Here is a 288358-nt window from a genome sequence, read left to right as displayed (position 1 = left end):
TGATAGGTTTGTTCCAAGGGTAGACTATGTGATGCTTACTGATTGCGGGGAGCCTTCTTGCTACAGAGAGGCTATGATGCGTGAGGATCAACACAAGTGGGAGTATGCTATGCAATCAGAGATGAGTTCACTTATGAAGAATAAGACTTGGGACTTGGTTTCTTTGCCACATGGAAAGAAAGCATTGCCATGTAAATGGGTCTACAAAATGAAGGTCACAGGTGATGATGTGCCTAAGTACAAGGCCCGTTTGGTTGCTAAAGGGTTCAAGCAAGAGAAGGGTGTGGACTTTGATGAGATATTCTCTCCGGTTGTGAAGATGACCACACTTAGATGCATGCTTGGAATAGTGGCAGTAGAGGATATGGAGCTTATGCAAATGGATGTCAAGACAGCTTTCTTGCATGGGGATTTGCATGAGGACATTTACATGGTGCAGCCGGAAGTCTTTGAAGAAAAGGGCAAAGAGCATTTAGTTTGCAAGCTGAAAAAGAGTCTCTATGGTCTTAAGCAAGCACCTAGAGAATGGTATCAGAAGTTTGATGCTTTCATTCGGTCCCAGGGTTTTAGAAGGAGTGAAATTGATCACTGCCTCTACACTAAAAGGGCTAAGGATAGTAGCCTGATAATCCTGGCACTATATGTGGATGATATGCTATTGGCTAGCAAGAATACTTATGAGCTAGATGCATTAAAGGCCAAGTTGCATGAGGCCTTTGATATGAAGGATTTGGGACTTGCAGGTCATATTCTTGGTATGCGCATCACGCGTGATCGGAGTAGGAAACTCCTTTGGCTTTCACAAAAAGAGTATGTTACAAAAGTATTGCAGCGTTTCAATATGGAGGGGGGGAAGGCAGTGAGTACTCCATTGCCTCCATATGTGAAACTGAGTCATACAGATAGTCCCAAATCAGATGAGGAGAGGGCCATGATGGCCAAGGTTCCTTATGCATCAGCAGTTGGGAGTCTTATGTATGCTATGATAGCTACTAGACCAGACATTGCATTTGCAGTGGGAGTTGTTAGCCGGTATATGGCTAATCCAGGAAAGAGGCATTGGGAGGCAGTTAAGTGCATCATGAGGTACATGAAGGGTACCAAGGAGATGTGCATTTGCTTTGGTAAAGGAGACATGCGTGTACTTGGGTACACAGATTCAGACTATGCAGGGCATGTGGATAGTAGGAGATCCACTTCTAGTTATGTGTTCACCTTTGCAGGTGGTGCAGTGTCGTGGATGTCTCGCGCACAAAAGTGCGTTGCTTTGTCTACCACAGAGGCTGAGTATGTTGCACCCACAGAGGGTTGCAAGGAGGCTATATGGCTTGATCGACTAGTGGGAGATTTGGGGATTCATATAGGTGTACCGACATTGCATAGTGATTCCATGAGTGCTATATTCAGCTAGCACGGAATCCGATCTATCATGCAAAGACCAAACACATTGAGGTCAGGTACCATTTCATCAGGGAGGTACTTGAGGACAAGCGCATAGAGCTTGTCAAGGTTCATACAGATTATAACCCTGTAGATATGCTGACGAAGAGTCTACCTAGTCAGCGGTTTGAGTATTGTCGTGTATTGATGGGCATTGGATAGTATGCTCACTGGTTGTTCTCCCTTAAAGGCACATTGTCCTTTAAGTGGGAGGTTGTGGGGGTTAAAGGTCACTGTGCCTTAACCCCAGTTATGTACAATACTCAAACACATATATAAATGAATGAAAAAGAAGATTAGGGTGGTTCTGCACCCACCAAAACTTGTGTGGCTCTCTGTCTCCTCTCTCTCTCTCTCTCTCTCTCTCTCCTTCTTTCGTTCTTGCTTCCGTTGAGAGCACTCTCAATACACAGCCATGATGTGGTCTTCAATGAGAAGAAGATGCATAAGGCACCCATGAGGGATGTGGAAATGAGGAGAATCACTTTCCAGGATGTGAATCCACCTGCCTATGTTGATAGATAGCAAGCTGTCCATGCACCAAATGTGCAAGAAATGGTACCACCAAGTACTCCCACAGGTATACAATCAAGGGTAGATGATGGATCATCTATTGGTGGAAATGATGAGCCAAATGTGGCTGATATGCAAGTGGGACAGCAAGCTGAAATGCCATTGAGAAGATCATCTAGAGTGTCTAGAACGCCTGATAGGTTTGTTCCAGGGGTAGACTATGTGATGCTTACTGATTGCGGGGAGCCTTCTTGCTACAAAGAGGCTATGATGCATGAGGATCAATGCAAGTGGGAGTATGCTATGCAATCAGAGATGAGTTCACTTATGAAGAATAAGACTTGGGACTTGGTTTCTTTGCCACATGGAAAGAAAGCATTGCCATGTAAATGGGTCTACAAAATGAAGGTCACAGGTGATGATGTGCCTAGGTACAAGGCCCGCTTGGTTGCTAAAGGGTTCAAGCAAGAGAAGGGTGTGGACTTTGATGAGATATTCTCTCCGGTTGTGAAGATGACCACACTTAGATGCATGCTTGGACTAGTGGCATCAGAGGATATGGAGCTTATGCAAATGGATGTCAAGACAGCTTTCTTGCATGGGGATTTGCATGAGGAAATTTACATGGTGCAGCTGGAAGGCTTTGAAGAAAAGGGCAAAGAGCATTTAGTTTGCAAACTGAAGAAGAGTCTCTATGGTCTTAAGCAAGCACCTAGAGAATGGTATCAGAAGTTTGATGCTTTCATTCGGTCCCAGGGTTTTAGAAGGAGTGAAATTGATCACTGCCTCTACACTAAAAGGGCTAAGGATAATAGCCTGATAATCCTGGCACTATATGTGGATGATATGCTATTGGCTAGCAAGAATACTTATGAGCTAGATGCATTAAAGGCCAAGTTTCATGAGGCCTTTGATATGAAGGATTTGGGATTTGCAGGTCATATTCTTGGTATTTGCATCACGCGTGATCGGAGTAGGAAACTCCTTTGGCTTTCACAAAAAGAGTATGTTACAAAAGTATTGCAACATTTCAATATGGAGGGGGGGAAGGCAGTGAGTACTCCATTGCCTCCATATGTGAAACTGAGTCATACAGATAGTCCCAAATCAGATGAGGAAAAGGCCATGATGTCCAAGGTTCCTTATGCATCAGCAGTTGGGAGTCTTATGTATGCTATGATAGCTACTAGACCAGACATTGCATTTGCAGTGGGAGTTGTTAGCTGCTATATGGCTAATCCAGGAAAGAGGCATTGGGAGGCAGTTAAGTGCATCATGAGGTACATGAAGGGTACCAAGGAGATGTGCATTTTCTTTGTTAAAGGAGACATGCGTGTACTTGGGTACACAGATTCAGACTATGCAGGGCATGTGGATAGTAGGAGATCCACTTCTGGTTATGTGTTCACCTTTGCAGGTGGTGCAGTGTCATGGATGTCTCGCACATAGAAGTGCGTTGCTTTGTCTACCACAGAGGCTGAGTATGTTGCAGCCACAGAGGGTTGCAAGGAGGCTATATGGCTTGATCAGCTAGTGGGAGATTTGGGGATTCATACAGGTGTACCGACATTGCATAGTGATCCCATGAGTGCTATTCAGCTAGCACGGAATCCGGTCTTTCATGCAAAGACCAAACACATTGAGGTCAGGTACTATTTCATCAGGGAGGTACTTGAGGACAAGCGCATAGAGCTTCTCAAGGTTCATATAGATGATAACCCTGCAGATATGCTGACGAAGAGTCTACCTAGTCAGCGGTTTGAGTATTGTCGTGTATTGATGGGCATTGGATAGTATGCTCACTAGTTGTTCTCCCTTAAAGGCACATTGTCCTTTAAGTGGGAGGTTGTGGGGTTAAAGGTCACTGTGCCTTAGCCCCAGTTATGTACAATACTCAAACACATATATAAATGAATGAAAAAGAAGATTAGGGTGGTTCTGCACCCACCAAACTTGTGTGGCTCTCTGTCTCTCTCTCTCCTTCTTCCGTTCTTGCTTCCGTTGAGAGCACTCTCACTCGGCCTGTGTGGCATTATATCTCGTCCTTTGTAGTCTCGGCCTGTTTGGCAATATATCTTGACCTTTGTGGTCTCGGCTTGTGTGGCATTATATCTCAACCTTTGTGGTCTCGGCCTGTGTGGTCTGTAATAGTATAGTTGATAATCTTATTTTGTATTCTCTACAACAAGCCTGGTGGGGCTGAGCAGATCATATTAGAATTTCTAATATAATTTATTTTTTAATGGAAAATTCTCATCATGTGTGGCTCTTGTGGCTCTATAAAGTTACATCCATTGTTTATTAATTTGACTTTATACTTAAGGGTGTATTTCTACACTAGTGTATATGTATATCAGCTTTGCAAGAGAATTGGTCAATCTATTAATGTTCTTAAGAAATTATAGAAAGTATAATGTTCATGGAAAGTTTTTGACCATGTAGCATAATTTTAGTAATCTTAAAAAAACATAGAAATATATAGTTAATCAAGCTTTAAAATTGCACTAGCAAACTATTCATCATTAGCACAATATTCATAATAGTAAGTATTTTGGTAATCTCATCAAGTAGTTTGTATTTTCATTAAACTTTGATTTTTAAAGTTAGCTTTAAAAATAGCATTAGAAAACTATTCATCATTAGCACAATATTCATAATAGTATGTATTTTGGTATTCTCATCAAGTAGTTGGTATCTTCATTAAACTTTGGTTTTTAAAGTTAGCTTTAAAAATAGCATTAGGAGTGTGTTTGGGATTTTTGGACTTTTCTTTAGTCCAGTTTTGAAATTGGACTTTACACAAGTCCAAAATTTTTGAATAGTGTGTTTAACATTAGTTTGGCAGCCTAAGAGGACATAAAAGTGTCCTTTTGAGGTTTTGGCAAAAAAATCACTTCTTGTTGTAGATGTGTTTTTTTGTGATTTCCTCTCTTGTTCTTAAGGTAGACTCATAGGAATATTATCTATAAGAATAAGGAGCACAAAAAACTATTACATGTGATTACAAAATGCTCACTGTATGGTAACACAGTCTTTCACCCAAACATTACTCAGATTTGAAACTTTATCTAGCATGCCTAAAAATAAAATTGATTTCAAGGAGCTAACATTTTTTACAAAGTGTTTATAAGCATATCAAACACTTAAGAGTGACAAAAATTTGTTTAAAAATCATTTTGGCAAGATTGATTTATCAATTAACAAGAGTGGTTAGCTTAGCAGGTTCCATTATAAGTCACATTTCATAAATAAGCATCTCTATACTACACATAATAGCCACAAAGTGTCATATTTTAATTATAACAATATTGTATGATCAAGGAAAGTCACCACATTAGAATAAAGGCTAAAAGTAAAAGAGATTAAGTGCTCCTAAGATCAGGTACCCAAAAAGGATCCGTATTAAATCTCACTTTTATAGTTTTGAATTATCCCATATATAAGTGTTCTGCATATAACTTTTTAAAATTGGTATCACTCATTCATTATTAGAGGCAGTCTATAAGTACAATTTAAATGTATGAAGGTTCTTATGATATCCTTTAACCCTTGTGTCTTGCATTTACCATGAATTATAGCATAAGGAACAATCAATATACGATTTGAATTTGGTGTTCTACATGACATTAGGTCTCCTAAAAACTCACGCTACTCCATAATATCCTACTAAAGACATAAACAAAGTATGGTTGAGTTTGGAACTTGTTAGACATGTCTAAGAATTTGCAAAAGATCAATTTTTGCCTTGCCATCAGCATTCACTACAATTATATTTAAGGCCATAGATCATAATGAGTATAATTATGTAGCTCTAAGAAAATATTAACATATGTGTTATAGTTATCCTTAGGCTCTAGGACTTAAAAACTCTAAGAAAAACCTTTCTAAGTAAGAAGTATGGCCTTTTTATCTAAAACCTAAGAAAACAACTTGAAATGTCGGTATTAGGTTGACCTTAAAATTTAGGTAGAACTCAAAGTAATAGGTGTAAGTTACTATCCATAATAATTTCAAGTTTTTTTCAGCATATAAGCTATTATGGCAAATAATCAAAACCCCAAAATCCCTTATAGATGCTTTTGAATAATTCTAGGAAGTGGCTAAGTTAACATGACATAAAAGTGTCCTAGGACATTTATATGTCCTTCTACCAAACTAGTGTTAAACTTAAATGTGAGATCAAAGCATTACACAATTGGCATCTTAAATGATATTATAGAAACATTTCAAATGCTATAATGCCTATGAAGCATGCATCTTGGATCGTATAGGATATCCAAATATTTCAAATAACATCAATAATTTTTCTATTTAAAAGTGCACTATTTGAGCTTTCGACAAACCAAAGGAGGTAACCGATAAAAAACTTTACTATGGTTGAGAAAATCTCCATTTATGCATACATATGAGGGAACTCTCAATAATTCTTCTTAATTTTGTTGGAAATGAGAACTTTTTGAAAAACTTCACTTCACTTATGGAGCTATTGCATGGTGATATTAAAACTTTAATATTTGGTAAAATTGGTAGCTTAATTCACCCATATTTTAAAAAACTCAATTAATACATGTGCAATGCTCTTTAAATAAATCCAACTTTATTTATCCTTTTGTATTGGTTTCTTTTTTAGTCACCACCTCACAATGAAGCCCATAAGCATGCCAAAGGTGGTTACATTTCTTAATCCACATTATTAAACGCATTAGAAGCCATTTTCTCTTTTTCTTTTTTCAACCATTTGGGCCTCTTTGCATGTGTTTGGGGGGCATGAATTGGTGATGTGTAAAACTAGGGGTGGAAAAGCACGACACCTGATTTTTCCCAATATTTCACATGTCATGCTTTTGCATTCAAAATTTCACTTCTCCTATACTGGTAAATCCCAAATAAAGTACATAGCACACTCCTGTGTCATGATGCTTGATCTATATAGAACATTCTCATGGTCCAATATCTCTAGAGCCTTAAAGTATTTGTTGACATCCAATAGCTCTTTACATCTTTTCTTAGTCAACTTTCAACTATGGCATACATGGTTACAACTAACGAAGGTCACAATTACACCTGATAGGTGTGTGGTGCACTTAAGATTTAAATCCTATAAACCCTACTATAGTATTGGTATCTTTCTTTAAAGAAAGTATATTTTATAAATGTTTCTATCAATTAAGCAATTATTATTCAAGTATAGAAGCTTCCACCTAAATATATATGCTATCAAAACCTTAAATATTTCTTGGCATTTAATTCTCCAAAAAAATCCATGGGCATGGTCTAGGCCCATTAGACTTCTTGTAACTCTTTTGAAGTTAGGGATGAATACCCTTTAATATATAATTCTTCCAAGGAACGATGTCAATTTTATATGGGAACAAGGTGTTGATATTAAATACATCAAGGTGTCTAGAGGGGTGTAAATTTACATCAACTTGATTGGTTAATGTAGATCACAGATATGATTTGGATTGGTTGATAAAGGCTTGGGAGCCTATAGGATCACAAGGAGCCTTGTATGTGAGGCCGGCTGATAGCTAATGCAAAACTTTGTGCTTTGTCTCTTATCTTGTGTCCTCTCCATCTCTCTCGTTTCCATGTTATGTGAGCTACCCTCTTCCACTTGAATGCCTCCAACCCTTTTCAACATTATAGTCAACACTCATCCCTGACTGTCTTTGGTTATCTATTCCATAGCCAATTTGTCCTAGCCAATAGGCCAAATCACATTGGAATGAATGAACAATCCAATGGATGGAATACCAAAAGCACATAGGAAATCAAAATGAAATAACCATGTACCAATAATCCTTCTATGGTATTCTAATCTCTATGTCCCAAGTCTTATGGTAGCACCACTACGCTTCACATACATGCACACACCAACTAGAACTTTCCCAACAAGTGCAAAATTGCTTATAGTTCGTTGATGGCATGGCATAAGACAAAGCTCACAAACTAGTGACCAACCTACAACAATGACACTACAATCAAACTGATTAGTCGAACACAACCATTAAGCCAAATTCTATTAACACCACAAATAATAGTATTGTAATCAACAACCGAAATGAAAATCCAATTCACTTAATATAAAGAAAAAAATCTCTATGTTAAGATAATCCCAATGTAGATGCATCAAGTGTACAATTACCAATAGAAATAACCATTGATTCAAATTGAGAGAAATGGCATTACAACTTAAAGTATGAACTAAATGTCTAGCATTGTGTACTCATAGGCAATAGCAACAAATGAAATCAGATTTTTGATCCTCTCCCAACTCGATCCACTTCTTTCCACCATAGCATGATACAGTTACCTTCTATGGAGCATATCCTCCGATAAAATTTTGCTAATCTTTAGGTCAGGCTCACCACACAGTATTTGCTCATAGTCACTCAAACAAACTCCACAAATACAATAACAATAACTATGCACTATGCCCAATCAATCAACAACCACTCAAAATTGTGTTTCTTATATGGTCCTCAATACTCTACTCTTTTGACAACCCTCCACTTGAATAAAATACAAAGGTAGACACACACCTTGTGAAATGATTGGAATGAAACACAATAGCAGACTCAATCGGTAGTAGGCAAACTTAGACCACCCCTAGCTAGGCTCTATTATGACTACCTTCCAACCATGGCTTGTTCCTTTGGTTATGATGAGACACCAAAGGTACTTAAATAGGAGGAAATATATCCTTCCTAATGTGTCATTAAAAACCCATTGAAGGTAGCCCATTAGATTAATCAAACCCCTCTTAAGAAAGTGGAATAGGTGGGTTTTCATGACTCCATATCATGAGTCTAAATAGAAGAATGTGCACACATCCATCTTATGAGATGGCACACAAAACCACAACATATCGTAGTGGCACCCATCCATACACATGGAACCATCCAATTGTTGGCACACAAATCCATAATAAGGTATAAGATCACATGGCCTTGATAACCCATGTCTAGGTGTGAGTTGATGGCATGCCCCCACATGGTTGTAGAGTAGTCAATCTTGGGCTAAAAGGCCTATGATGTAGCAAAAGTAGTCTTGCAAGGCTCATACACACTAGTGACATGTAGAGTTGAGTCACAAACCCTACATAGTAGAGCAAGTAGTTAGAGCAAGCTAACCATGCAAGAAATTTATGGCAGTGGCAATGGCTATGCATCATATCTTATAGGAAGTATAGGATAAAAGACAAATAGATTGTTGTAGATCCTTATTGGCATGTAGATGATGCATATTGGATGCTCAAAAATACAAACAAAGACCAAATGCATGCATGGAATAGTGAAAATCCATTCTCTCCCTACATAGATATCAACAAGTGGAAAATCACACTTCCCTCATGCAAGAATTGAAGGGGAGTGTTGGAAGGTGAATGGTCAATCTAGGCCCATAGACTCAAATGATGAAATGATTGGGACTACCATTTGCCAAGGTCACTTGTGGGATAATTCTACATACCATAGAGCACCATGGATGCTCTAGGATATATGCACTAGATCCCCCTCTCTCATACCATCCTGTAGGTGAACCTTTTGAGATAGGGAAGAGGGTGACTAGGATACCTAACATTGTCACTTGACCCTAGCCCTACACATGGAAAAGAGGACTTGTATCATTGTATTACAACAAAGTGGCTCGAGAGTGGCTCTAACAATTTAGATTGGTAATGTGGCACTTCCATGTGTCATTATGTTGGTAGTCTACTAATTAGCTACTATTGACCTGTTAATGTTGTGACTATGTGCTAGTTTACTCAATTGGGATGACATGCATGGGTGCAACATGTATTAAGGATAGGTTGATGACATGGTAGCTTTTGTATGTTGTAGATGAAGCTATTCATCACTTGTAAATTTTTTTGGTTGAATCTAGGTTGTCATCGGAATCATTATAGTCTTGTTATGCATGATGAAGCTACTCAATATTTGAGTCTTGCTTATTTTACATCATGCTATCATGTCGATTTTCTTGGTCATTCATGCTTTGAGGGCCATAGCCTCATCTTTGTGACAAGATGAAATTCATTTGTCTCCATCGTGACAAGTTGACAACTAGACCTTGAGGGATTCACTCTACATATAAATTCTCTATATCACATGCATTCAAGGCCTAATTTAAAACTCCCCTATTTGTGAATTTTTCATGAATAAAATGCACCCTTTTTCAATTAAATCTATGAATACCCCCTTTAAATGGTACCCTCCTTTATGTTTAAAATATCCAAAAAGAATATCTTAAAAATCCCTTTTGTTGAATAAACATGCTATGCTTACATATTTGTGAGTGACCCCCCAAGAACTAGACAAGCATGGAGAGCATCTAATACATAGTGGAAACAAGCTATCTAGATGATAGCTCAAACACTCACAAAATACCAATAGAGAACCACACTCACAAAATACCAATAGAGAACCACAATAGCATGACACATATAGAAACAACATGCAAGCCAAAGCCTATAATGGACTATAATTAATAGCATCCATTGATTACAATAGTGTCTTCATCCTCTTTACAATTGCATTGTCACCTCCAAGGTCTCCTTTGTCTTCACTAGCTTCAATGCCGCTACCCTCATGCCATATTCCAACCTCATTTATTTCAAAGATCTTCAAATGATCCATGTGGCATATTTCCACATGGTAGATAGGGCTGGGTAGGTTTGAGTTTAGGTTTAGTCAATAATATGCCATATGGAAAAACAACCATGTAGTAGAAGGGCTTCTCTAGAAGTCTTGTGGTAGCACAAGGCCACATCAATAGTTGAGTCAATACATCTCACACAGCAAGTCAACTTAGCAAGCCAATTTTTAGTGCCACATCATTAATTACCACGTTTCAAAAGTGCCAATTCATCATTCCTTGCAAGCATGACATGTCATTATTTGCCACCTAAGACACAATGCACATAGGCACACTTTTGTAATTAGCAAGGACACATAGTGCCACATCATCACACTATGTCACTATCATTTTCTTTAATGTTCCTTGGACAAAGTACAATATAAATCTCAAATGACCATAACTTTTGATTCTAGGGAATTTTATTATTTACAGTGTTATGAAAACAATAATTCATGATCAATAGATCATGGTCTACGTGTTAAGCACATCAGGTCTATACTTTTACTTTTCTACATTTTAGAATTATTTAATCCTCATCATCAATAACATCTTCTATTCAATTATGGCATATTTAACCTAGCACATATCAAACAAAGTAAAACTCATTTGCTACATTTTTTATGACAGAGAGTAGTTGTAAACTAGCATAGTCACGATGGAGATTGAACTCCACCAATCCAAGTGAGTCATTTATCACGTTAAGCTTTGTCATTAACATCATCATTCCATTCAATTCTATAATTAGTATAAACACTCATTCATGTGACACTAGCTCAGTTTTTTGGCAGTAGTTTCATCACATCTTGCATAGATTTGGGCACTTGGTAGAGTTTTGTCTTTTCAAGAACAATGTATTTTTTCAAGATCTCTCTTGGAAAAGTGTTTAATATAAATGGCTACAATTCATATATATTCTGAAAGAAGTATCATGATGTGTTACACTATTTTCTTTATACTCATGCCTACTATAAAGGAATGAGTTCCATTTCTTTGCGACAACTTGTTAAAGAGAGGTTATGAAAAAAATTTTAAACCAAATATTGGCAATTTTTTTATTTTAGAGCCGAATTCTTGCCCAAAAATCCTTAAGAGTGCCAAAATTTTGCCAAGTTTGAGAAATCCTATTCGAAAAGAATCCACTTTTTAGGATAGTTACATATTTTCTTACACATGACGTCCCATCTAAAGTCACACATTATTGACAATTTTCGACATTAGTTACAACACACATAAAGCCTCATAAATCCCCTTGGCTACAGCAGCCTCACAAATCCCCTTGGCTACTCCCAAGACATGGTTGTCATCATGGATTATTTTTTCAAGTTAGTTCCATTAAATAGCTAAACTTTTATATTAATCTCAAAAGTTTGTATGCCCTATTAAAAAGAAATGTTTGAAACATTAGCCAAGATTTGAAATGTTTATGCAAAAAAATTTAAAATTTCGCCAGGATTTACATTTTTTATTTCAAAATTCAAAAGATAAAAGATAAAATTTTCAGACATTCTATCAATACTGTGTTAAAAACAAGCTCAATAAACTTTTGCCAAGATTTTATATTAATGTATAAGCATAGCTACGATAAAGATATCCATGGTTGTCATCCTTTTACTAAATGCCTCATATTTGTCACATAGTTCTTCCACCATGATTTGGTTCACAAAGTTCTTGAAATCTCCTCTCACATCTACACAATTCTTACACAACACTTTGGTTTGAGAGGGAGTATCAGAGTATTGCACATTGTCAGGTTCAGCATGAGCCCCATAGTGGCACCTTAAGAATAATCCCTACAATGGAATCTCTCACATAGTGTTGTCATGAGTAGACACTCTCCGTGGTACATGGGTAAGGCTCCAGCACAGAGCACTATATGAGTTAACATAGAGCTATTCAAAATAGTCATATCATACTGATGATACACTAGTCATGAATGTGGATGAGGTCAATGAGTGAAAAGAGAAATAGCTTGCCTTTTCCTTCCCAAAGGGCATGTACCATTTCATAACATCGATGGATACCTCATTGGCATTGAGAGATTGGATACAGATGCATCACAGTATGCATGTCTAGATTAGCCTATGCATACTATTCATGCATATTTCTAAGTAAACCATTGGCATGAGGCACTTCAATCTATGTCAACATAGCCTAACATTTTAGACTTATCTCCATCATATATACATGGATATGACTCCATCTATGTCCAAATCATATCATACAAATATTTTGTAGGAGTTATAGCAATTAAATCCTTATTATAAGTCTCCCACCCATGTGGATGCTCACTTCACTTCACTAGCCAATGTATTAATAAAATTTATGAGAATGCAACACCACTAGTCAAAAACAAATCAAACGAGCCAAGAAAAAACTTAACATGTTTGTGTCGGGTTGCAACAATGTTGGATGCAAAATAGAAAGAACCAAAATAAAACAGGAAACCATGAGGAATACCTCACTTGCACCACCATAGATTCCAACTCTGTTCGGGTGGTGCAATAGTTTTTCTCGGTGATTGTTCTAGATTTTTTCAACATTGAACAATCATTGACTAGCATAGTAGAGGCATTGTTACCACCCTTTCATCTTTTGCTACATCAAGGCTATACTAATGGCCATGTTGGAGGCTCAATGCACACATCAGAGGGAAATTTCCAATCCATAAACTGACTAACTGGAGCTTTTGCCAGCATGAGTTTGAGGTACTAGAATGCATGGTCTCACTTCTCAATCCATGTGAAGGGCTTTGTATTAACTTGCTTATGATGAGGAGTAGCCACATTTGCAAGATACTAAAGCATTCGGCTATGTCACCAGACTTGGCCCAAGGAGCTAACTACTTACCCATGGTAGGACATTTGGATTTGTTGATCTACTTAACCTTGGCTAGAGTCAAGAGAAATTTTCTCCTTTAGAAATGATATGCCCAAGGAGCATGCCACTTCTTACTGCAAAGGCACATTTCATCGAATTGAGTAATAGGCCAGATGCACAACATTTAGTGAGGCACAGTTTAGATAATGAAGGTGCTCTACTTGGGTGCCAAAAACATTGAATTTTTTTAAGAAAATGCACATGAAGATTAAATATTCATCTAAAGTTTCTTGTACAAGGAGTTGGAATGTCATCGGCACATTCTTGAGACCGAAATTCATCACACTAGATGCAAACACCCCCCCATTTGGTACTAAATGCCATCTTCCTTTGATCTTCCTTAGCCACATGTACTTGGTTATAATGACTTAGTCCATTGAGGAAATAATACATCTTATGTCTAGCTATACATCATCTAGCACAGAATTGAGGAAGGGTATGAGAAATCGAATGCCAAATTAAGCCAATGATAATCCATGCAGATGTGTAGCTTCTTACTTCTTGGGACCAATAATGATTAGAGGGATCCAATGGCCTTGTCACTCACTAGGATATATGAAGCCCACTTGCAGCAGGTTGTCAATTTCTTCTTGAATACTGATTTGAAGCAATGGATACAAACAATGGAGGGCATGAACCCACTCACACCCACTATTTTTTAACTAAAAGTAACTTTCAATTATGATTGAATATTTGAGCTCATTTTCATCCTCTGTGCATCTACATTTAATGGATCAAGAAGAGGCCATTCTATATTATCAAAGTTGGCAAGCAGGAATGGATAGAGGCTTCCATATTCACCTTCTCTTTGACATACTTGGTATTAGGAATTATAAGCATAAATCCTAGACTTTGTTAAGGGGGCAACACTCTACTCTGAGAACATTAACTCCCCAGTTTCTAAATGGACAATTTGGAATGTTCCAATGAAACACTCCAAGGGTTGTATTTAAACTTTAATGGAAGGAAATATATCTATAAATACCTAAGTAATGATAAGCAAGGTATAAAATGTGCCAATCTGTTTCTCTCTCTCTCTCTCTCGCTCTCTCTCTCTCTCTCTCTCTCTCTCTTCTTAACACACACACACGCACGCACGCATGCACACACACATGCACACATGCACACACATGCACACGTGCACACACACACACACACACACACACACACCCCATCCCTATGCTCTCTCCCTCACGCACCCCTCCTAATCTCTCATTATCTCTCCCCCACATAGGTCAGGACTCGGTCAACATTGATGCCTCTCTCACATGCTTATATACACTCAGCTTTACTATAATGGATAATGGAGTTGCCATGATGCAAAAATGAAAGTGTGAAAGTAAAGAACAATATAGCATTATGATACATTAAAATACACAAAATGTGAAGGAAGCAAGTCAATTTGTCGGATCAATCCATGTACACATGTTGAACCCTCACCTGAGAGCTTTTTTTTTCCCCTTAAAAAACCCAAGAATGTGACCTTTCCAATGTTTCTATTTCTTTGTTTTTTTTCCTATCTTGGATCTTGTATGTGGACCCATTGTAGAAGGTTGCAATGTTTTCATGTATTCATCGTGTCTATTCTTTTATTTACACTAAGAGTAAGAGGAAGTCTTAAGTCTAAATATTCCTTTTTGGCACATTTCTCTATCTAATCTTTAGAGTGCATGGTGTAAGAGCGGTGTAAGGAAGGCATCAAGATGGAGAGGCTATGGCAATGTGGCTCTTACTAGCCTTTTGAACTAGAAGGGCTTGGATATTCATTTTGGCATGTAGGTTTCCTCATGCAGGATGAAAAATTATATCTTACATACACAAAATGAATTTAGAATGGTAGGACATGAATTTAATAAGTGTTTCATCAAACATGCAATTCATCATAATTTAAAATTATGTCATCAGACATGAATTCAATAAGTGTCTCATTAAACATACAATTCATTAAAATTTATTACGCAAATGTTATAATTCATTAGGTAAAAAGTATAAATTATTAAGTTTAAATCATAATTTATTAGTAGTAAAACCGATAGGGTAAGGATGTCTTTCTTTAGTGGATCATGGCATTTCATTTTAAATGTAATTTTAATATGAGGACACATTGTAAATAATATTATACTTAAAAAAATTTACATTGTTTTTTTCTCTCTCAGACTATTAGGCGAGCTATTAGGGCAACAATGAACAATTTGGCAAGTTATGAGCAATAGTTCCAACAAAGCAAGTGCCACCATTCCAACACAATCAAATTTCAACCATACCAGTTTTCACAAGTGGTTTGATGGGAACATGTATGTGTCAATGGTTTTCTTGTGTGTTTTCATACTTGCTTCATTGGTTTATCCAGAACCATATTGATCATTTAGTACACATAATCATGAGAACCAACCTTTTGACTTACAACTAATATTTCTAAGAGTCAAGTACACAATTGTAGCTGATATTTTCAAAGTACAAGGATTGTCTAGTGATTATGTCAACTAGCACAATGACCAAGTCTACATGGCTACCCATTGGCATCTACAACGTAAACTAATTAATCTCATTTACTTTTTGACATCTATTAGTAATTCATTCTTCATCTAATTGTAATTGCAAAATATAGGAAAATGAGACATTGATCCCACAATATGCACAATCTTTCATTGTAGAATGTCCATCCCAACTTTTAATTGTACCCTAGGAACTTTCATTTAGTTTATAAGATGTCTTTTGATATGTGATACATGAAATGACATTTGAAAAATCAAATGAACTTTTGCTAATGTAAAATGGCAAGCTATAATGGTGCTCATTAGGGAAGAGAGGATGCAACAATACCTTTATTTCTCAAGGCTTCTCAATTTGAGGCTTCCATTTTTTGTCTCTTTGTGGCATTGTTGCTTTGAGAAATTGGTTGGGATAAGAGAAGCTTATAAATAGACGTGTTTGATTATGGTTCCATGATTTTGTTTTAATGCATATGAGACTTATTCTATTATTTTTGTGATGAACATAAAGATTACATTTTACAAGGGTAGATATCTTACCAAGATGAGGTCTAGGTTTGGCAAGATGATTAAGTGGAAGTGGCTGAGAAGATTGAGCTGAGAGAAACCTACGTAGTATAGGCATGTGAGAGTCCCTTGTGTCCCTTGAGACGTTCAGACATGTTTGCTTCTTCCCTAGTCCGTGGGTATCATCAAGTTCACTTGGGATCACCAACGCTTAACCATAGCCCTACTATTGAGTTCTTATTTGATGAAGGAGACTTGGAACATCTATTATAATCTTCTTTTACATGGAAAATCAGTGCATTGGAATGTTGAGATAAATAACTATCTCAATTTATGATGATTATGTGCCATCTTGGCATTTTGAAGTGGATAGATGTAGAATATAGCTTTTTTAGAGTAGGTTGCCCATCTTTACTAGATGCTTTAACTTCCATTTGTTTTTTCTTATCGAAACAAAGCCTCATGCTTTATAATGGTGATGAATGTGCACCCATCGGTAGTATTTTAGCATTAGCCTTTAGAGGAGAAAATGTGTATTTGTATAGTTTTCCAATTTTGAGTTTTAGCATTAGAAGGTTGGAGGAGAAGAAAAAGGTTTATGTATACCATTTCCCCTAGTTGGGTTGAGTAATAAAGTTACATTACTTTATTTGGCATCCCCTTGTACTTTAGCAAGCACGAATCACACCATTGGATTTGTTTCTTAAAACTTCTATAAAATTGAATGGATGCATCTCGTCAAGTATCAATGACACTAGAACAATCGAATGAAATTGATGATTGAATATAATAATGATTGTATTCTTATCTCTAAATTTTGAGCTTCATCCAAAATGCTCTTGTTCTGGTTTTATAAATTAATATATTGATGAGGAGCACAAATAGATGAGCTTGGATACATGTCATTGATGCATCAACCATGTTTGAGTCTTGGTTAAGTGACATAATGCACTTGTTCGTGATCTTCAAGTTTCAATTTCTCACCTAATCATACTCTATTTGGGATTATTTCAAGCCATGCCATTAGAAAGATATTCTTGTACTACTACCTGTTCTTCTCTTCCTCCAACGAGCGTTTTCTTGTTTGCTCTTTTCAACATTCAAGGGATTTTCAACAACTTGCTTTAAAGTATCTTGTTGCTTGAACTATATTTGCTATCTTTCAACATGTTCTCTTATTCAAGTGATAAATATTGTGCATAAGCTCATGGCCTTATTTCCATGTCATATCCTTCTCTATGTCTTTTTTCAAAGACAATGGCTTCTTTCTTTCTCCCTTTGCAAGATGTACTTTACTTGTAATTTGGCATCTCCTTTTAATTACTCCTATCCTTCTAGGTTTACTTAGATCATGGGAAAGTGAGCATGGTGCCTTGAGTACAATGCTACTATCGAAGAGAAAGAAACTCTTGAAAATGCAATTGCCATCAATAGTAAGCTACAAATACTACACCAACACAATCATGCTAAAGAGCAAGGGGGAACAAGCCATGGCAAGAATGCACAAGGGGGAATGAGCCATGGCAAGAATGAGCAAGGGGGAACATAATTGACATCACATTCTAACCTTTGAAAATGCTTATACATTGCTATGTGACATTATGGACCCCTTTAGCTCAAAAAAATTTTGATACAATATGTAGGAAATGGAAAAATGCATCCAAGAGAGTTGATGCATAAATTCATTTTGATACACTATGTAGGAAATGGAGAAATGCATATAATGCATCAACTCCAAGGAAATGGAGAAATGCATCCAAGAGAGTTGATGCATATAATGCAACTCCATAGTGAAAATGGTCTTCTATACGAACATCCCACTATGAATGCCTGGATGGTGCACAATGCTTCCCTATAAAGGGAAGGCCTCTCGTTTCCAAAAGGAATCTATACTTTCATGCTTCTACTAACATACTCATAATAATCAAGCAACACACAATTGGCTGGAACAATAATACCCTAGGGACTTTCACATAATCTTGTAGTAGCTATTGGGCTTTTTGCTAAAATTTATCTAGTAGGCCTTCTCTTCTCAACCAACTATAGCATAGGATAGCTAAGAAAAAAATTGTAGTAGCTATTTGGCTTTTTGCTAAATTTTATCTAGCAGGCCTTCTCTTCTCAACCAACTATAGCATAGGATAGCTAAGAGTACATAAGAAGCAAGAAAAAATTGTATCCCCATATTGACCAACCAATTCTTGTGTGGATACTACGATGTCTAATGTAGACATAAGAGGCATCCTACAAATTATCATTCTTCTTATATCTAACGTAGATATAAGAGGCATTCTACACATTATCAAACTTCCTTCTAATCAAACATTATAGTTCTTGAATACAATCAACTATGATACCAAATCCATTTCTAGCCAATTGTTAGGAAGCTTTCCCACCATCACTTGCTTGACAATGTATTCAAATAACTCACCTTTAAATTTACTCAGCTAAATATTTATCTTCCAAATTGCAAGAGATGGTCAAAGTAGAACTCTTTCGAGTATGACTAGATGAGTTTTAAATCTCAAGACTTATGGGCAAAGAGGTTAGCATCAGTATTTTAGTAATGGTGGTCTATCATGCTATAATTTTGTGCCACACAAAAAAGTTTCTATCAATTTCTTCATATATCCCATGGTTGGGATATCTAGGATTGCGTATGAGATTTAAAATAAATAAATAGATGAGTTAATGAATGAATAAATAAATAAATAAGTAAATATATACACACATATACTGTCTAAATCCCTTGCAATTAAAACAAACTTTTGATTTATGCATATTTTGGCCTTTTTAACACCAGAAATGAGCTTAGAAGGCCCAAAAACCTTAGAAATGCCTATAAACAATGGGTACCCTTTGGTGATTTCTCAAAACCCCCTCTGGAGAAGAAGTGCATTTGTTTTTAGCCAAAGCAGCCCACGCGGGCTGCTTCCTCCTAGAGAAGAAGTGCATCTATTTCTAGTCAAAGCAGCCCACATTGGCCCGCATCAGTGCGAGCTGCTTCCTCTGGAGAAGAGAAGAAGTGCATCTGCGGGCTGCTAGAAACAGATGCACTTCTTCTCTAGAGGAAGCAGCTTCTAGTCAAAGCAGCCCACGTTGGCCCGCGCTAGCGCGGGCTGCTTTGACTAGAAACAGATGCACTTCTTCTTTATAAGGGGTTTAGAAACATCATTGAAAGATACCCATGTTTACAGTCATTTCTAGGATTTTTAAGCCTTCCTGAGCTCATTTCAAGTGCCAACTAGAGTGCTTGGCCAGCTGGGCTCTTGATGAATACTTCTCTCTTTTGCTATCTTGTTGAGGTTCACATGAGTCACGTTGTCAGAAATGATGTAGAAGATTGATGTTCAATTGCATGCAACCTTTTCTAGAGATTTTGTTATCATCCAAGCCTGCTTGCACTTGATGTTGTTCATGTCGACAATAAAACGTAGTTTTTCTTTTTTTTGGAGGAAGACTAATTCCTATTCTTTGCACTGTAAGCAAATCTATTGTCATTCCACTTCGAGCGAACGATGGGGAGATGTATTTCAGAAATGTATAAATAATAAATCAAAACCAAATTGAGCCAGAAGCATGCAACTGTGATAGGAATAATCCAAACCCAAAGCTGCATTGCATGTATGACAAAAGTTCCAACACCATTTGCAACTTCATTGGATCCCTTTTTTTGAAGGCACAAATGTTTATTTTTTGGGTCAAATTATGTTCCTACGCTTTAGGAAATAGTACTTCCGTGCTCTAGCCGGATGGCCCTTGAGCGTGTTGTAACCTGATGGACCTACTGTGTTGTGGCTCCTTATGTAGTACTGCTCTAAAGTCTGTGCTTTGTCTACAGTGTCTGTTGTTTCCAAAACTTTGATTTCGAAATTTTCTTTGAAGGGCTTGTAATGTTGCAAGTCCTCTTTCATTTTCGCCGGTGGTTTTTTATTGTGCTGTTTGATCCTCCGCGGCAGGTCCGTCGTGCTCCCTATGTATTTTCTGTTGTTGGGCTTGCACGTGATGCAGTAGACGACGAGGCTCGCGCGATTCCCTTGCGTGGGCGCTTCAGTGGAGGCTCCTCCTTCATCTCGAGGCTCACCTCTTTCAATGTCGTACCTGCATAAACATTGACAATTACGTTAGTCATCGAGGTTTTCGGTCTTTTTTTTTCCATTTGAGGTCCATAATAGAATGCATTTATTTACTTGCCCTAGTTTTTCTCTGTTGGCGTGAAAGGATTGTTTCCAATACCGAAGCGCTCCTCGTATAAGTCCCTGACGAAAATATATGTAAGCTTCTCCATTGTCGTCACCGGGTGCGTCGCATCGTGCATCCCTCCAAATTGTTCCATGAATTGTTCGAGTATAGTTGTTCCTTGATCGCGCGTCGTGTCCCTCAGCAACTCCAAGGATACGTTGTACCCGTAATGCAGCAGCTCGCATGCATACGTTGTGATCCCTTTCGTCTTTGTGTCTAGTAGCTTCTTCCCCTCCAAACTTTCCATCATCCTATCGGTCTCATCGAACTCAATGTCAACCTCGACAAGGATCTCTTTGAGGAGTCTTGCAGGAGAAGTGCAATCCATGATGAGTTTGTTGTTCTTGCAACTCGTTAATTCTTTTTCTCAATTGTTGCGGTTTTTTTTAATTTTCGGAAGCATTACGCACCATTTGCGAATCTCAAGCCTCCCGGCTCTCTTTTAGCTGCAAACGCCTATTGCAGTTGTCAATGAAGTCGCGTAGTTCCGCATACGTGTTGAAGCCATTGATGTAATCTCCCGGACGTTCTCCTGCATTGTTTGCTAGCCGGAATTGCTTTGTGGTTAGGAAGAACCTCCTCTTTGCTGGTGGAGGTTTTGTTGCCTTCGCGTTGCTTTTGTATAGCTCAAATAGCTGCTTGCAGGCACGACTTATTACACTGTCTTTTCAAATGAGCCGTCTTTTTAAATCTTCAAGAAAAAAAGATTCTTTCATGCTGGTGGAATTTACCTTGTCTGCGTCCATGTCTTATGCTGCAATGTCCCGAGTTTTCTGATTCTCTTCACCTATTCTCGACAACAGACAAGATATTAAAACCATTTTCCTTGCACGCATGTTTGACGTAACATATTCATGACCTGTCTCTGCCTTGTTCAATCTCTGTTAGTGAATACCTTTATGCACGTGGCTGTGTTGTCGGCTGTGAGAACTCTCGTGGAATTGGTCTGAATATGTCTGGATGTGGGCAATGTAGTATGCGCAGTCTCGTTCTCTCAGTCACTCTGGACAACATCACGTATGCTAGGCCAGGGGCAAACACTCCTCGGAATATGAGCAGCGCTTTGTTGGATATGGTTGTGCCTTGGGATTTGTGTCCCGTGATATCGTATGCTAGGGTTAGTGGAAATGTGGACTTGTGGAACCATTTTCCATTTATTGCCTTTTGTTGATGCTTCGAGCATCGTAATGTGAGCACGGCCGCTATTGTGTCCACGACGATAGTGATACCGTTGATTTCTCCCCTGCTAGTTGCATTGATGCTCTTGATTTTGCACATTGCTCCATTTGCGGCACCTATTGCGAGGTCGATGTTTTCCGTTATCATTGCCTTCGCCCCCACGCAAATTTTTCCTATCTCGTTGAAGCTTTTGTCCTCCAACCATTCTTTGAGAGCTGGTTCGCTCGCGGCGTTACTGTGTATTTGAACATGCACAATCATCTCGGGAGTGTTGAATTTCTCCACAAGCTCATCGTTGAAGGTAGCGACATCGACTCTGTGCATGCAAATGATGGTTGTTTCGGCATCGATGAAGTGGCATGCACCTTCCTTGTCGACAATGCACTGCCCCAAACAGTCGGAAATCTCGTCAGTTGTGGGCGTCCTGAGTCTTATGGTATGCAAGAATGCCAGGAACGGCATGTCTCGTGCATGTCGCACCGAGAATTGCATGTGGTACATTTTCACTTGAGCCCAGTGCGCGGAGGACGTGATGTGGCACAGCTCACAGAGATCCTCGCGGTGTTTGCAGACTGGCGGTAATTGCGCCAAGTCACCAAAAATTATGAGCATTTTGTGTCTGAATGGCTCATGCAATGTGCCATTAGTCACATTGACGATTTGTCTTACCACGAGATCGAAAGTCATCCTTGTTAGCATGGACATCTCGTCAATGATGATCGCGTTGGCTTCCTTGATTGCGAGGTGTCGCTCATCCATCTCATGGATGTTCAGTGGGTACTGACTGCTGCGCACAGGGATCTTGAATTGGTAGTGTACAGTGGTTGCAATCCCGCTCAGTTGCATCACAGCCGCCCCTGTTGATACACAGAGTATTGCCGTTTTGTTTTGCGCTACCAGATGCGAAACATAGTACCATATCAAGAAGCTTTTGCCGCTACCTGTTGTTCCACAGACAACGTGCAGCCCCGAGCTTGTTGAAGCTAGGCTTTCGAAGACTCTTTGTTGTTCTACTGTCAATGCGGCATTGGCGACGGTGCAAAACTCGGCCATTTTTTCCAACATCCTCGCGCGTGTTGGCCCTTCGACGGTTTGTTGGTCGATGTTAGGCGCTTCCATCGGGCAGTCTCGGATGATTGCAACCTTTTGCAATATCATACTGATCAACTGGTCTGTATGGTCAGTCGCTAGCAAGTTCCTTTGCGTGTATTCGGTCACATACATCTCGAGGTCCTCGTTGCTCAATATGAGGCCGCGCATTTGACATTCGACAAAGTAGGATCCAGATGTGTTGGCAGGTGATATGAGCTCCGTTTCATTCCTGAAGCAATTACTAATCCATTGCTTGTATCTATCTGTGATGGTCAACCACGATGACGTAGCTGGCCTCAAGGACATCTTTCTTGATGTTATATCAAGTTGAATAGCTCGACCTCTGGCTGCTCTGAGCGTTGACGAATGGTCATGTTCGAAGGAGTTTCCGATAGTCATTTCTACATCGTGACATGAATCGATGTCTTATGTTCGGGTTTAAACACCTACAGGGATTAATAATAAAAACCATCCGAAACTTTGCTACAATTTCACTCACGTGGTTTTGTCTAAACGCAACAGAAAAAACAAAATGGACTGAACCTCTATCTTTAGAAGGTGAAAGAATTGATAAAATAACTTGAATCAAGCAAATACATTTTGTTGTGCGTACCTTTAGGAGAAGACACTCGTTTGGAGGCTGCAAACATCTCGAAAACAGAAGTGTTGCAGACATGATTAGTATGTTGGTCGAACCAAGCAAATGTAATGTTCCCTTGCAAAAACAAAATGTGTGAAGAAGTGTGCATGCTGAAGATGAGGTGTTTAAAAAAAAAAACCATACGTAATGTATGGTGGAGAGCCGGCACATGTCTCTCCAAAAATTATATATCATAGGGGAACGTGCCATCCCCCCGTTTTGAATAGTCACCTTCAGTGTTGGAGGTGTAGCGCATTAATGCGGACCAAAGCAACAGACGGTGCAGAAACATTTCAGAATTGAAATGACCGTACATTCTACTTACGCGGAGTATCCTTTGTGACATCCACAGCTCGACGAGAAGTCGCCTATTTCTTTGCTGGAATGTTGGAATCTGAAAAACAATCATGATTAGTCAATATGCATTCCTCATGTTCTGCATGTTTGGATATGTTTGTTAGCATATGTGCAATTTCCTAAAGATGAAAAATTCAAGCAGAAAAGCTATACACAATCCAACGATCAAAGATGTTCAAACCATCCAGGTAATCATCTTCACACATCTTCGAGTAATTGTAGTTACAATTTTTGCCTTTGCAAGATTCCAAAAAATTACGACTATGGAAATATAAAAGTGCGTTCTCAAATCCAAGAGAAGGTTTGCGATAGCTGGAGGCTCCTCTCGTGCCCATCCAACAATGAGCTCCTGTCGAACTTGTCGACCCTACCAAAGATAAAATGTTCAGATAGCTTGCTATGTGCTCTTGCCCAGCTCTCTGACCTTCCCTCCCCCTCTCACCATTCCCTTCTCCTCCCTCGTATCCTCCCCTTCCACCTCAAATTCTTCTCCCAATTCGCAGGTAATTTACTCCTCTCAACCACGCTTTTCGTGGTCTTTCCATCGCTTGTGGATACGACTAGCTCTAACGTCTCACTCCTTTGGCTATGCCAGCTGACACTTTCATGTTCTGGTTGGGTACTCAACCCACTCTCGTCATTGGCAACCCTGAGTACATCAAAACTCTCCTATCTGCCGATGTGAAGCACTTTCAGAAACCTGATTCCATCTCCAAGTCCTTTCAAAGGTTGCTCGGCCATGGCCTTCTTCAAGCCAATGGTGAAGATTGGCACAACCAACGCAACATCCTTCGTCCTGCGTTCTTTGCCGAAAAACTCAAGGTTAGCCTCTACATTTCCTACAGACGTCAATATTGAACAACCAAATCCCTGTCACGAAACCGAGACCAGTTTCTCTAGTTTCTAAGCAGGACATGTTACCCACAGGAAATGGTTGCAGACATGTCCTCCAGTTCACTAGAAATGGTTCGATCCTGGGAGAAGCAAATCGACAAACATGGAGGGAACTCGGCTGAGATTGAAGTTGCACGTGACATCAAGAATGCCATGGCGGACATTCTTGCTCGCACATCCTTCAGCTCCAGCTATCAGAAAGGGAAAGCTGTGTTTGAAAAACAAGTGTTGCTTCTTCATCTCTTGTCAAAACTTAATGTTTGGAACACGTTGATTCCAGGGTATCGGTATGTCTTTCCGCCACGACCTAGCTTAGCTTCAATCTCGTGAATCCATTACTTGCAGCTCTTTTTAGTCATGAAGAGCTAATTTATACGGATGCCCGGTTATGCGACAGGCTTCTCCCGATTGCAGGGAATCGCGAGTGCATGAAGCTGGAGAGAAGCATCAACGAAGATCTTCGTGATATAGTGGAGTCGCGCCGCAAGTCTGCCTTTGATGGCGGTGCGTTATCATATGGGAGCGATCTTTTGGGTTTGATATTAGCTGCACAGGATCAAGAGCTGAAGGACAACAGCAAGCACAAACAACGATTGATGATCTAATAAATGAGTTGAAGGCAAGTAAGGAAGTAGAAGCAAACCTGATGGTGATGATGAACAAACAGCAACACACTTGAAATTACAATGTTTTTTTATGTATTTACCCTATATTTAAAGGTTTTGCCTTGGCTTTTTACGCAGTTGGCTTTTTACGCAGCTTTTCAAAAGCTTTCAAAGCTTTTGGGCTTTCAGAATTTAAAAAATCTAAGGGTGTATATTGTGCCATGTGGAAGCACAGGATTTCAGAATTTGAAAAAACGTCCTAGTGCTGGCCAAGTAAAAAGGCCAAATTATGCATAAATAAAAAGTTTTGTTTTTTTTGCAAGGGATCTAGAGTAAGAGCTTTGTTTTGCAGATCATTGCTAGTGATTATATACCTACAATGCACTATTAACCCAAAATGTAGTACAGGTTTCTTTTAGTGGAAGAGATTTTGCATATTGTTGTGCGAGTGATTTCATACCTAGGATGCACTATCAATCCCAAATGTATCTTTCCTTAAACACAATGTAAAGTAAGCACCTTTCAATGCTTTTGGGTGAATATTTTTAACTTGGAGCTTTCTTCCATTATTAAACATGTGCTTGTCCATGCTCTAGCAATGCATGAAAATATTTTTTGTCTTTTATTAGTTATCATGAAACAAATTTACATAGACATTTTTCATTGCCCAGTTGCTCAATTTAGACTTTGGCTCGTTTCCGGTGGCTCATGAAATGGACATCCTTTGGAAAAGAGGAAATAGCAAGTGGAATTGGACAAATCATAAAAAGGAAATGCATTTTTAAAATTGAACATTCGAATTTCGCTTTTCATCTCCAATTAGACCTCCAAGGCAGGCCAAAAATCTTGAGGTACGCAAGTTTAACAATACTATTTCTTTACAAGATACGCCTTGACAAGACAGAAATTCAACATTACTTTGTTTACAAGATGCTTGACAAGGGCTGATAGTTCTGGATGTAGCAACACGAAGTCAAGCAATATTCCTCCATACTTGACTGTCAGCATCTCGCATGGAGCTTGTCCTAAGGTCAGCTGGCGTTGTGCAGGCTTTCGCAGGGCATTCAGTCTCATGTGGGTAAGCAATCCTTCTCGGATTTTGCGTTTTACCAGTGTATTTTTGCGTCTAACTGACATAATCCACTCTCTATGCCATGCAAAGAGAGACGAGCATCCCAGGATATCGAATGTACAAAACTGGAGGTAGGTGAGTTTTGGTTGGTGTCATTCTTCAAGAGGAGGCGGGGCCCTTGCAGCTGATGTAGTGCGTGAGAAAGTGGAAGCAAACCAGGAGCCGACATCGCAGTAAAGCGAAAAGACGGAGTTGCAAGAGGAGGACTGGAAGTGGAATCCAGCATCAGCAACTGTTCGGCAGTAAGCTTGTTGCCTATGATATATCGGCGGTTACAAAAGCTTGGAATTTTGTATTTCTACTTCGATTCCAACTTTTCGCTAGGCTTTCACACTGTGAGAAGGGTCTATCTCACCTATCCCAGCAAGGCCTCCGTGAGTTCGTATCTCAATCAACTTTAATCACGCAACTCATATGGTCAGCGGAGCGGGCCAGTTTCTACAAAAGCGACAGTTTGCACTCCGTGAATATCTCAGGTGCTGGAAGGTCTCCAATTAGTTGTAGCAAGATCTCGGATATGGCCGGCGGCAGCTCCGCAAATTGTAACGGTTGCCAAATTTGATGATAGAAGGCCAATATACAGAGAATGCATTTATGAAGTTAGAGAGTCACTCGTAGAACTAACTTCATGATTTCAATGTGCGGGTTCTACAGTTGTGAAATTGTGAGGCAAGTGGACCCTCTTCAAAACAACGAAAACACTGTCTGAGAAAAGCGTGGAAAGAGATAAGTGACACATCTATTTCAGCTTGGTTTGTCAACGACGGCAAAAAGAACACTGCTCATCAGTCGCTTGTAAGTAGTAATCATTGATGGAATTCATTGCCACATCACACGAGATTACAGTCCGACATTAGAAGCCAAATCCGCCTTGAAAAATCTTCGAGGCATCAAAATGCATGACCTTTCCCTGCTCAGCGAGATGTCATGTAGAGGATGCCGACGCTTGGATCAAACCTCACTAAAGTATCCACATGCAGCACGTTCGTGTTGAACGTCACGAGACACTTTTCTACTTGCATTTCACTCAGAAAACATAGCAAAATCTGCAACAGCAAGCGAAGTCCCTTGTCTTACTCATTTCTCTCAAGTCAATAAGGCTTTGTAGAGAATGCAAAAAATCTAGAACCCAAATCAAAGGTCCCCGATGGTTTGTGACCTTTTCATGCATGGAGTTTAGTCGCAAAGAATCAATCTTTCTTCGATTTCTATAATTTGCGAATCACAACCAATCTCCATGCACGAAACGTACATCTTTATGGGCTCTCGAAGGTGAGCACACATTTTCAACCTGTTTTTTGGCGTATACGCTTCCTTTAAAGCTTTTGTGTACGTACTTTTAAGTGCTTTGTATATTTGCCGTCAGTACTCGGACGTATCCTCTTGGCATGTATCGCCCACAGGGCATGTGAGCTCATGCACCTCCTGTAACTATGAAATATTTCTGCCGCTTTAATAGCGCTAAGCGAAGTATCTCTCTCTTCTTTTAGACCTTTCACATTATTGTTTTTCTTCCTTGCTTTCATGAGCCTTTACGCATTCATGGGCATCATGATGCACACGATTATCCTAGTATAAGTTATTCATTTTCACAAATGTTTGTATAACATGACTGATTTGTTGGACATCCTTAAGCGTATAGATTAATGGATCCTAATAAATATGCACAAAAAACTTTAAGAAGCACTCATAAAAATCTTCCATGATATGCTCTTGTAAGATCCTTTGCATATCATGCTATTGTATGATATGTAGCAAAAGATGCATGCCTTAAAGAAGCACTCATGAAGATCTTGCAATTGTATATATATGTAAGATCCTTGTAATATATGTAGATCTAAATTGGGTTCTTTAGAGATTCTTATAGCAATGGTAGATAAAAAGAAAGCAAGTCCATAGTGCTTTGAAAATCATAGAAATCATATCACAGTGGCATTTAGTAGAATGAATGAGACCACCATGGTTCCTTTATATCATGACTTTTTGAACTTGATTCCAAGCAAGACTTTGCGGCCTTTGTAGAATGGTCATTAAGATTCTTGTTCGATTGCATCTCATGGCATCAATGCTAAGCTAAAAGTTAGTGACGTGGTGTACCGATGTGAGGAAAGCTTTCTTGACATATAGAACATCTATATTGTTTTTCGTAATAGTATCAAAAGTTCTTTCTTGACATATAAAACATCTATATTGTTTCTCTTAATAGTATCAAAAGATTCTTGTTTGATTGCATCTCATGGCATCAATGCTAAGCTAAAAGTTAATAACGTGGTGTATCGATGTGAGGAAAGCTTCTTTCTTGACATATAGAACATCTATATTGTTTTTCTTAATAGTATCAAAAGTTCTTTACATTAAAAAAGAACTTAAAGTGTTTCTTTGCTACAAAGTTATGATCATGAATTTATAATAATCTAGAACTAAAAGAGGCTTGCTTAAGGGCTATCTTATAGCTGCAACTTGTTTGTTCTTTCGAGAGTCTTTTTGCTTTAAAATGACCAAGGGAAGAATGAAATCAAGAAGGTATTGGTATACAAGGAGGTTGAAGTCTCCACTGTGCAAAAATTGTGGATAAAGCATCTTGGGCAATTTAAAATTTGTGGTGAGATGGTAGGTTGAGAAATTTAAGGAGTGCCTGAGAAATTTTCTCAAGGACATTGTCATTTCAATGGTTGAATTTGCATAAGACTTATATAGATTTAAGGAGCAAAATGAGATACAATCAGTGCATTAGCGTAGTAACCAAGTAACCAAGATAACCTATGGACAAATTGAGATTGAGGGGGAGAACAAGATTCATAAAGAGACTATTATGTCTCTTATGACATGGTATACTTTTTGTACAGTATTGCTTTATGTTGCACCATCACTGGTTAAGGGATCACGGTGTAAATCTCAAAAGGCACTAAGTCTGGTCAGATATTGCTACATCTTAGTCCAAGGGCGCAAGGCCCTTCTATTTTTTTGCTTGATACTATAGCCTTACAAACCTATAAATAACTTGGAATTTCTTTGGATTAAGTCATCGAAAAGGGAAGCATGATGGTGCAAGTGTAGTGGTAAAGAGGTGACTAAGCTCATTTGTCATAAGAATGGTAAAGAGGTGACTATTAAAGCTCGTTTGTCATAATGTGTTTCTTGATATCTACTAGAAGCTTCAGACTAAGGATCTTAACCTTAAATACTAAAAATCCCAACCTATTGAGACCCTCTCACACTTTAAAATGTACCTTTGCAAATGTCAAAGAAGATTGTTGGAAATATTTTTTACTCAACCCATCTTTTAAAGGAATAATCAAGCTCATAAGATAGGCAAATAAATCCTCTTTGACAAAGATATGGAGCTCAACTAGGATAGGTTTGCAGAACCCAACACTTTGCAAAATTGACATTCACTTGTGTATAATTACAAATCCATAGAGTTGAATGTTGTGCATTGAGTGGACTGATCAGTAGCGATAGGGTTCGAAATTCTCTAAGATCTTTGCGTTCTAAGACTTAACACCAACAAGGATCATGCATACTACATTTATTTCCCTCACCTCCCTTACAATCGCATTGTGTTCTTACACACACTCAGGAAAGGAAGATCAATAATGTGAATAGAGACATGATTAAACATTATTAATATCACAAATGAAAATTCTAAGAAGATAAGAGCAATATCCATTGTTTCATGCAAATTCCATTTGTTATAATAGTTTGTGGAGAATTGAGTCAATATATGTCAATAGGGAGTGAGAGATTTTTTTATTCTCTCTCCTTTAGTTGCTCTATGCTCTCATTCTCAGCTATTGGCTAATGCAAAAAAATCATTTGTAAACTATTGCACTCCTTAATCTATCTTTGTGCATAATTTCATCACTCTATATCTTACTCCCTTGAATGTAGTGGGTCAAATTTGGAATGCCAAGACCTACACTTTAGGACTTGTTTACATGATACACTATAGAATGCTCAATGCACAATTGAGCTAGATCTCTATTCATCACATGCAAAAATAGTTATGTTGTTCTACACAAAGAGGGTTTCCAACCGTTAAACATGTCATTCTCCACATCAAGGATCCCTAGAGGTCACCCAAATTCAAATTCAACTTTTGAATAAAAAATATCCCTACGATCCTCCACCTACTCTTATTCTCTGTAAACTAGGGTGCAACTAGGTCAACCTCAGCCAACTCTTCCAAGATCTCTTCATACTCATGTCTATACAAGTCAAAGCTAAAATTCCACACTTTGATTTTTTGAGAGTTGCATAGGAATGGTCCTAAATCGATCTATTTCTAACCATCATGCCTTTAGATGAGGATCAAGCATGTGGTCCAATGCTTCAAGATAGAATAGGATGCATCTTCTTTTGTAGTCCCTCAAAACATCGAGCATTAAATTTACTCCAGATATTAGAAAATAGGGCATGTCATGAGGGATGCAAGATGTGTGCTAGCCTCAATTACTAATCAATAAATTAGTAGATATTTTATCCTTTAAGAATGACTTTTTGTTCACAAGAACTGGCATCATTGTTTCTTGTCCCTCTTAAGAATGGGCATCATTTCATTTTTCCTAAGAAATATGTATTTCAATGTGAATTTATTAAGAGGATGAGTTCTAGCTTAGATACTTTGCCTAACCAATATCAAGAAGTTGGTGTATGGGAAGGCACATTTGAGCCCACTATAGTGCTAGCTACAGCATTGGAGCCTAACTTCTAGAAGTGATGAGGGGTAGAAAGCATGGGCTAAATGAGTTTTTGGAGACTATTCAGGAATTTGTAATCAAGAAAATCCTTTGGTAGTAAAAACTAAGAATGCAATAGGGTATACTATAGTGGTGGAGGCTCATCGATAGATAGATCCAATTTTTGGCCCTTTGGGTTTGGAAGTGCTTGGTGTGCAGTCTTTTTTTTTAGTTTTTTGCTTGTCACTAGCTCAATTTATTTTATGGCTTATTCGTACATCTTATCTTGTTTCAAGCTTAGGTATGAAAGGCCATATCCTCGGATGCTTTGTAGCCTACTAGGTCAATTTCTAGGCCTATAATAGTAAAATTATAGCAACTTGAGCGGGAACCTATAGGCATGCATTCTAATGGATATGGCAATTGACCTGCTTAGTGCACTATTTTTAGAGGATGAAAAGCGTTGAATGACCTCTAAATAGACTTTTGTTTCTCCTCTTCGTTTAAAGTAACCTTATAATAGGAAACATCCCTTTTGTGTGGTGTGGCAAAACCAACCCTTGTCCTATCAACATAGCCATCTTTTCTTGAGAGAGTCTTGGATTTGAACCTCATCTCTTAGAAACATTTTGCATAGGCTAGTCTCTCTGGGATATTTAGATTGTTATTACCAAAGGTAGACATTGAGAGGGATGGAACGTAATCTCTAAGTATGATCTCCTCATATCTATTAATGGCCTCTTCATCTCTCTCCATCTTTGTAGGGTTCAAGCTCTGTCATGCTAGCATCGATATTCCCATTAGTAACGAAAGATTTTGGAATATCCACTAGATGATCACCAGATATACAAAATGATTGCCAACTTGAATACACACAACTCTTGTATCTTGGATAACTTTTTGGGCTTGTATTTTAAAACTTTCAAGACATTGATATTTATGCCTCTTGGATCCTAAACTATCCAAAAATCTTGGAACTTGATTATTGCTTACCCTTGGATCATCAACTATGCTAGATCTATCTTTTCTACTTACTAAATGATTGAGCAGACATCCAAATGTCAAAATTCTTAGTGGATAGCTAGACCACCAAAAAGGAAATGTGTTGGCTCTCAAAAACCCTATTAGATCTTGATGTCAAAATCGTTGACACTATCTAAACATGTTAGTAATTGATCTCGAACTATAACAATAAGTTAGGTATTGATAATTTGATATCAATCCTCAAAAAATTAATTAAAACCTTACATTGGATCTCATAAACAAAAGCCTATAACGTAGATCCTTGCCCCAAAAAATCAAGCAAACCAAAAATTAGATTCAAATAAGAATGAGTGTTTTGTTTTGGGCAAATTTTAGAAAACTTTGCGCTCTCTTGGGTTTGGGTCAAAAACTTGGGAGACCATGGAATTCAATAAAAAAGAGAGAAATTTGTGTATTGATCACCAAAAGATAGCCAAATTTTGGCATCTCGTATCTTTTGATTGCCAAATTGAAACAAAGTCATGGTATAGGCAAGGAATGATTTACATGAATATTGTGTTTGCTGAACCATGAACCATCTGACAACTCTGAACTTATGATAATTCTTATTTTATGAATTATAGCTAATTTTCTCCATCAAATTTGAGATGAGGTCGACCATTTAAGGCTATCATTTCTCAAGGGTTGAGATGGTGGAGAGTAGATTGTTGCTCTACTTCTCCTAGTCTTTGATATAATAGCACTCCCTCACCAATCATCTCGGCTTCATCTTTGGATCTACTCCTCAACATAGCTCTTTTACTTGCTTCTACCTTCATCCTAGATGCACTATAACTATGCATGCACTAAATGGTGTAGAATGCTCTCAACATGTCTCATGTCAGCAAATGGTCAAGACAAGGCCTCTTCACACCATTTTTCTTTGTAGAACCAAATCAGTGGCAACATATCAGCATTATGCTCAATTGAGCTATCAATTTACATAAAATAGGATCCCTCTCCAAAAATGGCCTTCACCATCATTGTGAGTGCATATTAGAGTGAGTGAGATGAGTGAATACAAGTGCATATGAATGCATGGAGTGCAATAAGAATGGTCACGTGCATATTTAATTGCATCAAAGCAAGGGAAAAATCATCCAAAGATCACCCATAATGGTAGAATTTTACTATGTCTAATTCCTAGGGCAACATGATTGCAAAAACAATCAAAATCATACTTACATGTAACCATCAAGGTTGAGCTTGAGAATAGCTCCAACTTTACCCTCTTTCTTTCCCTCACCTCAATGCATCAAAAACATCCACTCTTCAACTCCTTGCCATCACTTTATGTTCATCCCCTCTCACACTCTCATCAACATACTTATCCAAGGTAACCCATAGTAATCACCTACATCTCTTGTGCCATATTGCACAACCTGCCAATAACAAGTCCCTTCCCCCATGCTAGATCCATTTAAAAAAAAAGAGAACTATGCAAGTTCTCGCCCCTTGGGTGAAATAGGTAAGGAGTAGAATAGATTACTACATCAATAACTACTTAAATGACTGCATGCTAAATATGTCAAAGCTGCACATGTCATATGTCATTATGGACTCTAAAGGTACTTCAGAGAAGAAGCGTTCAAATGTAAAGTTGATCGTGTCGTCATGAAGATGTAATCCAAAAGTTTGTGACAAACATGGGTGCCACCACCCCAAAAGTGCTAACAGCATTGCTTGAGGTTTTCTGCAGCAGATAGCAAATAAATCTGTCATAGGATGCAAGTTCATAAAAGACCACATAGTGGGCATGCAGAAAGTGATCCAAGAGCAGCATAAGGTAGGAGATGAAGGTGCACTTCCATACACACCTACATCATAGCTTAAGTAAAATGAGCCTAACATCATTGTTGATTTTACACAAAATAAGAATCAAATCTAATCCTCCCACAAGTCAATTGACCATCTAACTTACACAAGGACAAAGTCAAACTCTCTTTCACACTCACATGTAAACTAGAGCCTATTCTCACACTGGCTTGGAAATACCCAACAAACCTTCATTTTAAGACAAAGGTGGTGGTATTGAGAAAACCATGAAATGTTATATGATGGCCTTCGAACGGTGCCTTGTTAGAAATAGACATGCCTTCCATGCCAACTCAAAGGCTTAAGTCTGAGCGTGGTTCAAAGGTTAAACTAAACACTTTCATGGCTTTACATTACCATCGTCTCTAGGTCTAAGCAGAAAATGCATCAAAACACAGAGGTCTAGAGACAAATGCGCCGACAATCTGGAAATTTCCTTCTAGGCCTAACTTGTAGGAGCTCCACCCATAGCAACAACATGCATTGGCTTCTCAAAAACTATCCCCCTAGCTCCTAGCTAGGTACAATGTATATTTCAAAAAACCTAGAACTAATGGTCTCACACAAAGACTCAAATACAATCATGTGTGGGAGCGTATCTAAGGTACAATCACTCAGACTGAGAGATGTTCCATGTACAACTATTGCACACTCTTGCCTTCAATCATGTTGTCGGTGAAGTTCTTCACAAGACTATCCAATAAATAGTGTTGATATGGCCCATTGGGAACAGATGACTAGGGCATTTACCTAAAGACTCTCAAAATTGCAAATGTGGAGTCCTAGAATTTGACTAAAACATTGTCAAATTTGAGAAAAAACTCCAACTTCAATATGATGCTCCATCTTGATGGGGAATATCTCAAATAGGCCTAGAAAACAAAAGATAGTTGATATAGATGTTGAATTTAGACTCAAATTCTACAGCAAATTGATTCAATGCCAAATTTAGCTTAGAACTTCAGTATTTATGGTTGTCAATTCTGAAGGGTACAACTCTAGCTAAAAGCGGTAGTGGTTTGATGCTCATATCATTGAATATTGCTACAAATTAGAGGGCGACCTAAGAACTAGCTCAACATCGATGAGCTAGTTGACCTTTTTGGAGCTAGTCTGCATCAAGAAAGTCACCAAATCTGCAACAATTCTCTCTACAAAAGCTACTCTAAGGATGAGGCAAATGCCTACAACAAAGCTTACCCTAATCCTTGCAACAACAAAGCGACCCGGAAACAAAAAATTCCCACATAAAATTGCAACATGTGTTGCTAAATGTGTCGATTTATCTTCTAAATGAGTGTGATACTAACACCTCCTAGGGCCTATTGCCTGTGAGGGTGAAATGCATGCACCCATATGCGCATTTCACCACCTCGCGGATGCGTGCAAGTTGATGGAGGTGCGAGTTCTCATTAAGCCACCGATGGCAAATTTGAATCCATAATTTTTGGGTTGATTCAAGCTCCCACCACAGTTCACTAGACTTGCAGAACCTGCCAACCAGCTTCAACCAAGCTATCGGTCCAGCCCTACCTATCCACCATCAATCAAAGTCAAGACCTCCTCCAACGTTTGAGCAGGCCTTTAATGTTGGATCGCCCTCCCTCCACCGGTGCTCAAATGAGCAACGCATCTCCATATCATGGAAACGGGCCCCTTAAAAACACTTACTTTCTAAAAATCATGGTTGCATCCTAATGGTATTAGTGCTACTATAGACTACCCACAGTTCAGCAAAGGTGTATAATGGATTGATGGAGACTATGGCATTGTGCAAGTCAACCCAGGCAGTTCATGTAGAGCCAAAGTTCAGACTGTGAAGACACAGGGCCCATTGGAATGGGAATAGAGAAGACAGGTTGATGTTGTTCAAGTGCACAGACTAGAAGATAGCCAATCAAGTGAGTCTTTTTGAGGTAGAGGATGATATCACATAAAATTGTTGCAAATTTCCGTCTTCTCTAGCTACTGTACCCCAAGCTATACATGGCTACTCTCCTCAGAATTTTTTAAGGACATGGGTCCGCTCCTACAATAACTCACCACATAATTTTACCTAAGCAATGGGTGGCCCAAGATCATAGGATCACTACTCGTAACGGTGATAATCTTTGATTTTAAAATTAATATTACTTGTGATAATGTTCACTACAATGGGAGATTCCTCAATCACTCTAATGGTAGATAATCTCTATCCATTAGCCAGTTTAATGTATGTACTTTTCGTTCAAATGCAAGAAAGGTTTATTCTTTTTGCATTATCCATTTCATTGATTTCTAGTGTGATGACGAAAACTTTTCAAAATCCAAGGCACCAATTTCACTTAGGATTGGGTATCCATGCCTAGAAAGTGCAAATCAAGAGGCTTGGGAAAATAACATTTTGTAAGGAGACGAAAGTCCACTTCAGAACATGTCACCCATAAATACCAAAGGAAATCACTCTCAACCTCACGATCTTCAAATAGAGGAAGGGAGTGCACGGGTTGTAAGATATGCAATGCTAGAAATCAAAGCATTGAAAATGTGATCACTTAGGATGAAAATGTGATCATTAGGAAGCCTCTCAACATCATCAAGGTTTGATGTTAAATTGTCTTCACAACCTCATGGAAACCCCCCAGCTGGACTGAGGTTAGCAGTTAATAAGCGCTGTAACTGAAGCAACTTCTCTAGAACTGTTTTTGGCCACTGTACACTTGATCTGACCCTGATTGGCTAGATTTTCCTCCTCACTCCCTCGCCCACACCCAACACACACACACTATGTTTCTTTAACACACTAACACTAACACTGCATGTTGCATCACTGAAAAGCAAGGCCTGAACCCAAGGAAGCTTGCTTTCAAGGAGCCTAACCTTAACCCTTACATATGAAATAGGAGGATTTCACGTTTAAAATATTATTTGTGCACTTATCCACATTAAAATACATAGCATGATCATTATGGAATCCATATAGAAATTCAGAAACTTCGGGCTCATAGATACTGCGGCTTTAGTCAACGCCATTACATGAGGAGAGTTGATCCAGATCCCTCCCACATCACAAGACATGACAAAATTCTAAGAGACTCGAAGCCTTATTCATGAAGAGATCATTTACTTTCACACTTTATCATCATGGAACCACCATCTGGTTTGTTTGGGTGACTTGCCATACCGGCAGTTACGCACATAGCGGTCATTGTCCACTGGTCGGGCCTGAAACCAAGGGCAGACAATTATAAGCTTGAGATTGTCTCTAGCAATCAATCTTGTTGTAAGTAGGAAATGTATACCTTCATAAAGGTAAAACATATCCAGTCATGAAAATCTGGCTTTTTGAATATATAATAGAGGAAAAGAACAAACTAAAAAAATATTTTCAATCATGATAGAGGAAAGATCATGATGACTTTTCCACTTCCTAAAAACACTCTCTCCAAATGTTGAGAAGGCAACTACATTCAATTGAAAAAGAAAAAATTCTATTAGACGGAAAATCAATTATCTTGCAAACTTTGAATTGGCAAACTCAAAACATAATATTTATTAATTCAGATAAAGTAGGATCATTCTTTCCAAGATTTCTCTATAGCTTCCCTTGGTACCAGCGTTGGATTTGAGGACCCAGTTTTGAGAACCCATCAGGAATAATTCCTAATGGGTTCTGAAAGCTACTTGGTATTCCTCAGTCGTGCAGTTGAGCCCTCGAAAACTTACAGCTATCAAGCTGTTTTGCTCACACACCCCTCAGGCACACCGATGAGATAGTATATGATGTGTGCACATCCAGTAAAGGTATTACTTGCAGTCAACCTCAGTGTCATGTGCCTCGCTCACTGTAACAGTAAATGCTATCTCATTGCGCACAACAAACAGTAGAGAATCAGATTTGGAGGAAGTAAACAGATCTGATATAAAGCTGTGGTAAAGGCTATATTTATTTTCATGGACTTCTTACCTGTAACTTCAATCCATAAACATAGCTTTGTATATGGACTGCTGGAACCATTTTAACCCTTTCTGATTATTGAACAGTTATCACTGCTGAATAACACATCTTTAAATAGCTCTTTGAACACTTGGAAACACAACTTCTTCAACCTAATCCCAACATAGGATGGGTGGGTTTCTGCCACCAAACTGAAGCACATATAAAATTTTACCAAGACCTGCTCTAGGGAACAACTTGTCCAACTTGTGCAATCATTCTTCAATGTCCACCACCACTTGGCCTTTAAAAAGAGCATTTGAATCTTGTCCTTAAAGTCTCTTGAATACTCCTTGACCTTGTGTCATTCACCATGCCTTACGACACTTGCAAATCCTTCACAAATGGAATATCTTGCTGGTATCAAGAAGGCATGGAATGAGAAGATTTGTCATGCCTGACTAGTATATATCGTCCTTTGTCATGCATCCTTCTTTATCTTTCATCCTCTAATGCCCTTTGCCCCATACCTCATCTGATATAGTGAAGAAGACATTTGGAATAATGATCCACTGTCGTAGGCTGCTCTCAGGAATGCTGCATAAAATTATTCCACATAGGCTGCTTATGAAAGTACCATATTTGTGGCCCTCCCATTGGCTGCCCCTATTGCACTTGCATATTTTAGAAATGCATAGACTGTATATCATTCCTTCGATGATGATCTCCCAACCCACCTTCATTGGGTTGAACCCCATAAATACTATAAGCTCGCTCTCACGTGAGCTTGCGTAATCTAGGCACCTCATTATGCTGTAAATCTTAGTCAATCCTTGCTGGAACCTCACTACAAATCTCCTTGTCCTTTTACCTTGGCAAGTGGGGAGGATTGGTACCTACAAGGTGTAGCAAGGCTAGCAAACTCCGAGGTGGAAGAATGCTGCTGAAATCCAGCTAAAAAGGTGAACCGTGAAGCTAAGGGCTGGTAACTCTCATATGAGGAAGGCACATGAACCAAGCAAGCTACAACTAGTGCCAATGTTAGCTAGAGGTAGCTAGAGGAGGACTCAAAATCAAGAGATGATAATATAAGAGTGAATATCTCCAATATCTAATGAAGCATCTTGAACTTTCAGTGTGTAGGGCATCTTTACATTAACTCTTAATTGAAGTTAAGAGGGGTCACTCATCTCAAGAGTAAATGGGGACCCTTCAGCTTTAATTAAAGCTTTACATTTAAAGCCTATTAAGACATTCATGTGCTGTAAGTAGCATAAACCTGAAGCACATGACACTCTGGATTAAATCAGTCTAACCTCCTGTGTTCGGTTCCAAAAATATCATAAAACGTAATGCATGTCATAGTGGGTCTACAATTTGGAAATTACCTTCTCACTAGAGCTTGATAGCATTGACAGGATGCTGATACAGACAGAACTGACAGTCATGGCTGGCGACCATGAATCGTATAATATATCTGGAGGCAAGAAAAAAGTACTATTAATCTTGTAAATGTACATGCAACATAACTTGACAACTTTACTAAGCTGCTTGTAGAAAACATATCATCACTCGTGGTGGCTGAGGGTAGAAAAAGCATGCAAAACGTCTGTCACAATGTATCTAGGTATAATTGAAGCCAACACCAATTACAAGTACAAGACTGGTTAAGTTACAAACATGATATCACATACATGAGTCACAGACAGGGCATGCACTAAAGATGAGTCATAGACAACACACATAAGATTTGGGAGTTTTGCTCTCCTTTGCTTGGGGATAGTTGTTTGCCAGTGCATTCCACGTACAGTTGTTTAGCCAAGCATTGGCCTGTGGTGACGTGATAGTGAGCACTCGTTTTGTTCAGAAACCATTCATTATAATTGGTGAATTTTGTAAGCAGGTTTGTGCATTTTTTTGAAAATGGCTTAGAATGACAATATATTTGGCAGAGCTTTGTCTCAGGAGGACTAACTTGATGGCACAAATTTCTCTTTATGGAGTTTCATGTTTAAGAAAGTGTTGGTTGCCAAAGGTATAGGGGGACTAGTGAACGAGGATGAACCCCACGCACCTACTGTACCAACCACACCTGGTAGAACATAGGTCTACTCAACCCACTGAAGCTCTAGGAGACACACAGGCTGACAGTGTTTTGAAGGTGCCAAGAGGAGGTATGAGAACAGTTTTGTAGTGCCACAGGTCCACCTCTAAGCAGCACCTTAGGGCAGCTCCCCACGCCAGCCAGTGGTGTGAGGGAGCCTCACTAGCAGCAGATTCTTACAGCCCCATGCTTGGTGAATGCTGAAAGATGGTGATTGAACGCTACCCTAGCTGCTTCGATTTCTCAAATTCCAGCCAAGCATTTCACTGCTGGACTCGTTCAACCAGTACAAATGAGCATTGATTGCTGAAACTTCCTACTCAACATGCCTTCAAAGAAATTCGAAGTAGTGGAGACCTGCAAAGCAGGTTCCACACGGTGCAGCCTGGCAAATTTGTGCAGCAAAGTCCTGCAGCCTACACATGGGGACGCAATTTACATTCCAGCCTCCCCTGCTGTGACAGTGGCCTCCCCAGCCTCAGCTTCGACGCGGGGAGGCCCTCTTAGCTGCTAGATGGTGGCACACTGTGCACACCTTTGTACAAGGTTTTGTCCCTATCTAATGTTTCTACTGTCATAAGTATAGCTTAAGAACTGCCTGCATCTATCTATACTCACGTGTGTACACATCAAGGAAAGGAGTGAGATTTGAGTTAGCAGTCTGTGATTTTTGACCATACGTTACGCAATCTTCTGCTACGAGAGTGTTGACTATGTAGCAAGCAGCCTCCACCTCTGTTTTCTAACATGGTATCAAAGCCTGAGGAAGACTCACTAGTGCAGGAAACTCAAAGATGAGGACCTTTGGAAGGATATCTCAGTTCAGGCTTGTGCCATCTATGTCTGAGGGATAGGTACGTTGCGAGAAGGACGGTGATCAAGATTCAGACAGGTGTACTCCTCCCAATCCCTTCACATCCTGTCATGGCCAGTAGACTACCCATCCCAAGCTTTGGGGAATTGGGTAAGCTCAACAGTACAAACTACCCTCTCTAGAAGATGAAGATACGGAGCCACTTGTGGTGCGGACGATCTGGGACATTACAAAAGGGTTGGAACTAAGGCCTCACGATATCAAGAATGATGCAGTCAGAGAATGGGTACTGCATGATCCAGAGGCCCTGGCCATAATCATCGCCACGATTGCAGACTCGGTTGTTCCTCATATTCAGCTAGTGGACACAGTGTCCAAGCATGGGCCATTCTAAAGGATATGTACGAGATCAACAACGCAGCTACAAGGCTCGCGACCTAGGGACGGAACTCTACAACATGCATATGGAGGAGGGGGACTCAAGATCACATCACTAAAATGAAGTTAGTGAGGGACCAATTGTGAGTAGTTGGTTAGCAGTAGAATTCGGATTATATAGCAAGGCTTCTGCTTGGCATGCTCCATAGAAGCTATAAAGATTTTGTGATAACCATGATTATAGGGAAACAGTCCGCACTAGTCACATTTCGAGGGGCTAGTGCCTCTACTCCTACAGGAAGAAGCTGGGGAGAGGAAGTTCAACAGATCCAGCAATAAAGCCTTTGTTGCACAAGGCAAGAGCAAGGGCACATAGAAGGGCAAGCCTTGGTAGCAGCAAGCCCAACAACAAGAAAAGAAATGCAAAGACTGATAAGGAGGACAATTCTTCATCTAGTGGAAGCAAGAAAAAGGAGGACAATTCTTCATATAGTGGAAGCAAGAAAAAGAAGGAACGCTTCTACTATGACCAGCTCGAACATTTTGGGAGGGACTGTAGAAAGAAGAAGGCTAATCGGAAGAGAAGGAAGGAAGATTCAGACGAGTCAAAGCCAACAGCAAATGAGGTAACGAAAACAGAAGATCTTACAAGACTGTTGCCGAGATTAGGTATGCACATTTAGGTGAACCTGTTTTTATGTCTGACATTAAGAGATGGTCTATTGAGTCAAAGGGGCTAGAGACCTTTGGGAACGTGAAGGACAGCAACGTTTGCTTGGAAATTTCTGAGAACAAAGCTGACATTACTTGCATAAGGGAAGTGTCCTTGAGGAGACCTCGAGGATCACAGTCGGAGGGGTACAGGGACACTGAAGATGGCAGTACAGGGTTACAAATGGATGTTGTGGGTGCCTCTAGGAGCTACCTGGCTTGTTTTCAAAGCAAGCATTTGAACGGGTGGATCCATCATTATGTATATTCTTTGCGCATACATTTAGATTTCAGTAGCATGCTTTGGGCAAAGTGTTTGCTGTTGTTTCTCAAGTGGGTGAAAGCCTTCCTGGTAGGCAGCAGGGGAAGTCTTGTTGCAGAGAACATCAATGCCTGCTGCATGACTTCTGTCAAAGAAAGTGATGATTGCTTTAAGGAGCCTGACTTGATGACAGGGACAGAAGGTTCAGAGGCTTCTTCAAAGCTTAGTTGCAAAATACTGGAAGTAGGAGTTGGTGAACCTGTTTTGAAGCCTTCATGGTAGAGATGGGGACATCTATTGCTGCTGGAGGCTTACTCATTTGTGAACTCATCTGGGGCTTATGGTCCAAGATTTCTGGAGAGACACTTGGCCTTGGAAGTTGGGGATCTATGTGGATCAGCCGACCAGTCCTGGCCCCTATATGAGGCCCTGGACCAGGCACCTTTGGCTGCTGCAGCCCCCTATGCATGTACCCAAACTGTACTTGCAGTCTCTGACAGTCTGCTTCTCCCCCACCCTGTACCTGTTGCTACTGTTCAGTTCTGCCAGCTCTGCCGACCTGCTACAAGCTGCTGCTGTCCAGTTCCAAGACCTATGACTAGCCCCAGCCAACTGCTGCACATGCTGCAACCATGTACCTGCTCCAGCCTGCTGTCATGCACCCATACAGCCTCCATATGGGCCTGCTGTACTCTGCAAGACCTGCTGCGGCAGCCCTGCTCACTGCAGAGTCCATATCTTCTCAGATCTGTTCCCCGCGACAGTCCACATGGACTCTCTCTTCTGCTCATGGTCTACCTCCCCCGCATCCTCCTCATTTGGGGGCTCACAGGTGGGAGGTGCCCCCTAAAATACCAACCCCCTCTCACCGACCCACCATGGGCCAAGACCCATGCATAGATGCAAATGCTCCATCAGCTCCCAGTGAGAAGCTCTCAGGAACAAGTTGGGAGGCGTTCTGTTCATCGGTCTTTGAACCAGCAGCACTTCCCTAGGCTTATAAAAGGGGCTTCAGCTGTACTTGCACAGACATTCCATTTCAGTAAAATTTGGTATTCCATAAATGTTAAGTACATTCAAGCATTATCCTTGTGTGGCTGCAAATGCAAGGAGGACTGAACCTAGCCTCAGCTAGCCAGCATCATGGAAGCTGCCACGATCCCATGCCCTCTTCATAGTAAGAGAGACTTTTTCATTTTCTTTCTTCCCTATTTTCTATTATGCCTGCTCTCTGGTTTCCCTACTTAATTACTACTAGCAACTAGAACTGCAAGTCCAGCTACAATCTTGGCGGTCTCCAGAACAGGTGCACCCACTTCAAATTTTCAGCCACACCCCACCACATGATATTGAATTGCCAAGTAATTTGGTGTTTGGACAACTCAAGAACTGCCCCGCCATGAGGGTGATTTTTTATTGAAAATAATCACACAGTTTCACTGTGATAAGGCTGCACTCCCTCCTTAACTTGGTTTGTCTATCCCGAATGCTGTCTTTGACAGGAAAATAGGTCTCCAAAATTCAAGACTTTGTCCTGCAGTTCCCACATGAGCAGCCCCAGCATTCAAAAAGGATTTCTACTTTGGCACACGAATTCTCATCTAACCACGTAAAGATGCTCCATAGATGCGCCACTTGAAGCATAGAAACTCTAGAAAACCTAGTTCATTTTTCTTGCAGACTAGCCTCCCATGTTGGAAAGGCAGCCACCTACATCTCTTAAACAGCCCTTAGGCCGCAAATAAAACAAGAGCAGCCTAGATGTGAAAAGGCTAAAGGAGAAACATGACAGTACAATAATCTATAGATGTGAAAACGTACTGATGACATCGAGTCTGTTTTATTTTTTAGATCAATCAAACAGTCTCAATAAAGCCTAAGATTTATGACCTCCCTCCTCTTAGTTTGAGCTCCCATGCATGTAGTGATTGCATTCTATGGTCTCCTCTTGTACTCCTACTTGTTAGTTTCTCTTGCAACCATCTTGCCATTTTGCTCGTATAGTTGGCTATCACTAGCATGCAAGGGCATACTTGTTTGCTTAAATTGTTCCATCCTCTCGGGCAATGATACAGGCTTCGTTGGAAGTTTACGAGCTGTTTTGGTGAGGCTGGTTGGTCACATTCGCTCCCTTTGTGAAGCTGTGTTGGAGAGCCCTTGTTGTGCAAGGTGGCTCATAGTTAATGGTTCAATACTTGGTGCAAGCCCCCGAAGATGCGGGCTGCTCCTTTTTGTTTTCTATCACCGTCTAATGCATACTAAAGGTCAAGTGGGCACATGAGGTGATTGTGCAGGGAGTAAGGCTTTGGCAAGCACTTATGTGAATTAAGATCAAGGGAAAAGGCCTTGATAAGCACTCGGAGTGTCAGCGGCAAGTGGGAGTGGAGAGTTCAATTTATTCAATTTCTTCAGCTGGTAGGGAATAAGAAATAGGGTTTGGGATCTAGGAATCAAAACGCAACAAAATTCCAAACCTAATTTTATCCTCTATGAGAAAATCCTAAACCTAAGTTTGTCCTCTACTGGAGTGTCAGGGGCAAGTGGGAGGGGGTGTGGGATTGGAGAGTTCAATTTATTCAATTTCTTCAACTGGTAGGGAATAAAAAATAGGGTCTAGGATCTAGGAAGCAAAACCCAACAAAATTTTTTTATTTTAAACCAAGGTTATCCTACAGGTATATCAGGTAGGTGTATGAATTATCAGCCCAGGGCCTACTTTATGCAAAAAGTAGGCCCTGGTCGCATGATGTATAAAGTAGGCCCTCGTCGCATGATGTCGGATATCATGCTTCCAGGGAATATTTTGGGCCAATAATTCATACACCTAGGTACCTGGTATACCTGCAGCATATCTTGGGTTTATAAGGGAAAAAAAAGCTGAATTTTTCTTCCTAGATCCTAAACCCTATTTTTTATTCCCTACCAGTTGAAGAAGATGGATTTTCCATGTTAGAATGGAACCTAGAATTATATAGATGATATTGAATCACGTGATGAAGCTGGCAAAGCTACATACCTTTTCTACCTCATCGCGAGACGAACGGTGTCAGCTACTACAGTGTCGAATTGGGCTCCCTTTTGTGGTTGGTCTTGAACTTCATGCTGGCTTGAGGTGCCAACTTCTTCATCTCTCTCCCTGAACAACGTCCTCTGCAAATTCATAAACTGCTCATCGAACCGTACTTTGGTGCGGCATCCTCGATTGTCTTCTATGTTCATTGGATTGCCTCCAGATCGATGACGCTCGAGTCATCAAAGCATGCAATCTTATCGATTATTGAATCGATCGGAGCATCAAAGTCAATCATATCATCAAAGGTTTCATTCAAGAGCCGACATAGCACCTCATCCTCTCAAAGACCGGCTTCTTCCATCACTTCCAATAGAGTAAGGTGTTCCTCACTCTCAATCCTAATTGGATCAATCGAAGTGAGGTGTGGCTTGGTTGCTGCCTCATCTGAATAATAGGTGGAGGATAGATATGCGCAAGTCGGATATGATGATGACCTCGCTCTCAACTTGCTCCTCAGCTAGGTTAATAGTATGCTCCTCAGGCTCTATGTTTAGGTTTATGTCATCTGCTCCACCACTTGTGGATGCAAAAGGACCCTCAGAATGTTTGCCAACATCCTCATCAAACTTGCTAGTTGCAAGGAGAATGGTAAGGACTATCGATCAAATGAATTGGGGAAGATGAATCATCCCCAATGGGAATAGCGTACTCACGGAGAGAGATAGGGACATTATCCATGGTCCAACCTAGTGTCTTCTTAAAGTTAGCACTCTGGACAAAAGAGCTCAAAATATTCAATGAAACCCATTGGTAAGGGGAGTAAGAAACCGCGACAGATTGCCCATAAATAAAACCATCAAAAAACTAAAGAGAGGGATTATCAGCATTAAGGAGAGATCTCAAATGCGACTCAAGAAGGAATGCCTTGCAAAAGATGGGGTAAACATGATCTGCAGAGGCATGGGACTCAGTGCATGAAATCCACTCTTCAAAATCCTCTCTAGGGGAAGCCATGAGTGTAGGAGGATGCTTGGGAAGACGAAACAGGAGGCTGTGGAAAGCACGGTTACTCAAGAGTGGGAAAATGACAATGTGGCATTGCCCTTAAAAATATTTTTATATTTATTGTTGTATGCAGATGATGTTGTTTTCTTCTCACACACAGCAGAAAAGGTGGGATGGATGATGCATGTACTTCATAAATTTTGTGTGGAAAGTGGCTTTGCTGTTAATGTCAACAAAACAAAGATGATGATAGTCAAAACAGTACAGCCAGCAAACACACCAAATATTATGTACAATGGCCAGCAAATTGAAAGAGTGCAAACTTTCAAATACCTAGGGGTGGATATACCAGCAAATCACAGGTGGAGTGATTGTGTTCAAAGAAGGATTGATGCAGGGTGGGGTAAGTACTATCAGTTTGAGAATGATTGCAGGAATAGTGACACTATAAGATGGGGTATTAGACAAATCCTTTTTGATGCATATGTTGTACAAACAGTGTTATATGGGGTGGAAGTTTGGGGAGGAAGTATCTCAGCATCAAAATGGGATGATATTGAGAAGATGCAAAAATCATTCATCAGAAGGCACTTGGGAATCAAAATTACCACACCCTACTCAATCATGCTTCTAGAGACTAGCACCAAACCAATTGAAATAAGGGCATTGGAAAGAGTTTTCAAATACATCAAGAAGGTCAAGGCCATGGACATACATAGACTACCAAGAAAGGCATGGGAAGCAAGTAGAAGACTTCAAAAAACAAATAAGAGTAAGATACTATCCTCAGGATGGTGGCTAGATATTCATGGCTGGTTCCAAAGGTGGGAAGTTGCCTCATATTTAGATAGCCCCTCAGACAAAATGGATGAGGAGGCACTGCAAAAAGCGCTCCTTGAAGCATTGCATCATAAATGGCAATCAGCTAAGAAAAGAGCTAAGTTTGAATACTATTGCCAACATATTAGTCCCAGCTATTGGAGCACATATGCTCAAGCAAAGGACAATGTTCAAAGATACATAAGCATGCCCATACCTGTTAATGTCAGCGTAATATTGCAAGTATGTGTATCCGTTCTCATATGCTAGAGGTGGAGAGAGGAGCCTGGGGAGATACTTCAAGAGATCGACGAATTTGCCAAATGTGTGATTTGCAGGACGTGGAGACAGAAGCACATGTTTTATTGACATGCCCACAGTATGCCCACATAAGGAAAGATTTTCAGAATGTCGTAGAGAGGCACTCAAATCTTGTGAGCCTACTCACGCATGTACATCCTCCTATCTTGGGCACATATATTGGTAGGATTCTTAAGCACAGAGAACAATGCACGATATCGTAGGCTATAAAGCAGTGATACTGTGTTACTTTATCACCCCTTCCTCTTTGGAGGACAGAGACTTCCTTTTTTGTATCTTCTCTTATCAGATGAGGTCCCATGGGTCGTTTTTCGGCCCCCAGAGGACGATAATACAACATTATATTCTATTCTATTCTATTCTCTCTCTTGGAGAGGAATGCAGGGGATAAGGCTTAGGCCAAAAGGGGCTTTGATGCAAGTAAACGCACGGAGGCAACTTCACAAGGCTTTCAACGTTTTGGGCAGGTTTCTTGTTTCGTGTAGAAACAAATTTTTGGTTTCTCCAAGAAATAGGTCACATGCAAGCAGTGGATTTTTGGCAGATGGCACATGCTTGGTACAACCTCACTGCTGATTACGTAAGGGTCGGGAATCCATGCTTGAGATGGAAAATGCCCTTGGAATCTTCGACAATGGAGAAGCTCCGTATGATTTCTTTTGTTGCTTTGAGCAAATGGGTGGCTAATTGCGCACTAGTGGCAGCTGTGGGGTACTATGTGGCTGAGTGCGCTGCTAGTAATAGTTTCGAGCTGTCTGCAAGCTATCTACGATACGAATGGATTCCTATTGCCAGGATTGGTGAGAGCGGTGAACAGCAGACGTTATGCAGGTTATGTGGATGCCTAATGGGATGTGGAATGCCCCAAATGGAAAAAAGCTATCTGGGATAGGAATGGATTCCTGTTGCCAGGATTGGTGAGAATGGTGAACAGCAGGGGTTATGCAAGGCATGTGGATGCCTAATGGGATGTGGAATGCCCCAGATGCAAGAAAGAATGTATCCTTTGTATAGCCTGGATTCGGGATCTCTCCAATTAATAAAGAAAAACCGAAAGGGGCGCCAAGGTTTGGGGCAAATCTGTGTCTTTGTCTTGGTGCAGGGGCACTCTATCTCCCAATCTGTGTTTTTAAGTTATTTTGGTTACTGCTTTTTAATCTATTGAAGGCCGGTTTAGATTCTTGAGAGAGCAGAATAAGCTTCTTGAATCCATGAGTAGAGTTCTTCATTTTGGAATCAATTGTGCATATAGGCATACTTTATAATTTGCAAAGATAAACAAAACACACCTAGAGGTCTAGAGACAAAGGTAAGCGAGAATGATGGAGGAGAACAGTAAGAGCTATGCCATAGGAGAATGAGAGTGAATTCCAACAAGGGTGGTGCTATACAAAGAAGGGATATTTCTGTTTTGTATTGTGAATTGTAACTATTTGTGTTATGCACTTGAAATTGAAATGGTTAACCAAAGGTTGTCATTGGGACTCCATGTGCGAATAAAGCCGTGAAAGGAGTGTAGGTTCACGGCCTCTCTCTTCAAAATGAGGACCCTTTCGACCAGGATTGGGCTTTCTAGGCCCCCTATGCTATGTGTGTTTGTGTTGAGTCAATAAAGGTTCTCAACCTTGAGTTGTCCCTTTAAACTGAATGTATTTGGAGTCAATAAGAGATACTCTTCCTTGGGTGTTCTCCAAAAATGAATGTAAAGTCTTTTACTTTGGTTTGATGGTATTGACCACCCAATTCAGAGTAAGGGGGGTTAACGAGTGATCGTTTGCCCTTGCCAGTCGCAAGCTAACTGAGAAGTCACTATCACACGGGAGGTGTTGGATAGTTGGTCTTGCTCTTTGCAGTATTGCGATGGAGGGGGGACCGGTCTACTCTTTGGGTATTGGGTATCACACTCTCTGCTCTAAAGGGGGGTGTTGGAGATATCATAGCCAAAGAGTGGTCATAGTGTATGGTCATGTGATGTGTTGGTGTGTAGTACTAGGAGTTCTAGTACTAGTTCATGTGTGTGAGTCATGTGTGAGTGCCACGTGTCACTCTAGGAGTTATCCCATATGTCACTACAATGTAAATATCCTAAGTCAAAGTATGCAAAGGTCCTCAAGGCAAGGAGTTTTACAGGTATCTTGTAAAATTCAAGAATTATACGGCATTAGATGCCAAGTGGATGGATGAAGACATGTTATCCTATCATCCACAACTCTTGGATGTTTACAAGGAAGCTTTTCAGTTGAGGTCAACTGAATAGAAGCCAAGGGGATGTCACCACAATGTAAATATCCTAAGTCAAAGTATAGTGGACCATTTATTTAATCATAATTAAAGAGTTTTCATATGTGTTAATTATGGTCAAAGAGTTCTTTTAATGGTCAGAGAATTGACTACGGTCAAAGATACTAGACTCTGGTCAAGTAAACCTGACTTCGATCGGAGAGACTTTGTATATTACCAAGAGGGTTAACTACGGTTAACAAGAGAACCATAGAGCTGACTACGGTCAGAGAGTGTTGACTTCGATCAACGAGACTTGGCATACGCCAAGAGGGTTAACTACGGTTAACCAAGATGTGCCAACTTCGGTTGGAGAGTTGTGCCAACTTCGGTTGGAGAGACTTGACTATAATTAAGGCGCCTCGACCCTTGGTCAAAGCCCTTAATTATGATCAAGAGCGTTGACTTTGGTCAACCAGAGAATAAATATATTTTTTTTTATTTGTTATGTGTGCACATGTGTTCAGTGGGGACGCCCACCGTGACTAGAATTAGTCCACAGTGTGTTATTTGCATGCAAAGCGCTAACAATTAATGGGTGCCATGCTGGTGCGCTTTAATTAATTGTTGCAGGTACTAAGAAGAGTTATTTGCCTAAGCGCTATGGGAGCCTACCAAGAGTCTAGGAGGCGGTTCACGTGACCAAGTGCTTCGAAGGCTCCAGAGTTGCCCTTAGTGGCATGTAATTAGGAAAGTAATGTAGAAATTGACAAGTGGCTTGTTGCCAAGAAGGGGAGCCTTAGAGCTCATGTAATGATTTTTCATTCACGTTTTGGATATGTATGAACAGCTCTACGCTGAACTATGTACTCCATCTTCTCTCAAGTAATAAAATCCTTCGGGGGGGTCCAGCCCGACTGTTGTCCTGGGCCCTAGTGTCTCTGTTGAGAGAGGGAGAGAGGGAGAGTAAATGAGAGTATCTTTGCTGTATTTTACGACGAGGTTACATTGGTATCAAAGCAAGGCATGAATTGCCTTCTATAGCAATCACGATCAGAGAAAACAATTCCTGTGTGACGATCAAGTACGGGCTGCGTGCAAAAAGAAAATTCCACAGGAAATTGTGACGCAGGTAGAGATTTGGGGGTGCGAATATGTGGTCAGGCGTCGTGAAGGTGTATACACGCCTTCACTAGAGACTTGTGCGTATGATGAAGAGCTGGACGATGGAGATGCCTTGAGCCAACAATTGTTCCACAAGGTTTTGACTTTTAGGGCACCAGAGATCTTTCAACGTTGTTTTGAGTTTCTGGTAGCGTGGAGGTCTTGCGAAGGTAAATTCTGCGCTGACGACCCCAAAGGAATATTCTCACGTGTGCATTGACGGTTGGCAAGCGCGGGGTGTCGACTGGTGAACCACAAGAGAAGAGCTTCTGAGGTGTTCGTCGTGAAATAGATGCGAGCAAAGTTGTTCCATCGCCGTTTTGCGGCGCTGACAGAAGTCCGTGACGACCTTGGAACTTTGCCAGAATTTTTCTCAACTTTAGGCTACGTTGACGTGGCGCCCAGCCACGCAGCAGAGATGACATGGCAGGTCAGCAGACACGTGGCACACAGATGACATTGCACACACACGTGTGGTGCTGGCATGGCAGTACACGTGGCAGCCAGCTTAGATGCTGACGTGGCCCTGACACGTGGCATACAGGTGGTTGACGTGGCAACCAGACCACACATGCTGACATGGGAGACAGTTGAGGTGGACAAATTTGCTAATGTGGCAGACCATGGATTAATCTAACTTAACCTTGGTTAGTGAACTGGTTAAAGGCCTAGTTAACTTGACCCAACCAGACTAGTCTGGTCACTGTAACCAGACTGTACCTAGTTTAGTTCAGTCAGTGGTCTAGTTACAGACCAACTAGACTGCTCTTCTAACCAGACCAGACCAGAACAGTACTAGTCTGGTTAGTGTAACCAGCCGGTTACTTCATCCAGTTACTGTCCCCAAAAAAAAAAAAGGGACAGTTGCAGAGACTGTTTCTGCTAGTAGTTTTCACTTATCTGAGAGAGTATTTACTGTCAGAAAAAGCAGAAATCAGAGAAAAATCAGAGATTTGCACAAGCAAAGGGATGCATGTCTTTGTGCCCAGGAAAAGGGAATCAGATGCATACTCGGTGCTTTTTGCAGCAGCCAAAAAAGGGGCAATATAGTTGTTGATGCCTTGGCAACCTTGTGGGTATATGCCTTGAATTGACAGCCCGGTACTGGCATAGATTGTGAATGCAAGACACCTCTTGTTGAGGTAATTTTTCTCTTTGAAAAGAAAAGGTTGAGTGCATCAGTTGCATACACAATGTGTATGAAAAACTTGCAGATCTCAGACAAGTTGTAAGAAAATGGCTCAATCACCTATCCAATGGAATTCACAAGATAGGGATGCACATCCAAGACAGAGAAGTGTGCAACAAACTCAGCAAGAATTTGAGCAGATGGTACGTACTCGTATACAAGAGATGGAAAATCTCAGAAGGGATCCAAGAGCTCAGCATTTGTTTCAAGCAGAAACTATGCCTAACGCAGCTTAACCAGCAGAAGGAGCAGCATCAGGGCTACCTTTGGGCCTATAGTCAGGAGGAGAAAGAAGTACCTTGTGCTGCATACCTAGCTTGCAGGAGGCTGCCCACCTAGGCTGTACCCAGGCAGTAAGGTGGAGAAGATCATTCTGGACAAAACGTCTACAGACACTTGAGGTGGAGCACGCAGGCTCGAGTCTCGAGATAGCCGGCAGATAGGAGAAGGACCTTGTGGTAAGCTCAGAGGACCACACCATTGGTGGGACTCTGGACCTCTCTCTTTTGTATTGTGTCCATAGCTTTGGGCGGAAATATATTATTTTGGTGGTTTCTATATCTGGCTGGTTCATTGTCTGTTGATGAGTCTACACATCTATCTAATGCACGTTAAGTTAAGAAGTTTGTGATTCCACACCCCACACCACACTGTGTGAGCTCCTGGGCTATTCTATCAGTCTTTTGCTGTGCGTACCCTCTGTTGGTCGATTTCTAACAGGGAGGTAACCTGTCTATGTGAAGTCCCAAGCTCTCAACCCATCTGCATATGTGTGCATAACACCTCGCGTGGCCCTCTGCCACGAGTGCCATGGATGAGTAACCTTGCCTACCAAGGAAGGCTACGTCGCCCTATGGTGCAAGAGTCATACTATCTAATGCGGTAGAGATACATGATAACCTAAAATGGCACATCAAGCTGTAGTGGGGATGCTCCGAACTCAGCCAAGACAATCTGATGTGGGACTGAGGGCTTACTGTGCATCATCCGTGAAAGCAAGAGAATCAGAAGCCTCTCAAATTGAGCCCGATCTGTCTGTGATAGGAGGGTATGAGAGATTATCAACAAGGAGAAGGATGATGAAAGGCTGATTACTTTGCAAGAACTACGAGAGCAAAATGAGACAAGGACATGCAAGTGCAAGCTCAAGTGCTGAAGGGTCACATGACGCTTTAGATGTTGTTGCAATGATTGATGCTGATGATGATGATGATGATAGTGAGGGAGAGGAAGAGGAAGAAGTTGGCCATTGAGACTCTCGAGCTAGCACACTGAAGCCAGAGTCTTGACTTTTGTAGCCTCATTCCTTTTTGCAGCCTCATTTCCTTTTTGCCTAGGCTTTAAAGAATTCAACTTTGATGCTTGAAAGTTGGCACTTGGAACTTGGAAGTTTCTCCTAGAGTTGTCTTTTAAAATTTTTAAGCCTCATGACTCTTCAAATCCTTGATTATTAATATATTTGATGAATCATGAAGCGACAAGTCTTTAAAATTCAATCAGAAAGTTTGTGGATCTACATTGAAGATTCTATAATCTGTTTATGGTTTAAGATATGTTTTAGGTTTGAGATATGTTTTAGGAATGCTTAAGTAGTTGAATCCTGAAACTTAAACTTGTTAATGAAATTTCCTATACTGAAAGTATGAAAACTTTTGGGGCCACAGATGGGTCAGCCAGCGGCATTTTTCCATACTATATATGTATGCCCCATGGAAACGTATGGAACCAAGGTATAGCATTCAATGGGCCTACCCAAAGTGTGTGTGTGTGTTTGTGTGTGTGTGTGAGGGATGCCCTCTCGGTGCTTTACTATATGCCATTGCTACTCATCCTATGCTGCAATATATTGATCATATTGTAACTACAGGATCACTTCATGGCTTGGAATTGGATGCTAATCGCAGCATGGTTACTCAAGCTTATGCTGATGATTCTTTCTTTACCCCAAAGAATACGCCCCATGATCTTGGTGCCTTGATGCAGGCCCTCTCTGTTTATGGTTTGGCAGCTGGTCTTCATGTTAATTTTCAGAATTCTAAGCTGCTCCCTTTGCATTCCAAAGACTGGCATAGTCTCTTATGGCCCGGGGATATCATTCCACCCACTCAGTTTGTTCATCATATTGGTTATCCTTTGGGGTGGGAACTCACTCGCCGACAACAAACTGATTGGGTTTTAGCTAAGCTTCGGAAAAAGCTTGAGTATTGGAAACTGGCAACCTTGCCTTTGCACGTTCGTCTTCAAATAGTGCAGTCCATCCTTGTGGCATATATTCAATTTTACTTGCCATTGAATATTTTCACTAAGGCATGTCTTACATCTTTCATGTCTGTCTTTATGGAAATCTTCTGGCAATCCAAACATGGCAAAAAAAGTCTCAGGCTGCTTTCGATGCATCACGTTCTCCAAAGATGCATGGTGGATTGAACATCACAGATATTCACGTGCATATCCTTGCCCACAGGGGAAAAATGTTACTGCAATTTTTGCAAGGTGATCTGCCTTGGGCTCTTATGATTAGATCTCTAGTCACTCATATCAGTATTTCTGCGTTTGATCATTGGCATCTCGATCAATGGGCTTTCCTTTTTGGCTACATTCATGGCACTTTGCCTGGCTGCCCTTTTGTCTCCCGCTTGCTTCTTGACTGGAAGCATGTTCTTTTTCTCATATGGAATGGAATGGTCGGCAGTCTTTGCTTGGGAATTCTTTGAGAGCTGAAAGCATTCACTAGTCAAAAGTCTTTCAGCCTCCCTTGGCTTTACAGGAACCTCGATGTTCCTACTTTGTCTCATTTAAAAGCATCACCTCGGTTGCTAATGTTATTGATGATGCTGGTATTGTGCTCCCTTTTTCTCTGGCAGCCACCAGATATGGATTGGGCTCTCATTATCGTCCTTTGTGGCAACAAATTACTTCTATGCTTTCGCCTTTTGTTCCGATTCCTCCTTTGGAACTCCAGGACCGGCTGGAAGACTGGACTTTGACTTCTCCAAGGTCCTCTTCTCGTCCTTTGAGGCTATCTCAGATTACTGTACCTGCATTGTATAAAATCCTTTTGGCTCAACCTTGGGTTTCAGAGAGAGGTGATTCTGTTTGGCGAATGCATCGCCCAGCCAAGTGGTGGAGGAAAAGATTACAACAACTTTGGGCCTATAAAGTACTGCTTCGGCAACAGGTTTTCTCTTGGCGAGTTCTTTTAGGAGTATTTCCATCTGGACAGCTATTGGCTCATCAACACATTGCTCATGCACTTTGCCACAGATGTTCTGCTTCTTCAAAGACTGTGCCTCACTTGTTTTGGCATTGTCCATGCTCTCATGAGTTTTTTTATCTGCTTCGACAGCGCCTACGAACGAGATTCCCATCTGTTCCACTTGGAAATTCTTCTGGCTATTTGGGTTTCATCAATCCAGACCGGAGTTTCATCTTTTCTTCGTTTGGGTTTGCTACTGAGGACTATGGACTTTATGGACATATAGGAATTGTAAAGTCTTTGGTGATCCTACTTTCTCTCTGTTTGACTTTTTCAGGCGTTCTCTACAACAATCTTTCTTTAATTGCTTGCAGACCCACTACATAGATCATGAGGTCTTTTTGGCATATACTGAAATTTTCAGTTGATGTAATTGTAGTACCTTGTTTTGAGGTTGCTACTCATGTAATATAATCAATCCAAGATTTCATCCCCAAAAAAAAATGCGTGTGTGTGTGTGTGTGTGTGTGTGTGTGTGTGTGTGTGTGAGAGAGAGAGAGACGATGCGCGTGTGTGTGTGAGAGAGATCCCGTGCTAGCCCTAGTGCTCCCACGCTGCAGCTGCTTGTTTCCCCCTCAGTTTGACGCCCTCGAGGTTCAGTTTGACGCCCGTTTTGTGTCCGTACGCTGTCAGAAAATTCGGGAAAAAAAAATGTACTGTCGAAAATCCGTACAATTTTGTCCCTACAGCCAAGAAAAATCTGTACAGTTTTGTCAGTACAGTCGGGGAACAATCCGTACAGTTTTGCTATCAGAAAATTCAACAAAAAAAATTCGTACTGTCAAAAATCCGCACGATTTTGTCCGTACAGACAAAAAAAATCCGTACAGTTTTGTACCTGCTGTGCTTTCCTCGTTGTAATGCGTTGCTGCTTCCAAGCCTTTTCCTTAACTCGAATGGCAGATTATTCCTATGAGAAAACCTTTCACAAAGACAAGTCGGTTTCCAACAAGAAACAAAAACAGGTGATGGATTTAGATGATTCCCTTCATGACTCTACTGAGGCTCAGCTTGTTTATGAGGTTATGCATGAAGGGTTTGAAGCCACCCGCAAAGGTTGGAAAGATCCAATTCCCACCACTGGCATTATGGTGGAAGTGGATGATATATTTGACCCAATTAAGGAGTATGCAAAGCATGCCATTATAATTTTCTTCCTAGGACGGATGCCTGCTGTAGCAGATGTTGGGAATTAGTTGACTCGAACCCTGGGTGGTTCTTATGTCAAAAAAGTTCATTATGCAACGAGGGGCTTTTTTGAGATCATCATGGCTAATGAGGAGCACCGTCAGGTTTTGCTCGAGCACTCTCCTCTCTTCTATGGCCAGCAGATGGTCCATGTCCTACCCTAGTCTCCCACCCAGGATTATCAGGCATTGATTCGACATAGTTGCCCTGTTTGGGTAGAAGTTGTGGATTTTCCTCAATGCTTGTCTTCTCTTCTACCTAAAATTGCAGCTTCCCTCGGTAAGGTGGTATGTCCACTGCGACCCAATGGAAATTCGAATTGCTTCTGCATTTTGTGGTATACGGATCATCCCACTCCAGCTTCATATTCGGTTACTATGAATAATGTTTCCATGGGGAGTGCCTTTTACAAGCTCAAGTGGGAGCTATTTGCAGGTGCTTGCTTTAAATGCAAGCAATTTGGACACATGGCTTCACAATGCCCATCCCGAGCTCCACGGATGCCAGTGCAAGCTGAAATGGTTCAGCCTTTGAAAAAGAATGCAAATGCCTCTTCTGTGGTCAAAAACAAAGGAGTCAAACAATTCTTCTCTATTCAAGACAAAGGCAAAGCCCCGGCTGTCTCAAATGGTAATGCTTCTTTTCATGTGCCTTTGTCCTCTCCACCTCAGGGGAGGGGGGGAAATTTTTTGACTGATGGATGGCAAACTCCTCGCAAAGTGATCTCCCCCAGGCGACCTTGGCCTTCTCGGACTTGGAGTGGTGCATCCTCTCATGGAAAAACACCTGCTGAAAACTCTGGTCTTGGCTTGACCTGGGCTACTATGACTGCAAATCGGACCTTGTTTCCTGAAGAAGTTGCTGCACTTTTGTCCTCTCCTCAGGCTGATGCTTCATCCCAGGGCAGAGGCCCGGACATTGAGGTGGAAATGCAAACGTAGACAGCCCGTTAGTTGCTGTACATACCTGTCCCATAACTGTAAATATGCTTGATCATCTGAAGTGTGTTACTCTCAATGTAATGGGAATGTGTGATGGTCGCAAATGGAAACTGGTCTGGATGTATATCAAGCAATTGCAGCCTGATATAGTTGCTTTGCAAGAGCATAATCAGCATATGTATGCTGGTCAGATAGGCCATTTTGCTGGTTATGATATCTTCTATGCTGGAGAGCACTCCTTTTCTGGTGTGGCTTTTTTGGTAAAGCACGACCTTCAACCTGTTGTGGCTCTCAATGATCGCCATGATAGATGGATTATTGTTCAATGCCTTGTTCAAGGGGAAATTTTTGAATTTGCATCCGTTTATGCCCCCCAATCTTCTCGTGATAGAGCTTTCATCTGGCCTGCCATGCATACTTATCCATCGCGACAACATGCCTTCATTTGTGGTGACTTTAATAATGCCCCTCAATCGGGTGACAATTCTGAAACACAGGCATGGTCTGATTTTTTGCTTCAATTGCGCCTGGTTGATCTCTGGAAGGAATTACAGCCCATGCTTCCGAGCTATACCTTTCAGCATAATGCTCAATCTTCTTATCGGGCACACTTGGACAGATGGTATCAGGTTGATCCACAGCATTGTGATGCCTTTACTTGTCAAATTTGGGTTGATCATGCTTTCACACATTCGGATCATGCTCCTCTTTGGTTGAGGCTTTCCTTACATGAATTTCCCACTGACAGATTGCCTTGCCGCAGGCTTTTTCTGATTATTAATAGTTATCTGGAGCATGCTGACTTTAAAGCCTTGGTCTCTGATGCTATTCAGCCTCTCTCTCGTCAGATACACATTGGTTTGGATTATGCCTGGCAAGCTTTTGTTGCTCAGATGCAAGCAGTTATTCGAGATTATGGCAAATCCTATATGCAAGCCACAAGGGAGATTGTAGCACATGCCAAATTACTTGTCAGAGTTTGACTAAGCTTGCTCATCTTCGCCCTTTGTTTTCATAGGAAAGCATGCTCTTATGTCAGGCTCAATTCTCTCTTCAATCCAATGATCGCAGAAAGCTTGCTACATGGAAAACCCGATCCAAACGACAGGCTTTTTTGGATATAGGCTGCACTTCCAAGCAATTTTTTAAGAGTTTACACTATAAAAGACAGGCTGCCAATATCTATCGGATCCGGATGCCTGATGGTTCTTGATCAACATCTCGTTCAAAGCTTGCTGATTTATGTGTGCAGCACTTCTCCGCTCATTTTGGGCATGTGGATACTCTTTCTCATCGGGTCGTGTCTGCACATCAGCTTCTTTTGCAGCATATTCATCCAATTCTGTCTGATGCTCAGGCTTTGGAACTTGAACATCCCTTCACTGATAGGGAATTGTCTGATGCACTGAGTTTACACTACAAAAGACAGGCTGCCAATATCTATCGGATCCGGATGCCTAATGGTTCTTGGTCAACATCTCGTTCAAAGCCTGCTGATTTATGTGTGCAGCACTTCTCCACTCATTTTGGGCATGTGGATACTCTTTCTCATCGGGTCGTATCTGCACATCAGCTTCTTTTGCAGCATATTCATCCAATTCTGTCTGATGCTCAGGCTTTGGAACTTGAACATCCCTTCACTGAAAGGGAATTGTCTGATGCACTGAGATCTTGTGGCAGATGGAAATCTCCAGGATGGGATGGTCTCACTGTTGAATTCTTTCTTGCATTCTGGGATCTTCTTAAATTCACCTTGCTGCAAATGGTAAATACAGCATGGCAAAATCAGCAGATGCCTGTGTCATGGAAAAAGGGTCTTCTCAAGCTGATTCCAAAGAAGCAACTATGTGATTCACTTGGTGATTGGAGGCCAATCACGCTCATGCCGGTCATTTACAAGATCATTGCCAAAATGGTGGTTGATCGGATTAAAGGTTATTTGCATGATGGGTTGCATCAATATGGCTTTGATCCACGTCGCCATATCACACATAACATTGCCAATGCTTGTATTGGGATTGAATATGGCACATACACGCAGCAGGATGTTCTACTCTTGCAGGTAGATATTGCAAAAGCCTTTGACATAGTTCAATGGGATTTCATCTCGCAAACTATGCGAGCTTTGGAATCTGGACCAAAAATGCAGCAGGTCATTTACTGGCTTTACAGAGGTAGCAATGCGGCTTGCATTCTTTCTGGGGATATCTCTGATGAGTGGACTCTTCGTTGTTCGGTCCGCCAGGGATGCCCTCTCAATGCTTTACTGTATGCCATTGCTACTTATCCTATGCTGCAAAATATTGATCATCTTGTGGCTACAAGATCACTTCATGGCTTGGAATTGGATGCTAATCGCAGCATGGTTGCTCAAACTTATGCTGATGATTCTTTCTTTACCCCAAAGAATACGCCCCATGATCTTGGTGCCTTGATGCAAGCCCTCTCCGTTTATGGTTTGGCAGCTGGTCTTCATGTTAATTTTCAGAAGTCTAAGCTGCTCCCATTGCATTCCAAAGACTGGCATAGCCTATTATGGCCCGAGAATATCATTCCACCCACTCAGTTTGTTTGTCATCTTGGTTACCCTTTGGGATGGGAACTCACTCGCCGAACACAAACTGATTGGGTTTTGGCTAAGCTTCGGAAAAAGCTTGAGTATTGAAAACTGGCAACCTGGCCTTTGCACATTCGTCTTCGAATAGTGCAGTCCATCCTTGTGGCATATATTCAATTTTACTTGCCATTGATCATGTTCACTAAGGCAGATCTTACATCTTTCATGTCTGTCTTTATGGAAATCTTCTGGCGATCCAAACATGGCATAAAAAGTCTCAAGCTGCTTTCGATGCATCACATTTGTTCTCCCAAGATGCATGGTGGATTGAACATCACAGATATTCATGTGCATATTCTTGCCCACAGGGGGAAAATGTTGCTGCAATTTCTGCAAGGTGATTAGCCTTGGGCTCTTATGATTACGACTCTCGTCACTCATCAGTATTTCTACGTTTGGTCATTGGCAACTCGATCAATGGGATTTCTTTTTTGGCTGCACTGATGGCACTTTGCCTAGCTGCCCTTTTGTCTCCCACTTGCTTCTTGACTGGAAGCATGTTCTTTCTCATCTGGAATGGAATGGACGGCAATCTTTGCTTGCGAATTCTTTGAGAGCTGAAAGCATTCACTGGTCAAAAGTCTTTCAGCCTCCCTTGGCTTTACAGGAACCTCGATGTTCCTACTTTGTCTCATTTAAAGGCATCACCTCGGTTGCTAATGTTATTGATGATGCTGGTATTGTGCTCCCTTTTTCTCTGGCAGCCACCAGATATGGATTGGGCTCTCATTATCGTCCTTTGTGGCAACAAATTACTTCTATGCTTTCGCCTTTTGTTCCGATTCCTCCTTTGGAACTCCAGGACCGGCTGGAAGACTGGACTTTGACTTCTCCAAGGTCCTCTTCTCGTCCTTTGAGGCTATCTCATATTACTGTACCTGCATTGTATAAAATCATTTTGCCTCAACCTTGGGTTTCAAAGAGAGGTGATTCTGTTTGGCGAATGCATCGCCCAGCCAAGTGGTGGAGGAAAAGATTACAGCAACTTTGGGCCTATAAAGTACCGCTTCGGCAACAGGTTTTCTTTTGGCGAGTTCTTTTGGGAGTGTTTCCATCTGGACAGCTATTAGCTCATCGACACATTGCTCCTGCACTTTGCCACAAATGTTCTACTTCTTCGAAGACTGTGCCTCACTTGTTTTGGCATTGTCCGTGCTCTCGTGAGTTTTTTTATCTTCTTCAATAGCGCCTGCGAGCGAGATTCCCATCTATTCCGTTTGGGAAGTTCTTCTAGCTATTTGGGTTTCATCCATCCAGACCGGAGTTTCATCTTTTCTTCGTTTGGGTTCGCTACTAGGCACTATGGACTTTATGGACATATTATAGGAATTGTAAAGTCTTTGGTGATCCTACTTTCTTTCTGTTTGGCTTTTTTAGGCGTTCTCTGCATCAATCTTTCTTTGATTCCTTGCAAACCCGCTGCATAGATCATGAGGTCTTTTTGGCATATACTGAAATTTTCAGTTGATGTAATTGTAGCACCTTATTTTGAGGTTGCTACTCATATAATATAATCAATCAAATATTTCACCCAGAAAATGTGTGTGTGTGTGTGTGTGTGAGAGAGAGAGAGAGAGAGAGGGAAATGGAAGAGGAGAGAGAGGAATATTTAAAAACAATTGGAATGAATGCACGTCTAGAAAACAGATCCAAATAAGTCAACACACCAACCAATCACAAAAGTGCAAATGAAAAATTTTATAAAAATGTATTTTTTCCTTTCAAAGTGGAACCATCACTAAGTCCTTTCCTCAAGGGCAGGCCAAAAACTATGGATGTATTCTTGAAGTTCTTGTTAGTGCCAAGACCACAATCAATATAGTAGCAGTTACCATACCCTAAGTCTTTTCTATTTGTATCACTTATGTGTATGTGATCATGCACCCAATGGTTACATCTCGCTTTCCAAATTGTGCATTCATACTTCCACACTCAATACATAACACAAGCAAAACTACTGAAACAGTTTGGTCTCATGCCCATTATATTCTACCACATGTGGGAGTCAAGAGACAAAATTTCACCTGAAACTCACTCCACAAACTTTCATAAAGGTAACATTTCTAACTTTAAACAGTTCTAGAACATTCATTGTAATGGAGAAACACACCCTTCTAAGGCTGAAACAGCCCCTCCTTCCATACGTAAAAGGAAGAATATTGCCAAAAGAAGAGAGCTGCTTTCATCATGCTAGGGCACAGCCTGCTCATGCAAGGCTTCCATGCTAAATTGCACCCTTTCAACTAAAGAAGGGCAAAGCAACAATTCACAAATAATGATGGCCCAAGGGGACAAGAACACTAAAGAAAGTGTAGAATATCTTGTAAGTTTATAGAACTTTATCTATATACCAAATTGTGCAAACTAGTATCCCTTATCATTGTATTAGTGTAAGCAAACCTGAAATTCATCTACATCATATAATCGATGCAATGAAGGTGAAACAAAGCTTGCTATGATTGCTTTAGGTGGTTTGCTGGTTGACTCCATCATTTCTCACAATAAGCCAAGAAAAATCCACCATAGAAGAACAATTTCCACCCTGGGAAGCAATAGCCTACAAATACTCAAATATAGAACAAATTCATCAATTTTCCTATAGAAGCTTTATAAAAATCTTGCTCCTGGTCTGAACCCTTTTACCAAGCTAGAATAGTTAGATCAACCAGCGATCATAACTCAGACTATGTGCCCAAACTAGATGGTGTGATAACTTTTCCCATTCGAACTATTTTGGGAAAAACGAATTCTAAAGGCAAATTCTTCAAAGTCAATTGCCAAAATAGTGCAGTGAACTTAGAATCATGGCCACACATGATGTCCTTGATGTTCCTCCAACACCTTCTAAAACACTAAATAATGGTAATCCGTCACAAACAGGTAGAAGAGTTTGTACAAGCAGCATATGCCCTTCAACACCCTATCCCTTGGAATCCTATACCACCAAGACAAACCAGCCAAGTAAAAGCATCTTGGTGAATTGTAGTTTCATGATTACACCAAGAACTTAGGTATTCAACTTTCTACCAAGCACACTACAAAAAAACAAAAATATCGTATGTAAATACCACCATATATATACAAGTATTCCGCAAGCTCAACTTGCAGGCTCCAAATTCCACCACTGTCTACACAACACCCGAGTAGAGTTACTCAATTGGGCAATATAGTCACATGACACATCTACATGTATGAAACAATCATACAAGACCTTTGAGATCAACAAAATCGGTATAGGATAAAGTCAATGATTCTATAAATTTCTTCAAAACTCCTTGAGGCAACACAATTATCCTTTTCAAGAGATATAATCACTCCTATACTCAGGCGGAGTGGGTGTGTTCATCTCAATCAATACAGCCTAGCACCCAACGTTTTTAATCAGGGCGAGCTGATTGAGGGCAGAGTTGTCGGGGTTGGCCTCACACCAAAATTGGGATCCTGAACGTGTACGTTCCAACTTCTCAATAGCAACGAGAACCCTTTTGGTGCCAACTTACCATAGCTTACCCGACATGGACTAGTGGGTGGTTCGAGGATATTTCAAACCCCTGGAGTTCAGTGGAAATGCTAAAGGTGCTTCTTTCTCAGAGATTCCCCTGACAGAGCATTGTTAGAAATGAACCTACACAGAGGGTATCCCGCCAACAAAAGACTTAAGAGTGTCCCAGGTGTTACACACGGAAGTGTTTTAGCTAGGGTATCCAAAACTCCTTTACTTATGTGTACTTCACAAACATGTGTGTGAGTGTGGAAATAGACTGTGAACCAAGAGAGATATAGCACCAACACAATTATATATTTCCATCCTCAAATGCACGCAATACAAAAGAGAGGCTCGGAGTTCCACCAAATCGTGGTCCTCTGACCTTACCAAAAGTTGTACTACTATCACCTTGGCACCTCTAGATCCCTAAGCCCGCGTGGTCCTCTCTGACCTTCTGTACACTTAGTCACTGTGTGTCGCGATCCCCGCACCTTACTGCCCTGGATGTCAGCCTGCAGCCCTACCAAGCTCTTTTTCTGCAGCTCTTCAGCATGCTCTAGACCTCCTGGATGAGGCCCTATTGCCGCTGATCTGCTGCTCTAATCTGCTGGGCTAGCTGCTGCTCAAGTGGATGTAAAATGCGGCCCAAAGGCCTCCCTTTTATAGGGTAGATGCCCCCCCATCTAGACAGACCCAGGCAGGCCATAATGGCTACCCCAGGCAGGCCCTCCCAACCGAGCCTACTGGTCTATTAACTGACCTGGTAGGCAGCCTCCTACCAGACCTGCCTGGCCATGTGGCACACAGCCAGTGGCCCCAGGCCCTTACCTGCCCAAGACCTGTCCAATCAAGGTGCCTTGCAGCCCTGCCAGTTTCGCCTCCTGTCATGCTTCTTCTAGCCCACAAATCTTCTTCCAGCCCACGAATCCTCTACACATCCCTCCATGTACACTGCTGTCCATGCTGCTCTATCAAGCATCTGTACTAATGCTAACGTCATCCGCCACGTGGACACCTGTTTCTTGCTGGATTCCCTGCATGCATTACTATCCATCACCGTCACAAAGGTTTCCAACTCCTTTTCTAACCATCTCTCAATGTAAGACATCCTGACCGTAACACCAGGGTGGGTCTGCATACTTTACCCCTGCGTTGAATTCAGAGGCAAGTACCGGTGGGGTGCGAGGAGCAGATCTGGGCCTGGCTGGTCAGAATTGGAAGGCAGCAAAAGGGCGCTTTCCACAGGCTAAAGTGGCGAGATAAGCCAGCAGGATTCAGGCTGGTCTGAATCGCGATAGAGGGGCAGAAAAACTGCAGTGTTCAGGTAGGTATGGTGGCGAAAAAGGGGCAGCCTGCTTGCTTGTGGCGATGCTTGCTGCGTGCTTCCAAGGCTGATTCGCCGCAGCATGGGCAGGGATCTGGCGCTGAGAGACTGGCAGGAACCCAGGGCAGCAAACCGGCTGATGGAGGGCTGCGTATGGCATGGAAAGGGAGGCGAGCCTGCGTGACGAATTTCCATATGGGCTTCAAACGGGAATCGTCATTTTTTTGTGTGGCTGCCTAGGTTGGGTGGTTGCCAAAAATTAAGACGTGGGTTTAATTAACCCTTGGGTAGTCTAGGGTTAGGCCTAAGGTATGGGGCTGGGTTTTCCTTTTTAGCCCCTCTAGGTACCCTTTTATAAAGGTGCTTGGTGCCAATAGGTGTGCCTATTCTAAGGGGTGTGACCCTTGGAATAGATGTACCTTTTCATGAAGGGGTGTGACCCTGTTTTCAAAAGGGGTGTCCCCACACGAAGAGGTGTGTCCTTTTTTCCACGATGGGGTGTGTCCCTTGGGTGAGGAGTCAAAACTCTTCATCAAAAGGTGTGTCTGATGGTGGAAAAGGTGTGTCCCTTGGTTTTGGGACAGCCCAAGCACATGAAAAGACACGATTTTTGTCGTGTCCATTCACATCAACTCGTGATGTGTGGGAGATGGACAGGCCATTGATGACTTTAGGCAGGGTTGGCGCTAAAAATTTTTACGCTCATTCTCTCCATCTCTTCCATGCACAATGTGCACGGATATCCTTGTAGCGGAAAGAGATGTATCAGATAGGCGCTAGAAGGTGGGGGGCATTTCCTACAGGCAGGAGCGAAATTTGCTCTGATACCACTGTAAGAAATCCTAGATTTACTATATTTAGAAATGTGCTAAGGAACAGAAAGGAGACTAAAATAGCAGAGAACAAGGAATAATTGTATTGCTTGAGTGTCTGTAGTGTATCTGTAGTGTGTCATCCATACAGTTGGGCCTCTCTTATATAGAGAGTGAAGAGTCGCACATGAAAAGGTGTGTACTCCAAAGTGTATGTGTACCCCTTGTGAAGGGTGTGACCCTTGATGAGAGGGTACATTACAATAGGAGTGTCTCTTCAATAGAATGTGTCTTGTGAAGGGTTGTGCCTCATAGGAAGTGTCCCGTCGAAAGAGCATACCCTTCCACAAGTGTCCATTCATCAAACCATCCATAAGTCTAAGCAATAGAGAAAGGAATACGTCACAGATCGTGACACAAACGGGGTTGACACAGCAACTCCAAGGGATTCAGACTTCGCTCTCACTTTTACCTAACACTATTCAAGCGCTCACACAGGTGGATGCTTTGGCTTCGGTGTTAGGTCTGAATATCACTCCAAATCCTTATCCCGAAGATCAGAAACCCCGAACCAAGGAGGTGGTTGACACTTGGTTGCACAAGTGGCAAGTATACTTCCAGTTTCACCCTTACCCAGATGAAAAGAAAATGCAGCTTGCAGCAGGGTATATGTCAAGGAAGGCTTTATTGTGGTGGAAAGAACTCCGACTAAAGCTTGCAACATGGATCGAATTTGAAGAGGTCTTCAGGAAAGAGTTTCTGAAGAGGGAGGAAGATTATGATATCGTAGGCAAGCTCAAGGCCCTCGATATGTCCAAGCTGAATTTGACTTTTGAGGTCTATCTTCAGAGGTTTCGTGATTTGCAGATCAGAGCTACAAAGATGGATCCAGTTACCTTGTTAGGTTTATTTGCCTGACTCGTACAAGCTACAGATCAAGAATAACAAGTGTACCACTTTGCAAGAGGCCATGAACTATGCGCGCATCTATGATGATACCATGACCAGCGCAAAGGGAACCACCATTGTCGACACGAGTGGGAAGAACAAGAGGAAGCTCTTCCAGTCTACAACTGGTACCGGGGAGTCGAAGTCTATAGACAACGCCTCCAAGAAGAACTCAACTCAAACGAAGAATGGTCGTGCCCGTTTCCTATGCACCTTGACGTTAAAGAAAGAAGGGCGTTTCTTCATAAGCAAGGAGCGTACAAGCTACAGATCAAGAGTAACAAGTGTACCACTTTGCAAGAGGCCATGAACTATGCGCGCATCTATGATGATACCATGGCCGGTGCAAAGGGAATCACCATTGTCGACACGAGTGGGAAGAACAAGAGGAAGTTCTTCCCGTCTACAACTGGTACCGGGGAGTCGAAGTCTATAGACAACGCCTCCAAGAAGAACTCGACTCAGACGAAGAATGGTCATGCCCGTTTCATACGCACCTTGAAGTTAAAGAAAGAACATTGCTTCATATGCGAGGAGCGGGGCCATACTCGAAATGATTGTCCTAAGCGCAAGAACCAGATGCAAGCGCCTGGACCAAAGCTCCATGCAGGACAAGATACCAAAGCTAAGGGAGCTAACCAAGTTTCGATGACAGGTATTTCTGTAAATATCATTACCTGCCCACTTTCTTGTAATTGCACTTTTAATAATTCGTTATTTGGCCCCCATGACCTTTTCCGAGTTTATGGAGAAGTAAGGAACCAAAGAATTCACATTCTCTTTGACATGGGCAGCTCTCACAATTTTGTTAATTACAAAATTGTGCAGAGGATGGGGCTGTCCACGATACCTAGCAATCACACCTAGGAGGTGCAGCTTCCAATTTTGGAATCGCAAGATCGATGCACTTTCTATCCGGATTCAAGACTACACAGCTGCTCTTACGTGCTATGTCATGCACTTGGAGCATGTGGACTTGTTAATCGGAATAGAGTGGTTTGAAACCCACGTTATTTGGATTGGATGGAAAGAGCATACGCTCTCTTTTTTGGATAAGGACACCCAATTTTGTATTCAATGTGATAATATCCCCTGTTCTCAGGGACCTATTGTATCTGCGATGCAGCTTCAGAATATAATAAACACTTCTTATTATGATGTGTATCAGAGTGTTTTGATTCCGCTTGTTGTCTCTGTTAATAACATAAATGATTTAAGCATGTTTGAACACCATGAATTGAGAACGTTGTTCGATGATTTTCATGGATGTATTCCCTACTCAATTGCCAGAAGGTTTACCTCCAGAACGGGCAGTAGATCATCGCATAGATTTAGTACCTAGGGCTCAATCTATTAGTATTCCACCTTATAGGATGAGCCAACTTGAGGAGGATGAGCTAGCTTCACAGCTACAAGATTATCTGAATATGGGCTATATTCGCCCAAGTAAACCACCTTGGGGAGCGTCTGTCCTCTTAAGAAAGAAGAACGATGGTTCATGGAGAATGTGTGTAGATTATAAACAATTGAATAAAGTAACAATTAAGAATTGATACCCTCTTCCTCGTTCCAATGATTTGATAGACCGTTTGGCCGGAGCGAAGTACTTCACTAAGAATGATTTGCGTACGGGTTATCACCAAATCTGTATCTATGCTAAACATATAGATAGACCCGCATTCCGAACTAATTATGGCCACTACGAGTTTCGCGTATTACCTTTTGGTTTGACCAATGCTCTTGCTACCTTCCAGCAAAGGATAAACGATTTGTTTCAAGATTTTCTAGGCAAATTCGTTGTCGTGTTCTTAGATGACATCTTGGTATATAGCCGAACGCTAGAGGATCACATTGGACACCTTCGGATTGTCTTAGTTCTACTAAGATAGCATAAGCTCTATGCCAAGATCAGTAAATGTGACTTCTTTATGAAGGAGATCATTTACTTAGGACACAAGATTTCTTCTAAAAATATTAGCATTGATCGAGATCGTATCCAGAAGGTTTTGGAATAGCCCATTCCTCAGACAGTGAAACAACTTCGTTCTTCCCTAGGATTCACGGTTTTTCTACAAAGTCTGTGCGTGATTATTCCAACATCACGGCACCCTTGACCAACATATTGAAAGGTCGTGGACACAGGTCTATCAAGCCAATCTCTTGGAATGATGCATTGAACAAGGCTTTTGAAACCTTAAGGCTAACTATTAAGGAAGCTCCTGTTCTTGCATTACCCAGCCTTATGTTTTAGAGGCCGCTGCAAATGATTTTGCGATTGGGGCAACTTTATTCCAAGAGGGCAGACCTGTAGCTTTTGAGAGTAAAAGGCTAGATGACACCCAATATCGTTGGTCCACACTAAGGCTAGATGACACCAATATCGTTGGTCCACCCAGCCAATCTCTTGGAATGATGCATTGAACAAGGCTTTTGAAACCTTAAGGCTAACTATTAAGGAAGCTCCTGTTCTTGCATTATCCGAACCTACCCAGCCTTATGTTTTAGAGGCCGATGCGAATGATTTTGCGATTGGGGCAGCTTTATTCCAAGAGGACAAACTTGTAGCTTTTGAGAGTAAAAAGCTAGATGACACCCAATATCGTTGGTCCACACTAGAAAAAGAACTCTATGCAATTGTGTATGCTCTAAAGGTTTGGAGACACTACTTGTATGGTTCGAAGTTTCTTGTATTGACAGATCATCAGTCAATCAAGTATGTGTGGCGGATGCCTTAAGTCGAGTCAAGTTTATAAATGCAATGTCATTTTATCCTCGGATCTATTTCAATCCTTGAGGCGGTTTCCATTTTCCGACCAAAAACCCCCAAGCGACGAGCGGACAAAAGGTGGGACGGTCCAAATATATAGACTCAAGTCATTTTTGGGGAACAAAAAAATCCAAATTATTTCAAGGAATATGTAAGTAAATATGAAATATTGATAAATAGATATAGATATAAATATACCTTTATATAATGTACACATATAATGTCTAAGTGGTGACTTATTTACGACTTTCAAAAATCCTTTCTTTTTCTTTCACCACTGGTTGGATCATGAAATTTTGAGCAAATATCCTCTTTATAGTTCCTCAGGATGACCTAAGAAAAATATATAATACATTTTTAATAGACCCTCTAAGTGTATTTTGCCAGAGGAATATGGTTTGAAGAGCTTGCCCCAACCCTATTCCGCCGGTGGAATACCCTTGGAGAGCCTACGCAGAAGGGGTCATAACTTTTGCTCCTTAGCTCAGATTGAGGAGCTGTAAAAGAAAAAAATGTTCAGAATCTCATGATCTATGCAATGGTAGGCTTAAAATTACACTTTTTATAGTTATAAAAGAGAAAATTTAAAAATTTCAAGATGTATATGAGAGCATTACAACAGGTGTAAAACTTCTGCACTGAGAGAGAGAGAGAGAGAGAGAGAGAGAGAGAGAAGTAGACGTCTATAAGTATCAAAAAATGACTTTAACTTATGTAGTCAAAGGCGCAGTTGCATAATCACCTAAGCAGATATGTCCGTTACTGTATATGTGGGGATGAAGCGGCGGATTCTGTGTGAAAATGACCTGCCACACGTTCCAAGTCACAGATTATGCCCGTACCGAACTTCAGATGTGATGAAACTTGTAGTGAGATTCATCCACAAACCTGGGGTGCTTCCATCGGATAATTCTCTGGGAAATCCACTTGTAGAAAATAAGTTTCATTCTCGTATACGGTACCGGGAGCTCCATTCAATTCAATCAACCACCTATTCCTCAAACAAATCGATCCAACGCAATGAGCAAGGTTGTAGAGACCTACCCCACGATAACATATCGCAAACGCTATCTAAAGAGACTCACCCGATAAGTACCTTTGCAGGCTGTCCGAAACTTTATGGTTAAATCCGGAAGGAGGATTTAACTGCCACTCTTTTAATTCCTTCTGCAATCGATTAACGGCGATCCTGCTAAGCCCCTGCAGACTCTTTGGGTTTAACTTTTTAGTGAGAATCGGAACAGGAAGTTTTACGACTCGCTACAGACGAGTAGAAACCTCATAAAAGGATGACCTGGGGGAACGAGGAGCTCATATTGAAAGCTCAGCGTCGTCCGGTAGAAAAACCGTACGCAGATGCTCCCAAGCGCTACAATTCTTCTACTTTCCAACCTTGATTCAACGAACAAAGGCGAATTTGTACGATACAACAGAAAAAAAGCTGCTGGATTACGATCTTTCCGATGCCGCTACTATTGTGAGAAAGACGATGATGGAGATCCGTTGGGCTATATTGTGCTCAGTGACTCAGCAGGGCTCATATGCATGATCCACCGTACCACATTTTCTTACGTGTACCGGTGTACGTACTATTTTCTGAAGTATTTGGAAATTCACCCTTTCTGAAAGGAAACCCTATGGAAAATGGCTCGCCAGGCGGCTAGCGCCCGACCACGGCCTTGTCCCTGAACAGAGAGGGCCGTGGACAGGCATCAGCCTGTACCAGCACTCCACATGTACATCCAAGAAAGGTCTCATCGAATGGCACATATGAACCATCGCATTTGTGATCCCTATGCCACTTGTGGGGACCATTGGATCTTATGGAGACAACAATGTGTCGAAAATTAGGTTGACAGTTAAAAAGACAATAGTCGCATGGTTTACATTAGTTTGAGCCGACTACGTATAGGGAAATGGTCCGAAGGAGCACTTTCTAGGGATGAAAGTCCTCAGTATCAGGCCAGTAGCTGGAGGTTGTAAGCCGACCAGGAAAGCGAGACTCCAACCCATTCCCCCACGTGGAGGAGGCCATTGGGTGGTTAGCCATGGTTAAGTTTTCCAATCGTGTCATTTGTGCATATTTGGTAAAATATTTAGTTGTGGGCGGTGAGAATCTAGTCAATGGGAATGGTCTATGAAAGTGGCTCGATTAGACAACGGAGCTTTAATCTCCACACTTTTACGTGTAGGTACTATTCTGATTTTCCAAATTTTAGAAAGGCCTCCTTAAGACCATAAGGTGAATTGGATCAGGAGAATATATGTAATATCAATCAAAAAGGAAGGCAGATACAAGTCTTTCTTAAAGATAAAGCAAGGATAAAGACTTTTTGTCAAACCCATAAGTTGAAAGGCACAAATATATGTATATTTGAAGAGATCACTTCGACCCATCTCAAGCAAATAGCCAATGAACTTTGCAAAGTGAAGGAAGCTAGGAAAGTAGGCAAATGGGTGGTCTATCTGGAAGAACCAATAGTTTTTTGGTATTTGAGCGATGGTGGTTACTCACGTATCTTTAGCCCTTCAGTCTATAACAAGCTATACTGGTGTTTTTGTCGTCTTAGATGTTTGCTTGCTTGTTTTATTATTGCACCACTATAGATTGTTGTTGTAAACAAGTTTCATTTTGTGAAGTGTTGCTAGAATAGATGCACTAGGGACATCGTACATCAACATCTATATGATTACTCGGATTAGTCACTTGAAGCAATGCCTCATGACACTTATTTTTCCATTAATTAGTGATACTTTTTTATTAAAAAACTTGCATCGTAAAACAACACAACCAATTGTGTATCCACCAAAATAGAGCCAAACTTTGTCTCCTATTAAAAGGTTTAGTTTTAGCTTGAGCGATCGAGAGACGGCTAGCTATAGCCACAACTAAAAGCTGGGAATGAGAAGAAGGACGTTGCATGGTCACAAAACCAAAAAACAAAGAGGAGGAAGAGGAGAGCTATAGCTCACATGGTCACAACTATGTAGGCTACAACCAACCCTTGTGAAGGGAGAGTTTCCCCCTTCTAGGCGCTTTGGTCTCAGGTTACCCAAACAACCCAAGTTAGTTCCAAGTAATCAGCCATAGGTAGTCTAGAAGCTATGACCAAGAAGCTAAGCGAGGCGACCCTGAGCATCAAGGAAGAGTCAATACATGCCATGCTGAGGAGCCAATCCTTGGCAACGATTTTCCCAGGTCCGAAATCAAAAGGCAATTCACTTGAACTGACTAGTTTAGAGCTCTAGGATACTTGAGTTAGGAGTCCGAGTTAGAGTAGGCTCTTTACTCGCATTTTATTGGCTTTCTTTAGCATTAGCCTTTGGCCTTGTTTGCTACTGTCCAAGTCTAAGTAGAGCCTTGCTGCTCTTAGTGAGTGTGGCACCTCAATCTGACACGAGAGTCTGTCACCCACTAGTTCTTACACGAGCATGTTGCAACTACAACTATTTGTAAATAGGTCGAGGCCTATTGATGATATAAGTATTGGTTTGTGGCATCTTGGTGTGTTATTCTAGTACTTGCAACACCTACATTTTACGCACTCGCTTGTTCACTAGTCTCTATATGGTTTTGCCCATGCAACACAAACCATGTCTTGCTTCTAAGCATCGAGTAGGTCATGCATATCCTAGTACTTGCCGCACCTACATTTTACGCACTCACTTGCTCACCAGTCTCCATACAATTTTACCCATGCAACACAAACCCTGTGATAGAATACTCGATGGTTAACTCCTGCTTCTAAGCACTGAGTAGGTCCAACATACCAAGCATACCCCAGAGTGCAAGAAAGGGCATCTTCCACCCGAGTGCTATTACTTATCAAAAGCACTTGAGCACCAATCACTAGATACATCAGTCAATCGAGGCATGAGGAGAAAAGACCATCAACATTTGGTGATCTTGCTGAGAATTGAGTGCTAAAAGAATGAGTGGGGAATTGAGTGGATTGAACATAGCACTTAAGGTACACAGCTATGCAAGAAGAGCACTTATGACAAGGTGGGAGGCGTTGGCAAAATCTAGCCATGGAAGCTGGAATAGTATCAAAATCACAGATAGACGATCAACGGCGACCAGTGGAAGTAGTAGAGCTACTTAGTAGCAAAGAGCTCGAGGATGTAGAAGGCCTAGCCATGTGCATGGCAAGGTTGTTGAGATATCGAGCTCCACTCGCGATATTCCCGGGTTAACGTTGTGCATTTATGTCACCGACTTGTTAGCTACAGATGCGGTTGGTACACCGCCCACGAATAATAGCGGGATGACAGCTATCCTTATCTACACTAGTTCGTGGCTCAGTTAGTATGCCACCTTAGTTAGTTGAGTTTGGTTTGAGACCCACATATAGGGTTCTTCTATTTCTTTGTACTAGAGTTCTTTTGGCTTTCACAACTAAGAAGAGGAAAACTGTTTTCAGCCTCCACCTTTGTGTGTATTCCCCCATTGTGTATGTGAGAAAGCTGCAAGTGAGACTCCCTCCCTCTCTCCCACTATCTTCACATGGTATCAGAGCCTTGTTCGTGGTAAGGAGCTCAAGAAAGCAAACCAAGTTCGCAATGTCCTGGTAAGAGGACTAGTGTTGCCTTTTTCGAGTTTGGGAGCAAATCTCTGCAGGTAGCATAGCCGGAAGTGCAAGAGTGCACTGTCTCAGATTGAGACGCCCTTCGCGGTGTGGCGAGAGGGCATTATATGCTGCGGGAGAAGGGCTAAGCCTTTGGTGACTTTATTTTTTTGATTCGAGGTCATTTCGGGGCCCATTTTGGAGGCGGAAGTTCTCCGCAGGCACTCAGAAAAAGGCCCTGTTTTTGCTGTGCGACCACTGTTCTGCAGGTCGCTGAAAAGTTGCCGCAGAAATTGCATCGTATGCCTATGCGCAGAGATATTAGGAGTTGCAGAATCATCCTTATTGCCTGTTGATGCAAAATCGTCACTAGGAAGTGACTGTGTGGTCAAAAACCACTTTCGTCAGATTTGCAGATTTGCCCTTGTGAGGCAGAAGCTGTGTTTTTTGCAGTGACAGAATATTTTGCAGTGTTCTGTAATGGCGTCTGATTCTCTTCCACAGATTGTCACTGAAAAGCTTGACAATAACAACTTCCAAGCATGGAAGTTTAGAATGACGAATTTCCTTATGGGAAAAGGCTACTGGGAGTTCATTACAGGAAATGAAGAAGAACCAGTTCTCCCTAATGTTCCCAATCAACAGGAAATGCTGGCATTTAAAGGATGGCATGAGAGAGCCAGAAAAGTTATGTACTGGCTGTCTATCAGTATTTCAGATTCAATGATTGTGCATATTCAGGATGCAAGTACGCCAAAGGTGGCATGGGATACTTTGGCTAAAATGTATAGCACAAATATGCAGGCCAGGAAAATGCAGCTCAAGCAGGAGGCTCAAGCAGGAGCTGCACAATGTGCAGAGAGAAAATATGAGCATCAATGACTACCACATGAAGGTGAAGAAAATTGCGGATGCACTTGCTTCCATTGGGTCGCCAGTGGATGATGACGATTTAGTTTCTGTGACCTTGAATGGTCTAGGAAAGGATTATGCACACTTCCGGACATCCATTGCCGTCCGTGAAAAATTTCCTGATTTTGAGGAGTTGATTGCTCTTCTAATTTCTGAAGAGCAGAGAAATGGTGGTGCATCTTCTTCAGGAGGAACCTCAAAAGAAACTGTCTTCTACTCAAATGCTGGAAGGGGTAGAGGCAGAGGTAGAGGAGGCCGATCTGGAGGCCGTGGTAGAAATCAAAATATGCAGCAAACTCAAGAAAACCAGTCCTATGCAGGAGGACGTGGTAACTCTAGAGGCAGGGGGAGCCAAAGAGGTCGTGGTGGATGGCAGAGAGGCCAAAATGCAAACAGCAATGTTGAATGCTACTACTGTGGTAAAATGGGGCATATGGCTAAAGACTGCTACAAAAAGCAGAATGACATTATGAATGGAAAATTGCAGCAAGGCAATTATGCATCCTCTAGTAGATAGGGTGATGACAGAAATGAACATTTGTTTATGGTACATCATATGACAAATTCTGTGACAAGTGTAGAAGAAAGCAATGATGTGTGGTATGTTAACTCAGGTGCATCAAACCACATGACAGGTCATGCTGAATGGATGCAGGATGCAAGGGAAATGGAAAAACCAGGATTTGTGGAGACTGGTGATGATACCGAACATCACCAAGAACCTGGTTTCTGTTGGTCAAATGGTTGAGCAGGGCTTGCAGGTCAGATTCAATCCTCATGGATGTTTTGTTGAGGATATGAAAAATAATGGTCGCTTGATAGTAAAAGGAAAGAAGAAAGGCAGGATGTTTACGCTGGATGCGGACATGCCTGAATTGAGTGCAGCAATGTTCTGGCATAAACGCATTGGTCATGTTAATGTACAGCGACTTAAATCAATGCAGGCCCAAAATATTGTTGCAGGATTGCCTAAATTCAAGGTTGCAGAAATGCATAAGGTGTGTGAAGCTTGTCAATTTGGAAAACAGGCAAGGAAACCATTTCCTAAGCATGTTCAAGAGAGTAAAAAGCCATTGGAATTAATCCACTCTGATGTGTGGACTACTAAAGCTGCATCTATTGGAGGCTGTCACTATTTTGTCACATTTATTGATGACTTCAGCAGAAAACTTTGGGTGTATTTTATGAAAAAGAAAAGTGAAGTGTTTGGGCACTTCAAAGCTTTTAAAGCTATGGTTGAAAAAGAAACAGGCCTGCAAATAAAATGCCTAAGGTCAGATGGAGGGGGAGAGTACCTCTCAAATGAGTTTGCAAGGTTCCTGCAGGAGCATGGCATAAAGCAGCAATATTCATGTAGTCATACCCCACAGCAAAATGGAATTGCAGAAAGGAAAAATAGGCATATTGGAGAGGTATCTCGGGCCATGCTAAATGAAAAAGATCTACCAGATTATTATTGGGCTATTATTATTGGGCTGAAGTAGTTGCTACAGCAGTTTATATAATGAACAGGACTCCCACTGCAGCAATACATGGCATGACGCCAGAGGAGATGTATACTGGTAGGAAACCAGACATTTCTCATTTGAAAATTTTTGGTTGCATTGCCTATGTTCATGTGCCAGAGGAGTTGAGGTCCAAGTTGGATCCAAAGGCTGAGAAGTGCATCTTTATTGGTTATTCTCTGCAGCAGAAAGGGTATAGATGCTATAACCCTTCTACACGTAAGTTCACAGTGAGCAGAGATGTTGTTTTTGATGAGATGAGCAGCTGGTATAAACCAGTAAATGTGATGATCGATGTAGATGCACAAAATGGTAATGCTGCACAAAATTCACAGCAACAATCACAAAATATCAGTGGACCTGCAGTGTCCTCTAGCAGTGGTTCACATACTTCGCCATGGACAGGTAGATTGAGATCAGGAGAATCTCCTCAAAGCAATGCAGATAGTGGTATGCAGGTATCACGAAAAGGAAAAGAGAAGGTAGATCAGCCCATGTTTGATGTGAATACAGGTCACTCTTATGTGGATGGTGAATCCAGTGGCTCAGAGCAGAGCATTGATGATGAGTTGGGTATTCCTTCTGTTGTTACACTTGGAGTAAGGAAGACCAGGGATGTTTTGAGAGCACCTGGAAGTGAGCCTATTTTGCGCAGGTCTACCAGGGTTAGGTATCCTGTGGATAGGCTGAAATATGATGGATTTACAGCCATTCACTATGCCTATATGGTCAAAGTGATACAGGAACCAGAACCCACTTCTTTTGAGCAAGCCATGGGAAATGAAAAATGGGAGAAAGACATGGATGAAGAAATGGATGCCTTGGATGCAAATGCTACATGGGAATTGGTGCCTTTGCCTAAAGACAAGAATGCAATTGGCTGTAAGTGGGTTTATAAGATCAAGCACAATGTAGATGGTTCTGTGAATAGATACAAGTGAATAGATACAAGGCAAGATTAATTGTCAAGGGGTATGCACAGACATATGGCATTGATTATGAAGAAACTTTCAGCTCGGTTGCAAGGATGGCAACTGTAAGAGCAGCCATTGCTATGGTTGCATCAAAGGGATGGTCTTTACATCAGATGGATGTAAAGAATGCCTTCTTGCATGGTGATTTGCAAGAAGAGGTGTTTATGGAGCAGCTAGCAGGTTATGTTCATGCTATTCATCCTGAGTTTGTTTGCAGGTTGAAGAAAGCCTTGTATGGCTTGAAGCAAGCACCTAGAGCATGGTCTGACAAGATAGGACAGTATCTTGTCACTATTGGCTTTCAGATTTCCAAGGCAGATTTCTCACTCTATGTGAGAAAAACAGAGAAAGGGATTATGCTGCTTGTCATTTATGTTGATGATTTGATCATCACAGGTGATAGTGATGAAGATATCCTTCATGTGAAAATGCTATTGAGGCAGAAGTTTGAGATGAAGGATTTGGGAGAGCTGCATTATTTCTTGGGCATTGAGGTGATTAGATCACCAAGTGGGATACAGCTCTTGCAGAGGCAGTATGAACTAGACATGCTGTCCAAATATGGGATGATAGGCTGTAAGCCTATTTCAGTTCCTTTGGAGCAGAATGTGAAGCTGAGCGCAGATGCAGGTGAGCTTCTGGAAGACCCTACTATGTATAGACGCATAGTAGGAAGTTTGATTTACATGACTATTACCAGGCCAGATTTGAGCTATGCTGTTGGGTTGGTAAGTCAGTTTATGCAGGCTCCAAGGAAATCGCATTTGGATGTGGCTAGACGCATACTCAGGTATGTGAAGTCCACATTGCAGTATGGACTATTTTATGAGGCTGGGGTTTAGATACAGTTGCATGGATACACTGATGCTGATTGGGCTGGTAGTATTTCTGATAGACGACCTACCAGTGGATATGTGTTCTCTTTTGGGAGTGCTGCAGTCACTTGGAGCAGCAAGAAACAGCCTACAGTTGCCTTGTTGAGCACAGAGGCTGAGTACAGGGGTGCAGCAATGGCTGCATGTGAGGTAGCTTGGTTGCATAAGCTACTCTATGATATGCATCAGTCTACAGATGGGCCAGTTGTCATTTATTGTGACAACATGAGCAGTATACACTTGGCAAATAACCCAGTCTATCATGCTAGAACAAAGCACATTGAGGTGCATTATCACTATGTGCGGGAGAAGGTTTTACTAGGTCTTATTGATCTAGTTTATGTCAGCACAGAGGATCAGGTAGCTAACATATTCACGAAGGCATTGGGCGCAGAGAAGCTGCGCAAGTTCAGAGACCTGCTTGGTGTGCAGGAATTGGGATTGAGCTCGAGGGGGAGTGTTGAGATATCGAGCTCCACTCGCGATATGCCAGGGTGACCGTTGTGCATTTATGTCACCGACTTGTTAGCTACATATGCGGTTGGTACACCACCCACGAATAATAGCGGGATGACAGCTATCCTTATCTACACTAGTTCGTGGCTCAGTTAGTATGCCACCTTAGTTAGTTGAGTTTGGTTTGAGACCCACATATAGGGTTCTTCTATTTCTTTGTACTAGAGTTCTTTTGGCTTTCACAATTAAGAAGAGGAAAACTGTTTTCAGCCTCCACCTTTGTGTGTATTCCCCCATTGTGTATGTGAGAAAGCTGCAAGTGAGACTCCCTCCCTCTCTCCCACTATCTTCACAAAGGCGGCATCTAACTACTACACTGACACCACAGGAGCGAGCCAATTCTTGAGCTTCATCCAAGATGTCTGGAGGGGCTTCTCATGGGAGAGTCGTCGAGCCAAGATTTTGATCATTCTTTCACAAAAGGCCAAGATTTTGAGTTGTTTGATGAGTTTGTCCATCATAAGCATGGGCATCTGCCTATGGCGTGCACATCAAGTTATGAGGCCAAGCGAGCCTCAAAACCAAAACCAAGATAAAGAAGACCTACCCATGCAATGGAGGCAAAGTAGGAACCAACCCAATGGAAGGGACGTACCAATTGAGTTATGCGCTAGTCGGTAGAAGATGAGTTTGATTGGAAGATATATTGGAGTGCGAGCAATGAGCTGTGACTGCTCGGCAATGTAGTGGTTGAGTAATAGGTTGAAAAATTGATTGCTTTACCTCAGATAATAAGATTCATGCTCTCATAAAATCACACATAAAATGTGGAGAGACTCGAGATTATATATCACACCAAAAAGATTTCTTATGAAGGAAAAACTACACAGACATGTCGCTCATCCTGACCAAGCTTTTTGTAACATACAAAGACTCCAAAAAGTGAGCCAGAGGGCTACTACAATGATCAGAGATAGCTTGACACACGAGCTAATAGAGGTCACCACATAGGCTCTCACTCAGCCAAATAGATAGATGAAGGCAAGAGCTACACAAGCTCTTCACAAATGCTTACACAATACAAGAAACTGATCCAATATGTAGACTCTAGGTACCACTTGGGAGAACGTTGTTCAAGAGACCACCACTAAGAATTTCATACAAACCAATCGCTTGATGTCGCCAGCACCTTCCTAAGTCATGCCCAGCCAAACGTGATGCCAAAAGCTGCCTCTTAGCTACAGTCAATAAATACTAGCCCCAACTCTCATGGAAAGGTCTCGAATTGACTAGGAGATGACAATTCCTCAAGATGACAAGCGAGATAGCAAAAAGCTCATCAAGATCACGTGTACTATGTCCACCTCTGCATGCCCTAACACCACGTGTTGTTTACATGCACTATTCTAACAATCCCCCTCATAAACCGAGTAGGGGAACCAAAAAGTCATAAATTACTATCAAACCAAAACTTCTATCAAGCCAAAGCTGAATCATAACGCTGTGAGCTAAAAATCTTAATCACTATCGGGATAGCCACCATTCTCCAAGTCTATAACATCATTTTCATTCACAAACCCGGCCAAGTGTTCAATGTTGCCTTGGAGTTTCTCCCTTGTTTATCATCATAGCGCTTCTTGTAGCAGTGCTTATCTCCATGGCCTTCTTTGCCACAATAGTTTGCAGATGGCCATTGGCTTCTTACCATTCAAATTCTTCCTCTCTTTTGTAGTGAATGCATGCTCAATGTTTTACATTTGTTGCATCTCTAATCATCTCTCCTCACTCAGCAAGATCGATACCACTTCTTGAAATGACAAATCAATAGAATTAAGTAGTAGAATGGTTACCAACTCCGTATACCTAGAAAGAAGACTACCAAGTAATATAGCCTTTGCATCGTCATCCTCTACCCGAACCAAAAGAGCTTGCAATTGCTTGATGATCCACTACATCTTGTTGAGATGTGTTGCCAGTGATTCTCCATCACCCATCTGTAGGCTGAATAGTTATTGTTTGAGCATGATCTTAGAGATCTTTTCTCTAGATCCAAAGAACAGGGTCCAGTTTTGATGAGCTGTCTTGGTGACATCCACATGGTGAAAATACTCTATCCAAGGGCTCTCTCCATTAGACCAAGAGCCTTCTTGTTTTTTGCATCCCATGCTTGCATCTTCTTGTGACCCTGATTGTTGGCTGGCTTCTTTTCAGAGCCAGATACAACTCCCCATAGGCCCTTTTCTATGAACAAAATTCATACAAATAACTACCAAGAGGGGAGTTTCCGACCGTTGAACTTCACTATTAATGTGTCAGGAAGTCCTCTAGTAGCCTTTATGGATGTGTCCATTGTTTACTATGATAGCAGTTGCCCACACAAGCTTGCAAGGATGTGTAGTGCAAAAGCTTTCCTCCTATGTACACTTCGATGCCTCCTGAGAGCACTAGAACCTTGATGATTCCAAATCATGGCGATCTTCTTTGTATGTTAAGCCCTCGAGGTCTCAAGTGCATGAGTTCTCACCACTTGGCTAGATGACTCCTCTCTTGACCAAAAAACTCACAGAATCTCAGAAAAGTGGCTCTGATACCACTTGTTGGAAAACTAATTGTTTTAACTCAGAATATAAGACATGCTCTCCATAAAATCACACATAAAATATAGAGTGACCCGAGATTATGTGTCACACCAAAAAGATTTCTTATGAAGGAAATCTATAAAGACATGTTGCTCATCCCGACCAAGATTTTTGTGACATACAAAGACTCAAAAAAGTGTGCCACAAAGGCTACTACAATGATCAGAGTTAGCTCGACACACGAGCTAATAGAGGTCTCACCACACAGGCTCTCACTCAGTCGAATAGACAGATGAAGGCAAGAGCTACACAAGCTTTTTACAAGTTCTTACAAAATACAAGCAACTAATCCAATATGTAGAGTCTAGGTACCGCCCAAAAGAACGTTGTTCAAGACACCACCACTAAGAATTTCATATGAGCCAATCACTTGATGTTGCTAGCACATTCTTGAGTCATGCCTAGCCAAACGTGATGCCAAAAGCTGCCTCTTAGCTGCATCCAACAAATACTAGCCCTGACTCTCATGGAAAGCTCTCAAACTGACTAGGAGATGATGACTCCTTAGGGTGCAAAAGCCAGATAGCAAAGATCACGTGTACTACATCCACCTCTGCATGCCCTAATGCCACATGTTGCATGCAATCACCGGTAAGGCTTACACACACTATTTTTACAATAGTGATAGTTGCCAACATGGAACAAGTGGGAACCCAACTCAAGTGGTCATCGGGCTACTACAAGTAATAGTTGTCGACATGGAACAAGTGGTCACTGGGCTACTACAACCCAAGTACTAAGTCCTACTTAGGTCAGAATGGGATAACCACCACAACCAAAAAGTCCCACACCTGTTGGTTCGAGGATTGGATCGGGGCGACCATGACCAATACCCCTCCTTAATGGATCTTGATCTAGTCAACAGGGCACTAGTATGACCAAAGAGTCCCAAGCCGGTGCCTACCAAATCAAAAGTAGCACAACATTTTAAGGTGAAGTTCTAGGATTTCAAGGGTGTTGATAATGAAATCCTTATGGTCATCTGCAATGTTTAAGTGAGTCTATCATATTAATGGTGACATGACCAAGGAGGAATATATGAAAATTTCCCCTTGTACTTTGGTGAAGACTCCCCAATTATGGTTTAATCTGCATATTTCATGAATTGATAGTAGATATCCAAGGCTTTTTTTAGGAGGTTCAAACAAGAAGGGCCCTCATCAATCAGTTGAGCACACACCTAATGACAAATCTCTCTATGCTTGGTTGGTTATGGGTTGCACACAAGTGGACTTGTGTTCCTTGAAAATTGTCAATCTGACAAAGACATATGAAGAGTTGTTGAACTAAGTGGTAGCCCTAGAGAAGAGTGGATTTGCCAAACCTGCACTACGAATGTAAACCAAGTGACACAGCATCCGAAGTCCAAAGATGGATGCCCACCGAGGCCTAAGCAAGGCAAAGGAAAAGGGAAAAGCTAGGGACCCCACATATTTGATGCTACTTTTGTGGTGAACATGTCCATACCAAGGCTAAGTGGAAATGATGATTGGAGCACATCCAAGTGCTCAAAGTTAATGCAAAAAGATGAGAAATTAACCCTAAGTGCTGAGCTTGTTGGGAGGAGTAACCAACATGGTCAAAGCCAATGCAATTTACAAGATTTCAAAGCTCAATGGAGGGTCCTAAGAAGGTCCCACAAAAACCAAGGATTTTATTTGGAAGGAGCAGAAACAGGAGGCAACCAATTTTGCCAAGGATCTGAAAGAGGAGACACCTACAGTGAGCATGCCATCAGAGCTGCACCAGGCGTGGCTTAATCAAGTAAGCCCTAGATCGAGCTAAGTACCACTAGGTACCTAAGTTCAAAGATGATCCAAGCATGTGAAACCTTCTGCAAGATGAAGATTAGCCTCACAATGATTGAATTGTTGAAATCTTACAAAATGAGCAGCAGCTCCATGAAATCACCCCAGACCATAGATTCTCTTGTTACCATTCTAGTCATTGACACATCGATGGTGGATGAGCAAGTTTGAATCACCACCATCAAGATAAAAAAGTAGAATGTTGCCAATGTGATTGTAGATGGTGGTTCAAGAGGCAATATCATCTCAAAAGCTGTGGTCAAGTGAATGAAGCTCGAAAACTTGAAACCTTACCCCTTCTTAGTATGCATGGCAGATTAGCAATCGGTCAAGCCAAAAAGTATGCTCCCATATGTCATCATCACCATTGGAGGGGTACATTGCACAATAAGTTTGACTATCATTTCCTTGGAGATGAATGTCTATTCAATTCTATTGGACCCTAGGTGAAAAGTGCCAAGATATTGCATGATTGCGGTTATGAGATTATGACAGTCAACACTAGGGATATCGAATACTGAGGTACTTATGCGAGACAACATATTCCAGGTGGCTGCCTACCTTGAGAAATTGGCCAAACAATAGAATCTATATTCAAGTCACTCCACAAAGATGTGACAAGTGAATGAGAACTAGCCAAGCCCAATATCACAATCACTCAGATTGGTTATGAGCATTTGGTTCCATAACCAAATCAGGAACTCAATGTGGGTAGGACTGAGGAGCCCCATACAATCATGGTAAGTGCGTATTGGATGATCAACTTCAAGCAATCAAAAGTCTATATGGAGAGATGTTTTCATGGAGCTAACCTATTTGTGGGAAGTTCCTCTAAATATTTTACAGCACCAAATCCCATGGATACAGGATGCTAAGCTAGTTCATCAACAAAGATACATGATAAATCTGAACTATGCCATGCAAGTCAAACTTGACCACTTTGATCCTAGTGGACTTTATTTATGCAATCTATCAGAGTGATGGTTATTCCTAACTATGGTGGTACCCAAGAAGAATGGCAAGCTCCAAGTTTCCATGGATTACAGGAAACTTAATGCTCCTATAGTACTAGATCCTTTTTTGTTTCATTTCATTGATGGTATACTTGACCAACAAGGATGTAGCATAGTTCACACAAAAACAAGTACATAATTATTGCCATAGATTATGCTACCAAGTGGGCAAAAGACAAGGTACTATGAAACAACTTAGCACGTTGAATAGCCAAGTTTCTCTTTGAGAACAAGATTTTCAAGTATGGATGTCCACTTGAGTTTTTCAGTGATCAAGATATACACTTTATGAATGAAGTGTTTCAGACTCTGATGATCGAGTTCATGGTTATGCATTGCATTGCAATGACATATTACCTTGAGTACAATAGCCAAGCCTAGTCCACTAATGAAATTCTCAAGTAAATACTCACCAAGACAATGATTAATATTACCCTCAGTACAATATGCAAGCCTATTCCACTAATGAAATTCTCAAGTAAATACTCACCAAGACAATGATCACACATAAAAGAGACTAGGATAGCTACATGTTGCACTAAATTGGGTATATTGGGTAGCATACAAGGTAACTTCAAACCTGGCTCCCTACAGGATGGTGTTTGGTCTTGAAGGTGTAGGGCATTTGAAAATTTTGGTTTTGAATCTTTAAGTGGCAGTTGAGCATCATCTTGGGGAGTGTGAGGCAATCAAGACCGATTGCACGAGCTCGCTACTCCAGATGAGTTGCACATCCAAGAAGCTTGATTGCAATAGGTAATCCAGAGAAGAAGAAAAGCTTGGCATGATTGGCATATTGTGCAATGGACCCTACAATCTCACCAAGATCTTCAGCAACAATAATATAATATAGCTTGTGAATTTGCAATGCTAGTGGATACCTGAACTCTTCAATGGGAGCTAAGTAAAGCCTTATTAAGTGTTGCAGTCATGAATCAATACCGAGAAGAAGAAGGAGAGGGGAGAGGAGTGGAGGAGTGAGGAGAGGAGGAGGAGACGAAGAATAAGGAAAGAGAAGAAGAGAACATGGCATTCATGAAAGGCACTATGAGGGAACAAGAGACAACTCCAAAGAGGAGCATAGCTTATATTCCAATGTGTGCAACTAACAAGTAAAGACCAAAGTCAACAATTTGGCCTTTTATACGTGCCAAAATTTGAAGGGAGGGCACTCCTAATCTCTTTATACCATTCTCATACTCATTCTTCACAATCAACTTGGGCCTATTTGGCTCCAAGCTAGAATCCTAGCTCTATGGACTTGCCACTTTCCATCAAAGGACATTGCTAACTAATGTAGTTAACATGCCCCCCTTCCCTAGTCCCATGGATTGTGCAAAGGTTATGGTTGTTGGAGGGTTGTCACTGAAGATCATTCTCTTGGGCCATTGTGGAACCTTCCTTGGCTGCATTATTTCATAGGCCTTTAGTAGATCCTTTGTTGTGGAATTGTTGCTAGGAGGATGGATATTTTGTCTAGCGGCACCAAGTTCTAGTGTAATTGGCATAGCATAACTTGATTGATTGCAATGGTGGTGGGTGGATTGAGTACTTGTGATCTTTCAAAGCAAGAGGAAGAAAAATAAAAATATAAGGTGGAAGTTAGTAGGAAGATGGTGTTAGTATGGGTCAATGTAAGATCCTAGTGGTGTTAGGGTTAGGAGAGTAAGTACAGTGTATTTTCAATCTCCTCCTTAATTCCCAAATTTAATGTGAGTGGGACTTTTATTACATTCTCATCATATAATGTCTTTGACATGCCATGTTATTAAGTTCGAAGTTTTGCATGACATTTTGGTTTGCAACTATGCATAGAGCTTCTCTGTCAAAATCCATTTGATGGATTTCATTAAATTGAGGGATTTTCTTGGTAGTTTCTTTGAGCCCAACCAAGTTATAGTGAGCTGGAGCTTTATTTTTCTGAGTCATCAAATTGAGAGTCTGATAACACACCATAAAAGCTCCTAAAATGAGGACCATGGTGGCTGAAGAGGTTTATTGCATTTTGGGTTCGAGGAAAGCCCTCTAAAGTAAAACTGAGAGTACGTTGGGAGGCTCAAATAAAGAAGGGTTAAGCATAAAGAAGAAGAAGAAGAAGAAGAACTACAATGAGGAGGGAGAGTTAGAGTTAGCTAATGAGGGGTGGTGTTAGTAAATTAAAGTGAGAAAAAATCTTTGAGGATCATAAGAAACTCATCCAGACCCTTTTTTATGTCATCAAATTCACCTTGCAAGCAAACTCATCTAGTACAGCTTTTGGTGTAGGACCACTTGTCGCTTCGTATGTGGAGGAGTGCCTTGGGATACCGGGGGTTAATGTGTCTTTGACTACCTTAGACCATGAAGAAGTTATTAGGGTTGCATACCCTTTTGGTGAAGATTTTGTTTCCATGCTAACATTTCTAGTAGCTTCCATTGCAACAAGTTCTTGTGGATCAACTCCATTTTTAGGAGTAGGTTCTTATGGATCAATTGTTGTGGAGTGGATTGAATGTCGTATTTCCTCTTGGGAAAGCCCTTCAAGGCCTTGAACTATTGTTGCCTTACCATTTGTGGACCTTGCAGTAGGTTCTTATGTTACTAATCCCTTTCTAGGAGCAGGTTCTTATGTAGCTACTGCAGGTGAATGCTTCATTGTTGGTGTTCTAGACTCAAACCTTTCAGGTCTATCCTTTTATTTTTGTGGCTTGAGGAGTGAAGTTGACCATGATACAAGCACAAGAAGGTGGGTTGTCATGTTAATGATGGTTAGTGATCCCACATTGCCATCAAAAGATCCTTGAGCTTGCAATAGTTCTTTCCTGATCCCATCTTTCTAGTGCCTTTGTCCATTACATCCTTTAGCCTAATCAATTTCCATTGTCTCACCGTAATAAAGTGATGTCTGTCCTCTGGAGCAAATGTGAGTAGGATCGTAGTGTCTCGGAGATCTTATGTTTTTGTTGAGCCTAGGTTGCTTTTGAGAAAGTTACCAGTGAAAATAGTTCATCATATCATTGGAAGGTTCTTGTGTGACTTCCATTGTGTCTGGCATGGTTGGTGTAACATGTGTAGCTATCAACCTGGCTTGATGCCAAATTCCTTACTAAGGAAGGTTCTTGCATAGCTTCCAAAGTAGATTCCATTCTTTTCATGGTGGCAAGTTCTTGTGTTTTTCTCTCTTTTTTGAAGACATGTTCTTGTGTAACTACCTTTTGCTTTGAAGATGATGCAATGAATTCAAAGGCATTTTGGTAGGCTGGTGGTCGAGTAGGTGGTTGTGTTATTGTCTCTTTTTTCGAGATAGGTTCTTGTGTAACTACTCAGTAGGAGGTAGGTTCTTATGTTATTGTCTCTTTTTTCGAGACAGGTTCTTGTCTAACTACTCAATGGAAGGTAGAGCATATCCTTGTTGTGTGATCCTCCTTTATTGGCGCTTTTTGCTTGTCCTTATGAGCAAGTTCTTGTGGTTCAACCTTTTTCAAGGTAGGTTCTTGTGGTTTTGCTCTCCAATCTTTGCCTTGATTTTTCATAGTTGGTAGGCTTGAATTTGATGTTTGCCTCTCATTTGCTATTGATGTTGATTTTAAAGGCTTTGGCCTGCATTCTTTCTTCTGCTCTTATTGAGAACATTCTCATTACTACTTGAAGATGATGGAGGTGGTCTTGCTGCACTAAGTACCTTGGGTACCCAAATATAAGTGTTCCCAAGGTAATATCCCTAGGCTTCTAGTAGCCTTGTGGGAACCCAATGGTATCGTAACTTCCTTGTTGGATGGCATTGTTTTGTTCTCGAATGTCAAGGCTTGTTGTTTACATGATGGGGTGGCTTTTGATGCTGAGTTGTCAGAACCCAAATGTATTATTCACCTTCAAAGTATCCTTGGGCCTCTAGTAGATCCTTTTGGACTCCCACTTGCTTGGTTCCTCTTCTTCTTCATTTTCTTCATTGGTGAGGTGCGTTCTGAGGTTGAGAAGTGAAAGTGGATGTTGATGTTGATGCTTGAATGTTGGGCCGGTTAGTAGTAATTAGTACATCTTGATGGGTTGATTCATCACCAAACGACTCTTTGTGTCTTGGATCGAACGTTTACCAAGAATTGTAGCTTGTGTTAATGCACCTACAAGAGTTTAAAAAAACTTGCAAGGCACAACATGATTGTCCATGGAAACATTCATCATTAAAGGACCAACAACCTTAATTTAGTTACCTCCTATAGTTTGAACTTCAAAATCACAAACTTGAAGGAGTACCTAGCCAAGATGTATTAATGTTTCCTAAGAGATGAGGTTGTTGCTTGCTCGCCAATCTGCCATGGCCTATGTGCGGCATGTTGCACCTGTTGATGTAATCTCTACCCAAAGTTGAGATCAAGTTATATCTATCTCATTAGTATCAATGGAATTATCAATTGTGGGTTCAATTTGATTTGGTAGTACTACTGTTATGATGTAAGAGGTGTAATGGCGGTAGGTTTATCATTTCAAGGTGCATAAATTGAGTTCCTTTAGTGCTTGGAAAATCTATTACAGCTAGAGCATGTATCCAATTTAGTGAGTATTCTAACTCAGGTAAAGGAGCACACTAAGAGTTTGTAGGACTCTTTCCATTTTCCTCTTCCTTATAAGAATTGTATACATTTACCGATGTTGACCTATTGGTGGTGTTAGATTCAGCTACTGTGCATATATTCCCCAGCATAGGATGAGCCTTCCAAGTTTGGAGGTCCACCCTCATGACTTGATAATCTTTATAGATATATTCTATTTGAGCTTCAGACGTGGACCAATCCTATAGTTTGCATGAAAGGTCTACCTAATATGATGTCATTGCCATCCACCACAACAAACCACACTTGATAGGTTAGACCAAAGGTCTTAATCTTGATCTCCCTTAGGACTCCTACCGGCTAGGCTGTTGCTCCATCAGCCAATCTAGCTACGAGGTTTGTGCTATCCATCTTAGGTCATCCCCACTTGGTTCAACACTGCTTAGTGACTATGCTTACACCAACTCCTCATCCAAGATTGCAATCGTGCTCTTACCTTGGTAGGAGATGGAAAGTATTGTGTTTGTGTCGTCACTTTCAAAGTACTAGTCCAATTTGTTGATGAGTACCTTCGAAAAGTGTGGGGGGTTATTTAGGGTTCGACTACCTTAGGATCAGTGGATTTAGGAGCTATTATTTGCCCATTTATCCAATCTAAGATATGTCTCCATAAAGAGGTATTACCTCGTATAAGAGTGTCGTGATTGGCATCTTGATCTTAGTGGATAGGAATGAGGCTAATCCTGCAATGTCTCAAGGCCAAGTGATAGGTTCCCTGCCTATCTATTCTGACTCTTCTAAGTCATATAAGGACATGTTGTCATCCTACTTTAGTTTTTGCAAGTCGAGTTCTTCTTCAAACATCCATTGCATTAGTGTGGATCCTTCCATTGAAGAGTGTGAGGTAATTTCATCTTCCACTCTTTCGGGTACTTACAAGGATTTAGAGGCTCTATTGATTGCCTAGTGCCTCAAATAGATCATATTAGCTCCCTTCCTATCCTTGAGTCTTTGCTCAAACTTTTCTTGGCACTCAGGTACCAAGTTTTGTGCCTCAATAAGGCATTGTTTCTCTAGCAAGGGGTTTGAATATTCGGACTTTTGGGCACTGTGGCACTATCTTGGATAGGGGTCCTTAGTGATTCCTTGATTACTTTGAGAGGAGGATTGATCAAGCCTCCATTTGGGAAAGTACCACCAAAAGAAGATGATGTGGACAGGGTGGAAGTGTCTTCATCGGAGCCATCTTGTATGATGACCCTATCATGGATCTTTCCAATCTTAGTGGTCCATTTATCATTTCCTCATGTAGATGGAGTTGCCTCTTTAAGTTGTGATGCGCTAGCCTTATTTTGGCTTGCTTTTGAAGCTCCTTGCTGAAGGCCTTAGCATGAGCCCTTGTAATTACATTTAAGGGTACCGAGAACACTTGGCCTCTCTCAATGCTAAGAAGATTAAGACTTGCATTCTTAGGTGTAGTAGCTGGCACTACTAGTCTCTACCTTGAGCAATCCTTATAGAGGTGGTCAACTCCACACCCAGTGCACAATGGATCTTTCTAATGACTAGGTAGTTCCTCCACTAATACTTGATTCATGGGTGTGATTTATGGTGGTGGGGGTTGAGGTCCTAGTATGGGTGGGAGTAACGGGGGATTTTGAGCCCTAAATTGTCCTTGTTGGTAGAAGTGGGTCCTTGGATAGCTAATTGTCACTGATTGGACAGATTCGGTGGTGCAGCTAAAGTAAGGGGTAGTCATTGATGGTACATTGGCCGTGGAATGATGTTAAGATATCGACATTGTGATGCCTCATAATTCCCCCATCATGCACAATGGTAACAAGAGAGTATTGGCCTTGCTCGAAGTCGAGGGCACTTATTGGTGGAATGGTTCGCAGTATATATCCCACACAACACATTATTATGACTTGGGAATAGAAGGGAGCTACTAGGGGCTTCCTTGGCCATCCCTCCTTCCAATTGCTGGCTTTCTTGATTTAATAAATTAGTAGCCAGCTCCTTCACACCCTTAGTGGGAGGGGTTGTCTCGTTGACTTCACTTGAAGTAGTGGGCTACAAGGTCTGGGATACTTTTGAGGAGGCAGATGTGCTCTTCCCTCCTTGCGCCTCTTTTCTTTCGTGTTGTCATGTAAGCGCACAACATCCTTGTTTACTGCACAACTCAAATGACGTGGGATTCATGGTAAAAAGATGGCCATGAAGCTTATGCTCCCACAAACCTATGAGGAAGCGCTCTCATTAGGTTCACAACGAGAGTTAAAGTGTTTGATTCTAGCAATATAATCCCGAAGAGACTCGATCTCTTTTTGCTTAACCTCATAGGGCTGGTTGGGTGGACTCCACTTAGGTCGACTGGGGGCAAACCCCCCTATGAAGGACTTTTGCAATGTGCCCCAATTCATTTTCTCATTTGGACTCAATGCTCTAAACCATTGTTTAGCTTTTCCATCAAGGCTCAAGCCAAAAGCATTGATCTTTTCTAGATCCCCTTTATCATCAATTGTCTTGCATATCTGTTTAAAATACTCAACATGGGAGACTGGGTCTCCTTCCCCTAAGAACTTGTTGATTAATTTTGAGATCATGACGGGTTGAGTTCTAGAAGGATTTTGGTCTCTCCTCGTAAATATTGGAGGCATGGTCCCCCTTCCTAGACCTTCCATTAGGATCCTTATTACCTCATTGGTAGTAAGTATCGTTCATGGCATAGGTAGAGCTTGAGGATATGGTGGCCCTGCTACATTAGTGGTCTTGATGGAGGATTCCATATATTTGGTTGCTGTACAAATGTGGGATTTGAGGATCCTCACCCACTAGGCATTTGCATTGTGACTTGATGTTGATTGGGCCTAACGGGTTGGCCTAAGGGTCCTCTTGGGAGTGGCATGTTCACCCCAAGCATAGGCCTATAAGGGGTGGTTGTTGGGTATGGAAGACCTCCCATGTTCTTTGGCCAAGTAGGAAATGAAGGGACTTTGTATATAGGGGGTTGTGGACCTTCTAGACCACTCCTTTGTCCACTTTTTTTTGGTATTTGAAACTTGAGAGGGAGCTTGGGGAAAAATGCACCCCTATATGACTAGCTTTCATTAAAGAATGGATGTGGTGGCGATTGATTGCCAACAAATACAATGGGACTTGGTTCCTTAATGTCTTTGGACAGCAATGGTTGGGCTGACACATAAGGTTCCCCTCGTACCCCATTTTCCCTAGCAAATGGGTTTAGCATGTCCGTTGCTTCTGTTAGTCCAATTCTACCCATAAACTTGGATAAGATTTCCCTTAATCTAGCTATTGTAGATGGGGTAGGAGACTAGGGATTAGTAAGGTTGGTGCTTGGATCCACTGAGGCTCTAACATTGGAAGGCTTTCCCATGTCTCTATCCAAGCTCATGGACTCTTCTGAGCTAGGCAGGCCATCTTATGGTGGCTTGTGTAAGGCGTAAGAACCGACTTTTGAGCTTGCTGACCCTAAAGATGTAGAGCTGGGTGTGTATGTTGATAAGCGAGTATTTGAGGCACTATCCTCAGTCTCAGGGTTAGCTCCTAGGACTCTTCTTGATCTCAAGTGCGTGTATTGATTAGCACAATTAAGGCCCTGATTCTAAGCTGATTCTACTTCGATGTAGGGTCATGGGCAGTAGCCCCTTGTGCCTTTGTTTTAATGCAATCTACATGCAAATTTCATTATTTTGTCTAAATTTGCAGCTGGCCAACTCCTCATTTTTGGTTGCTGTGTTAATGCTAACACAACGAGTTAGATATAGTAGTGACTTGATAACATAGAGGGTCAGATATAGTAGCACCTTGGATAATGCAACAACTGGCTAAGATGGACTGACTAACACTGCGCGACTAGCTAACATAGTGAATCATTAACATGAAGACTTGATTAACGTAATGACTACTATGTTATATAGCAGTGATTTGAGGAGTCACTGTGTTAAGCATAACGTAGCAACACACAGACACACAATTCTGCCGATTGGTTTTTGAGATTTCCTTGATATTTGGAGTTTCTATCAAGATTTTTTGTATGTGGGGGTGCTATACTATCTGATCTACCTACTCAATGCAAAAAGCAATAAGAAAAAACAAAATTTGAAGGACAAATGGGATGTTTGACAAAAAGTGACAGTCTTCCTCTTTCAAATCACTTTGAAAATCACTCCTACCATCATTTCTTAGTGTTTTTCTTATCATACATACCTTAGCAATCACCCGATCTACCTTTCTACAAACTTTGTACACTAAAAAACACTAAAAAAGCTTCAAAATCACTCCAAATGACTTTCAACACCTCTCTTTCACTCACACCTTCCTATACACAAAAAACCAACAGCTTTTCTCTACAATACTCACCGTTGGGCAATGGGTAGATAATGAGCGAAGCAAATGCAATGCAAGAGCACACCTGGAACTCCTTGGCAACCATGCCAAAAATGTGTAGTCTTCGACGATGATTCACGGGTCATGGGGATCTTGCAGGAACGTTGATGGAGTACTCCTCCAAGCTACTCTGGGTTAAGAGCAATGCATGCAAATGCCATCCAGTAGTGTCACTCTAGCGTCTCTTGGCTTGTTGAGATAGTGAATCCAATGGAGAAGAACAAGGAGAGGGGAGGGGATTAGAGAAGGGAGAGGAGGAGGAGAAGAAGAAGAAGGGAAGAAGAGAAGAGAACATGGCACTCACAAAAGGAACTATGAGGTAACAAGAGACAATTCCAAAGAGGAGGAGGAGAGCTTGTATTCCAGTGTGTGCAACCACCAAGTGAAGACTAAAGTCAACCATTTGGCCTTTTAAACATGCCACCTTTTAAAGGGAGGGCCAACCCTAATCTCTTTATACCACTCTCCCTCCTCATTATTTACAATCAACTTGGGCCTATTTGGCTCCAAGGCACAATCTTAGCTCTATGGACTTACCACTATCCATCAAATGACATTGCTAACTAATGTAGGTAACAAAGAAAAAGTGGAGTCAGGGCCTAGAGTAGTCAAAGATATCTTAGATTTTGAAAAACTGCTCTTGGTTATATGTGAAGAATGCAACCTTGAGGAGGACATTCGATGCTCAGAAAGGGATCTAGTTGTGTAGCAATAGTATCTTGACTGAGAGGCCATCCTACTCTAGCACAAATAGATAATGGCTACTATGTATGCAAGTTTGAGCATAGCAATTCTGACAGTCACACCAACCTCAACATCAGCTAATGTCAAACTTCATCAAGTATGATGGTAAGGAGTCCAAGATGAATCCAGACAAAAAAGCTAAAGCAGGTATTACAAGAGGTTACTTTCAACCCGATGTTCAAAAGGGCGGTACCATCGAGAACATCGATGTTTCCATTGCCATCATATTGCCGAGCATGGGAATAAAGATTGTTCGAAGTGGCTGACCGAAAAGGCAAAAACAACACTGGCTTCTACCGTTGCCTCTGTGATAGCTCTTCTAGCCCTACCAGCACTAGCTTCAGCTACTAATTTAGTTTTGCCTTCTTTGAACGCCATTCCAGTGATGGTCTTTGAAGGTAAGAAGGAGGACAACCCCATAGATGAGAAGAAGTCTCTTATTAGAGCATATGGCATTGCTAAAGGACACCAATTTGTTGTTCTCTTTGATATGGGAAGTTCAAAAGATGCTATTTCTCCATAGTTAGCAAAGAATATGGGGCGCACTCTAGTACCTCATGTGCTTTTCGTGGATGGGTTCACACCCAAGTCACGCACACAAATCACGCATAAGGCCTCTCAATTTGCTTTCACCATTCAGAAGGCCTTCGTCCAGTGGGATTTTATCATCACACCTTTATTGGGATGTGACATGATCCTTGGGATTCAATGGTTCCATGAGCATTCACCCGTTCTTGATTGGTGGAAGGATACATTTACTATTGTAGATGGTCTACCTAAGTTGGCCATTATCCACGGTGATCGGAGTATACTAGGGATTCTGCTGATTTCTCATATTCAGACAGCTCGAGTGATCTGCAAGGGTGCAATGTGCGCATTGGTCTATGTTGGTTGCCAACTTACTGCAGTCCAACCACTTCTCCATTGGGGCAAGACATGGCCGCTCTACCGTGGGAGTTTCAAGATATCATGCTTTGCGACGATCTGCCACAGCTTCCACCACACAGACCAGAAGACCATCGTATTGAGTTGATTCCGAACTCCACTCCTCCAAGTAATATCCCATATCCTCTTTCCAAATCTATGGAGGGGGAGTTAGAGCAACAGTCATCTCAGTTACTATGCACTGGTTCTATACAACCATCATCTTCACCATTCGTTGCTTTGATTCTGTTCGTACAAAAAACGGACAAGTTAGCACGCTTATGTGTTGACTATAGGGCACTCAACAAGCTCACAATAAGCAACAAATTTCCCATGCCCCACATTGAGTACATTTTGGAGTGACTCAATGGTGCAAAGTACTTTTCAAAGATTGATCTCAAAAGTGGCTACCATTAGTCCGCATTTTTTAAGCTGGCATTCCAAAGACAGCTTTTAGGATGGAGAGAGCTCATTATGAGCTTGTTGTTATGCCCTTTGGTCTCAAAAACACACCACCCACGTTCAACAAGATGATGTTAAGGGTATTTGTTTAGCTACTCATCTTTTTAGATGACATCCTTTTTGAAGGGTAGCATATTAAGGATATGCAAAATGCTTTACAGTTATTGTGTAACAATCAACTCTATCTTAATGCCAAAAAGAGTGAATTTGGGATGATGGAGATTCAGTATCTGGGTTACATCATCAATGTGGATGGCATTTGCTTGGATCCCAAAAAGATTCAATCCCCACGATGGCTCAAGAGATCTGATCATTTGTTGGTCTTTGCTAGGCCTATAGCTTCATATGAATGGATTCTCAACTTATGCAATGCCTCTTATAGATCTATTGAAGGGGGTGAAGACATGCTAGCAGAAAGTATCAGTACAGGTAAAGCTTTCCATAACTTATAGCGATTGGCCACTACAGTGCTAGTTATGAAAATAGCGTCATGGGATGGTCCTTTCTTGGTCATCACTGATGCAAGTAATGTAGCCATCAGGGCAATCTTATAACAAGAAGATTGTGACCCGTGTCTTACTACAGTCTGAAGCTCAATGATGCTGAGAATAACTATTCAGTATATGACAAGGAATTGCTTGGAGTTATTCATGCATTGAAGCATTGTAAGCCATATCTTTATGGGCAGACTTTCACAGTAAAGGTAGATCATCAAGCTCTTAAGTGGCTTCAGACAATGCCAAGTTCACCGTGGCAAGTTCACAGTGGAGTGATCGGCAACAAAGATGGATTCAAGACTTCCATCAATTTGGGGGTATGATTGAGGATATCTCTGGTAAGAACAACCCCGTCTCGCCGATGCTCTTAGTTAGAAGAGCTCCATTCATACCATTCGAAAGGCCACTGTGCTTGAGATAGAAGGGAAGGACCTTGACATTATGAAGGCACAATATGCGCACTCAGCAGAGTTTGGCACTCAGTTCCACCTAGCCACCACTCTCAATCCCGGCCATTACTCAGTGCAAAATGGTTGGCTCTTCTATAAAAGTAGGTTATGTGTGCTTAAAGACAAAAGACAAGAACTCCCTCATGCCCACGACTCCCTTGCAAGTGGCCATCGAGGCATTAATGGTACATTCGAGAAGTTAGAATGCTACTTTTATTGGCCAAAGATGTGGAAGGATGTTTATGGTTATCTATAGCAGCAGTGTCAAATTTGTCACAAAGTCAAGGCATCCCACGAGAAGGCAGGGCATTTACTTATGCTTCTTCCTATTCCAGATGGTCCTTTCTAGGATATAGCCATGGATTTTGTGGAGCCTCTTTCGGCATCAGCAGTTATGCACAACACACAATGCTTAACTATTATTGATCGTTTTAATAAGTTTTGCATGCTTATTCCTTGCAAGCAAATGGCCATCGTCGAAGATGTAGCATGCTTGTTCATCTGGTATTGGTATCCTATTGGAGGTTTGCCATGAACCATTACACCTGACAAGGATCCAAAGTTTACCTCTCATTTTTGGAGGGCCCTATTCGATAATTTCGGTACCAAGTTGTAGATGTCCAACGCTTTTCAGCTTTTCATGCATAGTCCAATGGACAGACAGAAGTGTATTATGGGCTGGCGTTCAACGTTCTTAAAGCGTATTGTCATGATACATAGTCAAAGTGGGAGTAGTTTCTTCCACTTGTGTAGGCCATCCTTAATGACACTTATTCATTGAGCATTGGTCACACTCCATATGAAGCAGCTTTTGGGTTAAGTGGATCTTCTCACTCCTCACCAGGGTGATATCTCCTTCTCTTGAAGCCAATAAAATGATAGAGACCATGGCAGAAATTACAGAGTCAGTCAAAGACCGCCTCGCCAAGGTAGCATACATGCGCCATGCTAACAAGTCCAGATGGGATGTTAAATATAAGGAGGGTGATTGGATTTATCTTTCGATTATCAAGCAAAGATTGAAGCAAGTGGGCAAGTGATGGACCAAGCTTTCTTTCGGGAGCTTTGGACCCTTTCCCTTTATTAAAAAGATCAATGAAGTCTGGATGAAGCTCTGGTTACCTGATTGTTGGACTATGCACAATGTGTTTCATGTCGCATGGTTGAAGCCCTACATTGGAATTGCCCTCAACGAGGTTTCAAACGAGCCACAACCTCAAGTCAATGATGACACAGAAATAATAGATCCGGAGTAGATTCTTCTCCATAAATGGAAGCATGGGTCAGGATGATGTATCTGCTAGGAGCTCTATACTAAGTTTCATAATCGAGTCACCCATAAGGCGGTATGGTTAGATGACAACTTCCTCCAATAGTTCCCACAAGTTTTGGCGGACTACTTGGAAGTGATGCAGTTACTGCCAAGTTAAGAAGAAGGGAATCTCACATGCACCCTTGCACTTAGTTGCATTGCGACACACTGGCTACATCGACAAGTGCTTAGTAGATTCCTTTATAAGTGATTTTATCATATGCCATGATCCCATTTGATGCCTCAATCCAAGGACAATCAGACATGAGCTACCTAGGTCAATCTCCTACCCTTGGGACAGTTCAGCCTAGGTTAGTAATTAGGAGGCATTCTTAAAGGCTAAGTCTAGGCAGTCAACAAAAGCTGATCGGTCAAAGGTTGACTGGTCAAAGGCTTCTCGATCAATGGTTGATTGGTCAAAGGCTATTTGATCAAAGGTTGATTGGTCAAAATCTTCCCGATCAATAGTTGACAGGTCAACGGTTGATTTGTCAAAGTCAAAGGGTGATTGGTCAATCTGACCAGCCTTATATAAAGCACTCCTTGGGGAATTTTCAGGTATTTAGTCTTCAGTCTCTTCTGCAGCATCAGTGCAGCTCCCCTCCAGCCCTAAGAGTAGACCCTATGTACCCCAGATCTGTCCTTGAACAGTAGTAGCTCCTTAGTAGTTCAGGTCAGCCACCTTTGGAGGGTGTGTCGACGTGGCACTTTAGCCAGTGTTTGGCCCAAAAAATGGAGGGAGGTTTGAGTGCTGTTTCATTAGCTCTTTGCAATTTTCTTTTACAATTTATAGCAACTCCTTTTCAACTCTTTTTTGCAGCTCCACATCTCAGCTTTCTCTCAGGCTTTTAGCTCCAGATCTCAGTCCTTACATCTTTCTATTTACCTCTCTCACTCACGCAATAACCATGCATGCCCATGGATAGAACAAGCCTCATCCTTAGCCTTGCAGCATGGTCTACATCATCCATGTGGACAGGATGATTGAGGCCTTGGCCAGTGGTTGGTGTGTTGCTCAAGCTTTGGGTCAGTTCATGAGGTCACAGTGTCTCTTTAGAGCAATGTTTCCGTGTGCTCTTGAAGAGTATTATTTGTACTTCAACATTCTCCAAGTTAAAAAGCAAATTCTCCCTTATATTGGGGGAGGGGGGCCTCAGAGGGTACAAGGACCAACCTTTATTGCTCTCTCTCTCTCTCTCTCTCTCTCTCTACTACACAAACAGTTCTGGGGTAGAGAAAAAAAAAGAGAACATGTACAAAAGGGCTACCATGTAATCGGTGGTTCGATAAAGAATGTAAGAGCACCAGACTGAAGATAAAACATATGCCAAATGGGAGTGAATGTAGAGAAGCTGAAAGGCTCTTTCATGCCCTTAACCGGAGGAAGAGAAGGAAATACTTGGTGGATAAAGAATGGGAAGATACCATAGAGTTTGCAAAGAACCCGAAAGGCACTTGGAGGAAAACAAAGGGAAGAAAAAAGGATGTTCTGGGAGATTTTACAGCAGAGGAAATGCTTCAACATGTGAAGCAATTAAACATGCACCCAAATGCCCCACCTATGGTTGTTGAGAGGTTCTTCTACAACGGTCCAGACATTTTCACTATAGATGCTGTAAATGAAGGTCTTAAAAAAATGGCCAATGGGAAAGCACCAGACACTCTACATTTTCATACTGAGATGATCAAGTGGACAAAGGATTATACAAGAGGGTGCTTAGCCCACTTGCTTAATGATGCAATTAAACATGGTTTCCCACCAGACTGGCAAGATAATTGGATAAAACCCATCTTTAAAGGGGGAGATCGCAGTCAGCTCACCAATTACAGGACTATCATGGTAGGATCCATTATGGCAAAGCTCTTCAGCACAATTATAAAAAATGAGCTGAGTCTATGGGCCGAGCTGAATAGAAAAAGAGCCATTAGACAGGTAGGTTTCAGGAAGAACCATAGTACAGCTGATCATTTGATTACTTTGAGGGTACTAATGGAAGAAAGCAGGCTAAGAGGACAGCCCCTTTTTTGCTGCTTTATTGATTTTACAAAAGCATTTGACACTGTCCCCAGGAACCATTTGTGGGAAAGATTGGTGCATTTAGAAGTGCTTGATCATCTGAGAATGGCAATCTTCAAAATGTATGAGAAAGTAGCATGCCAACTAAAAGGGAATAATGGGCTGTTAGCCACATTTTATAGTAACATGGGAGTCAAACAAGGCTGCCCATTATCCCCAACATTGTTTGGTCTATGCATAGACAAGCTGGAAGAGTTAATTCATATGATGCTACAGGGAGAGCAGCCAACGAGTCCCCAAATATGTGGATATACCATTCTACTATTGCTTTATGCAGATGATGTGGTCTTCTTCTCTTACACAGAAGAGAATATGCAGCGGATGATGCACACCCTCCATACATTTTGCATGGAGAGTGGTCTAATAGTTAATGTCAATAAGACCAAAATGATGGTAATAAAGACAATACAGCCAGCCAACATCCCAAGCATTATGTATGATAAGAAGGAAATCGAGAGGGTGCAAACTTTCAAATACTTGGGTATAGATGTACCATCTAACCATAGATGGGGAGATTGTGTTCAGAGGAGGATTGATGCAAGATGGGGTAAGTACTACCGCTTTGAAAATGACTACAGAAACAATGAGACCACGAGATGGGATATTAGGCGTGTGCTATTTGATGCGTATGTCATTCAAACAGTGCTTTACAGTGTGGAGGTATGGGGAGGCAGCATTTCAGCATCAAAATGGAATGACTTTGAGAAATTGCAGAAGTCATTTCTCAAAAGGCATTTAGGAATTAAGTCCACCACACCATACTCAATCATGCTTCTTGAAACTGGTTGCAGACCCATTGAGCTGAGAGCACTGGAAAGAGTCTTCAAATATATAAAGAGGATTCAAGATATGCAAGCACATAGGCTACCAAAAAGAGCATGGGAGGCAAGTAAGAGACCTCAAAAAACAAACAAGAGCAAGATGCTATCATCTGGATGGGGGTATGACATTAAAGGCTGGTTCCAAAGATGGGAAGTTGCTTCTTACCTAGATGCAATGCCAAGGGAAGAGGAGAAAAGGACATTTTCTACAGCCCTTTTAGAAGCACTACACAGTAAATGGCAATCAGCGAAGAAAAGGACCAAATATGAATATTATTGTGAGAATATGAACCCGAACTATTGGACCACACACTCTCAGAAAGAGAACAAAGCACACAAATATATATGCACACCTATCTCTCTCAGGGCAAGAAGAAGCATCGCAATCATCCGAACTCAATCACACTCCCTAGAAGTGGAGAAAAAAGCATGGGAAGGAGTATCAAGGGAACAAAGACTCTGCCAGCTATGCAACTTAGATGAAGTGGAAAATGAGGCACATGTTCTTTTGACATGTCCGCGATATGAGCTTCTGAGAGAAGATTTCAGCAATGTCACGCAGCATCACAACAGTTTGGAGAGCTTGCTTTCCCATCCTCACCTCGCAGCCTTGGGCAATTACATTACCAAGGTCCTTGCATACCGTGACCAATGTATTACACAGGTAGCAACATGCTAGCTGTCCACTCCACCCTTCTTCAAAGAATGAGACTTTTTGTAACATTCCATTGGGTCCCATGGGTCGATTTCAAGCCCCCAGAGGACGATAATAATAGTTTCTTTCTTTCTTCTTTCTCTCTCTCTCTCTCTCTCTCCCCCCTCTTTGTGGTGTATAATTACGATTCCTCGCTAAAGGTTTAAAGAAGGTCTTGCTGTGATTAAACGATCAGATTACCATTGCATGTTACAAATCAAGAAGGCATTCTTAACATCCATTTGCTATAATTTTCAGCCTTTTGCAGTAGCCAATGCAATAACAGTCCTCATAGTTTCCATCTTAGCAACGGGACTAAATGTCTCTTCATAATTCAAAATATATTATTGTGCACATTCTTTAGAAACCAGCCTTTCGTTATACCTTCAATAGACCCATTAGCCTTACATTTCACTTTATAAACCCACTTATAGCCAATAAAATTTTTACCTTCAAGCAACTCCACTAGATCCCAAGTTTGATTAGTTGCAAGGGTATCAATTTTCTCATCCAATGCTCATGTAAAGCATCCTCATCAAATGTGATAGGCTCTGTATGACCCTTAACTTTTGCCATATATGCATAGTGTCTAGTAGCAGTATATCCAAACTTGTCAACATGATATCTTACTCTCTAAGACCTTCTTAGTTGTGGTGTGCTACTTGACTCTCCTCTCATGAGGAGGTATGTAGTTGCTTGCCTTTGCTTCAAGTGTAAACAGAGAAGGTACACCCAACTCGCTATCCAAACTTTCACTGCCAACTGAATCATAATCACAAACTATTGGTCCAAGAACATTCTCAAAGCTCTCCCCTCACTAACATACCCGTGTTAGTGGAAATAGATGAAGAAGTCCCTAACCTATCAGCCCATGGATTCACACTTGTAGAACCACTAGATGCAGGCCCAAACATAGAAGTAACAAGGGGATGATTTTTCTCATGTGCATTACCTTCAGATGCATTATCATGGACAACCACATTGGGCTTGCCATACTCGGATCCTAGCTCAACAAAGACAACGTCCTGGCTGATCAATGTCTTCATAGTAGAAGGATTGTAGCACTTACAGGCTTTTCAAATGTGTGCATACCCAATAAATACACATTGTTTAGCCTAGAGATCCAACTTCCTTCTTCTTTCATCTGGAATATGTACATATGCAAGGCTACGAAATACTTTGAGATGAATTACATCAAGCCTTTCGCCATACAATTTCTCATACGAGTGATCCTATGTATCTCAGTTGGTAGGTTTACGATTCAAGATATACACTGCAGTCCAAACTGCTTCTCCCCAATAATAATTAGGTAGATTTTTATCATTTAACATGGCCCTTGCATTCTCTACTTGAATCCCATTTTTCCATTCAGCCACTCCATCATGTTGTGGAGTATTTGGGCATGTAAGCTATCTTCTAATCCCATGTTGGGCCAAAAAACTGTCAAACTCATTTGACAAATACTCACCACCATTATCTAACCTCAGGCATGTAATATGTAAACCAACTCCTTCTCAACATACTATTTGAAATCCTTGAATACAACCAAGACTTCATTCTTGTCCTTCAAAAAATACAACCGTGTATACCACAAACCATCAATGAAAGTAACATAATGCAATGAACCTCCCAATGAAGCAGTTTGAGCTGGGCCCCTGACATCAGAATGAATCAATTGTAAAGGTCTAGTACTATGCTTCACATGCCTAGTAAATGGCAATCTTGATTTTTGTCCAAATTGGCATGCAAGACACACATGTTTCAAGGTAGTATACTTAAACTTGGGCAGCCCACCAACAAGACCTTTATTATACATATTCATCAATTTTTGAATATTAATATGGCCAACCCTATTATGCCATATGTCCAAGTCCTACACTTATATATTGTCTTCTATCCAAGGTTTCTATAAGTGTGATAGACTTACACCCTGGACCATTTTTAGATTTCTACAATCTTACAAGAATCTTTATGGAGAAGATTCTGGAAGTCCCTCAAGAATAGAAAAAATACTTTTTCTTTGGCTTTCTATTCATGGAGAGATAGCAATGAATTTGTGAAGGTCAAGATTTGGATCAACTCCTACTCGCAATTGCTACCTTTTTGCTAAGTTGTCCAGTGAACATTATTTATGAGACTGCAGACATGCAAAGTTAATATGGAAGAAGATTGATACACTTTTTAAGTACTTTGTTTCTTACCTCTTCTTCATGACATGGGACTTGGTGGCTTGGCTCTCTCTTTCAAAGCCTCAGAACTTTGATGAGCATTAGGAGAGAAATGGGGTCTTAACAGGGCCTCATAAGGAATGGATTAAGTTAATGGGAAGTGAACCAACTATGGTAACCCATGGGCTAAGGGCCCCATATCATTGACTAAACTGACATGGGTACCTTTGACAACCTTGGCCTTTGAATGGAGGTGGATGGTGGATGGATCAAAGGCCTAGGATGCCTTTGGTGGATGGTGGATGCACTTTAGTGGCCTCCAAATGACGAAATTTGACTTTAGGGCGGCCTCATTAAAGAGGAAAGGCTTCTTTCAATGTGGACCCTTGATCTAGGTCAAGATCAATGGATGAGATGGAGACACATAATGGAGGACTAGGATTGAGGCGGATAATGGAGGGTGGAGATCAGCCTCCCTAGATGGAGGCCTAGGATGAAGGCGCTCCTAACTCTACAATCTCTTGGATAGAAGCACCTTCTATACTCATCTCCTTCCCCAAATCTACAATCAAATCCATGGCCTAGATTGAAGCGCATTTTCATCTCGCCTCCTCCATTAGATCTTTGTTTTGATAAAGGGTGGATATTTGATCCCTCCATCCTTTGATGGTATCCCTTAGATCTTCCCCTTGATCTAATGGCTCTACCTCAAATGTGAATGTATCCCCTGGATTCGAGATCCGATCAAGGGCTACAAGCGAAGATCATGGGACCAAACTCTGGGTTAGAGGTCTCCACACCCTTAAATGCTTTTCTCAACTTCAATATAGCATTACCCATATCGTAAGGTACTCTCATTGGTACACCTAAAATTGCTCTAATCCGTTCAAATTAGAAAACACCAATTGGAGGCTCTTTTGAGACCCCATTCCTCCCCTAATGATGCATAGCTTCTGAAGTTATGTTACCTAGATAATGTTTTCCCTTCTTATAGACGTGTGCGTGCCTCAATGGATACTTTTTTGAAATTTTAGCAAGCATTGCAACGTGTCCTACATGGAGATTCAAATTCATATTCGCACTTCATGGTCCCGAGTCCACTCTTCTCAATTTGGCCAACATTTGAACAAACACTGTACACACTCTAATGGCCATCTGATTGAGCATGCAAGGGTCTTTCCGGGATGCCTCTGCCAAGAGGACAACCTTTCTCACGAAGTGGAGTGGCTCTCCTTTTTCTTGGAGTCCACCACAAGTTTGAGGTGGCGGTTTCAACCTCAACCTTGCTGTTTTGCAGGCTCTTCTTGATGAGCAAGCTCTTGACCCACTCAAGTTATTTTGTTATTCATGATATGCATGACATACTTTTGTCATGAGCATTTGCTCTTAGGACTTCTTTCATACTTAATAGAAGACTTTTCATTGATAAGTTTTTTAAAGAAAAATAGTAATCGAATTCATGATTTCTCCTTATGAGACCCTTTTTTAGCCCAAAACTCTCCTAATGTGATGTTCTCTAAACAAGGAAAAAGTTAATACTATGTGGATTCGCACAAGAGTACTTGAATTAAACAATTGAGATTGGTTTTAAACACCGATAGACAATTGGAGTAGTCAACACATGCTTGCATCAATCCTTATAAAAAACATATACAAGAATGACATTCATCAATGTTCAAAGCAACACAAATGGTCCCTTGGCTTTTTATGAATAAACATCCCATATTCTTTGGATTTAAACTTGTAGGTACCTTTCCTTTGTCTTTTTATGCACCAACCTCCTGTATTCTTGCAATTTCCCCAACAATAAAGGAAGCAGCCTAGCTTTCCCAAATAATCTTATAGACCTTGTCCCAGCTTGTCTCTTTAATCAGCCAATGGTTGTTTTGTTGAACAATTCTGATGTCAAATTAGCTGTAAATGCAGGAATGGAATTGAACTTCTGCAAATAAACATCCACCTGTCAAAGACACAATATACTTATTAGTACTTTTCCATTGCAATTGGGAAGGGGGGGGGGGGGGGGGGGGGTAGGGTCGCTTCTTTAAGAGTCGAATTATGATAGGTCTAGAGCCTCACCACAAAAAAATACACCAAACCTAGTAAGCCACCATGATGGAGATGCTTTGATTTTGAAAAAAAAATAATCTGCTACAATAGAAATGAAAGATGTAAATGTGACATTGAAACTTGCAAACGCAATGAATATTCCCATCCTTGGATGTCTCATGTCATGTGATATGGCACTATGAATGTGCCACATGCATGACAAAGGGCATGAGGACCACATTCATCTTCCCAAGTCAAATAGTGATGGCTATTTAATCTTAAATTCTATGCGTGTCACATTTATGAGTCTAATATATTGCCTTTTGATGTCAAAGAAGACTTGCTAGCGATGGAGATGTAAGAGATCTCATCATTATTGCATGATTTGCTAGAGATGTAAGAGATCTCATCATTATTGCATGATTTGCTAGATTCTATTCCTCTTCTTCCATTCGTGTCTTTGGAGTTTTCAAGGACACGCAAGGACAACAACAATGCTCTAACAAGGACACGCAAGGACAACAACAATGCTCTAACGAGGGGACACATGTTCATACTCCACACTCTTACTTGGAGGGGGAAAAGGTACAGACTTTGCTAAAACAAGCAGAATCGTTGACAAGATGGTACACTGAACATTCAAAGCTCCATTATTCTACAACAAATTTGTCACATAAACTTTTCCTCTGCTATTAAACAAAACTTGAATGAAACAAACTAAAAAATCCATAAACGTGATCACATTACATCCCATCTTTGCTTGACTTCACCAACATTGCCATGAACTTTAACTAATGACTCAATTAAGAAGTCCTATAGCTGATACACTGATATTTGTCCTTTAGTAATATGGATTAAAAGCTTACCATCCTTACAATTTCAGGAGAAGATGTATATTCATTTGCCTGCAACCCAAACAGTTGATAACAGTCACAATCATGTAGATTATAACACAAGAAAGAACTTGCCTCAAATCCTTGCTAAAAGCTCAAAATGTTTTACCACCAAGTTCATCCGATTGGATTCAAACTGAAATTCTAGCTTCTCCTCGTCATTTTGTGCGTAAATAGACTGGAGAGTAAAGAATGTGACTGTCATGCCAGTTGTTTCATGCTGTCCTACGTTCATCTGAACCTGGTAATAGGAAAGGAAATTTTTTTGATTAAACATGCAATGCACAAAACTAGCAAATTAGAGTTGACGAAATGTCTCATCAAGCTACACATGATAAAAGAACAAGAATAAGATTAAAAAAGTGTAGAAGAGGGGGTAGGGGCAGATTAGAGAAAGGGGATAGAAGAGCACAAGGGAGAGAGGAGGGGGAGGGAGATGGGGTAGGAAAGATAGAAAGAAAGAACCAAAGAAAGATCTATTAACGTTTGCAGAAGACCTCATGGGATTGGAAGACAATACCAGCACCAAAGAGTGACTTACTACATTTGGATACCTAAAGAATTGAGGGAGTACACAGGGCTGGCTCGTCTCAAGTTATAATAGGGCATAGCTACACTTATCATAAAGTGGCCTTTATAACATCAGCTTAAGACTGAGAGTCTTTGGGTTTGGATTTGAAGTCCCTAATCAATGCTTGCCCATCTGCTTGCCTTCCGTGCTTCCTTTACCTTGGTGAATTCACTGTTTCTTTGTTTGAGCTGGATCAGAGTGAGCTCCTCAGATATCCAAATCTTTATACCATTCAACTTATGTGTTTGTTTGAGAATCTTGACTCTTGCTACCTTCCCTCTGCAATAGATCTGTGCTTGTGTGATAGTTTCACAGATATTGCAGATATCATTTTCATCCCATTCAACTTGCAGTACTTCCTTCTTCAAACATATGATTATATCTTCAATGCTTTTCTCCTCGTCATCATGAAGGCAGCCTTGTTTGAGTCCCCCAATGCGTAAGATCATCTTGTTGCGTGCTCTAGCTTCCTGCTCTTTTACTTCCACATAAAGGTCCGCTCTATTGACTTTGTTACTCGCATCAACAACTATTTCTTGCTTGATTGAGCTCATGTGAGTGGTAATTATATCCGTAATAGTGGAGATAAGTATCCGTGCCGGTGGAGATGCATTACATTTGCGTACAACCTATGCAATAGGACAGGCGGACAGAGGATATCATGAGCACCATTGGAGTCAAACAAGGTTGCCCCTTCTCACCAACCTTGTTTGGCCTCTACATAGATGAGCTTCAGACCTTTATTGGGACAGTAGGACAGTTTCCTTGCTCCAGATTCTCCTATACACAGATGGCCTGGTCTTGCTCTCTTCCTCAGTAGAGGGTTTCCAGCGACACTTAAGCGCACTTCATACCTTCTATGAGACACATGATCTGAAGGTCAACCTTGGCAAAACCAAGGTCATGATCTTCAACACGTCTCGGGCCGCCATGCACAAGGGAGTAGTTCACCCTACCGGGGCTGCCGGTGGAGGTAGTTGCATCCTACACTTAGTTGGGGGTCATTTTCTCCGGCCCGATCTACACGATGCGACCAACATTACATGCCCGTTTGAGTAGACGGTACGTTGCACTAGGACTCAAGAGGCAATGTTTTCATTCTCACTTCCAAGATGCCCTGACCAAAACCCTTTTCTTCGACTCTTTGGTCCAACCTACAGGCATGTATGGCAGCCCTTGTTGGGGGGCAGACCTCTCAAATGAGAGGCTTCATGTCCTCATGCTTTCACGGATGATCTGCAGTAAGCCCTCACTCCCACATTAGATAATCATGGCTGAGTTTGGAGCATCCCACTACAGCTCGATGTGGCGTTTCAAGTTATCACACATCTCTATTGCATTAGATAATGTGGCTCCTACACCACAGGGTGACGTAGGCTTCCTTGGTTGGCCTTGTCCTCAGGCATGGCACTAGTGATAGACGGAGACCAAAGATGTTGGTGTACACGCAATTGCAGATGGTTAGAGATTTGGGGCTACATATTGACAGGGTACCTCCCTTCCAGTACAACGTCAAGACCCCTTCCATCCTGCTTACATATCACAAGGTGAATCAAGTCATCTGAGAGGATCTTTTATAGCTACACACATTGAAGACTTCGTTAGCACCTCAGGAGCTTCATGCAGGATGGTCGCATGCTAAGATAGAGGTTACACATTCGTTGGGCACAGTGGGACAACGGCGCCCAACTCGATCTTTCAAGACGTGGACGAGGCTCCCGGCTGATGCAGAGGTACGATTAGAGACCCTCTCACATCTTTGAGGCGCGGGCCCAAGGATGGCAAAGATTGAGGCAACTATCCTAGAGTCTTGGTGGACGGGCCTTCAGAGTTTCACACCAGCACAGTGGTTGGGCCAATTCTCAAGGGCAGGGGTATCTCTTCAGATTCAGCTATGCCCCCTCCCTCCCATTCTCAGCTGAGATCGGTTCTATAGTGTGGGTCTAGGTGGACTCTTGCAATCTGTGACAGATGGAGATCTGGGGATGGATGTAGCCTTGGATCATTTAGGGTGGCAGAGGATCAGAGTAGTGGGCCGTCTGGGCAATTGACCCCTCTTGCATCTCAGATCTGGATGTAGCACGCTGGTGCTTATGGTTATGGGAGGGTCGTCCCCTCAGTGAGGTATAGTGGGACCCATGCGAGTGGTTCTAGCCATCTAGAGTAGGCCACTCAGAGAGTGTAGAGGAGGTGTCCTTCTTCTCTTATACTATACGCATAAGACACCACTTGCAGTTGGAGGCGGTAGCCTGGACTTCGTCGAGAGAGAGGCATTGGGCAGCGTAGTAGGTACCTCGAGAGGTGAGATCCAAGTTCTGGACACGCCTCTGGTCCAGTCTTCGACCGCGGAAGATCTCCTACTTATTTTAGATGATAGCGCATGGAGGTCTTCCTGTTGGCCCTTGGTTAGAGAAGATGTGGGTGGATGGTAGCTGCCATAGATGCACGATTGGGGCTTTGGAGACGATCCCCCACTGCCTTTGGAGCTGCCCGACAACACAGAGGATATGGCAAGGAGCGCTTCGCGGATCGTGGCGAGGCTTCAGTGCCCGCAGAGAGACTTCACGTGGGGCATGGCTGCTTGGTTGTCAGTGGCCATGCCTTTCCCATTGACGTGGTCTCTCCAGCATACAGGATACATGACATGTGCATTCACAGCATTGAGTTTCATGAGGCGACCCCTCCCACTAGTCATCAAGCTCTTGCTTCGACGGAGGACAGTGTGTGGGAGATAGTAGCCAGCATCACGGCATGGAACATCTAGGTTGCTCACTGCTGCAGCTAAGTTATGGGCCAACACCATGTTCCACCATTGGCCACCTTGGTAGCCATCTGGCAGGATATCAACTTCATGCTTCGCGCCATTTGGGAGCGAGGCTCTCGAGGTTCTCGAGCTACCGTCGCATGGCAAGAACGTTTCTGCAAGGCTTGGCTTGCAAGTGTTTTCTACGACATCACCCCGAGAGGGATCAGATGGTTGTATAGTCCGCCACCTTGGTTGTTAGCCCTTGTTACAGAGAATCCCTAGGCAGTGAGCTGGGATCTCTGGCAACAGGAGTGTCTTTCTGACAACCAACATTTATTTTTCGTTGATTTTCACGGTTGACACCTTTATGGTATTTGCCAACTTGTATGATCGTTTTTTTACAAGCACCAATAGAAGTTCTTTTCTCTGGGGAAAAAAACAAGAGAGAGCGGTCGGGCAGAGGGCATACCCAGAGAGTTAGAGAAGCACTTCACTTTCAGATGTCCCACATACTATAAGAAGAGAGGTCGCTATCACTACCTCTTCAGAGATGTTTCGGGCCCTATCTAGCCTCCTCTCTTACCTAGATCAAATATGTTTAGTAGCTTTCATTCATGAGGTCATCCGACATAGAGAGTCACTGCTCTGAGCACCTCAGCGAGATCAGGATACACAGCTAGACCCCTCGCAGAGCAGAATCACGTAGTGCTTCTAGCCAAAGAGCACCAACCAACAAGGCTTATTGAGACAGAGGAATAGGAGGGCCCGAGCTAGATATACGACAGGCCCGACAACGGATTGAGACACATGGCACATTGGGAGACCTCCCCTCTATGCTCACTAGACCAAATATACGACCCACAAGGGTGACGGTGGCGCTTATCTGCCGTAGATCCATTACTAGGAGACCACAAGGGCCACACATGCCGACACCCGCACAATGTCCCATCATAGGTTTTATACTACCACAGCAACTCACATGACAACGCCCCCCTCTCAGGGTTGACACCTCGCCTCAGAGAGAATTTTCTCACTATACCTTAGTGCCATTATATTCATGATTATAGGCTTTTTGCTCTTTTCTTTTTGTACTCTCATCATGGATGTTGATGCCCGCTTAGCAGCTCCACCCCTCAGATCATTGTATCAAGTTTCTTTTAGTCTCATAGACCCTTTCGTCTTCAAAGACTTTTAATACAATTTCTTTCTTTCTTTCTTTCACAAATGCAGGAATAGCAAGAGTGGACACTTACATGAGGGCCACAAACATATCCTCTCTCTTTATCGTAGGAAGAGAGACCACGGCAGTGACAATAGCAATTGTTAGACAACAGGCCACATCATGAAGACTACAGAGGACAAGTAATGGACCTGGATAGGTCGAGCGAGAACAATGTTCTATCACTTATTTCTCTCTTGACAACAACCTTCGCCAGACCCCTGAGCCACTATCAGACGAGGTCCTCTTCTCTCTCCTAAGTCATCCCGTCATGTTGGTCCCATAGACAGCATACATGGGTCCAGCCACTCAAGGTCAAGTGACCTATTGAAAGACAATTAGGGTATTGTCCTTGGTATTTGCTTCCCCCATTGTGGGTTTCTCTTGCAGCGATAGTGCGATGTACTCCTTTTATTTCTCGTCACAGGCATCAGCCTTCGGTAGGGGTGCCCCCACCCTTAGGTTTCATTGTATCTGGTTTCTTTTCAATCTCATAGACCCTTTGGTCTTTTGTAGACATTAACAAAAAAAAAAGCTATCCCAAAAAGGGAGAGCTATAATACATCAAGAGAAAATCTCACTGTAGGACAAATATACATCATCATCAAAGACACGAGATTGTGAGAGAATAGATCGAATGGTGCAATCTATTCTCTCTCATTCACTTTTTTGGTGAATTCTTATATTTCTGTGTGGAAAACCTCAAAAGAGATAAAAACCCACCAATAAGTACAAGGAAAAAATTTAGAAGTAAAGCCTCAAAGCAAAAGTCATGAGGCAGCCAAGTAAAAAGTTACATATCAAAGCTGGAGGAGGATCAAACACAGCATCCTCCAGCTTCAAATTATTGCTCTGTAAAAACTAATGCAGTTATGAAACCACACCATCAATAAAAACAAGCTATTTTTTGCCCTTGTGATTCTTCTTGATATAGGCTGGCACCCGAAATTTCTGAATCATAGGGTCAAAACCTGTTGTAACATGGGATGAAAAGATTCCAGTAAAAAAGGCACTTCTGCATCCTGAACAGAAGAAGACTCTGGCACATGCATCAAAGGCAAAGGGGCTAAATCAACATCTGTATTCTCCGATGAAGGAGCTGCATATGATAAAGCAGGACTCAGCATTTCAGATTCACTCTGAGGATCAACTTGAGAAAGAGCAGGGGCAGCATCCTGTAAAATCCCCTCTGCAAGGGGCACAACCATATCCTGAGGAGGAGGAGGCTGAAGATGCTCAACAGGAGTCAAATCCTGAACTTCTTCTGCAAGAGAAAGAGTGGCCTGTGATTTTTCTACCTTCCTCCAGTAATGCTTTGGAGCAGTAAAAGAAGGCTTATCCAACAAAGCCTTAGCAGAAACCGGAGGAGAGGGAAGAGTAAACTTCACAGCTGAAGGAGCAGCAGGAGGAGTGGTCATGGAAGTAGAAGGGCAGGCACGTGCAAAATGACCAACCTGACGACACCGATAACAAGTTGTAGGAAAAGAAGCGAAATGTAGCCTGATGCGCATCGGATCAGCAAAGCCCAAATGAAGATCCAGAGTAGATGGCATAGGCTGCATTATATCCCATAAGATATAGAGCCGAACATCACGGGTAGCCTGCAAAAACTCTGGTCTCAAAACGTGGAGAGGCCTCCCCAAAAGTGCAGCAAAAGTTGACAGATGCTGAAGAAGAGGCACAGACAGCGCTTTGAGGGTAATCCAAACCGGACAGTGGGTCAGAAGAGAGGCAGACGGATCAAATAGGGGATCCCAGAGCATCACATAAGCCAAAAAACTAGCTCCAAGAACACTAGCACAACTGACAAGGCGCTCTACCACATCAGTCGAAGAGCAGTGGGCATAGTAAAATCCTTTTCCCAGAAAGACAAAGGAAGAGACACAATGTGGACCCACTGCAACATCAGCCCAATGACGAAGATGAGCTGAAGATAAAACCCTAGCCATAAAATAGAGGCAGACTCCCAATTGCTAAGCTTGACGAAGACCGGAGATCAAAAGGGCAGAATCCAAGGCACGAACAAGCGGGGAACCCGATAAAGGAGCTTCTGTGACAGAGGCAGAGCATAATTGGTGAAGAAGATCCAACTGGAGGGAAGAAGGATGATCGGAAACATCCAGCTTTGCCGAATTGATTGAAGGCGAGGCAAACAGACCACCATGCTTCTGCCGAAGAAAAACACGAGTAGGAGTAGAGGAAGAAGGAGGGGCTGAGGAAGAAAAAACAAAAAAAACAGGTGTTGGAGCAGCAGGAAGGGAGGAGGAAGATGACACCGAGGGCTGCAACACCGGTACGGAAGGCCAAAAGACGCTCATTTTCAAGCGGTACAAACAAAAAGTTCTGGACAGGCTGGAAAACCTGTGTAGAGGAAGCAAACGAAGCAGTTCCAGAAAACGCAGGGACAGATGGAGACTGTACAACCTGTACGAACGGCCGCACAGTAGGGTTTCCAGAAGGATATGGCATAGGAAGGCTGCTGCAAGCCAGTGGCTGTCGGAAAAAGTCCCGAGGGCTGTACGGAGGGTGCAGGAGAGGCAGCAACCTGTACGGACTATGTGAAGAGACCAGATGAAGGGCGCCATTGAACGAAACAGGGCTGGGACTGTACAAACGGGTGCGAGAAGGAAGCAGTAAGCTGTACGGAAGGTACAGATGGGGCTGGGAGGTGAACAAAGGATGACGGAAGAAAAACAGAGAGGAACCGAGGGTTGACTAGGGCTACGGGAGCTCCAGAGCTCTCCATGGCACCCCACACACACACTTTTTGGTGAGAAGAATATTTTATTGCTGTGAAATAAGTACATTCATAGGTACTCCAAAAACAGAGTAACAAGTAGGACTCGTAAGAGGAAAACCTGTTGCCGAAGAGGGACTTTATAATACCAAAGGAGACGTTAGGACACATGCATTATGGCAGCTTGATGACACTTCAAAAACATGCTATGGTTGATGCATTGCCTCCTCTTAAAACACCTCCTCCACATGCCTGTGAAGGGTGCATTCTTGGTAAAATGCACAGATTTCCTTTCAAGAAGGATGGATCAGTAAAAGCTGTTCGAAAATTACAGCTTATTCATAGTGATGTCTGTGGTCCCATGAGGACTCCATCATTGGGTGGTCATATTTACTTTGTCACTTTTATAGATGACTACTCTAACTACACTTGGGTTTATGGGCTGAAACGCAAAGCAGAAGTGTTTATGGTTTTCAAACACTTTGCAGCCATGGTTGAGAATGAATCAGGACTCAAGATACAGACATTACGCACAGATAGAGGAGGGGAGTATTTGTCTACAGATTTTGATGCATTTTTGAAAGACAAGGGCATTGCACATCAACTTACAGTGAGGGTAACCCCTCAGCAAAATGGCAAAGCTGAGAGGAAAAATCGTACTCTTATGGAGATGGATAGATGCATGCTAAAAAGCAAAAAATTGCCTCACAAATTTGGCTTGAAGGTCTCATGTGTGCCAATTATGTTTTGAATCGGGCTCCCACAAAAGCTTTGAAGACCAAGACTCCCTATGAAGTTTGGAAAGGGAGAAAGCCTTCTGTGGATCATTTTCGTGTTTTTGGATACCTCGCATATGCTCATGTGCCCGTTGAGTTTCGGCATAAGTTGTCTAATAAGGCAATCAAATGCATTTTTGTTGGGTACAGTGCAGAGAGCAAGGGCTACCGTCTCTACAATCCTGTCACACGCAAGATTATTGTCAGTAGAGATGTTATATTTTCAGAAAATTCAGCTCATACTCAAGCTGAATTTGATATGCCTACTTCTTCCGATGATGTCTTTGAGGGATTACTACCCATTGCCTTCGGTTCCCCTGCTGATATATCTGATGCAAATCACAATTTACAGATACCTCCACATGCTCCGATTCAGCCACAGGATGTCTTACCACTTCCACAAGCAGTGGAAGAGGTTGTTCAGCAAGAAACTGCAGATATACATGCAGCAAAAACAGTTCCAAATTGGTTGTTACAAACTCTCAGGGAGAGTAAAATTGATGCTCCATTACCTGGCAGAACTCGTAGTGCAGTAAGACATGGGGGGGGAGCTCTTTCAGTTAAATCAGCTTATGTAGATACTCTTCTTGATGAGTAGGAACCTGAGACATTTGAAGAAGCACTGGATAATGTGCATTGGATGAATGCCATGCACAATGAATTGCAGTCCATTCAGAAAAATCAGACATGGGAAGTTGTGGATTTGCCACCAGGTAAACATGCCATAGGTACACGGTGGGTTTTCAAAGTCAAAAGAAAGCCAGATGGGTCCATTGATCGGTACCAGGCAAGGCTGGCTGCAGAAGGATATGCTCAAAAAAAGGGCATAGACTATGAGGAGACTTTTGCTCTTACATCCATAATGACAACCATCCGGTTAGTTATAGCCATGGCTGCAAATTTTGAATGGAATGTTCATCAGTTGGACATTAAAATAGCTTTCCTTAATGGAGACTTGTTGGAAGAGGTTTATGTCAAACAACCTCCTAGCTTTGAAATTTCAAGAAATGCACATCAAGTATGCAAGCTGAATAAAGCTTTGTATGGGCTGAAACAAGCCCCACATGCATGGTATGCCAAAATTCATGCCTTTCTGACCAGCAAGGGGTTGCACAACAGTCCAACTGAAAGCACCCTCTACATCAAGAAGGATGGGGGGGATATTTTAGTCATCATTCTTTATGTAGATGACTTACTGTTCACAGGGTCAAATGAAGATAATATTGCAGATTTTAAAGCTGAATTGCAGACCACTTTTGACATGTCAGATTTGGGGCTGCTACACTTTTATTTGGGGATCCAGTTCACTCAAGAGCAAAGTGGCATCGGTATGTCTCAATGCAAGTATGTGCAAAAACTCTTGGACAGATTCAACATGCAGGATTGTAAGCCCATAGCTACTCCCATGGAGCCGGGGCTGAAGTTTACAATGCATGAAGCAGGTGAATCAATTGATGTCACACTCTATAGTCAGGCTCTTGGATGCCTCATTTATCTCTGCAATACACGACCTGACATTCAGTTTGCAGTTTCTCAGGTGAGCAGATATATGCACAGCCCAAAGACTATGCATTGGCAGGTTGTAAAACACATCTTCCGTTATTTGCAAGGTACCAAGTCTTTTGGCTTGATGTTTCCCAGGGGGGGTGACTTGCAGATGCATGCCTACAGTGACTCAGATTGGGCTGGAGATTATGACACTAGGCCGTCCACAAGTGGCAATTGTTTCTTTCTGGGGAAAGCTTGTATTTCTTGGTTGAGCAAGAAACAATCTACAGTGGCTACCTCTTCATGTGAAGCTGAGTATAGGGCAGCTTTCACAGCTACAGTTGAATGTGTTTGGCTGCGTCGTTTATTTGCTGATCTTCATCTTTCATTGGAGGGTCCTCCTCCAATTCTCACTGATAGTCAGAGTGCTATTGCAGTGGCAAAGAATCGTGTGTTTCATGCTCGCAGGAAGCACATTGAGGTTCACTATCACTACGTCAGAGAGAAGTTGCATGCAGGAGAGATCAGCATGATCTATGTGTCAACACATGACAATGTTGCAGACATTTTTACCAAAGCACTTCCACGTGAAAAGTTTGAGGCATTTCGCAGTGCCCTGAACTTATCTCCTTTTGGTGATTGATCATTTCCTTGTACATGACATTGGCACTGCAGGGGGGTGTTAGAATTATTGTTTTAATTTAGCAGTGACCAATGTAATGTAATAAGTAGGTTAGGGGCACTTTTCCCTCATTTTAGAGGTTTTTTCCCCTAACCACAGTTAGTTCACTAACTACGGTTAGTGAAGGATAAGGTTTTGTCACTTAGACAAAACCTATCCCACTCTTCAGTTGTATCACACTCTTCTATTGCAACTATTGCTTTCAGCTCTCACTCTCCTACTCACACATATGCCACGCCCCACATCCTACACCCTCTTCACTAAGGAAGGAGTGAAGGATGCCGTAATGAAACTTCATAATGGTCGAGCGAAGGATCATGAGGGGCTATGCATTGAGTTCATTGCATATGGGATTAATCTCCTAGCCCCGAACTTAGCAAAGCTCTTTAATGAAGCTGTTTGCTTGGGGTTTCCACGCACTAACATTATTTCACCCATCCACAAGGCAAGGGATCCCATGAGCCCACGGAAAATTACAAGACCATTATGATTGGGCATGTCATGTCCAAGATTTATGCATCAGTGCTTGATTCTGAGATCAATCGATTTGCAGAGTGTCGAGGACTTAGAGCAGCAAGACAGGCTGGATTCCGCCGTGATCATGGAATCTTGGATCACGTTCTCATGCTTAGGTGTATCATCGAGGAGAAGCAGAGGGTTTACTGTTGCTTTGTGGATTTCCGCAAAGCATTTGATATGGTTCCGAGAGCTTGCCTCCTCCGATGCCTACAAGATTTAGGTTATGACCAAGAGATCATTTGGGTTGTCATGGGAGAGTCTCTAGCAGAGTCCAGATAGGGTCTGGGTAGACAGACGAGATCATGAGCACTATTGGGGTGAAACAAGGGTGTCCTTTATCACCTACCTTGTTTGGCCTCTACATTGACGGAGCTTGAGATAGTGATGCAAACACAGGGGGCGATGGATGCTCTCTTGCTAGCACACTGATCCGGATATTGCTATATGCAGATGACGTGGCACTTTTGTCTTCCTCAACAGAGGGGCTCCAGAGACACCTTGCACTACAATTTTTTTGTGAGTGTCATGATCTGAAGATCAACCTTGGTAAAACCAAGGTTATGATCTTCAATACATCTCGAGCCGTCATGCATCAGGAGTAGCTCACGTTTGATGGGTCACCTGTTGAGATAGTTTCGTCATTTACGTATCTTGGGGTTGTCTTCTCCGGACCCATCTTCACTATGAGACCCGCGATGCAAGCCCGCCTAGGCAGGGGATACGAGAGGTAGTGGTTCCGCTCGTACCACGGACCAAGGGGATGCTTTTTGACTCCTTGGTCTGCCCAACGGGGATGTATGGCAGCCCTTGCTGGGGGCCAGACTTATCAAATATAGAGTGGGCTTGTGTGGACCGCCTACAGGTTCCCATGCTATCACGGATGATTCACAATAAGCCATCCGTTTCTCACCAGATCATTTAGGCTGAGTTTGGGTCATCCTTGTTACAGCAAGATGCAGCATTTCAAGTCATCACGTATCTGTATCGAGTCAGGGAGGACAGGGATTACACTTCTAGGCGCAACAGACTACCATGGCTAGCATTGTCCTCCTCCATGGCACTTTTAGCAAGAGGTGACCAGAGATGTTGGTATGCACGCACAGAGAGATGGTTTGAGCGACTAGGGCTCCACATGGATAGACTCCCTCCTTTCCGGTACAGTATGGACACTATGTTTTCTCCCCTCCTGTCACACGAGGTCAACCAGGTCATCCGTGCGGATCTCTTACATCTACACACATTCCGGACCTGGCTGGGACGGAGCGAGCTTCTTGTGAAGCTCAGCTTCTACAGAGATCACTGCTTGCATATCACACAAGAGGGTTTCATTCACCCACCAAGATACACACAGATCCACTTACCCCACTCACTGAGGATCTGTATTGGGAAGTTTCGGGTCTCTTCACATAGACTTCGTATCGAGAGTGGCAGAGCAGAGGGCCTACCCAGGGAGAGGCGCATATGCACATTATGTGACATATAGTAGGTTGAGACGGAGGAGCAGTTCATCTTCAAGTGTCCTATTTACTATGAGATCTGAGGGCATTTCTACTGCCTCTTCAGAGATAGGTCTGGGGTTTTGTCCCGATTCCTCTCCTATCCAGACCAGAGATGCTTGGCGGCCTTCATTCATGAGGCAGTCAGGCACCACGAGAGGCTACTTCGATCACGCAGACAAAAGCAGACTTCTTCTTTGGCAGATTCCTCTCAAAGCTCTATCATGGAGTTCTTCTTGCCAAATCACACGGACTCCCACAATACGAGGCCTCGACATGATAGTGACCCAGAGTCAGTGACTCAATAGCTCAGACAAAGGGTTGACGCACAGATTACACTTGGGGATATCCCCTCTTTGTTCAGGGTCGGAGCCCGGCCGACATGGGTTACTATAACCCTTGTTAGACGCCGAGCTATGACCAGGAGATGTGACCGTGAGCAGCCTACAACACTTTGCCGATTTCATGCCTCCATTGCCTCATCCACCCTGATGTCCTGTTGATGATGATTATGATGATGATGATGATGATGATGATGAGATTGAGATGTAGTCGACCACTGACATGACTATGTTGTACTTAGTACTATCATTTTGCATTATGCATTGGTGTGGATGCTCGTTTAGTAGCTCCACCCTCATAGTTCATTTGTACCAAGATTTTCAGTCTCATAGACCCATCGGTCTTCCAAAGACTTTAATAAACTTTCTTTCTTTCTTTCTACAAGTGTATTATTGCACTCACTCACACATGCACATGCAATGCACAAGCAGCACACGCCAGCACACGCCCTCACACACAGTCACACTCACGCTCGTGCTCGTGCCCACTGATATGTGCGCGTGCGCATACATATGCAAACACCTGCAATAAAGAAAGAGAGCTAAGTCCTCTGAGGCAATCGGCCATAGAAAGCAGAATGAAACATCTGAAATTTCAGAGATGACTGGTGATTTCCTGAAAAGTAATTTGCAGGTTACTATGGTTTAATTCAGAAACATCCAAATAGAAAAAGTCTTACCGTATATCCAAACAATAAGCAACATGCCTGCCTGAACACAGATATCTTCTCTGCAAATACTTTCTTGAACCTATAGAAAGACAAATAGTAGAGCACAGATACAAGCTTAAGAGAGAATGGTTATAAAGAGAAGGTACAACAAAAGCTAAGAGGGAGAAAATTTCAACTAACTCATGATAAAATCAAAAGACGGTCATGTTTATCATGTTCACAACGCTCAATTAACCAAAGTAGAATATTGCAAACTTTACTCATGTGAAAATCTTTTTGCTATGGTAGACTAAGCCTGTACATGGTCATAAGAGTGGTAGCTAGACATTAGGTCCTAGGTAAGCCAACATCACAATTTGCTGAATTGGCACATCGATAGAACTACTGACAAACGTTGTCGGTGGAGAAAGCATCAACAAATCAACAAAAAGGAGTAGTGTGGAATCAAGCACAGAGAGCAATTCACAGGCCTAGCTATGATGGTCCACATGAAACAGAATTTCATGTGCAAAAATAAATGGAAAAAAAAGCAACAATTATCATCTGCAACACGCAAGAAACTCAATGTCTTCATAATTAACGATCATATTGAGGCATGCTTCATCTTCAACCCAAACCTGTAAGTTGGCCTGCGCATATAGATGATCAATTCATATATGGTGTAGTCGAATCTACAAACACAATTCAATTGTATTGGTCTTCATCTCCAAGACACAACTTGCATCAACCAAAAGGGGTAATTTTGCAACAAAGAAGAATTCCACCAAATCAAAGGCTCACAAAAATTAAGAAGAGGAAATCTGCAGAGAGGGGAGCCTCTGCTGCAGGAATTCCAACCAGAAAGACTGACGGAAATAATTCCGTCTATGGAACAACGTATTTCCAGTCGACGGAATTTGACAAAAGGCTTGAAGAAGGCTATTTTTCAGCAGAAAGCTGCAGCCAGGACTGTCAAAAAACTGCTATAGTCAAACTAATTATTTTGACTGGCTCTCCGGGTAACAAACCCTCATCATCGATTATTTCTTCTTAGGCTCTCCATTAAGGTCAATAAATAATAATTTGTAATCCACAAGCCCTCGCTAGAGGGCTTGTGAAGGCACACACCTACGGGACCTATTTTTACCCACTTGAGCCTCTACATCGGGAGCTCCTTATTGTAATTCACTGCCCGTTATCCCCTCACACTAAGAGAAGAGCACGTGTTGCTAGGAGGTAATTGCAGGATTGAGCGAGAGAATCATCACTACCTGGCAGCAAAGAAGAGAGAAATAAGGGCTCTGCCATCAGAAAAGCACACACATCACCCATTTAGTTTGTGTGTGGCACCACCAAATAAGGCACAATGAGTCACACCAATAAGTGTTCCCTTCCAAACAATGTAACCATAGATGGAACCAACTACTCATGTGGAGAATATTCTCAAAGCTCTAAAATTATGGGGCATCGTAGAAGGGACAGAACAAATAACCAAGGGACAATTTTGGGAGTTAACATGACAAGATCCAACATGTTCATGCACTCGTAACCCTGAGCATTAAAGATAATGTGGTTAGGAATTCTAAAACCCTAGCTGAAGATTGAAAATGAAGAGGCTCATCACCTTGCACGCTAACCTCCTCGAGCTGAGGTGGTGCAAAGCTTCCTACTCAGTGCCGCCTCTCCCTTCCCTATCTCCAATCGCCAGCGCTCCATCATTGGCTACATATCAGTATCTCTGACACACATATACCCTTGTGGGGGCTGCATTGCATTGAAGAGGGCCAGCCAGCCTTGATGGTGATTGACTCGATGATGATGATGATGATGACCACGATGATGCCATTACTGATGATACGACTATGTACTCCTTAGCAGTTAGCATTCAGCATGGAAGATGATGCTCGATTGTAGCTCCACCCTTTCTGCTTGTTGTATCAGTTTTCTATCAGTCTCTACTTGTTGTTGGTGACTTGATCGATGATTGCTCATTGCTTGTTGCATGGTGACCTGTCCGGTTGTTTTCTTTGCTCCTACTCCATACATGTTTGCACCTCCCTCTACCTGCACCCTCTTCATAGGCATATGTAGGAGGTCTTGCAGCATGGAGTGACGTCCCTCCATACTCTCACCAATCGGCATTGAGCCACCAACAACGAAGGGCACGCTGCCACTCCCGTCAATTTATCAAGGAATGTATTTGGAGAGTGGAAAGTCCATTCAAGGATGCTTCAATCCCAGGTTGCAGATTTTTGCCTGAGCTTCTTTGTCCCCAACATCCGCTAGCATCGAGCTTTATTTTTACATACGAGGGTGGGAATGCCTTGTGTTGTAGCATTGCAATGCAGGCCAGTGTGAGGATGGATTTCAGCCTTCCTCTTCTCTAGTCAAAAGATGTCTCGACATCAAGGGAGAAAGTGAGAGGCCTCTCTTTACTTCTCTTGAGCAAGGCATCCAACACTTGCTCCTTTGGTACAATTCTTGGCAGCTATATTTCTTGCTTGACCCACTATTGACGGTCTTTTCCCTAATCGTGAGTTGACTATTGAACTACTCTTGGCCAAGCTCGGTACTTACCATGTAACGAAAGAAGGGGAGGCTCTTCTCTCAATGCCCTTCATCAGTCCAATCCCACTCTCCTAGGTCCCACTGCAAATACTTTATTGGGGTCTCACCATAGAACCACAATTTCCATGAATCCAAGGCCAAGAGAAGTAGGTGAAGGTCTAGGTACAACCACTGAGAATCCACTCCGTGCTATATAAAGCCAATGACCCTGATAGGCTAGAAAGCAATTGCCAAAGAACATCTAAAGATCTAGACAGCCTGCCTCCCTGGACATCGAAAACTAAGGCATCCTCGTGTAGTCGTGGCAAGGCAATAACCTAAACAAGAATGCCCAATCCCAAGAACGCTGCCATTCAAGTGGAACAAGAAATAAGCATATTATCTATCTCATCCAATCCAATGGAATGGTTGCATCAATCTGCTCAATCCTTCCTGCACTTCCTTTGAGATGACTTATTACTTGCACTTTACAGTCCTCTAGAAGCTTTCTGAAAGCTTTCCAAGATCCTATAGAGGAGGCAGGGGCTCTCTCCCATCTCGATCACTACATATGATATGATTGACCTAGTGGTCTGCCATGCTCATCGAGTATGTTGTCATTCGACATGACCGGCTGCTTGTCAATCTCTTCTAGAGAAACTGGGGGAATTCTCCAAATAGTTTTTGAAGCTGCTCCAGGCTTTTAGAAGGATTGCCATAAGAGGAAAGGAAGGAGATCTGAGGGGGGGCTGAAGTAAATATCCATTTGGTGCTACCCATTAGTCTCCACCTGAAGGAGGAGTACATGCATGTATGCTTTGAATAAAGAAATCCTTCCAAGGCTCTTGCCCAACCCCTTACCACAAACTTGCAAAGTAATGCCCAACTGCAAGTTCGGTTCTATAATATTGAGACCTCCCCTTTTGTTGGAGGAATCAATGTCTCCCAAGCCACCCTAGCCACAGTATCTAGAGTGCCATCTAGCCGATTCCACAAGAAATTACTTATAGGTCTCTTGAGCTGATTGATACAATCCACCAACAAGAGCAAACATACCATGCCGTGGCTAGCAAAACCTAGTTAACAACCACCACCCTCAAAGCCAAGTCTAATTTGGTTGAACTCCAAATGAGAAGTTTCCTCATGATGCTCTCCATCTGGAGTAAACTGCTGTGAAGAAGAGAGACCCATACCGACCTAGCATTCTACATATCTGATGGACCCCCCCCTCGAAATCCACGTAAAACCAAAATCAGCCCCCCAATCAGGAGTGTCCTCATCATTGATCCAAAAGCCATTAGATTTGTTCCAATTAATGTGTGCATCAACTGCAGTACAAAACAAATCCAAGGCTACCCTAAAGGACGCGAGCGTCTGTTAATTGGCATCCAAAAAAATAGCAGTGTCATCTGCCAACTCATAGCCTTTCAGTTCCTCATTATGTCTTAGGGGAAGCTTCAGCCCAAAAATGTCAGCTTGTGATCTGAGAAAAATGCCAATAGCTTCAGCCACAGAGAGAAAAAGAAAAGGGGCCAAAGGGCATCCCACAAACTGATATGGAAATCTGAAATCTCTCTTCCCTGAATCCTCTGATAAGTACCTAGCTGTGGGCTGATATGTACAAAGAGGAGATCCCTCTAATCCATGCATCTAAGAATCCAAAACGATTGAAGGATGCCCTCTAGGAAATCCCAATCCACTCCATCATAGGCTATCTTGAAATCCAAGAGTAGAATGGCTAATTTTTGTCCACTTTGCGTAGCCCAATCCGAAGCTTCCCAAAAAGAGAAAATGTTATCAAAATGCTCCTTCCATGCACAAAGCATGTCTCTGTGTCATGGATAAGGTCCGGAAGATAGGACTGCAATTGTAAGCTAATTGCTTTCACCAGAATTTCATGCAGGTGCTCAAGAGAGTGATAGGTCCCCATTGTGACACTAAATTTCTGCAACCCCCTTTTGGAATGAGATGGATGAGACCAATACCAGAGTTGCAAGGCTGAGGTAATATGCCCCCAATCGCATCCCAATGGGCAATTTAGAACGGTGGGGAAAGCCCATTTGAACCCAGGCACTTGCCCTTGTGAAGAGCAAGCAAGGAAGTCCTGAATTCCATATTGGTGAAAGACGCATCTAGTGAGATCCTCATATCCTATTTCACCAATAATGGAATGTTCTGCCATATCTACACCCTGGCATCACCTCTGACCAACGTGTCCAGATTTGCTGCAAGAAGTGAGGCATAAAAATCAGTGGCTATGCGCATGATGGCATCTGGATCAGACACAAGACCCCTTTGAGTCAGTAAGCTAAGTGACACTCTCTCTACTATGTCTCTGGCCATGAGCAGAGAAAAAGTGATTATTGACTCTCATCTAAGTCCAAAAGGACTCTCGTGCATGAAAGGCATACTCCGCTCTCTATTCGGTCGCTAATGCCATAAAGTAAGAGATTGTCATACAGAAACTTGCTTGGATTCAGGAGCGCCTTGCAATAGCAAGGGCTCTTCAGCAGACATTGCTAGATTGGCAGAAGTCACTAATGTCAGAGAGGGTTGTTGCCACATGTGAAGGGGATGACAATGCACCCTGCATATGAGAAACCCAAATCTGTAAAACTGCCTTGGAAGGTCCTCTTCTACACAAAAGGCATCCAGAATCCTGAGACTGGCAAAGCAACCTCCTATGAGGCTCGGAAATCATCACCACCACTTGAAAGTAGTCTGAAGTAGAAACCCCCAAGAGCAATGCGAACCACTCCTATCCAAAGCCCAATCATCAATATAAAATCTATCAATACATACATGCTCGAAAACTAGAGAGACTGTGTTGTGATGGATATCCTCATGTGCATCTTGCAGGGCAAGAATGCCCGTCCCTGAGAACGCTCCCCACCAAGTGGATTCTGTGATCAGCAAGTCATATGTGCCTATCCACTCTGTCGGAATGGTTACCTCTATCTGGTGTATCCTGACTACACTCCCTCTGAAGTGGCCAATGGCTAAGAGTCCCTGATCCCCTGGAAGTCTCCTAAAGTCCTGCCAGGCGCCTACTGTAGAAGTAGGTCCCCTCTCCCATCTAGACCATTACATATAGTGTGACACTCCAAGTGGCTTGCCATGGTCATCCAATATCGAGTCATTCCACATGACTAGCTACCTATGAATTTCTTCACGAGAGATAGGCTGAAGTAAAGATCCATCTGATGCTGTCCATCCAATCTCCCCCATGAGATGGAGTACAAGATTGAATGCTGCGTGAGAAGAAACCTTTCTAGGGCTCCTGTCCAGGCATCAATCCACAACTTGCAGAGCAAGGCCGCAAGTTCGGGTCAATAATATTGAGACCTCATCCTCCTGTGGGGAGGATGAGGATCTCCCAAGCCACCCTGGCTACAACATCTGAGGTGCCATCTAAACTTCTCCATAGGAAGTTCCTAATAGGTCTCATGAGCTAAGCGATACAACCTCTAGACTTGCACCAACAAGAGCAAACGAACCAGGCAGTGGCCAATAACACCTGGTTCACAACCACAACTCTAGATCCCAAACAATCAAAAACTTGCCAAAAGAAGCCTGAGAAAATGTCAATCTCAATCTCTGCCGAAGGATGTCCAAGAAATTATGTGTCTTAGGGCAATGCCAAAAGATATGAGACACAGATTCCCTGGGAGATAAACACTAATGACAGATGGCTGGAGCAATACGTCTACATGATAAAAGCTGTCCAAACGGAACAACCCCAACAGGACACGCCATAAAAAGACTTGTTGGATGATTGGGTTCTTTTGCATTTTGAAAAAGAAAGGCTGATAAGAGCGGCAAAGACCAATGTTCATGAGATAGTATGGGCCTTTTCAAATTTTAGAGAAGATTAGTGATGTAGCTTATAGGTTGAAGCTACAAGATCATTGGAGGATTCACAATGCTTAGTCACCTTAAACCTTTCGAGGGGGATGTGCCAAAGGATATGCATTTCAAGATACAGCCAGAGGTTGAGGAGCTGGATGAGATCCTAGTTCCAGAGCACATTTTGCAAAGGAAGTCAAAGGTAGAGTTTCCCGTCGCTACTTTGGTGAAATTTCGGGATTATTCACCCTTGCAAGCAAAGTGGCTGGAAGAGGGTGATCTGGCATATACACCTCAGCTATTACAGCTCTATCTTGGAGCTTTTCAGCTTGAGCCAACTTTGGTTGTGGCTCCTTCAGGCTCAACAGAGCGTAGGTCTAGAGCATTGCCTGATGCCTAAGAGAGGGGTAGTACCTCCATTGCTTTGGTATAGACAGGCTCAGATGTCTAGAGGTCGTTTCGTGACATTGTATGTTCACCCGAGGTACATCATACACAACCTAGTTTTTTTCATCACTAAGTATCACATGCATTGTGTCATACAATTCTGTGTCTATGACAATACATGCTCAATCGATACAATTATATTCTCTGTCTCTCTATTGCTCTCTCTTACGGATTGAGAATCTACCATTCAAAGCTCCCCAACTGATACTTTTATATGTGAAAAGGCTTCACATTTACTGAAACAAAAAATAACCCAATTCAAAATTGAAAAAATTTCCCTCCTTTTCTATCTTGTAGCAAACAGTGCCTTGCATGTATCCTTTTAACCATTTTCAGTCCCACCACTTTGATCTAAAGTAAGAAGGCAAAGAACGCCTCCGAACAGTATCACATTAAGGATACAGAAAATAGATTAAAACAAAAGTATTGTACAACAAAGATGAAATAGAACGGTTCCATAAGTATGGGTGCTTTTCTCTTCCCAACCAAATAAAGAGTTGCAGGGTGATCTTCTATGCACCATTTTCCTAGGTTATATAGCAAAGAATGCCAGAGCTCCACTGGAGTTTATCCAATGAAAAAATTTCTAGAAAGCAGAGAAATAGACACAAAATACAAGGCCCATTTAACAACAGTCCAAAACACTTTGGATGCTCCAAAAATGTATGCGAGCATGCGAGCAAGAAACAAGTTTCTGAGCCAGGACACTCAAACAAAAATACACAGAGAAAAGAATGCACAAACACATTCACAATATCATGGTAGACTTTCCTTTACCTGGCCTCGCGCTTTTCGAGAGAGTTAATTTGCCCCCGCAATGATGCCACTTCTGCATTGTTACCATCTGTACTCCCTGACAAAATTATTGATCAGTCATTGCACAAAGGCTTGCAAAACAACAATCAGTTATGCATCTTGTTCTATATCTGTAACAGATCTACATATTTATGGAGTACTTTTGCAGATTATTCATGGATATTTCACTTCCATGCACATATCTTTACTGACAATTGTTCATATTTTGGACAATCATCTTCTTGTGCAAATCCTGTCCATAGATCATTATTAGTTCAATGGTTTTCACTTATAGTAACTATCACCATGCATGCTATGTTTGCCCTTGTCACCTTCTTGTGTAACCCTACCATCTGTTCGGCCTTGTCACCTTCAATATGACCATATCATCTCCAATGTGATCTTATCGTCTTCAATATGACTTTACCATCTGCAATATGGTCTTTTCTTACGGTCTCCAATATGGTGTTATCTTTGCCATCTACAGCATAATTATACCATCTACAACATGTTGATTGATCTTCAGTAACATAAGGGTCACATCTAATGACAAGATGTTAGAAACTAATGCATGGGGTGGACTTAATAGCAATGAAGTTACAAGTCAATTGACTATTCTTTACTATATTGCACTCGACCTACCTAATAATAAATTATCAACATGCCATACGAGAGTCATGACGCTTGGCACATCCACAAGGGTTTCCTAACACATGTAGGGGCTGTAGTACCCCTAATTCTTCTTGACATCTTTAGGGGGTGAGCCTAGGTGGGAGGGGCAATGAGGACATATTAAAATCACGTAGTTTTTAACCGTAAGATGGATGTGATCTTCAAAACCCAAAATCCATGAGCATAGTAATTACTGTGAGAGCAAGGTAAGCAATGAGCAAGAGTGAGAGCAAACACAAGTGAATAGAAATGAGTGTGTACAAAAAGAGAGTGAGGAGTCTTGTCTAAGTGACAAAACCCTATCCTATCCACTAACCGTAGTTAGGGATTGGAGTGTGGTTAGGGAGAAAAACCTCAATGAGGGAAAAGTGCCCCTAACCTACTTATTACAATACATTGGCCACTTCCTAGAATATAATAATAATTCTAACACCCTCCTGCAGTGCCAATGTGGTGTACAAGGTAGTGATCAATCACCAAAAGGAGATAAGTTCAGGGCACTGCGAAATGCCTCAACCTTCTCACCTGGACGTGCTTTTGTGAAGATGTCTGCAGTGCCAATGTGGTGTACAAGGTAGTGATCAATCACCAAAAGGAGATAAGTTCAGGGCACTGCGAAATGCCTCAACCTTCTCACCTGGAAGTGCTTTTGTGAAGATGTCTGCAACATTGTAATGTGTTGACACATAGATCATATTGATCTCCCCTGCATGCAACTTCTATCTGACATAATGATAATGAACCTCAATGTGCTTCGTGCGAGCAGAATTGCAGAAGGACCCTCCAATAAGAGACGAAAGTCAGCGAACAAACGACGCAGCCAAACACATTCAATTGTCGTTGTGAAAGCTGCCCTGTACTCAACTTCACATGAGGAAGTAGCCACTGTAGATTGCTTCTTGCTCAGCCAAGAAATGCAAGCTTTGCCCCAAAAGAAACAATTACCGCTCGTCGACTGCCTGGTATCATAGTCTCCAGCCCAATTTGAATCATTGTAAGCATGCATCTGCAAGTCACCCCCCTCGGAAACATCAAGCCATAAGATTTTGTGCCTTGCAAAAAACGGCAAATTTACAACTTGCCAATGTGTAGTCTTTGGGCTATGCATATACCTGCTCACCTAAGATATTGCATACTAAATATCGGGCCTAGTATTGCACAAATAGATGAGGAATCCAACAGCCTAGCTGTAAAGTGTGGCATCCATTGATTCACCTACATCATACATAGTAAGCTTCAGCCCCGGCTCTGTGGGAGTGGCTATAGGCTGACAATCATGCATGTCGAACCTATCCAAGAGCTTTTGCACATACTTGGATTGAGACATAGCAATGCCACGCTTGTCTTATATGAACTGGATCCCCAAATAGAAATTTAACATGTCCAAATCTGTCATGTCAAATTCAGCTTTCAACTCAGCTTTGAGATCTGTAATTATTTCCTCATTTGACCCTGTGAGCACCATGTCATCTACATAAAGAATGATGACCAAAATATCCCCCCCATTCTTCTTGATGTAAAGGGTGCTTTTTTGGGACTATTATGTAACCCCTTACTTGCCAGGAATGCATCAATCTTGGCATACCATGCACGTGGGGCTTGCTTCAGCCCATATAAAGCTTTGTTTAGCTTACAAACTTGAAGTGCATTGTTAGAAAGTTCAAATCCAGGAGGTTGTTTGACATAAACCTCTTCCTGCAAGTCCCCATTAAGGAAAGTTGTTTTTATGTCCAACTGATGGACATTCCAAACAAAATTTGCAGCCATGGCAATAACTAACCATATGGTGGTCATCCGGATGTCGGAGCAAAAGTCTCCTCATAATCTATGCCCTTCTTCTATGCATAGCCTTTGGCAACCAGCCTTGCCTTGTACCTGTCAATGGACCCATCTAGCTTCCTTTTCACTTTGAAAACCCATTTGGTACCAATGGCATGCTTACCTGGTGCCAAATCCACAACATCCCAAGTCTGATTTTTTTCAATGGACTGCAATGCATTGTGCACAGCATGCATCCAATGCACATTATCCTTGGCTTCTTCAAAAGACTCAGGCTCCTCTTCATCAAGAAGAGTACTTGCATAATCACTCTAAAAAAAAAGAGCCCCCTCGGTGTGCCTTACTGCACTACGAGTCCTGCCAAGAAATGGTGCCTCAAGCCTACTCTCCCTTAGAGTCTGTAGCAACCAATTCGGAACTGTTTTGGCTGCATGTATCTCTTGAATCTCTTGCCTGACAACTTCATCCACACCCTGTGGAGCTACAAAATCAGCTTGTGGCTGAATCGGGGCATGTGGATCAGGAGGAGGTTGCTGTAAATTCTGATTTTCAGCATGAGCCTCAGCTGGGGAACCAAATGCTATAGGAAGCATCCCCTCAAAAACATCATCTGAAGAAGCTGGAATAATAAATTCAGCATGTGTATGTGCTGAATTTTCTCCAAAATATAACATCTCTACTTACAAAAATCTTGGGAGAAGCCCAATTGTAGGGATGATAGCCTTTGCTTTGTGCACTATACCCAACAAAAATGCATTTAATTGCCTTATCTGACAACTTGTGTCGAAACTCCACAGGCACGTGGGCATATGCAACACAACCAAAAACTCTGAAGTGATCCACTAAAGGCTTTCTCCCTTGCCATGCCTCATAGGGAGTGAATGTCTTCAAAGCCTTTGTGTGAGCCCAATTCAAAACATAATTTGCACACATAAGGCCTTTGAGCCAAAACCTATGAGGCAATGTCTTACTGGTAAGCATGCATCTATCCATTTCCATAAGAGTGCGATTCTTGCGCTCAGCTTGCCATTTTGCTGAGGTGTAAGCCTCACTATAAGCTGATGCGTGATGTCTTTCTCCTTCAAAAATGCCTCAAACTCATGAGATATATACTCCCCCCCTCTATCTATGCGAAGTGTCTGCACCTTAAGTCCTGTCTCATTCTCAACCATAGCCACAAAGTGTTTGAAATGCATAAACACTTTTGATTTTGCCTTAAGACCATAGACCCAAGTATAATTAGTAAAGTCATCTATGAATGTAACATAATAGAGATAACCACCAAAAGCAACTGTCCTCATGGGACCGCAGACATCACTGTGTATGAGCTGTAATTTTCGAGTAGCTCTTACTGCACCATCCTTCTTAAAAGGAAATCTATGCATCCTGCCAAGGATGCAACCCTCACATGCATGAGGAGGAGGTGACTCCAAAGGAGGCAATGCATCAACCATAGCATGCTTCTGAAGTGTCATTAAGCTGCCATAGCTCATGCGCCCATACCTGGCATGCCATAACTACGCATTCTACATCGCAGTAGTGGGAGTGCTCACTGAAAGTGCAAGATCGGATCTTTTCTCAGATATGCCAAGCTGAAAAAGACCCCGATACAAAGTGCCAGACAACATCAAAGCACATTCATTCTCTTTGTCTCTGACTGCACACTTAGCATCATCGAATATAACCTGAAATCCTCCTCTATTGAGAGAGGACACTGAAAGCAAATTCTTATTTATACCTGGCACATAAAGAACATCTGAAATTCTGAAATCTGTGCCATCAGTGGATGTGAGGATGATGTCCCCCACTCCACACACTGAATAAGAAGAATTATTTGCATGTCACCTTCTTTTTAGTAGGTGGAGGTGCAGAGATGCAAAAAGGCTCTTCTTAGAAGTGATGTGCTTAGAAGCACCACTATCAAAATACCAAGTATTCAATGTCTCATTGACATTGAGAGAGCATGCATCCTTTGAAGGGTCATAATTGCAAGTCAAGAAAGCATATGGATCATCCTCAAAAGTGGTTGTAATATCTGAACTATCCACTGAAAAATTTTAAATGCAAGACAAAAAGGCATAGTTCTCTTCCACAAAGTTGGCTGTAACATCTCCTCCATCATGTGCATTAGGATCTGATGCATCTGAGATAGCCATACCTGAATCCCTTCTCTTTTCTTTGTCTATGCGCTTCTTGCATTCACCAATATAATGACCTGGCTTCTTGCAATAGTGACAAATGCCCTTCTTTTTAGGCTCTTATTTGCATCACCCTTAGCCTTATAAGAGGGCTGTCCTGAATTAGGTTTACGCTGACGTACGGGCTGATTGGCATGTTGCCTTTGTTACCCTTTCCTTTGGGCTTAACCTTAGAAAGCATGGCATGCTCGCCAACCCGTGTTGCCATATTTCTTCGTGTCTGCTCTTCATGCAACAGAAGTTCTACCAGCTCGTGAAAAGAGAGAGAATTGCTTCCCCCCCTCAATGACAAATTCAGCGAGGTGTGGAAACCAAGATAGGACTCAGGAAGGGAATTTAGAGTGGTGGTAATCATCTCTGAATCCAGAATAACTTCATCTATATTCAGCAATTGCTCCCTCAAATCTTGAAGCTTTGTGAGGTGAGCATTCATGGAATCTCCCTCATCCATATGCGTATGAGATAACTCTCTCTTCCAGAAGGAAACTCTAGCATCATTTCTTGCTGAAAACATACTCTCTAAAATCTCCCAAGCTGCCTTTGAGGTCTTGCATGACCGAATGTGAGGAATAATGAACCTCTTGACAGAAAGAGAAATCGCAAAAAGAGCTTGTGCATCCCTAGAATCCCATCTTTTCTGCTCTGCTGTGGGAGCCACTGGAGCAACAGCTGCTCCAATTACTTGTGCTGCATTTTGACCTCTACCCCTGCCTCCAGCTGTGTAGGAGTGACAAATGTAGCCACAGAATCTGGCCGTGCCTCATCTCCATTGACATAACCCTACAGATGTCTGCCAACCCAGATGTTGCATACCATAAAACTCCACAAGAAGTAGTTTGTGCCATCCAACTTATCCTCTTGTGTGACGACTCCAAAAACCTCATTGGGGTTGTTCTGAGCCATTTTTGCCACATAAACTCAAAAAACACAGCAAGCTAGACAAGTAAAATCCCTTCCTGGGATGTAAAATGCACAATCAAAGTCTGCCAAAGAAAATCTGCCCACAGTGACAATTACTGTCACGGCCTATCAAAGGCTTGAAATGCACCACAATGCTCTACAAATGCCCAAAAAATCTGCAAAGAAAATCTGCAAAACGTGGCAAACATCAATTAGACTCACACTGAGTCCAAACTGCTTGCAAATCTCCAAAATGCTCTTTCCACTGCCAAATTGCATCCGAATGCCAAAAGCCCCAAATTTCTGCAAGAAATTACACCTGAAAGGGACAAATGAACTAAAAGCCCCAAATTTTTGCAATTCTCTGCAAAGAATGCAAAAGCCCCAAATTTGCTCCCAAAATGCAAGCCAAACAATGGCGCTCTGCACAAATGCCTGACAAAAGCACCTTCCTAGATTCAAATCACACCTGCAAAGAAAACTTTGCAAATGACCACCCTGTTGGAGTACTTTGCAAAAGTACCTTACTCTGGAGACCTGCAACAATCCGTACTGTACAGCTATACGGACACTGACAGCAAGCAAGTACGTAATGATCTGTACGGATGATACCACAGTACAGACGACGTGTACAGAACCTATCAACTCTTGTACGGCGACCTGTATGGAACTCTGTGCTAACAATATAGAATCCGTACGTTTCTACAGACAACGGTGCTTGCAATCCAAAATGCAAGTACATTGACAGTATGGAATGCAAGTAAAGGCGGTACGGACGGCATGCATGTACGAAATCCTTACGAATCTTGCACGTGAAGTACGGCGCAGTCTGGTACGAAATAGCGACGTTGATGCAGAACCGTACGGCTGTACAAAATCCGTACAATCGTACGGAATGGAGGTTGCGAGCTGGAGCAGTTGGGTAGCAGGAGCACTAGCAGGGACAAAACGCTCTGATACCAAATGTGAGAGCAAGGTGAGCAATGAGCAAGAGTGAGAGGAAACGTAAGTGTCCTGAATAGAAATAAGTGTGTGTACAAAAAGAGAGTGATAAGTGACAAAACCCTATCCTATCCACTAACCGTAGTTAGGTTTTTTTTTCTTTTGAAAAAAAAAAAGACTTCTATTAAGTAAGAAATAAACTCGCTAGAGCAAGCTTTGTGCGGAAATACAACATGCTAAGCATGTAATAAAAACACCTCAGAAGAATAAGGTAGAAAGAAACCAAGGCTGAGGCTGAAAATGCCAACTCAACCCTGTAGAAGTCTCAGCAAGGAAGGGAGAGTCTCTCCAATCCCTGAGAAAAGTAACTCTCCTAAAGGAGGCTGCTCGAGAGGATCCCTGCATGGTTGCCCATATGGCCATCAGAGTGTGTACTGTATCTATCCAAGTACTGGCCAAGATCTGAGAAGGGTGAACCTGAGAACCCTCCATAGCCTCACTGCATCTGGCTCTCCAAATGTGCCATGTTGCAATGCTAGCTAAAACCTCCCATGGAGAGTCAACCGAGGAATGAGCAGCCCTAAAGAGAGTGGCTGGAACATCCTCTAAAGAGTACTTCACAAGGTGTCATCGGATGTGTAGAGCCCAAGACGAATCATGTCTCTCAAAGAAAACCTGGGACCTTGAAAGAGTGAGCCAAGCCACTGATCCGCAGGTCATATAGAAGGGGAGGCGAACAAAAGTGCTGAAAAGTCTTGCAATCCCCTTCCATATGATTCTCGCCTGTCTGCAATCCCAAAGGCAGTGCTGTAATGTCTCCGAAGCAGAAAGGCAATGAGGGCAAGTAGAGTCAGCCCCGAACCTGGATCTCCAATGGTTTATTGCTATCCCACCATGAATAGAAAGCCAAAAGAAGAGAGTGATTTTTCAATTCCAGTGGGATTTCCAGAGCCTCTGCCAAAAAATTTTATGCAAGTCTGCAAAAATCTGATAATTCTCCCAATGAGGAGCTTTGGTGGGCCTCCAACCCCTACAGCTGCGCTGGAATTTCCTCGCATTACTGACCATGTAACGAAAGAAGGGGATGCCCTTCTCTCGGTGCCCTTCATCTATCCACTCCCATTCCCCAAGGTCCCACTACAAAAACTTAATTGGGACACCTCCATAGAGCCACAGCCTCCATGAGCCCAGGGCAATGACTAGCGGTACCACTGTGAAAGAGAGCCATGCTCCATGAAGCCCACTATCCTGACTGGCTGAAACGGTACCTCCAACAATATATCGTATGTGGATTTGGATAGCCTGCCCCCCGAAGAAACATCAAAGACTAGGGCATCCTCAAGTGTGTTACGTAAAGCAATCACTTGCAAAGGAATGCCCGATCTCGAAAATGACCCCATCCAGGTGGAACAAGTAATAGGCATGTCATCTGTGTCCACCCAATCCAAGGGCAAGGCTGCATCAATCTGTTGAACTCTTCCTGCACTCCCTCTGAGATTCTGAACCACCTGGGCCTGTCAGTCTACAGGAAGCCTCATGAAGGCTTTCCATGTTCCCACAGTAGATGCAGGGCCCCTCTCCCATCTGGGCCACTGCATGTAAAGAGAAGCTCCAAGTGGTCTGCCATGCTCATCCAAAATACTATTGTTCCACATGATAGGCTACCTTTCAATCTCTTCACGGGTGGACGAGGGAATCCTGCGAAAAGTACTCCTGAAGCTGGCCCATGCTTTCAGGATAGCAATCATAAGAGGAAAAGAAGGAGATATGAGGTGGGCTGTGGTGAAAACCCATCTGGTACTGTGTATCCAATCATCTCCTGAAGTGGGTGTGCGAGACTGTATGCATCTGATAAAAAAGTCCTTCCAAGACTCTTGCCCTGGCATAAGTCCTCTCATAACGACCTTGCAGAGTAAGGCTCTGCATTATAGATCCGGGTCGATGATATTCAAACCCCCTTCTCTTGTAGGAAGAATCAAGGTCTCCCAAGCGACCCTGGCTGTAACATCAGTTGTGCCATCTAGACCACTCCATAAAAAGTTTCGTACGGGCCTCTTGAGTTGAGTGATACAATCCCTAGAGTGGCACCAACAAGAGCATACAAACCTGTGCCTAGAAGAACCTGGTTAACCACCACCACTCCAGATGCCAAGTCAAGTTTGGCTGAGCTCCAAAAAAGGAGCTTTCTTCCGATGCTCTCCAACACCGGAGCAAACTGTTGTAAAGGAGAGATGCCCACCCCAACCTGGCAGCCCAAATATATGACGGAGACACCCCTCTGTATCCAAGTGAAACCAATATCAATACCCCAATCCGGGGTGTCATCATCGCAAATCCAAAAACCATTGGATTTATGCCAATTAATGTGTGCACCCGCAACCGTGCAAAATAAATCCAAGGCTGTCCGGAAGGAAGTGAGTGTCCTAGGGGAGGCATCCAAAAAAACAGCCGTGTCATCTGCCAACTCACTATCCAAGAGCTCTTCTTCCCGACGGAGAGGAAGCCTCAGCCCATAAATATCAGCTTGAGATCTAAGGTAGATACTCATAGCTTCTGCCACAAACAGAAAAAGAAAAGGAGCAAGAGGACATCCCTGGCGGACTGATCTACCAATCTGAAATATGTTCCCTCTTACCCCCCCAATAAGCACTTGGCTATGGGCTGGCTATGGGCTGACCTGTAGAAAGAGGATACTCCTCTAATCCATGCATCTGAAAAACCAAAGCGAGATAGAGTACCCTCTTAAAAATCCCAGTCTACTCTGTCGTAAGCTTTCTCAAAGTCCAAGAGTAGAATGGCCAACCTCTGGCGGCTCTGCATGGCCCATTCTGCGGCCTCCCAAAATGAGAAAATATTATCGAAAATAGTTCTGCCATGCACAAACCCTCTCTATGTGTCATGAATTAAATCTGGAAGAAAAACCTATAGCCGCAGACTGATGGCTTTCGCCAGAATCTTGTAAAAAGTGCCCAATAGAGTGATGGGTCTCCATTGTGACACTAGATTCCTATTACCCCCCTTTGGGATGAGATGAATGAGACCATCTGTAAGTGAGTCAGGCATCTCACCAAAGTCCCACACACCCTGTAGGGCTGATGTAATGTGATCACCAATCTGCTCCCAAAAAGTAAGTCCATTTGAACCTAGGCACTTGCCCTTGTGAAGGGCAAGTAATGCAGACTTGAATTCTGCATTGGTGAAAGGTGCATCAAGAGAAACATACATCTCATCCTTCACCAATACAGGGATACACTGCCAAATAACCTCTCTGGCATCATCTATGGCCTGTGTGTCCGGATCTGTAGTAAAAAGGGATGCAAAAAAATCTGAAGCTACACGCATGACGGCATCAGGATCTAACTGTAACACCCCATCCAAATGAACAAGCTGCGAGACACACTCTCTACTATGTCTGGGCCCATGAGTAGAGAAAAAGTGTTTGTTGACCCTGCCACCCATCTGAATCCAAAAGGATTCCTGTGCATGAAAGGCATACTCTGCTCTCTGATCCAACAATATCTGTATATGAGTCCTTGCTACAGCAAGGCGCTCCTGAATCCAAGCATTTGTGGGCCTCTTCTGCTCTTCCCTCTGAAGGAACGCTAACTGCTGGCGTATACCAATCTCACGTCTCTTGGAATCAGCGACTATATGATAATAGTCACTAATTCCGGATAAGGCTGCAGCTACCTGAGATGGGCAGACAACTCCACCCTGTATGTGAGAAACCCAAATCTGTAAAATATCCTCCGTGAGGCTCTCCTATGCATAAAAAGCATCCGGAATCCTGATACTGGCAAAGTGTCCTCTCCGATGAGGCTCAAGAATCTGCAACACCATTGGAAAATGATCTGAGGTGGCAACCCCAGTAGAAATGCATACAGATCCGCCTCTATCAAGTGCCTAATCGTCTACATAAAATATGTCAATATGTGCATGGATGGGCATGTGTACTCTCCTGTTCGACCAAGAGTACAGGAGTGACTGTGGCATAACATGAAAGGCATCATCAAACCAAGTGTCCATGCCAGTGTACTGAAAGAGAAAGGCATCCTCTGAGGTGTTTTTCCGCACAGAGCTTGCTCTAGCGGGTTTCTTTCTTACTTAATAGAAGTCTCTTTTATGGGAAAAAAAAAACTGTATTTACAAACTGTTTTTCAATTTCATAACCACAAAAGGTGTCTAAACAGGCGTCACCATCAACTTAAAATAGCTGAAAACCAAGATGAATTTCTTTTCCCTATACTAGGGAAATATCTGCAATCTCAAATAGCTCAAACACCGAGGGAAAATAACTAGCATATATCACAACAAAACTTAAAAGGCATAGAAAGCTCCCTGGTCATATTTATGCTGCATGAAGAGATTAACTTGTCCCTACACGCCACTCCCAATCAGTATTTATCACTTGTCTTGTGACCACGAACATGCGGGACCACCTACCCTTTCCTCAAGCTCACGCACCAACGAGATCACCTGTGGGAGAACTTGGACGCCTAGACATTTCTTGACGATGAGTCTTTTCTGATCCAAAGCGTTTTATTGAACTTGGGCGAAAGGCGGCACAAAGTTTTCAGCGCATTTACAATTTCAACCTCAGCACTACACACGCGAGATAAGAGTTTCGAGCACCAACACTCACATGACCACAACTCGGAGGAAATGAGTTCCCTGCTGACGACCAATGAGCAAAGCAGGATCGACGTCCACAAAGCTCCTTTCCACCAAACAAATGGACCTTGGTATCGAACTCCAAGCGCCCTTCAAGTAGCACCTGCTCCACTAAGATGGCTCCCAAAAGTGTGGATCTGTAAAGGACTATGACTCCTCCTGACCCTCGTACCCCTTCTCTATCCCTCGTCTCATCTCTGTAGGCAGACTCCCATGTATACCCGCTGACTACTGGTAGTGGGCGCTCTGGACTCTGATGTATCTCTGTGTAAAAGACTATGTCGTGACTTGCATAGGATTCTGAGAAGTTCCCTGGTTCTGACCATAAGGTACCATTACAGTTCCAAATGGTACAAGATAGGGTCTCAAAATGTCTGGGTCTCATAGATCCCGCCTCCCTATGCGAGAGGAGAGATGGGTTTGGCCTGTAAGGAGTCGTCCATCTCATACTACTGCCCACTCCCTCCTTGCGGGCCTGCTCCTGCTGCTACAACAAAAAATGCCTCTCCTCAACCTGTAGTGGAGTGAGGTCCTCATCCATGGAGATCGCTGGCTGATCTCATAAAGCTGACCTACGACGTAAAGCTGAATGTCGTGCTTGGGCGTCATGGAACCGTATAATAAGGGGCTGCTCTCGGTTGGGGTCCCTCCCAACCCGCTATGCTCTCTCAATCCTGTACTCAGTCGCCCCTAGGGTAGTGGTTACAAAGGCCTACGCATCTGCCATCGGTATAGCCTCAGTGCGGGAAATCCCACGTTCTCTGATGTTAAGAGCCTTGCTGGCTCTCTGCTGTTGCTCCACGAGGGTAGCCAAAACGGTTATCCTTACAAGTTTCCGTTTGGCTACGTTGATCCATTTGGACATCTCCTCGATGGCAGATTGCATGCTCGCAATCTATGCCTCCACAACTAGGGTGCTCCTTGGGACTATACCTATAGCAGTGACCTCCTGTCGGAGCTGTGAGATCTCCTGTCTGAGCCCCTGAAAAAGGTCAGCCCGGTCTCGGATAGCCTGAGACTGATCCTGTATGAGACATGCGTGCTCCTAGGTTAAGCGTGTATGCTTTTGTGCGAAGCATGACAGCTCCCTCTCGTGCTCTCGGATGCCCTGGACCTCCATCAGCAAGTACTCCCAAGCCTCTAATAACAGGAATTGAAGGGCTATGGCCTGAAAGTGTGAGAATGAGACTGGAGGCTGGGTGATGACTGGGTGAGATGGGTGTGGTATGGAGATGATAGTGGCCTGGAGTAGGCAATCCCAGCGGGGTGTTTGGGAGTGTGGGCTGACTGAGAGGCAAAGGGGAGAGGAAGGTCGAATAGTGCGGAATTGTGTATGACCCCTCCAAAGTAGGTGTCATAATCGGAAAGAGAACTGTAGCGGTAGAAGAAGGGAGAGATGGAAGAGATGGTGTCAGTGGCAACCCCTCTATCCTAGGGGAGGGTGGAGCAATCAATGTCATGGGTAGGGGTATACCAGAGCCAATAGCTATAACTACAGAGGCCGTGGGCGTAAGTGGAGCTGTAAGTGCAGCTGAAACTGCAACTAGCGCTAGTGCTGAAACTGAAGCTGAGGTTGGCGCAGAGGTTGAGGATGAGGACGTAGCTGAGACCGAGGCTGAGACTGCAGCTGAAGCTGAGGCAAAGGTGGGTCCGGCCTTTGCTTTGCTGTCCACTCCGGTTGTAGCGTGTGTTCACATCTTCAAGTTTCAGTTGTGTTTGTTTCTTAGCTTTATTTTCGTCTTTCTTGGTGGCTTTATCCGTATCCTTGCCACCTTTCCCCATTTCGTAGGACAGACCCGCGTTCGGTGTGAAAAATTTGTGAGGTCTAAGATTAGTACAATAGAACTATGTCCCCCTTCTCAACAAAAATATATACAGGTCCTGGGAGCGGGAGCATGTACCCCCCCCTCATGACGAGAGAACCCCCAAGGGGTTGAAAAGAGGCGGTCGGGGAGGGGGAGGGGCTGAGGGGGGTGAAGCCAAGAGGGAGGGAGGATGGCGAGGCTAGGATGGTGAGGCTAGGATGGCGAGGCTAGACGGGGAGCCAAGAGGGAGGGAGGGTGGAAGAAGGAGGGTGGAGCAGCAGCAGGGAGAGAAGGCAGCGGGTCGGGGAGCTGAAGGCGGGGGGGCAGCGCAGGGAGGGAGCTGCAGGCAGGCGGGGCCGCAGGCGAGGAGGGCAGTAGGCGCAGGGGGGCAGCGGGGCTGCAGGCGGGGGAGGGAGCAGCAGGAGCGAAGGAGCAGCGGGGGGAGGAGCAGGAGCGGAAGGGCGGAGGGGTTGCAGGTGGAGCTGCAGGCGGGGCAGCAGGGATGGAGGAGCAGCAGAGGAGGAGCGGGGGTGGAGGCAGCGGGCGGAAGAGGGAGCTGCGGGGAGGGAGCTGCGAGGAGGAGGCAGCAGGCAGAGGAGGGAGCTGCGGGGCGGCGGAGCTGCAGAGGTAGCAACAGCATCCATGTAGAGGAATAGGAGACAGCAGATGGTCTGAAGACGAAGATGTTGAAATCTTGGGGACATGTAGGAGACAAGCCAGCATTGTCCCTATTCGATAATCGATCATCTCATAACATCATTTCACCTAAGTCAGCATGATCATTGAGGATTGTTTCAAAACTTGATAGAGGAAGGCGAGCAACAAGAGCATTTCATTTCATGACGTGTACCAGTAGGCAGCCAACTAAGAATCCATATATGGATATTAGAAGCATGTGGATTTTTAGAGGATGCAGCCTACCTATGGAAGAAGACCGTTTTCCTTGTTTATGGGGGTCCTGACATCACAATTTAGGGTGGTGTTTCAGGTTTTCCATATCAACAATGAGTCCTATACAGGCACAAAAGGTCTTTAAGACATCAGTTTAACGGTATTTGATTTATGTACAAGGGATAGTATCATTGCAGAAAGCAGAGAGTTCTTATGATGAATTTATGGAGAGCTTCTCACAAGATTTGCCCCAAGTCTTTGCAACTACAAGATCCTAATATAGATCTAATTCTTGGTAATACGCACCTAACAGACCGCCTTACAAAGTGAGTAAAGCATAGCAAGATGAGATCCAAAGATACGTTCAAGAGTTGCTTGAGCATAGATTGATTAGATAGTTCACCTTTCTGTTCACAAGTGCTTGTATCACTTACAAAATATGGTTCCTAGAGGATGTGTGTAGATTAAACGGCATTGAACAAGATGCAAATTGATGAGATTCTGGCATGTCTGAAGTGAGCAGGGATCTTTAGCAGGACAGACCTTAAGAGCGGGTACCTAATCGTATGAATTACTCCTCTAGATATTCACAAAACAGCCTATCCAACAGCACAAGGCTTTATGAGTATTTGGTAGTTCCTTTTGGATTGAGTTCTACTAGATTTATTGGGACTAACGAGTACTAATGCAGATTCTACTTTCGGATTGAGTTCTACTAATGCAGATTGATGTGTTTCAAAGCCTTAGAGACAGATTGGTGCCTGTACCACGATCATATTGATCTCAGCCTTGAGTATTTTCAACCTTTTCGACACCTGGACAACAATAATTCACTCTAAAATATGGCTTATGCTTATACCTAGTCAATACATAGAGCGTTTTCTCAGCTAATTTATGGTTTTTCGTGGCACGTATATTTTGACTCCTCATCAAGAAAGAAAGAAAGAAGAAAGAAATTTTATTAGTGTCTTCGGAAGACCGATGGGTCTATGAGACTGAAAGAAAGCCTGATACAAATCACAGTAAGGGTGGAGCTACTGAAACGAGCATCATCACCCGTGCTGAATCCTAAGTCTGATCATACATAATCAAATACATCTGGATGTAGCAATGAAAAGAAAAGGACTGGAGCGGAGCGGAATCCTCCTCATCGAGAGTGTAAGGGCAAAGAGCTCACAAAGCCATTAACTTTGGGAGAAAGAAAGAAAGAAAGAAAGTTTGTTAAGGTCTTCGGAAGACCGATGGGTCTATGAGACTGTGAGAAACCCGATACAAGCCAGTTGAAAGGGTGGAGCTACTAATTGAGTGTCAACACCCATACAAAAGAAAAAAACTACATGCTACATAGTCATATCAAAATCCAAATAATAAGAGCCCTCTACATCATCACTATCATCAACATCATCAGCGCCCGTCATCATAATACAAAGTGAAGTATGCTCCAAAGTCACTGTTGTCCAAGGGTGAGGAAGCAATAGAAAAAATCAACAATAGAGTGTTGCTGGCTGCCTGTGGATGCAATCATGTGCTGCCTCCTGGTCACAACTCTACATCTAACAAGGGCAGCAGTAATTCTTGTCGATCTCACTCCCACTCTGAACATAGAAGGAATGTCCCCAAGCATACTCTGTGCATCAAACACTCTGCTTGAGCTGCCTTGTCACTGGCTCTGGGTCCCGATCATGCCTAGGGCTTGTAGGGGGGTAGTCTGTGTGGTCCGGCTGGAAGAACTCCGTGATCATGCTGTAAGAAGAGTCTACCAGGGTATGCTCCTCCCGTTCCTAAGATCGGAGTAGGCGCTCACGATGTCTAACTGCCTCGTGAATGAACGCGGCCAGGCATCTCTGATCTGGCAAATAGAGAAATCGGGATAACATCCCGGAGCTCTCTCTAAAAAGACAATAGAATCGCCCTCTAATCTCATAGTATACTCGGCATTTGAAGATAAAGTGTTCCTCCGACTCATCCTCCTGCAAGCCACACAAAGTATCAAGCCTACAAGCTCTTTGGTCTACATGTGAGTACTTTCATTTTGTTCATTGCTCTTGCTATTTGATTTCCATTTCATTATGTCTCTCTTTGAGTATTATATCTCTCTCCTTAGCCTACCCTCTCTCTCTCCCTCTCCACCATGCACCTTCAGTAGTCGCTCCACACGAGCACACTCAGTATCCGTCATGTCTGGCCTTCAACAAGGGCTGCCATACATCCTAGCTGGTCAAACTAGGGAGTCAAAGAGTAGGCATTTGGTGTGAGGGTCCTGAAAATGTGAGCGAAAGCACTGCCTCTCCAACCTGGCTGTCAAACACATCATTCATCTAGTTCTCTACTTCGATCACGGGAGCAGCACCACGAATCACCACCCAGCCATATCTCGCTGAGGCTGACAAGCAGACAGAGATCTTCGTTCGAAAATCCACGTGAATAATTCCCTTCTCTTCTCTCTCTAGCCTCAACAAGCCCCAATTCCCTAGATAGATCTAGATGCCACATGTCGTCCATATAGGGCCTTCCTAATGCAACATTTCACCCCTCTTGGGATGCATTCAATCCTTTGCCCCTAGGCACAATCTTTGCACTAGGCCCTTGGCCTTAGATCTACCTAGTCTGGTGCTATCAGCCCTCACCTAGGACTTGACATTAAATCCCTCCCGATCATTTACATGAAGCGCAAACAAATGTATTACAAAGATAGATCCTTTAAGGGAAATGTCGACTGATTCTTCCGAGGTCATGCTACCTCGGCTAGAGCGTAACAATCCTTCCCTCTTCAGACATCAGCGTCCTCGATGATAAAGTCTGGGAACACTCTCCGCAACTGATATACGGATTCCCAGGTAGCTTCGGATAGAGGCTGACCATGCCATGCAACCAACACCGTGGGTATCTTCCGATTTCGTATTTGCATTGTTCCTCGGTCCAGGATTCTTGTTGGTTTGCGCCTTGCAATATCCTCTATCTCCTGAAACAAAACCACACCTTCGATTAGTGAGTCACCTGTATGTAAAAATTTCTTTAAGCGCAAAACATGAAAAACTAGGTGCACCTTACACCCCTGTGGCAATTCTAATTTATAGGCTACACTGCCTATTCTCTTTAGAATTAACCACGACCCACAGTGTCGAGGTGATAACTTAGCACACTCTCCTGAAGTCAACGACTTCGAGTGCGAAGGAACTCTGAGAAAAACTTTTTCTCCTTCCTTAAATACTCTTATAGATCGGTTTTCATCCGCATACACCTTGGCTCTATCCATAGCCTGACGGATATTAGTTCTCGCAAGTGCTAGCAACTCCCGCATCTAAACCACAAAGTTCGCGGCACTAGGCACTTTTTGAGATATTCCAACTATAGTTGGATTTGCTGGTCTGTAACCATAGTTCAAGCTCAAACGGACTGAACCCTGTAGAGGAATGTTTTCTATCATTGTAGGCAAACTCCAACAATGGCAACCACTAATCCCACGTATGTTGCCTCAATGACACATATGCCCTCAGCATATCCTCTAAAGTCTGGTTGACTCTCTCCGTCTGACCATCCGTCTCAGGATGATCCCCACTACTCATTCCCAACTCAGTCCTTAGTGTCTCAAATACCGCTGTCCAAAAATGACCGGTAAATCTGACACTATGGATCTAGGCAATCCATGCAGACGAAATATATGTCTAATGAACAAATCCGCCACTTGCGGGGCACTAACAGACTCCCTAGTCGGAATGAACTGAGCCATCTTAGTTAGACGATCAACCACCACAAGGATAGAATCATACCCTCCTTGTGTCGTAGGCAGCCCTACAATAAAGTCCATGGAAATGCTCTCCCACTTACTTAGTGGTATCTCCAAGGGCTGTAAAAGTCCGGGTGGCTTCACCCGCTCGGCCTTACTTACCTGACATGAGAAACACCATGTCACATATTCATGAATATGCTTTTTCATCTTTGGCCAAAAGAAATCTCGCTTCACGAGATCATATGTCTTCTCGACCCCTAGATGTCCCGCACACGAGCTATCATGGCACTGTCGAATGACTCTCTGCCTGAGATCATTCTGACCAGGTACTACAACCTTGCCATTTCTAACTAGCATACCATCCCTTATGGTATATCTTGCATAATTTTGGCCTTTTCTGGATGCCAGGTCATCCTTTTCACTTTCCTCGGGTTTTAACACATGAGCTTTAGGCCATAAGCTCTGGACAAACTCGTCCACTTTTTGAGTTTCTCTAATCTCGGTCATTAGAGCACTCTCTAATACCGTGAAACTCAGGTTGTGCATAATGTGAGACAACGTATCAGCAACCTTATTGTCTTTTCCTCTTCGGTACCGAATCGTTAGATTAAAATCCTGCATGAGCTCTGCCCACCTAGCTTGGCGGCCCCTCAAGTCAGGCTATTTACAAAAATGTTTCAGAGTATCATGATCCACATCCACATAAAACTCTGAATCATACAAGTAATGCCTCCATGTTTGCAAAGCATGGATAACAGCATACAACTCCAATTCATGAGTTGGCCAATTCCTTTGAGAGGGAGAAAGCTTCTTGCTTTCAAAGGCTACTGGCCTTCCCTCTTGAAGGAGGACTGCTCCTACCGCAATGCCACTTGCATCGGTTTCTAGGAAGAACGGTTTTTGGGGATCAACTATTTTTAACACCGGTCCTGTGACCACAGCTTGTTTTCTGGTGTCAAAATTTTCTTGTTGATTCTGTCCCCAAATAAAAGGTACTTTATCTGAGGTCAGATCAGTCAATGGCGATACTATTCCGAAATATCCTTTGATATGCCTTCTATAAAACTGGACAAATCCCAAGAATGATCGCAACGCGGTCAGACTCTGAGGGATTGGCCAAGTTAGTATCGCGGCCACTTTCTTCGGATCCATTTCTACCCCCTGTGGAGTAATTATGAACCCTAACAGTAATACTTTTACTGAATATGAGGATATCGTAAATAAAATATACTACGAACTTTCCGATATACGGACGTAGCAAATCGTTCATAAGCATGACGAAGGTCGTTGGAGCATTGGTAAGTCCGAAGGGCATTACCAAAAACTCATAATGACCAAACTTGCTTCTGAAAGCAGTTTTATGCACATCCTCGGCTCTAATCTGGATCTGATGGTAGCAATTCCTGCAATCCCACATTCACACTGATCAAGCATTTAACATAGGCATATATCACAAATGGCGCTTTTCCCTATACTAGGGAAATTCCTGTAATCTGACTCTGACTGAAGCACACAGGCATATTCACGTTATCCTGTCTATGAAAGTAGCGCATCACTCTACTAAATCGAGAAGAAAAAAAAACAACACAAACTAATGGAGATCAAAGAAAGCTCCCTGGTCAAGCCTTGCGCTTCTGCGCCCAATCTGCGTCCCAGACTGTCGCTGGATCGTAGCCCCAGTCACTGCTTACGAGCAGGTTGCTCGGCGCTGAAGAACTCAGAGCACACGTGTGCCAAATCAGCAAACCACGGCTAACCAGCCTGCTCTGCGCCACCCCTGCGTCCCAAATCACAGCTTACGTGCCAAATGATCTCCTTGCTCACGAATTACTGCTATTCGTTCCAGCACCACTCTAGGCCTGTCGTCGATCACATGAAGGGCCAAATTCCTTGCCTATCATGCGCTCCACGCTACCGTCCGCTACGTCGTTGTAGTCTGCCCGTCGCGTGGGGTTTATGGCCAATTGTTAAGAGTAGCTACAACGACGCCCCACTTCCCGTCGCAATCTGCGTCAACCAAAGCTCCAACGACAACTCAGAAGTCTCCGTCAACGTAGACCGCTTCAATATTCGTCGATTGTCCCGCATAGGATCTCCGTTGATCAGGTGGATCACGGACTGTCAACGTCTAAAGGCCTGCGTAATTCCTAAGTTCCAACTACGCCCCCCCTTCCGTTGTAGTTACGGGAGCGCCATCGATCAGGGCATCGTCAGCAACTCCATCGCGGTCAGCCCGTCGCCTCTCCACCTATACTCCACTCTTTACGTGAAGACCTTCTTATCCCCTATACTAGCTTGCGTAGGCCATCGTCGTTCAGCCAGCAGTCCGTAAGCCGGCGCCAGATGATCACCGCGCTGGTCGTCAATTCCATCCTAATCGTAGCCTTGCACTCTGATACCAATTGTCAAACACATCATTCATCTAGTTCTCTACTTCGATCACGGGAGCAGCACCACGAATCACCACCCAGCCATATCTCGCTGAGGCTGACAAGCAGACAAAGATCTTCGTTCGAAAATCCACGTGAATAATTTCCTTCTCTTCTCTCTCTAGCCTCAACAAGCCCCAATTCCCTAGATAGATCTAGATGCCACATGTCGTCCATATAGGGCCTTCCTAATGCAACATTTCACCCCTCTCTTGGGATGCATTCAATCCTTTGCCCCTAGGCACAATCTTTGCACTAGGCCCTTGGCCTTAGATCTACCTAGTCTGGTGCTATCAGCCCTCACCTAGGACCTTGACATTAAATCCCTCCCGATCATTTACATGAAGCGCAAGCAAATGTATTACAAAGATAGATCCTTTAAGGGAAATGTCGACTAATTCTTCCGAGGTCATGCTACCTCGGCTAGAGCGTAACACTGGCCAATGAGGCATACACTCTGCTCAAGTGTGCATGCATTGCCAGTCTTAGGTCCTGAAAAGATAAACCCCAAGTATGTGTATGATGAGACAATCTCGACCAGTGACCCGTCAAAAGTAAACTGTTCCCAGTGCATCGTAACCCGAAATGTATCGAAGATCATGACCCTAGTTTTATCAAGGTTGACCATCAGATCATACGACTCACAAAAAGAATGTATGGCATCTAAGTGCCTCTGGAGGCGCAATATCTAAATGAGAGTAGAGTGCAATCAAAGCCATGCCAAAGGGCGATTGCCCAGCAGAGGATTGTTTATCAGTGATTTTCTTTCAGCATTATTAGAAGTTCATAGGCTTAAGTATAAGCATACCCTTTCAGGATACTATAGACTCGAGAGGTATGGTGGACAGACTATATGAGGCTTGATGGAAGATTCATCTCATTTGAATGGAAGTGGAGACAAGTTGGAGATTACCTAGTGGAGACCAATCACATTAGTAGGTACAACATATAAAACCCTAACAAAGGCGATTTGTTCCCATACTACCAAACATCATTCACCAGTTTTTTTCATGACAGGAGCATCAATATATTCATCTTCTTAGAGGCCACAGCATTGGTGCATTTCAGACATCAGGATCTTAGTCTTGTCTCATTTTGAGAACGCATATGGTAGGGTCGATTGGGAGTTTTTGGAGGGGACCATAAGAGAGATGGTTGTCAAGGATAGTAGATTATAGGGGTGTCATCTCTTTACTCTTCGGGTCACAGTCAGGTCCTCATCATGGGTGCAAGAGGACATAGATTCCACATGCCGGATGAGAGAGACATGGTTGTCCATTAGGCCCACTCCTCTTTTTATTTCTACCTGAGCGCCAGAGCCATGAGTAATGTTTTTAGAAATAGTGGCACTGGCAGTAGAGGCCTCCATTTTGAGAACGCATATGGTAGGGTCGATTGTGTAGGCCATCTTCTCTCGGTCGTATTGATGATCTCTGGGCCCTGGTATGTGCCTAAAGGTCCATTGAGAAGAGAGAGAGAGTGAAAGTACGAAGGAGACGAAGTAGAATAGCCGTCACACTGTAGTCTTAGATAGATGGAAAATACACAAGTACATAGTACTTGTACCTAGACCTAGGACTAAGTGTCCTAGGTGTCACATAGGACTAAATGTCCTATGTGGCCTAAAAGGCACTAACACTATAAGTGCCTACAAGGCACATACCATGGCCTATAGGGCATCACTAGAACCATCAGAAGATGGCCTACAGCTGGAAGACCACTGAAGGTCCGTTGAGAAGAGAGAGAGAGTGCAGGTACGAAGGAGACGAAGTAGAATAGCCGTCACGTTGTAGTCTTAGATAGATGGAAAATACACAAGTACATAGTACTTGTACCTAGACCTAGGACTAAGTGTCCTAGGTGTCACATAGGACTAAATGTCCTATGTGGCCTAAAAGGCACTGACACTATAAGTGCCTACACTTATGCCTACCAGGCACATACCATGGCCTATAGGGCATCACTAGAACCATCAGAAGATGGCCTACAGTGCCATGTAGCTTTAGTTCTTGGCACTTAGGTCACCTAGTACTTTGTGTCTTATGGCACCTACTACTAGTGGTACCACTAGGACACTAGGTCCTAGGGTCCTCTTTTATAGTACTTTGTACTTTCATTTTCATTCTTCTAGTTGATGTGACGGCTTCCACTTCTTGCTCCACTCTTGTGCATCCTTTTGCTTCCGTGAGGCTAGAGCACTTCCTTCCCAGACCTGATCCCTACTCCTAGCTCCTGCTTCCAGCTCCAGCTCCCGCACTTCAGCTCCATCGTCAAGCTCAGCTACCAGACGTCCCGTAGAGCTCCGACGCGACCCCGCAACTTGCTGTCCGTACGATTCCGTACAGTTGCATGGATTTTCGTACAACGCGCAAAAAAAATTCCCATGTTCGTACAGTTGTACAGATTTCCGTGCTGCCCATATAGTTTCAATTTTCGACATCCGTACTTTTTCACGCAGGTCCGTCCGTACAATCGTCCGTACACTATACGGATTCCGTACGGTTTTGTACGGTTTAGTACTGCAGGATTTGTTTGCAGGCTGAAGGTGTTTGGTGTCCTTCATTTGCAAGCTAAGTTGTGCACCAGCCATCGTTTGGCTTCGATTGACATTGCATTGCAGTAGATCTGTAAATTTTTTGCGATATTTGGGGCTTTTGCATTCGGGCTACGATTTTGTAGGTAGATTGCAGATTTGCAGACAATTTGGGGCTTTCCTGAATTTGCCCCATTTTTGGCTCAATTTTGCTCTACAAATTGGGGCTTTTGGGTCTATTGCAGGCAGATTGCACAATACTTTCAGATTTGCAGTGAATTTGGCAAGAAATTGCAGGCCATTTGATCACATTTGCAAATTACAGCTTATTTTGGGGCTTTTCCAGATTTGGACAGCAAGTCCTATTTTTTGCAGGTGCAAGCCTTGAGGCTGTCTTTTGGGTCACTTTGTCAGTGTTTTTTGACTTGTCCCATTTGCAATGGCTAGCAACAATCATGATTTATTTGGCATTCTTCGTGAAGATGATAAGTTGGATGGCACCAACTATCCGATGTGGTCTTATCTCATGAAACATATTCTTGTTGCAAGGCATTTTTGAAACATTGTTTCTGGGGTTGATCTGAGGCCAGCCAATGCTACAGTGGCTGCCCCTACTGCTGGTCCCTCTGCAGGAGATGCAAATGTGCATTCCTGTATTGCTTTATCATGCAAGAGAATCATTATTCCACACATCTGGTCATGCAGGACAGCAAAGGATGCTTGGGACAAATTGGCTTCTCTTTATTAGATTCGCAATGAGGCACGTGTTGCATATTTAAGAAGGCAAAAGCAGGAAGTCAGCATGAATGAAGGTGACTCTATGGGTGCATACTTGACAAAGGTCAAGGACCTCATGGAACAACTTGCCAATATTGATGAGATGGTGACAAATTCTCAGCTTGTCAGTACCACATTGAATGGGCTGCCAGATACATATCAAGGGTTTGCTACAACCCTTCGACTAGTGGCCATGGGTAATCCATACCACTACTTCTTTGATCAATTAGTCACTTTTTTTGAAGGAAGAGCAAAGTCGTCCTAATAGGCAAGCTACTATTCCTGATCATGCATTTGCTTCATAGCAGACAAGAGTGAAACCGGCCTCTAATCAGTTAGAGGGCACTGGAACTAAACCTTTAATCACTTCAGCACTTATTAACAGCTCACAAAGCATATATCACAACCATTAACCATTGCATGATCACCATTTGGCATTTACCCATTTGTTCACAAACAAAACCACTGAAAAAGGGATGGAGGCTAGAATGCCCCTACTCAACAAACATAGACAAGTGCACCCGATTGGCCCCAAACACTGTAGCGCCCCTTTCGGTATTTCTTTATATTTCACAGTGAAATGATTACAAGTTGCATCTGGGAGACCTTCCCTGCAACTGAGCACGCAGCCCCAATTCACTGAGCCTTCGCAAGGCTTTCAAGCATAGAACACCATCACATAAGTGCACTTAACCCATAGGCTCAATCCAAAGGCATTCTCTTTTCCGAGTGCAATTCCATTGGCTGTCCAGATGCAATCACACTGCACCCCAGCTGCACTCTCTTTGAGGTGTTTCCAAATGGCATTCACAAAGCTTTGCAAAGCTCCAAAATAAAATCAGCAAAGTACCCAACCAAAGAATGACTCATGTTGCACTGTCTGGGCACCTGTGAACCAAGAAAGAGGCGGCACACGAGGCCAACCAATAGCTTATGGCAAAAAGAAATTGCAGCAGCAAAATCACAACTCACCAAGCCCTAAGAACTCAAATCAAGTCCTCAATCGCCAAGAGGACATAGTAGCCAATGCCCAATTGCATTCTCAGCCAAATAGGAGTGCAAAGGCATGAAGAAAGAGCATTTACAAGAGCCGACCAGCAAGAATTCCACTGAAAAATGCGAAAAGAAGCACTTCTGTCGCGAAGAAGTGGGAGTTCTTGGGCTCAAAAGAAGTGTGCTTCAAAGAGGATTGCATTGAGAAGGTCTTGGAGAAGTTTCATCGCTGGAAAGTCCTCCAAAACTGAGAAAAACCAGTCAACCAATGCGTGGGACCACTCGAAATTCAATAGAAAGCTGTAGCTTTGCAAGAGGAGAGGCCCAAGAGGCTGTAGAAGCAAAAAGGTCCAAAAAAAGCGACTTTTGCAAATTCGACCAGCAAAAGAAGCGCTGAGCTCTACTTGTTCTACCAAACGCACGGAGGGAAAAGCATATCACTACGAAGGGGAGGCAGAGGGGAAGCCATCGCGCCAAACGGAAGTCGAGGAATCCAAACCAGTGTGGAGTTATGAAGAAAAACGGAATTCAGCTGAAGGAGGCTGAAAAGTCAGTCCAAAATCTCAACAAAGGGAAAAGATGAGAGAGAAAACTACACATGTGAAGTTTAGAAGGCCCAAGGTCCAGGAATAGCAAAGAAGCATGTAGAAGACACTAGAGCCACCTGAAACTCTAGGAGGGCCACTGAAGATACATGGCCCTCTAGGGGGGCCATTAAAAATGCCACGTCATCATTTTCCAACAACCACTCTTTTAATTCCTTGGAATGCCTTTGGGCCTGAGGATTAATTACGCTTATGTGCTTGGCACCATGTCGCATTTAATTACACATTATTAAGCCCACGCTTGAACTTTTAAAACCAAAGTTGTCACAGTCTTGTAGTACATTAGAATTTCATGCCCCCGTGACATACCCCTCTTGAAACAGCAAACCACACTTTGCTATCCCAAAACAGAGAAGTGAGCATGGAATAAACCATGAAAGAGTATACAAGAAAGCCGCATTTTTAATGGGCCCCCTAGAGGGCCATGTACCTTCAGTGGCCCCCCTAGAGTTCCAGGTGGCTCTAGTGCCTTCTACATGCTCCTTTGCCATTCCTGGACCTTCCTGGGCCTTCTAAACTTCACATGTGTGGTTTTCTCTCTCATCTTTTCCCTTTGTTGAGATTTTGGACTGACTTTTCAGCCTCCTTCAGCTGAATTCCGTTTTTCTTCATAACTCCACACTGGTTTGGATTCCTCGACTTCCGTTTGGCGCGATGGCTTCCCCTCTGCCTCCCCTTCGTAGTGATATGCTTTTCCCTCCGTGCGTTTGGTAGAACAAGTAGAGCTCAGCGCTTCTTTTGCTGGTCGAATTTGCAAAAGTCGCTTTTTTTGGACCTTTTTGCTTCTACAGCCTCTTGGGCCTCTCCTCTTGCAAAGCTACAGCTTTCTGTTGAATTTCGAGTGGTCCGACGCGCTGGTTGACTGGTTTTTCTCAGTTTTGGAGGACTTTCCGGCGATGAAACTTCTCCAAAACCTTCTCAATGCATTCCTCTCTGAAGCACGCTTCTTTTGAGCCCAAGAACTCCCACTTCTTCGCGACAGAACTGCTTCTTTTCACATTTTTCAGTGGAATTCTTGCTGGTCGGCTCTTGTGAATGCTCTGATGAAATCTCCTTTTTTGGCTACCCAGTCAAACTAGGGAGGAGGATTTAGATGTAGAGCAGTGATAGCGTACTATAGCAGTAGCTCATTGGGAGAGATAGGGACTTTCTCAAAGATTTCTATGAGAATGCTCACAAAGGCTTGGCACTTGGCACAGGTTGGGATATGGGTGGCTAGCTCCAAGCAGCCCAACAAGCCCTCCTTCTAGCCGACCCTGTTGCTCTTCTCCCCGCCTTGCTCCTGGGCCTGTTGCAGGCCATAATCCTGCCCACAATCCACAATCCATGCCATAACTGTGCCTTTCAGGTTGATAGGACTTTCAGGTCAGGTTGATAGGACTTTCAGGTTCCCATGAGTTATGTCCGAGGATCTGAATTGCTATCGTAATCGAAGCCTTGGATCATTGGAATATGGAGCAATACCAAGGTTTCTCCTTGGTAGGGGGTCCGCTTCGTTCAAATCCCATCACATGCCATTGAGGACAATCTATTAGTGCATCGAACGCTTGGATTGACGCATGGGAGGCATGATAAGAACGGGTTTTGAGAGGTTTTTCCAATCCTTGAGAGGTTTCTCCACTCCAAGAAAGGCCTCCCACCTTTCAGCCCGCAGCAAAAACAGCCACGAAAAGAAGAGATCGATGGCATCAACAAGTGCCGCGACCAGATCCATCGATCGATCTCGATCTCGATCCCTACCCCAGCTGCTTATTGTCCACACCCATGGTTCTGCCACGCGGCCCATTGGCTTGTCCTCTCGAATTTCAATCTCACATGAATTCTATGAAAATTTCCCCTTTTTTTTCCCAATGGTCAACTACGACACCTTGTGAAACAAGTGAGTACCAGTACTCGTGAGCACTACCTTAGGCTCTGCCTGCGCGCTTCAACCTTTCTTGCCGGTACCTCGTTTGGAACTTCAGGATAGGCTTGAGGATTGGACTCTCCATTCTTCCTCTTCTTCACCCTGTCCTTTGAAGCTCTCACATATCACAGTGCCTTCTCTATATAAAGTGTTGTTACCTCCGCCTTGGGTTTCTAACAGAGCCAATTTTGTTTGGCATATGGATCGCCCATCAAAGTGGTGGAGAAAGCGGCTGCATCTCCTTTGGCAATATAAAGTCCCTCTTCGGCAACAGCTTTTCCTCTGGCGAATCCTCCCACAGATGTCTACATTCTGCTAAATCTGTGCCTCACATTTTTTGGCACTGTCCACATACTTGTGATTTCCTCGCTCTCATTCGTCAGGGGCTTCGAGCAAGATTTCCTACTGTTGCTTTTGGCAGGTTCTTCTGGTTATTTGGTTTTCATCCCGCTAGACAGGGTTTTGATTTATTTTTTGCAGATAGACAGCACGGCTGTACTACAGCCTAGCCTAGCTTCAGCATCGTCAGCAGTATCATCATCATGATCTTCATCCTCAATACCACCCTTGGTGGCGGCAGCAACAATGCTGCAACCGTAGCGGTTTGCACATAGAAAGCACGGCTGTACTACAGCCCTAGCTTCAGCCTCAGCATCATAGCAGCAGCATAGTCGTTGTCATCTTCATCCTTGTCTCCACCCTTGGTGGCAGCAGCAGCACCATCATTGTACCGACACCAGTATTGATATCAGCAGCAAAGTCTGTATCCATGCCAGCCTCCACATGCCCCTCTAGCCCAACTACCATTCCCTTCTATAGTCATACTCTCTTTCTTGTCACCCCTACCCTTTAGCCATTCACCATTCCCTTCTATCTCCTGTCCCATTCACTCAGCCCCCCTTCGTACCCTATCTGTACCAATCCTATCAGATACATCAAGCACATTAGATTTCACCTGAGGCCGGGGAGCATCTTGTCATGGAGGTTCATCGCCTATGTGCACAAGAGCTTGATCACAATCATTTTATCAATAGCCTCGGTCAAGAGGTACTACAGCTTTTAAGGAGATTGCTGCCATAGCGACAACCCCGAGTAGTGGGCCAGCAGATGACGAGTAAACAGCCACCATGAAATCGGCTATAGTGGAAACTGCAACATGGGTAAACGTCGAGAAACAGAACTTGCAAAGGCCACCATTCTAGAGCAGCTGAGAGCCAATAATGCTGGGGGGAGGACCAGGAACCCCCCACCAAGACCTAGTTCTATCGCAACCACTTCCTGCAAGTATCAGAGGAGGGATTCATTATCAAACCCCAGTATCTCGAGGATAGAGGAGCATCTCATGCACTGAGGATTGCCATTGGTCAGATGCGGGTTTCATCCCATCAGCTGAGGATTGAGGCAGGGAGAGCAACGGGTATACCTAGAGAGCAGCGGATCCGCACGCTATGTATGTTGGGGGCAGTTGAGACAGAGGAGCATTTCCTTTGTGTTTGCCCAGCCTACTATGAGATTCAAGGACGCTACCACTGTCTCTACCTAGAGGGAAATGGCTTCGGTCCTTTGTCACGACTGATCCATTTCGACGACCAGGTCTGTATCAGACTCTATCCGATGGAGATGCGGCGACACAGGGAGGTGCTTCTACGACAGATCAGAGAGCAGCAGGGGTTAGTCAGACCACTACAGGACATAAAGGGTGACTGGGCACAGCGGCACGTCATAGACTTCTATACATTTGAGTCAGCCCCCGGACACAGTGGAGTGGAGGAAGAGGAGCTAGCCGATATGAGAGCAATCTGGATGAGCAGCCGGCACGGTACCGCCAAGAGAGGGACACAGAGGCCACATGTGCGACAGAGAGCCCCCAAAGTACACTCTACTGAGGTCCGACCTATCACAGCTTTCCTCAGAGGAGACCGACAGAGACGAGGGATCACTCTAGACATAGCCCAGAGAGTCCAGAGAGCGAGGAGACCGCGCCCCCCGCCACAGCTCGAGACAGCTCGACAGACGCAGATACGAGATATTTTCGCAGCCCACCAAAGAGCCATCACTTTACCAGGCTTCGGTTTCGTCCCAGCGCCTGAATAGATTGATTGATATGATATGATTATGATTATGATTCTGTTAGCATAGATTAGTACTCAGCAAGGGTCCTAGCGGACCCTTTGCTTCAGCCCACTCAGGCTTGTATGAGTTCGCTTTTCTGTGCGCTTTGTCCCATAGGCCCGCGAGGTCTCCCGAGGACGTTCATATATCTTTCTTTCTTTCTTTCTTTCTTTCTCAACATTAGAATCCAGGATCCCCTTGCACTTCTGCCATTGCCATGATGTGAATATCTTCGTGGCCTCCACCCTAGGAGTCCCAAAAGCATGGTATTGAGGGCGAATGGCACATAGGACGGGACCCTAGGTGGACTATGTGGATCAAGTGGAGTGGCAGTGCTTTACAGATCATCTCTCATCCGAATGATCTTTGTTGTAAGACGTGAGACACATTCCAGATACCTACGGATTCAGATGCGACGCTCCTCTCGCATAACGCTACTTCCCCCTTGAGACCTCACAATTTGCCAGAGCTCTACACGAGGAAGATGAGACTTCACATTATGCAGCCCTGCTTTGGGACATCATGGATTCTCGAGCCGCGGAGAAGTCCCCCTTGTTGGGGACTTCAAAGGGGGGACAAACATACATCAAGCATCACTTCTGGATTTTCAAGATGCTCGATTCTTTTCTAAGATATTGATCTAAATGAGGCAAGGATATCCTGAGTATTGGTAGGCGGGCGAGCCCTGTCACATCTTATGGGCACACTTTCTTGGACATGGGCAAGATGTTGGTGGCGTACAGATATTGTAGGCTATTGAGCTAAGGACAGCAGTGTGTGGATGAAATTGTAAATATGTTTTTTACTTTTTGCATGCTGATGAGTAGGCACATAGCTATGTACATAGCTAGTGGGTGATGGCTTTGAGTTATGGACACTCTCATAAAAGACTCTACACTGATGTAGATATTTTATTGAGATGCTAGATACTTCTACGGGGACTTTTGGGATATGATGAGATGCAGTGTTGGATGTTGAGACTCCAGAGCATAGAACGTACGAAAGAGAAAAAAATACAAATGACAAATATCATGCCCAACCCAAAAACGTAACACTGTAAAGTCATGATGTCCCCAATGGTTATCAATTGTGAGATTCCTCCAGGTGTCGGGATTGGTTCATTATGTATGATAGCCTGTGAGTGAATAAGCATCAAATGCTTGCATGGTAAGGGTGTGCATAAAGGTCGTATTTTGGGGCAATTAACGCTTGGGTGTGTGATTTGGGGGAAATGTCTTAAGAGTGGTAAAAATGTCACTGATGAGGTGGCAAATTATGCTGAGGTGGCTGGACTGATTGGGAAGGCATCTTGTCATATAAGCACTTACGTGTATTTGGCTGCGAGTGCTTTGCTCATGTACGCAAAGAACTGCGCACCAAACTGGACTCAGATTCAAGACCACGCATCACCTTCCGAGTGAGGTGGAGATGATACGCGAGTATCATTGCCTGGTCTGTTGGAAAAAGCACGCTTTTTGTTCGCCAAAACCAAGAGGAGTTAATAAATATCTTGATTGGTAACAACTCTAAGGACTTCTCGGCGAAAGTTTCTCGAACAACAAGCCCCCTCTCCTCTCAATACACCACACTCTGGCACTCTTATGCAAGCAAACTGTACGACATTCCTCCCCATCCATCATCCAACCTCTCCCCTTACCCTGCCCCACCCCTTGCACAACATTCACTGTCGGTGGCTTCAAACACATCATTGAAGCTCCATAAAAGCTGAGTGAAAGATCATGAGGAACTATGTACTAGATACATTGCATATGGAATTAGTACTATGGCCCCGAACTTAGCAAAGCTTTTCAACAAGCGGTTTGCACCGGTTTTCCCCACACCTGGACCCTTAGGACCATCACTCCCCTTCACAAGGCAAGAGATCCCATGAGCACAGACAACTACATGACCATTATGATTGGGCATGTCATGTCTAAGATCTATGCATCACTGCTCGACACATAGGTAGCCACTTTGCAGAGCTACACAAACTTAGACCCAATGAACAACTGCTGAGCTAACCACGCGACTCTAGATCGCATCCTCACACAGAAGCAGAGGGTTTATTGTTGCTTTGTGCATTTCGCAAGGCTTTTGACACAATGTGAAGAGCTCACCATATGCAAGATCTAGGATACGGTCACGACACCATTTAGGCAATCATGACACCCTATGAGAGGGTTTCAGGTAGGGTTTGGACAGCTACAAGGCAGATAGAGGAGATCAAGAGCATTATCAAGGTCAAACAAGGTTGTCCACTATCACCAACACTATTTGGCCTCGACATTGATGAGCTTGAGACCTTCATCAAGAAAAACCAAGGTTATGATCTTTAACACAAATCGGGAAGCCATGCACAAAGAGCAATTCACATTGGATGGATTATCGGTGGACATTGTCGCATTCAACACATACCATATTTTCACAAAGTGAGCCCATATCTGGGCCCATGAATCTGTGTTTAGTCTTAGGCTGGGATTGATGATACTCCCTCTGTGCCGATGTTGCTGCGAATGCAAGCCCGATTGAGCAAGGGATACACTCACTTGCTAGACTTGGGCTACAATACTTTCACTCTCATTTCCAAGATCCTCGGACTAAGTCTCTTCTCTTTGACTCCTTGGTCCGCATATATGGCAGCCTTTATTGGGGGCTTGATCTATCAGAGGTGGACTAGGCCCAAGTAGAAAGGCTATTTGTTCTCTTAGGGTATTTACACACTGGCCCTGCACCCAAGCTTAGGCAAGCAATGGGCGGCCAAAATTGGCTGCCCATCAAGTTCGACTAGTGGATATGTTTGGCAAATCACCCTCGATCTGTTACCACCCTTATTATTACAGATGATAGACAGTAAGCCATCCGTCCCACATTAGATCATTTTGGCTGAGTTTGGATAACTCCACTACAACTTGACGCAATATTCCATGTGATTGCATACCTCTATCGAGTCAGGGATTGTGGCTCCTTGCCTCAAGCCGACACAACTTACCATGGTTGGCCTTTCATCATCCATGACTTTAGCAAACTGAGGGCGATTAGAGATGTTGGTAAGCATGTACATGCAAATGATTTGAGAATCTAGGGCTCCACATGGACAAACTACCCCCTTTCATTTGAGGTCCCTTCTGTTCCGCTCACTACCAAGAGGCTAACCACAATATCCAGGAGTATCATGTACACCTCGAGCTTCCTGTGAAGCTCCGCTTCTACACGGATCACTGCTTATAGAGATCAGAGGGCTTCATCAAATCGCCAGGCTACACATGGATCCACCTTTCCCATTCTTTGAGGATATCGATCAGGCAATTTCGCCTTTCATCACAAGGACTACGCATCGAGAACAGACGAGCAGAGGGCATACCTAGAGAGGGTCACATCTATACTCTCTGTGGTCTACAAGAGATTGAGTCAGAGGAGCACTTTGCTTTCAAATGCCATGTGTTTCTGGCACTCTCCAACCTACTATCGCACCTGCATCTCAGATGTTTGGCAGCTTTCATTCATGAGGACGTATGACCCAGAGACCAGCTATTGATCAGGGCGCATAGGCACATAGACGAGATCAAGTTGTCCATCCAGATTCCATTCAAAGTGTCATCTTGTTGAGTTTTCTCAGTCAAATGGCATGGGCTCGCATGCCCCAAGAAGATGTCGTAGCCAAGGCACAGAGTAAGACGTACGACACCCGTTCACGTGTCACTGCATAGATAAGCCTCGAGAATTTTTTCTGCATGTTCTTAATTTGAGCCTTTATAGCATGCTATGGGGAGAATCTGCTCTTCATATGTCTCGAGTTATGCGAGATTGAAAGGAATGGACCTTCTTCAAAGGCAAAAGGGGAAGTATGGGTGCTTCTTCAAATCTCAGACACAGATTACTGGAAGGTGATGGATAGCTTGACAGCTCAGTGAGAGTTCGTGGTCTAGGTTATCTGGAGATATTCATTTGGTGCGGACCTTGCCAAAGGAAGAACGGGTTGAAACAGATCCTCAGAGCATGGTGCTTGGAAGCCTCCAGGTTGTTCACTTATTATGAGGGGGACAACTGGAAGATCGTGGCGGTTGGATTTCTCGAGCTCGAAGGTGGGAACATGAATGAAGGTGGTGGTGCCAGGCTGTGCTACCAGAGATGGACCTGTGTACCAGGATGGTGTGCGCAAGCGGAACCAGAGGCATGGCCAATGGGGGTGACTATGGCACTTGTCTAGCATAGGCCACAACGGAGCATGCATACGGATCGTCAGCGCTCTACCACAGGTCTTATGCCGCCACATCCCCATACATCACCGGAGCCTCCAGTGGACTTAACTTCTCCGCCAACATCCAAAGGATAACCAAAATGACACCACACCATAGCTGATTTTGCTCCTCGTGGGCTCAGACACTTCGCACTTTGCACTAGTGCTTCTATGTTTAGGTTGCACTTGTCTTGGGCGTAGATGCCCGCATAGAGGCTCCAACCCTTCAACCCATTGTATCTGGTTTTTTCAATCTCATAGACCCTTTGGTCTTTGGAAGACTTTTACTGAACTTTCTTTCTTTTGTTCTTTCTCTAAACTCTAATCTTTTTTTATCCTGTGTATGTGATGTCATTTTCAGTTTCCATGCTTATTCAAAATTCTAAGTTTTATTAGGTAATTCATTGAATATACACTTCCAATATATCATAACTCTGATAGCATCTACACCTTCACGCTGAAGAAAAGTAATGATTAGGTCCAGGAGGATCCAAAAAGCAAGCATGCGGCACATGCTAATATGACGTTGATAGGTCAAAAAATATAGTAAGCTCTTGTGCACTGTACATAATAAAGGGTAGGCACATAGATATGCACTTTTATGTTTTGGTATGGGTTATGAGATACCAGAGACTACTTCTGGAACTATGATGAATGACTGTATATATTTCAAGATTTAAAAAAAATGTTTTTTTGCAGGGGCACATGGAAAATGATGAGAAGCAGTGTGGGTACACCCATATCCAGAGCAATTGTGGTATCCAATGTGTGACAGAGTTTTTTGTGTGTGACTTAATAAATGTTCTTTTATTACCTTGTGTCTTGGGTTTCCTTTGTTATGAGTGGTTTCCATTTGTTGGGGCTCATATGAGTATCCCGTGTGTCAAGGATGGGTTCATTATATGTGATAGATTGTGGGTAAGTGCTGGCTTGAAGGGAATGTACATTACATGTGAATGTGGGGCATTTTTTGCCTTGGTGTATGTTTTTTGGGAAAGGAAAAGAGAGTGGTTTAATTCATGAGATGAGGTGGCCAGCAAATGTGGGAGTTTTGCATGGATGTGCAACATGGCTACGTGATCAAGTGAAACGCTCAAAGGAAGTGGGGAGCTGCCATGTTACGTGATGGACCATTGCTAGAGTTTCCAAAAGGGTGATGGATCCGTGGCTGTCTCAAGGAGGGGGTTGGCATGCAAATGGCGGAGAGCCTAACATTGTAGAAGAGGAGAAGTGTGATGGGAGAAGGAAGGAGTGTGGTTGCAAGAAACGCAGTTCAGCGTGACGTCCTAGTCTTCTTCAACAATGGTGTTCTAAGGAAACTAGACTCATCGTGAGAGTAATGAAAGGTCAGTTGCTGATTGTGATTCATTCTAAGGGAATTGAACGACTTCTTTGCAATACGTTCTTATTGTTGTGATCGTTTGCTGATTTAATCGTGGGATATTTCCTGAGAAGAAGGCTTGAGTGACAGGCTAGTTCACAACAATGGTTTCACGATCGAAGGGAAAATGGTCTTGCTATTGAATTCAAAGGTGATCCTATGTCATTCTCTGATTGACTTTGATTTCCTGATAGTAAGAGAGAAGAACAACTTGCTGCTAGTGTCGTTCGTTCGTTGGTGTGGCGTGCGAACGATCAGCATGCCAAATGATTGATCGAATTGCTTTGAGTCAAGAGTTTGTCAGGTTGCTGGCTGAATTGCTAGATTTGAGAGTTCATTTGAGATTCTCCTTGGCTGCTCTTTTGAAGTGACTGGATGGCGATAAGACAGAGGCAGTTTAATACAGGCGCTGATTTGTCTATGGATCTACCTACAACCACGTGATTGGTGGGTTGCTGAGTTGACGAGGAAGCTTGATCGCTGACTTGTGTACGTCATTAAAAGAGTTCTTTGGCTGACTCCATGTGCAATTTGGTCTGAGACAAGAAGACATCTGTGAAGGTGTACGTGGTTGGTTCCTGATGCAGATATAGAGAGACTTTTCCTAGTGAGCTGTGGGTTCATTTCCTATATTTTAATGTTTCTTGTGCTGTCAGAAGGTGCTTGTGGGTGTTACGTTATCCTGAGATTGCTTTTTTTTTTTTGGATTGGTGGTTCGTGGGCTTTTTGCTTTGTGTCTGGGAAAGATTTCAATGAGTTTGTGTCTGGCACGATTCCTGTATTTTTGGATCCACACTTTGGATGGTGTGCTAAGCTACTGTCACTAAGAGCCAGAACACACTGCAATTCTGATTCCATGATTGCCCCAGCCTCAATATCTTCCAGTCTAAAGATTATCTATTGTTTTTAGCCGTGTTCCTCTTTTGTTTTATCAACGTATCAACGTAGGGCATCGAGAGAAGAGCATCCCCTTCTTTCGTTACACGGTCAGTAATGCCAGGAGATTTCAGCTCAGTAGTAGAGCTTGGAGGATTTTCAGTCACTTTGCCCACTCCCCATTCTTTATGACATGGGGCTCTGTGGCTTGGCTTTCTCTTACAGGGCCTCAAGTATTTTATGAGAGACTTGACTCCTCTTGGGCCATTTTGGTTCGACGTCATTAGATTGAGTCATGTTCGTTTGATGTGGTACCACACCTTCCTTTTACAGATGTACATGCCTCTGTGGATACTTCTTGGGAGATTTTAGCGAGCATAGCATCCTGGCATATCTGGAGAGCCAGATGCACAGAGGTTATGGAGGGTACTCAGGTTCATCCCTCGCACACTTTGGCTAGTATCTGGACAGACACCGTACATACTTTGATGGCCGTTTGGATGAGTATGTAGGGAGACTCCCATGCAGCCTCAGCTAGGAGGACTTCTTTCTTCAGGGAATGGAAGGATTCTCCTTTCTTCTCTAAGACCCTTACAAGGTTGAGGTGGCACTTTCAGCCTCAGCCTTGGTTGTTTTCCACCTCACTTTGAGGGGGTTTTATTTTTCCTCATGATTTCATGATGTTGTATTTCCGCTCAGAGCTTGCTCTAGCGAGTTTCTTTCTTACTTAATAGAAGTCTCTTTTTTGCAAAAAAATAAAACAGGAATTTATATCTAAATGTTGGAATGTACCTGAGCTGATCTTGTTATGTTGTAAAGTGCCCAATTTTTCACGCAGATTTTGGATTTCTAACAGCAGGGCCTGCTTCTCGCTATTGATGTCCAAGTTCTCTACCATATGAAGAACCTTTGTGGAGGACGGGTCAAAATCTCCACGTCCCAACTGCAAACATGAAAATTGTGATTAACCCCATTTCTATTTACATAGCCAAAAAGCTAGGAGAGAAATGCAAATATAGTAATGATAGCCATAACCCAAAAGCAATGCCAATCTCAAATGTAATAACTATTATGGAGAACCACCCTAATAGATTTTGGTTTTCTACTTCATAATATATCTGCAGGACTTAGTTCATGTTCGCCATAGTTCAAAGTCAGATGCTAGAAATAATCTCCCAAGGGGTAGCATCGACCGAACTATAAAGTGTCTCCATTGAGCTCAATAGATTTTACATCAATTAATTATTGGTCTCTAAATTATATGCATTGCTTTCAATGAGCAATTGAGCCCATAAATGATCACATCAGTTGTTTCTTTGCAAAAAAACATCCTTGCAGCTCTCCACAACGTTGTGTAGTTTTTGTTAGCCTATGCTTCAATGAAGTAAAGAATTACACAATCACATTGAAGTAGATTTGGATTCAGCATTCCATTGTAACGCTGACCTCTGGTTCTCATAATTATCCTACAGTTCTTGAGCCTCCTATAATATGTGAAAACAAAGATGATATCTTTCTATTGTTCTCATTCCACTATTTTATCAATCATAGCTCCATTTTGCTTTCAGCATTTCATGTTGCTTTCAGTATCTCATAGAACCTATTTCTGGAAGCAGTGTGTGTTCCAAAAAAGCACCCACCCTCATTTCTGCCTTTGCAAGGTCAGACCTTAAGACTTCTCCTTCTCGCTGAAGATCCAAAATCAAGGCCTCCAATTCCTGTTTGAGACAAAGAAAGCATAAATACAATGTCAAACAAGCATCAGCTATTGTAAAATAAAGATTCAAAGACTTGATCAAAGACTCAACATTAAAACAAAGCATTTCCAAGCACCCACAACCTGCTCCCCTCAGCTTGCTTCATTGGCCCTTATTACACTCAGCACTTTATGCACTTGACCTATTTCAAATGCACTTTATCTGATGGCACCAACCACTGCATCCACAAGACAATCCCAAAAATATGTCTGCCACTGTCTACGAGTAATGGACCATGATCAACAGTATGACACAAGGGTTCCAACTAATGCCTAGTATGGAGAACCACGTATGATGAAGTTTACTGCATCCTTGCCACTGGAAAAACAACTTCAGATATGTAGCATTGACTAATCCGATCAGAAAAGGATGGCTACTCTCAATGTGAAATTGTATCGTCAATGTTCTTCCACTATTTCATTTGCCAGCTAGTACCTTTCTAGAAAACAATTCTAACCCATCCACCTTCCATTTAACTTAGTATCTCGTATGGCATGCTGAGGCCAAGACTGGGTGAGTACATTGGTTTTAATGAAAACTCTTTGGATCCAAACTTTGAATTGTTGTAAAATCCAGATGCATGAAAAAACAGATTGATGTCTTTCTCTTCCCTCCACAATCATCGCCCTGAGGGTAAACTTATTAGATATCAATGCTCCACTCTCGTGTAACTACGCGGGAACCAGCTAACTCTACTTGTAAGCCCCCCATATGAGGAGAAGGCATTTGAGTAGCTCGGTTATTCGGTAGGTCCTGGTTTGGACACCAGATGGGGGCCATGTGTGGCCTGATGACAGAGTTGGCACACTACCAACTAGGCTACATGCAAGTGCGGGAAGACATCCCATGACTGACCGCATTGAGGGTAGACGAAGCAGTTCCCGGGGCAGCCCACTCTCGGGTTGCGGGGCCCGTTTGGAGCCCCAGAAGATCCCGGATGGCTCTATTGTGTGCACCGGTTCTATAGTGTGGTCGGTGGCCTATTCCGGGACCGACCCCCAGTCAACCGTTTTGGGCAGATTGGGTCGGTCACCCAATTGGATCTAACCGACTACGACTAGTGGCTATATAAGAGCAAGCCCGTGAGGCCCATTTCATCACTGGCTACAGCAACCCTGATTCTTTAGTATCCAGCCTCCGTCCTCTATTGTTTCCAGCACGCCATCGAAGCTTCTCTCACAGGAGTGCACGGCTGGGAGGCAGCACCATCTATTATATCAGTTCTACAGTAATCAAATTTTTGATTCTCCATACTATCTGTTTTCTCTCTTGCATACGAGATCCTGTTATCTGTTGAGCACAGACGTTGTATTGTTTTCTTACATGGTATCAGAGCCTGGACTCTAGCAAGAAGATTTGGTAGTGTGTTTCTGTTTACGAGCAGATTGTGAGAGATGGCCCAGCCTACAAGACTGCGAATCCCACCGTTCGGCAAAAGTGGAAAGTTGGACGGCACTAACTATCCACTCTGGAAGTTCAAGATGAAGACCATCCTAAGCGCATACGAGCTCCCGGGCCATTTCAGTTCGACATCATCGGGTTGAGCTCTGCTCGTTGGATGTGGTTACACACCGTCCTTTTACAGCTGTACATGCCTCTGTGGATACTTCTTGGGAGATTATAGCGAGCATAGCAGCCTGGCATATCTGGAGATCCAGATGCACAGAGGCTATGGAGGGTACTCAGGTTCATCCCTCGCACACATTGGCTAGTATCTGGACAGACATCGTACACACTCTGATGGCCGTATGGACGGGTATGCAGGGGGACTCCCGTGCAGCCTCAGCTAGGAGGGCTTCTTTCTTCAGGGAATGGAAGGATTCTCCTTTCTTCTCTGAATCTACTACAGGGTTGAGATGGCACTTTCAGCCTCAGCCTTGGTTTCTTTCCACCTCACTCTGAGGGGGTTTTTTATTATCCTCATGATTTCATGATGTATTCCGCTTTGAGCTTGCTCTCGCGGGTTTTTGTTCTTACTTAATAGAAGTCTTTTTCATGGAAAAAAAAAAAAAAAAAAAAAATAAGCGCATACGAGCTTTGGGATACTGCTACTGGGGTGGACGTGAAGCCGGTTGCAAGACCGGATCCAGCCAATGCAGGACAACAGATAGTACCAAGTGCGGATGAGATTCTCGCGTGGACAAGAAGAAATGCAGATGCACTGTGTTCTATTTTCTGCAGTGTAAGTGACTCTGTCATGGCGTTAATTCAACATGTCACCACAGCGGAGGAGGCATGGACGGTCTTGAAAAATCAGTACGAGACCATGAATCAGACGCGAATTCAGAATCTGGAGACTCAACTCGCGAACGAGAAATTGTCTGAATCTGAAGCGGCGGAGAACTTCATCACCAGGGTGAAGAATTTGCGCGATCAGATGACTGCGATTGGTATCACCATCACCAGCGAGAATCTAGCACGAAGGTGCATACAGATTCTCCCACCAAAGTACAACGGTCTTGTTACGGCACTGAATACGCAAAACAGAAATCCGTCCCTCAACTTTGAGGATTTCAGCGCGATGCTTTTGAAGGAGGAGATGCGTCAAAAGACGAGGACTGGAGACGATTCGGCTTTCCATGTTGGATCAAAGAAAGATAAGGGTAAGGACTCTGGTAACCCATCTTCTTCTGATAATAAAAAGAGAAAGAAGAAGATCAAGTGCGTCTATTGCAACAAGGTAAGGCACAAGCAGAATGAGTGCCGAAAGAAGATTACAGATGAGAAGAACGGAGTAAAGAAAGAGTCCAGCAACAGCACACAAACAGTACTAGTAGAGCTGTTCGTAGCAATTGAGGAGATTTGCATGGAGGCAGTTCATGTACCTGCGGATGAACCTTGGATTATTGACAGTGGTGCATCGCGCCACATGACCAGTCGACAAGATTGGTATATCTCTCTACAGCCGGTAGGGAATGACAACCTGGTAGCAGTTGGCAATGATGCAAAATATCCAGCAAAAGGAGAAGGTACGATTGCTCTCAAGTCAGATGGAGTTGTAAAACAGTTGTCCGATGTTCTTTATGTACCAGATATCAAGAGAAACTTGTTGTCCATTTTTGCGATCACGGATCGGGACCTCAAAGTTCAATTCGATAAGAATGGCACACAGATTTTGGATCTTCAAGGAAAGATCGTTGGTAAAGATACACGGCGCAACAACATCTATGAACTCTCAGCTTTCAGTGCTCGGGCCGATGTGAAGAACACTAAGCTGTGGCATGAGAGGTTTAGTCATCTAAACCTTAGTTCTTTAAAGGAGATGCATAAAAGTGGAATGATTGTAGACCTATCAGAAATTACAGAGCTGCCCGATGTATGCGAAGCTTGCATGATGGGCAAGCAGCACCCGTAACCCTTTCCTAAAGAGGCCAGCAGGGCAAAGGCTCCTCTAGAGCTCATTCACACGGACCTCTGCGAAAAGATGGAGATAGAAGCTTTGGGTGATTCCTACTACTTCACGACGCTGATCGATGACTACAGTAGAAGGATATGGATATACTTCCTGAAGACTAAAGACGAGGCTTTTAGTAAGTTCAAGGAATGGCATGTAATGGTCGAGAAAGAAACGGCGAGAAAGGTGAAGAAGTTGAGATCACACAGAGGTGGAGAGTTCACATCAAGTGAATTCGAAAGTTACTGCAAAAGTCACGGGATCAAGAGGCAGAAACCCTTGCCACATACATCACAGCAAAATGGAGTAGCAGAACGCAAGATGCGCGTCATCTGCGAAATGGACAGGAGTATGATGAAAGGGAAAGATTTGCCAAAAACTTTCTGGGCTGAAGCATGTAACACGGCAGTTTACATTCTAAATCGTAGCTACACGAAGGCTGTGAACGGGATGACTCCACTGCAGGCCTTTTGTGGTAAGAAACCTTCAACTACACATTTCAGAGTTTTTAGATGTGACTGATTTGTGCATGTCCCTGATGCTAACAGGACCAAATAGAAACCGAAGAGCCGGAAGTGTATTTTCTTGGGCTACAGTGAAGAGGCGAAGGGTTACCGTCTCTATAACCCTGTTACCAAGAAGGTAATAGTAAGTCGCGATGTGGTCTTCTCAGAACAACCACATCAATTGGAGGAGGATGCTTCCTTCCCAGACAACCAGGACCAGGATATCCATCCAGTACAACCACCAACAGCAGACCAAACTCCCCCAACGGTACTTGGGAGGATTCAAGATAAAGAAGAGGAAGAAGAGCCTGCAGAACCACAACGGCAACGGCCATTCCCGAAGTGGGTAAAGCAGCTTTTGGACGGCACAGAACCTCCAACCATTGAGGAGGAACAATCCGAATACCGCCAGTCCAAGAGATTAGAGGAGCAAAGAAGGACGCAGGAACACTTGGTCAACTATGCTTTGATGACAGAGGTGATGTGTGCTGATGAATCCAGGTGTCTTGAAGAGGCACAGGGTGATGATAGGTGGATGGAGGCTATGCAGTCGGAGTATGGCTCCATAATGAGGAACAACACTTGAAACCTTGTGGATCGACCACCAAAATGCAAGGTAATCGGCACCAAGTGGGTGTACAAGACCAAGTACAAGTCCGACGGCACGTTGGATAAGTACAAGGCTCGGCTCGTGGCAAAAGGATTCGCACAGGTACATGGTTTTGATTCTCAGGATACTTTTATTCCCACAGCTCGACTAACCACAATTCGCAGTGTTTTGACTTTAGCTGCTCAGGAAAGTTGGCCCGTGTTTCAAATGGATGTAAAATCCGCCTTTCTGAATGGAGATCTCAAGGAGGAGGTATATGTGGAACAACCACCAGGTTTTGTGATCCCCCGATTCAGAAGGTAAAGTCTGTAAACTAAAGAAGGCACTTTACGGGCTGAAACAGATCCCACGAGCGTGGTACCAGCGGATTGATGCCTACTTTCTGCAAAACGGGTTCAGGAGGAGCCCATCTAATGCAAATTTGTATATCTTCAGAGAAGGAGGCAGGTGTATAATCGTGGTCCTTTATGTGGACGACCTTGTCATAACAGGGAACCACGAAGAGAAGATCTCGCAGACAAAGCATTTGCTAGGAAGAGAGTTTGAAATGACAGACCTCGGAGTGATGCATTTCTGTTTGGGGATTGAAGTTTGGCAAGAGCCAAAACAGATCTTCATCTCACAGCTGAAGTATGCTGAAGAGATATTGAAGGCATTTGGCATGGCTGAGTGCAGGACAGTTGGCACCCCTATGGAGGTTGACGTAAAGCTCTCAAACGAGGATTCATCACCACTGGTCAACGAAGCGAAGTACAGAAGGCTTGTGGGCAGCTTGATTTACTTGTGCAACACGCGGCCGGACATCAGCTTTGCGACTAGTGTACTAAGCAAGTTTTCCAATAAGCCCCGAGAGAACCATTGGAGAGCAGGGACTCGGGTGCTGAAATACATCAAAGGCACACTTGATTATGGCATCACCTATACCAAGGGCAACATCTTGACCGGATTCTGGGACTCGGATTGGACAGGAGACGTGGACAACAGGAGGTCGGTGACAGGTTACTGTTTCTCACTTGGATCTAGAGCTGTGTCATGGGTCAGCAAGAAGCAACCCACAGTTGCTCTTTCTTCTACCGAGGCTAAGTACAAATCAGCATGCTTTGCTTCTTGCGAGGCAGTGTGGTTGAGGAGGATTTTAGGGGACATGGGTGCAGTGCAGAACAAGCCTACATAGTTATCATGTGACAATCAGAGTTGCATGGCGATTGCAAAGAACCCTGTGTTCCACGCTCGCACAAAACACATTGAGATTCAATATCACTTTGTACGCGAGCTCATCATGGATGGAGAGCTCGACTTGGTGTACTGTCCGACTACAGAGAATGCTGCGGACATCTTCACGAAGGCTCTTGGAAGAGACTTGCTGGAGAGGCATCTTCATCGACTTGGCATTGGGTCGAAAAAGTAAGTTCACTTACGGGTGGACATTGAGGAGGGGGGTTAGATATCAATGCTCCACTCTCGTGTAACTACGCGGGAACTAGCTAACTCTACTTGTAAGCCCCCCATATGAGGAGAAGGCATTTGAGTAGCTCGGTTATCCGATAGGTCCTGGTTTGGACACCACATGGGAGCCATGTGTGGCTTGATGGCTGGACGGAGTTGGCACACTCCAACTAGGCTACATGCAAGTGCAGGAAGACATCCCATGACTGACCGCATTGAGGGTAGACGAAGCATTTTCCGGGGCAGCCCACTCTTGGGTTGCAGGGCCCATTTGGAGCCCCAGATGATCCCGGATGGCTCTATTTTGCGCACCGGTTCTATCGTGTGGTCGATGGCCTATTTCGGAACCGACCCCCAGTCGATCGTTTTGGGCGAACTAGGTCGGTGACCCAATTGGGTCTAACCGACTACGACTAGTGGCTATATAAGAGCAAGCCCGTGAAGCCCATTTCATCACTGGCTACAGCAACCCTGATTCCTTAGCATCCAGCCTCCGTCCTCTATTGTTTCCAGCATGCCATCGAAGCTTCTCTCACAGGAGCGCACGGCTGGGAGGCAACGCCATCTATTGTATCAGTTCTACAGTAATCAAATTTTTGATTCTCCATACTATCTGTTTTCTCTCTTGCATACGAGATCCTGCTATCTATTGAGCACAGACGTTGTATTGTTTTCTTACAAAACGTATGGTTTAGTATAGAGAAATTACAGCGGGCTCTGCCTGTCCCACTCTGTCCTGCTATCTCTGCAATGATGCTTCATGTGTCTCTCCAGTACAGCCATGAAGACCGTAGCTATCATATAGCCAATAACAATCATGTGGTAACGCTTGGATCCATAGTATGGTCTAGGGGACACGGAGAAATCACACAATTCCATGTCAGAAGTAGATGCTAAGGTAGGTCTAGGGGTCATGTAGACATCTGGGACTGGTTGAATCAATACCTCATATAATGTGCAAGCATAATCTATGATATGATATTTTCTCTAAGGACTTCATCTGAAATTCTTTAGAATTGCTGCTCGGGATAAATTCAGCATCATCTTGGCAATAAAAGACCTTTTCTCAGCAAACCATTGCTGCACTATCCTACTGTAATTCAGCAGAAAACCTCATTGTGCTAAGGAGCAAAAAGGAGACTGAAATAGCAAAGAACAAGGAATATTTGTATTGCTCAAATGTCTGGAGTGTGTCATCCATAGAGTTGAGCCTCTCTTAAATAGAGAGTGCAGAGCCACACATGAAAAGGTGTGTGCTCCCAAAAGTATGTGCATGAAGAGGCGTATACCCCTTGTGAAGGGTGTGACGCTTGATGAGAGGGTACATTAGTCCTCTTCATGTGCATATGTCTCTTGCAAAGAGTTGTGCCTCAAGGGAAGTGTCCCATCAAAAGGGAAAACCCTTCCACAAGTGTCCATTCATCCCACCATCTATAGATCAAATGTATACCGAAAGGAATACTTCACAGATCGTCACACTCACGCAGCCTCTCCAGCCCCTCTTGTAGCTGTAGCCCTTTCTCTCACGCAACTCCAGCCCTTCCAGCTCCCTCGTTCAGCCTCTCCAGCCCGCCTACCCTCTCTAGCCCCCTCATGCAGCCTCTCCAGCCCTCCCAACCCCCTCGAAGCAATCTCTCCAACCCCCCTAGCCCCCTTGTGCAGCCTTTCCAGGCCCGCCCCTTTACCTCTTACATTCGCAACCCCCTCGCAGCAGTCCCTCCAACCCCCCGCCCCCCTCCCGGCGGCTCCCTCTGCAGAGCCTTTCCAAGCCTACCCTCTCTAGCCCCCTCGTGCAGCCTCTCCAGCCCTCCCAACGCCCTTGAAGCAATCTCTCCAGCCCCCTTGTGCAGCCTTTCCAGGCCCGCCCCTTTACCTCTTACATTCGCAACCCCCTCGCAGCAGTCCCTCCACCCCCCCCTGCTCCCTCTGCAGAGCCTTTCCAAGCCCACCCCCTCCTCCTCTTACAATCGCAACTACCAGAGCCCCCCCAACAGTCGCAACTACCACTACCCAGACCTAGTTTAGTCCTCCCCCCCCCGGGGGAGTTTGAGCCTATCCCTCAGCTAGCTCAGGGGTTAGAACAGCCAGGGGGTTTTGCGGCTCAGGCCATTATGGAGCAATAGAAGGTAAGAGCTGTTGCTCCTGTCACCTCGACTCCAATAAAGAGATTATCCTACCGTCTTTCCTGTCACCTTGACTCCAGCAAAGAGATTCTCCTACTCTGCCATCACCTCTTCCCTGACGCCCATCCCCTTTTCAACGACTTAGCAGTGAGTACTCACATGTCATGTGGCCGACACTAATAGACCAGTAGATATAATCACAATTGGTGTATTTGTTCCATGACCATAGCAACTACTTGTCAAATGGCATTGTCTCAATACTAATATCTTAGTTTTGAGTATATGAAGTCAACATTGGCTTACAAGAAAGCAACATCTAGCATGTTTATGATGCTTTTAATCACTAGCAAGGACAGAGTTCTGACCATCACTACTTATAATACATATCACCATCCCCGCACATCATGGTTCTTTATTGGTTCTTTCAACATAGGTATGCCTATCCATAGAGTATACAAAAGCAATTTCAAGCACAATTGCATAGAGAAAATGTACTTGGATGCGCTTCTCCTTTGTTCTTTCCGGAGTGACAGGTGCACCTCCCAATTTGTTTTGTTTCATATTGATAGCTTCTTCCTCATCATAAGAGGCTATAATTGACTTCAAACCATCTCTTTCCTTGATAAGCAATTGGACCTGTAAAACATAGAATTTTTCTTTTCACTACTTACAACTTAAATGTAGTCATAAGGACAGCGACAAGAACGAGTTAAAATCAAATATTAAATTTCTTTCAGCAAGATCGCATAGAGTGACAGCCAAAATTATTTTAATCACTTTCAGGCCTAGAGAAAAAACTGATGTTCCTGAGCTGCTGCTCCTCCCCGCTCCCTTGCTGCCCCCTCTCCTTCAGCCCCTCCCTCAGCCCCCTCCCTTGCCCTCAGCCCTTCCCCTCCCCCTCCCTCAGCCTCTCCCTTCCTCCCCCTCCTCTCCCTCTCAGCCCGCCCCCTCCCCTCTCAGCCCACTTCCTCCCCTCTCAGCCCGCTTCCCCCCCTCCTCTCCCTCTCAGCCCGCCCCCTCCCCTCTCAGCCCACTCCCCCTTCCCTGCTCCCCCGCTCCCCTCACCCCCGCCTCTACCCTTCCCCCCGCCTCTACCCTCCCCCTACCCTTCCCCCGCCTCTACACCCCTCTCCTCTACCCTTCCCCCGCCTCTACACCCCTCTCCCCCTACCCTTCCCCCGCCTCTACTCTTCCCCCTGCCTCTACACCCCTCTCCTCTACCCGCTCCCTACCCCTGCCTCTCGCCCCCCGCCTCTACACCCCTCTCCTCTACCCGCTCCCTACCCCTGCCTCTCGCCCCCCGCCTCTACCTCCCTCTCCTCTACCCCCTTCTATCCTCTCCCGCTCAGCTGCCCCCTCCCCTCTCAGCCCGCTCCCCCTTCCTTGCTCCCCGCTCCCTCTACCCCGCTCCCTCCCCCCACTCCTGCCTCAGCCCTCCCTCTTCCCCGCTCCCTACCCCCTGCATTCTTTTTCCTTCTTCTTGTCTCCCCCCTCTTCCTTCTTCCGCAGCGTTTTTTGGAGCAGACGGAGCCTCAAAAGTGTCCGAGTCAGCCTCCTCACCTCGATTGGCGATGGATATTCCGTCAGCCAATCCTACTCCACCTCTACCGGCCACGAAAACTATTACTTTTTCTAAAGACGAGTTGCAGCAACTCAAGAAGGATGTAGAGATTGAATGCTCTACCACGTTGCTCGCACGCATCTTCGGGTCTCACCCTTCAAGATCCCAAGCCAGAGACTAGATGCTTGCGGCTCTCCCCCCAAACCTCACTCCACGATTGTTAGATGTTCGTCTTCTAGGACGAGGTTTTTTCCAGGTTGTTTTTGACACTCCAGAGGCTGCGAGCACAGTGCTCAAAGCTGAGTTTTTACACCTGGGACACAGGAAGATCTTCTTTGACGCCTTTAATATTGGTTTTGACCCAGTGGAGGCAGATAAGGAAATCTTTTCGCTCTTCATCAGATTTACCGGGCTTCCCCAGGTTTACCATCGACTTCTTTCTATTATTGGGGAGCATTTCGACGCGGTTGTTGAGATCCCACCCCTCCCTGGGTTGCAATTGACTGTGACAGTGCTCTCAACAGAAGCAAGAACGGAAGAGGCAGAGAGAGAGACAGAGAACCACACAAGTTTTAGTGGGTGTAGAACACCCTAATCTTCTTTTTCATTCATTTATATATGTGTTTGAGTATTGTACATAACCGAGGTAAAGGCACAATGACCTTTAACCCCCACAACCTCCCACTTAAAGGACAATGTGTCTTTAAGGGAGAACAACCAGTGAGCATACTATCCAATGCCCATCAATACACGACAATACTCAAACCGCTGACTAGGTAGACTCTTCGTCAGCATATCTGCAGGGTTATCATCTATATGAACCTTGACAAGCTCTATGCGCTTGTCCTCAAGTACCTCCCTAATAAAATGGTACCTGACCTCAATGTGTTTGGTCTTTGCATGAAAGACCGGATTACATGCTAGCTGAATAGCACTCATGGAATCACTATGCAATGTCGATATACCTGTATGAATCCCCAAATCTCCCACTAGACGATCAAGCCATATAGCCTCCTTGTAACCCTCTGTGGCTGCAACATACTCTGCCTCTGTGGTAGACAACGCAACGCAATTCAATTCTGTGCGCGAGACATCCACCACACTGCACCACTTGCAAAGGTGAACACATAACCAGAAGTGGATCTCCTACTATCCAGATGCCCTGCATAGTCTGAATCTGTGTACCCAAGTACACGCATGTCTCCTCTACCAAAGCAGATGCACATCTCCTTGGTACCCTTCATGTACCTCATGATGCACTTAACTACCTCCCAATGTCTCTTTCCTGGATTAGCCATATACCGGCTAACAACTCCCACTGCAAATGCAATGTCTGGTCTAGTAGCTATCATAGCATACATAAGACTCCCAACTGCTGATGCATAAGGAACCTTGGTCATCATGGCCCTTTCCTCATCTGATTTGGGACTATCTGTATGACTCAGTTTCACATATGGAGGCAATGGAGTACTCACGGCCTTCCCCCCCTCCATATTGAAACGCTGCAATATTTTTGTAACATACTCTTTTTGTGAAAGCCAAAGGAGTTTCCTACTCCGATCACGGGTGATGCGCATACCAAGAATATGACCTACAAGTCCCAAATCCTTCATGTCAAAGGCCTCATGCAACTTGGCCTTTAATGCATCTAGCTCATAAGTATTCTTGCTAGCCAATAGCATATCATCCACATATAGTGCCAAGATTATCATGCTATTATCCTTAGCCCTTTTAGTGTAGAGGCAGTGATCAATTTCACTCCTTCTAAAACCCTGGGACCGAATGAAAGCATCAAACTTCTGATACCATTCTCTAGGCGCTTGCTTAAGACCATAGAGACTCTTCTTCAGCTTGCAAACTAAATGCTCTTTGCCCTTTTCTTCAAAGCCTTCCGGCTGCACCATGTAAATTTCCTCATGCAAATCCCCATGCAAGAAAGCTATCTTGACATCCATCTGCATAAGCTCCATATCCTCTAATGCCACTAGTCCAAGCATGCATCTAAGTGTGATCATCTTCACAACCGGAGAGAATATCTCATCAAAGTCCACACCCTTCTCTTGCTTGAACCCTTTTGCGACCAAACGGGCCTTGTACCTAGGAACATCATCACCTGTGACCTTCATTTTGTAGACCCATTTACATGGCAATGCTTTCTTTCAATGTGGCAAAGAAACCAAGTCCCAAGTCTTATTCTTCATAAGTGAACTCATCTCTGATTGCATAGCATACTCCCACTTGCATTGATCCTCGCGCATCATAGCCTCTCTGTAGCAAGAAGGCTCCCCGCAATCAGTAAGCATCACATAGTCTACCCCTGGAACAAACCTATCAGGCGGTCTAGACACTCTAGATGATCTTCTCAAGGGCATTTCAGCTTGCTGTCCCACCTGCATATCAGCCACATTTGGCTCATCATTTCCACCGATAGATGATCCATCATCTACCCTTGATTGTATACCTGTGGGAGTACTTGGTGGTACCATTTCTTGCACATTTGGTGCATGGACAGCTTGCTGTCTATCAACATATGCAGGTGGATTCACATCCTGGAAAGTGATTCTCCTCATTTCCACATCCCTCATGGGTGCCTTATGTGAGAGATTGGGGAGAGAGAGAGAGAGCAACAGAGTGAGAGCTTGAGAGCTGAATGCTTGAGAGCTGAGTTGCAATAGAAGAGTGTAAAGAGTACAACTCAAAGAGTGAGAGATAAGGTTTTGTCCTAGTGACAAAACCTTAGTAGTCACTAACCATAGTTAGTGAACTAACTGTGGTTAGGGGCGAAAAACCTCTTAAAGAGGGAAAAGTGCCCCTAACTAGCTTACTAAATTACATTGTCCCACCTGCATATCAGCCACATTTGGCTCATCATTTCCACCAATAGATGATCCATCATCTACCCTTGATTGTATACCTGTGGGAGTACTTGGTGGTAGCATTTCTTGCACATTTGGTGCATGGACGTCTTGCTGTCTATCAACATACGCAGGTGGATTCACATCCTGGAAAGTGATTCTCCTCATTTCTACATCCCTCATGGGTGCCTTATGTGAGACATTAGGGAGAGAGAAAGAGAGCAACAGAGTGAGAGCTTGAGAGCTGAATGCTTGAGAGCTGAGTTGCAATAGAAGAGTGTAAAGAGTACAACTCAAAGAGTGAGAGACAACGTTTTGTACTAGTGACAAAACCTTAGTAGTCACTAACCATAGTTAGTGAACTAACTGCGGTTAGGGAGGAAAACCTCTTAAAGAGGGAAAAGTGCCCCTAACTAGCTTACTAAATTACATTGGTCACTGCTGAATTATATCTATAATTCTAACACCCCCCTGCACTGCCAATGTCATGTACAAGGCTGATCAATCACCAAACGGATATAACTTCACGGCACTGCGAAATGCCTCACACTTTTCACGTGGTAGTGCTTTGGTGAAAATATCTGCAACGTTGTCATGTGTGGACACAAAGATCATACTGATCTCTCCTACATGCAACTTCTCTCTGACGTAGTGATAGTAAACCTCAATGTGCTTCGTGCGAGGATGAAACACTAGATTCTTTGCCACTGCAATGGCACTCTGACTATCAGTGAGAATGGGAGAAGGACCCTCCAAAGACAGATGAAGATCAACAAATAGACGTTGCAGCCAGACACATTCAACTGTTGCTGTGAAAGCTGCCTTGTACTCAGCTTCACATGATGAGGTAGCCACTGTAGATTGTTTCTTGCTCAGCCAGGAAATGCAAGATTTACCCAAAAAGAAACAATTGCCACTAGTGGACTGCCTAGTGTCATAATCACCAGCCCAATCTGAATCACTGTAGGCATGCATCTGCAAGTCACTCCCCCTGGGAAATAGCAAGCCAAAAGACTTCGTGCCCTGCAAATGACGGAAGATGCGCTTAACTGCCTGCCAATGCATAGTTTTTGGGCTGTGCATGTACCTCCTCACCTGAGATACTGCAAACTGAATATCAGGTCTACTGTTGCAGAGATATATGAGGCATCCAACAGCCTGAATGTAAAGTGTGGCATCAACTAATTCTCTTGCATCATGCATTGTGAGTTTCAGCCCCAGCTGCATGGGAGTGGCTATGGGCTTACAATCATGCATGTTAAATCTGTCCAAGAGTTTCTCCACATACTTGGACTGAGACATAACAGTGCCACGTCTCTCATGAGAGAACTGGATCCCCAAATAAAATTGAAGCAGCCCCAAATCTGACATGTCAAAGTTGGTCTGCAAATCAGCTTTGAAATCTGCAATTTTGTCTTCATTGGACCCTGTGAGCAGTAAGTCATCGACATAAAGAAGGATGACTAAAATTCTCCCCCCATCCATCTTGATGTAGAGGGTGCTCTCAGTAGGACTATTGTGCAACCCCTTGTTGGTCAAAAAAGCATGAATCTTGGCATACCATGCACAAGGGGCCTGTTTCAGCCCAAACAAACCTTTGTTTAGCTTGCATACGTGAAGTGCATTTGCTGTAATTTCAAAGCCTGGAGGTTGTTTGACATACACCTCTTCCAGCAAGTCCCCATTTAAGAAGGCTGTTTCTATGTCCAACTGATGAACGTTCCACTCAAAATGTGCAGCCATTGCAATAACTGATCGGATGGTGGTCATCCGGGATGTAGGAGCGAATGTCTCCTCATAATCTATGCCCTTTTTCTGAGCATAGCCTTTAGCAACCAGCCTTGCCTTGTATCTGTCAATCGAGCCATCTGGCTTCCGTTTGACCTTGAAAACCCATCGTGTGCCAATGGCATGTTTACCTGGTGGCAAGTCTACAACATCCCAAGTCTGATTTTTTTCAATGGATTGCAACTCATCGTGCATGGCATTCATCCAATGCACATTGTCCTTTGCCTCTTCAAATGTGGCAGGCTGCTCCTCATCAAGAAGAGTACCTGCATATGCTGATTCCACTGAATTAGCACCTTCCATGTGCCTTGCTGCACTACCGAGTCCTGCCAGGTAACGGAGCATCAATTTTACTCTCCCTGAGAGTCTGTAACAGCCAGTTTGGGACTGTTTTTGCTGCACGTATGTCTGCAATTTCTTGCTGCACCACCTGTTCCACTGCCTGTGGAGGTGGCAAGACATCCTGTGGCGGAACTAAAGCATCGGAAGATGGCTGTAAATTCTGATTTGCATCAGAAATATCAGGAGGGGAACCCAAGGCAATGGGTAGCAACCCCTCAAAGACATCCTCTAAAGAAGAAGGCATTTGAAATTCAGCCTGAGTGTGAGCTGAATTTTCTGCAAATATCACATCTCTACTGACAATGATCTTGCGTGTAGCACGATAGTAGAGACGGTACCCCTAGCTTTCTGCACTGTACCCAACAAATATGCACTTAATGGCCTTATCTGACAACTTGCACCTAAATTCAACTGGCACATGAGCATAAGCAAGGCATCCAAAGACTCGGAAATGATCCACTAAAGGTTTTCTCCCATTCCAGACCTCATAGGGAGTTTTTGTTTTTAATGCCTTAGTGGGAGCCCGATTTAAAATGTAATTGGCACACACCAGACCTTCAAGCCAGAATTTGTGAGGCATGTGTTTGCTTTTCAGCATACATCTGTCCATCTCCATGAGAGTTCTATTTTTCCTCTCAGCTTTCCCATTTTGCTGAGGGGTCAGCCTCACTATGAGCTGATGCACAATACCCTTGCTTTTCAGAAAAGCATCAAAATCTGCAGACAAGTATTCCCCACCTCTATCTGTGCGCAATGTCTGTATCTTGAGTCCGGTTTCATTTTCAACCATGGCTGAGAAGTGTTTAAACACCATGAACACTTCTGATTTGCGCTTCAGCCCAAAGACCCAAGTGAAATCGGAGTAATCATCAATAAAGGTAACAAAGTAGAGATGACCACCCAATGATGGAGTCCTCATGGGACCACAGACATCACTGTATATAAGCTGTAATTTGCGCACAGCTTTAACTGAACCATCCTTTTTGAAGGGGAATCTATGCATCCTTCCTAAAATGCACCCTTCACAAGCATGTGGAGGAGGTATCTCAAGAGGTGGCAATGCATCAACCATAGAGTGCTTCTGAGGTGTCATCAAGCTGTTGTAATGCATGTGGCCATATCGGGCATGCCATAATTCTGCATTCTGCATGGCAGCAGTAGGGGTAGAAACTGCAAGAGCATGGGCTGCTCTTTTCTCAAAAAGATCAAGCTGAAAAAGCCCACGCAGCAGAGTACCAGATAATCTTAAGGCATAATCATCTTCCCTGTCTCGGACAGCACATTTGTCATCCTCAAAGATGACCTGAAATTCAGCTCTGTTAAGAGTGGACACTGAAAGAAGATTTTTGGTGATACCAGGCACATATAAGACATCTGAAAGTCTGAAAACTGAGCCATCAATGGCAGTAAGCTCAACATCTCCGGTGCCACGTACTGAATATGATGAGTTATTGGCACAAGTGGCTTTCTTACCAACGGGAGGTCGATCCAAGGAAGTAAAAAGACACGTCCTAGAAGTGATATGCTTCGATGCACCGCTGTCAAAATACCAAGTGTTCAGTGTTTCATTGACACTGAAAGCAGATGCATCCGTAGAAGAGTCATAACTGCAAGTCAAAAATGCATATGTATCATCATTACAAGTGGCTGTACTATCCCGAGCATCTGGAGCAGCCAGCCTAGAATCTAAAATGCAAGATAAAAAGGCATAATCCTGTCCAACAAAGTTGGCTGCAGCATCCCCACTGTCAGATGCATGAGGAGCTGAATCTGAAACAGCCATACCGGACCTGTTTTTCTTCTCTTTTGCTAGCCTTTTCCTGCATTCTGCAATGTGATGACCTGGCTTTTTGCAGTAATGGCAAAAACCCTTCTTCTTAAGCTTACTTGCATCATTTTTAGCCTTTTGTGACAGCTGTCCTGACCCACTAGAAGGCTCATTTACTGATGTCTTTGCCTGTCCCTTTGTTTTTTATTTAAACTTTGAGAGCATAGCTTGTTCACCTGCACGTGAAGCCAAGTTTTTCCTGGTCTGCTCTTCCTGAAACAGAAGTCCTATCAACTCATGAAAAGTGAGAGGATTTGCACCCCCCCCTCAATGATAAGTTCAGCGAGGTATGAAAGCTGAGATAAGACTCAGGAAGAGAATTCAGAGTGGTAGTAATCATCTCTGAATCAGGAATAATCTCATCTATGTTCAATAATTGCTCTCTGAGATCCTGTAGCTTTATGAGGTGGACTGACATGGAGTCACCCTCTTCCATATGTGTATTACTTAACTCTCTTTTCAAGAAAGATACCCTTGCATCATTCCGAGCTGCATACATGCTTTCTAAAATATCCCGCGCTGCCTTCGAGGTCTTACACGACCGGATATGCGAAATGATAAATCTTTTCACTGAAAGAGAGATGCATGACAAAGCTAAGGCATCCCGTGAATCCCATCTCTTCTGCTCTGGAGTAGTGGCTATAGCTGCACCAACAACTTGTTCTGCAGCTGCACCCTGAGCACGACCTCTTCCACCTCCTTGCTGAGGAGGGGTATTAGGTGCCATACCTGCTGGTTGGATCTCACCCCCATCCACATAATCCCATAAATTGCGAGAAATCAGAATATTGCGTATCATAAAACTCCAGAGGGAGTAGTTGGAACCATCCAACTTGTTTTCCTGTGAAAGACCACCGAACTGGAAGTCATTCTGATTTTGCTGGGCCATATCTGAGAAAGAGATTTAAGCAGATACAAAACTGAATTCCCTTACTCGGAATGAAATGCACAACTCCCAAAAAACACAGCCAAGCACTAGCTGTAAATGCAACTCAGATTTCTGCACTTGCATTGTCAGAAATCTGTCCAAGCATCAAAAACTCTCCAGAATCTGCCAAAAGTGCTGCAAAACACTTCAAGAAAGGCAGTATGAACTGAAATCTCCAAAAATTGCTCTCCCAACACAAAAGCCCCAAAATAGGCCCGAAATTGCAACCAGAAAGGGGCAAATTGATCAAAAGCCCCAAATGGTGCAAGAATTGCGCTCTGTCTGCAAAAGCCCCAAATTTCACTGCGAAATTGCAGTGTAATTACAAAATCCCCAAATTTCTTCAAGAAATTGTACTGCAGAATCAAAAGCCCCAAATTTCGAGCTTGAAATTGCAACGAGAGAGGGGCATAAGCTCAGAAAGCCCCAAATTTTGCAATTTCAGCAGAAAGCCCCAAATTTCAGACCAAATCTGCAATGTTTGCTCCAAGTGTAGCTCCAAATCTACAAATTGATTGCAATGGCTGCAACAAACAGGATGCCCCAAATTCTCTGCAAGATCTAAGCCAAACAATGGCTATCTGCAAACAATGCCTGCCAAAAAACCAACTGCTAGAGTACCTGCAGAAATAAAACCTGCACAGAAGGCCTACAACAAAAGTGTACGGACACTTTCAATCTTCAATGAGCTGACAGTACGGAACTATCAGTGTACGGTCTTGTACAAAATTCGTACATTGTACGGATGACTGTACAAAAGTACGGATTACGAAAGACTAGAGCTGTACGGAGTACAGACGACGGCGCCACGTGTGTAAGTACGAAATGTTGCAGATCTGTACGACACATGAACTGTACGGACCGTCAATCCGTACGGGTGTACGATCGGTGCTGGCAAAAAACGTGCGGTGGTACGGACGGCGTTGGTACGTACGGGGCTGTACGGCGATGAGCTGAACAGCCGTACAGTCGCACGGTACAGTCGCACGCTACTACGAGACTGCAGGTATGGAAGGTACGGACGCATCAGGTACGGTACGGCAAGGTACTGTACAAAAGGTACGGACGTGCAGAGTACGGATTCCATGCAGTCGTACGGACTGTACGGGCAGTCGTTTGACTGCTTCGAGCAGGTACGGACGGGATGTAGCAGCAGGAGCGTGGGCTGTAGGCTGGAGCTGAACGGGGAAGGAGCAGGGAGCAGGATCAATTGCTCTGATACCAAATGTGAGAGATTGGGAAAAGAGAGAGAGCAAGAGAATGAGAGCTTGAGAGCTGAATGCTTGAGAGCTGAGTTGCAATAGAAGAGTGTAAAGAGTACAACTCAAAGAGTGAGAGATAAGGTTTTGTCCTAGTGACAAAACCTTAGTAGTCACTAACCATAGTTAGTGAACTAACTGCGGTTAGGGAAAAAAACCTCTTAAAGAGAAAAAAGTGCCCCTAACTAGCTTATTAAATTACATTGGTCACTGCTGAATTATATCTATAATTCTAACACCTTATGCATCTTCTTCTCATTGAAGACTACATCATGGCTGCGTATAATCTTCTTTGCTTCTGGATCCCAGAGACAATAGCCCATCTCTCCACTTTCACCATAACCCAAAAAGATGCATTTCCTAGACTTAGGATCTAGCTTCTTTCGAAGCTCTTTTGGCACATGTGCATATGCCTCACACTCAAATATACGCAAATGAGAGTAAGAGGGCTTCTTGCCACTCCATGCCTCTTCAGGAATACCACCATCCAAACTCTTACTAGGTGATGTATTGATCACATGCACTGCAGTCTTCATTGCCTCAGCCCAAAAACCACCAGAAAGACTTGCATTGGAAAGCATGCATTGCAACCTTTCTTGAATGGTACGGTTCATCTTTTCTACAACTGGATTTTGCTCTGGAGTACGAGGGGATGTGAGCTCCCTCTTAATCCCACGTGTATCACAGAAATGCTGAAAGTCATGAGAGAGATACTCTCCACCATTGTCACTCCGTCGGCATTTAAGCGTTCTACCTAACTGATTCTCAACCAAGGCCAGCCATTTCTGAAATACCTGGAACACATCACTCTTCCAAGCTATAGCATAAGCCCACACTTTCCTAGTTGCATCATCAATGAATGTCACATAGTATTCAGCCCCGCCTAATGACCGTGTAGGCATAGGACCACATACGTCTGAATGCACCAAATCAAGCTTTTCAAACTCTTTCTTTCCCCTTCTTTTATGGGCTGATTTCGTCTGCTTCCCATAGAGACAGTGATCACAAATTTCAAAATCAAAGAAACTCAAATGCGATACATAACCCAAACGGCATAAGAGTTTCATTCCATTCTGGCTCATGTGCCCCAACCTGCAATGCCACAAAGAAGTGCTTGGCTGCTCGGTTATTGCAACAACATGATCAAATACCCCTGATACATGTAAGGGATACAAAGTCCCACACTTGGCACCCCTGGCCAGAAGCATAGAGCCCTTCTGAATTTTCCAACTCTGAAAGCCAAAAGTGGTGTGAAAACCAGCATCATCTAGCTGACCCACTGAAATAAGACTCTTGGTCAACTTAGGCACATGTCTCACATGTTTCAAAATAAATGCAGACCCATTTGCAAAAGAAAACTTTGTCACCTACTCCCACTATGTCACATGCATAGTCATTTCCAAGATGCACACAACCTATCTTTCCACTGTCATAAGTGGAGAACCATTCCCTATGGGGAGTAACATGGAATGAAGCACCATTGATCTCCTCGATCTTCACTTTTCCTTTGTCCTCCCTTTGACTCTCTTTCTTTTGATTTGCACCCCAATTTGCATTCTTTTTCTTATCCTTTTGCTCTCTTTTCAGCTTGTAGCAATCCTTTTTCATATGGCCAGTGGTAACACTCAATGTTCCGTGACCTAGATTTGCTACGAGACTTCCCTCTTTCTTGGGACTCCCCCTGAACTGTGATCTGCCCCTTTGCACTTTTTTTTTTTGCGCAAAAAGTAGTGCTAGTTATATTACTTGAAAGCGAGAGTACAAGAAGGCCTGAAGGCCAGCCGGCTGTAATCACAAAACAGATTTAGCCCAAGAAGTCAAAAAGCTAAATACAAGCCTCCTAGGGCATAATCATCGGGGAGTGGACAAACAGCCACGGTGGAGGGGCGTAATGCCACTGAAGACTCTGAGTGGAGTGCTGGAAGAATAACTCCCGGTGATCCCAGTCGCGAAGGAAACGTCGTCTCTTTTCCTTCCCTGCTCGGGACTCTCCCTGGATCTGATCCCACTGACCCTTGAGCGTGTGAATGATCGTGCTCCAGATATCTGCTAGGGTCTGGGTAGTAGAGGTAGTCTGAGCTCCTACAGCCTGCGCGCATCTGGAAGTCCAGATATGCCAGCCTGCGATGCTCCCTATGATCTCCCAGACTGGGTGTCGAGGCGACGCTCCTGCATCTGTCTCTGTCAGATGCCAAGGGAAGCTGTCCATGTAAGCCCAAGTGGCCTGCGTGATGAAAAAGACGGGATCCTGTCTAGAGAACTCATAGGCCAAGTGATGCCCCGGCTCAGTGCTGCACCAACAAATGGCTCCCCAAGTGATCGGTCCTAGCTCGGGTGTAGCCCTAGCTAAGATCCCCATGATTCCCTTCCAAACCGTCTGCGCATGCGAGCAGCTCCAAAGGCAATGCTTCAGGGTCTCCTCCTCCTGAAAACACATCTGGCAATGCCCCTCCTGTCCCATCTGTCTCAGCCAGCTGCCAACTCGAAGCCCCTTGTGTGCCACCATCCAAAGGAAGTAGGAGATCTTTCTCGGACGCCAGCTAGCCCAAAGAATCTTCCAGAAAGTGCGAAGAAAGACCAAGGATATCCCCTGGGCATACCACCTATGTGCCTTTGTGGGTAGCCCACGCTGGAGAGCCCCAAGAGCACGCCGACCCGTGCGTGCACTGTAAGAAAAGAAGGGGGTAGGGTTCTCTGAGGTCTCCGATGGTGGCCAACGCCACTCCCCTGGGTCCCACTCCACCTCTGACAAGGAGCGGCCCTCCCATATCCAGAGTCTCCAATCATGGTCCTGTATAATCAGGGGGTCTATATGCCACGTCTTCCCTTGCAGCCCTACAATGCGAAGGCACTGCCAAGGAAGCTGGGGGTCAATCACGACCTCTCTACTCTGTAGGCGACTGTCATCAGTGATGGAGAAGAAGTGTACCGGAGAGTCCGAGAAGAGACCTGCCACCACCAAAGGAATGCCTCGTGGAGTGAACGAGCCACCTCTCATCTCCCGAGAAGAGCTGTCTGTGTCTACAGGGATCCTCCAACCTGCAGGGATGGCAGCATCAATCTCTGCTCGTCGAGCCTGGATCCCACGAGTCGTACCTACTGCTGCTGCCAGCTCGCCTGGACTCAGCTGACTGTAGACGTCCCTCCAAACCCGGAACGAGCGCGCGGGCCCACGTGCCCAGAGCGTCCAAGGGATATGGGATCTCTCTCCGAGCTGACGACCTGTATCATCTGTCACCTGGCTGCTCCAGATCAGGGGCTGTCTGTCTGTCTCCTCTCGGCAACTAGGGGGGACCTGGGAGAGGCTGTGTCGCAACTTCTTCCAGACTGAAATGAGGCTACGGAGGAAGGGGAAACGGGGCTCAGTCAAAGGTGCTGAAGTGAAGATCCATCGGATAGAAGGCTGCCAAACACCCCCTAACTGGGGGGCACACCCACTGAGACCATGCTGTAGCAAGAGCTTCCACGCCTGTCCTCCTGGGGTCAGGCCGCGGATGACTAGCTTGCCAAGAAGTGCCTGACTCTGAAGCTCTGGACCTATGATGCCGAGGCCGCCCTTTGCCTAGGCGACCCTAGCTCTGGTGGTGCCGGAGCCGTCTGAACCAGACCATAGGAAGTTCCGCACCAGTCTCCTCAGCTGGGCTACACAAGACCTCGAGAAACACCAGCAAGAGGTCACATACCAAGTAGTGGCAAGAAGGACCTGGTTGACCACAAGGGCCCTGCCTGCCAAGGAAAGTCGAGCCGTGCTCCAGAAAGCAAGCTTCCGTCGTATGGAGGCTAGGACCGGTAAGAACTGCTGAGCCGGTGTGATGTCCAGGCCTACCTGGAATCCCAGGTAACGTGTCGTCTGTCCTCTAGGGATCCAACGAAACCCCAGGAAAATACCCCACTGTAAGCTGGCTCCCGGATCCGTAAGAAAACCAACTGACTTATGCCAGTTGATTTTCGCTCCAGCCGCAAGGCAAAACATCTCTAAGGACAGTCTCACACGCTCCAGTGACTCGACATCATCCTGCACATATAGGGCTGTGTCGTCTGCATACTCGGAGTCCAACAGCCCGGCATCCTCTCAAATAGGGAGACGCATCCCGCGAAGACCAGTGGTGCGAGCTCGAAGGAAGTGTGTCATGGCCTCCGCAAAAAATAGGAAGAGGTAAGGTGCTAATCGACAGCCCTGACGTACCAAGCGCTCAAGTGTGAATCTCTCCCCCATCCTGCCGCTAATGATAACCCGACTGGAGGCCGATCTGTAAAGGCTAGCAATACCTCTAATCCACTCGTCCGGGAAACCGAACCGAGCGAGTGTACCTTCCAAGAAAGACCAGTCTACCCTGTCGTACGCCTTCTCAAAGTCGAGAAGGAGTATGGCAAGGTGTTGGCCACTGTGCTGGGCCCATTCCGTCGCCTCTGAGAAAGTGAAGATGTTGTCCAAGATGCTGCGATCTTGGACAAAACCAATCTGGGTGTCATGAATCAGGTCGTGTAACAGGGGGCGGATGCGACTGCTGATCATCTTGGCGAGGATTTTGTAGGCGGTCGGGAGGAGGGTGATTGGGCGCCACTGTCTGATCTCCTGGTGGTCCCCCCCTTTGGGGATGAGGCAAAGCAGGCCTGTCGAAAGGCTCTCTGGCATCTGCCTGCTGGAGAAGATGTGCTGGAAGGCTGCGAGCAAGGGCCGGTGGATCTGCTCCCAAAAGGTGGTGAAGAAAGCTCTAGAGAGGCCATCCTCACCTGGGCATTTCTGCCCATCAATAGCACTCACCGCATCCTGCATCTCCGCAACAGTGAAGGGTGCGAGAAGGATATCGCTCATGCTGGGCTGCACGAGTCTCGGAGTAGCTCTCCACACCTCCTCCCTGCAAATGCGACCACGAGGGTCTGGGGGCTCCGCTGGAATAAAGATCTATAGAAGTCTGTCGCTAAGTCCCGGACCTCATCTGGATCTGTCCTAACACTACCATCCTGCGCCCTGAGAGAACGAAGCTGTTCCCCTGCTGACCTCTGTCCATGAGTCCTGAAGAACTCCCTGCACATCCTGTCGCCTTTCCTAGCCCAGAAAGACTTGGAAGCATGAAATGAAAACTCTGAGCGACGCTGGGTGATCTCCTCTAGCATGGCCCGGGCCCGAACCTCCTGCTGTCTGAGCTCCTGGAAGTTAAAGATGTCATGCCATTAGGGAAGAGAGATAGAGAAGAGGAGGTTGGTCCGAGTGCAAAGAAGGGGAAGCAATCTGAGGAGATGATGACCTACCAAAGGAAGAAGAGCAGGAAGCCCAGAAGGAAGTACAGTACTGCAGATTATCCCATGGGGAAGGAGCAAGGAGATTATGATTTGGTGGAAGATCTTTCAGCGAGGAAACCGGACATTCCATTTGCTCAAATGATTGGTCTATGCCCAAAGCTTAAAAAAGAATGGAGGCAGGCTGTAAATCCAGCAAAGAAGAACTCTCATCAAGGTACAATTAAGCTGATGTCTGTCTCAGAGTTGCTGGATCTTTTACCTGCTGTAGAAGCCTGGCATAAAGGAAAGGGTTTTGGAGAGGCCTATATAGATGGAGGTGCACAGATTTGTGTGATTAGCCAGGCTTGTGTGGAAAGATTAGGACTGAAGATATCCCGCTCGTCTAGTTATCGCATCAAAATGGCAAACCACTCCAAGGTGAAGACTTTAGGAATAGTATCTGGTCTGGAGATTGAGGCATTCAGTGTTTCATGTCGAGTGGATTGTCATGTGATGCCTGCGGGGTTGGGAGCCTATCCTTTGATTCTTGGAAGGCCGTGGTTGAGGAAGGTAGGTGCAATTCAAAATTGGCAGAAAGGAATCTATTCTGTACATACGAATTGGAAAAAATTGAATTTCGATATGGTAAGCAGGGCTGAAGTTTCAGATTCAGCAAGTGAAGAGGAAGAGAGAAGCGAAACCAGCAGTGAGGATGAGAGTTCGGTGACTTTAGAAAGTGATGAAGGAACAATAGCATTGGTGGATTTGGTAGATGAGGATTCACAGGTGGATTTTGTGGGAGCAGCAGGGTTCAGTGAGGAAGAGGTGGATAGGTTTGCCCAAATGTTCTCAAGAATCAACCCAGGTGTTGATTGAGCAATCATTGAATCCTGATCTCAATGTTGAGGAGGAAGAAGAATATTTGAAGATGTTGCAGAATTTGTTTATCACCTCTTATGAGGAGATCAGGGGATTTAAAGGGAAGCCTCTGAGGATTGAGCTGAAAGAAGGTGCCAAACCTGTTTTTCAGAAAATAAGGAGATTAAACCCAGAACAGAGAGAGGTGCTGAAGGAAGAGGTAGATAAGCTTCTCAAGGCAGGAATAATTTATCCTGTAGTTCACTCTGATTGGATAAGTCCTGTGGTCATAGTGCCAAAAGATGTAGACAAATGGAGAGTCTGTGCACTGAATGCAGTGACAAAGAGAAACCACTATCCTCTGCCTTTTCTGGATGATATTCTTGATAAAGTGGCGGGTCATGAAATGTACAGCTTGTGTGACGAATATTCAGGGTACTTCCAGATAGCCATAGCCCAGGAAGATCAAATCAAGACTACTTTCATTACCCCCTGGGGCTGTTTTTGTTACAGGAAAATGCCTTTTGAAGTTACCAACGGCCCCTCGCACTATCTAGAGAATTCAGATCTGATTTTATCACCCTTCCTGGATAAATTTTGTAAAGTGTTTATTGATGACATCTATGTGTACAGTGGAAGAAGGGAGCATTGTGGAAAGCTGGATCAGGTATTCTATGAGATTGATAATAATGGTGGTCAATTAAATACTAAGAAGACTCAGTTAAGCATTGAAATATTGGGGCATATTGTATCTGAGAATGGAATTGAGCCAGATCCAGGTAAAGTAAAAGCTTTAGTTATGCTGTCCTCTCCTGAGAACACCAAGCAATTGCATACCTTTCTCCAGAAGGGGAAGTATCTGTCGAGATTTATTCATATGTTATCTCAGATTTTGTATCCTCTTCAGCAGGTGGTAAAGTCAGAGCCTCTGAAATGGACGACAGAGAGTGAAGAGGTGTTTGAGGCAGTTAAGGAATCCTTGACTCATATTTCAAGTGTAAAGCCACCAAATTATTCCAAGACTTTTCATGTGAATCCGTCTGTAGGACCAGATGCTATTGGTGCTATTCTTTTGCAACAGGGAGAGGGTTCCAGATATATGAGGCCAATCTATTATGCCAGTAGGGTGAAGAGTGAAATAGAGAGGAAGTATTCAGCGGCTGAATTGGTCCTGGCTAGCCTCTTGTATGCCTGTAGGAGATTTTGGTCTTATCTATTGTCCAGGCCTTTTGTGGTTCTCACCTCATGTTCACTACTGCCTCATATGTTGAATAGTACAAACATCTCCAGGAGCATGATTAAATAGATAGTAGAGTTACAGGAGTACTCTTTTACCTTCTTGGTTGAGAACTCTATCAGAGCTTCCTTGGCTGATCTCCTCACCTATAACGAAGGACCTATTTTGGTTGAAGATGTGGAGAAGAACACTGACATGAATGAAAAAGAAATACTAGAGGATTCATTTGTTTTACACTTTGATGGATCTTACAAAAAATTTTAAAGAAAAGTACAGGAAAAATTGTCATTTATGATCCTGGAGGAAATGAGATTCGGAAAATGGGAATTCAGCTTGAAGCCAGCAGTAATAATGAAGCTCAATATGCAGCCCTCTTCGAAGGTTTGAAAGTATGCATTACTCTGGGTATTAAGAGACTCGTGATTAAGGGAGATGCTCTGTTTGTCTGGAAGGTTAAGCATGTTCATCTAAAGAGATGGATAAGTACGGTGAAGAAACTGTTAAATCAATTGGATGCCTGGACACTCCACCATATTGAAAGAGGTAAGAATGTAAATGCACATGATGCTGCGCAGGAAACTACAGCAGCTTATGTTGATGCAGTAGGAGTGCAGGAACCCTTATACAAAGGAAGGGAGACATTAGCTTGTGAGGAAAGTTTCCTGTTAACTGGTAAAGTGCCTGAAGAAGTTCCGAAACAAAGAAAATACAGATTTATTAAAAGCTGTATTTCTTATTGTCTGATAGATGATGTTCTTTACATGAAAGGGGCTGATCTGGTGCTCATAAGAATTCCCTGGCATGAGGAAGTTTTTCATATTCTACAAGCTAATCATGAGGGAGTATGTGGAGGACATTTTGCTTTCAAAATCATGCTGAGGAAAATACTTACAGAAGGGTATGTGTGGCCATCCCTCCAGAGAGACATAAGACATTGGTGCAGGTCATGCCTACAGTGTCAGCAGATGAGTAAGAGGATCTTACATCCAGAACTCAAAAATATCATGCTTGCTTATAATATTTTTGAGAGCAGGGGAATAGATGCCATCGGTCCTCTACCCATGAAAGGCAAGGGAAATTGTTATATGCTGACAACTGTGGATTATTTGACGAGACGGGCTGAAGCACGAGCAGTACGGGCTGTCAATGCAAAATCTGTATGTAAATTTGTGTATGAGGATATCTGTTGTAGATTTGGTGTACCACTGGAATTGCTTTCTGATAGAGGTCCAGGCTTCAGGACTGTACTGATGGATTTATTATGTGGTAAGCTGAAGATTAAACACAGATATGCAAGTCCCTATTACCCTCAATGTAATGGGATGAATGAAAAATTTAATGGTGTGTGTACTAATATCATGGGAAAGATTATGAGAACCTATGAGAAGGAATCTTGCTTTGCACTGGGCTTTATGGGCTTACAGAGTTGCAATAAAAGAAGGCACCCGGTTTTCACCATTTCATCTTGTTTACGGGAAAGAAGCCCTATTGCCCTTGGAAGTAGAAATTCCTGCATTATAGATGTTAATTAAGGTAAACGAGGATTCAAATTCTACTTTCCAAAACCGGTTATTGGATTTGCAGGAAGCACAACTAGACAGACAAAAGGCAGTGCAACATTATGCTTTAATTCAAGAGGAGAATCAGAAGAAAGCAAACAAGAAATTCAAGGATAAGAAAATCCGGGAGGGTGATCTAGTTTTGAGATACAACAGTAGTCTGGATTCTACCTTCAAGAAGAAATTTGTGACCAAATGGGATGGACCTTTTCGTGTGACGAAGAAATTCAAAAATAAATCATATCAACTTGAGGATTTGGATGGTCAGCAACATAAGGATAGAGTCAATGGCTTCAGACTAAAGAAATACTTTCATAGGATCATGAGTGTGGGCAGCTGTGGCCCTACTGTGATGAAACCAGACAAGTCGGAAGACCTCATGGATGAGGATATCTATGAAGAAATGCAAATCTTATATACCTCTATCTGCAAGACATGAATCTCTACAGACTTGGGGACGGGCAAAATAATAGGACAAAATCTGTATCAAGTTTTTGAGCACTGTATATAGCTATGGGTAGGCACATAGTTGTACACTCCTAGGGTAGGTGTGGGCTTTTGGCATTTGTGGATTTTTCTCTCACAAGCATGATGGACTGATGTATAGTTTTTTGAGATAATAAAGTATGCTTTGCAAGGACTTCATGGGAAATGATGAAATGCAATGTGGTTGTACCAGACTTCCAGAGCAAGGGTGTCCGGTGTGCGGTCAAGTGAAATGTTTTTGGGGTCATGAAAATCAAGTCATGAAGGGTTTTTTTATTTTATTTTCCTGTGTCAATGTGCACTTGCATGTTACAGGAATTTGAAATGTTCTGGTGTCCATGTCAAGGGGCTTTTCATGTGTGTGTACGGGGTTGCATGCAAGCTTTAATGTGCATGCTCATGTGTGTGGGAGTTGTGTGACTAAGTGTCCAAAATGTGCATTTAATGTGATTTGGGGGAAATGTCTTGAGAGTGGTAAAATGTCACTGATGAGGTAGCAAATTAGGCTGAGGTGGCTGGACTGATTGGCAAGGCATCCTACTCATGCAAAGGTGGCTATGTGAGAATGAAGGAGGCGCTTCTGGATCGCAAGGTGGCGGCTGGGCGTCGAAAGACGGACTGTTGCTGAAAGAGGAGGGTCGGACAACTACAGGAGAAGGAGTGGAGTTGAAGAGAGGTGTGGGAGAAGCTCGCAGAGGAATTCTGAGAGGACGAGGAGCTCTGGAAGAGAGCACAGGTCGCTACTGAGTGGCTGGAAAAAGCTCAGACGCGCAGGGGCCAGGATTGCGCAGAGAAGGAAAGAGACCGGGGATCTTTTGATGAGTGCTCCATGAGCAAGAGAGAGGTAGGTACTGGGAGCTTCTGGGAAGGCGTCGATACTACACAATCTGAGGCGACGGTAGATGAGAGTTCCATGAGCAAGGGAGGAGAAGGAGCATGATGATCTGAAAAAAAATAGCACAGGGCTGATGGGCTGTTAGCTGAGCGGGGAGCTGTAGTATGGAAGAGAAGAGACAGGCTGACGATTAGCTGAGCGGAGAGCTAACGGGCTGATCGACATGAAGTACGAGTCGCTTATTTTGGGCTGTGGGTTTGTTACCTTTAATCATGCGCAAGTGTGCAAGGTGTGTGGGGGAGCTTAGCTGGAACAGAAGACAGATTGGGAGTTGTCGCTGCTGGAAGCGCTCGTGATGTGGCTGCTTACAATTCTGAGTATGACGTACAGTTTGTGTGCAGATGCAGTAGTGACTGAACGGAAGTCATGATAGGGACTTCGATCATTGAGGATTCATGAGTTTATAGGTGGAGGGGATGACTCGATGGATTAGCATTCTTGGGGGTTCTTTGTGCGTGAGGATTCCGTACAAGAAGCATAAGCACGAGCTGTTTATCGTATACAAGCTGCTGGAAGGAGGTGTTGTAGATACACCATGTGTGGTTGATCTGTTGTACAAAGAACGACTGGGTGTATGAACAATTCTTGGTTGACACAGAGCTACAACAAGTCAAAGCCTTCTTTCCCCTCTTTCAAAGAGTCTGTGTGTTCCTGTGTGTGTGTTCTAGTCAGATTGTGTGGGAGATTGACTTGTTATTTGTGTGCTCTGGATATCTGCTTTGGAATCTGGTTCATAAGCTCATCATGTACGAGCCCACATTGCAGCTGATCCCTATGAAGTCTCAGCTATCTGATGTGGTGCAGTACATAATTCCTGGTTGTCTTCCCATTGTTTCCTTATCAACGTCCTCGGATCTCATAGTACACAGGACACCTGAAGATGAAATGCTCCTCTATCTCAACCTCATGTATGTCACACAGTGTGCATATGCCCCACTCCATGGGTAGTCGCTTTGCTCTGCCGCTCTCGATGCAAAGTCTGTGTGAAGAGACCCGGAACTACCCAAGAGAGATCCTCAGCGAGTGGGGTAGGTGAATCTGTGTGTATCCTGGTGGGTCAATGAAACCCTGCGCTGTGATATGTAAGAAGTGATCTCTATAGAAGCTAAGCTTCACTGGGAGTTCACTCGGTTCCAACCAGGTCCAAAAAGTGTGTAGCTGTAGTAGATCCTCACGGATAACCTGGTTGACCTCGTGTGATAAGAGGGGAGAGAACGGAGCATCCATGCTATACTGGAAAGGAGATGGTCTATCCATGTGGAGCCCCAGTCACTCAAACCATCTCTCTGTACGTGCATACCAGCACCTCTGATCTCCTCCTGCTGCAAGTGCCATAGAAGAGGATAGAGCTATCCATGGTAGCCTGCTACGCCCCAAGGTATAATCCGCATATTCCCTAACTCGGTACAGATATGTGATGACCTGAAATGCAGCATCTAGCTGTAAAGAGGGTGACCCAAACTCAGCCTGAATGATCTGGTGAGGAACGGATGACTTACCACGAATCATCCGTGATAACATGAGAACCTGTAGCCGCTCCACACGGGCCCACTCTGCATTCGACAAGTCTGGCCCCCAACAAGGGCTGCCGTACATCCCCATTGGGCGAGCTAAGGAGTCAAAAAGCAACCCGTTGGTGCGTGGATCTTGAAAGTGCAAGCGGAAGCACTGCCTCTCTAGCCTAGCCAATGAGGCATACCCTCTACTCAAGTGTGCCTGCATCGCGGGTCTCATAGTGAAGCTCGGTCCGGAGAAGATAACCCCAAGATAAGTTTATGATGAAACTATCTCAACAGATGACCCCACAAATGTGAACTGTTCCTGACGCATGATGGCTCGAGATGTATTGAAGATCATGACCTTGGTTTTATCCAGGTTGACCTTCAAATCAGCTATGCACTGAGTTCATTGCATATAGGATTAACCTCCTAGCCCCGATCTTAGCAAAGCTTTTTAATGTAGCGGTTTGTTTGGGATTTCCACACACTTGGACCACCCATCCACAAGGCAGGGGATCCCATGAGCCCGGAGAACTACAGGATCATTATGATTGCACATGTCATGTCCAAGATTTATGCATCAGTACTTGACTCCGAGGTTAGCAGACTTGCAGAGTGTCGAGGACTTATAGTAGCAGGACAGGCCGGATTCCGGCATGATCATGGAACCATGGACCACATTCTCACGCTCAGATGTATCATCGAGGAGGCGAGGTCACGGAAGCAGAGGGTTTATTGTTGCTTTGTGGATTTCTGCAAGGCATTTGACATGGTCCCGAGAGCCCGCCTCATACGGCGCCTACAGGACTTGGGTTATGACCAGGAGATCATTTGGGCTGTCATGGCACTTTACCAGAGAGTTTCTAGCAGGATCCGAGTGGACAGACAAGATCATGAGTACCATCGCAGTCAAACAAGGGTGTCCTTTGTCGCCTACCTTGTTTGGCCTCTACATTGACGAGCTTGAGACAGTGATGCAGACACAGGGGGTGTAGGTTGCTCTCTTGCGGGCACGCTGATCCAGATTTTGCTCTATGCAGATGACGTGGCTCTCTTGTCTTCCTCGGCAGAGGGGCTTGGGAGACACCTAGACGCACTACAGTCCTTTTTATGAAGTTTCATTACGGTATCCTTTACCCCTCCTCTAGTGAAGAAGGTGCAGGATGTGGGACGAGGCATGTGTGAGAGGTACGGGACTGGCTGATTTGGGATGTCATAAAGAGTGCGTGCATAATCAAACCAGATCTGGGTGTCAGTGAGTGACGGAGGGGACCGTCCTTCTAGAAATCTCCACATAAGTCCTTAGAGTTGTTACTAAATAAAATGTTCAGTAGCTCCTCCTCGTTTCGACGAACGAAGTCTAGTTTCTTCCTCCGCACCAGCCTACGGTATTCACGTAGCGTATCTGGTGTGCTTGGAAGACTGTTTTTGGTTTTGAATCTGAGTTGACGGCGTAAGGCCTTACACTCACTTCCTCCCTTGGATAGGGAAAAGGGGATGGTTTACACTATTGATCCTCTTCCCTCAGAACGCATCCTTCGCACTCCGGTGTCTGGCCTGATTCACAGGAACTCATTTTCAGCTCTGGCAGATGCTTCAGATTTCCTAGAGGAATTTGTGCCCTCTACTTTTGGTGAGTCAGTGATTGGGTTTCCTGTTGACAGGGCTTCTTCGTCAGGTGACAGGGTTCTTTCCCCTATTGATTTTCCGCCACTTGGTTGCATTCCTCGCTCCTCAAGCTAGAGGTTCTCCCTTGTTGAGGGATTTGTTTCCGCCACTAGGTCGGATAAGGTGTTCCACTCTACATCCTCCCGTCGATGAGGATTATTAGCTAGAACATACAGGGCCTAGGTGGCGTTACACATCGCCGCCGAAACAGTTGATCTGGGATCAGCTTCATCCAGGTGTTACTGGGGGTTCCATTGATATCTTATTTATTCAGTAGCACCAACTAGATTCTACAGACTATGCCAAGTCAAGCAAGTTGCTTTCTGGCCATACTTTTTGGTTGCCTGCCTTGGACACTAGGGGGGGCACTTCTATTTAAGTTTCGCAATCAGTTCTCCCCTTAGTTGTTGGACACGGAGTCATTATTCGCTCTAGGGCTCACTGGATTATTCTCTTGATTGGAGGGCGTAAGGTTGGTTTCCTTAACCTGTATGCCTCCAACATTAGAGGGGAACGTGTCATTATGTGGAAGGATTTGCTCTCCTAGACCCCCATTGCGGATTCATAGGTGATTGGAGGTGACTTTAACATGGTTGAGTTATCGTCAGACAAAAAAGGGGGTAGAGAAGGAGGACTTCAGTCTTTGGAGAGAGCAGCTTGGGATGCCTTCCTTTTTCACTACTGTGGCAGAGATACTTGGTTGGACGATGTCTTTCTTATTCAGCCACAGTCCCTCCTGTTCTCTTGGTCGAACAAGAGGCAGCAGATGCCTATTCATGCACGCATTGACAGATTCTATGTAGATGATTGGGCACTAGACAGAGGTGGATCGGTATGCATTGCTGATGGGGTTTCCACTTCATACCACTTTCCTATTGTGCTGGCTATCTCAGAGCCTCACTTGAGAGACGGTCTGCAAGCATCAGCATTCCAGATGCCTTGTACACAAAGGAGGACCTTACAGAGGCAGCCCTGCAGATATGGGTTTCTCATGTCCAGGGTGGGCAGCCATATCCATCACATGTAGCCGTTGCCCTTTCTGGTATTAGCGACTTCTACCACATAGTTGCTTGTACTAGGAGAGGAGATACTCTCAGACGTGAGATTGGTGTTCACCAGCAATTGGCAGCTTTGCAGAGGGAAGAGCAGAAACGGCCTTCAGATGCTTGGATTCAAGAGCGCCTTGCTGCAGCAAGGGCTCATCAGCAAATATTGCTTGATCAGAGATCAGAGTATGCCTTTCATGCACGTGAGTCCTTCTGAATTTAGATGGGTGGCAGAGTCAATAAACACTTTTTCTCTACTCTTGGCCCTAGAAATAGTAGAGAGAGTATATCCCAGCTTATTGACTCACATGGGGTTTTATAGACAGATCCACATGATGTCATGCACATAGCTTCAGATTTTTTTGCTGCCCTTCTTACTGCAGATCTTGACACACGGCATAGAGAGGATCCCCTTGGTGGTGAAACCGGATATGCATGTTTTGCTTGATGCACCTTTCACCAACACAGAGTTCAGGACTGCACTTTCAGCCCCTCACAAGGGCAAGTGCCCAGGTTCGGATGGCCTCACCCCTTCTTTTTCCATTGCATTTTGGGATATGATTGGAGACTACATTACATCAGCCCTGCAGGGCCTTTGGGACTCTGGCGAGATGCCCGGGATGCTCACAAAGGGTCTCATCCACCTTATCCCAAAGGGAGGTTGCAGAAAATTTAGTGTGCCAGTGGAGGCCTATCACACTTTTGGGGACATGTTACAAGATTCTGGCCAAGGCAATCAGGCTCCATTTGCAGCCCCTTCTCCCAGATCTTATTCATGACACTCAGACGGGATTTGTGCATGGCAGAAGCATTTTTTATAACATTTTCTCTTTTTGGGAAGCTTCAGAGTGGGCCATGCAGAGCGGCCATAATCTAGCCATTCTAGTGCTGGATTTTGAGAAAGCTTATGACAGAGTAGATTGGGGTTTCTTGGAGGGCACACTTCTACGTTTTGGCTTTACTGATGCTTGGATCAGAGGTGTTTCCTCTTTGTACAGAACAGCCCACAGCCAGGTACTTCTTGGTGGAGTAAGGGGTGAGAGATTTCAGATTTCCAGATCAGTCCGTCAGGGATGCCCCCTTGCTCCTTTTCTTTTTTTGTTTGTGGCTGAAGCTATGAGTATCTATGTTAGATCTCAAGATGACATCTTTGGGCTAAGACTTCCAATCAGAAGGGAAGAGGAGCTACTTGACAGTGAGTTGGCAGATGACACAGCAGTTTACTTGGATGCCACACCACAGACGCTCACTTCTTTCAAGACAGCATTGGATTTATTTTGCTTGGCGGCGAGGGCACAGATAAACTGGCATAAATCCAATGGCTTTTGGATCAATGATGAGGACACTCCAGTTTGGGGGCTTGACATAGGATTCACTTGGGTTCAGAGGGGTGTGCCTGTCAGGTATTTGGGCTGCCAGGTCAGCTTGGATATTTCTTCCTTGCAACAGTTTGCTCCCGTGTTGGACAGCATTAGAAGGAAGCTCCTTTTTTTTAGCTCAGCCAAGCTGGATCTTGCCTCTAGAGTTATGGTGGTCAACCAGGTCCTCTTGGCCACGGCCTGGTTTGTTTGTTCATGTTGGTGCCGTTCTAGGGACTGCATCACTCAGCTCAGAAGACCGATCAGAAATTTTGGATGATCATGGCAGACCACTCGGTGCCTCACTCTACATGCAGTGGTCCAGGTGGGAGAAGGGACCTGCATCATCTTTGGGGTCATGGAAAGCTTTCCGCAGGCTTGGAGACCAAATCTAAGTCGACAGGACATCTCACAAGGAGTGCAGGGAGGATCTTGCAGATTGAGGCAGCCCTTCCAGCGGATTGGGTAGACACAGATGAAATGCCACTCACTTGCTCCACTTGCGCAGGTACTTTTACGAGAGGCAGTGTTCCTCTTCAGGTTTTGGCGTTTCGAGATGCACATGAGGATGCTTTAGTCTTTAGTGTGCATGATGGTGGCAGATTTCTCAAGTCCACAGAGGACATCTTGCTTGAGTCTGCTTTTCAGCCTATCAAGATTGTAGGTCTTTTGGTGCAAGGATCAGATTCAGAGTGGTTCCTCGACCCAGACCCCCGGCTACTCTCCACCGGATCTTGGAGGCTTTGGCTCTACGAGGGAGTTCCCATTAGGTATTCGCAATGGGACCCTGGAGAGTGGGAGTAGATTGACGTAGGGCATCAAGAGAAAAGCATCCCCTTCTTTTGTTACACAGTCAGTAATGCCAGGAGATTCCAGCTTGATAGTAGAGGCTGGAGACCTTCCAAAGTTCCTCATTGGGAGACCTTTGATATCACTGCGGATTTGCAAAGGTGCTTTTGGAAGAGACTCTGGAAATCCCAAAGGAATAGAAAGCTCACTCTCTTCTTTTGGCTTTCTATCCATGGTGGGATTGCAGTGAACCTTTGGAGATCCAGGTTCGGAGCTACTTGCCCTCGATGCCTCTCTGCTTTGGAGACTATTCAGCATTGCTTATGGGATTGCAGACAGGCAAGGATGATTTGGATGGGGGTAGCCAGGATTTTCAGTCACTTTGCCCACTCCCCATTCTTTATGACATGGGGCTCAGTGGCTTGGCTTTCTTTTATAGGGCCTCAAGTATTCTATGAGAGACTTGACTCCTCTCGGGCCATCTTGATTTGACATCATCAGGTTGAGTCATGTACGTTGGATGTGATACCACACCTTCCCTTTGCAGCTGTACATGCCTCTGTGGATACCTCTTGGGAGATTCTAGCGAGCATAGCATCCTGGCATATCTTGAGAGCCAGATGCACAAAGGTATTGGAGGGAACTCAGGTTTATCCCTCGCACACATTGGCTAGTATCTGGATAGACATCTGGATAGACACTATACATACCTTGATGGCCGTATGGACGAGTATGCAGGGAGACTCCCATGCAACCTCAGCTAGGAGGGCTTCTTTCTTCAGGGAATGGAAGGATTCTCCTTTCTTCTCTGAGACTCCTACAAGGTTGAGGACTTTCAGCCTCAGCCTTGGTTGTTTTCCACCTCACTTTGAGGGGGTTTATTTATCCTCATGATTTCATGATGTATTCCGCTTAGAGCTTGCTCTCGCGGGTTTTTTCTCTTACTTAATAGAAGTCTATTTCTTGGGAAAAAAAATTTCAATCTCGATGAAAAACCACATCTACCACAACCATGCCCTATGTGTCCATGATAGCTTCATATAAAAGAGTAGATGTGGTCCGATGACACGAGTAATATTTTTAGGTTTTTGATTTGGTTGTTAGATCTTGGAATAGTGACTGAATATATATAATATAAGTAATACTCCATAAAGACACACACTTTTTTTTGGGTGAACACACACACACCCATGCACACTTTTTTTTTTGAAAGAAAACACACGCGAACGCGCGCGCGCACACATGCGCGCACCAATGTGGCATGCACTAACACCCACCACCACCAGCGGTATATCAGACCCAGATAGCTCTTAAGCACATTATGGCTTAGCACATAAAAGCTACTTGAGACTGGCATAATCCCCTGTTAACTCAGTTTCTGTACTGCAAATGTGTAAGACCTCTGCCATGGCAATTGTTAGACAATTTTGAAAATAGCCACATTTGTATTTTCATGGAGTATTCTATCCCGTGATTCTCTACACTTTTGATGGTCATTGTGGATGTGAAAAGTATTCAACTTTACGACTAGATCACGCCATCCTCATTCTCCTAGTATGGTTGAAGTAGTCATAGATTCTGCAGTACTTATGCACTTAAGATGCAAGTTGCAAGCTTACAAAAATTCGATAAATGTCTGAGGTCATATAAATACCTTTCTCTCAAGCCTGTTAACTTTGAGCACCATCTCATCCATTTCATCCGTAATAAAACCAGTATTTATTTCAGCTTCAGATTTTGCATACTGTTCTCTTTTTAAAGCTTCTTGCAAGTTGGTAAACTGTTCCTCTACCTCTCCAACTCTAGCAGTTGCAGCCATAGCCTCCCTGAAGACAATTGCATTTATGGAAAGTCTGATAACTAGGAAGAACAAAATCGAATGGCATATAGTGCCTTATTAGCACAACAATGAACTTCAGATTATCAGAAATAGACTTCCAGACTTTAAAAGCACACTGTATAAATCTTCTTTTAAGTCTTGTCATAGTTGCAAAAAAGGCTGAAAACAATACAATCCCTTGAAGTATTGACATATAGAGTTGCAAAACAGGTTGAAACATTCTATCCTGACTTCCTCCTTCTGGATACAACCCAAGTCCTTTTTTAATTTAAAAAAAGGACATTCTGTTGATAAACTCCTTAGTGACACGGACACCAAGGAAAAATACAGCTCCCAAATGAGGGGTACAATATTAAAAACACAAGGATATCCCCCTGGCTGGCCGCTCTATGGGATTACCTTGTACAAAGGGCTGAGCAAATAGCCGTTCCAGGGGTTTATAGTACCATTTAATACCACCTCTGTGAAATGAAGGAAAGGGTCTGGCTCCCATATACTCATTAAAGACATCTTCTAACGCCTAGCGACATCTAAATCTCCTTGAGTTTATTGCATCTACCTCTGAGAGTATAAATGATATCTAGCCAAATGCTGGCTAATGTCTCTAAGGCTGATGTGGTCTGCTGCTCTATGGCCTGCCTACAACTAGCTGTCCATATGTACAAGGCCATGAGGCTCGCTATCAGCTCCCATCTATGACAACGTCTAGGTGTCCACACTGTCTCTATGAAGTCTGAAGTATGGATGAAGGTCAACTCCTGCCCTACCAATCTTTTTTTTTTCTTCCCAAGAAAGAGACTTCTATTAAGTAAGAGGAAAAACCCGCGAGAGCAAGCTCAAAGCGGAATACATCATGAAACCATGAGGATAAATAAACCCCCTCAAAATGAGGTGGAAAACAACCAAGGCCGAGGCTGAAAGTGCCACCTCAACCCTGTAAGAGTCTCAGAGAAGAAAGAAGAATCCTTCCATTCCCTGAAGAAAGAAGCCCTCCTGCCAATCTCCCAAAAAGCACAAGTCAATAGAGTTGTACCGACCATACGGATAAATCTGCAGCAGCAAACTAGCAGTTAAGTGAAAGAATCAAACGGCACCCGTATGGACGACCCCTTTCATATGAATCATGCAACACTTGTACAGATGACACCTTCTAGTTGTACGGGTGGTTTTAGCAAAAGGTGTTGACAAGTGTGCAGACTGTACGATTGTTCACCGACGTTGTGTAGAATGGTACAGCGTTGATGATGATTGGATGGCAAGCGTACCGACCCGCCTACATGTTGATTGTACATTGTGCAGCACACTGAGCATACAAACGAGGATGGTGAGCAGATATGGGAGCTGACAATGACTAGAGCGAATGGAAGCTAACAATGACTAGAGAAAATGGAAGCTCGTTGAAGGTGCAGGCAAGGGGAGTAGGATGAATCTAGAACATTGCTCTAATACCACTATTGGCTACAGGGACCAAAGGAATGCAAGTGGAATGCAAGGTAGTAGGCAACGGCTGAGAGAACACAAAGTACTTACAAATGGATAATGAAGTACAAGAGTGGCCACTATATGGCCTCAAAGTCAACTGGTTGACTAGAACTAGGACTAAATGTCCTAATTAGCCCACAAGGCCATACCAAGACTAAGTGCTAACACTTGGTTGTACCTAAAGAACCATCTAGAAAGTTATAGGCTTCCTTCCGTGCTACTTGTTCCAATGCATGTTCTATGAAGGGTAAGGGATAATGATCATGATGTGTGGCGGCATTGACGTTCCTTCCTCTAGTCTAGATGTCTAGGGGACCGTATCCACCACCTGGACTGACTCGCTCTGGTGAACGTTAGTGTCAACAAGAGAGGAAGTCAGTGATACGATTGGTGATGCTCAATATGGGAAGCATGTCTGGGTCCCTCTTCCCTCCTCTATAGGGTCTCCATGAGGTAGCTCGTCGTCTAGCAAAGCGCCATCATTACTCCTATTGTTTCTCCCCCCAAGTCAGAGCGTTAGGGAGGAGATATCTAGCTGACTAATATCTAAAACCAGAAAAAAAAAACAGGTAGAGAGATACAACACGATGTCTCTGCAGGAGCTGTACATAGCAAATCATATCCACGTAGGTGTCAGATCCTCTGTATGCTATCTAGGGAACCCAAGGCCACCTCCTAAGGACTTTGCCACAAAGAGGAAAAGGAAGGGGGCAGCCCTATCTAACTGAGCAGGATATATATATATATATATATATATATATAGAGAGAGAGAGAGAGAGAGAGAAGAGCTCTCCCGTGCTGCTGCCAATGAGTATCTGGCTGGCACTGCCTGCATACAAGGCAGCATCGCTGCCCTTTGATCAACCTATCTTAGAAATCCAACCTTGGCATAGTACCCTCCTAAAAGGACCACTCAACCCTGTCATAAGCCTTCTCGAAATCCAACAGCAGGATCGCGATACGATGTGACTCCTCTCAAGCACAATTCACTGCCTCCCAAAAGGTGTCCAAGGTGCTACACTCTTGAACAAAACTTGTCTGCGTGATGTGGATGACGTGTGCAAGGTGGCGTCGCAATCGCAAGCTCAAGACCTTGGCTAGGATCTTGTATGTCATATCTAGCAGAATAATCGGTCTCCACTTGCGAATATCAATCCTGTCCTCACCTTTCCAAATCAAACCTCAACTCAAGGACAGTGCTAGAGACCCTGAGTCGAAAATCTCCTAATGGCCAACCAGAGGGGGGTCGTGAGATAGAGGGAATAACCCCATAGAGAATAGCTGAAGACTGGCATCATTGCGAAATAAAGATAGGAAGTTGGCGATCAGCCTAGGTCCTTCTCTGTTGTATCCAACAGATAAACCATGACCTAGCATAATGCCTCTATCATTCCTGTCATCTGTGTCCGCAAGTCAGAGAGTGAGGAAGGAATATAAATAGTCCTCATGTGTGGGTCAACACCCTGATGGGTCTGCCGTATCGACTCTCTAGGTCTCGGCTGCATTGTCTTCATAGCGACCTCTAGCCAGTCTTTGCTGAGCGGAAGAAGTTTATGATCATCTTCTGCTGGGCTTCCTAGCTAGGCTCCATCGGGACCTCCAGATCTACACCATGTTTGACTTGCAATGACATTTCCAACTTGGCAGAAAAAGCAGGAATCTGCATCCATCAAATGCATGGACCCGTGGTTGGCCTGAAATTAATATGTTTTTCTATTTCTTATACAACAGGGATCAGAGGTACACAGAACGTTGTGCTGAGAACAGACTTGCTGTATGGAAAATTCAGGAACGAAATTTACCTCTGAAGGTTTGCAATCTTCCTCAGGATGTCATCACGTGTCTCAACATCAGGAATCTCCTGAAAAAAATTCCTCCACGATTGCAGCTCTGCTTCAAGGGTCTTCACCTGCAACTGAAGATCAGCTAGATCTCCCAAAGCAGTCTCTGCCCTGTCTGCTCGCTGTCTTTCACTCTCCAGCTTTTCCTTCAGCAGATCAGCATTTACGTGATATTGTTTAAGCCTCCGAGCTTCAGCAACATCAGCTTCCTGCAGAAGTCATTGAACAGGCATCATTTAAATTGCACCAAAAGCAAGACGCCCTAATCAATATAGTCGGTTTTTTTAAAAACTAAATCGTTGGTGCACAAGGAAATCTGTATTAAATTAGAAAGGACTCTCATATGGCTACCATAAAATAAACATTAGATTTGTTTCCATACCTGGGAATGGAAAATGAAAAACAAGGGGATGCCCATTGTTTGAGTTTCAAAAACAAGTCCTCAGATCCCATGGATTGCATCCATACTTCATAACTTTATCTCAAACAGAATGTATGGTAATTACGCAGCTAGAAGGACTTTCCAATCATCCACTCTTAGAGGATACAATTCACTATTCACTTGGTAATGCTAGCTTATAGATATGTGGAAGATAAATGGTGCACCTGGAGTAGGTGCTAGTTAGAGTCATGGTTCTGAATAGTGGTAGAAACTTGATAGTCAATGCATAAAAGGTCTGTGGATAGCAAACAACTTCCACAGCTTGGAAAATAAAGGAGGTACAAACTGTACTATGAAAGAGGTTCTCATTTGTAACATACTCCCAACGTTTTCCCATGTTAAAGTCGCAAACAAAAGTTCTGTCCCAGATAAGCTTTGATTCAATGACCAGTTTGGAGCCACTTTTGTTGGGCTCTCTTTCATCAAGTAGCTACAGTCACGTGATACTGCATTTACACTCTACTTTCCTATTCTCTAATCAGGATCTGATTAAAGTTACCTGATTTCCCGTTATTCTTCCCACACTCTGTGAGAAGAAAGAAATGACAAAATCCCATGCTCTATGAAACCTCCCAACATGGTCTCTTGCACATGAATTGACTGTGTACAATCTCCATTCAAATGTGTGATACAACTACTCTGTCAGTAATATTACGACTTACACAAGTCTGAGTCAGAATCAGTGTATGGAGATTGTCGGCTAAGCAGTGAGAAACATCTATGTCAACACAGGGTCCCAAGCAACATATAGGATTGTGCATGTGCACACATCAAAATCGGTGTACGGAGACAGTCACTGAAGCATGTGTGAGAGTGTGTGCAGCGTGCATGCGCGTGTGCATACACGCCTATCTATCTATCTATACATACGTATATACATGCATAGAGCTAAATAGACAGATAAATAAAAAGATATGTATGTATCTCTCATGAGCTACCTCAACTTTTTAGAGTCGCAGCTGGCCAATTGTGGACCCAAAGGCCTATTCCCATGGGATTGCAAGCGACCTCTACTAGACAGTAATATTAATCTGCAAATCCCTCTCCAAAAATGGGATTGTGAAGGAAGCAGGAGTATTAATCGGCAAATCCCTCTCCAAAAATGCATGGATTTCACTCATGAGGCCTCATAGAGCCTATGTTGTCGACTCGCCAGACTCACAAGAGACTGAGCACAAGATCCTTGAGCTCTGGCCCCATCCAAGGCACCCTCGTAGCAGCATCACGTACGCATAGCAGCAGACCTCTGATATGATCCAAAGGCACCATGAGATCCACTAGGCCCACAAAGTTCTCAGTTCACGTATAGACAAGACCTAACCTGGTTTATCCAAGGCCCACACATGCTGAAAGTCACTTTGGTTTTATATAAATAGGATATTAGTAGGAAACTTTCTCGTCAGTTTGGTTATCAGCCGTATGGGTTCTTGAACTTTACTCCATTTGGTCTTTTGGGTGTGTAATGCAACTTTAACACAAGTTTCATTTGCCAAGTATAGTGATATCTGTAAGTCAAGTTCAATGCAATAATTTTTTTTTGCCAACTATTGTAATATTTATAAAACAAATTTTGTAATTTCTTGATATCAAAGTTATTGCCTTGAGTAAGGTATCTGTTGTTACTAACAAATTCTAAGGAATCACCTCTTTCAAAGTTATTTAAGTTTGTGGCTGATGTGTATTAACAACTCTTTACCTGATTCAATCTACATAAGGATGTAAGAAAAAGAAAGTTTTGTCTCTCCCCATAAGATTTTGTATTGTTCTTGCAAGTTATTTGATTATTCTCTATCGGAGATTACTCAAATGCTGTAATTTTTCAAAACTACAGATGCTATCTATGTTTTCTTAGAAAATATCTAATTTATTTTACTCCTTTTTTTTTCTTTAAAGAAAAAAGTGATATATTCCATTCAAAACGAATCATACAACAGGTGGGAGAGAAAGTACTCTATCCCTGGCCTCAACAATGTGGCAAAAAAGCCTTAGTTGACATTACACAGGGTACTATGGTATTCATTAGAGACTTGATTGTTATTATCAATGTGCACGTTTTAAAGTAATGTTCATCCCTTTTTTTTCCAGAGAAAAGAAACTTTTATTAATGCTTGGAAAAAAAACCCATGCTTCTAGCCACCATAAAGGGGCTGAAGGCAGTAAATACAGTGAAAAGGCTCTTAGGGGAAAAAACAGCCTGTTCCCACTCACTGCCTAGGTTATGTTCATCCCTGAAAATTAAGGTCAGTTTCCAGTTGTCATTCCTTAGGATGTGCTAGGCACCTCCAATTCCCCTACAAACAGTTTGAATAGACGATGTTTTTACCGGATGATCTCATAAGCCTCTTGGCATTTTACAGACATTTTCTGCAAAGCTTTTGACATGGTGCCACGGGTCAAACTATTCAGGCAACTACATGACCTAGGCTGCAATCAAGGCATCATCTGGGCAGTTGTACACTCTACGAGCTGGTATCCGGCAGAGTCAGGACGCGATTGGGGTCAAATAATGTTCTCCTTTATCACCGACCTTATTTGGCCTATACATTAGTCCTTCATCATGACACAAATGGAGCAGCTTAGCTAGATCTCTGATCCCAATTCTAGTATATGCAGATGATGTGGTCCTAGTCTCCTCATTAACCAAGACTCTCCAATACCATCTGGACACACAATAGAATTTTGCAAGACACATAATCCAAAGGTCAAAACCAAGGTCATGATCTTCAAGGCTTCTCGAGCAACCACACATCGAGAGCAGTTCACCTTCAACGGGGCACCAGTTGAGATTGTTGCATTCTATATGTACTTGGGAGTCCTCTCTTCAAGCGTAATCTTCACAATGAGAACAGCTATGCAGGCAGCAGAGAGTATACTACAATTGCCAAACTCGAGCATCACTGCCTTCAGCCCCACTTTCAGGACCCCAAGACCAAGTCTATTCTACACTCTTGTTCATCCAAATGGGATCTACGGCAGTCCCTTTGGGGGAGCAGATCTATCTGAGACAGACTAGTCCCATGTCAAGAGACTACATGTTCGACTTCTTACACGAATGATCCATAGCAAGCCATCGGTCCCACATCATATCCTGTTAGTCGAGTTTGGGGCTACCTCTCTAACAGCTTGATGTATCCTTCCAAGTGGTCGCATACCTTCCTAGAGTTGAGGACTTCGACACTAATACATTTGGATGGCGCAAGGTATTGTGGCTGGCATTGACGTTGTCTATGGCAGTTGAGGATCAGAGGAGTTGGTACACTTGGACGCGCATATTATTTGCTAGTATGGGACTCCGTATGGACAGACTGTCACCATTTCAGTATCACCTTGAGGCCCCAGCCACTCTGCTCACCTATCAGAAGTTGAACCAGGTCATCAGATACAACTCGTATCGCTCCACACGTACAGGACCTAGCTAGCACCCCATGTTATTTCAGTAAAATTCAGCTTCTACAAGCAGAGATCACTGCCTGCAAATCTCAGAAGAGGGTCTTACGGATCCCCATGCCTATACTTGGATCCATTTAACACATGCATTGAGGATCTTGATTGGGTACTTCCGACTATCCTCCCACTGGCTACGCATTGAGACAAGACAAGCAAAGGGCCCCCACACAAGAGATGGATCTGCACTCTATGTGACATGCAGGAGGTTGAGACAGAGGAGCAACTTGCATTCAGATGCCCTTGTACTATGAGACCACGTACAGATTTCTTGGCCAATCCTGACAGCAACGCATGGAGACTTTCCTTCTTGAAGACTGGTGAAATAGACACCTTCGTCGTGTAAAGGAAAGACCAAAGGGGGCGCGTACAGCCAGCCTTGGGGGCTGCCACCAGGCCGCACGTGTGCGCTTGGTTGGCGCCCCAGTTTGCGGGCCATTTGACCGCCCAAGAGCCGGCCCTACAACCGACATGCTGGTCGGTCTGTACAGGCTGAGCAGGCCCCCTTAGTCGGCTACCTACTCCCCCCCTCAGTCGGCTGGTTGGGGCATGGGGTGACCCTATAAATACGTCCCCCTCCCTCCCTTGTTTCTTATCTCAGTGCACACTTATGCAGCCACCAGTGGAGGGCTTTTCTCCAGCAGTAGAGGATGTTTTTTCCCGAGATCCTGGTTCTCTCTTGCGAGTGTTGCTGTTTTCTCTCCAACAAAAAAAAAAAAAGGGGTCGGAGCTGCGAGCAGGGGTTCTCCAACAGCTCCGACCTACTGCAATCCCTTCTTTGCCCGCTGCTGCCTCCCCCAGAATGAAGGGAACAGGGAGATGAGGACAGGAGACTAGGCGGGAGACCCTTCGGTCCAAATTTGCATACGCGTGGAGATGGGGAAGGGGACTTCAACATACGCAGCAACCGGAGCGGTTTGACAATAGAGAGCACCGCGGCCCAAAAGAAAGGTGCCCACCCAAAGTCCATGCCGCTCACGACAACCTCGACCTCTGGTTACCACCACTATTTCACCACCATCATCCGCCTCATCATCTACGCCACCTCTCTCCTCCCCCTCTCCTGCATCATCATCACAGGTCTCCTCTCCAGTAGCCTCACCACTGGCCCCACCAGCCACGGCTCCACGGTACTTTCCCCTCGTATCACCTCTACCTCTCAGTCAACCACCCTTCATCACCTCGTCTGGCCTCACTACTCCTACATACCACTCCCCCACCCAAATCATGATGTCCCTACCCTCAATACAACCTATCCGGGCCCGTCAGGTAGAGCTGACACATTACACCCAGAAGCAGGCCCAATACACCCAGGAGCAACAGGCCCGCAGTATACACGAGCAGGCACCCTTATCCAGGGACTCAGGCACAACATCACACAGCTTCGAGAGGAGCTCACGTGCCTCAGAGCAACGCCTGGAGGGACCCCAGTCACAGAGATGGAGGCACAGATAGCCACGATACAGTCGGCTATAGCAGAGACGACTAGATGGGTGGACGTGGCGAAACAGGAGCCCGCAAAGACAACCGTTGCAGCCCCCGTACAGGAGCAGCAGAGGGCTTCGAAGGCCCTCAACATTCGGATACGAGGGATCACGCGAGACAGCACCAACACCACTACGACGCCCATGGAGGAGGCGATCACCTTTGTGACCACTACCATGGGGGTCCCCGACCATGGCATAGAGGGAACATGGCGTGTTGGGAGAGATCCCAACCAAGAGCAGCCCCTAGTCATTCGGTTCAAAGATTCACATGCTCGACTAGCGACACTCCGATGTCGAGCCGCTCTACGAGAGCATCCCACCCTGTCCATGGACGAGGATTTGACACCACTACAGATTGAGGAGTGACGAGTTCTTCTGCAGCAGCACGATGTTGCCCGCAAGGAGGGGAAATGGGCTGTGGTCCGAGATGCTAGGTTGTTGACCCGCACCCGTCGGGCTCCCACCCGTACCCCTAGGGGGACAGGGCCTATGAGACTCATGTTTCTGAGACCCTAGATTGCACCATTTGGAACTGTAATGGTACCTTATGGTCAGACGCAGGGAACTTCTCGGAGTCTTATACAGGACGAGACATAGTCTTTTACACGGAGACACACCAGAGCCCAAAGCGTCCACTACCGATAGTCAGTGGCTACACATGGGAGTCAGCCTTCAAGGATGAGACGAGGGATACAGGAGGAGTTCGAGGATCAAGCGGGGTTGCAGTATTGTACAGGTCTTCCCTCGCTAGAGCCATCTCCATTGAGAGGAAGGACGCACACTCCCGATTCATGTGGATCCGGATCCGACGCACAGGCACCCGTGACCTTTTCATAGCAATATGCTACTTCCCGCCAGACACATCCCACTTCGCCGGAGTGGCACGAGAGGAGGATGAGACATCGCCATATGCACCCTTACATCAGGATATCCCAAACATTTCAGCCCGCGGCGAAGTCCTCCTTGTTGGGGACTTCAACGCCAGGACGAGCACGCGCCAGCCACCACTCCTAGACTTCCGAGACGACTCTATCATGCTACCAGACATGGACCTAGACGGAGCAAGTATGACCAGAACCTCATCGGACCGACACGGACCTGTTACACCACATGGACACGCGCTCCTTGATCTGGGCAGGATGCATGATCTCATCATCTACAGCGGGCATGACCTATGGCCCTCCTCAGGTGGCCTTACTTGCTTCCCACACGGGGGGGGCAGCTAGTGTAGTAGATTACATCATGGGATCCCCTACTTTCACTTCATGTATCACCAACTTTACCGTAGCACCACTCCCTCCAGGAGCTGATCACACATACCTATTCTTCACTATCGCCACCCCACGCTTAGCCACACCACACACCACATAGGAAGGACGACACCTACCACGACATACACTTTGATCACAGCCTCTCACTGGCCTACTCTGGACGCCTAAACAAACTCCTAACCTACATCGATCACATACCAATGATAGAGGACCGTGCTGCCCTGTAGTCGCACACTCCTAATCTTTCCCCACACCACATGGTCCACTAGACCACCACCTCTTGGTTCTGTACCTTGCAACAATTGGTACGATGCAAAATGCAAGGCTTATCGCCGACACCTCCGACTTGAAACCAAATGTCACCTCTCGAACACACCAGACACGGTACGCAAGCACCGACGTCTCGTACGTCGGAAGAAGCAGGCATTTCTTCGTCAAAATGAGGAGGAGCTGCTGCACATCTTGTACAACAACTCCTCTAAGCATTTTTGGCGGAGATTCCTTGAGTGTAGGTCTCCATCACCCCTCACCGACACGAGAGTCTGGCACACGTATGTACACCATCTTTATGATGTCCCACACCAGCCCACTACAGATCTCATACACACACGTCGCCCCACAACTTGCTCGTTGTTCACCAGAGGGGGAGTCAAGGACACGACATTGAAACTGCACAATGGCCCAGCTAAGGATCACGAGGGGCTATGCACTGAGTTTATCGCATATGGGATCGACACGTTAGCCCCGATCCTAGCAAAGCTATTCAATGACGCTGTTTGCCTTGGCTTCCCCCTCACCTGGACACTCAACACCATCACCCCCATCCACAAGGCAGGGAATCCCATGGACCCGAATAACTACAGGACTATCATGATTGGACATGTGATGTCCAAGATCTACGCGACTGTATTGGATGCGTCGGTTAACCTATTCGCAGAGATGAGAGGGCTCAAAGCAGAGGGTCAGGCCGATTTCAGGCGAGACCATGGGACTATGGATCACATACTCACACTCAGGAGTGTCATTGAGGAAGCCAGATCACGGAAGGAGAGTGTATATTGCTGCTTTGTGGATTTCCGCAAAGCCTTTGACACAGTACCTCGAGCTCGTCTCATCACATGCCTACAGACACTGGGATTTGATAGTCTCAAGGCCGAGTTCGGACAGGCGCAGGTTGGATAGATGAGATCTTGAGTACCATAGGAGTCAAACAGGGTTGTCCCTTATCATCGACCATGTTTGGCCTCTACATCGATGAGCTTCAGACTTTCATGGGGGCGTTCGGAGGGACTGGTTGCTCACTTGCCGGGATCATCATCAGGATTCTTCTTTATGCAGATGACGTGGCAATCTTGTCGTCCACACCCGAGGGGCTTCAGCAACACCTGGATGCACTCCAGGCTTTTTGTTTATCCCATGATTTGGAGGTCAACCTTGGCAAGACCAAGCTCATGATCTTTAACACCTCTCGAGCAAACATGCAACGCAAGCAAATAACTTTTACTTTGGGTCACCAATTGAGATCGTATCCTCATACACTTACTTGGGGGTCATCTTCTTCGGCCCGATCTTCACGATAAGACCAGCGATGCACGCCAGACTGAGCAGGGGATACGCCTCACTGGCTTGTCTAGAGAGACAATGCTTTCACTCCCACTTCCAGGAACCTTGGACCAAGGCTCTTCCAGCTGGTATGTATGGCAGCCCTTGTTGGGGGCCTGACATGTCAGAGGTAGAGTGGACACGGGTGGAGCACCTGCAGATCCTCATGCTCTCACGGATGATCCGAGGGAAACCATCTGTACCACATCACATCATTCAGGCCGAGTTTGGTGCTTCTCCACTCCAGCTAGATGCAGCCTTTCAGACCATTATATATCTACACCGGGTTAGATCATATGGGGACTACACATGAGGGAGACAGAGGTTGCCATGGTTCGCTCTCGATTCCTCCATGAGGTTGGCAACAGAGGGAGATGAGCGATGCTGGTATGCACGGACTCACAGCTGGTTTGTGAGACTAGGGTTTCACAACCATAGGATACCTCCTTTTCAGTACAGTTTAGATGCCCCTCCAGTACTCCCACCCACCATCCCGATCGAGCCACACCCCAACCAGGTCATTCGTGATGATCTCTTATAGCTACACACCTTTAGCACCTGGTTGGAGCCAAGGGAGCTTCCAGTGAAGCTGAGTTTCTACGGAGATTACTGTCTTCGTATTACGGAGGAGTGATTCATCACACCACCGCGGTACACTGAGCTTCATATGCCTCACTCACTACGGATTTCCATCGGACAGTTTCGGGTATCATCACACCGCCTCTGCATAGAGAGGGGCAGAGCAGAGGGGATTCCTAGGGAGCATCGCTTATGCATATTGTGCGACTGTCGAGAGGTCGAGTCGGAGGAGCATTTTATTTTCAGGTGCCCAGTGTACTACGAGATCCGAGGTCGCTACCACTGCCTCTTCAGAGACAGCTCTGAGCTCCTTTCCAAATTCCTCGCCTACCCAGATCAGAGATGCCTCGCGGCCTTCATTCACGAGGGGGTCCGACACAGAGTGTACTTACTCAGGCGACAGGGCTTGGCCACATCATCAGACACCTCTCAGAGCAGGATCACAGAGTTCTTCTCATCAAGTGACATTGATCGTCTAGTCTCTAGCCGCAGACGTGACAGAGACCCCGACCCGACGACCGCAGCACAACACACGAGACATCGAGGGGACACACAGATCACTCTGGGGGACCTCCTGTCATTGTTAAGACCCGGGATACGTCCCACGGGAGTCACAATGGCTCTGGTCTTGCGTCGAGCCTCGTCCAGGAGACCGAGACGTACAACACCTCTTGACGGGCACCAGCGTCCCATCACCGGCTATGCACCAGCTAGGGCGACATGACATACGGAGGATTCCACTCCGCTCCAGTCCTTTTCTTTTCATTGTTACATCCAGATGTATTTGATTTGATTATGTATGATCAGACTTAGGATTCAGCATGGGTGATGATGCTCGTTTCAGTAGCTCCATCCTTACTGTGATTTGTATCAAGTTTTCTTTCAGTCTCATAGACCCATCGGTCTTCCGAAGACTCTAATAAAATTTCTTTCTTTCTCCTTCGCTCTGCACCGCTGCACTTCTCACATGGTATCAGAGCCTAAGGCTGGCCAAAAGACCTCAGAGCTGTGCAAAGGAGAACTCAGCAAGCTTGGGAAGCTATTCATAGTGGAAGATACGGGCAACTGTTGATAAGCTTTGAAGGGTGTTTTCAGATCGAAGGGGTAGTTTGGGTGAAGGCCGGACGCTCGGATGTTCAAGGAAGCATTTTTTTTCCTCAGACCCTAGTGTTGTCCCAGATCTACCTTGAACAAAAAAAAAGCCTTCGAATGTCCGAGATGGCCTCTCTCAGCCCCACTGGTGGCAGGCCATGGAACTGTAGTTGGATTCCTCACTAGTTCGTATCCTCAAAGACACAAAGCCTTCGAGTGTCCGAGATGGCCTCTCTCAGCCCCACTGGAAGCAGGCCATGGAACTGTAGTTGGATTCCATTGAGCGGAATGACACCTAGGAGTTGGTACCCCGCCCGCAACGACGTTTTGTTATTGGTGTCAAATGGGTCTACAAGACCAAGTATTCCTCTAATGGCACTGTGGATAAGCACAAAGCCCAACTTGTGGCCAAAGGATACTCTCAATACCCTCGGATTGAGTATGATGACACGTTTGCTCCTACTGCCAAGATGGCCACCCTTCGTACAATCCTCGCAGTTGCAGCTCATGGCAGTGGCCCATCTATCAAATGGATGTTAAATCTGCATTTCTCAATGGTGATTTGAAGGAAGAGATCTATGTGGAGCAACCGCCTGGTTTCCCAAGACTAAAGGAATGGTTTACAGGCTCCAAAAATCTTTGTATGGACTTAAGCAGGCTCCTTGAGCTTGGAATCAGAAGATTGATGAGTTCTTTGTTCGCAAGCATTTCAGGCCGATCCCAACCTGTACATTTACCGTCAAGGAAGACTTCTTTCCCTCATCATCCTGTATGTCGATCTGTTCATTACAGGAAGTCATACTGCCCACATTGTTGAGACCAAGGCAACTCTCTCTCAGGCCTTTGAGATGACAGATCTTGATGTTCTACACTTCTTCCTGGGACTGGAGATTTCACAGCGACCGAAGGATTACTTTGTGTCACAGAAATGTTATACTCATGAGCTTTTGGACGCTTTTCATATGTCCGATTGTCGTGCCATTTTTTCACCTATGGACCCTAGTCTGAAGTTGACAAGTATGATCCCACTGATGCCAGCAAGTAACGTAAGTTAATTGGATCTTTGATTTGGCTCCTCAATACCACTCTAGATCTATGTTATTCCATTTGTCTTCTCAGCTCTTTCATGTAAACACTAAGAAGACTCATTGGGACTCTGGTCTTCGAATTCTTCGGTATTTGCAGGGGTCTCGCAATCGTGGGTTGTTCTATCAGTCCACACAACATTCCAGGATCCAGCTTTCAGGTTGGAGTGACTCTGACTAGGGAGGTGATTCCAACTCTCGCCTTTCCACCGCTGGATACTGTTTCAATCTCGGCTCTCACTTGGAGCAAAAAGACTGACAGTTGCTCTCTCTTCTACTAAGGCAGCGTATCGTGCTGTATGTCCTACTACTTGTGAGGCAGTATGGCTCCGTCACCTACTTAGAGAGATTGGGTTTCCACAAACAGCCCCGACATTCATCCACAGTGACAATTAGAGTTGTATTGCTCTGGCCAGGAATCCGGTGTTTCATGCTTATTGAGATCCAGTACCGCTATGTCTGGGAGAAGGTTCTTGACGACCTAATCCAGTTGACGTATTGCAAGATGGAGGACAACAAGGCGGACCTCTTCACCAAGCCCTTGGAGCAACAGCTACTTAGTGATCATTCCAGCTCTCTCCGAAAGATTGATCCAAGATCTGAATAAGAAAGAAAGGAAGATGTATTAACGTCTACAAGAGGCCTCGCGGACCTATGAGACAAAGTACAAGCCAAAAAGTAACTCATGCAAGCCACCGGGGGCTGAAGCAAAGGGTTCACTAAGACCCTTGTTGAAAGCTTAAAAGCTAAAGTGCTAAACTAGTAAATCAAGTGTCCAAATACTAGAGTGACGAAAGCAAAAGCAAAATAACAGAGAAGTATCAGGTGCTCAGAGCTAGCACTCCTAGTACATGCTCAGGTTCCGTATATCCAGGTAACCTAGAGGCTCTCTGATGAGATGTCAGGAGTTCTCATATCTCTGCCTGTCTAGCTGTCTTGTGATGTGGGGGAAGGTGTGTCTCCTCAATCTCTGGATCCAGCGGGCTACGTCAAGGGTCATGCCTCGTCTCTGGAGGTCGCCTCTAAGAAGGACTGAGATAGACCGGACCTCGATCGTACGTGCTCTGGTCCCTCTCCGTGTCGCACATGGAGTGTGTGTCCCTCATCTGGCAGCATCGTGGTGGACACTCCCACTGCTAATCCATGATGCTCTCATCTCATCAAGCTCCTCTCCCTCAGCCACACTGCAACGGACTTAGATGCATAGAAGTTTGTAACAAAAGTCTGTGATCTGTCGATCTCTCTGACCTGTGGCATCAATCCATATGCTGCTCTCTGGTCTGTCGCATCAATGTGTCTCTCCTCATCGCATCTCGATCAAGTAGAGCCCAACACATACCTGATCGTGAAAATGGACTAGCCGTGTGAGTGGACCAAAGCCATGCCCCTCCTGAAAGAGGTAGCGATGTCGTCCCCGAATCTCATAATAGACTGGACAGACACATAGAAAATGCTCCTCCATCTGGCATAGTGTGCAAGTCCTCTACTCTCCGGGTATGCCTGCAGCTCTCCCTGCATCAATCCGCAGCTGATGTGATGACTCGCAATTGATCGATGGTGACCCTCAGTGTATGTGAGACTCTCCTGTCCTCGAGATACTGAGGTCTGATGACAAGACCGTGCTCTGAGACCCTCAGGAAGTGATCATGGTAGAACTGGATCATCTTGGTGGAGAACTCCTCTCCCCCCCAAGCCCTAGATGTATGGAGGTCCAACCATATAATACGGTTGATCTCATCTCATGGAATCATCTCGGGTGGTGCGTCCAAACTTGTACTGAAAGGAGGGAAGTCTATCCGTCTGAATGCCGTGACTGCTAAACCACGTGGATATCCGTGCGTACCATGCCATATCAACACCGCTCTCTGCTTGTCGCCTGGAGGACTCTAATGCTGACCTCGGTGATCTCTATTGGGGTAAGGCCCAAACTATGTGGAGGAATGTCACTGTCTGAAAGATGGCATCAACCTGGAGAGGGGTCATGGCGAACTATGCCTGTATAATCTGATGGGGAACTGAGGGTTTACTCCGAATCATCTTGGATCCCATGATCACTGTAGCCTCTCAAATCTCTTCCACTCTATCGCTGAAATCACTCCCCCAGAAAGGTGTTGCATAGATGGCAGTCGGTCTCACCGACGTGTCAAAAAGCCAAGCCTTCGTCGGGGGTCCTAGAAGTGTGCCTGGATGCATCGCCTCTCTAGTCAGGCCAGAGCACCCCGTCCTCCTGTGAGTCGTGCCCTACCCGCATGGATCATCGTGAAACCTGATCCGGTGAACACTATCCCCAAATATGTGTAAGACTGCACTATCTCCACAAGCTCGCCATGGTATGTGAAGCTATGGGGACGGGGCACTGCTTGCGAGGTGTTGAAGATCATAACCTTGGTTTTCCCAAGGTTAACTGTCAAGTCTCTCTCTCTGCAGAACATCTCCAGAGCCTCTAGATGTTTCTGCAGTCCCTCTGTTGAGGATGATATGAGGACTATGTCATCCGTGTACATCAATATCTGCACCATCAAGTCAACCAGAAGTGAGCCCTCTCCACCTAGGCAATCCACAAAAGAAGGGATCTCATCAATATAGAGCCCGAAAAGAGTCGGTGATAGGGCCTTGTTTCACTCTTATAGTGCTCTCAACCCAGTCTGATAGGCCTCCTGGGGGGCGTACCCTCCCTCTGATAGACTCATACACACTCATGACCTCCCAAAATCATGATTTGTGGGAGCTGCAACTCCTGTAACCTCTTGATCAAGCGAGAGCATGGGACAATATCAAATGCCTTACGGAAGTCTATGAAGCAAGTGTAGACTTTTTGATGCCTTGACTTCGCCTCCTCAATAATAGCCCTCAGGGTGAAAATGTGATCTAGGGTGGAGTGTTGTCTCCGAAAACCCACCTGCCGAAGTGCATGCTGCTCGTGACCCTCTGTGTGATTGTTAATCTCCCTCTCTAGTACCGACCCATATCTCTTAGCCAAAGTGTAGCCAATCATAAGAGTGCAGTAGTTCCTAGTGTCCATGGAATCACCTGCCTTGTGTATCAGTACTATGTTGGTGGTGCTTCAGGTAGGTGGGAAGCCATGGTATACGGCATGGTTGAACAGCTGTACTAAGATCAGGGTCAGGATCTGTTGCCCATGCGCAAAATGCTCAATGTGTAGCCCCTCATGATCTGGTGATCGCTAGTTATGGAGCCGGAGAAGGGCAGCTCGTACATTCTGCGAAGTAAACAAATAACACGTAGTGGGTCTCAGCATAGACAACATCTCAGAACCTAGGGCATCATATATATGATTGCGGGATCTGTGATGGGGATGGGCGACTTCCCCTCTGACAAGAGCCCCCATCCCGTAGTAGGGTCTCCTCCGCAAAAGGAGCAGATCACCTCATCCATCCTGTGCATGAGGAAAGCCCGCTTCTTACGCCGTGTCACTGGGCGTGAGATCTGTTGTGACTCTAGTGAAGTCCAGTGTCCCAGTGCTCGCTCACGTGTAAGGTGAGCTCTCATCTCTCTGCACTCATCATCGAACCAGGGGTTTTGGGGCATCTTCCCATCTGGAACACGTGCAGATTGTGTCGTGGTAAAGGATCTAGTGGCAACATCCTATATCACCGATATAAGGGTGTTTGATGCGTGTGCGAGGTCCATCCCCTCTCCAAGTAATACTAGAAGCTCAAAAGCCAGGTGGCTCACGTACACCGAGTCAAGAGCACGGTCGAAATGGATCTGAACGCGAGATGGCTAGCGGGGCAACCGATATACAGAAGGTAAGATATGAGTGGTCGACTGCAAGTGGAGGATGAGGCACAGTAAAATCATGTATCCGTGGGGCAAAGGCTAGTGGACGGAGCAGGTAGTCTACCGTGCTACTCCCCCCTCCATGTGGGAAATAAGTGAGCCCGTCAAATGATGGCTATCTTCGGAGACCGCTATAGATGATCAAGTCATGTAAAGCCCCTAACTCTAGTAGATGCCTCCCATATGCTGTCACTGATGCACCTGCATCTGACGTCCATCCCCTCTCCAAGTAGTACTAGAAGCTCAAAAGCCAGGTGGCTCATGTACACCGAGTCAAGAACACAATCGAAATGGATCTGAACGTGAGTGGGTGGCGGGGGGGCCCTCCTCATGGCTAGCGTGGCAACCAATATACAGAAGGTAAGATATGACTGGTCGGCTGCGAGTGGAGGAGGAGGCACAGTAAAATCATGTATCCATGGGGCAAAGGCTAGTGGACGGAGCAGGTAGTCTACCGTGCTACTCCCCCCTCCATGTGGGAAACAAGTGAGCTCGCCAAATGATGGCCATCTTCGGAGACCGCTATAGATGATCAAGTCATGTAAAGCCCCTAACTCTAGTAGATGCCTCCCATATCTGTCACTGATGCACCTGCATCTGCTGACTGCCTCACGAACCCCAACTATGCTGCATCTATCTCTGGTACTGAGGGAATCCTCATCGAAATCTAACAGCTATTCCCAATACATGCATTGAAAGGAGGTGTTAGAGTTCATCTCATGTCTCCTTGAGTGAGGGCCTTGGTTGTGGGTCTACCCACCCATGTGAGGGAGACTGAGGACCTTGCTTCTGAGTTTGCCCACCCCAGAGAGATAGAGGGGGTTTACCATGGAGGTCTACATGTTTCCAGGCCTTGGGCATGGCTGTCTGCACTTGTTTCAAGGTGACGGAGGGGCTGCCATCTGTGCGGAGCTGTGCGTGGGTCTACAAGCCTGTTCCGGCCCTGCCAAAGGCACACTAAGGGACACATATAGCCCGCCTTGGGTCTACCACCAAGCCGCACGTGTACGCCTGGTTGGAACCCTCGTTTGCGGCCGCCTAGGAGATAGCCCTACAACCGACCTGCTGGTCGGTCTGTACAAGCTGAGTCGACCTCCCTAGTCGGCTACCTACTCCCCCCTCAGTCAGTTGGTTGGGGCAAGGGGTGACCCTATAAATAGGGCCCTCTCTCTCCCTTTTTTCTTATCTCAATGCACAGTTGTGCAGCCACCAATGGAGGGCTTTTCTCCAACATTAGAGGGGGTTTTTTCTCGAGATCCTGTGCAGTCTCTCTTGTTCTCCGGTTCTCTCTTGCCAATGTTTGTTGTTTTCTCTCCTTCTTCGCTCCGCACCACTGCACTTCTCACACAAAGTGACCCCACAGATTCAGATCTTGCTATATGCAGATGATGTGGTACTCTTATCGTCCTCAGCAGAGGGCCTCCAGAGGTACTTAGATGCACTACAGTATTTTTGTGAGTCACATGACCTGAAGGTCAACCTTGGCAAAACCAAGGTTATGATCTTCAATACATCTCAGGTCGCTATGCATCGGGAGCAGTTGACCTTTTGATAGATCACCAGTTGAGATTGTATCATCATACACATATTTAGGGGTAATCTTCTCCGGGCCTATTTTCACCATGAGATCGGCGATGCAGGCTCGCTTGGGCAAAGGGCACGTGTCATTGGCCAGACTAGAGAGGCAGTGTTCCGTTCACACTTTCAAGACTCCGGACCAAGTGCTTACTTTTAATTCCTTGGTCCCCGACCAGCAGGGATGTACGACAGCCCTTGCTCGGGCCCATATCTGTCAGATTCAGAGTGGGCTCGTGTGGAGCGACTACAGGTACTCATGTTATCACGGATGATTTGCAGTAAGCCATCAGTTCCTCACCAGATTGTCCGGCTGAGTTTGGTTCATCTCCATTGCAGCTCGACGCAGCATTTCAAGTCACCACCTACTTATACCAAGTCAAGGCATCTGGAGATCGGACCTCGGGACGCAGCAAACTACCATGGCTAGCATTGTCCTCCTCTATGGCTCTATTGAATGCAGGTGATCAGAGGTGTTGGTATGCACACACAGTGAGGTGGTTTGGGCGATTGGAGCCCCACATGGATAGACTTCCTCCCTTCCAATACAGCATTGATGCACCATTCTCCCCACTACGGTATCACAAGGTCAACCAGGTCACACATGAGCATCTCTTGCAACTGCATACCTTCCGACCTGTTTGAAACCGAGTGAGCTCTTCGTGAAGCTCAGCTTCTACAGAGATCGATGTTTACACATCTCAAATGAGGGGTTTAGTGACCCACCGGGATATACGCGGATTCATCTGCCCCCCTTGCTGAGGATCTCTATTGGGCAGTTTCGAGTCTCTTCACATAGACTCTGTACTGAGAGTGGTGGAGTAGAGGCTTTATCCAGGGAGAGACATATATGCACATTATGTAGCCTACAGGAGGTTGAGTCTGAGGGGCATTTCATTTTTTGATGCCCACTTTGCTCTGAGATCCGAGGTCGCCTTTACTGTCTATTCAGAGATAGCTCCGGATTGTTATCGCGGTTCCTCTCCTTTCCAAATCAACGATGCTTGGCCGCATTCAACCATGAGGTAGTCAAACATCATGAGCGCCTACTTCAATCACAAAGACAGGAGGAGCATGCCCTAGTAGACTCTTCTCAAAGCAAGATCACCGAGTTCTTCCAACTAGATCATATACAAGCTCCCACTCCACAGTCCCTAGACACGATCGAGAACCCAGATCCAGTGACACGATAGCTTCAGCGGAGGGTCGACACACAGATCATGCTTGGCGACATTCCCTCCTTGTTCAAAGTACGAGCGCGACAGGCAGGGGTGACAATCACACTTGTCAGACGTAGAGCTGTGACCATGGACAACGCAGGACTACGCCCGCATGCTACCGACAGCATTCTATCTCTTGTGTTCTGCTCTAGCTCCCCCACCCTTGATGAGGGGGGATAGAGTGGACCACAGTTGTGACTTTGGTGTATATCTCACTTCGTGTTCAGATGACAGACTATCTGATGATGTTTATGATGTTAGTGATGATGGAGATGATTATTAGTCTAATATGACTATGTAGTTATATATATATATATATATATATATATGACTATGTAGAATTTATCCTTTGTTTTTCTGTATGGGTGTTTATGCTCATTAGTAGCTCCACCCTGTCAGCTTGCTTGTATCAGGTTTTTCAGTCTCATAGACCCATCAGTCTTGCGAAGACTTTAATAAACTTTCATTCTTTCTTTCTCTCTCTGAGCCCTGAGTGCATGACACTGACCGCCTGCTACGCTTCTGTTACTTTTCTACTCTAGTGTTTTGCTTTGCTCACTAGCTGAGCATGTTAGCATGTTAGCTTTTGCTTTCAGTTTTTCAGTTTTTCAGTTCTCAGTTCTCAGTTCTCAGCAAGGATCTTAGTGAACCCTTTGCTTCAGCCCTCAATGGCTTGTATGAGGTACTTCTTGTGTTCGCACTTTGTCTCATAGGCCCACAAGGCCTCTCGCAGACGTTAACATATCTTTCTTTCTTTTGTTTCTCATAGGCCCACAAGGCCTCCTGAAGACGTTAATACATCTCTCTCTCTCTCTCTCTCTCTCTCTCTCTCTCTCTCTCTCTCTATATATATATATATATATACTCTTTCAGATTGCTTGTATCAGGTTTTTCACAGTCTCATCGACCCATCGGTCTTCCGAAGACTTTAATTAACTTTCTTTCTTTCTTTCTTTCTTTCTTTCTCTCCCTCATAGGCGCGGGAGGCCTCCCGAAGACGTTAATCTCTCTCTCTCTCTCTCTCTCTCTCTCTCTCTCTCTCTCTCTCATGGGTCGATTTCAGGCCCCCAGAGGACGATAATAATAGTTTCTTTCTTTCTTTCTCTCTCTCTCTCTCTCTCTCTCTCACTCTCTCTCTCTCTCTAAAAAGCCAATCGTACGCAGCCATATCAAAGAATGCCAGTATGCTGGATGATTTTCAGAAAAGCATCGGTGCACAACTGAGTATCTAGCTCGCACATGCAAGCATCTTCAAGCATGCTTGCCAAAGTGTGTGCATGCAAGCATAATTTTGAATTGAGATCAGAATTACAACGTGAACTAATGAACTCCACAGACTGAAACACATTTCAAACAAATTTGGGGTCCTTTTATCTTACAAAAAGCTTCATTTCAGCCGTAACATGTTTAAGCATCAATTCCAGTTCCTGCTGATCCTGTGAAGAAGTAGGGGACGTGTTGGTTTCCATAAGCTTCCGTTCAAGGTCACGCTTTTCATTCAAGCTCTGAAGAAAACAGAGGTAAAGCTCAGCAACTAAACTTCAAAACGCAGAGACAAATGCTTTAGTGTGAAAATAAAACTTTTGATACTCTGTACAACGCACATTCAACAATACAAACCTTCCTGCGTAAGTTCTGGGAAAAACCAATGCACCACCATATTTTAGGCAATTCTTTAAGCAAGTCAAGGAAACATATCAAGCAGTTTATAATCATTCAGCCCCTTCCTACATTATAGAACATGCCTCCACTTGTTTCCCTATTTTTTCATCCTCCAATTTGTTGGGGTTAAGGCCCTGTGCCACCTCATATACACCTTTTTATTACAGGTTACAGTGTGAACACGGTTCACTCTGAACTGGTTCCACTCTAATGCCTATCCTAATATACTCTTGAGGGTTGTGGTGTGCCCTCGCTTCTCGATTCACACCCACCACTCTTGTGGTCTTAGTCTTACTCTCCTCCACTTGCTTCCGCTTCAACTGGTATCAGAGCCAGGTTCATGAACTCTATCCTGCGTCCTCCCTAACCGATTCTGAGAGCTTCAACCGCGTCTTAACGACTCAAGCCTTGCACCGAAGAAGCTCGATGATTTGAACTCCTCGTTCGTGAGGTCCGCAAAGCGGGTGAGGCCCAGGGTATAGGAAGAGCCCTTCTGGTTATGCTGATGAATGTGCTGCAAGTTCTGTTTGAAGATTTTGAAGCGTCTTTCCTTCTCCGGAGCCCTATCAGCCGCGTAGTGCTTGCCATGCTTTCTGTTCCAGGCGTCAAATAGCGCGGAGAGCCTGCTCTCTGACTCGAGGTCTTCAGGGGAGTAAGGCAAGTGATCGGCTGCCGCAAGTGCTACTGCGCAGCAGAGCAACACACAGAGAAAGAGCGCCGTAGCCGGTCTGGTCTTCACTGTCTACGCTACAGTAGTGGATCCCCGGTCTAAAGAGAACGTCTACAGCATTGCTCCTCTTTGTTGGAGCAAACTATCTCATGGCTGGCCCATTCGACGGAGGTTCGATGAACCCCGTGCTTTCTTTTGGCCCGGCATTGGTCAGCTGGAATTGGGAGCACCACTGGATATTCTGGGCAGAAACTTGAGGATTGGGTGCACATCGTGGTGCATTCTCGGAATTTGGAGAAATTGCATGCAAGAAATTTGGGGCTTTTGACGCTAGAGTGCTTGTACGCACTTGTGGGTGCCTATTTGACGAAATTTCTCTTCAATAGACGCCAAAACAAAGGGCTTTTGCTCAAATTGGTGTCATTGGCCATTGTAGACAGTTTTGGAAGGGGATTTACATGTCTATGTGTCAAATGCAGTGACAAAAGAGGAGATTTTGCAATCAGGTCCTTTTTTGGGTAAATGCTTCTTATTGTGGACAGCACATTTGTACACTCTTGGAGAGTGTGAAAACTCAGTTCAGTTCTGAGTTTAGCCTTGTGACAGTGTTCATATGCCTATTTAAGGTGGGAGAGTTTGCCCAAACACCTGCTAAACAATCTGGGATATTTGTGTCAGTTGATCATTCATTCTACAGTGACATTTGGTCACTTGTCAAGGCTCGGGGTGTGACAGTTTTGTACAAGTGCAGGCCAATTTTGGAAGAGATTTGGGGATTTTTTAGAGTTTCTTTTTTACTGTTTTTTTTACAGTTTTGGAGAGTGGACAACATTGCATTAAGTCACAGCACGTGACTTTGAGGCTCTCTGTGCCTTAGGTTTATTTATTTGCTTCTACTTGGGCTTATCATTATGTCTTCAAGCAACGAAGGCAACTATTGGAACATCGAGAAGTTGGAGGGGAATGCAAATTTCTCTTATTGGAAGAACCAAATATATAATGTGTTGGTCCAGAAAGATCAAAATATGCCTATCAAGTATAAAGGGATCAAGCCCGATGAAGTTAGTGACCTTCAATGGGAAACCATGAATGAGAAGGCCAAGAGTACCATTCTTTTGACCATCTCAAAGAAGATCTACTTCAATGTAGAGAATGAAGCCACCGCTTACAGCATATGGAAAAAACTTGAGTCCCTTTTCGAGAGTCAGAGTGCAGCTAGTAAAGTGTTTTGGTTGAAGAGGCTTATGAAACTAAGCATGAAAGAGGGGACAGCCCTCTCACTTCACCTCAATGAGTTTCACTCTATATTCAGCCAACTCACAAATCAGAAAATGAATTTTGATGATGAGGTGAAGGGCATTTTTCTCTTGAGTACCCTCCCTGACAGTTGGGATACTTTTGCTACAGCGATAAGCAATTCAGCCCCTGCTTTCACAGGATTGTCATGCCAAGATGTGGAAAGCGCTCTTCTGCAGGAAGAGGTGAGGCGTAAGAATAGCAGTGAAAATAAGAATGCAAGTGCATTGGCTGTGGGCAGAGGTAGGCAGCAAAATAGAGGGGGAAACCAAAATAAAGGGAAATCTCGCAGTCAGTCCCGTCCTCGGAAGGACCTTGAATGCCACTACTGCCATAAGAAGGGGCATATTAAAAGGGACTGTTTTCAGCTGAAAAACAAAGGCAAGGATAAGGAAAGAAAAGAAGAGGACAAAGATGCGAAAAGAGATGCCAAAGACACCAAGGGCAAGGCTAAACTTGAGGAGCTCAATGCAGTGATTAGCAGTGATGAAGATAATGACGATGTTATACTTGTTGCCTCCTCTGGTGATAGTTCTTTTCTTGTGGCCAATGATGGCTCATATGCACAGGATTGGCTATTAGACTCGGGTGCATCCTATCATGTTACTCCTCATGAGCAGTGGTTTGCTTCGTATGATGCAGGGAAGAAAGGATGCGTGAAACTTGGGAATGATTATGCCTGTGACGTTGTTGGTATTGGGGATGTGCATCTAAAATTCCCAAATGGTTCTGAATTTGTATTGCACAATGTGAGACATGTGCCACAACTCAGGAAGAGCTTGATATCCACTGGGCAGCTTGATGATGCAGGGTATCTCACCCAATTTGGTCATTCTATATGGAAGGTGCTTGAGGGAAATATGGTTGTGGCCAAGGGCTGCAAATCAAGCACCTTGTATCCATTGTATGTTGAGGGTGTTGATGCTAATGTAATCCATGTGACCGAGCAGCCACACACTTCATTGTGGCATAGCCGGTTGGGCCATATAAGCCAGAAAGGAATGAAAGTATTGTCTTCTTTGGGTTACTTGCCGAGACTTAATATTTCTGATTTTTCAGCATGTGATCATTGTATTTATGGCAAACATAAGCAATCAGCCCATAAAAAGGCTGGAAATGTTAAGCAAGAAGTCCTAACTTTGGTACATACAGATGTATGTGAAATGCCCAACCTTTCTTTGGGCAGTGCCAAGTATTTTGTCACTTTTATTGATGATGCATCTAGGAAGATATGGGTCTATCCCATTAAGCATAAGAGTGATGTGTTCAAAGTCTTCAAGACTTGGTTGGCACTTGTTGAGAATCAGACAGGAAAGAAGCTTAAATGCCTCAGGTCTGATAATGGAGGGGAATACCTCTCAAGGGAATTTACTACATTTTGTGATGAGAAGGGGATAAAGAGGGAGTTGCCCGCTCCCTACAATCCTCCACAAAATGGCGTGGCTGAAAGGGCAAATAGGACCATTCAAGAGAGGACTCTTAGCATGCTCTCACAAGCAGGATTGACCCATGGTTTTTGGGCAGAAGCTGTTAAGACAGCAGTACATCTCATCAATAGGTCACCCAACAGGGCCTTGGATTTGAAGGTACCTGAGGAGGTGTGGTCCGGAAAGCCACCCTCTTACAAACATCTCAGGGTGTTTGGCTGCCAGGCCTTTATGCATATCAGAAGGGAAATACGCAGCAAATTAGACCCAAAGTCACGCAAGTGTATCTTTCTTGGGTATGGTGACAATGGAGAGATGGGTTACAGGTTGTGGGACCCTGAATCTCAAAAGATTGTGAGGAGCAATGATGTGATTTTTCGAGAAGATAGGATGCAAAAACAGCCTATCAATACCATTGGAGTGAGAAGAGTCATTTTTGAGGAGGAAGGACCTCCAGCACAACCACAAAATGCCAATCAAAATGCTGTCCAAAATGGTCAAAATCAGCAGCCACCTCGGGCTTTTAATGCTCCATATTATCCTCCACAGGAAGAACCACAAATGCAGCCTGAGATTCAGCAAGATGTGCTTCCAGAGCAGGCTGTACAGCCCCAAAATATGCAGGAACAGCAAGTAAATCAGCCACCTAATCAAGATGGTTGGGTTAGGCGGAGCACCAGGGTGTCCCGGATGCCTGACAGGTTTGTTCCAGGGGTGAATGCACTTGATGATTACATCATGGTGACAGATTGTGGTGAGCCCTCGTGCTTTAAAGAAGCCATGAAGAGGGAGGACGCAAAGAATTGGCAGAAAGCCATGATTTCAGAAATGCAATCTCTTGAGAAGAATCAGACATGGAATCTAGTGCAATTGCCTGCAGGCCAGAAAGTCCTACCATGCAAATGGGTTTATAGGTTGAAGATCACTCCAGGGGATGCTAAGCCCAAGTACAAAGCAAGATTAGTTGCTAAGGGGTTCAAGCAAGAAAAGGGAGTTGACTTTGATGAAATCTTTTCTCCTGTAGTCAAAATGACTACATTGAGGACTGTTTTAGCTTTGGTTGCTTGTCAGGACAAGGATCTTGTCCAAATGGACGTGAAGACGGCCTTCCTTCATGGAGACGTTCACGAGGATATTTATATGCAGCAACCAGAGGGATATCAAGTCAAGGGAAAAGAAGGGCTTGTATGCAAATTGCAGAAGAGTCTCTATGGGCTCAAGCAGGCACCCAGAGAGTGGTATCACAAGTTTGATGCTTTCATGAAAGCACAAGGATTCAGACGGTCTGATCATGATCATTGTCTCTACACTAAGAAGACAAGAGATGGTAGTCTTCTTATACTCATTCTTTATGTGGATGATATGCTTATTGCTGGGAAGTCATCTATTGATATGAATGCTTTGAAGGCAAAACTGCACAAAACCTTCGACATGAAGGATCTTGGTGATGCAAATCACATTCTTGGTATGCGGATTGTGAGGAACAGGTCAAAGGGTTTACTCTATCTTTCTCAAAAGGAGTACATTGGCAAAGTCCTGGAGAGGTTCAATATGGATAAGGGGAAGGCTTTGAGCACACCCTTGCCTCCATATTTGAAACTCAGCCAAAAGGACAACCCTCAATCAAATGATGAAAGGGCTCATATGGCCAAGGTTCCTTATGCTTCTGCATGTGGCAGTCTGATGTATGCCATGGTTGCTACTAGACCAGATATTGCTTTTGCAGTGGGAGTGGTCAGTACATATATGGCTAACCCCGGTAAGAGGCATTGGGAGGCTATTAAGGGTATATTGAGATACCTTAAGGGGTCTCAAGATGTGTGCATATGTTTTGGCAAGCAAGATGCAGAAGTGCATGGATACACAGATTCAGATTATGCAGGGCATGCAGACAATCGTAAGTCCACCATGGGCTACGTGTTTACTTTCACAGGTGGTGCTATTTCATGGATATCCAGGTTACAGAGATGCACAGCATTGTCTACAACGGAGGCAGAGTATATTGCAGCCACTGAGGCTTGCAAGGAGGCCATATGGCTTTCACGTCTAGTGGGAGACTTGGGTTTTTTAGGGGATATTCCTTCTTTGCATTGTGATAGCCAGAGTGCTATTATGTTGGCAAAGAATCCGGTCTTTCATCAGAAGACCAAGCACATTGATGTTAAGTACCACTTTATTCGTGAGGTATTGCATGACAAGTTAGAACTTGTCAAAATCCATACTGATGATAACCCTGCGGATCTTTTCACCAAGATCTTGCCAGCAGAGCAGTTTGCACATTGCAGGACACTGATGGGTGTTGGATAGGCCCTGTATCACATTTTGGCCTTGTACATTCTATATGTACTTGCTGTAATTTCTGTTTTTTTTAAGGCACATTGCCTTCAGGTGGGAGGTTGTTGGGGTTAAGGCCCTTTGCCACCTCATATACACCTTTTTATTACAGGTTACAGTGTGAACACGGTTCACTCTGAACTGGTTCCACCCTAATGCCTATCCTAATATACTCTTGAGGGTTGTGGTGTGCCCTCGCTTCTCGATTCACACCCACCACTCTTGTGGTCTTAGTCTTACTCTCCTCCACTTGCTTCCGCTTCACAATTTTCATCCGCCTGCATTTTATTCATACAATGGGCAACCTTCTTCTAATTATTGGATGTTCATGGTTCTCTTCCCTTTCTCCAAAGCGAGGTCCTCTCATGCACAGGTTCAGTATGACTAATATGACAGCTCTTGTGAGATGCCACAGTAAGCTTTGCTCATATTCCCTCCTTGTTCCTATGTCTCTTCACAAATCGCAATTTTGCTTAGAATAATCAGATATTGAGAGAATGGAACAATCGAGCCTCATTTAACTGCCTGACCAGAAAAGGTAAGTGGAATCGTTGTAGTCAATAGAAAAGAAGGCGGCACAATCTGCATGGGTGGATTAACAAGACCTCAAAGTGCAGCAGCATATATTCATTTGTCTCTTCATAGATGCTAGAAATGGTGGATGCATATCGCATCTACTCATTTATAGATGGCAATACTGACTACACCCAGCATGGTGCAATAGCACCAGTCCAAATCATACTCCAAGGATATATTCTAGCATTATAGATATGCATATTCTACACAGATTGGTAAGGGATCCCATATTTACAATGCTTAGGGACCACATGAGATGGATCACTACAACTTTTATTTGACCTGGAATACTGTCACTTAATGCTATTCTTTAAGGACAGTGTAATCCATTCATGGATTTTGGGTGCTGTCATTGATGTTTCATCATAAGTTATGTCGACACACTTGCGTTTCTTACTAACCTCTTAGGGCAAGCTAGATATTTTGGCAAAAAAGATAAGGGCAGCACAAATAAGGCAACTGACTCTTTTTGCAATCCTCCTTAAGAAGAGATTTTGCGTAATGCAATTGATGCGATGTTGACAAAACTTGGAGCAGAAGGTAGATTTTGATGAAGGAAACAAGGCAGATTAGGAGAAGGGAATAGATTTAGCAAAACCATGAGAGGAAGTGGGAGTGGGAGTGGGAGTGGGAGTGGGAGTGGGAGACAGACACACAGACAAAAGGAGAGAGAGAGAGAGATGAAGGAGGGATGGAGAGAGTGAGAGCTTGAGAGAGTGAGAGAGTCGAAAGCTTAGAAGCTGTAGTTGCAAAATAGAGTGTAAAAGAGTACAACACAAAGTAGAGTTGATAAGGTTTTGTCATAGTGACAAAACCTTAGTAGTCACTAACCATAGTTAGTGAACTAACTGCAGTTAGGGGGAAAAACCTCTAAATGAGGGAAAAGTGCCCCTAACTAACTTATTATATTACATTGGTCACTGCTGAATTTTATCTATAATTCCAACACCCCCCTGCAGTGCCAATGTCATGTACAAGGCTGATCAATCACCAAACGGATATAAGTTCAAGGCACTGCGAAATGCCTCGAACTTCTCACGTGGTAGTGCTTTGGTGAAAATATCTGCAACGTTGTCATGTGTGGACACAAAGATCATACTGATCTCTCCTGCATGCAACTTCTCTCTGACGTAGTGATAGTGAACCTCAATGTGCTTCGTGCGAGCATGAAACACTGGATTCTTTGCCACTGCAATGGCACTCTGGCTATCAGTGAGAATTGGAGAAGGACCCTCCAAAGACAGATGAAGATCAGCAAATAAACGTCTCAGCCAGACACATTCAACTGTTGCTGTGAAAGCTGCCCTGTACTCAGCTTCACATGATGAGGTAGCCACTATAGATTGTTTCTTGCTCAGCCATGAAATGCAAGATTTTCCCAAAAAGAAACAATTGCCACTAGTGGACTGCCTAGTGTCATAATCACCAGCCCAATCTGAATCACTGTAGGCATGCATCTGCAAGTCACCCCCCCTGGGAAATAGTAAGCCAAAAGACTTGGTGCCTTGCAAATAACGGAAGATGCGCTTAACTGCCTGCCAATGCATAATTTTGGGGCTGTGCATGTACCTGCTCACCTGAGATACTGCAAACTGAATATCAGACCTAGTATTGCAGAGATATATGAGGCATCCAACAGCTTGACTGTAAAGTGTGGCATCAACTGATTCTCCTGCATCATGCATTGTGAGTTTCAGCCCCGGTTCCATAGGAGTAGATATGGGCTTACACTCTTGCATGTTAAATCTGTCCAAAAGTTTCTGAACATACTTGGACTGAGACATAACAGTGCCACGTCTCTCATGAGAGAACTGGATCCCCAAATAAAAGTGAAGCAGCCCCAAATCTGACATATCAAAGTGGGTCTGCAAATCAGTTTTGAAATCTGCAATTTTGTCGTCATTGGACCCTGTGAGCAGTAAGTCATCAACATAAAGAAGGATGACTAATATTTCCCCCCCATCCATCTTGATGTAGAGGGTGCTCTCAGTAGGACTATTGTGCAGCCCCTTGCTGGTCAAAAAGGCATGTATCTTGGCATACCATGCACGAGGGGCCTGTTTCAGCCCATATAAAGCTTTATTAAGCTTGCAGACTTGAAGTGCATTTGCTGTAATTCCAAAACCCGGAGGTGGTTTGACATACACCTCTTCCAGCAAGTCCCCATTTAAGAAGGCTGTTTTGATGTCCAACTGATGAACATTCCACTCAAAATGTGCAGCCATTGCAATTACTGATCGGATGGTAGTCATCCGGGATGTAGGAGCAAAAGTCTCCTCATAATCTATGCCCTTTTTCTGAGCATATCCTTTAGCAACCAGCCTGGCTTTATATCTGTCAATGGAGCCATCTGGCTTCCGTTTGACTTTAAATACCCATCGTGTGCCAATAGCATGTTTACCCTGTGGCAAGTCCACAACATCCCAAGTCTGATTTTTTGCAATGGACTGCAACTCATCGTGCATGGCATTCATCCAATGCACATGACCTTGTGCCTCTTCAAATGTGGCAGGCTCCTCTTCATCAAGGAGAGTACCTGCATATGCTGATTCCACTGAATTAGCACCTTCCATGTGCCTTGCTGCACTGCGAGTCCTGCCAGGTAACGGAGCATCAAGTTTACTCTCCCGGAGAGTCTGTAACAGCCAGTTTGGGACTGTTTTTGCTGCATGTATGTCTGCAATTTCTTGCTGTACCACTTGTTCCACTTCCTGTGGAGGAGGCATGACATCCCTTGGCGGAACTGAAGCATTTGAAGGTTGCTGTAAATTCTGATTTGGATCAGAAAAATCAGCAGGGGAACCCAAAGCAATGGGTAGCAACCCTTGAAAGACATCTTCTGAAGGTGAAGGCATTTGAAAATCAGCCTGAGTGTAAGCTGAATTTTCAGAAAATATCACATCTCTACTTACAATGATTTTGCGTGTAGCAGGATTGTAGAGACGATACCCCTTGCTTTCTGCACTGTATCCAACAAATATGCATTTGATGGCTTTATCTGACAATTTGTGCCTAAATTCAACTGGCACATGTGCATAGGCAAGGCATCCAAAGACTCGGAAGTGATCCACTGAAGGCTTCCTGTCATTCCAGACCTCAAAAGGAGTTTTTGTTTTTAAAGCCTTAGTGGGAGCCCTGTTCAAAATGTAATTAGCACACATCAAACCCTCTAACCAGAATTTATGAGGCATGTGTTTGCTTTTCAGCATACATCTGTCCATCTCCATGAGGGTTCTATTTTTCCTCTCAGCTTTGCCATTTTGCTGAGGGGTCAGCCTGACTGTGAGCTGATGCACAATACCCTTTTGTTTGAGAAAAGCATCAAATTCTGTAGATAGGTATTCCCCACCTCTATCCGTGCGTAATGTCTGTATCTTGAGCCCTGTTTCATTTTCAACCATGGCTGAAAAGTGTTTAAACACTGTGAACACTTCAGATTTCTTTTTCAACCCATAAACCCAAGTAAAATTGGAGTAGTCATCAATAAATGTGACAAAGTAGAGATGACCACCCAATGAAGGAGTCCTCATGGGACCACAGACATCACTGTGTATAAGCTGCAATTTGCGAACAGCTTTAACTGAACCATCCTTCTTGAAGGGAAATCTATGCATTTTACCTAAAATGCACCCTTCACAGGCATGTGGAGGAGGTATCTCAAGAGGTGGCAATGCATCAACCATTGAAAATTTCTGAAGTGTCATTAAGCTGTTGTAATGCATGTGGCCATATCTGGCATGCCATAATTCTGCATTTTGCATGGCAACTGTAGGGGTAGAAATTGCCAAAGCATGAGCTGCTCTTTTCTGAAAAATATCAAGCTGAAAAAGCCCACGCAGCAGAGTACCAGATAACATTAAGGCATAGTTAGCTTCCCTGTCCCGGACAGCACATTTGTCATCCTCAAAGATGACCTGAAATCCATCTCTGTTAAGAGTGGACACTGAAAGGAGATTTTTGGTTATGCCAGGCACATATAAGACATTAGAAAGTCTGAAAATTGAGCCATCAATTGCAGTGAGCTCAACTTCTCCTGTGCCACGTACTGAATATGAGGAGTTGTTGGCACAAGTGACTTTCTTACCAACAGGGGGTGGATGCAAGGAAGTAAAAAGACACTTCCTTGAAGTGATGTGCTTGGATGCACCGCTGTCAAAATACCATGTGTTCAGTGTTTCATCAACACTGAAAGCAGATGCATCTGAGGGAGAGTCAAAACTGCAAGTCAAAAATGCATATGTATCATCACTGCAAGAAGCTGTACTATCCCGAGCATTTGGAACAGCCAACCTAGAATCAGAGATGCAAGATAAAAAGGCATAATCTTGACCAACAAAGTTGGCTGCAGCATCCCCACTGTCAGATGCACAAGGGGCTGAATCTGAAACAGCCATTCCTGAGCTGTTTTTCTTTTCCTTTGCAATCCTTTTCCTGCATTCTGCTATGTGATGACCTGGCTTTTTGCAGTAGTGACAAAAACCCTTCTTTTTGGGCTTGCTTGCATCACTTTTAGCCTTTTGTGAAGGCTGTCCTGACCCACTGGAAGGCTGATTTGCTGCTGTTTTTGCCTGTCCCTTTGTTTTTGATTTGAATTTTGAGAGCATGGCTTGTTCACCTGCACGTGAAGCCAAATTTTTCCTGGTCTGCTCTTCCTGAAGCAGGAGTCCTATCAGCTCATGAAAAGAAAGAGGATTTGCACCCCCCCTCAATGATAAATTCAGCGAAGTATGAAAGCTAAGATAAGACTCAGGAAGAGAATTCAGAGTGGTTGTAATCATCTCTGAATCAGGAATAATTTCATCTATGTTTAACAACTGCTCTCTGAGATCCTGTAGCTTAGTGAGGTGGGCTGACATGGAGTCACCCTCCTCCATATGTGTATTGCTCAACTCTCTTTTTAAAAAAGATACCCTGGCATCATTCCGTGCTGCATACATGCTTTCCAAAATATCCCACGCTGCCCTGGAGGTCTTACACGACCGGATATGCGGAATGATTGATCTTTTCACTGAAAGAGAGATGCAAGACAAGGCTAAGGCATCCCGTGAATCCCATCTCTTTTGCTCAGGAGTATTGACTGTAGCTGCACCAACAACTTGTCCTGCAGCTGCAACTTGTGCACGACCTCTTCCACCTCCTTGGTGAGGAGGGGTAGCAGGTGCAATATCTGCTGGTCGGATTTCATCCCCATTGACATAATCCCATAAATTGCGAGAAATCAGAATATTACGTACCATGAAACTCCAGAGGGAGTAGTTGGTACCATCCAATTTGTCTTCCTGTGAAAGACCACCGAACTGAAACTCATTCTGATTTTGATGGGCCATATCTGAAAAAGAGATTGAAGCAGATACAAAGCTGAATTCCCTTACTGGGAATAAAATGCACAACTCCCAAAAACCACACCCAAGCACGGGCTGTATATGCAACTTAGATTTCTGCACTTGAGCTGTCAGAAATCTGTCCAAGCATAAAACACTCTCCAAAATCTGCCAAAAGTGTTCCAAACACTCCAAGAAACGCAGTATGTACTGAATACTCCAAAAGATGCTCTCCCAACACAAAAGCCCCAATTTGTGGCTAGAAATTGCAGCCAGAAAGGGGTTAGAATGTTAAAAACCCCAAATCTGCAATTTTAAGACAAAAGCCCCAAATTTTAGACTATATTTCCAATTTTTCTCCAGATGTAGCTCCAAAATTGCACAATGATTGCAATGGCTGCAATATGCAAAAATGCCCCAAATGTACTCCAAAACAACTGCACCAAACTGTATTTTTCTACAAGAGAAGCCTGTCAAAGAACACCTGCTGTACTGAAGCAGATTCAGTACGGATGTACTGTACTGAAGACAGTACGGAAGTGCCGTACAGTTTGTACGGCACTGTACGGCTGGTACGTCGACGACAGGTACAGATGTTATTGCAATGTACGGATGGCGATGTACGGTGCGGTACAAACGGCGCTGTACGGAAGCAGGTGACGCAACGTACGGAGCTGGTACGGAGCAGTACGGCTGCAGGTACGGAGCTGGTACGGCGAAGTACGGAGCTGGTACGGCGAAGTACGACAGCAGATGACGAACAGTTTCGGAGCTGGTACAGCGATGTACGATCAGCAGGTATGTACGGCCGTCGATGCGTCAGGATGCCGTACAGTCGTACGGACTGTACGGTCAGATTGGAGCGGACTGGAGCTGTAGGCTAGGCGCTGGTATGAAGGAGGAGCAGAGGGCACAAAGGCCTAGAACCTGCTCTGATACCAAATGAAGGAGATGGAGAGAGTGAGAACTTGAGAGAGTGAGAGAGTCGAAAGCTTAGAAGCTGTAGTTGCAAAATAGAGTGTAAAAGAGTACAACACAAAGTAGAGTTGATAAGGTTTTGTCATAGTGACAAAACCTTAGTAGTCACTAACCATAGTTAGTGAACTAACTGCAGTTAGGGGGAAAAACCTCTAAATGAGGGAAAAGTGCCCCTAACTAACTTATTATATTACATTGGGCACTGCTGAATTTTATCTATAATTCCAACAAGAGAGAGAAGAACAAAGATGTATTAACGTCCGCGGGAGGCCTCGCGGGCCTATGGGACAAAGTGTGCAAAAAAGATAGACTCATACAAGCCTCAGTGGGGCTGGAGCAAAAGGCGCGCGCAGACCTTGCTAGAGATTATTAATGTCTTTGGAAGACCGAGCGGTCTATGAGACTGTAAGAAACCTGATACAAGAAGCTGAAAGGGTGGAGCTACTGGAGAGAGAGAGAAAGAGAGAGATTACCGTCTAATGGAGGCCTTGCAGGCCTATGAGACCAAGTACAAAGCCAAAGCTATCCCATACAAGCCCACTGTGGGTTCGCTATGGCCCTTGTGCTGAGTACTAAACTAAATAGAAACCAAAACACAAAACTAGTAACTCAAGGTCCAAATACATAGCCCCATGCAAGGGAAGCTCTCCTATGAGCTGTAAATATGTCTCGTGTCTGTGTCCGCCAAGTCGTCTCTCTCAACGATGGGTGGCGTGGTCTCTTGTTTGATTTCTTTGCTGGGCTTTCACTTGTGCTACCACAAGAACTTGGCATGTTGACTTTCAAATAAACACAATGTTTATAAGAAAAAGATGAAGAACATAATGAAAACAAGCTCACTAGTCAACTACAAGCTTCCATCAACAGACTGAGAATGGAGGATGCAATTCGACCAAATGAGAGTAGCTCTTTGAGGGCTTTGGCTGCACAATGAAAGGTATACTACTAGAGAAGACCCAATACCAAGCTTGAGCAAAATGGCACGTCACATCACCCGGGGCGGCAGCACCATCATCAACTGAGAAAACAATGTTTTCTTCTAAACTAACTGGTTTTTCTGCGTTTGCTCCTTGCTCATCCGATGTGCCATGTCAATGGTGACTCCTTTGATCAGGCGGTCCCCTCCGAATATAGATGTGATGGCTTGAACCTCCATCGTATCTCCTCTAGTCCGCCTCTACATCTCTAGCTGCGTCTCTTCTCATCATCATCTCATCCGACTAGCCCACCAAGCCTCATATCATCCATCTCCTCCTCATCAACTCCACTCTGTCCAGGGGCAGAAGAGAAAGAAAAGAAAGAAAGTTAGTCTTCAGAAGACAGATAGGTCTATGAGAGATCCCTGCTGGGCAGACCAAGGAGTCAAAAAGCAACCCTTTGGTCCGTGGATCCTGAAAGTGAGAGCTGAAGCACTGCCTCTCTGGTCTAGCCAATGAAGCATATCCTCTGCTCAAGCGTTCATGCATCGCGGGTCTCATAGTGAAGATGGGTCCGAAAAAGACGACCCCCAGATAGTGTATGATGAAACTACCTCAACAAGGGACCCCTCAAATGTGAAATGCTCATCGCGCATGACGACTCGAGATGTATAGAAGATCGTAAGCTTGGTTTTACCCAAGTTAACCTTCAAATCATGAGACTCACAAAAGGACTGTAGTGCATCAAGGTGTCTCTGGAGCCCCTCTGCTGAGGAAGACGAGAGCCACGTCATCTACATAAAGTAATATCCAAATCAGCGTGCCCGCGAGAGAGCAATCTACCCCACCCTGTGCCTGCATCACTGTCTCGAGCTCATCGATGTCGGGGCTAAACAAGGTAGGTGATAATGGGCACCCTTGTTTGACCCGAATAGTGCTCATGATCTCATCTGTCCATCCAGACCCTGTCCGGACTCTGTCTAAAACTCGCTCATAAAGTGCCATGACAGCCGAAATGATCTCCTGGTCCTAACCCAAATCCTGTAGGCGTCATATGAGACGGCCTCTTGGAACGGTGTCAAATGCTTTGCGGAAGTCCACAAAGCAACAGTAAACCCTCTGCTTCCGTGCCCTCGTCTCCTCGATGATATATCTAAGCGCGAGAATGTGGTCCATGGTCCCATCATCCAGCCTGAAACCGGCATGTCACGCTGCTCTGAGTCCTCGACACTCCGCAAATCTGCTGACCCCCGAATCAAGTACTGATGCATAAATCTTGGAGAGAGAGAGAGAGAGAGAGAGAGAGAGAGAGAAAGAAAGAAAGAAATTTTATTAGAGTCTTCGGAAGACCGACGGGTCTATGAGACGGAAAGAAAACCTTATACAAATCACAGTAAGGGTGGAGCTGCTGAAACGAGCATCATCACCCGTGCTGAACCCTAAGTCTGATCATACATAATCAAATACATCTGGATGTAACATTGAAAAGAAAAGAAAAGGACTGCAGTGGAGCAGAATCCTCTGTATGTCATGTCGCCCTGGCTGGTGCATAGTCGGCGATGGAACGCTGGCGCCCGTCAAGGTCTGCCGTGCGTCTCGATCTCCTGGACGAGGCTCGACACAAGCCCAGAGCCACCGTGACTCCCATGGGACGTATCCCAAGTCTAAACAATGACAGGAGGTCCCCCAAAGTAATCTGTGTCCCCCCTCGATGTCTCGTGTGTCGTGTTGCGGTCGTCGGGTCGGGGTCTCTGTCACGTCTGCGGCTAGAGACTGGACGATCAATGTCACTCAATGGAAAGAACTCTGTGATCCTACTCTGAGAGGTGTCTGATGATGTGGCCAAGCCTCGTCGCCTGAGTAAGTACTCTCTGTGTCGGACCCCCTCGTGAATGAAGGCCGCGAGGCATCTCTGATCTAGGTAGGCGAGAAATCTGGAAAGGAGCCTGGAGCCGTCTCTGAAGAGGCAGTGGTAGCGACCTCGGATCTTGTAGTACACTGGGCACCTGAAAATAAAATGCTCCTCCGACTCAACCTCCTGAGAGTCGCACAATATGCATAAGCGATCCTCCCTAGGAATCCCCTCTGCTCTACCGCTCTCTATGCTGAGGCGGTGTGATGATATCCGAAACTGTCCAATGGAGATCCGTAGTGAGTAAGGCATATGAAGCTCAGTGTACCCCAATGGTATGATGAATCCCTCCTCCTAAATACGGAGACAGTAATCTCCGTAGAAACTCAGCTTCACTGGGAGCTCCCTCGGCTCCATAGGTCCTAAAGGTGTGTAGCTGCAGGAGATCCTCTCGAATGACCTGGTTGGTGTGTGGCCCAATCGAGATGGTGGGTGGGAGTATCGGAGGGGCATCTAAACTATACTAAAAAGGAGATATCCTATCGATGTGGAACCCTAGCCTCACAAACCATCTATGAGCCCGTGCCTACCAGCATCACTCGTCTCCCTCTGCTGCAAACCTCACGGAGAAATCGAGAGCCAACCATGGCAACCTCTCTCTCCCTCATGTGCAGTCCCCATATGATCTAACCCGGTATAGATATGTGATGGTCTGAAAGGCTGCATCTAGCTAGAGTGGAGAAGCACCAAACTCGGCCTGAATGATGTGATGTGGTACAGACGGTTTCCCCCGGATCATCCGTGAGAGCATGAGGATCTACAGGTGCTCCACCCGTGTCCACTCTATCTCTGACATGTCAGGCCCCCAACAAGGGCTGCCACACATACCGGCTGGTCAGACCAAGGAGTCGAAGAGAAGAGCCTTGGTCCAAGGGTCTTGGAAGTGGGAGTGAAAGCATTGTCTCTCTAGCCGAGCCAGTGAGGTGTATCCCCTGCTCAATCTGGCCTACATCGCTCGTCTCATCGTGAAGATCGGGCCGAAGAAGATGACCCCCAAGTAAGTGTATGAGGATACGATCTCAATTGGTGACCCACCGAAAGTAAAAGTAACCTGCTTTCGTTGCAAATCATGTGATAAACAAAATCATTGGTGACCTCCAAATCATGTGATAAACAAAAAGCCTGCATTGCATCCAGGTGTCGCTGGAGCCCCTCGGATGTGGACGACAAGAGTGCCACGTCATCGCATAAAGAAGAATCATGATGATCATCCCGGCAAGTGAGCAACGGGTCCCTCCAAACACCCCCATGAAAGTCTCAAGCTCATCGATGTAGAGGCCAAACACGGTCGGTGATAAGGGACAACCATGTTTGACCCCTATGGTACTCAGGATCTCATCTATCCAACCTGTGAGATCTGTCCAACCTGCGCCTGTCCGAACTCGGCCAAACAGGGTCGCTGATAAGAGACAACCCTGTTTGACTCCTATGGTACTCAAGATCTCATCTGTCCAACCTACGTGGATCCGAACTCAGCCTGAGACTCTCTCATACAGTAGCATGACTGCCTAGATGATCTCCTGATCAAATCCCAGTGTCTGTAGGCATGTGATGAGACGAGCTCGAGGTACTGTGTCAAAGGCTTTGCGGAAATCTACAAAGGAGCAATATACCCTCTCCTTCCGTGATCTTGCCTCCTCAATGACACTCCTGAGTGTGAGTATGTGATCCATAGTCCCATGGTCTCGCCTGAAACCGGCTTGACCCCCTGCTCGGAGCCCTCTCATCTCTGCAACCAGGCTGACCGACGCATCCAATACAGCTGCATAGATCTTGGACATCACATGTCCTATCATGATAGTGCTGTAGTTACTCAGGTCCATGGGATCCCCTGCCTTGTGGATGGGGGTGATGGTGTTGAGTGTCCAGGTGCGGGGGAAGCCAAGGCAAACAGCGTTATTGAATGCTTTGCTAGGATCAGGGCTAAGGTGTCGATCCCATATGCGATAAAGTCAGTGTATAGCCCCTCGTGATCCTTAGCTTGGCCATTATGCAGCAGAGTACATAACCAAGAGGTGGTGGTCTAGTGGACCGTGTGGTGTGGGGAAAGATTTGGAAGGCAGCCTCGTGGAGTGTGCGACTAATCAGGGCGACACGGTCCTCTATGAGTGGTATGTGATTGATGTAGGTTAGGAGTCTGTTTAGGCGTCCAGAGGAGGCCGGTGAGAGGCTGTGATTAAAGTGTATGTCGTGGTAGGTGTCGTGCTTCCTATGTGGTGTGTGTGGTGTGGCTAAGCGTGGGGTGGCGATAGTGAAGAATAGGTATGTGTGATCAGCTCCTGGAGGGAGTGGTGCTACGGTGAAGTTGATGATACATGAAGTGAAGGTAGGGGATCCCATGATGTAATCCACTACACTAGTGCCCCCCTCGTGTGCGAAGCAAGTAAAACCATTTGAGGAGAGCCATAGGTCGAGCCCGTTGTAGATGATGAGATCATGCATCCTGCCCAGATCAAGGAGCGCGTGTCCATATGGTGTAACAGGCCCGTGTCGGTCCGATGAGGTTCTGGTCATACCTGTTCCATCTAGGTCCATGTCTGGTAGCATGATAGAGTCGTCTCGGAAGTCCAGGAGTGGTGCCTAGCGCATGCTCGTCCTGGCGTTGAAGTCCCCAACAAGGAGAACTTTCCCACGGACTAAAAGGCCTGGGATATCCTGATGTAAGGGTGCATATGGCGATGTCTCACTCTCCTCTCGTGCCACTCTAGCGAAGTGGGATGTGTCTGGCGGGAAGTAGCATATTGGTATGAAAAGGTCACAGGTGTCTGTGCGTCAAATCCGGATCCACATGAATCGGGAGTGTGCGTCCTTCCTCTCAATGGAGATGGCTCCAACGAGGGAAGACCTGTATAATACTGCGACCCCACCTAATCCTCGAACTGCTTCTGTATCCCTCATCTCATCCCTGAAGGCTGACTCCCATGTGTAGCCACTGACTATCGGTAGTGGACGCTTTGGGCTCTGGTGTGTCTCCATGTAAAAGACTATGTCTCGTCCTGTATAAGACTCCGAGAAGTTCCCTGGGTCTGACCATAAGGTACCATTACAGTTCCAAATGGTGCAGTCTACGGTCTCGAAAACCTGAGTCTCATAGGCCCCGTCCACCTAGGAGGTACAGGTGGAAGCCCGACGGGTGCCGGTCAGCAACCTACCATCTCGGACCACAGCCCATTTCCCCTCCTTGCAGGCAACATCCTGCTGCTACAGAAGAACTCGTCGCTCCTCAATCTATAGTGGTGTCAAATCCTCGTCCATGGACAGGGTGGGATGCTCTCGTAGAGAGACTCAATGTCGCAGTGTCGCTAGTCGAGCATGTGAATCTCTGAAGTGAATGACTAGGGGCTGCTCTTGGTTGGGATCTCTCCCAACACGCCATGCTCCCTCTATGCCATGGTCGGGGACTCCCATGGTGGTGGTCACAAAGGTGATCGCCTCGTTGTTGCTCCTGTATGGCGGCTGAAACAGTTGCCTTTGCGGGCTCCCGTTTCGCCACGTCCACCCATCTAGTCATCTCTGCTATAGCCGACTGTATCGTGGCTATCTGTGCCTCCATCTCTGTGACTGGGGTCCCTCCAGGCGCTGCTCTGAGGGTCCCAAGCTCCTCTCGAAGCTGTGTGATGTGGTGTCTGAGTCCCTAGATAAGGGTGCCTTGCTCTTGTATAATGCGGGCTTGCTCCTGGGTGTAATGTGTCAGCTCTACCTGACGGGCCCGAATGCTATGTATCTCAGCCAATAGGGAGTCCCAAGCATCTGGCGGGGGCCTAAGATGTCCTGGTCCAGGTGGGAACTGGATCTCGAGAGGGGTTGGAATGAAGGTGGGCTGTTGAGGTTATACTGAGGGTGGGGGCAGCATGATCTGGGCGGGGGAGTGATATGTAGGAGTACCGAGGCCGGACGAGGTGATGAAGGGTGGCCGACTGAGAGGTGGAGGTGATACGAGGGGAAAGTACTGTGGAGCCGTGGCTAGTGGGGCCAGTGGTGAGGCTACTAGAGAGGAGACCTGTGATGATGATGCAAGAGAGGTGATGTAGATGATGAGGCAGATGATGGTGGTGAAATAGTGGTCGTAACCATAGAGGTTGAGGATGTGGTGAGCAGCATGGGCTTTGGGTGGGCCTCTTTCTTGTGGGCCGCGGTGCTGTCCACTGTCAAACCGCTCCGGTTGCTGCGTTTGTTGAAGTCCTCCAGACTGAGTTGCTTTTGTGTTTTCGCCTTGTCACCATTCCCTTTCCCCATCTCCACGTGTATGCAGATTTAAATCGAAGGGTCTCCCGCCTAGTCTCCTGTCCTCGGAAGATTGATGGGTCTATTAGACTGAGAAAATCCTGACACAAGTGAGCTGTGAGGGTGGAGCTACTAAACGAGCATCCACACCAATGCAGAAAAGGCCTCACGGGCCTATGAAACAAGGTACACATCAAAAAATGATAGTACTACATCTCCGAGGAGAGAGGGAGTGCACAAGGCATCTCTTAGAGAGTGCATAAAGCAGCAAACTTATTATAAAGCATACCCATACTCTAGTGCTATCATAGTGTGACCTTTATTACATTAGTTTAAGACTGAAAGTCTTTGGGCTTAGATTTGAATTCTCTGATCAATGCTTGTCCCTCGCGGTCGACCACCCATTTTCCTGCTTGCCTGGCTTCTTTCACTTTCAATGGATCTTGGCTTGAGCTGAGTCAGAGTGAGTTCCTTAGATACCATATCTTCGTGCCCTTCAGGTTGGGTGTTTGTAGGAGAATCTTGATCTTTGCTGCCTTGTCATTGACAGAGACTTGTATCTGTATCCCCTTTTCCAAGATATTCTAGATGACATTTGGATCCTATTCCACTTGCGGTATCTTCTCCTTGAGGTAGTTGAATGTGTCTTCTGTCTTCTGTGTATGTCCATGTGACTAGGCAGCCATCTACTAATCCCCCCACGCGTAGGATCAGCTTGTTAGATTCTCTAGTTTCCTACTCTTTCCCTTCCCTGTACAGATCCGCTTTGTTCACTATATTGTTTACATCTGTTGCCATCTCTTCATAGATTTCACCAGACTGTTGCTGACCATTTCCTACGCTTCAAAAACCAGCTATGGTGTTGGTAGAGACGGGTTATACTTGAGCAGCACCTCCTTGATGACTTCTTGCTTTCCATTTCCCTCCATGTAGACAATGCTGGACATGCTTTGTGGATTGAGGGGCTTCATTATCTGATATGTTTTTGCATATGGGCTAGGAGTCGGGGCCAAGTCTGCAACAAACGAGGGGCCTCTTGGGTGTCTCCATATCGGCCTGTACAAATCAGACAACCCCCATCCTGTTGTAGTTAACCCTGAGATGGGCTGGTGGGTTTCAACCCACCTCAGAGTCCCCCCAACATGGGGCTTGTTGTTTACTACTATCGTGCACTCGGCCCCTTCTACGTGCGACCTTGCGCAAGAGCTGCTTCTGGCGGTGATATTGCAATTGCTAGCCCATATGCAAAAACATATCAGATAATGAAGCCCCTCAATCCACAAAGCATGTCCAGCATTGTCCACATGGAGAGAAATGCAAAGCAAGAAGTCATCAAGGAGGTGCTGCTCAAGTATAACCCTCTCCACCAACACCATAGCTGGTTTTTGAAGCGTAGGAAATGGTCAGCAACAGTCCGGTGAAATCTATGAAGAGATGGCAGCGGCCCCTTCTACGTGCGACCTTGCGCAAGAGCTGCTTCTGGCAGTGATATTGCAGTTGCTAGCCCGCCGTCATCATTGGTGGCGGCATTGCTACTGGGGTTGTTGCTAGTGGCACTGATGCTAACGCTGTTGTCGCGGGTGCTGCTACAAGCAGATGGGAGGGAGGAGCTACAGGAATATATATATATATATATATATATAAAATAGAGAGAGAGAGAGAAAGAAAGAAAGAAAGAAAGAGAGTTTATTAGCGTCCTCGTGGGGCCAAAAATGACCCATGGGGGAAGAGTCTCCTCAAGGAGAGAGGTCAGGATTCTATGAGTTCTTGACGACAGGTAAAAAGACGAGTGACAAAAGATCCCAATGCTACCGGAGAGGCAGTGGAGAGAACTGATGTCAACTTAGCGAAGTCCCCCAGTATCTGCTGGTAGTCCTCCCTGATATGTGCATATCGGGGGCACTGTAGAGCTACATGTGCCTCCGTCTCAACTGTCTGCATGTCACAAAGGGTATAGACTCTAGCATGTCTAGGCTGGTGTATCCAAGCTCCCTGCTCAATGGCAAATGTATGAGATCTGGTACGGAACCTGGCGATGTTTCTGTGATATAGAAGGGGGATAGGTGTGCTAATATAAGACTGAGCATGAGTCTCTATGGACATGTATGTAGACCAACATGTGGGATTTATGTTGTCTTGGTAATATTCCAGCTTTACCCTCTTTTCACTTGTCAACCAGTGATTCCGCAAAGTGCTCAGTAAAGATAGTTGAAACTCTTGCATGTTGACCTTTTCAGGCGGCATGATCAAATATGCTTCCACTTTCCATCTGCTGAGAGAGAGAGAGAGAGAGAGAGAGAGAGAGAAAGAAAGAAAGAAAGAAAGAAAGTGTATTATTGTCCACTAAAGGCCAAAATGGGGCCATGGGACATCAAGAACTCTGCATACAAGATAGCACAAAATCAACGTGCCACAAAGAAGAGGCATCGTCGAATATCATCTAAGTGCTACGCAATACAATGCAAGTGAAAGTACATAATGTCAAATCTGAGCCTAAATACAAAGTAAACTAGATGCAAGGAAACCGCCCCTGGGTGCAAAATGGGGGGATGAGTACAATATGCCAATGCAAAGATACAAGTCCAGGTGTCACGGAGTCTGAGAACCAAAATAATACTGGAAATCCTGTCCATCGACTCTGCCTCCTGCTATGAGAGTACAAATCTGAGCAAAGGTGAGGTGAGCCGCTGGTGGGGCGAGATCTCCATGAGTAAGTCTCCTCCGAAAAGCTGCCATCATCCTGGATCATCTGGAGATGAAGCGGCGAGTATGTCCCCTATGTAACAAGATCCTGCGGCGTCTACAAGAGAGAGAGAGAGAGAGAAGAAAGAAAGAAAGATTTATTAACGTCTTCAAGAGGCCTCGCGGGCCTATGAGACAAAGTGCAAAATAGAGGTAACTCATACAAACCACAGTGGGCTGAAGCAAAGGGATCGCTAAGACCCTTGCTGAGAGAGAGAGAAAGAAAGAAAGAAAGTTTATTAAAGTCTTCGGAAGACCGATGGGTCTATGAGACTATGAAAAACCTGATACAATGCTAGTGGAGCTACTAAACGAGCATCCACACCAATGCAGAATGCAAAAATGCAAAATGGCAGTACTAAGTCCTAAGTACTAAGTAGAACATAGTCATGTCGATAGTCAACTATATGTCAATCTCAGCATCATCATCAACATCATCATCGTCATGAACAGCACGACATCAGGATGGATGAGGCAGTGGAAGTGGAGGCATGAGGTCAGCAATAGAACGATGTCGCCCCCTCAAGGGTGCAGTCTTGCTACGTCTCCTGGTCGTAGCTCTGCGTCTAACCAGGGCCCCTGTGACCCCCGTTGGTCGGGCTCCCACTCTAAACAAGGAGGGGATGTCCCAAGTATGATATGTGTGTCTGAGCTGTCGGGTCACAAGCTCCGGTTCACGGTCATGTCGAGGTCTAGTCTCGTGGGGGTTTATGTGATCTGGCTGAAAGAACTCCGTGATAGAGCTCTGAGAGGTATCAGTCGAGGAAGAAGTCTACTCATGTCTCCGTGCTCGGAGTACCCTCTCGCAGTGTCTAAGCACCTCATGAATGAAACCTGCCAAACACCGCTGGTCTGGGTAGAAGAAAAAACGGGCCAAAATCCCATAACTGTCTCTAAAGAGGCAGTAGAAACACCCTCCGATATCATAGTAAACAAGACACCTAAAGATGAAATGCTCCTCTGTCTCAACCTCCTGCATGTCACACAGTGTGCATATGCGCCTCTCCCTAGGTAACGTCACCGAAAGAGAGAGAGAGAGAGAGAGAGAGAGAGAGAGAGAAAGAAAGTTTATTAAAGTCTTCGAAAGACTGATGGGTCTATGAGACTGTGAAAATCCTAATTCAACAAGCTGTGGTAGTAGAGCTACTAAACGAGCGTCCATATCAATGCAAAATGCAAAAATGCGGAATGGCAAGACTAAGTCCTAAAATACAACATAGTCGTGTCAATGGTCGACTATATATCAATCTCAGCATCATCATCAATATCATCATCATCATCCGCAGCAGCAAGATATCAGGATGGATGAGGCAATGTAGGCATGAAGTCGGTAATAGAGTGATGTCAGCCACTCAGACGTGCGGTCCTGCCACGTCTCTGTGAGAGCGGAGATTGAGAGAGAGAGCAAAAGAGTGAGAGCTGGAGAGCTGAAAGCTTGAGAGCTGAGTTGCAATAGAAGAGTGTAAACAGTACAACTGAAACTGTAAGAGATAAGGTTTTGTCCTAGTGACAAAACCTTAGTAGTCACTAACCATAGTTAGTGAACTAACAGCGGTTAGGGAAAAAACCTCTTAAAGAGGAAAAGTGCCCCTAACTAGCTTATTAAATTACATTGGTCACTACAGAATTATATCTATAATTCTAACACCCCCCTGCACTGCCAATGTCATGTACAAGGCTGATCAATCACCAAACAGATATAACTTCAGGGCACTGCGAAATGCCTCAAACTTTTCACGTGGTAGTGCTTTGGTGAAAATATATGCAACGTTGTCATGTGTGAACACAAAGATCATACTCATATCTCCTGCATGCAACTTCTCTCTGACGTAGTGATAGTGAACCTCAATGTGCTTCGTGCGAGCATGAAACACTAGATTCTTTGCCACTGCAATGGCACTCTGACTATCAGTGAGAATTGGAGAAGGACCCTCCAAAAACAGATGAAGATCAGCAAATAGACATCGCAGCCAGACACATTCAACTGTTGCTGTGAAAGCTGCCCTGTACTCAGCTTCACATGATGAGGTAGCCACTGTAGATTGTTTCTTGCTCAGCCAGGAAATGCAAGATTTACCCAAAAAGAAACAATTGCCACTAGTGGACTGCCTAGTGTCATAATCACCAGCCCAATCTGAATCACTGTAGGCATGCATCTGCAAGTCACCCCCCCTGGGAAATAGCAAGCCGAAAGACTTAGTGCCTTGCAAATAACGGAAGATGCGCTTAACTGCCTGCCAATGCATAGTTTTTGGCCTGTGCATGTACCTGCTCACCTGAGATACTGCAAACTGAATATCAGGTCTACTGTTGCAGAGATATATGAGGCATCCAACAGCCTGAATGTAAAGTGTGGCATCAACTAATTCTCTTGCATCATGCATTGTGAGTTTCAGCCCCGGCTCCATGGGAGTGGCTATGGGCTTACAATCATGCATGTTAAATCTGTCCAAGAGTTTCTCCACATACTTGGACTGAGACATAACAGTGCCATGTGTCTCATGAGAGAACTGGATCCCCAAATAAAAGTGAAGCAGCCCCAAATCTGACATGTCAAAGTTGGTCTACAAATCAGCTTTGAAATCTGCAATTTTGTCTTCATTGGACCCTGTGAGCAGTAAATCATCGACATAAAGAAGGATGACTAAAATTTCCCCCCCCATCATTCTTGATGTAGAGGGTGCTCTCAGTAGGACTATTGTGCAACCCGTTGCTGGTCAAAAAGGCATGAATCTTGGCATACCATGCACGAGGGGCCTGTTTCAGCCCATATAAAGCTTTGTTTAGCTTGCATACTTGAAGTGCATTTGCTGTAATTTCAAAGCCTGGAGGTTGTTTGACATACACCTCTTCCAGCAAGTCCCCATTTAAGAAGGATGTTTTTATGTCCAACTGATGAACATTCCACTCAAAATGTGCAGCCATTGCAATAACTGATCTGATGGTGGTCATCCGGGATGTAGGAGCGAATGTCTCCTCATAATCTATGCCCTTTTTCTGAGCATAGCCTTTAGCAACCAGCCTTGCCTTGTATCTGTCAATGGAGCCACCTGGCTTCCGTTTGACCTTGAAAACCCATCGTGTGCCAATGGCATGTTTACCTGGTGGCAAGTCTACAACATCCCAAGTCTGATTTTTGTCAATGGACTGAAACTCATCGTGCATGGCATTCATCCAATGCACATTGTCCTTTGCCTCTTCGAATGTGGCAGGCTCCTCCTCATCAAGAAGAGTACCTGCATATGCTGATTCCACTGAATTAGCACCTTCCATGTGCCTTGCTGCACTGCGAGTCCTGCCAGGTAACGAAGCATCAATTTTACTCTCCCTGAGAGTCTGTAACAGCCAGTTTGGGACTGTTTTTGCTGCATGTATGTCTGCAATTTCTTGCTGCACCACCTGTTCCACTGCCTGTGGAGGTGGCAAGACATCCTGTGGCGGAACTAAAGCATCGGGAGGTGGCTGTAAATTCTAATTTGCATCAGAAATATCAGGAGGGGAACCCAAGGCAATGGGTAGCAACCCCTCAAAGACATCCTCCAAAGAAGAAGGCATTTGAAATTCAGCCTGAGTGTGAGCTGAATTTTCTGCAAATATCACATCTCTACTGACAATGATCTTGCGTGTAGTAGGATTGTAGAGATGGTACCCCTTGCTTTCTGCACTTACCCAACAAATATGCACCTAATGGCTTTATCTGACAACTTGTGCCTAAATTCAACTAGCACATGAGCATAAGCAAGGCATCCAAAGACGCGGAAATGATCCACTGAAGGCTTTCTCCCATTCCAGACCTCATAGGGAGTTTTTGTTTTTAAAGCCTTAGTGGGAGCCCGATTCAAAATGTAATTGGCACACATCAGATCCTCAAGCCAGAATTTGTGAGGCATGTGTTTGCTTTTCAGCATACATCTGTCCATCTCCATGAGAGTTCTGTTTTTCCTCTCAGCTTTGCCATTTTGCTAAGGGGTCAGCCTGACTATGAGCGGATGCACAATACCCTTGCCTTTCAGAAATGCATCAAAATCTGTAGACAAGTATTCCCCACCTCTATCTGTGCGCAATGTCTGTATCTTGAGTCCAGTTTCATTTTCAACCATGGCTGAAAAGTGTTTAAACACCATGAAGACTTCTGATTTGCGCTTCAGCCCAGAAACCCAAGTGAAATTGGAGTAATCATCAATAAATGTAACGAAGTAGAGATGACCACCCAATGATGGAGTCCTCATGGGACCACAAACATCACTGTGTACAAGCTGTAATCTGCGGACAGCTTTAACTGAACCATCCTTTTTGAAGGGAGATCTATGCATCTTACCCAAAATGCACCCTTCACAGGCATGTGGAGCAGGTATCTCAAGAGGTGGCAATGCATCAACCATGGAATGCTTCTGAAGTGTCATCAAGCTGTTGTAATGCATGTAGCCATATCGGGCATGCCATAATTCTGCATTCTGCATGGCAGCAGTAGGGGTAGAAACTGCAAGAGCATGGGCTGCTCTTTTCTCAAAAAGATCAAGCTGAAAAAGCCCACGCAGCAGAGTACCAGATAATCTTAAGGCATAATCATCTTCCCTGTCTCGGACAGCACATTTGTCATCCTCAAAGATGACCTAAAATCCAGCTCTGTCAAGAGTGGACACTAAAAGAAGATTTTTGGTTATACCAGACACATATAAGACATCTGAAAGTCTGAAAATTGAGCCATCAATGGCAGTAAGCTCAACATCTCCTGTGCCACGTACTGAATATGATGAGTTATTGGCACAAGTGACTTTCTTACCAACGGGAGGTGGATGCAAGGAAGTAAAAAGACACTTCCTAGAAGTGATGTGCTTGGATGCACCGCTGTCAAAATACCAAGTGTTCAGTGTTTCATTGACACTGAAAGCAGATGCATCCGTAGAAGAGTCATAACTGCAAGTCAAAAATGCATATGTATCATCATTACAAGTGGCTGTACTATCCCGAGCATCTGGAGCAGCCAGCCTAGAATCTGAAATGCAAGATAAAAAGGCATAATCATGTCCAACAAAGTTGGCTGCAGCATCCCCACTCTCAGATGCATGAGGAGCTGAATCTGAAACAGCCATACCGGAGCTGTTTTTCTTCTCTTTTGCAAGCCTTTTCCTGCATTCTGCAATGTGATGACCTGGCTTTTTGCCGTAGTGACAAAAACCCTTCTTCTTGGGCTTACTTGCATCATTTTTAGCCTTTTGTGAAGGCTGTCCTGACCCACTGGAAGGCTGATTTACTGATGTCTTTGCCTGTCCCTTTGTTTTTTATTTAAACTTTGAGAGCATAGCTTGTTCACCTGCACGTGAAGCCAAGTTTTTCCTGGTCTGCTCTTCCTCGAGCAGAAGTCCTATCAACTCATGAAAAGTGAGAGGATTTGCACCCCCCCTCAATGATAAGTTCAGCGAGGTATGAAAGCTGAGATAAGACTCAGGAAAAGAATTCAGAGTGGTTGTAATCATCTCTAAATCAGGAATAATCTCATCTATGTTTAACAATTGCTCTCTGAGATCCTGTAGCTTTGTGAGGTGGACTGACATGGAGTCACCCTCTTCCATATGTGTATTACGAGGTCTTACACGACCGGATATGCGGAATGATAAATCTTTTCACTGAAAGAGAGATGCATGACAAAGCTAAGGCATCCCGTGAATCCCATCTCTTCTGCTCTGGAGTAGTGGCTATAGCTGCACCAACAACTTGTTCTGCAGCTGCACCCTGTGCACGACCTCTTCCACCTCCTTGCTGAGGAGGGGTATTAGGTGCCATACCTGCTGGTTGGATCTCACCCCCATCCACATAATCCCATAAATTGCGAGAAATCAGAATATTGCGTATCATAAAACTCCAGAGGGAGTAGTTGGAACCATCCAACTTGTTTTCCTGTGAAAGACCACCGAACTGGAAGTCATTCTGATTTTGCTGGGCCATATCTGAGAAAGAGATTTAAGCAGATACAAAACTGAATTCCCTTACTCGGAATGAAATGCACAACTCCCAAAAAACACAGCCAAGCACTAGCTGTAAATGCAACTCAGATTTCTGCACTTGCATTGTCAGAAATCTGTCCAAGCATCAAAAACTCTCCAGAATCTGCCAAAAGTGCTGCAAAACACTTCAAGAAAGGCAGTATGAACTGAAATCTCCAGAAATTGCTCTCCCAACACAAAAGCCCCAAAATAGGCCCGAAATTGCCCGAAATTGCTGGGCCATATCTGAGAAAGAGATTTAAGCAGATACAAAACTGAATTCCCTTACTGGGAATGAAATCTACAACTCCCAAAAAACACAGCCAAGCACTGGCTGTAAATGCAACTCAGATTTCTGTACTTGCACTGTCAGAAATCTGTCTAAGCATCAAAAAACTCTCCAGAATCTGCCAAAAGTGCTGCAAAACACTTCAAGAAAGGCAGTATGAATTGAAATCTCCAAAATTGCTCTCCCAACACATAAGCCCCAAAATAGGCCTGAAATTGCAACTGGAAAGGGGCAAATTGATCAAAAGCCCCAAATGTTGCAAGAATTGCCCTTTGCCCTCTATCTGCAAAAGCCCCAAATTTTACTGCAGAATTGCAGTGTAATCACAAAATCCCCAAATTTCTTCAAGAAATTGTACTGCAAAACTGAAAGCCCCAAATTTCAAGCTTGAAATTGCAATCAAAAAGGGGCAAATTCACTAAAAGCCCCAAATTTGCAATTTCTGAACAAAAGCCCCAAATTTTAGACCAAATTTGCAGATCTATCTGCAATGTTTGCTTTGCAAGTAACTATGAACCTGAAAATACCCCAAATTTGTGAAGTAGATCCTGTAATTTGATTGCAATGTCTGCAACAAACAAAATGCCCCAAATGTACTCCCAAAAAACTGAGCCAAACAATGGCTGTCTGCAAAATGTGCCTGCCAAAGATCACTTGCGAGTTTCTCCTGTACGGAATCAGAGATTGTACGGAGGACTACCTGCTGTACGGAAGCAGGACCAGTACGGAAGTACTGTACGAAAGTCAAGCCTGTACGGTAGCATAAATGAAGACCTGCTGTACGGAATGTACGCGCAGGTACAGCTGATATGTACGACGATGACGCAAGTTGTACGACCAACGAAGGCTGGGATCCAATTTGCAGATTGGCAACAAGGTGAACAGCAGTAAGAATACATTGCCCGAAGCATTCAAGGGCTTGTGATTTAATATTCAAGCTCCGAACGTGCACAAAGAGACCATATATATCAGATCGCAATTTGCATAGGGAGCCTCTCCCTAAATGAGAAAAGGTGCATACGTGTGCAAGGTGAATGCAAGAGAGAGCAAGCAAGAAGCTAGAACAGAATTCGCAACTGAGGAATAAGGCATCTGGAGAGGAGATTTAAAGTACCCAAAGCTACTCCAATCTAGCACAAAGCAGAAAGTTACAAAAAAGGAAGGCTCAAATTAAATCAGAAAGCTAAAATAATTAAAAAATAAGGCTTTAACTAAATCAGAAAGCTAAAAATAATAATTATATATAAGTTAGCTACCTAGTATTAACTATAGGTTACTCAAGCTAACCTAATCCTAGGGTCAATTTTTTAAAACAGTTAATTATTCTACCTTGACCTCTTAAAACTAGCCCCATGACCCCTCTACACATGCACATGAGAATTAAAAGAGGGGCTAAGAAAAAATCGTTTATTCCCAAATTTGCATCCCAATTTTCACTGTCGATTAAATCCCATATTTTCACCATCAGATAACCCCAAATTTCCACAATCAGGTAGACCTCTATGTGATCCAGCATGCACATGAGTGACCAGGGTTCTATCAATTATGTGTGGAAAACACTCAACAGGTTAGATGGTTTTGGAGCTCGCTCCTGCCTCATAGGGTAGTGTAGGTTATTTCCCTCTGCTTCAGGAAGTCAAGTATCACTACCCAACATCACCTCTAACGCTCGACTGAAGGTGTAAGGACTAGCTAGATCTACCCTAAAGGTGTGCGAAGCATTTTAGCCTTAAACAGTAAATTGAAGAATGATCACGTGGAGGGTAATGCAGTAATCGACTCCAAAGTCTATAAGTATGTCAAAAACGGGCAATTCCATTGTGTGGAATCCATCATATGCACTAACTACCTGAGCACTGTAAAAAAGTATCAGCACTGGCTAGCCTCACAAAAGGTGCACCCACCATAGCAAAGATGGTGTAACTCAGACACAATGAAAACCATGCCAAGGGCTATACTTGAATAAATGATAACTAATTGACTGGATTTACTGAAAAAAACGGCTGGCGGGCATGTGAAGTCCCGTAAATATAACTCACACAGATGATTAGTAAAATGTGAACATAAACAATAATAAATAAATGAGAAAGAGAAATCGATATCAATAGGCCCGTTACATTCGTCTATTTTGCTGATTCTGCCCAACGTGCATTGCTCTCCCTCACATGCATTAGCTGCTATGCGTACTCCTCTATGCTGACTGTGACATCAATCTAAGCATTTGTCTGCTTGTAGTTATTGTCATGAGGGTATTTCTAGCGCAGGCACGTTGGCCTGCATGTGGACAGGACCCTGGGAAAACAAAGAGCGAGGTCATGGATTGCCTGACATGCTAGAACCCCTAGCATTTGTGCCTTGGCGGCAAATGAGAGGTCTAGGACCAAGAGGGGCCCAAAGAACCTTAGGATTTGAAGATGTTCATTGGTGGGGTTTTAAAAAGGCCCCACTAGAGGGGGCCTAGGGGCAAATGAAAGCCCTAGGGGGAAACCTAAGGCGTGGGCTGCAACGTGGCATGCCCATGCACTTCCTTTTGGAAAGGAAGGCCTTAGAAGGCCAAAAGGAAAATGGATGACCGGATTCGGACGGAGAGTGTGGGAGTGCCGAAAAACGGAGAAGGTTGGTGGCCGTAGGATGGTACGAAATAGATCCTAAGAGCTGGAAGGAGCCACGCATACGGACCGGCAATGGAAGGCAAGGCTGCTGCAGTACGAACTGTATGGACAGTCCGCACGTGGGTAATAAATGAGGCTGTATGGTTGGAGCCGTACGTTCTGTCTATTGAGTATGGGCTATTGTGTACGGGTTATTACGTACGGAAGTACGGAGGCTCATCTGTAGGGTGTACGGATTGTGTACAGGCTGTGGTACGGTCATCTACGCTTGTGTGGTACAGTCATCTACACTATGGTATGGTGCACTTGCAGGCTTGTGTACGGACTGCGCACGGGCTACTGAACTCCCGAGCACACGCTGATGCGTATGAGCTGGCTGGTTGTCCCCTTGGGCAGCATGCAAGTATGAGGCAGATAGGCTGGTGCTCACCTCGGGCTGCCTGCTCATCTTGGGGCACATGTGGGCAGCTGTTTCTGTTCAATGCTCCATCTAAAGATGGTTGAGCATTTCGAAGCTTGGTTGGCCCAGGGATGCACATGGGCATGTCCTTTGATGCTGGTTGTGTAATTATGCTTAATTTCTCTGCTTAAGCAGATGGATGTCCTTGTGGGCACTGGTTGCAGCTATGGAACATTGTGTGGCTAAGTGGGGCTGCTGGTGTGTGCCCATGGTTGGGCAGAGATAAATGCCATCTGCCAGGGATTGAGCAAAGCAATGACCAGCATAGTATATGCTTGGTGAGGAGAATGAACACAGAGGCTATGCATGTCGGTCATGTTGGCCAATGAGCAGTGGGCTGTGTTTTTGGGGAGGCTGGTTGCAGGATAGTTCACAATGAATGCTTGCAGAGTAAGTTCGCGCTTCTGAGCACCGTGGGCAGTTTAGTGATGTATTCCAGTGAGTCACTGGACACTTGTGGTTGTCTGGGGAGCGTGTGGCCTGGTTTGGGCTGCTAATAAACGCCCTCAGCAAGTGTTTGCACTAAGAATGGATGCCTATGGTCACATGGGTGTGAGAGCAGAGCCCCACAGGGCTAATATGTTGTGATATTGATGCCTACTGTGAGTGAGAAGAGCACTAAATGCAAGTGGGTTCGAATTCATTGTGTATCCTGTTTGCAAGCTTTGCTAGGTAACATGTCCCATGTGGGAATATGTTTTTGGTTTCTCTAGGAGATATGTCACATGCAGGCAATGGTTGTTAGGCTAACGGCACATCTTTGGTACAGCCTCATTGTTGAGTAGGCAAGGGTCAGGAAATCCATGCTTGGAATGGGAAGTATCCCTGGAATCATTTTCTTTCTCTTTTAGGAGGCACTGCCCATGCACACTTATGGACTCTTGTTTTCATTGGTCTCATATGAAGTCTCATGTGATTGATTACTCCATCCCTTCACCCTAGTGATAGACAATGAGATTTAAAAAAAAGTATAATAAAGCAAAGTGCCAACTTAGATTAAGGGGATGGTTAGTCCTTGAAAAGAGGACCAAAATACAAAAAGTGGCAAACTTTCGATAGCCTACACTGCTATAGTAGTTAACCATCCCTCTAGAGACAATTTAGAACACATGGAAGGATGTCCCTAAGCAAGAGTCGTTCTCTAAAAACAACAATCCCTGATTAAATAGGTTAACCCATTAGGGGAGAATTGGGGTCTCCACAGGGCCCCCAATTAGTGTTTCCTATTTTCAAGGGATTAGTGAGGTATTTGAGGTGTACCAATGGGAGAGAAGGGAAAAGAGATGAGGGGGAAAGAGAGAAGGGGGAAAGAGAAAATAAGAGAAGAGGGAAAAAAGAGAAGGGGGAAAAAGGAGAATAAGAGAAGGGGGAAGAAGGAAAGAGTGGGAGGGGAAGAGAGGGTTCCTACACCCATCACTGCACTGTCTATCTATCTATCTATCTATCTATCTATCTATCTATCTGTCTGTCTGTCTGTCTCTCCATCTATTGTCTATCTATGTATCTGTGTATCTACCTATATGTCTGTCTATCGCCCAAGAGGGATGGTACAGGTGTGACTGCCCCAATGTTTGTTGTGTTGTGATGCAAGTTCTCTTATGGAAATCAAGTTGATGTCTCAGGATGTATGCTATCAATAGGGTGAGAGACTATTACACATGACAATCCTTGACAGTGGAGAAAGCTTATGTATGCTTTCTTTCTCTGCTTTGAGCAGATGAATGGTTAATTGGGCACTAGTGACAGCTGTGGGGAACTGTGTGGCCAAGGGTGGTTTACCGAAAGGGGCGCCAAGATTTGGGGCCAATCTGTGTCTTTGTCTTGGTGCAAGGGCACTCTAGCTCCCAATCTGCTGGCATTACTTTGGCTGAATTGTTAATGTGACAGTGTTGACTCGTTACTTCTTAGTTTTACTGCCCTTTGATTTTATTGAAGGCCGGTTTCATAGTTATCCATTGCAAGATCTTACCCCTTATCAAGCCGAAACCTTCATGCAGGTGCGTGAGGTAACAATATGCAGTTCAGACAATTTACAGCCAGCCTATGCATTCCATTGTTTGAGTACACATACTCCATCTTTAGCACATCATTTTAGTTTGTTTCATACTCAATGTGACTATAGGGAGCAACGATTTAGCATGCTTCTCTGATGGGCAGCAAGCTCCAATGGTGCTACAACACTCCAATCTGATTCGTATATATTACTTCCGTATTTTCAAGATCAATCCCTGGTTTCCTTTCATTCATTTGTGACCGGGTCTCTACTCTTTAATTTTCAAAAGAATGTGACAGACTTGAGATGGCATGATTCTCCAAAAAAGAATGAAGGACTAGCATCTATGAAACCGCATGATTGTCCACTACAGCATCGCTTCTGTAACACTGGCCTATATTTAAAGCTTATCTCATTCCTGACTTAGCAGACCACATTAAACTGAAAAAAGGGGGCACCTCTTCTTTTCAATGAATTATTACAAATAGGCATCCATGCATAAAATAATTAAAACTCTTGGAAGTAGCAAAATACTTAAGTATAAAACACATAATGCACACACTTAAAATGAATCTTCACATGGAAATACAATAATGGGTAAACAAGACAGTGACCCACCTCAGACAACCGCGTTTTCAAATCATTACATTGAGCTTGCAAAGTTTCAGCTTCAGCTTGGGCAAATTGCACACGACCCTTCTCAGCTGAGTTCTGCTCAAGAAAAAGATACGAGTTTTAAAAATTGTAAAACCAGGAATAATGTAACTGTCAGCTTGTGAGCTTGACGACATCACTCCTACCTCTGCTTGTATTTGCAAGATCTTTGAGTCAGCATCTTTCTGTACTCTTCTTAGGCTTTCTTTCAGTTGCAGAATTTCTCTCTTGGAAGCTTCGGAAGATATTTCTACAGTTTCCTTCAAAGAAGCAATTTGACCATCTGCCGCATTTGCTTTTGCTTCAGCTTCTGCTCGATGTCGCATCTCTTGCTGCAGCTTCATCTAAAATATAGAGAATTTTCAAAAATCATCCCCGCCATTCATGAGGGCTAAGCATGCCTGTTCTATAATGTAGAGTCACAAAAGCCTCCCTTAAGACCAACATCAACCAATGCTATCCACACCTCAAGCTCGTTGCAACGTTTGAACTGTGTACGAAGCCTCTCTTCGGCTTGTTCCATTTCCAGCAGAAACTTCTCATGGAAAGCCTTCTCACGTGCACTTGATGCTGCCAATTCTTGCTCAAGTCTCTTCACACGATCCAATAAATCTTCCTTTTCCAACTCTGAAAAGAGAGATCATCAACAAATTCCCAAACACCGAGTGCACCATGTAGAGTAAATTACAGAGAGTAAACGTGCACATACCTGCCAAATCAGCTACCTTTTGTAAGGATTCAACTTTGGACGAAAGATCTAATATCTTATTCCCTTGGTTGTCCAAAGTCTCGAGCAGCTCAGACTTCACCTAGAAAACAGGAATAATAATGAATTTGGAAGAAAAACCAACACAAAAAACAGGATTGGCTGCAATCTCTGTGCTGCCTGCACCGCAATCGTCTTTTTCTCAGATAATAGATGACAGTGATCACTACAAAGTTGCAGGAATGGAGTGGCCAGAAATGCACTGCAGAAAGAGGCATTCAAGCTATTTAAAAAACCTTGACATAACAAGTAAAACTTATCATTAATGCCACTTCAATCCACAACTTGAGGATTGTGAGAATGGGAGAGAGAGAGCAATGAGAGAACAACGGCAGGAGCGTAAGAGCTGAAAGCTTAGTTGCAAATAGATGAGTGTGATACAACTGAAAAGAGTGATGGGTTTTGTCTAAGTGACAAAACCTTATCACTTCACTAACCATTGTTAGTGAACTAACTGTGGTTAGGGGGAAAAACCTCTAAGTGAGGGAAAAGTGCCCCTAACCTACTTATTACATTACATTGGTCACTGCTAAATTATAGCAATAATTCTAACACCCCCCTGCAGTGCCAATGTCATGTGCAAGGAAAAGATCAATCACCAAAAGGAGATAAGTTCAGGGCACTGCGAAATGCCTCAAACTTTTCACGTGGAAGTGCTTTGGTAAAAATGTCTGCAACATTGTCATGTGTTGACACATAGATCATGCTGATCTCTCCTGCATGCAACTTCTCTCTGACGTAGTGATAGTGAACCTCAATGTGCTTCCTGCGAGCATGAAACACACGATTCTTTGCCACTGCAATAGCACTCTAACTATCAGTGAGAATTGGAGAAGGACCCTCCAATGAAAGATGAAGATCAGCAAATAAACGACGCAGCCAAACACATTCAACTGTAGTTGTGAAAGCTGCCCTATACTCAGCTTCACATGAAGAGGTAGCCACTGTAGATTGTTTCTTGCTCAACCAAGAAATACAAGCTTTCCCCAGAAAGAAACAATTGCCACTTGTGGACTGCCTAGTGTCATAATCTCCAGCCCAATCTGAGTCACTGTAGGCATGCATCTGCAAGTCACCCCCCTGGGAAACATCAAGCCAAAAGACTTGGTACCTTGCAAATAACGGAAGATGTGTTTTACAACCTGCCAATGCATAGTCTTTGGGCTGTGCATATATCTGCTCACCTGAGAAACTGCAAACTGAATGTCAGGTCGTGTATTGCAGAGATAAATGAGGCATCCAAGAGCCTGACTATAGAGTGTGACATCAATTGATTCACCTGCTTCATGCATTGTAAACTTCAGCCCCGGCTCCATGGGAGTAGCTATGGGCTTACAATCCTGCATGTTGAATCTGTCCAAGAGTTTTTGCACATACTTGCATTGAGACATACCGATGCCACTTTGCTCTTGAGTGAACTGGATCCCCAAATAAAAGTGTAGCAGCCCCAAATCTGACATGTCAAAAGTGGTCTGCAATTCAGCTTTAAAATCTGCAATATTATCTTCATTTGACCCTGTTAACAGTAAGTCATCTACATAAAGAATGATGACTAAAATATCCCCCCCATCCTTCTTGATGTAGAGGGTGCTTTCACTTGGACTGTTGTGCAGCCCCTTGCTGGTCAGAAAGGCATGAATCTTTGCATACCATGCACGTGGGGCCTGTTTCAGCCCATACAAAGCTTTATTCAGCGTGCATACCTGAAGTGCATTTCCTGAGATTTCAAAGCCTGGAGGTTATTTGACATAAACCTCTTCCAACAAGTCTCCATTAAGGCAGGCTGTTTTTATGTCCAACTGATGAACATTCCACTGAAAATTTGCAGCCATTGCTATGACTGACCGGATGGTTATCATTCTAGATGTAGGAGCAAAAGTCTCCTCATAGTCTATGCCCTTTTTCTGAGCATATCCTTTTGCGACCAGCCTTGCCTTGTATCTGTCAATGGTGCCATCGGGCTTTCTTTTAACTTTGAAAACCCACCGTGTACCTATGGCATGTTTACCTGGTGGCAAATCGACAACTTCCCATGTCTGATTTTTCTCAATGGACTGCAACTCATCGTGCATGGCATTCATCCAATGCACATTATCCTGTGCCTCTTCAAATGTCTCAGGTTCCTCCTCATCAAGAACAGTACCTGCATAAGCTGATTCAACTGAAAGAGCACCTCCCCCATGCCTTACTGCACTCCGAATTCTGCCAGGTAATGGAGCATCAATTTTACTCTCCCTGAGAGTCTGTAACAGCCAATTTGGGACTGTTTTTGCTGCATGTATGTCTGCAATTTCTTGCTGAACAACCTCTTCCACGGCTTGTGGAGGTGGTATTGCATCCTGTGGCTGAATCGAAGCATGTGGAGGTATCTGAAAATTCTGATTTTCATCAGATATATCAGTAGGGGAACCCAAGGCAATGGGTAGTAACCCCTCAAAGACATCACCGGAAGAAGAAGGCATATCAAATTCAGCTTGAGTGTGAGCTGAATTTTCTGAAAATATTACATCTCTACTGACAATGATCTTGCGTGTGACAGGATTGTAGAGACGGTACCCCTTGCTTTCTGCACTGTACCCGACAAAAATGCATTTGATTGCCTTATCAGACAACTTATGCCGAAACTCAACAGGCACATGAGCATAAGCAAGGCATCCAAAGACACGGAAATGATCCACAAAAGGCTTTCTCCCTTGCCAAACTTCATAGGGAGTCTTGGTCTTCAAAGCTTTTGTGGGTGCCCGATTTAAAACATAATTGGCACACATGAGACCTTCAAGCCAAAATTTGTGAGGCAATTTTTTGCTTTTCAGCATACATCTATCCATCTCCATAAGAGTACGATTTTTTCTCTCAGCTTTCCCATTTTGCTGAGGAGTTAGCCTCACTATAAGCTGATGTACAATGCCCTTGTCTTTCAAAAAAGCATCAAAATCTGCACACAAGCACTCCCCTCCTCTATCTGTGCGTAGTGTCTGTATCTTGAGTCCGGATTCATTCTCAACCATGGCTGCAAAGTGTTTGAAGACCATAAACACTTCTGCTTTGCGTTTCAGCCCATAAACCCAAGTGTAGTTGGAGTAGTCATCTATAAAAGTGACAAAGTAAGATGACCACCCAATGATGGAGTCCTCATGGGACCACAGACATCACTATGGATAAGCTGTAATTTTCAAACAGCTTTAACTGATCCATCCTTCTTAAAAGGAGATCTATGCATTTTACCAAGAATGCACCCTTCACAGGCATGTGGAGGAGGTGTTTCAAGAGGAGGCAATGCATCAACCATGGCATGTTTTTGAAGCGTCATCAAGCTACCATAATGCATGTGTCCATATCTCGCGTGCCATAACTCCGCATTCGGCATAGCCGCAGTAGGAGTGGAAACTGCAAGAGCATGTGCTGGTCTTTTCTCATACATGTCAAGCTGAAAAAGACCACGCAACAAAGTGCCAGACAATCTCAAGGCATAGTCATGCTCTCTATCATGGACTGCACACTTGTCATCTTCAAAAATAACCTGAAATCCAACTCTGTTAAGAGTGGACACTGAAAGTAGATTTTTTGTAATACCAGGCACATACAAGACGTCAGAAATTCTAAATGTTGAACCATCAATGGCTGTAAGTTCAACTTCTCCTGTACCACGGACTGAATAGGAGTTGTTGGCACATGTGACCTTTTTACCAACAGGTGGTGGATGCAGAGATGTGAAGAGACGCTTCCTGGAAGTGATATGCTTTGAGGCACCGCTATCAAAATACCATGTATTATGTGTCTCATTGACACTAAAAGCTGATGCATCCTTCGAAGAATCATAACTGCATGTCAGAAAAGCATAAGTGTCATCATTACAAGTGGCTGTACTATCCCGAGCAGCCAACTGAGAGTCTGAAATGCAAGACAAGAAGGCATAGTCGTGCTCCACAAAGTTGGCTGTAGCTTGCTCATTGTCACATGCATGAGAAGCTGAAAGGTGCTTGCGATATTAGTGTGGCTAATTTCTTACATAATACAATGCAATCACATTGCAATCATTCTTAGAAGCTTATCCAATCCCACCACAAAATAAGGATCGTTGCATCAACAATGGATCCAAAGAAGGTGCTTGCAATATTAGTGTGGCTAATTTCTTACATAATACAATGCGATCACATTGCAATCATTCTTAGGAGCTTATCCAATTTTTTTGACGAGATGTCAAAGGATATCCCTAGATAGTGTCACCCTTGACTCATCTGACCTCAAATAAAGCACCTTTTGTGTGGGGGCATAATGAAGGAGAGTTTTAACACTATAAAGAATGTGGAAGTCCAGTGTTTAGAAGTGTTGACCCCTAGAAACAGTTTTTCCTAGAAACCGATGCATATAGCATTGTGTTAGGAGCGGTTCTTCTCCAAGATGAAAGGTTAGTAGCCTTTGAAAGCAAGAAGCTTTCTCTCTCTCAGCGTAACTAGCCAATCATAAACAAGCGTTAATGTGTTCTTGTCTATCCTTGTTCTAAATGAGGATGTCATCAAAGAAAACCAGCACGCATCTAAAAAGAAGTGGCTGTCACGATCTGTGACGTATTCCTTTCTCTATTTCTAGACTTATGGATAGTTTGATGAATGGACACTTGTGGAAGGGTATGCCCTTTCGACGGGACACTTCCTATGAGGCACAACCCTTCATAAGAGACACTCTATTGAAGAGACATTTCTATTGTAATGTACCCTCTCATCAAGGGTCACACCCTTCACAAGGGGTACACACCTCTTCATGCACATACCCTTTGGAGTACACACCTTTTCATGTGTGACTCTTCACTCTCTATATAAGAGAGGCCCAATTGTATGGATGACACAACATCTACCCTACAGACATTCAAGCAATACAATTATTCCTTGTTCTCTGCTATCTCAGTCTTCTTTCTGTTTCCTTAGCACATTTCTAAATATAGTAAATCTAGGATTTCTTACAGTGGTATCAGAGCAAAATTCGCTCCTGACTGTAGGAAATGCCCCCCACCTTCTAGTGCCGATCTGATACATCTTTTCCGCTAGAAGGATATCCGTGCACATTGTGCATGGAAGAGATGGAGAGGATGAGCGTAAAAATTTTTCGCACAAACCCTGCCTAAAGTCATCTATGGCCTCTCCATCTCCCACACATCACGAGTTGATGTGAATGGACACGACAAAAATCGTGTCTTTTCAGGTCCTTGGGCTGTCCCAAAACCAAGGGACGCACCTTTTCCACCATCGGACACACCTTTTGATGAAGAGTCTCGACTCCTCACCCAAGGGACACACCCCATCGTGGACAAAAGGACACACCTATTCATGTAAGGACACCCCTTTTAAAAACAGGGCAGATGATGGGGGAAGAAATTATCCGGCTCATAGTTTTTAAGCATATAATGTCGTCCTTCCCATATTTATATACTCTCGGAGTTTTATATGGAAGGACCTTTGGCATTCTCTTTCATGGGAACTGGTTACTACTCCTAAGAAACTTGGGGGTTAGGGATTGAAGGCATGAAAGCCAAGTGTGAAACTCTCTGTATAAAATGGTTTTTGAGAATAGGATGTGATCAACCGTGGGCTGGTTTTGGGTGCGGCATTTCATCTCCACGAATGGCCCATGTGGTATTATAGAACCATGGCAAGACTTACTACTTTCCGATGTTAATATTAGGAACCGTTAGCAAAGTTACTGATTATCTGGAAATCCAAATCGAGAAACTGTCACTAGTCAGGTCTAAGATCGTTGTATGGAGACACCTCGCTAAACACGTTGCTTTGGCTCACGGATTGGGCCTTAATAGATGGCCCTGCATTGATTCGTAGTCATCCAAGGCTAGTTAAAAAGACTTGTAAGAAGGGGTTGAGTACCTTTAACAACATTTGGGATCTCGGAGGATGCAGATGGTTCTCAACTAATGCCTTAATAAGCAAATTTGGGCTATCTATCAGAGAAGGCCTGCCAGTCGGATCACTTATTGGCAGGATCAAAGCCGAACGGCCAACCAGCCAAATCATGAAAAAGCTCAAGATTTCAAAGGATTTATGTTTGGCACAAGCAAGCCACTGCATAAATGCACGATGAGGGATTTCAGATCACCAATGCCCTCAAATGGTGCGTCTTCATTGGAAACTTCATGTTTGGATTGACAAAGTGGTTACTTGAACCATAGGATTCAGACTGTTTGGAAACGCCCCATCTTTTAAGTTGAATTTGATGCTATGGAGAGTGATTGTTGGTAAGCTGCCAGTAAGAGATAGGCTCACTAAGTGGAATCTTCTATGTGTTTGCTGTGCCGAATTAAAAAAGAAACCCATTTTCACATCTTTTGGGAGTGTGCTGCAGTCAAAAATGCCTGGTGGAAGGTCTGCAAAGGCCTTGAAGGTTACTCTGTTTTTATAAGACCTTCATGGAAGATGGCCATTTTGGGGTGACAAGGCTAAACTAAATGAGGGCGTTGGTAATCTGATACATTTAAAAACTGAGAAACCAGATAGTTTTTAGGAAACCAAGGCATCGGTCTCCCTTCATCAGGCGCTTTTTCAAGATATGGTTGTAACTGTCAAATACTTAGCTAGAAGGCATGAGGTTTTTAGGCAATTATTAGCTCCTGAGCCTACCTTCTTACAAGAGGCCGATCTGTTTCTATTGTGTTTCCTTTTTTGTGCTTAGTATATAATATCTTCTCTACCGAAAAAAAAAAGTTAAGCAATCAAATGATCAGGTATCCATGCCCACAGAGCAATAGTACCGCCATTTTTGGAGTGAAGCAAGTAAACGTGAGGGGCACTCTCGTCGTTAGTCTCTTACATATATCATGGTTCACATGATGTAAAAAACTGTATTGGTTATTCCTGCTATCCAGTCTCTCAGGTTTTCCTAATCTAGTGACTGCTGGCAGTCTTTAGTATAAGTTAGTATATGTGGGCGCCTTTTAGGTACTGAATTTGACGAAACTCGCCTAACGTAATACGCCCCGACCATAATCGGAGCTATATTGGCAACCTTGAAATGAATTTTCCTTTGAATTACTCCCAGGCAACTAATTTCCAGGCGAACGAAGATGGAGCGTACCATGTGTCGACATTGGTAGCTGCATCGCATGGACGATCCTTGTTCAGCGTGGAAGTGAGCGTGGTCAAAGTCATCGCTTTCTGAATCATCATCGTCAACACGAAATGCAGGGAGGTGAGCATCGGGGTGCTGGAAAGGAACGAGTTGGTGGTGAGGGAGAGGGGGAGGAGAGGGGGGGCGAGGGCGTTTGGAGGGAGAAGGGGAAGGATGAGGAGGGCGCTTGCGAGGGGGAGTTCGGAGGATCATGGTGCTAAGGCCCGAGGAATCACTTCATCACATCTTTCAAGTGTGGCCATTTGTAGATTTCATGGCGCCAAAAGTGTCACCGAGAGAGGAGGGGGGTCACGTATAGGGGAATGGACCACGAGAAGGGGGTTCACGTATAGGGGGGTCAGGTATAGGGGAATGGACCACGAGAGTGGGGTTCATGCCTAGGGGGGTCAGGTATGTGGGAATGGACCACGGAAGAACTTTCCTTTTTCAATAGGAAAGTCCTTGAAATATGGCGAGTGGCCAGAGGCCAAGGACTTTCCTCCCAAGAAAGTTCGACCATGGTTCATTCCCCCACGTGAAAGGCCTCAGAGGGTAACCCAAGGTAAAATTGTTCTCTAAATGAACTAAGAGGCTAATTGTGGGCTGGTTAGTCAATGGAAGGGGAAATTCCCATTCCTAATATGCCAACATCTGACGGTTGCTATTAGATCTAGGCCGACCGAGGACTATCATCGAGGTCACACGTTGGAGTCTCGTGATGGGCAAGTGGTTTGTTTCACACCCAGCCACTCTGATTGTCCTTTGCCAAGATATCATCTACACCCTACAACCCACATGGGAGCACTCCCTTGTATAGCAGGATGGGCAAAGCAAAGCATGGGTAGTGTGGCAAAGACTGGCTGCACAAGTTTGATTAGAAAAGTGAGACACTTTTTTGCCAAAAACAAAAAGGTAGAGCTTTGCGTGGAAGGTAGTGCCTCAAAAGAGTGTTTCAGAAGAGGAGATACTAGTAGATTTTATGGACAAGAGGAGATACTAGCAGATTTTATGGACAACACTGAAACATGATCTCCATTAAGTTGACTCTTTCAAAAGAGGATCTTAATTGCTCAACCGGAGGGAAGGGTAAACTATCCCATCTATTATCACAACAAAATGGTCGCCCCTCTTAAGAGAAATTATAGTAGCATGGAGTGAGAAGTGCTAGGAATGATGTATAGTGCCGTAAGATGATCTAAATTCATCTTATTGATTGTCTTCAGATTCTTTACAAGTTGAAAGATATAGGACTTCAAAGACGGCTGATTTTCCAACGTCGTTTTTTTTTAAATTTATTTATTTATTTAAAGAAACTGTTCTACATCAAGTTTGTGGCTATATTTTTTTAAAGCGATTTCTAGAATGAGAAAAGCAATTTGTCTCAGGTAGGATGTGGATTTTGGAAAGAAATACAACTTTTGTCACTTCTTAGCTTTTGGAGAGGGATTCACGTGTGGGTTTCTATGTGATTTGGGAGGTACCAGACAAAACAATCAAATTTGGACTGAGAAGCTTTTGAGACACATATTTTGAGATTGTGATTGAATTGTCTCCTACCTCTGATTAGAATGAGATTGAGACTAAGATTGTGATTCTACATTAAATTGTGATTTTGATTCTAAATGAGATTGTGATTGAGATACTAGAGGTAGAGCACAGGGGTGGTAGGGTGGTACTATTTTCCTATCATGAGTGTTTTCTCTTATAAAATATTTGCTTTGGAATACAAAAACAAGATCTGAACTGATCTTTTGTGTGAAATCTTTATTTTTGTAAGTTGATGCCTTACAATATGAAATCATTCTATTAATTGTACTCTTAAATCCCACCATCCAACAAGCTACTTGTTGCCGACTAGACTTGGCAAGAGAAAATTTGTAATCACTCCATTCCAAGTACCCTCGCGTGGCTCCTTCGTCTAACGCATCACTAAACTCAACATCAATTCTTTCACAATGTGTCCCCTGTTGTTGTAACCTTATACTTTGTCGTTTGTTATGAGGTAATATGATGATGTCCCAGTTTGCTATCCCATGGCTATTTGAAATAGCCTTTATTTCCTCATGCAAAAGAAGAATGTAGTAAACCGTCACATAAAATAGCTTGTCATTCTTCCATTCATGCTTGATATCTATTTTGTTATCCTTATGCTTGTGACCTTTGATTTCAGGGGAAACTTATGCTAGTGTTAGAGGGAGATCAATATCGATTATTATGTAGGTCATGCTATATCAATGGAGATGGTTTTTAGAGTTAGAATTTCCACATTCCATTAATGAATTGCCATTTGAAATGTTGGGTGGCAATGATAGACAAGCATGCACATTCATTACCTTCTAGATGTGGCTCATTATTAATCCATTTCTAGGTTTAACACATTGGCCATCCATGTTTGATTAGATTTAGGGCTTGTGTGCACATTTGCACTATATTGTATTACATTTTTGGGTGCATGTAGCATATGGTTTGGACCGTAGTTAGGAGGATTACATTCATCTCCAAACGTTAACCCTTTTGATTGATACATTGAGAGCTAGGTGATGAGAGTACTCATTCCCTCTAGCCCTAGTTGGAATCCACTTTTGTGTCATTGTGTCAGCATGAATGCTTGTCTCCTTCTTAGAAGCCCTATGTGTGCAACTTCCTTTCAGTGTAAGAGACTTGAGGTGGCTTATGTGCATCAAGCCTTCATTGAGGATCCTCATGTGATGCAATACACTCTTGTGTGTGGTTTAGAGTGGAAGAGTGTCTTATGGATCGCTAAGAGTGGCATTCCTTTCCTCTTGATCTTTTGAGGTTCTTCATGTGCAGCAGAACATGTGGGTGGCATAGCTCACATTCCCCCATTCTTGGAGACTTGATTTACCCCATCTCGTACATGCTTGTAGGGCTAGCGCATATGCAAATAGGATGGGAGCACCTCGTGATGAGGTCCATGCCTTGTGTATGGTTGAGTGGGAGAGGTGAGAGTGATTTGAAGGAGAAATGAGAAAAAGAATAGGTGTTAAGAGAGTAGAGTGAGAGGAGTGGGAGTGAGTTGAAAGAGAAATGAGAGAGAGAGAGAGAGAGAGATGAGTTTTCATTTTCTTTCTTTGCTTAATGTGTTCCTTTGTGCTTATAGGATAGGAGTAGATTTAGGTGTCTTTTCTTTTGTAGACCCTTATGAACTTTCCCAAGTAAGGCAAGCACTTGACTCATGAACCTTTGAAATGTAGTTGGTGCATTGGTCAACCCAAAAGGCTGTTGGAGATAAGTGCACACTAAGTGTACTATTTCCCTAGTCTACATTTGTCTAAGTCTAGTCTAGTCTTTGTGTGCGCCATGTGGCACCTCTACAATTATCCCATAAGCACTCTTGCTTTATGTCTTGTACTTTGGCCCATATATTCATGGGTCACATCATTGCAATCTATCTATCTAGCTTGTGTCTTGTCTACACTCTTCTCAAGGTACTTCTTGTCTTTCAATCTTGTTATTATTTCACTTCTAGTTTTCTAGTTTCTAGTTCTTGCTTCCATATTCCAACATGGTATCAAAGCTAGGTTGATCCCTCTTCTCTCCCCTCAGTCTGCTGTAGCCATAGCTGCCTCTTCTCAGATTTCTCCCCCGCTCAGCTGGTCGCCACCTTCATCTTCTGCCCGTCTTCTCCATGCTGCTGCCGTTCCTGCTACCGCTGCAGATCTGCCCGCCATCTCTCTGCCAGATCTGCTGTGCAATTCCGCTCTCTGCCAAATCTGCGCGTCAGATCTGCGCAGATCTGGCACTGCTGTAGCTCCCGCTCTTGCTCTCGCTCCTGCACCTGCATCAACGCACGGACATTTCGAAGTACAGTCAAGACCGTCCGTACAGTCCGCACGACTATACGAAATCCGTACCTGCACAGGCTGTTGTTCGCGATCTGCGCCATCTTCACGGAGATCTGCGCCATCTGTTCGTGACTGCATGGAGCTCGCGCTGTCTGCACCTCCTTGCACCTCCTGGACCGCGCTCCTTTTTGCGCCTCTGCCTCTGCCTGGGATTAAGGTACTGTGCATTGCCTCTTTCAGTTTGCTGAGCAGTTCCTTTTTTGCTGGTTCCTCCTGCTTCGATGGGCTGTCACATGCTATGGCCTTGACAAAGTGGTGAGAGAACCGGCTTCTTGGATCTCTCCTTTCTTTTATTTTTGCATTATTGTAAGCGAATAGACACTACCCTTGCATCTTAGCAAGAGGTAAGACCTTCCCACATGGCATCTTCCTCTCATTCTCTCATGTCTATCGACAAATTCAATGGGTCCAACTTTCATACTTAGCAAATCAAAATTAAGTGCCATCTTATGAAAGAAGGTCTTTGGGACGTTGTTCACCGTGCTGCTCCCGAAGAGTCCGACAAGCAAGTTATCACTTATGTTCCCAATGCCAAAAACGACAAAGCCTATGCTATCATCTTGATCGGTCTTGGAGATGATTACATTCATCACATCTCCGACATACAGTCTGCTTCTCAAGCATGGATCACTTTGGATACCCTTTTTGGACCCAGATCTAAAAACTCTAAGATTGCACTTATGATCTCATTCTTTGATCTACATATGCAGGAGGGAGCTACTATAGCCTCTCATGTCAATTATCTTCGCAGTCTTATGGTTCAGCTTGCATCAGTGAAGTTCCCCATCTCCGAAGATATTGCTATTGCTGTGCTTCTTAAAAGCTTACCTGACACCTATGCTACTCTTGTCACTACTTTCAAGTATCACAATAATCCTTCTCTTGAAGGTATCATCAATGCTCTCCAAGAGGAAGAAAGAACTCAACAACGAAAGGTAACTGACACTGCATTTTTAGCAAAGAAAGGAAGTTCTAAGGTAAGAAAGCCTTGCACCCATTGTGGCAAAACTAATCATATGGAGAAGGACTGTTTCAAGGCTCATCCATGCACCATTTGTGGCCGTGATAATCATCGGGAGAGGGACTGCTACTCCAAACCCTCTACATCAGCCCCTGCATCTACCTCAGCCCATGTTGCTGCAACATCTCCATCAGCTGATCCTGCTGTTCCTTTCTCATATGATGAGAAGTGGGCTTTCTGATTACTTCTATTTCTTGTCTACCACTTTGACCACCAATGATGTAGGTCAAAGGGTTCTAGTGTCTTGGTCTTTCTGTTTACAGTCAGTCTTCTATCTATCTAGTCTTGTCTGTCTGTCTATTTGTCTATCAATCTGACTGTGTTTTGTTTTAGATCCATCTTGTCCCTACCCTTGTGGACCCATATGAGGATATCACTTGAGGAGGGGTGTCTCAGGATCTTTGTCTGTCATGTCTTCTATCTTGTCTCTCAGTCTATCAGTCTTTATGTCTGTCTTCTAGTCTTGTCTTTCTGTCTTACTCCTAGTGTCCACTTAAGGAGGGTGTTGGAGATAAGTGCACACTAAGTGTACTATTTCCCTAGTCTACATTTGTCTAAGTCTAGTCTAGTCTTTGTGTGTGCCATGTGGCACCTCTACAATTATCCCATAAGCACTCTTGCTTTATGTCTTGTACTTTGGCCCATATATTCATGGGTCACATCATTGCAATCTATCTATCTAGCTTGTGTCTTGTCTACACTCTTCTCAAGGTACTTCTTGTCTTTCAATCTTGTTATTATTTCACTTCTAGTTTTCTAGTTTCTAGTTCTTGCTTCCATATTCCAACAAAGGCATCACTCCGTAAGCGAAAACTCCCCAAGGTGTGACAAATGATGTTTTCTTTTGATCTTCCTCCCGAATACAAATTTGAAAGTACCTAGAATACCCTCACATACAAAATACATCTCATACCCTACTACTTGGTCTAGTATTTCATCTTGGAATGGCAAAGGAAAATGATCCCTCTTAGTGCACGCATTCAAAGGATGAAAGTCGACACAAACAAGCCACTTATTTTCTTTCTTTGGTGTGACAACTACAGGAGATATCCATTCTGAATCATCAACAGGAAAGATGAATCCCACCTCAAGTAGTTGTGTTTCCTCTTTCTTTAGTGCCTCAGCTTGGATCGCTCCCAATCGCCTTAAGCGTTGCACAATTGGCTTGCATTCTGGCTTCAACTCAATCTTGTGCTCCACAAGAGAGACTGGTCATACCTGTGAATAGCTTGTTGCAAAGAGACATGGTAAATCATCTAACATATCCAAGTACTGGAGCTTCTCACTACCTGATAGAGAATCACCAAGAAGCTCTTCATTGCATTGGCATCGTTTAGTGTGCTCCACATCCTCCACATGAAGTGTCTCTACAGGATCTTCTTGTACCACCACCTCATTCCCTCCTGACTCATCTCAATCAGCACTAAGACAAAGAAAGACCAAAGGCCACTCCTTCCACCTCACCCTCTGAGATGGACTCCTCGGAGCTACACCCTGTCTCTTCTTCTTCATCAGTTAAGTGAGAGCTTGAACTCTCTGATGTTAAAGGCTCCTCCTTGAAAACTTTCTTTTTGTAGTTTCTGATGTTGTAGTGCACCTTCTTATCATTTCCCTGCAAAATCAATTCTCTAGTATCCCACTTTTGAACAGCTTTCACCTTGCGTAGCCAGGGCCTTCCCAAAATCAATGGATAGGCATGTGCATCTGGCTTGGTAGGGATCACCTGAAAAGTAGTCTGCACAGAAATTCCACATACATCCACTTCTAGATTCTTCACAACTCCCAAGGTCTTAAACCTAGTGTTGTCAACCAATTTGATACGATAAGGAGAGGTAGTACTAGAGTAGTTTAAATCAGCATCTATCATGGTCTTCTCACTCATGACATTAATCGATGCACCTCCATCAATGTACACATTAGAAATCACTTGACCATTAATGATCACATCAACCACAAGTACATCATCACCAACATCTATATCTACCTTTTGAACAATAGGAATGGCACTTTTCTTCTTTTTCTTCTTTGAAACTCTTGTGCTTGCTAGCTTTCCCCATTCCTTCCATAGTTTTGGAGACAAAGCAAGTAATTGACCAAAGGTGATATGAGCTTCCTTTTCTTTTAGGTCGGACAACAAGTCATAGCTTCCAATGCCTTATCCTAAAGGAAAGTCTCTTGGCCAATTCTCCTTCTAGATGCCTTCTTTTTCTTACTACGGTGTTCCTCTTCTTGATGTTCCTCATCTACTTCTTCCTTGCTTTCTTCTTCTTCTTTTGCTTTACCACGCCCCCATTTAGCCATCATTACCTCTCTTTCCTCATCCCCTAAAGAAGCTTTTAACAAGGATACTTGTTTTTCTTCTTTCTTTCTCAATCTAGGACACTCGAGGTGATAGTGACCTTTTTCATTACATTCATAGTAGCAAGTGACCCCACTCTTATCTCGAGGCCTATCTTCACTCTTTGGTGCTCTAGGTTGTCGTGCATTAACCAAATGCAATTTCAAATCAGCAAACTCTGCCATCAATTGAGAGATATTATGATCTAACTCAGAGGGCTTTGGCACCTGAGGAGTGCCCGTTACCTCCACCTTAGAAGTTGAGCTGTTGAAGACACAAAAGAGGATTCGATCTTTAGAGAAGCTTCTTTCTTGGTCGCAATGCGAAGTGCCTCCATGTATGTTGTTGGATCTTTACTCATTGCTTTTGAGCGAAGACGAGGCTCCAAAGCCATAACAAATTTGCTCATCTTTAAGTGCTCCATCCCTACGAGACTTTGAGGGGCCGACGATGTAGATGCCACAGCTCGCAAAGCTTCCCTTTCATACTTTGTCCACAAAGTTTCATATCGGATTGCCAACACATAGACCATCTCACCCTCTCCTTGATAGAACCGGTCCAATTGCAACATCAAAGCATTTGGCGACACCATTACCCAAAATTCCTACTTCATTGCAGCCACCACTTGGTCCCAGTCCTCCTTGGTAGAGTCTGGATAAGGCCTCATCCCAACTCAAGGCTACACTTTCAAGAAAATTAGGCAAAATCTCCGCCTGATCCTTCATGGACCATCCAGAAAGCCAACATCCACAAACAAAATGCCAAAGATAAGACTCCAAGTCTTCCCCTTGGGTCCCTCGAAACATTGGAATCTTCACCATGATGAAACACAAAAAGGAAACACCAAGATCAAAATAATATCCCAAACAAGATCCAAACAAGATCCCACATAGCCTTAGTATACCAGGACCAACTTATTATGCATAACCACTTGTTGAGAACCTTCCACAATGTGATCCTCAACAAAATCTTCAAAAATAAGTGACCAACCAGCACCATGAAAACATTGTGTATACATGCATTGAAGAATCACCCTTGTCACAATTGGAAGTGCACATAACAGCTTCAAGATATTGTACTCTTCATCATTTGCATAGCAAAAGAAGTTGAAAGCATTGAGAATCACCACTCCATTGTTATAGAGTCAAAAACTACCCAAAGACTCAACTCTTCTTCACACCAAGCTGCTAGTGCATGAAACAATCCCCAATCTATCATTGTGCCTATTGACAGCATTGTCGATTCACCAACATATTCAAGAGTGCAAACATAAAGGATATGATCATGATGACCATGCGAATAGCTTGAGCATCACGTTCACAATCTTCCAGTTCTCTTAAACGGGCTGCAATCTCTTCTAACGAAGTTCTTCCAGGCATCTTCTTTATCACATCAGAAAACACATGCCTATACTAGGCATAACACACAATCAAGTACACCGAGAGATGAATCCAATACCAAACGTACCCGCTGTCTCCACCAAAAAGATGTGACATGAAGTTGGGGGTAATAACTTCACGCACCTCTTCACTTCCTGTTGCTTTCAAACTGAGTGATAGAGATATTCATCACTGGAAAAGGGACATTAAAAATAAGCTTTTATACTAAGAGACCACACCATACTATCCTCCCTTAGATGAGAATGAAGATCACCCCAAGTGATGTTGTAAGCAAGCATAGGGAGAAGGAAAGGATCAGCAAGGCCATAATCTCAGCAAGTCGGGTTTGCGCCAAAGAGAAGAGCGATACATTGTTGAAAGAAGATCTTGCGGCTCAACATGACATGAACTGATATATATTGAGGAGTTTGAAGGGCATGATTGGGTCGGATGGGTAGGTTCCAGGGAAACATTGCACCTCCTTCATGGATACCTTTACAATTACCTCAAAACACTCTTCAAAATATCATAAGACACAGAGACCCATAACTTTCAACAGAGACATGATATTAAATATTCAAACACATATTGAGATGCGCCTTGAAATGGGCTTCGCTCTGATATAAGTTTCGTAAGAAACAGAGAAGTGGTTGGAAAGATATGGGTAGTTTACTGGACAAGGGTAAAAACTGTCTGAAAAAGAAACAGTCACACATAGAGAGTCATAGATTTTTGGTTTGACATCTAATATAATAACTGAAGACATAAGATGATGCTCCTTAAAGAGAGCTTCGCATTGATATAATTTCGTCCAAATCGGACCACCGAGCAAAAGGTTATGAGCAAAATATTGATAGGGGGTCAAACTCTTATGAAAAACACCTACTCCTTCTACTGGTGCCGACTTGGGAGAATACTACCTCCATGCTTAGACTTCATCAACGATCCAAGTCCCATAGAGGTTGCCTAGGAGGGAAGGAAGAGCTCCTTTATGGCTTGGGAAATAGATAAACCATGTATGCGCTATGAGTAGCCGAAGAGACAATACTTTTGAGCACTTTGGAAGAGAAAACAATGGAAAAAGGAAAGAGACACTCAAGAGAGAGAACCTGTTGTGACCTTCATTACCAATAGATTATGACTCCACTCCAATGCAACTCAAAATACTACAAACACAAGGGAGAAAAAGAGGTTTCATACGTACAAGAGGGAGCGAAAGCTCCAAGACTACTCATAGAGAGAGAATGAACTAGAGAGAGATGGACTCAAGAGTCTACATGAGAGAATATCTACAAGAGGGAGAGAAGGCTCATGGAAGAGGCTTGAGGAGACTAGAAATACAGCAACATGGGGCCTAATGGTTGAAGAGATGATGAACAAGGGAGAGGAGGGCTCCTTTTATAGAGATTTTGTCACCCTCCTTCACCCATTTAAAATTGTTGCTTGTAGATTCCTTTCCCCATCAATCACATAAGCCCGTATGTCACCATCCATGTCCTTTTTTGGCTGGTTGTGCCACCCTTGGCAGGCGCTATGCATAGTGGGCACCGCGATGGCAGGCGCCGTATGAGCCTATAGTAAGGGCTTATAAGCCCTTACTTTAAACATTGTTTAAAGGGCCCTTGGTTAGATCTAGGGTAGGGAGTGGAGCGGCCGGCGAGGGGGGCAAAGAGAGAGAGAGAGAGAGAGAGAGAGAGAGAGAGAGAGAGGTAGAAGAGAGAGGGAGGGTAGAGAGAGAGAAGAGGGAGGGAATGGAAAGAGAGAGAGAGAGAGAAGAGGGAGGGGGGTAGAAGAGAGAGGGAAGGTAGAGAGAGAGAAGAGGGAGGGGTAGAGAGAGAGAGAGAAGAGGGGTGGGTGGAAGAGAGTGGGGGGTAGAGAGAGAAGAGGGAGGGGGTGGAGAGAGAGAGAGAGAGAGAGAAGAGGGAGGGGGTGGGAAGAGAGAGAGGGGTGGTGGAGGAGGTAGATGGAGGGGGGGGTGGGTGGAGGAGATGGAAGGGGGGGGGGGGAGATGGAGGGGGGGGGGTGGGTGGAGGAGATGGGGGGGGGGGGGGGTTGGGTGGAGGAGATGGAAGGGGGGCGGGGTGGAGATGGAGGGTGGTTGGGTGGAGGAGATGGAAGGGGGGGGTGGTGGAGATGGAAGGGGGGGGGGGGGGGGAGGGGGGGGTGGGTGGAGGAGATGGAATGGGGGGGGGAGAGGGGGTGGAGATGGAGATGGAGGGGTGGGTGGGTGTAGGAGATGGAGGGGGGTGGTGGAGGGGGGAGTGGGGGGGGGAGAAGGGGGTGGTGGTGGAGGGGGGTGGAGATGGAAAGGAGGGGGGGGTGGAGGGTGGGGGGTGGTGGAGGGGGGTCGAGGGGGAGGGGGTGGTGGTAGGGGGGGTGGAGGGTGGAGGGGGGTGGACCATTACTGTGGGTGAAGCCAAGGAGACAACCCCATCCACCAAGGGCATAAATATAGATGAGGTAGCCATCGACCTTTTGAATCAATTAAGCCAACAATGTAAGGGAGGATTGACAAGGGAAGGCCCAAGTCCTCACCTATTTCCTAGACAAGATAAAGTGTGGTTTGGTATTTGCACATGGGCAACCATCCAACTAATGAGTGTCCCCACCTAAGGGCTAGGCCATCACTCTACTATGCCATTCTGCTCAATGGGGAACCATGAGGCATCCCAGCATCGCTACCCTAAGGCTATCCCACAGCCAATGTATTAAAAAAGGCCTCCCCTAACCTTGCCTACACCACAAAATTCATCCAATTAGGGATAGTTTATCACTCATGGAGCCCCTCCTACCAACCAAGGGTAATATAGGACTCAAAACTTCCCATTCTGATGGCTTTCTTCAAATGAAAAGGACCTCACTTTCTAAGGGACTTCCCTTCACCTTCACTTACACACATCAGATGAAGCCACCTGTGTCTATCTTCTCTTTCATGCTGTCACATATCAGTCTTGCTAAACTATTCAAATGACATGGGATTCATGGAAAAAACACGGTCATGAAGCTTTGAATCCCATATTCTAATGAGGAAATGTGGCAGTAACTACGCATTGCTCATCCTCTCGTGAGGCTCGTAGATGGAGTTTAAGTGCTTTATTTTGACTCAGTGTCTTTCTGCTTAACCTCATATCGTTGGTTGATAGGGCTCCATTTAGGATCATGGAGGGCAAACCCCACTATGAATAGCTTTCTGATCGTATCCCAGTTAGTTTTCTCTTTAGGGTTTAGATCCCTATACCACTAGCCTACTTTGCCATTTAGGTTCAATCCAAATGCATTGACCTTCCGGGTCACCTATGTCCCCAAAGGTCTCGCAAATTTGCTCGAACCTCTCTACATGGGACACTGGATCCCCTTCTCTTAGGAATTTAGTAATGAGTTTGGAGATGTTGAGTAGCTTACTCCTTGAAGAGTTTGTGTCCCTATAAGAAAAGGCTATGGTGTCATGGCCAACCTTCCTAGTGCTTGCACTAAGATCCTCATATCCTCATTAGTGATTGCACTATTTGCAGTGTAGGAGGATTTACTAATGTGGTGGGTGTGGTGCCATAGTTATGTAGCACTAGGGTGGATTAATACAAAGTTGGTTGCACAAATGTGGCACTGGTGGGTCCTATCCCACTCTACCCTAGGATTGGTAGGGCCACTGATGGCCTAGGCATAGGAATGCTTACATAGGGTGTAGTCGAGGGGTAGGGGAGTGCCTTTTGGGACACCTACCCAAGTTTCTCACTTTCTAAGATATGGGACTGCATACAAGATGTAGCAATGATTCTATCTACTCTATCCTAGATTTGCACATGTTCAAACCTCTAAAAACAACATCAACTAACTCAATATTCCTTCCTACCTTCTTTTCTCTCACTTTTCTCCTTTTCTTAGCTCATTCCTCACTCAAAACAACAAAAACAAACTCTTGGCAATGGGAGATAATGGGAGAAACATGTGCAAGCAAAGAATACCTTGAGCTTCCAGTAGCAGTGCCAAAAATGTGCAATCTAGTGGTGACTATGTATTGTGCAAACCTTGAATAAATGTCAATGGAGCCTCCTACTCCAAGACACTTCTTGTTAGATCAATGCAAGCACATGTGGTCCAAGAGTGTCACACCAATGGCTTCCGTAGTTGTAGCAATGTGAATCCTCAAGAAAAGAAGGGGCAAGAGGAGAGGGAGAGGGAGGGGGACAAGAAGAGGGAAGGAGAGTGGGAATCATGAAGCAAGAAGGGGGAAGGGGGATGAGGCATCCACAGAGGCATGAACAAGCAAAATGTAAACAATACTCTTGGAAAAGAGAGAGCTTGTACTCATCAACTTGCAAATTTACAATTGAAGACTAAAGTCAAACTTTCAGCTTTTTATACGTAGCAGCTTTTGAAGGGAGGTCCAACACTATTACTTCTTACCACTCTCTCTATTTCTCATTTTTACAAAGCACTTGGATCCATATGGCTCATGGCAGAATTCCATTGTCTTCCTCTCGATTTAGCTAGCATGACTGTTGTCAGCAAGTAAAGGATCTTGTTGGCAATTGGTGGGATATGTTAGGGTTAGGTGGCCAGCATAAGTCAATGTTACTAACTTATATGTCAGCGTCCAAATTTGTTAATTTAGTAGGCTAACTTATTAGTCAGTGTGTGTTTTTGATAAGTCAATGCCAAAGTGCATGCTACATTGCTCACTCATTTTTGGGGCTTTTTGACTTGAATGTGGTTTTGTTATAGAGTTTTTAAAGTCATGATGGCTCCAACCTATTTATTCTATCATTAAAAAGTAAAAAACAACAAATATTCAATACATTGGCGGAGTTTTCAAAATGTGGACAAAACTTGTCACCTCAAAGAACTTCAAAATTCTCCCAAAAACTTATCACCTTAGAGAAATTCAAAATTCTCCAAAAACAACATTTTTAGACCACTACCTTGGCAATCCAAACACCTATTTATTCCTTTAATTTGACAACTATTCTACTCCAAAAACACCACAAACATGAAAAACACTCTCTTTTCACTCACACACTTCCTATACTCCAAAACCAATATCCATTCATTAATCTACTAATTGTTGGGCAATGGGTGATTGATAAGAGAATCAAATGCAAGCAAAAGTGTATCTAAAACTGCCCAGCAACGGTGCCAAAAATGAGTAGTCATCAATGATGACTCACATGTCGTGGGATCTTGTAAAAATGCCAATGGAGTGTGAAAATCCAATCCATCCTCATTGAGAGAATTGCAAGCCCTAGCCATCACTGTGTGTCACGCACATGGCTCCCAGTTTGTTGCAATGATGATCCCACAAGGGAGATAAGGGGAAGGGCAATGGGAATGGTAAGAATGAGAATGGACGTGGAAGAGAATGGAGGGGGAAGGAGAGAAGCATGGCAATTAGAAGAGGCATGTAAGGAAAATAAGAGCAAACCCCATTTAAAGGGTACGATCGGGTGTAGTCGATCACATAAGTATTTTAGGGGCAATTTTGGGATTGTGATGCGACATGCTGTGGGCAAGATTTAGAATTTAAGGCAGCCTCGCTCTCACAAAATTTCTCTCGATGTAATGATTTTTGTGCTAGTAATAATGAGTTGCAATCTACCAATGCTTTCTATTCTAAATGCAATAGAGCTCGACACATGTCACTATATCTTTCGCACATTGTGCTACATCTTTGTGCATCATACTATTCACAATCTATCGTTTCATCTACCTGCAACTCGCTAATTGTCATCTACTCATTGCTCGCCACCTATTGCATCTACCCATAGCTCACCACTTGTCATTAATCCACAAGCTTTTTTGTGCTGGTATATACACATGCAAAAATTCGAGCTTGCAAATCAAGACTCACAAAAATCCATGAAGATCTAGATTTATGACCAGTTGGCTGTGGTCTAGAGTCACCATCATGCTAGTTCTTAGAGTTAGTTTAGTGCTGAATGTAGTTACTCCTAAACTAAGGAAAATGTATTTCCTTGTGCAACCACATAGACCTTAATTGGTTGTGTCACGTGAGACCCTTGTTAGAGTCCCACATTGATAGAGTCTTTTTGTTCGTATATATTTTATCAATTTTCCTCAAGGGATCCCCTTTCATGTTGATATGGCCCTTAAGAGTCCCTTTAGGGGCAAGGTCCATATAGACATGCCACATATGTCCAATGGCATGTTGCTATGGCCCTTGCCCCTAAAGAGGACCCCTCAAAGGCCATATTGACAATTGCATTTTTAAATAGCTTAATGTATGTTCTTAGCATGCCATCTAGCAGGTTTAAAACTAGCCCAGTGATTGAAATATCATGGTGTTATAGTGTAATGCGAGTGCAATTAATAGTTAAAAACAAGTAGTTGATAATTAATCCTAAACCAAGGAAAATGTATTTCCTTTTCCAACCATGGTGCTAGTTCTTGGATCTATTTTATTGCTGATCCTAAACGAAGGAAAATGTATTTTCGTGCAACCTTCAAGCTAGTTCTCAATGATATTTTAGTGCGGATTGGAGTTTATCCCTAAACTAAGGAAAATGTATTTCCTTGTGCAATGATTGCACCAAGCAATGATCACTACCGACAACAATTATGGTCATAGTATAGTTTATATTAAAGTTGAAACAAAAGAGATTACATCCAATGAGGATAACAAATCAACCATTGCTAAAGTTAAACAAAAGATATTACATCCGAAGATAGTTTATAACAACTTAGCAATTTCTATGAACCTCAAGCAAACGTTGGACCAAAGATATTACATCTAAAGACATGTTTTTTCATAATAGTATTATATTAAAGTTGAAACAAAAGAGATTACATCCGATGAGGATGACCACTCAACCATTGCTAAGAGCCTCAATGAGAAATTTTGAAGAAAAAAGATTACATCCAAAGAGATTATTGTATAACTAAGTCATTGCTGAGAGCCTCATTGAGTTACATTATTGTATTCATAGAGGCCATCTTGCAATGTTGATATTTTTGGGGAGTCGATAGAGAGGTCGAAGGCCATGCACAATTGTAGGCATCAAAATCTATGGTGGCTAATAACAATACAAGAAAACTTTGACATAAAAATCCTTAGCCCTTCATCAACATCTCCAAGGTATCCACATAATATAGCTAAAAGGAGGCTAGTTGTGTGCATGCCATCAAAGGTGACAATGTGGAGATTCTTGGGGAGCCAATGGAGAATAAAAAGATTGTGTGTAGCCATTTTAATTTCCCTCGACTGCAACATGATGGTCTTGTACGAGAAAGCAGACAAGATGGGGATCATGTTAATATGAGGGGGGTAAAATAGGGTGAAAATAGTGGGGGTGACCAGGGGAATGGATGAGTGGATGAGAGTTGGAAGAAGGGAGCATGGAGAAAAGTATCCAAATTGTAGAATAGGGGAGCAGATGTGCAAATGAGAGCTGGAAATAGGGAAGGGTGCATTTTTTTGGCAAGCGTGTGCTAAAATAGCTCTCTCTCTCTCTCTCTCTCTCTCTCTCTCTCTCTCTCTCTCTCTCTCTCTCTCTCTCTTATTCTCTAAAACTTTTGTATGCACTATCAAATAAACATTAATTATCCTCTCTCTCTCTGTCTCTCTCGCTCCCTCCCTCCCTCCCTCCCTCTCTCTCTCTCTCTATGTGTGTGTGTGTGTGTGTATGTCCCTTTGTCACATTCCCCTTGAAATAAATTAGTTTCTCTTGTCATTGATATTATGCTCTCTCTCTCTCTCTCTCTCTCTCTACATCACATCCCAAGGGAAAAAATTATTTAGTCTTCTTTGTTAGTGTTATTGCACTATGGTATTCTCTTAGTCTCTCCCCATATCTTTTTCCTCTCTTCCAAACACATGATTATATTAAGTCTCACCTTCATGTTTAAGAATTGACATGAATCTTGTCCATTTCTTGAAAACAAACCACTATTTTTCTCACGTGAAGTTGACACTTGAAATAACCTATAATGAAGCAAACTTTAGGCATGAACGATTGTGGAAAAGACTCGAAAATGAAATTTAAGAGAACTTTTGTATCCATGTGATGGGTTAACCTTTGTGGGGAGTCATGTTTGTGATGCCAAGATCCCGTATTTCAAGGCCAAGATGATGTTTCATGTGTTTGGCCCAAGAGGGGGGTGGGGGTCGGAATATGGGTTGTGTGGCACAAACCCCTTCACAAGACATAAGGAAATATATGTGTGCTAATGAGATAAGACAGCTATTTGAAGGAATAGTGCCCCAAGTACGCACTATATGATATATGGATGAAGGAAAGAATAATCTCATAAGCATGGGTCATGATGAGCTACAATATCTCGCCATGGCTAACAATAAAGAAGGGACACCTCATGCTTGCCCTACTTGTGTCGGGGAAGTACAAGGCCATAAATATGGACCTGTACATGGCACCCTTGATCGAGGAGCTACAGACCCTATGGAGGGGATGCGTGTCTTTGATATTTCTAAAGCCTCGAGGCGAGATGCAGACATGTGCATCAGGGGAATTTTGATGTGGACCATGCATGACTATCTAGGATTTAGGGAGTACGCGGGTAGGTGCTTTTGTATGCCTATCGATACCTTTAGGATTCTATTGTGGCATGATCTATGCATGTCTAATGACCTATGTGTCCATGCATATATGTAGGACTTAAACACAAGGGTGCCATGCTTGTCCTTTTTGTAGCCCTAGTTTGAATGCGCAACACTACAAACATATGAGGAAGATGGTTTATGAAGGTCATACTCAATATCTTTTGCTTGATCATCTTGCACATGAAGGTCAACTTGATCCACCACGGGTCCGTAGGAAGTCAATTGACTAGATTTGGGATTGGAGAGCTAATAGTGAGGAGCTCCTCCTGGTATGGACCAGCTGTCTATCTTTCATGAGCTTCCATATTGGGGTGAGCTACAAGTCAATCACCTCTTGGATCTCATGCATATCTTCAATAATGTGCGGGCTTCTATTTGGGCACACTTAGTTGGTGACAACACGTACAAGGGGAGTGTGAGAAGACTTGCACGAGATGGGTAGGATGCCTCACTTGTGGCCCCAAGAGTGTGTGCGTAGAACTTGAGAGCGTGGTTCTACAACTCAAGATGGTGGTTCAGGAACCCAAGGGCATCCTCCACGAATTGTTCTCCCAAAGGCACCATGGATCCTTTCTAAGGTAGAGGAGGAAAGGGTCAAGGCAGATATTGCATCTTTTTGGACACCCATGGTACACATGCGTTGCCTGAGGGGAGCATTTACAAGGGACAATAACTTTTAGTGGCCTTAAGTCCCATGATTGGCATAAGGTCTTACAGCAAGTATTCTACATGTTAGCTTGAACGAGGAGTAGAACTAAGATTGTGATGCTTTTGTGAAATTAACTTATATGATTGTGACACATTGTTATAACTCCTTTATTGCTTGGGTAGTTTATGCTCCCAATTACAGTGAGAGGATGCTTATCAGAAGATGTTAGAACCGCTATCTACAAGATTAGTGACATTTTCAGGTATGCTTACTATCATATCACCTTCATTATATTTCATACAGTTTTAAATGATGGGTATAAAATATTGAATCTTACAAGTGCATGTGGAATATAGGTGGATCTCACAAAAAGAGATCTTTGTATCGAGCATCAAGAGGGCTAAGGTTGACTCCATTGAAGCTGTGTGCTTTCTTGAGAAGCACTTTCCCTCAAGCATTATGATGACTCAATTGCACTTGCTTGTACATGTAGTTCATGAGATTTCCATTTCAGGAACTGTTCATAGTCATTGGATGTTTTTCCTTGAATGGTTTATGAAAACCTTGAAGGGATTTGTAAGGAAAAGAGCTTGACCCAAAGTAAGCATGGCGGAGGGATGTCTTGTGCAAGAGTCATTATTAGTATACATCACAGAGTTTCTTGCATCCATGGATCCGAATATGCCACGTGCTTGGAACCTCAAGGATGATGATCATGTCATTGCAGAGGTTCCCCATAGTAAAGGGGTTCAAAGAAAGATGAGCAAAGAGCAAAGAGAGAAATTCAATAAGTTTTGTGTCACTCAATAGTCCCGAGATGCAAAGATGGGTGGAGAGATATGAAGAGGCCAAGCAAAAATAATAAATGAAACGGCAAGATTTAGAGTCATGCGCAGGTGAAGGGTGCCATATCCACTGGGGTCTGGACCTTGCTCTTCTCCCAAGACACATGTCCCGTGATTGGCTATAAGAAGCTCTTTGTGAAGCCGAACATGATGGAGAGGATGTAACCGATCAAGAGTGGGAGCTTGCAGTCGGATGTATGCCACATGTAAGTTTTAAACCTTTCTACTTAATTTGGGTATTTATGATCACAATCACTGCAAAATGCATGTTCATTGTTTTAATCATGGTTTTTGGTAGTACAAAAAGTACAGTGCATTGTGGTCGCATGGACGGCATTTTTGTGTAGAACACATCGATTCAAGGAGAGTCACATATGATTGTGGGGTCATGCCTAACTTTGTACAAGATAGCTGAGCAAGTGCTTCTGATACCAATCTTCAATCCTTGTAGTTAGATTATTGTGGGACCATACATGACATCTATGAAGTTGATTTTAGACGATTTAGTATTTTCATTCTTGGTGTCGAATGGTTTGGAACTATCTACAATGGTCCCAATGCTACAGTCAGGAGAGGCAGCTATGATTTCTTTGCCATTGACTCCACCAGACCCTAGACTGATGAAAGTGATACCTTTATTCTTCGAGAGCATTATGAACAGGTACACACTAATGAATTGATTAAAATCTGATATCTTCATTTTCAAACAAATGTTGGTAGATGCTCATATATATATATTTATATACTTGAGCATAAATGAATATAATTACTAGCACCTATTTTGTATCTTCAATATATGTCGCCTTTCATCCGAATTGTTTGGATCCAAGATGGTGGTACGTGGTCCAAGTTGCTCCTCAAAGCAAACATATTTTTGAAGATAGGAATGTGGAATCTATGGAGATGCCAACAGAATATCCAAAGAATGATGCTAATGGATCTAGGGAAGAGGATGAAGATGACGATATGGGCCATGAAGAAGATGACAATAATAACACTGTAATGGAGGAAGGTGGAGATTATGACTTTGGGGGAGAAGAGGGAGAACTAGAGGCCGGTGAACGAGAGGATCAAGTCTTGGGTAGACATACAATAGGGGATGATGATGTAGGTGATCAATTGTATGTAAACCTTGAGATAGATATATTTGGCATGCAAGACTTGGCTCAAGATGAAGCCATCAATGTAAATGCTACTGGTTCGTAGTTTTGACATCGAAGAGACTTCTTATGTATAATTTGGCCCTCACATTTTTATAGTGACATTTTGTACATTAATTTGTATGATTTAAGTTCACTATCAATATATGATTATTTTGATCTCAATTTTGTTCTACATACTCTTATATTTTTAATCTTTTAAATGCCACACTTGTGGTCTAAAATTATTTTGGGACCCTTGGAAATGATGTTCTGTAAAAACATCGGTATGAAAAATTGTACCCAAAAGACATTGAAAGCGTCGGTGCAAGGGTTGGTAACAATAGTCAGTATGGTAGTCGATATATATGTCAGTATAGGGGTCAGTATATACCAACCTCTATACCGACACATATATCGATGACCATACTAACAGCTATTTTGACGTCTACACCAACACCTTTCCCGCTTGCCAACAATTGTACCAATGATCTTCATGCCCATGCTTGCAAAGCATAAGAAGACAGCATCAGAAAGAGCCCTATGTCTTGTAGTGCATTTTTAAATTCTCCCATTCTAGGGTGAATCTAGATATAATATCACCAACTATCAATGTTTTCAAACCACCATGTAGTAGTTCCACTAATTTGGCTTCCATTTGTTCAATTGGTTTTGGTTTTCAACAAATCAAGAAAAGGTTAATATGGAGCATGTCCTCGAATGAGTGTGCACAGTTTTAGCACAACATTGGAGGCCCCTTAAACCACACTTGTTGTTCTCAACAAGTGTGAAACCTTTGGTTGAGGAGAAGCTCACGTAGTGTACTTTTGGATCATTACTTGGTTGCATGTATGTGCAAAATAAAAATTTGATGTTTTTGAATAAATTATTATATCCTATACTCTTCACGATGCATGCTTCACATGCAACAGAGCACTTATAATTCTTTAATGGCCTCGTTCCAAAATTTTCTTCCATGTATTTTTGGTCTCATGTTCAAGTTTGAAATGTGTACTACAACTTGAAGCCAAAGTTTGTCAAATTCCATTGAGCAATGCATAAGCTATAGATTAGGCAAGATACCCCAAAAATGCCCTTAATCTCACCAAAAAATGGCTACACCCAAGCAAATAAAAGAGCAAGACAGCTTGAATTTGCTCTCCAAATGAGAGCATACAACAACTAAAGAGCAAAGTCAAAGGTCTTCTCTTTTATATACTCCACCTTTTGAAGGGAGGGCCAAGCCTCTACTCTCTCAACTCTCCTAATCAATCTCTTTCTTCCTACTTGACGATTCTCTTAGACCCAATTCGCTCTAAGGCACAGTCTATCTCCCTACTCTGCTAATCAAAACTATGAAAATAATTCAAAGTGGCAAAATTGGCCCTGGTAACCAATGCAGCTAATAGTTGAATACATTTTAAATTAAAAATATGTATTTTAAAACTTTTTTTAAATTAAGAGAAACCAAAACAAATTAATGCAACTTAGGTGGCAAATCATCTAAGAATATTTCTTTTATAGTAGAGGGTAGCTCTAAGCAACTTAAAGTTAAGCATTTTATGTGAGATAGCTCTAGCTTTGTTGAGATTTGACGGCCTAAATGAACTCAATCAAAAAAGACCATCCCTAAGGAATGTATATGAAAGAGATTTGTGCATAAAAGAGTTAGGATTGTCAAAGAACTATTTTTGAAGTTTTGTGGATCCCTAACAATGTTTTTCCAACACAAGATGATAAGTACACCACCTATTTATGTTTATTGGTTGGTAATAAATTTATAAGATCTTTCTCTAAACTAGATTGCTTCTCCACTATTTGTACTTGGGATTGGAAGCAATCTTTTAACCTCAAATAACCCATTTCAAATAGTAGTGAGTCAAAATTGAAGGTAGCAAATTTTTATCTTTTTAGTTATATATATATATATATATATATGAGGTCTCCTCGTTGCGTCCCCCTTCACAATCATCGAGATGCTCGTACGTATAACAAAGGTGTGCCCATTGTTCCTTCATGTGATTTACTTGCCCTAGAGACTGAACCTTAACCACATAAATTGTTGTTATAGGTCAAATAACCACTTTTCTTTGCATCCCACACTAAATAAGTAAACTTGAGAAGCTCTCATAGCAAGAAACGATGATCGATAATAGGAGGGGCTATGCGTAGAGCACGGCCACATGCAGAGACCTTTGGAGGTAAAATAGAGGTTTTGGCGGGTGAAATTTTGGCCACATGCGAAGGAAAGATGAGGTCAAATTTTGAGGTAAAACGGAGGTTTGGAGGTGGAACAGAGGTGCCAAAGTGCACGCTTTCATTAATGACTCCCTTGAACTCCACGCACATGAACAATAGAAGTTTGGAGGTATTTTAGAGGTGCC

The 288358-nt window shown here is 43.9% G+C and overlaps 3 protein-coding genes across 6 annotated transcripts; 1 reads left to right on the top strand and 2 right to left on the bottom strand.

Moving 5' to 3' along the window:
* The first annotated feature begins 25026 nt into the window (after positions 1-25026).
* Positions 25027-25478, top strand: LOC147896317 (cytochrome P450 72A68-like). Its single transcript, XM_087382263.1, has 2 exons — positions 25027-25160; positions 25271-25478. Exons 1-2 carry the CDS (start codon positions 25027-25029, stop codon positions 25476-25478), a joined length of 342 nt encoding a protein of 113 aa, XP_087238389.1.
* An 11442-nt stretch (positions 25479-36920) lies between these two features.
* On the bottom strand, positions 36921-70906 carry LOC147896316 (putative ubiquitin-conjugating enzyme E2 16). Its single transcript, XM_087382445.1, has 6 exons — positions 70678-70906; positions 70480-70583; positions 70272-70374; positions 70126-70189; positions 39432-39520; positions 36921-37331 (listed from the first exon to the last, which is right to left on the bottom strand). Exons 1-6 carry the CDS (start codon positions 70696-70698, stop codon positions 37236-37238), a joined length of 477 nt encoding a protein of 158 aa, XP_087238571.1. The 5' UTR covers positions 70699-70906; the 3' UTR covers positions 36921-37235.
* A 33930-nt stretch (positions 70907-104836) lies between these two features.
* Positions 104837-266464, bottom strand: MAD1 (mitotic checkpoint family protein). 4 transcript variants are annotated; one of them, XM_087383168.1, is made up of 16 exons: positions 266133-266464; positions 258996-259095; positions 258753-258913; positions 258433-258630; positions 258251-258343; positions 223615-223740; positions 204599-204846; positions 201129-201300; positions 172791-172931; positions 164100-164177; positions 163252-163402; positions 127005-127080; positions 119418-119487; positions 106272-106403; positions 106136-106174; positions 104837-105180 (listed from the first exon to the last, which is right to left on the bottom strand). In XM_087383168.1, exons 1-16 carry the CDS (start codon positions 266376-266378, stop codon positions 105091-105093), a joined length of 2121 nt encoding a protein of 706 aa, XP_087239294.1. In that variant the 5' UTR covers positions 266379-266464; the 3' UTR covers positions 104837-105090. The 4 variants fall into 4 exon arrangements, with proteins under 4 accessions (XP_087239294.1, XP_087239295.1, XP_087239297.1 ...); XM_087383169.1 differs by having other exon boundaries at positions 127005-127071; XM_087383171.1 differs by lacking the exon at positions 172791-172931.
* Between the last annotated feature and the right edge of the window lie 21894 nt (positions 266465-288358).

Source organism: Dipteris shenzhenensis, chromosome 12 (assembly GCF_047967505.1).
Source record: "Dipteris shenzhenensis isolate YYH24624 ecotype China chromosome 12, Dip_SZ_1.0, whole genome shotgun sequence".
In the NCBI taxonomy this organism is placed as follows: Eukaryota; Viridiplantae; Streptophyta; class Polypodiopsida; order Gleicheniales; family Dipteridaceae; genus Dipteris; species Dipteris shenzhenensis.
This window is presented reverse-complemented; position numbering and strand designations above follow the sequence as displayed.

Bases quoted from the DNA above. Each gene is read 5' to 3' on its own strand.
- MAD1 (XM_087383168.1), bottom strand. From the start codon at position 266,378: ATGATCCTCCGAACTCCCCCTCGCAAGCGCCCTCCTCATCCTTCCCCT. The intron at 259,096-266,132 runs GTACGCTCCATC...CCTGTTTTCTAG, and splicing joins GCTACCAATGTCGACACATG to GTGAAGTCTGAGCTGCTCGA. The intron at 127,081-163,251 runs GTACATTCCAAC...TAATTTTGTCAG, and splicing joins ACATAACAAGATCAGCTCAG to GGAGTACAGATGGTAACAAT.
- LOC147896316 (XM_087382445.1), bottom strand. From the start codon at position 70,698: ATGAGCTCCTCGTTCCCCCAG. The intron at 70,375-70,479 runs GTACTTATCGGG...TTTGAGGAATAG, and splicing joins GTTTCGGACAGCCTGCAAAG to GTGGTTGATTGAATTGAATG. The intron at 39,521-70,125 runs GTGATTATGCAA...TCTTGCCTCCAG, and splicing joins TAACGGACATATCTGCTTAG to ATATATTATACGATTCATGG.
- LOC147896317 (XM_087382263.1), top strand. From the start codon at position 25,027: ATGGCGGACATTCTTGCTCGCACATCCTTCAGCTCCAGCTATCAGAAA. The intron at 25,161-25,270 runs GTATGTCTTTCC...GTTATGCGACAG, and splicing joins ACGTTGATTCCAGGGTATCG to GCTTCTCCCGATTGCAGGGA.